The 232,002-nt window shown below is 39.0% G+C and overlaps 8 protein-coding genes across 15 annotated transcripts in view; 5 read left to right on the top strand and 3 right to left on the bottom strand.

Moving 5' to 3' along the window:
- The first annotated feature begins 4,050 nt into the window (after positions 1–4,050).
- Positions 4,051–8,729, top strand: LOC121522997 (ADP-ribosylation factor-like protein 14). Its single transcript, XM_041807718.1, has 2 exons — positions 4,051–4,457; positions 7,705–8,729. The coding sequence occupies exons 1-2, from the start codon at positions 4,143–4,145 to the stop codon at positions 8,011–8,013; spliced, it is 624 nt and encodes a 207-aa protein (XP_041663652.1). The 5' UTR covers positions 4,051–4,142; the 3' UTR covers positions 8,014–8,729.
- Positions 8,730–9,604: 875 nt separating this feature from the next.
- Positions 9,605–31,518, top strand: kpna4 (karyopherin alpha 4 (importin alpha 3)). Its single transcript, XM_041796066.1, has 17 exons — positions 9,605–9,820; positions 13,495–13,539; positions 13,736–13,825; positions 15,098–15,127; positions 15,315–15,367; positions 19,029–19,124; positions 19,415–19,500; positions 22,748–22,834; positions 22,921–23,090; positions 24,684–24,728; positions 25,413–25,544; positions 25,647–25,775; positions 26,820–26,924; positions 27,041–27,112; positions 28,361–28,523; positions 28,629–28,723; positions 29,188–31,518. Exons 1-17 carry the CDS (start codon positions 9,755–9,757, stop codon positions 29,281–29,283), a joined length of 1,560 nt encoding a protein of 519 aa, XP_041652000.1. The 5' UTR covers positions 9,605–9,754; the 3' UTR covers positions 29,284–31,518.
- Positions 31,519–31,856: 338 nt separating this feature from the next.
- On the top strand, positions 31,857–41,410 carry trim59 (tripartite motif containing 59). 4 transcript variants are annotated; one of them, XM_041796107.1, is made up of 5 exons: positions 31,857–31,992; positions 35,728–36,033; positions 36,143–36,364; positions 36,467–36,676; positions 39,780–41,410. In XM_041796107.1, exons 2-5 carry the CDS (start codon positions 35,779–35,781, stop codon positions 40,380–40,382), a joined length of 1,290 nt encoding a protein of 429 aa, XP_041652041.1. In that variant the 5' UTR covers positions 31,857–31,992; positions 35,728–35,778; the 3' UTR covers positions 40,383–41,410. The 4 variants fall into 4 exon arrangements, with proteins under 4 accessions (XP_041652041.1, XP_041652013.1, XP_041652030.1 ...); XM_041796079.1 differs by having other exon boundaries at positions 31,861–31,992; positions 35,696–36,033; XM_041796096.1 differs by lacking the exon at positions 31,857–31,992 and adding an exon at positions 32,001–32,156 and having other exon boundaries at positions 35,696–36,033.
- A 2,678-nt stretch (positions 41,411–44,088) lies between these two features.
- On the bottom strand, positions 44,089–66,715 carry smc4 (structural maintenance of chromosomes 4). Its single transcript, XM_041805854.1, has 24 exons — positions 66,509–66,715; positions 64,930–65,087; positions 63,777–63,967; positions 63,008–63,199; positions 61,780–61,956; positions 59,570–59,734; positions 57,905–58,032; positions 56,638–56,778; positions 55,840–55,990; positions 53,829–53,993; positions 53,516–53,749; positions 53,219–53,404; positions 52,957–53,118; positions 52,472–52,697; positions 52,287–52,363; positions 50,641–50,793; positions 50,334–50,460; positions 49,881–50,070; positions 47,631–47,775; positions 47,282–47,455; positions 46,982–47,164; positions 46,610–46,842; positions 46,319–46,502; positions 44,089–44,373 (listed from the first exon to the last, which is right to left on the bottom strand). The coding sequence occupies exons 2-24, from the start codon at positions 65,075–65,077 to the stop codon at positions 44,209–44,211; spliced, it is 3,897 nt and encodes a 1,298-aa protein (XP_041661788.1). The 5' UTR covers positions 65,078–65,087; positions 66,509–66,715; the 3' UTR covers positions 44,089–44,208.
- Positions 66,716–67,145: 430 nt separating this feature from the next.
- On the top strand, positions 67,146–123,958 carry ift80 (intraflagellar transport 80 homolog (Chlamydomonas)). 2 transcript variants are annotated; one of them, XM_041800734.1, is made up of 20 exons: positions 67,146–67,496; positions 67,633–67,693; positions 67,983–68,204; positions 69,897–70,007; positions 70,142–70,210; positions 76,592–76,701; positions 80,763–80,852; positions 80,967–81,104; positions 101,470–101,649; positions 109,618–109,736; positions 110,110–110,184; positions 110,646–110,809; positions 110,891–110,955; positions 112,682–112,817; positions 112,937–113,084; positions 114,190–114,361; positions 121,261–121,350; positions 122,736–122,908; positions 122,995–123,118; positions 123,407–123,958. In XM_041800734.1, the coding sequence occupies exons 2-20, from the start codon at positions 67,657–67,659 to the stop codon at positions 123,515–123,517; spliced, it is 2,334 nt and encodes a 777-aa protein (XP_041656668.1). In that variant the 5' UTR covers positions 67,146–67,496; positions 67,633–67,656; the 3' UTR covers positions 123,518–123,958. The 2 variants fall into 2 exon arrangements, with proteins under 2 accessions (XP_041656668.1, XP_041656676.1); XM_041800742.1 differs by lacking the exons at positions 67,146–67,496; positions 67,633–67,693; positions 67,983–68,204 and adding an exon at positions 71,580–71,657 and having other exon boundaries at positions 69,938–70,007; positions 123,407–123,957.
- A 28,772-nt stretch (positions 123,959–152,730) lies between these two features.
- si:dkeyp-97b10.3 lies at positions 152,731–178,665 on the top strand. 2 transcript variants are annotated; one of them, XM_041800064.1, is made up of 17 exons: positions 152,731–153,090; positions 159,764–159,795; positions 165,721–165,753; positions 165,979–166,050; positions 168,426–168,458; positions 168,550–168,579; positions 168,878–168,919; positions 169,016–169,062; positions 169,207–169,259; positions 169,350–169,576; positions 169,686–169,939; positions 173,459–173,584; positions 174,236–174,371; positions 174,615–174,662; positions 174,748–174,822; positions 174,928–175,218; positions 177,187–178,665. In XM_041800064.1, exons 1-17 carry the CDS (start codon positions 153,041–153,043, stop codon positions 177,213–177,215), a joined length of 1,578 nt encoding a protein of 525 aa, XP_041655998.1. In that variant the 5' UTR covers positions 152,731–153,040; the 3' UTR covers positions 177,216–178,665. The 2 variants fall into 2 exon arrangements, with proteins under 2 accessions (XP_041655998.1, XP_041655990.1); XM_041800056.1 differs by having other exon boundaries at positions 168,550–168,690.
- Positions 178,666–179,600: 935 nt separating this feature from the next.
- il12a (interleukin 12a) lies at positions 179,601–183,382 on the bottom strand. Its single transcript, XM_041812827.1, has 7 exons — positions 183,263–183,382; positions 183,015–183,163; positions 182,821–182,910; positions 181,117–181,158; positions 180,740–180,883; positions 180,559–180,600; positions 179,601–180,402 (listed from the first exon to the last, which is right to left on the bottom strand). The coding sequence occupies exons 1-7, from the start codon at positions 183,279–183,281 to the stop codon at positions 180,262–180,264; spliced, it is 627 nt and encodes a 208-aa protein (XP_041668761.1). The 5' UTR covers positions 183,282–183,382; the 3' UTR covers positions 179,601–180,261.
- Positions 183,383–188,371: 4,989 nt separating this feature from the next.
- Positions 188,372–232,002, bottom strand: part of schip1 (schwannomin interacting protein 1) — a 393,999-nt gene continuing 350,368 nt past the window's right edge. For all 3 annotated transcript variants that reach the window (XM_041801639.1, XM_041801622.1, XM_041801630.1), the window contains 6 exons: positions 207,030–207,148; positions 202,559–202,676; positions 201,856–202,053; positions 193,355–193,478; positions 192,596–192,689; positions 188,372–189,301 (listed from right to left, as the gene is read on the bottom strand). In XM_041801639.1, coding sequence (XP_041657573.1) covers positions 189,250–189,301; positions 192,596–192,689; positions 193,355–193,478; positions 201,856–202,053; positions 202,559–202,676; positions 207,030–207,148 — 705 coding nt within the window. In that variant the 3' untranslated portion in view covers positions 188,372–189,249. The remainder of the gene's footprint in view (positions 189,302–192,595; positions 192,690–193,354; positions 193,479–201,855; positions 202,054–202,558; positions 202,677–207,029; positions 207,149–232,002) is intronic.

Below are 232,002 nucleotides of genomic sequence, written 5' to 3'. Positions count from 1 at the left end.
CCTTGACTGCTTTGAAAGGCGCCTATAATTAAAATGCATTATTATTATTATTATTATTAAATGAGTTAAAATTAAAATCAGAACATAGTTATTAAGTGATGTATGTGCTCAAATGCAAGTAAAAGTCATAAAAACTACCTAAAATGCGGCTGCATTGCGACGCAGGAGTTAGCACTGTTGCTTCACAGCAAGAAGGTCCCCGGTTCACTTCCTGGTCAGGGCCTTTCTGTGCGGAGTTTGCATGTTCCTCTCATGCATGTGTGGGTTCTCTTGGGGTACTCCGGCTTCCTCCCACCACCAAAAACATGCTCATTAGGTTAACTGATGCCTCTAAATTGGCCGTAGGTGTGAGTGTGAGCGTGCCTGGTTGTCTGTCTCTATATGTCAGCTCTGTGATTCACTGGCGACCAGTCCAGGCGTGTACCCCACCTCTCGCCCAATGGCAGCCCACCGCAACTCCCAACGGGATGAGCGGTGTTGAAAATGGATGGTCCTAAAATGCAAGCTTTGTGCAATATCCTGCGCTTTATGCCCCTCAAGGGAAGACAGGGGTCCCCGACATCAGAAATTTTGAGGGACTCATGAGCTGAAAAGTTTGGGAGACCCTGATCTGCAGTACAAGCAGTACTAAAGCATTATCAATGGAAGTCGGTCAGTAATAGTAATCCCAACAAACGTAATGTACTGCATGTCGCAGCTTGAAATCAAGACATCCAAGCAAAGCAAAACAGTCACAGAATCAAGCACTCAAAGAACTCAGAAGATCACAAAAGGCCTGACACAACAGGCAGACCTGGGACCAAGGGTTATCAGCATCTCAGAAAAACTTGAATTTAAAGCAGACACTAGTATAATATATAAGACATAATGGATTAACATAAGTGTCTTTCCCACTGATCATACTTATGTTCACATTAAAAGGCTTTTTGGGATGACACCTTATACAAAGAGCAACAATGCAGCCATTGGATGACACTATCCAGATTGTGTTGCACAATAACGGCAGCCTATGTGTGAATCAGTTTCTTTTTTATTTCTCAAAACTTAAAAATCTATGTACTTTACAAAGTAGTTAAGTTGTGAACTGATTGCATACTGGTTAAGGCCCAATAGGGCATCAAATGTTTATATCAGCCGTGAACCTTATAAGGTGATGATGACTACATCATGGCATGTTTATGTGGAGTTATAAAAAGTATTTCTTTCATGTATTTATTTTAAAGGAGGGGAGTCTACCCTCGTGAATGGGAATTACTGTCAGACCCATAGTAGAAGTTGCACTTGAACTTTTGAAATGCTTGTAAACAGTCTATGAACTCATCGTGGTGATTACAGCATTATTTTGTCATTTATGTGCTGTGGATTTTGCTTTTGGGACTACTTTAACCAATAAAGTAATTTCATACAGTTCAAGTTATGAGAAACTGAATAATCATGTATTATAGAAATAAGACCCACTAAACAACATTCAGTGATCTACAGTGCATTCTACAGTGTACTTCCTTCATTTTTGTCAATTGTGTAATGTTGTAGCCTGATGCTACAGTCGTTTAAATTCTTTTTTTCTCATTAGTCTACACTCAGTACCCCATGTTTACATTTGAGAATCATAGAGGCCACTGTGCTCTTGGGAACCTTCAGTGCAACAGAATCTTTTGCAGCCTTCCCTAGATCTGTGCCTTCCAAGCTCTGCAGGTAGTTTCTTTGACCTCATGACTTGGATTTTGCTGTGATATCCATTGTCAGCTGTGAGGCCTTCTATAGAGAGGTGAATGCCTTTACAAATCATGTTGAATCAGTTTTATTTAGCACAGGTGGACTCCAATCAAGGAGTAGAAACATCTCAGCAACAATCAAGAGAAATGGGAGGAACCTGAGCTAAATTCTGAGTGATTTTGCAAAGGGTTTGAACACTTATGTCAATGTGATAATTCAGGTTTTTTTTTAATCTGCTAAAATATCTAAAATTCTGTTTTCAGTTTGTCATGATTGGGCCCTGAGTGCAGATTGATGAGAATAAAAGTGAATTTAAAAAGCCTGTAAAGTGATTTAAAAACATTGTATTTAGGTTTGTTGTATGATAGGTCACTATGTTATGAACCCCTGGATCAAATTTCAGTCAAATAAAACATCACTACAGTAGGTTTATAAAACTAAGCTTCAAAATCATGAAAATGAGTCAGTAAAATCTGCTCCAGGATGGTGTTGGCGTGTCTGTTGAATGAGCTGAAGCCACGCCCACTCAGGAGAAATATGAACCTCTCAAATTAAATTTATGCTATCTGAACTGAGGAAAGCAATCAAGCCATTAGCCTGCCTCTTGACCTTTTGTTGACCTTAGAAGAAGAGAAAAAGTCAGTTTTCTGGCTCAAATCTGTGTTATGATACTTTAAATGATCCATAGGCCACTATGGCAGATAGATTTGACAACTTTACCTCACAATGAACAAAAAAACAGCATTTAACTGACTGTTAACTTTCAATAAAGGCAGTGACATCAGCTCACAACAGACTGTACTGAGATGAACTGCTCTGTGACTTTATATTGTAGTGTTAGAGAGGCGGGGTTATTCCCCACTGTGGGCCCACATATTGGCCCCGCCCAAATTAAACCAAGTGAGGAAAGAGGTGAAAAACATTCTAATGGTCTCAGTCCAATATTCAGTCACATGTAGATCTCAGTGTATTCACATGTTTATAGCAACCATACTCCAACGTATCTAGTGTGTTAAAACAAACACTTTGGATTTCACTTTACAGGGTCTTTAAACTATTTAAATGCTTGTGGCATCAGGCTGCAACATAACAAAACTAAAAAAACTGAAGGGGTCTGAATACTTTCTGAATGAACTGTAGGCATACCCAGTGATTTAAACTACAATTCAGTCTACTATCCATTTGGGAAATCTAGTTTAAGGGTCCAGTTGGGAATAGTGGCGACATCTAATCGTCTGATTCTTGATTGCAAAGTAAAAAAATATTACTTATGTATGAATAAAAAGCTTTTCCTAATTGAATGAAAATAAAACAAGTTTCATTTGTTCAGGCTTTTAAACACTAATGTCAACATACTTATAAATACTGTCTTCCATTTTAACTACGTTTGTTACGCTAAATGCATCCTAATATAACCCACAATGCCTTTAAAGCTCCTATAAGGAGATTTTAAATGGTTATTAAATTGGATGAAATTTATACTGACTCCTTTTTATGGCAAACAAAAGCATAAAAGTCTATTAAGAAATAAAAAGGAGCTATTCCTATAAAGCTTTTCTTAACGCCTAAAATTGCTGCTGAGGGTAGGCGTCAGATAAGGCAAGGGATTTGCAGCAAACTGAAAAGGCAGCAAATATTTAAATACGGTGTGACGTTAAAAAAATATATATATATTACTGTTTTTAATACACTACCTATGCATTTACAGGACAACGGCACCAAAATCTAAGCTCTAAAAGGTTTCACACAGGAGCTTTAAATAGTTATACGGCTATAATAGGGGCAAAGCCAGGCATTAGAAGTGATATTTCTATATTCATATTCAGATAAAAAGCTAGAAACCTACTGTTATAATGTGTTAAAAACTGAAAATGCAGTGTTCTAGCCGTTATGATTATTGAAAAGATGTTAAACCAGGTGTGGGTATGGTTTGATACCATTTTAACATAGAGGTTACCATCAGCCAACGCACTGTCAGTCTATCGATGAAACTACATTGTTTACCCATCAGCCTTAGCAAGCAATCCTCTACCAAAAAGTTCCTGTGATGTGACAGCTTTAAGACGTCCAGCCAGGAAGACACACAATCTTCCTGTTGTCCTGAACATGGACTTCCTGTCTGCTGGTGTGAGTGACGATCCGGGGCAGGTGTGGTATGACTCTACTGACTGTACTCCTGTAACTGGAGATCTGCATGTATTCCCACTTAGTTGCACTGTCACTTTGGTTATAAATAGGCCTACTGAAAGCCACGCAGAGACAGAAGGAATCCTATCACAACAGAGGGGGAGGGATCTCCGCCTGTGTGTACATAAAGCATACTGATAGCAGAGACAGCAGACACACTAAGCCCACACATAGGCAGCACAAAGGGAGACACTGGGAGCAGACTTCTTGGTTATACGAGAGGAAGACAGACACAGGCCATGGGTGTGTACAAATCCAAGCCTCAGAAACAAGCACAGGTCCTGATGCTGGGCCTGGACGGATCAGGAAAGACCACCCTGCTCTACAAACTGAAGTACAATGAGAGTGTGGTGACTGTGCCCACTGTGGGCTTCAATGTGGAGACGCTGGACACAGACAGGAGCAGCCCAGGCCTGACAGTGTGGGACGTGGGGGGTCAGAGGAAGATGAGGCCCCACTGGAGGCATCACTTTGTGGATACAGCTGGGCTGGTGTTTGTGGTGGACAGCTGGGATCAGAAGAGGCTGGACGAGGCCCGCAAGGAACTGCATCGGGTAAATAGATCGTAGAATATTTGATTATTTTTCAAAGAACACCTGACATCCCTTTTTAGCAATTAGAAACAGTACATGAGCAACTAAAGCCAGACTCCAATCAGGAAGGATTTACTAGTTAACTTTTGATTGTAGCTTCTTCACGTGGACTTTAAACCTCACCACTGACTCTTCAAATTTTATTAGAAAATGTGAGGCTGATTTGTGACACCATAACTTGTTTGGAAACCCTAGAACTGGTTTCTATAGAAGCCCTAAGTGGCCATACATCCAATTCATTTCACTGTTTTCCTGTAATGAACCTGCTGTTTTTAAGATCTTTGCATATTTTTCATGCCGTCTCGGGATAACAATACTTGTTTGCCTGTAATAATGAATTCATTGCTAATGTTGGTAGCAATTTTTTTTTAGTGGGCCCTAATTACCTAATTATTTTTTTAGTAATAGGTGCTAATTATCTAGTAATTTCTTTAGAATAAGGTTGTAATTACCTCGTAATAAGTTGTCATTTTACCAAGTAATAATTTGGTAATATTGAGGAAGCATTTACCTATTAATAATGGATTAATTATTAAGTAATTCTTTGTAATATTGTTGTAATTCTCTGGTAATTAGGTGGTTGTTCACCAAGTAATTCAATGGAAATAAGCTGATAGTTTTCCATATAAGTTGCTTGACAACTTCCAGGTAATATCTTTATTTTGGCCCACCTCAAGTGAATCCTTTCTGAATAATTTTCAAGTCATTTTTAGGGTTAGGCGTTAGTGTTAGGGGTAGGGTTAGGGGGTTAGGGATAGTAAAATACCACTGAATGACCAGAGAATTGCCACAATCTTACATGGATTAGGACTAGGGGTTACAATTAAGCTTAGGCGTGGGGGTTAGGGTTAGGGTTAGGGTTAGGGTTATGGAGTTGGGGTTATGGGTTGTGTTGGGGATAGTAAAATACCATGAAATTATCAGACTTGACACACTATTACAAATAATTACTTGACAATTAAGCAATTATTACTGGGTACATACTTCCTTAATATTACCATGTTTCTATGTTTTTACATGGTCAAATGCCAACTTATAACAAGATGATTACCATCTCATTTTGACAAACTACTAGACACTGACATTATTTATCACTATAGTATTACTAGGTAATTAGGAACCATAAAAATAAACAGTTACTCTAATGTTTTATAGTTTTTTGGATCTTCAGAAATGGACTTATATATAATGGCACAACTAAGTTTTTGTTTTATGCCGTTATCTCAAGATGAAGTTGAATTTGGAAAGACAATCACACAGTACTCGCTAGTGTGTCCCAATAAAAATAAAATAAATGGAATGAAGTTTTTTTCACTTTGGGCTTCTGTAGTTTCCTGTATGAAACTTAAACATTACATTATGTGGAAACTAGGGCTGTCAGCATTAGTGCACTTATTACAACTAATTAACATCAATAATTAATGGATTAATCCTTTATTCACGTATATCTTTTGCTTTATTGTCCCTTTCACCACACTTAGGTTAAACTACTATAAGCTCTCCCTGCAGCTGCAGTGATGTAAATATGGACACTACAGCATCTCATTACACTAAAAAACAAACAAACAAAAACTCACAGACAGCTCAAGTCAGATAGGTCAGAAGTCACCTGCATCTTGTCTTATCAAACATTTACTTTTCTTTGACTATTCCTTTATTTTACTTTTTAAAATCCATAACAAATTCCTTTTTCCGTGGTTAAGTTCATTTCATAATCTTCAGTCCACCTTATTTTCCTCATTTCCTTTCAAAATAAAAGCAGGTTTCTTCCCAATCAGTAAATCAATCATTTGCTTGTTTAGGAAGTTACAATAATCCAGAGTGAAACAAAAACTGTTTAAAATGCAAAATAGTGGCATTTTAAAATGCAACAAAAAGTGGGGATTAGCAGCCATTAACAACAAAAATTCTGGGATTAATTATGATTAAAATGTTTAATAATTTGACAGCCCTAGCTGAAACCCATATCCTTCAGTATACAGACACTGAGGGAAGAATTTAAGTGAAATATGAGCTACCCAGAGGTTCAATTTCTGAAATAAAATTTAAAAACCTTTTTATGTGGTGAAAACTTCAGAGAAAGTCTTTTCGAACTGACCACTTGTATTTGACTTAATTGAGAAATGTCTCAAAGGAATCTTCAGTTAAAGTCTTATGTAATACCACAACACTCTGCACAGCATTACAGCTTTAGGCAATTACATTCAAGTTATTAGTGCATGATCTTTTTTTTAATTTCAAATATCAACATAGAAATGAACTTTAAATCAAATTTGACTGACTCTGTTATATTCAGTTATATTCTACAGAAGCCCTAAGCAGACATGCATCCCTGCATCTTATTTACCTTATTTTCCTGCGATAACAAGCAGTTTCTGGCTGTTTTCTTGAGATCTTTGTTTGTCCACCTCATTATCTTGGGATAACTGGTTTTCCCAGTATAACTAGGTGTGTGCTTATCGTTTTATGGCAGATATAACTGGACCCCTGAAAGCCCAGTAAATGGGCTGTCATCAATGTATGCACATTGGATCAACAGCATTAGCACTAACCTTCTCACAGACATTCACATCCAGGGCCTGGCTCCAATCAGCTTTGAAATCTGACTGACAACAAAATAGTTGACATGGCTTTATACATTTATTATGGGCCTTACAGTTAAGTTCAATGGGCCTGTTCATAACATTTACATTAAAAAAGGTCTCATACCCTTTTAGGAGGAGAGTGCTTATATTTTTAAACAGGCAATAATGAGAAAAGAAAAAAACATTTTTGTCACTTGAAAACTGTAAGAAATGACTATCACATGAAAACATGAATAACGTGTATAAATTCATGTCTACTGAGGGCTTCCATTGTAGCTACATTGAACTTTATATGTTTCTATTACACAAAGACTGATATGTGACGGTAAAAGCAGTTATTTGTTCCCATAAATTCACAAATCATTCACGTTAACATATAAACCAAAGATATAACCAAACCAAAGAATAATGAAACAACAAGATACATATATATCCTGTGATAGATGCATTATAAGAGGGACCACTTGTTAGAATACCTTGATTTACAATGATCATATGTATTTGTTCAATGTCAGTTAAATATTAAGTGTTAAAATTCTGCTTCATACTTTATGGAGACAGTTTAAACTCTAAAGTCCGTCTTCTATTGTAAAGCATTCCTTACTTTTTTCTCCTTATCCCAGGTCCTAAGGTATGAAAGTCTCAGCGGAATTCCCCTCGTGGTTCTGGCCAACAAACAGGACCTTCAGGGCGCTCTGAGCCCCGAGTCTCTGTGCCTGAAACTGGACTTGAGGCAAGTGTGTGAGGGCAGAGCCTGGTTCATCCAGCCTTGTTCAGCTATCAGCGGCATGGGACTGGAGGAAGGTTTCAGGAGGATCGTCTACCTGATGAAGACGCCCCTGAAACAGACTCAGGAGGACATAAAGGTGAAGATGAGGTCTAAAGGTATCAGTATCACAGCTGTGAAGCAAGTCTTACTCTGCAGGAGGTGATGGAGGAAGATATTTTTCCGGGGAGATTCATTCTGGCCTCACTACGGCTGAAACAAACAGCATGAGCACAGTTTTTAAGTTCTAATTTCTGTGGCTGAAGGAACTTCAGGTCAGTGCTGGTGAAGACAGCGTGTCTTTGGATCAGGGTTGTTACCCTACAAGATGCAGTTTCAGATCTTGAGTTATGAGGAGACCTGTAAGAAAAAGCACATTCAATACAAGCGTTTACATTCTGTACATGATAATACCTCTGTCCGTCTTGTGGCTCAAAGACACTCTTTTCAGGTTGTATTTTTTGTCTTTTCTTCTGTTTTTAAGAATATAACCTCTTGTCATGTGCCTACTATTTAATTCAAATGTTTGTATTTATTTTGGATGACCTTGTTATCCCTCAATCTGTTTAACAACACAAACATCACATAAAACGTGATTTCAATGTAAAGTACAACTGTGGTCACAATCAACCTATTTAAATAATAATTTAAAGATTGTGTTGACTCATGTTTTACTGTATTGTTTTGTTACAATGAAATAAAGATGCCCAGTTTAAAAAAAAAAAAAGAATGATATTGTCATTGTGCACAAATGGAATAAGATGTCATTTAACTTTTATGGAAAAAGGTTGCAGTGCAAGAAAATAAAGGGAAAGGCTTTAATAGGGTTTTGGCAATCTCAAGGGAGTCAAAAGAAACAAGTTATTTAATTCAATCTTAATATTCGGCTGTCTTTTAAAATACTGATTAAAGAAAATGCTGCCTGGGGAAATGAAGAGGGAAATGGATATTGTCCAATGATGAAGACAGCTGTGTATATTATGTAACAACTGATTAATTCAAAGATCATGTGGGGAGTTTTAATGTGGTCATGAAAGTAACACTGATGTCTTCATGTGATTTACAAAAGCAAACAAGACTATCAGGGACAAGATTAACTATTTCTACTGAGTATTTTATATTCATCAATGATTGTCTTAGTGAAGTCGGCAGTCTTCTTTTCAACTTTTCAATTGTTTTCTAATATTTGAGATGGTGGATTTTTGTGAGCTGTAAGCTGTAATCATCAACATTAAAACAAAAAACAAATAAGCCTTGAAATGTTCTACTTTGTTTGAGATGAATTTAGAAAATATGACAGTTTCACTTCTTGAATTAAATAACAGGAAAAATGAATTTTTCACGATATTCTTATTTTATTATTTCTATGCTCTATTTGTCATTACGGATAATATTTACAGCTTAATAAAGTTTTTAAAAATAAATTAAAAATTAATAAATAATAATAAAATAAGATAATATAAAATTACAAAAATAAAATTTTTAATTAATACTTAATATTACATGCTTTTTAGAAGTTGTGTCCCTTTGCTCAATCATATTTTTGTTTCCATCCAAATATCAGTGCTTTAAATGTTCTGAACGTGGGTCGTTTCTGACATGATGTTAAACCAGTTTAGGACCACTGCTGTAAATACTGATGCTAACTCTGAGTTAGTACGTTGTTATGTGGCGCGCCCTGCAGATTAGAAGTGAACGGTGAAGCCAATGAGAGTAAAGGGGATTTCCCCACCCTTCCTCTACGCCACAGCGAGGCTGCCTCCTCCACCGGCATTCCCAGTATGCACCGCGGACAGCAGCAGAAAATAGTCCGTTAACGAAAGGCTGAGAAAAGGGAACCAGAAAGGGGTAGCTAACAAGCTAAATCCACGAGTTCAAGTGCATTTAACGTTACCAGAACTGCTAACATGGCTGACAACGAGAAACTGGACAACCGGCTGAAGAATTTCAAGAATAAGGGCCGAGATTTGGAGGTAAAAGTTGTTCGGATCGGTGTCGAGAATCTCCTCTTTTCCTCGGCGCCGCCGCTCTGTTCGCGGCCAGCATCGCCTTCTGGCTTCCTTGTGACGTCGTTTCTAATTTCCACCATCGGGAACTTTGTACCCATAGCCCCAGCCAAGGCCTTCAAATACTATCGGGTTTTTATTGCTGGTCTTGACTTGGCTATTTCCCGTTGGGGTTCACTTGTTTCGTTGCACCATGAGACCGCGTTGGTTATGAAACATGTCAGAAATGCTAGTCAGAGTTCATCGCCTCCGCTGGATGTGCTCTGCTAGCTCACTGCTAGCCAGGCCCACGGGGGGCATGCTAGTGTAACTGAAGCTTATCATTCACAAGATCGACTTAAGTCGACGCGTTACCTAGTCTGTACGTCAAATATATGTCTAAATGTAAATAAAAATGTCATAGAGGCTGTCGAATGGTGATTTTTGCTCCAGTGGTTGGCAATTTCAGCGTCAGTTAGCGTTATTTTGATACTGCAGTGAGCTAACCTGCGTGCTAGCTTGCCTGCTAGCCACCGTTAAGCTCGGTGTTACTGGTGGCTGCAGTTCCACCCATCCCCCGTCTTTATCACCAAAAACAATGGCGGAAACGAGTTAGCCTCTGAGCTGGACAGTCACCTGGGTCATCCACACCTTGCTGCAGATAACACGGTTTATTTTGTGGTATAACTAGCGTTACACATGCTTTGAGAGCAAGGTGAAAACGACCATCAAGCCTGTTAACACGATCACATGACGGATAGATCAAAGCTCCACGTTAGCTAGCTCACGGTGAATCCATAAGTTCACAGTTGATTTACAGTCTATCAGCTTGCCTCTGGTTCATTACCGTAAAAAAGGGGATGGGGTTGTTTTCAAGCGGGTTGCCTTAACATATGTGTGTGAGCAGAACAGACTCATACATCCTGTTTGACGAGTAGTCTCTGTTGAAAGCTAGCTTGGCCGGCAGACATCAGCTGCCTCGCCTGGTAACATGCTCATATCTTCATGTAATGTTCAAGTATCATCACCTAGGTGGAGGTCTGTCAGTGATTTACGCAATGATCACACACATCAACTTTACGCGGCTAAAACAACACGCGTCTACTTACATGGCCTAAAATGGTCCTCATAGAAGGCCTCTTTTACTTTCAAATTAAATGTGCAAAAACTCATACGACATAGCTCCCACAAATGTCTACCCTCATAAAGAACCCATTGTTAGTTTTTCATTTTAACAGCCTCATATTGTCGTAACCTGTTTTTTAGCATTGTATCACTGCAGTATGATGCAATGTGTTTCTAGTCTCCGATTCATAAGAGTCAAAATGTTCAGTACCACATATTTAATGGTCTTTTGTGAAGCCAGAAGAGAAAGCCCAGCCTAAATTGCAGATAATGTTGGCATACTATCTTTGCAGTTTATAGAATATTCTGGAGTATTTTCACAATTTTTGGTGTTCAAACCCCAAAATATCCAATAATGGATTCTTGAGATTCATGTTTTTGGCCATGGTATTGAAACAGGTATCAAGATTGTTTGATTTTTTACTGGAATTGTATCAAATTTTAATAATCTGGCGTAGATATACCTAGCACAAACTGACAAACGTGTAATAGCTACAAATTCCTACTACGTTTAAGAATTGTATATATAAATTGTTGTAACAGTTTAAATGTGTTGTTGAATACTCTTCATTTGAAGAGAGATGGATTGTGAAAACTTAAAAGTATAAATAGTTGATAAATCAAGTAAGTGAAAATAAAGGCTTTTTAAATAGTCTTAAATAAAAGACTATAAGGTCTTAGCTGTGCAAAACTTGTAAATGGGTACCTCTAAATTGTGGTATGACTGCTTTTAAGCTTAAGTAGAAAAATTATACCTTTCATTCCTGTTGCTTTAAGGTTTTAAACCAGTGTATTTTTTTCTCCTGGTCTAATTTCAAAATGCTGCAAGAAAGTTTTTTCTTTTATTTCTCAACAAACGAGCAGGCAATCATTCCTTATTATAACAGCCACAATATTTGTTAGATTTAACAAAGGCTGAACAGTTTTGAAAATATTCAATTGCAATTATTTTTATTCGTTCAACATTGAATTTGAATTGTTGCGTTGAAGAGAATGATGATTTTGTCTTTCTGATTCTTATTAAGACAGATATGCAAAAACAAGGAACCTACAAATTTTTGCAAAACTATTCTAGAAAAATTGACACTTGAATGTTTGCATGATGTGTAAAGCTGAACATCTCTCAAATCATGTATAAATTGGTGTTGAAACACTTCATATGTTAAAGTAATATCGCACCTTTTGTGATTTGAAAATTGTTGTACGAGGTATTTAATCGAAATGTTGATTAATTGCTGGTCATAATGAAAGTAAAGGCTTTTTAAAGGTATTGGGAGTTTATTTAAGAATATGAAGCCCTAGCTCTGTAAAACTACGTCTTGGTTGCTGTATAACTATTTTTAGGCCACATAAGTGGAAAAATCAGACCCTTCATTTCCTGCTTTTTATGGTATTAAACCAGTTTTTTTTTTCTCTCTAAGTCCAATCTCAGAATGCTGCAAGAAAGCTTACTACGAGAAATACTACCAACATTTTCTTGTCTACATGGTCAAATTTTTATTTTGCAATCAGCACAAAATACACAGGTAACTGCTGCTAATGTAACAGGTTAGGAATTGAAGATGCAGTCAGGTCTGAAAATACATGGAGAGTCATGAAAAGGGTATTTAAAGGATTACATTTACTGTCAGATTTCCTGTATAAACTCTGCGAGATACTTGTGGTTATAGTTTCCTCTAAATGGATCCTACTTTCATCATCAAGGTATCAAGAGGTATAAAAGTTGAGAAAGCTTCATCTTTTCAGTATAGATTTTCTACCGAAACCTGCCATGAACCAAATAAAGACAACCGTGCTGATGTTGTAATGCATTGCACATGGCCTGTGTGCAGAAGTTATCTTGCAATTCTGGTGAATTAAAACAAAAATTTACTCATTACAGGGGGCTTAGGACTTGTATATTTTATCTAAACGGATATCACTGTCATGTTTCCACCAGAATTGTATTGCAGTTTAAAAATCTAGTACCTTGACGGCTCAGATTTATCGCAACACAGATACCAGCACTAAAGTAAAGTAGCACACAGACTAGTCTTAAAACAAGCTTTCCATCAGCAGCTTTGTAAAACACTAAAACTGAAATGCATGAAAGTAATACCTACTGAAAGACTGGAAAAATGTGTAATTCATTATCATAACAGCTGTATAGTTTTCTCGCTAAGATCAAGCTGGCTCTACCTCAGTTCCACAGTTTGGGCTCAATCAAGTTCATCTGTCTTATCAAAGGAGTAACCTTTCTTGATAAGGTGAATACAATAGCTTTGCTGTGATATAAGCTGAGTCACATCATGTTATACACTAACTATATGCCCGCTGTGACTGGGTGCTGTTTGGGTGCTGTCATTTGCTTTTAGCAGCCGGTCGACTTCATGTCAGAGATATGAATGATGCTGTGGATCAGCTCTGGCTGTACAAACTGGATCATGACTCAGACTGTGCCCAAATTTAATGTCTTAGCTGGTGTCGCTGTCTTCATAACACATATTTAGGATTGAAGTTCCTTGTTACATAACACTAATGAATTGTCTCTTCCACAGTCTATGAGAAGACAGAGGACCGAGGTAGTGGTGGAACTCAGAAAGGTAAATAAATCTGTCCCATGTGCTATCGACTACAAGCATCCAATAATGTAGATGTTAAGTATTTCTCCATTTAATTCTAGTTCTCAATCTGCAGTTTATCTTTGAAAAAAGTGATGAAAGTTGCAGTTTTCCTGTTTTCTTTGTAAATTTATGTCTAAATGTACGTGAAATTACATATATGTTAACTCCAACACAGAACAAAAGAGACGAGCACCTTCTGAAGAGGAGAAACGTTCCCCATGAGGACATCTGTGAGGACTCGGATGTCGACGGGGATTTCAGATCAGTATGGCTAATTTTTTCACTCAAAAAGATGAAAGCTTTGCAGAAAATGTTGTCGTTCCTTTATGGATACATTATTGGTTCGCAATGTCGGAAGAAAAACTCTGATCAAGAAGCCCACCGTTACTGAAGTGCTCGTCATGTGTGACATTAAAATGGCCACTCAGCAGTTCGGAAATTTAATCACTGTAACAGCCGATTGCTATTGAGAGGGCTGACTCAAAACGGACTGCTTAGCAGTACATCAACAATGACATGCTGCTCTGACTCACTGGAAGACATTAGGGAGGGTTTTGTGCAAAACTGAGCTTGCGGATATACTTTAGGTACTAAGACTAAGAATCAGTGGGGCTGTTTTTCTTGGTCTAAAATAACTTGTTGATTTGTTGCTTGGGGATGTTTCTTTCATCAGTTTGTTTCCTGTTGTGTGGCTATTTTTTGCCTCCTGAGCTTATTAGATTTTGTGTGGCATCTTTTGATATCAGATGTTTACAAAATTCCTTTTTCTTTCAGCTTTCTTTATATTTTTTTCTTCCTATGTGGTTGTCTGAATTCTTATCACCATTATTAATTTCCCTTGTACTGACAAGGCCACGGTTGCCTTCTAAATCTTCCCCTGCAGCGGAGGAATGTAAATACATAAATCTAAATCTCCTGCAAGTACTTTCCTATTTTTATGCAGGGTTGTATTTGAATGTTTCTCTTTATTTTCTTGTTTGAATTTTACTATCACTTATCAGAGGATGCAGATGAAGGGCTCAGCTTTTTGGAATCAGGCTTAGAGTAGTTATGAGTGCTAGATATGAAGTGATACAGTCCGTAACAGAACTGTCCTACATTGGGCGTTGAACTCCTCGCAGAGGGCGTCAGGTGAGGTTGCCAGTTGGCAAATGATCCTGTTGAGTGCTGGCCTGCACGTCCAGCCCTGCTGACTCTCTGTTACGCCAACTTGGTTCAAGTGAGAATGCCAGTTACCACATTGTTCTGATGGCAGCGATCGGCCTCACTTCTCTGTGTTAGCCCTGCTTTGGTGACTTTCCTTCCTTCCTTTTTAACGTCACACTGAAGAGTAATTTAGGGCCGCTAACAGATGTCTGCTAAACCTCATTTGGTCCTGCCAGGATATGAACCCCACAGGGAGCTCAAATTACTTTTGGCTTTTTCTTTTACCAAACTGCCAGTTTATAATTTAACCTGTTAATGATCATTTATAACTGTTGTCATTGCATACTGTATCTGTTGCATGTGTATGACTTCCCACTGCTCTGTTTTACAGCAAAACACCTCTCTTGAAGCAATAGTACAAGTAAGTATATGTTTATTTCTCTTAGTTGTCATTTCCATATATGTTTAAGTTGTAGCCACTGCATCTGTTGGTATTGTTTGCTTGCATCTGTGTTTGAATTTTAAGGTTCCAATAGTACATTTCTTGTTTAAATGTTGGGTAAAAATCAACATATTTGTTTTTGTTTTTTTGTTTTTTTTTGTCATAGAATGCTACCAGTGATAACCAGGGTGTCCAACTGAGCGCTGTTCAAGCTGCAAGGTAGGAACTTTAACCTTTTTATTCATCTCTGAACATCACTTCACCTCAAAGACAGCAGTAGAACAAAGATGGACACTTCTTTGTTGTCTGTCAAATTGTAACATATCACATTGTGGCCTATTTCATGGGTGTTCACAGGTTTTTAGTGTCTTTCCCATCTGGTTTAGTGAATCAGACTCTGGTGCAGACCACACAGCTAGATCTAGACCAGTGGTTACCAGCCTTTTTCTACTACTGAGCCACTTTGAGGTTAACAACAAAGAAAGATCTACTTAGACAGATTTACAAAGAAAAAATACTTTCTAATTGATGTAACTTGCCTTTAATACTTAATAAATACAGTTTTCAGTCTTTCAAAGTGAGGAGAAGGTAAGGACTGAAATGTCACAGTATTTTATTTTAATCCTATTCTGTTAAAGGTTTACTTTTCTGTGGTTGTAAAAAATTAAGAATTTTTGCAAGTAAGGACTTCATCTTAAGCTTTCTGAAAATATGAAAGCTGGCATTTAACAACTTTTCAGCCCCATGCAGTGTTTTTTAACTTCACAGGGGGATTTTTTAGCCTTTATTTGATGGATTGTAAAGTCGGTCAGGTTGGAAACAGGTATGAGAGAGCGAGGGCGGACATGCTGTGACAAAGCCACATGCTAGACTTTAACCTGGGCTGCCTTGTAGTGTTTTTCCAAAAGGGGGTCCTGCTCCCCTTGGGGGTCAATAGAGTATGCTGGAGAGAGAGAGGAAGTATACAGAAATAAAAATCGACTAATAGCACTTTATGTGTCATTAAACTCCTTTATAAATATATGTAGTTTTTATGTAATTAACCACTGAAAAATTTCATACGCATATTTTTCTAAACTAATGTTACTGTTGAAGGCAAAGAGACATTTTGTGTAATGAATTATTTATGAGAGAAGAAGTGATTATTATCAGGACATAAGACTATCTACAAAAAACCTGAATGACACGGCAAAATAAGATTATAAACTGTTAACTGAAGGATGGTCATTTAGAGGAAACTAGCTAAATTTTGTCATATTTTATTGTAATGTAAAATAAATTTTACTACATTTTGCAATGGAAAGGTTTAACCAGATGATAATAATGATGATGGTGGTCCTTTTCATAGTAATGTTGAGAGGCGTCTGGCTGCAGACCTCTATGATGCAATGTTTTTTGCTCATCTGTTGGAGACGTCTACAGAGGGATGACCTTGACCATGGGGCAGGAAGTAATGCTAATCCTTGTTGGGTTTCCCCTTAGTTTGTGGTGTTACTTTTTTATTTATTTATTTTTTTTTCTTTACCCCTTACCCTAACCATTAGGGTTAAGGTGCCTAACCCTTAACCCTCTTTGGATATTCATAAGTTTTTAGTGTGTTGAATTTAAATTCCCCCTCAGTAATTTTTTTTTTTTTTTTTTTTCATGAAATACAGCTGTTGTGGAAAAATAGCCTCTCACCGTAATCTCTGACAGTGATTGGAAACTACATTATTCAGTACATCATTCTGGTTCCAGCTTGGGTCATGTTAGTTACTTCCTGCCTCACAGTTGTGGTCGCCCTGTTATAGAGGTCTGCAGCCGGATCCTCTTGGCAAAGTGAAATAACATACAACACAAAAGACATGAAAATGTACATTTTCTTTTTAAACCAAACACTATTATAAATGTTGTATTCAAATCTAAGACACATTTTCTATGCAGTGACTATCCTACAGCAAACTCAGAATTTGGATTAATGCACGTCTAGTGTTAATGGTCTTCTCTGTAATTCACAAAGATCTACCTGTAGATCATGATATAAAGGTTAGTGACCCCTAATCTAGACTATGTGAAAAATGTGGGCAGATACTGATGGTGTTACATTAGATATGAAAGCAAAGGGATCTAACACAATTTAAAAAAAAATCCTTCTTCAATCGCACAAGATTTTCAGTAAAGCTTTTTTTTAAGGTATAGATGGTAATTTATTTCAAAAAACCTTACCAGATAAATTTCTCTTGAGATGCTTTCTGCAATCAGTAAATGCAATGCTTTGACAAAACCCCAAAAAAGGGATAAAATCAAACATCTGTGGTTCTCCGAGGCCTGTAGGAAACTGATGAAATCATTAGTGTCATATCAGCATGTGGGTGTCAGATATTGCTTTGCATCACATGCTCACACTGCATCCATGAAGCATTTACTTCCCTGTGAAATACAGTTTCCCCTTTTAAAAGTGTGAAAGGTAGCCTTTTATTTTGATAATGGAGAAACCGATGGGCGCTTTGTATTAGCAAGCCTATGTTGGCGGTGACCTGAATTCAAGAAAAGTCAGAGCACAACATTTGAATCCTGGATATGGATATTATTAAATGACAACTGTCTGCCCTTTGAAAAAAAAGCTTTGTGAGGGAGAAAAGTGAAAGAAGATCAAGAAAATCTTCTTGCATGACACTACCAGCGTCTTATAAATCCTTCACTCCTTGTTCTACATTCATGACAATGCAAGCATCAGATAGGATGATAGAAACAAGGTGTGGCGCTGTGTTGCACTGCTTGACACTGTATCCCTTGCAGGCTCTAAGGGCACTCGAATCAAGCTGATTTCAATGGTTTAATTAATTCTTAGAAACATCCATGTTGAGTTAAGGTAACATGTCTTTCTGAATGCAAAATAAAGCTACTTAACATGATGTGACACAAGCTACAAAAATGTCATGAGGTGAAATGTTAGGCCAGCATAACAAGATTAGTCAGGCTTTCTGCCTGTCTCTCTCAAATCTACCTTGCTTCTGAGTACTGTGCACAGTACAAGGACGGTTCAAAAAGCTAAAGCTAGCATGCTAGTGGCATGCGAATGGTAAGGACAAATAGTTTTACACAGCAAGTATGGCAACAATGCAGTGCTGCTTCCACAAAAATTTCCCTGTGGACTCATCCTGCACTGTGATGAAGGCAGCCGCTACATGTTCATGTGTTCTGGAAGAAGGCTCAAGAACCAAAAACCATCAGTTAATTTGATAATGACAATGTTATTTTTAATCTAAATGAATTGAAATTGAGAAAACACCGTCTGACGTGTGAGGTCTTCGCTATTGCCTGAGCCACAGAACACTTACTTTCACTTATTTTCCCTGTGAGCAACTCAACTGATGCATTTTCATGCTGATCATTTGTATGCATTTTTTAGATTTAATGCAGATTCACATGTAGTTCACCTGGTGTTTGTATATAGTCTAGTCAAGAGTTCTGACTTGATCTCATCTTGAAAATTATGGCATTAGTTGTTGATCAGGGGCTGTGCAGCCCAGACAGCGGTGATTTACAGCAAGCCAGTCCGTCAGCCTGATTAATGGATGCTGTAAATGCAAGTGCAGTCTTTTTTAATGTTGTGCTATTTGCATCATAGGCTAGATGAATCACTAGAACCTTTCTATTATTTGTATCTGTTTGCCTGCTATGTTTGCTCCTCAAGTGTAGCCTGAAGCTCTATCTTGACACTGCAGATGCCCTTCTCTGTGACATTCTCTGGGATTGTGATTGACTTGCAGTGTGTAGACTGTTCACATTCTTCAGCTGTTTCTCTTCTTGTGTAAATACTTCATCTGGTTTGCATGTGTATGCAAAGCTATGTGCAGATGAATTTGAGTTAAGATCTTGTGTTTTCTTTCTTTTACAGGAAGTTGTTGTCCAGTGACCGTAACCCTCCCATAGATGACCTGATAAAGTCTGGGATTCTTCCCATCCTGGTCCTCTGCCTGGAGAGAGAGGACAAGTAAGCTTTTTGAGATTCTGTTGGTCTGCATGTCACAGTTAGTCATGCTTTTCCATGTTTAATAATTATAGCATTAGTTGGCCCTTTTTCCTGATGACGTTACGTTTATGTACACTTGAAAGTAATGCAAATGATCCATCAGGTTGTAGCTCTTTTGAACGTGCTGCAGCTATGTAAATGTGCTCCAGTTTTCACCCCCTAGGAATAGAGAAAAAATCTAAATGACTCATCAGCATACCTTTAAAGAGCATCCAAATCATTTTTTTCATTAATCTCTCTCCTCCCTACAGCCCGTCCCTGCAGTTTGAGGCAGCCTGGGCTTTAACCAACATAGCGTCTGGTACCTCAGAGCAGACCCAAGCCGTGGTCCAGTCCAGTAAGTGCCACAACACATCACTCATTTCCTATTTTCTGTTTATTGATTTTTTATTCCCAAGTCATGTGATGGTTTATCTTTGCAATCTTGTATGTAATTGCCAAGTTAATCCAGCTGGGATTGTTGCAACGTCATCATGCGTTTATCAGTTTGAATTTAGTATTACAAAACTATCAGCACCAAGAATGTCAATAGAAAAGGTTCTTGGCTGAGGACGTCACGTAACATAAGGGAGCTTCTTTTGGGGGGCAAGTAATGATTTCAACATAGAGAAACACTACCAAAAGGCCATGTTTTGGCCTGTTTGTGCCAAGTGCTGTTTAACCACTTTGTGTCTCAAAAGTAGTGTAATATTCAAGCAAAAGTTAAAAAAGAAATGAAAAAAACTTGCAGTGAAACAGCAGCATACAGGAGTTTGAAAAAGAAAAAAAGAAAAAAAAAAGCCTCTACCTAAAGCCTGGATAAGCGGTGTCCCTGCTTGTGTATTGTCCATTTTCTCAAAGCGTTCTGGTTTGGTTCAGTTCAGCTATTCAATCATTTGGTCAAGGTTGGCTTTTTAATAAATTATTAAAAATTACAATGGAAGGAGGGAAGTAGACTGGCACTCAAATGAAAGCTTGCTACCGTGGTTCACACTTATGAGCTGTTTTGTAGAACAGGCTCGCTTGTGAATGGCACATCATCACTCGGTCACTTGCCCAGGAGGTTTATTTGGTTGATAGTATATCACCATCTCAATTAAAAGCGTGCTTGTGACAACAAAGGAATTTTTAATATATGAGAAGGGCTCAAGTAGCCTCTTAGCGCAGTACAAGACCCCTCAAGGCTCTCTTCATCTGGACAGATGATGCTTGTAGGCCTGCAGGACTGTGTCAGGGCTTAAAGTCTTCTGGCACTGTGCCAGATTTCCGGCGTGCGGCGTTTGGCTGCGGAATAAAAATGTGTTACATTAAAAATAAATATATAAATAAAACAACGTCTTGATATCATCACCATCACTCTCCAGTTTATGAGTTCATTTGCCAATGATATGAGAGGAGCACAGCTCTCCTGCTCTCAAACTAGCATTATTAGCCAATCAGAAGTAGAATGGGGCGGGTCATGGAAAAATGTGTGTCAACTGAGTCCTATGCTGCATAGATGCACGAGTAGAGAGACATCACGTCAAAGGAGAGTAGGATGGAGAGTAAATTCATGAATCCTGGGGAAGATGCTCTCTTAGTTGATAAAGAATTAAAAAATAAATGGCGCTGGCGTGGATAGGAGAGATAGGAAAAGACAGTAAGCCTTTTGGTAGCTGGTGTAAGAAGTTAAGAGAAACAGGTGCTTGCTTCTGCACTTTGTGCTTGAGGAAGCTAGTATATTCAACTAGGGGGGTAAAAGTCCTACCAAGTCATGAGTCAGACCCCGCTCATAGAGCAGATGTCCGCTCTCCCACACACAACGCGGTTACCGGGGGCAGCAACCACAGCTGATGTACCGGCATCAATAACTGACCGTGTGTGTGTGTGTGTCGAAAATAGGCGTGTGCACGTTCATCGCAGAGCACAATCTGTCTTTCAAGCTCGCCAAGCCCCTGGTAGTTTTTATGCAAAAATTTATGCAAAAAAACGAAACAAAACAAAAATAGCTGAAGACAAAATTGCTCTGACAAAACTGTCATTATCTGATACCCTTATAATATGTCACCCTCTGATTGTAGGTCATCTTGTAACCTGCCATGGACTTAAAACACAGATTAAGGATGAACACAGACGCATACTTCAGTCTCCAGAACACATTAAAGTTTAAGTAAATAGGATGAAAACAAAAAAGACTTCAGCTGTTAGTTGGTCCTGCCTAACGTTAAAAAAAAGAATGATAAAAGGATTACAGCAGCAAATATCAGCATGAATGGAGCTCATTTGCTCCTCTGTCTGATCTATCTCAAGGTCTAATTTCCAAATCATACTGCTCTAATCACCTTCAGGCACCAACACTTCATGAAGTTCATCATCTATGAAGATCATTCATTTCCATATAATGTTTTTTTTTTTTTTTGCTTTAACCCCTGCATATATGTCAAAATAGTCTTAATAAATTGAAACATTGAGACATGAAACTTTTTGTAGCCACTTTCCCAATATCTAAAATTGTAACAGGCACCTCCCCCCCCACAAAAAAAAAAAAGTTTCAGAGACAGGATTTTTTCTCACTTTAAGCACTGCTGTGTAAATTGTGATATTGGTCGCCTCCAGGGCAAGTAAATCGGTTAAATTGGAAAAAAGTACTTTTTTGTAATGTGTAGGGACCACTCTAATGTATGTTGAAAGTGTCTGATGATATTTGCAGCATATAGGTCCATTTAGAGCTTTAAAATGCTAACTCTCCTCCATTCCAATTCATTCCTGATGGTTGTCCCCCAGTTCCTGACTCCCAGCATACATTCAGGATGACCTGATTGCAGACTACCTTCACTACCTGTTGTGCACCTGCTCAAAAATGTAACTGTGCACCAAAACAATAGACGACATGCCCTGTGATTGGTCTGCTGGTTAGCATTGATGACTGCAAGTCTTTGGGTAATAGGTCCAGGCATATTGTGTGCACACTTGTGAGATGAATAGCTGTAGATGGTGATAAAACTAGTTGAATCAACTTGCCTACATCTCAGACATTTTCTCATCCATGCCACTCTTAGAGGCCAGCTAGTGCAAAATATCTGTCTCTGCTGATTCAGCTGCTCCTCCAATGGTTCCCTTTTATAGTCTTTGAAATAACTGCAGTATAAAACAGCTGCTCAGTATAAGAATATCAGCTCAAACTCAACCATGAAACTTGGTTTCCTTTGCCATGGCTTCCTGCACACAGACAAACAGGAAATGTGGTGACAGGACTTGGAGCTAACATAGAAATTGCACTTCTGAGAAGCATTTTGGAGGACTTTTTCGAAATGATGCAGACACCAATGTGCAAATATGTAGCTCATTGTAGAGGAGGCAACTATGGCGTAGCCACTATCAGCTCAATATAGAAACATAATAAATGGCTGTAAAGTTTGGCCATGATCAAGTATGGCATGATTGGCCATAAAATTGTGCACTTAAAAGGTTAAGTCTCATTAAGCATATGGCTCTAATACCCTCTCCTAGAGTTGGTAATAAACTTTCTAAGAAACATGCTATTAATTCAGATTTAAAGCAACTGTTCAGATCTTGCAATGCCATGCTTGATTGTATGATTGATTCTCTTCTTTTCCTCTATGTAGATGCTGTGCCGCTGTTCCTGAGGCTGCTTCAGTCTCCTCATCAGAACGTGTGTGAACAGGCTGTCTGGGCCCTTGGCAATATTATAGGTGAGTCACCTGTACCACCATAAAAGTGTCAGAGCCAAACACAGTCAATCCTGAGAAGCTTCACATTTGTGTGTTTGTGTTTCCAGGTGATGGCCCACAGTGCCGAGACTATGTGATCAGCCTGGGTGTGGTTAAACCCTTGCTCTCCTTCATCAGTCCCTCCATCCCCATCACCTTCCTCCGCAACGTCACTTGGGTCATGGTCAACTTGTGCCGCCACAAGGACCCACCGCCGCCTATGGAGACAATCCAGGAGGTGAGCATGTGTGTGGTGAAAGAAACCTAAGCATGTGTAAGAAGTACTTTTGTACTATGTGCAAGATTTTAGGAAACATATGCTTGTGGAATATTAATAGTTGGCATTTATGAGTGGGGAAGCCAGATTAAGCATGCAACACATTTTCAGAAGTGAGATTTTCTCACCCTCTGAAAACAAAAGATCAAATATGGTTTTTCATTCATGTCCAAAACTCGAAAAGTTACTCTTTAGTCTAAAATGCCACCATTGGCTCAGCTGATAGGAGAGGATGCCCCTGTCTTTCCTGTTTATGAAAAAGGGAGAAGTTTCATCCAATTTGAAAACATCAGTGTTATTTAATTTAACGGCTAACAGTTAATGCAAAAGGATTGTAACCTAAGAGCCACTACTAAAGATGTGTAAAAGGAAAAAATCTTATGCTTGGAAATTATTCTAGGAGGCAAGATGTGATTCAAAAAGAACAAGGAAATGCCAGGTGAAGCATTTGAGTCTTATAGTGTTATAAAGAAGTTGAGTGAGCATACAGGTGAAGAAAAAAACTTAGTGAAGCTGTGTTCAATTGGAATTTAAGATTTAAAAAGGTGTCACTTTTAACACCTATTTTAAAAGTTGACTGCAGCTTATATACAGAGGCTTCCAGTATAACGTGTTAAGACGTTCAGAGCAGCCACTGTCATACACGCAACAAGACTTCACGCTATAGAAAATTCATCCTCATTTGTTTTGTATTGCAAGCAGCTGCTTTGGTTTCAATTCTCAGACATGTTGGAATACATTCCAACATAAATGATCCAGATGTGGGTTGGTGCCACTTTTAACTGCCTTCCCCTTGTTAGGTCATATCCTTGCATTTACTGAAAATGAGGCGTGTTTCCTTAAATAAATTAATATTGTGGAGTGTTTGTTTGGCTGAGAACACTCAATAAGTGACAGGCAGAGGTGGGCAGAGCAGCTTGTGGGCTTTGAGTCTGTCTCACAACAATCACTGAAGGCTGAGCGCTCAACTACCATATTATAGCTAGTAGCTGTGCAAACTCCATACTACAAAAAATAGACAGTCAAATCTCAGATGGATTATTGAGACTGCCATTTTAGGGTGTGATATTTATACCTCTGATGTTTCTCCTTCAAAATGAATGTCACAGAGAGAGGTTTAAAGAGGGGACGTAGTGATTTACCCTTTGTGCCAGCCTTGGTGGTGGTAACAGAGGCAGGTGGAGGCCAGTGGAGGAGTGTTGCATGTCTGGCTGGGTGTGTATGTGGAGCTCCTGCTGTGACGTGCTCTCTCACTCTTACACAATGCTGTAATATGAATTAACAGATGGGGACACCAATATTACGCCACAGTGGAAATGGCAGAGCTCAGAAGTAGTGATATTGCTGAAAAGGAACAGATTCAAGCTTTACTTGTATTTTTTGATGGCTACTTGAGGGCAAACAATGTGTTGCTTTTTAAGAATCATTTAGGTGGAGCTTGGTTGCATGGGCATAAGGGCAATTAAAGTGTCAGTTAGCCTTCATGTATGAAGCAGGTGTCCTACTGATGTTTTAAATCAATGATTAAAGCGGTTTCTTTTTATTTCTTTTCAGATCTTGCCAGCTCTCTGTGTCCTGATCCACCACACTGATGTCAGCGTGAGTATTCTGATCTGTCCACTAGGGCTGTAGTCAACCAAAGAAATACTTGGTAGACCAAAATCGCACCCAGGTACCAATTAATCGATTGGTCGTTAATGTAAAAAAATTTCATTCATTAAAAAAAATAACCTCATTGGAGACTATTTCAATCCATCCAGGCTCCTCACTGCACCTGCTTGGTACTCTAAATGATCCTAAAATGAACGTAACAAGCCTTTGGAAGCATTAATATATCTTTTCGGCTCATCACGTCTTACTATATAATATAATTAATAGAGAGATGATCAGCACGCACCTGCCTTTGATCTCCGTGATCCCGGTGCGGTAACTCTTCAAACTCATACAGCCTACAAAATAACCTCAGATCATCGTTTTTCATTAATTTATAACTGTCACTAATAACAGGATCACTTGATCCAGCCTGCGCCATGTCATTTACGAGCACAAAGCTCCAGGTTCGGGGGGGTTCGCCGACCAGGGTGATCTTGGTCGAACTAAAGCATTTCTATCAATTAATCGACCAATCAAATTGAAGCTGTCAGCCCTACTGTCCACTTTTAAGCAGGCTGTGGTGCCTTGGTCTTTAGCAGTGTAAAAATCCTTTTGATTTTTTTAAATTTAAAAGTTTTTCCTGAAAGTAGAAGGTATTCATTGGTGCTGTTCCTCCTTTTTTACTTCCAGATCTTGGTTGACACAGTGTGGGCTCTGTCCTATCTCACGGATGCTGGGAATGAGCAGATCCAGATGGTCATTGACTCTGGTATTGTCCCTCACTTGGTACCTCTGCTCAGTCACCAGGAGGTCAAAGTCCAGGTATGAAAAGAAGAGGCCATATTGCTTTGAATAAGTGTAAAAAACTGCTGTGATTATCCTTTAAAAAACTTCAATCATTACAATTTTACACTCCATATGCAGACTGCTGCCCTGAGGGCTGTTGGAAACATTGTGACCGGCACAGATGAACAGACCCAGGTGGTGCTCAACTGTGACGCCCTCAGCCACTTCCCTGCACTCCTCACGCACCCGAAGGAAAAAATCAACAAGGTAAAACACGTCTCTCTTCCTACACATGTACATGCTTCCCCTGTCAATGTAACATGTTCTCTGGAAGTGATGAAATCAGAGACTCTGTGCTGGTGTGAATGATGTGTGAGAGGAATAGAAGGGTCAGACAGGTACAGTAGCTGCTCACTACACGGAGAGTCCTGAAGATGAAGAAGATGAAGAGGATCCTAGCTGTAGAGGGGGAGTTTTAGGCAAATTCGTGGGTGGGTGGGGGAGGAGGGTTGTTTGTGTGGATGTGGTCGTGTGTTTGGCATCATGGGTTTGTGGCCACAGGGTGCTGAAGAGCTCGAGTCTCTGCTGATATCGGAGTGCATCTGAGACCGGTCACTAAAAAAGAGGCTTATTTGTGACCTGGTTGATGATTAGAGCCTCAAAACCACCCTCGCCCTGCCCTCAGCACTCTGTCTCGACCAGAGGTCAACCTCACAGGTTTGACCTCTGGATTCTGATCCAGTTCAGACACCAGAACTCACTGCTGATTTTTTAGCCCTCAAGAAAAGTGATGACACAGGGCGCCAGCAGCCTTGCGGATATGTCCATGTGCCCCTTGCACTGAGAAGGTTATCCTCAGAGAGGGCAGCCTGAGTTTAATTCTGACTTGTGGCCTTCCTGCAGCTCCATGCTCTCTCTCACCTCATTGTCCAAAGTTTTTCAGTATTTTGATTCCTAAAGATTCAAAATGACACAATCTCTGTTAATTTAATGATTAATCGCATTGAAAAACCTCCAAATCATTTGAATAGTTACAGATCTTCAGTCATATTTTAGAGCCCTTAATTTTAAGACAATTTTCATGCATTTTTGTTGTCTAAGAAATGGAATTAACTCAATAGTGGGTTCCTGAAACTTTTGGTTTTATTGCCATGGTATCAGAACTGCTAACTATAGGATTTTATTTTTACTAGGCTCATAACTAAATTTAAAATTTTAGTATCTTGACTACTGTAATGTGAAATCTCTCTGTTTTCTGTTGTTAGGCTAAATCTAACACTAATTCTTGTATTTGTGCTTATTGTCCTGCAGGAGGCAGTGTGGTTCCTGTCCAACATCACAGCAGGTAACCAGCAGCAGGTGCAGGCTGTCATCGAGGCCAAGCTAGTCCCCATGATCATTCACCTGCTGGACAAGGTGAGTGAAACCTTTTCTCTAAAAAATGTTTGATATTCAGCTCAATCATATTTGATTTGGTGTTCAAGAAGCATCTGTGGAAAAAATGTTGCTAACCTTGGACTCCTGTTTTAAAGGGTGACTTTGGTACTCAGAAGGAAGCAGCCTGGGCCATCAGCAACCTGACAATAAGTGGAAGAAAGGATCAGGTATGAAAACAAGAATTTAGCTTTAAAGTTGGAAGACTTTTTCCAATTTAATGCGCAAGGAAATAAATCTACTGTAGGGCCCTATGATTTCAATGTTAACGAAATCGCGGAATTGGCTAATAAAAAGGGAATCTGCTTTTTAACGGAGAAATTGAATGAATTTGACTGAAATGCTGTGTTTTTTTAGAAAGAGGGACATATATCTGAGGAATATGTTCCGGGGGATCACTGAAGCACTGCAAAACTTGTGCTTTACTTCACAGTCACCCCACCCCCTCCTAAACAATCACAGCATGTCAAAGCAGCTGCATGAAACACCGGCAAACATAACGTAGCTCAACACGGGGCAGTACAGGGCAACATAATGTTGCACCTTCAAGAAAACTAATCCATGCTTCGAGGTATTTTACCTCACCACACCAGAGAGTCGTGGAGAGAGAGGTGTGTCTGTGCGCGAGACTCACAGCTGAAGTCACAACTTGAAGACATACTCACCCCTCGGAGGCTTCAAACTCAATCGGTCTTGAGATTTTACGAAGTCCCGCAGTCTAAATGATGTTACATTATCAATTAACTTAATAATTCCTCCTGTAGATTACTGTAGTTCCCTTTGGTCGCTTAACGAGCCAACACGTGTCTGAATTAACGTAGCGGTCTGATATGAGGCAGATGGGCAGACAGCGAAAATGGAGAGAGATGAGGAGAGAGCCGTTAATCAGGAGTAGAACACATGCAGCATCAAACTATAATGATAATGTAGGTAACAGGTTTACTTTAATTCATTTAACTTTAATGTTACTTTCTTATTAAGTCACTGTCACTCTGTTTGAGAGAACAGAAGGATTTCTTCATTTACATTATAAACATCAGTTACGATGTGATTATACACTTGGATGTGTCTTAAATTGTTGGAAATATCTGTTACACTGGTTATAATTATTTTATATCAGGTTATCCGAACAATGGCTCCTGGGCCAACTGTGGCCCTTTTTCCATAAATTTAAGTAATTTCTATTTAATCAGTGAACATTTTATTCCTTTACATAAACAGGACACTCTTTTTATGGTAAAATTTAGTGGAAAGGTTAAAAAACGGAATTCCCAAAAATTAAAATGGAAAACAGCGGAATTTGGAAAAAATTAAAATGGAATTTGGCAATAAATAGGCTTTCATAGGGCCCTACTACTGTTGTGAACGTATTCTTTATTTCTGAAATGTGATTTACATCATTGTCTACTTCCCTACAGGTGGCACACCTGATTGAGAAACAGGTGATCCCTCCATTCTGCAACCTGCTGACAGTTAAAGATGCTCAGGTTGTTCAGGTGGTTCTTGATGGCCTCAGCAATATCCTAAAGATGGCAGACGATGAGGCTGAAACAATTGCTAACCTTATTGAGGAATGTGGAGGTAAGCGTGAATTTTAGCATTAATTTTTCACAGGCTAATAGCCATTATCAAAAGGTGTTTGTGCTTGTTTTAATGAAGTTAATGTGTTTTTTCTTTGTTCCTCAGGTTTGGAAAAGGTGGAGCAGCTGCAGAATCATGAAAATGAAGATATCTACAAATTGGCATATGAAATTATTGATCAGTTCTTTTCATCTGATGATGTAAGTTTCCCCTTAACAGATTTTACCACCACAGATCAGAGAATCTGTCTTTTACCCTTGGTTTTGTTTGTCTTTACCTTTTCAGTTAGAGTTCCTACCGACCACCTAGGGGTCTTAAGTTTGACTTTTATAAGTCAAGGTCACAAAATTTACTAAAAAGTCTTGCTGTGACTTGTGAGAGGTTGTAAATTCTATGTGGCATTTTGACAGAGACTTGTTGAATACTTTATCATATTTACTGTCTTGTTGGCTTAAATTTGATTCTAAAATGTGAGCTACAATTCTGTCAATAGTGACTACACTTGTAGAGAAGTAAAATTACGATCAGTATCTTACACCATCAAAGAGGTGTTTGATTTTTTATTTTAGGCCAAGAGTATGCTTTTAAAGCAAAAAATAGCACTGTTGTATAAACTGGTCTATTTCCAGCCATACATTGCTTATCCACCTTTTTACTCCTCCAGATCGATGAAGACACCAGCCTGGTCCCAGAGGCCATCCAGGGCGGGACTTACGGCTTTAACTCTGCCAACGTGCCAGCTGAGGGATTCCAGTTCTAGACGGCATCTGGGGTATTCTGGAGTTTTGTTCACGATGCAGCACTCTGTTCAACATAAAAAAATTAGGAGAGAAAGAAGCGAGAGAGAGCGAGAGTGTGAGAAATTTGATCCATTGTGCTTGGCTCGTGGGATCCATGGCTGCATCTTATCTGAGAGAAAAATGTGTGGATTTTCATTTGGCATTCCAGGGGAAACCAGCCCAAATGAAGTTTGAGATGGCGAGTGGGTGCGAATGAGAATGAGTGGCTACATGTTGCAAAAAAGCAAAAACATCTACATCGAATGCGTTGAGAGACATGCTGACGTAACTTCTGTGTTATTGGAGCTGTCGCCTTCGGAAAACTACTTCAAACGACAACAAAAAACTCGATGTCTGCCCGGGGAGAACCAAGGACATCCAAACATAACAAATCAAGTGATGTTGAAATCTTACAATACAACAAAATGCAGCAATGAAAAAAACTATAATAATGAACTGAGATGAACCACAACCATCACAATTCTGCGGTCCTCCGACTACAGAGGGCGCCACCCTCAATGTGCCCCTCCCCTAATCGGCCACGCTATCAGACATGTGTGTGAATGGACCCATTGTGTATGAATGTCTGGACTCAGTGCTGAGGAGCCAGGTTCATCTCCTCCAACGAGACGTCCCCGACAGGGCACCATCCTCTCCCCCCTGGTGGGCGAGGCCAGGAGTCCGGCTGCGCGTGTCGCATATGTGCGAGAGAATGGACGGATGAGTTGAGTGTGCTTGGCTGCGTGCGTGACTGGGAGTATGCAAGGCTGGGTGAGAACGCATGCAAGAGATGGGGGAAAAAAATACAAATACAACATCTGGAGAGAAACAAAAATTGAGAAATGCAACACTTTGAGGTTAGCAAAGGTTTCAGGAAAGAAATTCTGCCTTTGAAAGAGAGGCTGATCCTCAAATCCCTGAAAGGAAGAACTTTGGATAAGAAAAAATCATCGTCATCACAAGGATTATTTTTTGTTTTGAATTATTGTTAAGTTAGTATTAATTGACACTGGACAATGCTATGGCAGGTATGGAGCAGCAGTGCATTGTATTAAGATGCATTTGGTGGCTTTTGGGCTTTTCTTTTTGCCTCCAGTGTGTTCCTTTTTATGATACCTTTTATTTTCAGCTTTTAGTTTCATCGCTTCTGTAAAGGTGAATGACGACGATCGTATTCCACCCTCATGCAGAACCCTAACCTACGCACCAGACATGGGCTTGATGCTGTGAAATATTGACATCATCACTATAATCAACCAAATGACCAGTTGTCCCCCTTGTGACACTTCATTATTTTTCCTTCAATTTACAGCAAAATCACTGCTTTGCAGTATTGTTGCCATAAGGGAGAAGAGAACAATGGCCATTTCACGTAGGATTGTGAATCATAACCTTTGCATGTACTAAACTATAGCACAGTTATTTTTAGGGTATTTTAGTTTCCTTAGGCTGTGGATACAGTGTAATTTTCATTTTAAGTAAAACTGTGCTTAAATGTTACATGTTTTCCCTTCCCTTACCCCCCACTAGTGTCCGACTTGCTAAATAATCTATGGTTTTGCACATGTACTGCAAAGTGAGGCCTGAAGTCTTTCTGAAGGGTCGTTGGTAGGTTTTATAGGTTTCGACCAGCCAACGACCTTTACAATATGCATCACTCAACCACAATCTTTATTGTCTTTCTAGAGTAATCCAATGATGCTTTTTAGTGATACTTGAGAAAATAATGACTTAATTTCAGGAGCAGCAGTAATAAATCTGCTAATGTATCTCAGCTAGACTAAGAGGGGAATTAACCTCCCTACCCTCATGGTCAGAGGGCGTCCCACTTGTCAGGCTGGAGTTGAAGTGGGTTCTCCTGAATAATAAATAAACCCATGAACAAGTTTGCTGTACCTTTAGTACCTTGCCGAGTCCTTAGCCCCACACTCCTCTTTCCTCTTATACCAGCTAGGTGTACAAACTGACCCTCGCTTACCCTTACCCATTTTTTGTGTTAACTTCAAACACTGTAGTAAATGATTACACATTGTGCTCATACACCTTCTGTTGAACATAGGGGTATTTTTTTGCAGCATTCCTTGTTAGCAAACATGTGGTTTCAAATCTAAAATTATGATGGAAAGAAAAAAGATGGTTTGCCCAAAAAAACTTTTTTTGGGGAGATAGGTTATTCAGGATAGGTTGTCTTCAAGAAAATAAATAGTGAAACCCAAACCGGGAGACTGTGTGTGTGTGTGGTCTGTTGTGAAGAAGTTGTGTGACTTATTTTTACGTTTTTTCTGGTTCTTGTTTACTCCTGAAGAAACAAAAAACACTCCTCCCCTCTCTAACGGTCCAGCTAGAATTCAAATTAAGAAAAAGCGAAGCTTGATTGGTCATGAAGACCGTTTCGACGCATGCGCATTGCGGAAAATAATATAAGATGCATTCAAAGGTCTCGGAAGTGAAGTATTTATCAGCAGAAGCGGCTAAGCAAAACACCGATGCACGATACGTTTATGGACTAAACAGATTTATTTGTTAGCGATAAAACAATACGAGAATGTCCTCTCTAGGCACAAGCCTTCGGATGCGAACCTCTTGCGGCTCCTTGTAGTTGCGGGTTTTACCGAGGCTGCCTGAATGCACCACAAGAAGGAACAGGAAATGAAAGCTCTGTTTTGGACAGACTTTTCCCCGGACAGACGGTGAGTTTGACTCTAGTTTTATCGACCAATACAACTTTTTACATGGTGCTCATTGTGTCTCGCCAGCTTTGATATATGGACGATAAAGCAGTCGTTAATAAATGGTCAAAAATGCATTTAAATAACCGCGACTTACGAAATGTCAGTAGCTTGGGGAACGCAAGGTAAACGAAGGATTAAACATTTTTTTAAAACTGACGTTTTTGGACGTTGCGCTGGGTGTTTGTAACCCTACGAATTAAGAGTTTATATGCGTCTTACAAAGTAAAAACTGGTTTATAAGAGAATTAATCATAATTGTAGATGTTTAACTGATCTTTAAGTTGCCCAGTGTGCTAAATGTTGAAATTGTTAAAATTTAAAGATAACAAACGTATGCCGTCATGCTGCAATGTAACCATGTGGGTATGACTCACATCCACTTTGCGCTAATTCTAATGGTCCTCTGCAGAGCACCTGTTACCTGTTTGAATCCTGGCGCCTAAAAGGCTGCAGGTTGTCTCCATAATGGATCAGGCTTTTGGGACATCTGAACAGCCTGACCTGACCACAATGTGTGCGAGTCTTTGTATGTGTGTTGGGACTGGGTGGGTGCTGGCATAAGGCCTCCCATTGTCACTGTGGTGCGAGCTGTAACTAGAGGAGAGGCCATACTCACACAACACAACAGAAGTGATCCTCTAATAGGAGCTGAGCCGGGGTTTGGCTGTTGTTTTTCAGTAACAGATCTTTTCCACACTTAGTAAAATGAAGCAATCCCTTCTACTTAAACCCACTAGTATAATTGGGTAACACTAATTATGCTGTAAGTGATTGTATAACGCCTGGTACATTCAACAAGGTTTCTGCAGATCCACAAAAGGTCTTTAAAAAACTTAGTTTTACTTAGGAAAGGTCTTTTTTAATGCCACTTCGCCTGAGACATGTTCTTATCAAATCATTGTGCCCTGGCACACTTTATATGCTTATTCGTTTGTCCACATTGTAGTTCTAAGCCCTACCAAGTTGCCCATGAAACATATAGACCCCCTTGTTTATTTATTTATTTATTTTGTTTACTTTAAAAAAATTACAAAAAGTGTAATTTTCATTTTTGATATTATGATAATGGAACTGTTTAGGATCATGCAAGCACACCTGACAAAATATCTGTCCTATACCATTTGACTATTAATGTTTTTTAAGTTAGCAGTCCATTCTCTTAACTGTATGGCCAGTATCTTTTGATTGTGTATAGCAATGCCAGAACCTTGAAAAACATCTGGGTATCAACAAAACAAAGATGAGATAAAACTTTGTTAGATTGCTCAGAATTTTGTCGTGCATCACCAGCTTATTCATCATCACAATACATTCACATCACATGTGAAAAGCATATCATAAAAACAGCATAACTTGCCAGTCAAAAATAATCAAAGAATATAATAAAACATCCTCAGGGAGTGCCAGGAGTTTAAAAAAAGATGACAAAATAAGGAAGCTGGCTCACTTATCAGACCACAGCAATGGTTTGGTGGCAAACTTTTTTCCAGTTAGCTCCAAAATCTAACCTGAGCAGGTTAGCCCAAAGGCTTGAACCAACACAGGTGATCTAATGTAAATGCATTGACATTTATTCACATCTCATTAGGACACCATTCAGTGGGGCTTTCAGGGGTCCAGCCATTTCTCTGAGCAGGCTGGTTGCATTTAAAAAATAAAATCTTTGTTGATTCATTTTATTTGCTGAAAGTCTTCATAAAGCTTATGTGAAGAACTCTGGTTGTGTCCCTGTGGACAAAGCAGCACCCTTTATCTCATTCCTTTTTTTGTGGCCGACTTTTTATTTATTTAATAGAGGTAGCAGGTATCTTCATATCAGTAACACTGCATGAATTCACACCATTATAACTAATAATGAGACAAAAAAAAAAAAATCATTGCAAACCTGCAACTACCTATTTGTCTCAATACCAAAACCCTCTCCTTCCCCATGGGTCTTTCCTGGTAATATTACATTCCAGGAAAAAAAACAATAAATCAAAACAATGTATAATCAAGTAAATGAATTAACACATACAAAATAGAATAATAGGGACAAACATGAGCACAGATGCCAATATAAGTTACATCATTGATCTTGTAGCATTAAACACTTTGAAAAACAAATATATAAACTAGAGATCTATTAAAGCAATTAATTTAAAAAAATACTTTTATGGCAATATAATATCACAACACTTACAAATTTACCACAAGACAATACCTGTGGACAAAATGAGCGTAATACCACATGTGGTACAGTAATCTTCTAATCATTATTATATTGTTTCCATGATGGTTAACTGCCCAGCATTCATGTTCATGGTTCATGGTAGTTATTTTACTGTTGATCGGTGATTTATACAGCAGGTATTTATGGCTGATAAACATCCATTTTCTACACCGGTTATCCTTTTCAGGGTTGTGGGGGCTGGAGCCTTTCCCAGTTGTCACTGGGCGAGAGGTGGGGTGCACCCTGGACTGATCAACAGTCAATCGCTGGGCTAACTTATAGAGACAACAACCAGGCACGCTCACACTCACACATATGGGCAATTTAGAGGCCCCAGTTAACGTAATGACCATGTCTTTGGCTTATGGGCTGTAAATATGGTCAGAAAAGTTCATATCTACAGATACCAATATTGAATTTTAAAGCATATACAGTGCTTAACAAATTTATTAGCCCACCTGTCATATTTGTCTCAGAGACCATCCAGCATCATAAAGTACTTTAATGCGGACTCTTTCATTTTCGGTCAGCTCTCCACGTTTTACCATTTTGAACAGGAATGAGGGATTTCAAACTGAATTCACCCAAATTTGAGCCGGTTCAGTGGGCTTCTCTGAGAAGTCAGAAATAAATCAAGCATAACATTCAACCACTAAAACTCATTTTTTTTTCTTCAGGAATGCAAGTAAAAAACTATAATTTCACATATTAATCAAGAAATAATAATGTGCTTTACTATTTTTTTTTTTTTTTCAGTTTTTTTGTAATCAGTAAATTTGAAAATTCATGGATAACAAAAATAATTATATTTTAGCATTAAAAATATCATTTGCGTTAAAGAGCGTCTACATATTGTTGTATTAACCATTGCAGAAACAAACAAAAAAAAGATTTTGGTAATTACCAATGCTGTTAATTTAGGGCAGCTGTGGCATAAACCTTACTTTGGTAAGGGTTAGGGTGGTCTAATAAATTTGTTAAGCTCTGTATGTGCTACTACTATTGTGCAATGCAAATAGCATTTTGTATCCCTATCTTTGTGATCTTTTCCTAAGCAGTGATTTTTCATGAAAGAATCTAATCCAGCTCCCCTGAAATGATCAGATGTGACAATTATTGAGAAGCCATGCCATTGAAGTTGTAATCAAAGGCAGCAAGATTTTTCAATAATACTTGATGGCCTTTTTTGCGTTTCTCAGTCTTGAAGAGACATTGGTATTTCAGTACTTTATAACTAAGGAGCTTTGTCTTGACTTTTTTGTAATAATTGATGTCCTTTGTCAGACTGCTTTATAACAAAAGCAGGTGGTGTGTGATCAATGCTCTATTAATGGTTTTATCATAACAGAACTCAGTTTTAAAATGTGTTTATTTTCTTCTTATTAGGCAGAATTGTTTTAAGCTGTTACAAGTTACAGTAGCAGCTAGTTGATATATTTTTCTGAACAGGTAACACACGTAGCTTTCATCCATCCTGCCAGATCCTCCTCTCCCTCCATCCTCCTCTTTGAGCCCGGCCTCTCGTCTCCAATATGGACAACCTGGAGGAGGACCTGACGTGCTCTGTGTGCTACTCTCTGTTCTCTGACCCGAGAGTCCTGCCCTGCTCTCACACCTTCTGTAAGAACTGCCTGGACAACCTGCTCCAGGTGTCCACCAATTATTCCATCTGGCGTCCGCTCCGCCTGCCTTTAAAATGCCCCAACTGTCGCAGTGTGGTGGAGCTGCCCCCGGCAGGCATTGAAGCTCTGCCCACCAACGTTTGTCTGCGTGCTATCATTGAGAAAGTAGGAGAGAATCCCCCTGAAATGTTAACCCTTTATCTACCATATTAAATCCTCTCATAAGGCAGCTCTTTATGTTGTGTTTGCAGTCATCTTTTCCTCGTCTTCACAGTACCAGAATGAAAGTGAGCCACGTCCCCCTCCCTGTGAGGAGCACCACAGGCAGCCGCTGAATATGTACTGCATCCAGGATCGACAGCTGATCTGCGGACTCTGTCTCACTATCGGGGAGCACCAGGGCCATCCCATAGACGACCTACAGGCTGCCTTCATCAGAGAAAAACAGACCCCATCTCTGCTGCTGGCAAGACTGTCTGAGAAAAGATGGACACAGGTGAGGAATCCCTCAAATATTGCCTTTAACAAATCTGTGTAATGTGTTAAACTTATGCTGCTGCAGTGTATCTGATATTATAAATTTGATTGTCTTCATCAGATGTGTGAGCTGGGGGAGCAGCTGGAGCAGGAGAAGGCCCGCTGTGAGGGTCTGGTGAGGCAGGACCGACAGGAGGTCAATCAGTTTTTCCAGACACTGGAGGCGGTGCTTGCACTCAAAAGACATGCCTACCTGGAGGCTCTGGACAAGGCTGGGACGGAGGTGTCCCGGGCTTATGATCCCCTCATACTCAGAGTCAAGGAGCTGCAGGTGTGTTTCAGATATCATTGTCATAACACATTTAGAGGTTGTCTCACTCCACTAGATATTTGGGCATGGGCAGATAACCACAAGAATGACACAGTTTATGTTGGTAACTGATACTATTACAGCAACAAAAATGGAAATCCTAGGTACGAAACATTGGATAATTTCTTGTTTTAAATACAAAAACGGAGACAAACTCCTACACACAGTCTAAATTACACAAATACACTGGCACCAATTTATTTGTCAGTTTAGACAGAGCGCTCTCTCTCTATCTCCCTCTCTGTCAGCAGCATTTGATTAAACAACATGGCTGAAGATCTGTAGTTTTTTTTAATGTTGGTATTTGTAAATACTATCAACCTTTGACTCTGATAAATACTAGAGGTTTATAATGAGAGCCTATTTGTAGAAGTACAGAGATGGTTGCATGTTTGTTTGTTTACATATATACATCTTTGCTTTGCAATATGAATGCTCTTGAAATAGCATGAGAAGGATTTGATCTGTTATGGTAAATTTAAGTTTTTATAAGGCAGTCTGTTTGTCTAGCATACTTTTAATCACAAAGTGTATTCAGAATAATTTCGAAAAGCTAAAACTTACTAGATGTGTTGAACAGAAAATGGAAAAAGACAAAGAAACAATAGATGAAGTAAATTAAACCTTAGGAGTCCATGATGAAGACCACATAATGTCATCTTTTTTTGTGTCACATGATGGCACACAAACAAAGCCACATGTTGCATTTCAATCACTTTGTGTGGAAAGTATGATTTTTAAGCTCTTTTGCAGTTTTTTTAATTAATCAATCAAACTTCATTTCTATAGCACCTTTCAAACAAATTCAATTGCAGTTCAAAGTGCTTTCCAGGATTGTACAAAAGTGATTGACAAAAAGGTAAAATGGTAAAAAGGTTTAGAGACTAATGCACACAAAAGTAGTTTACTAAAATAGCTAAAAAGCTGAATGGTAAGAAAAGAGACAGAGATAAAAGACAAAGCAGAAAAGGGAAGAATTTATAAAATAGGAAACATTAAAATTTGCATGAAAACAGTGAGAGTAAAAACAAAACAATGATAACATATTTAACATTCCAAATAATTCAAAGCCTGTAAAACTGGACATTAAAACAAAGATGATCATAATTAGAGTTAAATAAAAGCCTAAAAACCCTAAAAGTAAGATTTAAAATAAAAATCTCAATCTTCTCAGCTCCTCTGGTAGGCTGTTCCACTGTCTTGGAGCATAAAAACTGAAGGAAGAATCACCATAATTTTTAGTTCTGCTCTGTGGAACAGCCAAAAGAGAAGTGCCAGAGGATCTGAGGGTCTGTCTGGTTCATAAACTAAAACCATCTCTGAGAGGTAGTCTGGGTTGAGGCCATGTAGTGCTTTATAAACTAATATAAGAATTTCAAAATCATATGAAAAAAAAATAAATCTTAAAGGAAAAAAAAAAAAAAAAAAAAAAAAATAAATAAATAAATAAATATATATATAAGTAAGCAAAAAGCACTAAATAATGTCCAAAAGTCAGTTACTACAGGAATTATGATGATCTGAATTTGATATAAAAATTAATTCTACACACAGGACTGGCATTGGTAATTTTTTTCATAATTTCAGCATTTTATGACATTTTTTAAAAGTAAAAAAACTCAGTATATTTTTTACTATCTGCCAGTCATTCATGTTGTAAAAATGTAGTCCATGTAATTGAATTACCCTTTTAATTGTGTTTTTAAAATATTTTACAGTGGGACAGCTAAAATGGGAATTAACACTTTATTGAATTTTTATTTAGCGTGATTTTTGGCTCACTTGTTTATTTTGGGCTTTTTGTGCCTTTCCTGGCAGAGAGGACAGTGGATAGAATCAGAAACAGGGACATGAGCGCGGGAGAGAGACATGCGGGAAAGGGCCACAAGCTGGATTTGAACCCGGCCACCCGCATACATGGGGCGCGCCTTTAACCACTAGGTCACCTGCGCCCCTCACTTCTACACATTTATATGTTTAATTTTCACTGTTTGGTAATCCCTTACGGTCTTAGACTGTAAAGAATACCATAATTTTCTTTGTATACTTAAGTTAAAAAAACATTTAAACTAGGGCATTAATGAGAGGGAATAAAAGCCTTTAGATATATTTTCTTTATTTGTAATGCTTGAAATGACAACTTTAGTTTTGTGAAGGTCCTATATATAGTACAGCAAGTTAAAGTAAAATAAAAATATTTTGTTTGATAAAAATGAGGTTGTGCTGAAAAAAATGTTACCACCCATGAACATGGTAAACACATTGGGTGGCTGTCCTCTTACATTGTTAAGAATTTTCATGGAAATTTTTAGGAATTTTATTTGGATGTTAAAGAGAGTTAGCCATCATTTTCATCTAATTTTGATGGAATGTATTTTTTAAAAATATTTTTATGGGATACTTTAACAAGATGTTTCCAACTTTTCATGGAAAATTTAAGTTATTTCTTTGAAATTTTGGGGAATTTGTGTTGATTTGGAAAGGAAAGTTTCCAAGAAATTCAGAACTTTTAGTGGAAATATTGTCCATGCCTGGCTTTAACCAGTCCTTGTGGTCTATCATCAAAATGACTGACACCTTTTCTGACTGACTGAAGAACATGTTCCCTAAAACCATTTCACCAGTGTATTTTTTGCAGAACAGGAACTTAAGGAGATTTTCAGACACCACTTCTGGTTAAAAAAAGGTCCTGTACAAAGTTAAGGTTGAGGTTTTCAGGTCCCACTGATCCCAAATAATTTAGAGAAACTAAAAATGCATTCCAAACAAAAGCTCCAGTCTCAGGAGGTTTATAGAGTCGGCATCCTATGAGAAGTAATTCAGAAATTTGGTGAAAAAAAGGAGACGTATACGATTCAAAAAGAGGAAGTAAGCCCTGTTAGTTACAAATATTAATCCAATGTTAAAATCATCACAATAATAGTTAATTACCTCACTCAGTGAGCTGACATATTACTGTATTCTTGTCAGATGGTTAAGTTGCCTTTGATTGGTTGACAAATGGACTGATTGTTTGGGCAGCTTCAGTGTACCTGAGCCAAGGTAACAGTGTGTTCTCCTGCAGGAGGAACAGTTGGACCTGGTGTCTCTGGGCTCATCAGTCGAAGAGGAGGACTCGCCTCTGGTCTTCCTGGAGAAGGTGCACCTGTTCAGAGAACGGGTGGAGGAGTTCATTAAAACTCCTCTGCCCTCCGTGATAAACCTCTCCGTCAGCCCACGGGCGGCTGACTTCCTCCAGCAGCACTGGCCTGTTGTGACCATCGGCAGCCTGGAGGAAGCCCCCATCCCGAAGCTGTGCTGCTGCACCAGATGTGGCTGTGTGGAGGCAGGCGTAGAAACTGAAACAGGGCGGGATGAGCCTGAGAACTGGTTATGGGACCTCAAACCGACTTCTTCTATGGTGCTGTTGGGGCTGCTGCTGCTGCTGGTGGCACTGTGGGTCAACCCAGTGGGAGGGGCGTCGTTGGGTTTCTCTATGCTGTCCTGGTTCAGTCAGGTGGTCCACGGCATGAGCAGTGAACTGACGACGTATGTGTGGGATGCAGTGGGGTTGGCATACGAGGTGATGGAGGCCACCGTAGAAAGATGGAGCTGTTGGCTCTCCTCAGTGGGAGAAAAGGCTCTACAGCAACTGGCTGCCTTACTCAAAACTCTGAAAATACACTAAAAAAACTGAAAACAACACAAGAAAATGCCACTTTTATATTCTGCTAAGAAAAAAATCCACCCAAATATTTATTTTAAACACTAATTTCACATTTACAAGGGTTCTAGTTTGATGTTTAATGCTATAAAATGGTGAATATCGATGGAGCACCAAGCATTGTGGATATATTTCCCACTTCAGTTCTCTTTTTGTTTTTTTTATGGTAACTGTCACAAAAGTGGTCCTTAAAATTCCGACAACAAGTCAGAGCAAACAGATTTTAAAGATATACCAGTGTAAAATTTACACCTAAAGGTGTTTTTTTTTCTTTCAGCCTTAAACATCAATTATTCCAAGAGAAAAGTTTTTTTTTACTTTACATTTTCTTTCTTCTAAGTGCTTTAAAATGAAAAAACATTGTTTCTATGTAGCTACAAATCTTTTTATATATTATTATTTGTGTTATACACTTTGTTTAGTATTATTCAACGTTATGGTCACGCTGCCTTACTGAGCATCTATCATAGTAAACACTATTAATATATTCAATGAAGGTGTTCAGTATGGAACACTAAATATTAACCCTGTGCCTTCTTTCCCACAATGCAGTGGGGTGTTTCACTAGTGTCAGAGAGCTCCAGTGAAGCTGCGGCACATGTATCCCCTTACATCAGACTGTTTTCATTATGGGAACTCCACAGCCTGATGAGTGGATCTGACTGACAGATCATGTTGCAGTGATGATCCGTTCTGAGTCTCTCTCTTTGTGCCTTTAAACATCAACCCACTTAGCTGTATTTATTAAAGCAGACTTTTACTCCACTATGATCAATAGGTCACACTTAAAACATACAGTCCATTTGAGAAATGGTTGGAGGATCCCAGGTGTTACTCTCCTCCTTAAGTATGTCATTTAGAAAACAAGATCTCCTATAACTGTAAGAGGACTGAACAAATGGTATTTGAATAAATGTTTTACCACACAAACTTGTTCTGATAAATGCCTGAATTTTCCTTAATTTTACAATAAAATGTCTTAATAAAGTTTATCAGACTTGTTTTTGTAGCTTTTTTTTTAAAGGATAAAAGTAATCTGGGCTAATTGCAGTATGGCTGCCTAACTATAAACAGGGTTCTTGCTGATCCTTTAAGAGTCTTGAATTAGACTTTTGAAATTTGAGGACATAAAAAGTCTTAAATTTAAGTTTAAATTTTCAAGTATGTCTAAGACATGTCTTTGTCAAACCATTGTTTTTAGACAGATCATTCACAACAAAAAATCTTTTTAATGACAAAACTTTTTAGTATTGGGTTAAAAAATATGTTATGATAAATATCACCATATTGATAGAATAGAGACATTAAATCTGCCAGGAATACTCAGACTTGTCTGTGCCCTGTAACCAGACATTTACACCCACCAACTAGCCAAATTCAGGAGGGTTTCTGCTGTGGCAAGTACCAGCATGACTCCAACAAGCCATTTTGGCTGGTAGAATCTATCAGTGTGTCAACCTGTATTTCACATAAACCATGCTTGTTTATCAGCACCAGTGTTTATGATTTAGATCAATGTTTCAATGAGGCCAATCTGTGTATACAAGGGTCAACTTAACTCCAACTTTCACCGTTAGCATGTGTTTCATCTCATTCCAGACATACCTAGTTTGTTATGTTACAGTTTCCCAGCAACAAAAATTGTGGCTAGTGGAACTGCTTAGAGGGTTAGTAACTTTACAAAACCACTAGCCAAAGTGACTAATGAGCAAAAAAGTTCATGTCAAGCCCTGCCTATAACCATTTGACATTTTGTAAACCATGTTTTACATCAGAAAATTCAGTCCTGGTTTAATGTACTCAGAATTTCGTTTGCCATACAAAAAGTGGTATTCATTTTTCTCAGCTCAGGTTGGAAATTTGAATTTTAAAAGTGTGTAAGAACTCAGAGAAAACATGGGCTGTGTTAGAACATCAGAAATCAGGGCTGATACATGATGTTTTTAACATCTTTTATGATTTTTAGTTATCTTTGAACTACATTCTGTCACTTCTGGTAGCTTACTTTACTTAAAACTTGGAGTTGGTATATCTTAAGAATCTGCAGGTAAGCAAATGAAAAGATTTCAGTTTAACTGCACAAATAACATCAGTAATTTACATGTTATGAATGGCTAGAACTGTTCAAAGGGTGGTGATTTTTTCCCCCAAAAAACCTGGTCGCAATCCATCCTGCTTTGTTAGAAAACTTGGTGCACCTGTGGTGGCTGCTCCCAGCTGATGGCTGTTACTTATCAGCTGGTCTGTGGGTTATTTCAGGAGCAGGTTGGAGAGAGGCAACACCATCAGCTGGCTTGAAAATAATACTAGGTTTAAGTGCCTGTTAGTGTGAGTGTTGGGGGATCAAGAGGTTATTCTTTTACTTACTCAGGTTACTTTCAAATAAAATTAGAGTAGAAATGGCATGCAAAACTCAAAATTCAAGGCACTCTGATATAATATAAATCTGTTACTGAACAGGGATGTTCTTATTTTAATTGTACCTTCCCCTTAATCTAGTTACTACCACCTGTTTTTGTTTTGGGTCAATTTTTTTGTTAATCTATCACTTTGATAGAATTAGTGGGTGGAAGCATGAAACTATGATTCCCTGCCAGCTTTTAGAAATCTAGGACCTATTTTAAAGTATATACAGAAAACGACACTAAATTTGATGGTTTTAGAAACCTTTTTCCAACACCCTCTTAATTTATTTTAAGATTATCGCATCTTCAATTTCTACTATGAACCTGCTCATCTATGTCTGCTGTAATTGTCAGTCATATTCTGTCATTTAATTTGTGTCCTTTTTAAGACCATAACCAGGGACAAGGTCTGCAAATGAGCCATGGCCAAGTCTTGCATACACTGCATGGCTGCAATAAACTGACAAACTGATGAACAAATAAACCCGTTATATTTACAACACAGTTAAGTATAGTTCTATGTGGATATTAAGACAAAAAAGTGACAAAGAAAATAAAATGCTGGTAGCATTTCTAAGGCAACTTAAGCCTCTTGGAGAATTTTGAGCTATGGTGAGGAAAAAAGCCGATACCATGAGGTAGCTTACAACGGAAGGTCTGTTTTTTTACTAAAGGGGTCTTAAAGTTGTCATACCACTACAAGTATCTATTTACAAGTTTTGCAGAGCAGTTAGTAGGCATATATTTGAGTTTTAAGACTAAAAAAACAAGGTATAATTGCCAATTGCAGGATATTTATAATACTCTTCAATTCAGTTTAACGCGTTACTATGCTGATCACTTCACTGTTTCAGCAGATCAGCCATTTTTCACTTTGAGTTGTGTTCCTTTTCAATAATTTATCTCTGGATCAATAAACAATAATTAAGACTACATTCTTAAATTCTAGGCCTTTGAATACTTTAGAAAGCCTTAATTTCGGCTTAATTGATTTTTACTTTCAATACTTCTGAAGACCCCACAGACACTGATTTTGTTGCTAGTGCAGTTTGTTGATTTTCTGAATAATCTTTGTCACAAGTTTTGGTGTTTTCTGGGGGGGAAAGTAACACATGTGGCCTACTTAGGGTATTTGTGGACACAAGTGGAATTAAAGTGCCCAAAATAAATACAAATTTAAGTGAAGCTCATTCACAGGTTGTTAATGTTTATGAACTGTGCATGCCAACGACTGCATCAAGAAAGATCTGATCAGAAAACCGTTATTGGTAACATAGAAACAAGGATAGCAGCATTTTATTGTAAAAGACAGGATAAAAATCTAAAAATATGTACACAGATTGTAACAAAGAAAGTAAAAATAAGAAACCAGAGGTTCTTGACATTTAAGCAGTGACAGCTTGGTGCTCTTTAAACACAATGGTCTTGGGGTTGATTCCCACACTCTTGGTGGTGTTGTGCGTCTTGTAGATGCCAATGAGACGATCAGCGATTTCAAACATGTTGTTCCTCAGGGAGATGATGATGAACTGAGCATTTTTTGTTTGCTCCTGCAAGGAAAGAAAAATACATTAGAGATATAAAGAGACTATATCCTAATGACAGTCAAGGGAACAGGTGAAAAGATGGCATTGTTTCTAACCAGCTCCCAAAAGAAGTGATCTGACCTGGATCGGTATTCTTGTTTCACAACAGTGAGACTTGGCTCCTGAGTCAGTGATTACAGCTCTGATTAGTGACACATTACTTAAAATTAATACGCCAAATCAGCTGCGTAAAGCACTAGACCAAGAGTTCAGTGCCCATCTGAGGAAGTGAATGAATAAGAAACTGTGACCAATGAGGGGTCTTTTTTTGCCTAGCTTTTAGAGAGCTGCAGTAATGAGTCCAAAAACACAGCAGTGTGTTAGCATTTGAACACTTCTGGTTTGATCATCCCAAAGTCTACAGGATGCCTGAATGACTTTTCGGTTAGACGCCTGAAATGAGGGCTGTGGTAAACACAAGCTCAAAAGGTTGTAACATTACAACATAAAATACACCTGGAAATGCCCCACTTGTGAGATTTGATGCTTTTTTGCTTCTTACAAACAGTGGTAGCCAACAAGCAGTTAACTAGAACTACAGAGTTTATTAGGGACATCAAATGACATCATGCCAGATGTACAAACTTATCTACTAGTCTGTTTTTCACCTGCTGTTTTGCACCAGAACAACTACGGCTAAAGCTTTGCAATTTGTTAGTCACACTAAGAGGAAAGTCTCTTATGTAAACCGTACAAGCACAAAATAAAAGTTGGAAGCTTAGTGGTAGTGCTGTATAAGTCATGGTGTAATTTCTTTATTAACCTGACATGCCAGACTGTTTCACATATCCAAGGAATGGATTATATTTCATATCCATCTAGGCAACAGCCCATATAAGGAGTTTGGGAAGGGTAGAGCATTTCCAAAAACCACTGAGAGTGATTAGATGAACGTTCTGCCTGTCACATTCATTAGCAAGAGAGCAACCAAACATATGATTTAGAACAGTGGTTCTCAACTGGTGGTTCAAGACCCAAAAGTGGGTCGCAGAGCCCTTTCTGTGGGTTGCAAATGTGCTCCTGGAAAAAGAAATGGTGTCACAGCATCCATAAAACTCCTTCAAAGCATTGTTTTGTCCTGTCTCTATGATTTGCCCCATATTCTGTAATGTAGGAGGTCAAAACTGTATTATTTTTCATTAAACAAATCCAGTTGGTCAAAAACTACCAAAATTTGTCACTGAAGAATGAATGGTGGGTCCTGAGACTTCATCATTTGAGAACCACTGATAAAGAAGACATGTGCAGCCTGAGGAGTAAACTACAGAAAGTGAGTTTGACAGGCTGCTGTTATTGTTGTTCACTATCAGTGGGGTGAGCTGGTAAATCAACTCTTGCCAATGCAGGTCTGCAGAAGAGTTAAAACATATTTTCCACCAAAACCCGGTTCCAGCGTGGTCCTTTGCACTTCTTCAATAAAGAAGTGTTGTCCTGTTCTTATAAAACATGCTGCTATAGCTTTATCCACGCTAGTCTCTTCACTAAGTGCCATGTTAACAGGTTTGCAGTCTAACTAAACCCACTGATGGGTTCGGGCTTTCTCTGACCAGTAGTAAGGGTTTCAGCTAGAGGCTTTGCGAGAGACTCGCCTGATGACGGATACGGGATCTTGCAAATCCATCTACTTTAAAAGCCTATTCCTTTACAGGCCAATGACAGATTTTGACTGCATTTATGCTTAAAATTTTTTGGAAGTAGTTTTTACTCATAAAGATTATCTTGATGGACAAAAGGTGCAAGTACTGAACTTACAAACTTTCAGGTTGGCCTACAAAAATGTCATCCCAGTAGCACTCTTATTGCACCCAATTTCAGCTTAAAAAATGGTCTTTTTAGCGAGTGTTTACATGCATTATTTGCACACATCATCCTATATTTTGTCTCAGTGAAAACACACGTCAATACTTACATAAATGTAACAAGCCACGATTGACACGTTCTTGAAATCGAGAGCTGCGTCGATCTCGTCCATGAAATAGAGCGGAGTGGGTTTGTAATGGTGCAGAGCGAACACCAGAGCCAGAGAGCTGAGGGTCTTCTCTCCTCCTGACAGGTTGAAGATCTTTTTCCAGCTCTTCTTTGGGGGACGAACACTAGACAAAAAAAAAAAACATGAACACAAAAGGATTTAGGTTAGGTAAAGTATTTCCATCAGCTGGAATAAAGGAATAATAAAATAAACTCATGAATCATGTCCTACCTGAACATGATGCCCTCAGAGAAGGGGTCCAAACTGTCCACCAGCTCAAGCTCTGCATCACCACCCAATGTGAGCATCTGGTAGTTTTCCTTCAGCTTGTTGGTGATCATGTTGAATCCAGTCATGAATTCATTCAGGCGTTGTTTGCGCAGGTCCTCGTAGCCGTGTTTGAATTTGTCTCTTTCCGTAGTGATCTCGTCCAGCTGAGCTACACGCTGCAGGTAAAGCTCCTCCTGAAAACGACAACAGCTTACACATAAGAAATCATAAATCCACCCTATGTGCTCTCTTGTAGTTTGTCTGTTTATTGTAAACTGAAACCGAGTTTAACATTATTTTATTAGAATGATGGCTGTTGCTGTTTAGATGTACCTTCTTCTTGTACTCAGCAATGGCCCCGAGGTTGGGCTTCATCTGAGCACACTGGGTCTCCAACGTTGTCACTTTGTTTATTATGACGTTGGGATTAGAGATCTCAGCAAGTTCAGCAGGAGTAAGAACAGGAAGTTCCTCTGCTGGTTTGTCCTCGATGGTATGAAGAGACAACTTGGTGGCCTGAAACTCATGAGATTAATTTAATTAAAACTCAGCCAAATACACAAAAGTCTAAAATATATTTCAATTAAGTCAAATTTGTTGACAGAATGACAAAAACATATAAAGCTTGAACACCTCTTTTTGCCAGTGTTTGATTTTATTGTTGTGTTCAGTGATGGAAGAATCGATCTGCTCCACACGGAGCCTCACACTGAGGGACTCCTCCTGCAGGGCATGCTCCTGCTGCTGCAGAGCCTTTATCTCCTTCTGCACCCCTTGATACTGCTCCTGCACCTCAGGGAGAGCAGCCTAGACAGAAGATGTAAAAACACAACTTTAAGTCCTACCTACCTTTATTTCTTTACATAGAGAACAGCTTTCAATAATCAATAAAAGCATAACAAAACAACTTTTGAAAATATTTGTTCATTTTTCAGTTGGATTGATCACTACACAAAAGGGGTATATGCAGTGAAAAACCAACCTCAGCTTCCTGACAGTCTTTGATGATCTCCCCAGCCTCTTCTTCCAGTTTCTTTAGTTTTTCTGTGAACTCAGCCATTGACTTCTCATTCTCCTCCAGCTCACTCTGCAAGCGATTCACGCCCTCCTCACATTTCTTCAGATTTCTGCAGAGGAGAAACACACTGTAGGTGTTAGTCTCTTTAAAAGTGACAGCATAGTTAAAGCATAGTGCATTGTTTTTCCTACACAGGATAAGTAACATGAACAGAGCTTAATATTTATCTTACTAAACATAATGTGTGTGCCACCTGAACCTTTCAGCCCATGACCCTCCCAAAAACCAGCATCAGAGATCGGGGACCCCCATCTTTCCTTGAGGGGGGTAAAGAACATGATATTGCACAGAGCATCATGTACAAAACTTTCATTTTAGGTAATTTTTATAACTTTGACTTGCATTTAAGCACAAATATCACTTAACACTGTTTTGATTTTAATTTTAAAGAATTTCAACCATATTTTTCAAAATAACAGATTAAATTTATGATTTTAAATCTGATGAAATTTCTGTTAGTTTTATAGAAAGCATCCCCTGACACCCCTGGGGGTCCTGACCCCACATTGAGAACCACTGCTATAAAGCACTCATTCCCAAAGTATGGGTTGGGACCCACAGTTGGGTTGCAGAAGATTTTTTTGGGTCGCCAAATTAGTTTTCAGAATATCTTTGCAATAGTTTTTAATGCAACATTTATGTATGTAGTACACATATTTCATAAAAAACTAATGTCAGAAATTTAAGTTCTATGTCGGTTCTGGCCACCCATTCAAAAAAACATTTAATCTATTATTTACATGCTGCTAATGTGTAACCAGTATTCTCAGGAAATATACAATCATTACATCACTCATTCTGAATCCTTTAGATAGATATTAAAATAAATGGTTTTCTTTTGGTCAGAATCTGTGGCAGAGATGACAAGTAATCAAACACAAAGAAATAATGACTGTTCTTCTGTTGCTCTTGTTTAATTGCATAGATCATGGAGAGACATCAGCAGTACCTTCTGTTTCTTAAGCAGATGAAAACTATCAGAGCCTGAGTGTTAATGTAAACACTTTTAAAGACAAGTTAACAGCTCACTCTTAAACCTGTGCAGTAAAATTATGTTCAATTTTGTTACGTTTTGTTAACAAAATAAAAGACACCTGTTTGAGTAGTTTCTTTTTCCTTTGATAAAACAAAACAAACAAACAAACAAAAAAATAAATAAATAAATAAATTAAAATCGAGTTTGGTGTGAAAGAAATTGGAGAATAAATTTTTAAACAGTATCGCTCAGCCCTAAATCACAGTTATTGATGCTTGGCAAATAAAAAAAGAAACACATTGTTCAAGACCAGGCAGCCACTGACTGTCAAATGAGAAAAGCATGCAAAGAAATCCTATGTGACTGAGTGAAGTGGCTACTTCCAGACTTGTAAAGCAGCACACTCCAGGTCAGGACCAGACTGAGTCGGAAATTAACATTATCCAAGCTAGCACAGCCATCACCCCAACCAAGAAGACAAGGACGGCGCAGAGGGCAGAATTGATAAGACATGACGTATAGAAAGACTAAGTTGTTTGGTCTTGATGGCTTGTACCTTGTAAAAAAGTGGTTCACCGGGAAAAAAAGGACAGGAAAATGATTGTGTTGGGAATATCACTCTATGAATAAATAACTAAACTGAAAGTCTGTAGAGGAAGGAAATATATATATTTCTTTCCCATTTGTAACATTACTTCGTGCCCAAGCATACTTGTGTATAGTCACAGTCTGATACAGAAGCTGCTGGTAGGCACAAACTTGGTTTACAAATCCACTAGGAAGGAGCAACCATAAGCACTGACATTATTCAAGTGAACTCTGGTAAACTTGTGTTCACATTGGTCAAATGAACCAGAAATTCTATGAAATTTTATTAAAATATGCTTGTTCTGTCCCGTCTCTGCTTTTTGTTGCATGTTTAGGTCCAACTGTGCTGTTTTCATTAAATAAATCTGATTGGTTGAGTAATATCAGACATTTTGGTGACTTTTTGTTATTGATGAGTGGATGGCAGAGCCTGAGGCTTTACCAGAACAGAACCAGTGTTTGTGACCTTTGGATTGTTTCCTTAGAAGTTGATCACACAGGACATGGTGTTAGTGAAGCTACACTTCAGGAATGGCAGCATAAACATGGCAAACACTCTTATTAAACCTTCTTTCCTATTCTTTCCTCACCGGCCAGCTGTCTTTATGGCTACTTGAGCTTTGGTGATGGTGGATGAGCAGTCATCCAGCTCCTTGTTGACTTTGTCCAGCTTGTCCTGCTGAGCCTTCAGCTTGTGGCTGTTGATGTCTACAATCAAGTTGTGGAGCCTTTTCACCTCATTCTCCACCTTCCCCGCCTTACTGGAGGCTGCATCATAGTCTAAGAGCAAGGGTGGGTAATGAGAAAATAACAGAGTCAAAATAATAATATTCTAGTTGGACACTTGGTCTGTTTATTTATTTTAAGAGCTTAACCAGAAAAAAAGCCATTTTATTATGGTTTTGTTTTTAAACCATTCATTATACTGAGCATAATCCTTCCACAAATTACAACTCAGTCTAAAATCAGGTTCATCACTATCTTTAGAACAAATTCAACTATTAAAAACTGTATTTTCTTTCCAGTTCACCAGAGGACTCTACCTTTCTTGAAGGCCTCCAGGCTCTTCTCCATCTGTTTCTGTTTGGCCTTGTCTGGGGCAGCAGCCAGCACATTGGCCTCAAGTTCCTTAATCTGAAGTTTCAAGTGAGTCTCCTGGTCAGCCAGACTCTGAGGAGGGAACGAAAGAAAGTAAGACTCAGCCACACAGGCAGACAGTCCAGAGACGTTCCATCAGTGCTGTCATTTTTATAGTTTACTTTAAATATAAGATTCTAATTTTAATTAAAATTTCACCCTATAATTGAGTCACAAACAGTCAAAGAAAAAGAAGAGGTGTGTTGTCCCTACAGTCATGCTCTTGGCGTATTTTTCTAGGGTGTTCTTCATGTCTCGAAGCTGTGGCCGCAGTCGCTGGATGCTCTCCTCTAGCTGCAGCTTTTTCTCTTGGCTGCCCTGGAGCTTCGACACTTTCTCATTCAACTTGCTCTCCATGCGGTCAAGCTGCAGAAAAGACACACGAAAATCACTCTCACTATAGCAGCGTTCATATTCATCCAGTCCCTGACCATCACTCTTAAGCGGGCCACACAGTACATGCTAATCGCGTTGATTGTCAAGCTGAATCCTCCCTTCTAACCAAAGTCAGCAAAAACCTGATTATCAGATGGCTCTTAAGATTATATTGCCAGATTATCCAGTGGTGCACGTTGTGTAATATTTCCCTCTCTAAACTGATTGGAGGCTAAAGATCGTAAATATTAAATATGTTTAATAGTCAGAACAAAAAATCTGGTTGTGTGTGTGAGCAGAAAGCAGGCTGACTTAAAGAGGAAGAACAATGAAAACCAGTCATGGCAATGGTTGCAAAAGTGAACCGTTGAGCTAGACATCAGAAATGGAGGATAAACTTGCTGAAGGGTGGCAACAAAATAAGTGTTTGACAACACGTACTGTAAAATATGCCACAGACAAACTAACAAGGGAGGAACCTGGACCGAAATAGGAAGCACATTGGACTTCGCAAGTAGCTAAGCTAAACAGAAAGCCATAGTAGCTTCTTCACTCTTAAGTCACGTTTGACTGCATGAGATTTGATGTTTTGAGGGACGAGACAAGGTTGAGACTCTGGCAGTCTGGACAGAATCTGTTAGCTTGTGTTGTCTTGATCCTCTTGTTCCACACCACACACTATATGAACAACACGGTAAAATCAGTGATTATTTGTTGCCGTGTGAGGTCTCTCACACTGAAAAAAATTAAATAAGATTTTAAATATCTTAATGTTGCAGACTTGAGGAGACATGCTGAGGATTATCAAATAGTTGGCTCCACCTACATAAGCAAGTAGAGGGCTTATAATTCAATGATGCCTGGAACTTGATGGAGATTTTTCTTTACTGTAATTCCAGATTAAATTCACCAGACAATGGCTAATGGAGGAAATAAACTTTTCAAATATAGAAATAAGTAATGATTTTATAAAGGCACTTGCACTCAGGTAATTACCTAGCATTGTTAGCATGAACGGCTAAAAGTATCAGAGTTTAACCACTGTCAAATCTGGTGTACAAGATGACCGTCTCTTAGAAAAAAACAAACAAAAAAACCCTTTCCAATTTAAAAAGTGGGCTGTATCCTGTACATGGATGCAAATAACATACCAGTTTAATGTGCTGTCAACAACTTAAGAAGATCTGACATGAGTAAACCCCTTCAGCCCTATTTATTGTGTATGCAAGTGGTTGCTTTCCTATGCAAAAGCATGCAGGGATACTAAACACAGTTCAGGCTGGAAGTACCCTTTTTAAACAGCTTTTCACCCTCATTAGGTCATAATTATTCAATGACGATTGTGATGCACTCTTCAATAAAAGCAAGATTTTTTCCCCGAATGCATTTTTTTTTAACTTTTATACACTATCAAATTTTATGAAAAAATAAACAACTCCAAGGTGTCTGATAACCCAACCCTAATGTGTTTATCTTATCCTTACCTCTTCCTGAGAAAACTCAGTGCCAATAGAGGAGCCCATCCTGCCTTTCAATACTCTTCCTCCTCCAGTCATGGTTCCTGTGAAGCACACGTAATATTGATGTATGTATCGTTTCCCTGGCTGAGAAAGTAATTAAGAAAGAAGGAAAAAAGATGAAGAAGAGGGAAAAGTAGTACGTTACCCACCAGCCATCTCTATGATCTGTCCCTTCAGCGTGACCACTCTCCAGCGTTTGTCTTTTTGGAAGGCCATTCTTGTGGCCTGCTCCATATCCTGGGCCACTAGAGTGTCCCTTAAAGCGAAGTAGAAAGCAGGTCGCACACTTTCATCCTTCACTCGTACCATGTCAAAGAGACGAGGGCTGTTCTCTGGAGTCTGAATGGGGGCCATGTTCTTCTCCCACACCTTCATCTGAGCAAAAATGACGTGGAATAAGAAGCAGTAGCAAAACATGTGGACAGATGCTTTATATGACAACACCTCGAAAAATGTCAAAATATTCACAACTATAAGTCTATCCATTATGTTTGTAACAAACTGAACCATCTTGTTCTAGCGTTTAAAGTGTGTATAGCAGTTATGATATTTCACAGATATGCTGAACCATCCAAAGCTTTAAGTCACAAAATAAGATGTTATCACTATTTACAAGGGTCAAAGTGAGAATTACCTTGTCAAGACCAATAAAAGTAGCCACCCCGATGTTCTGCTCTTTGAGAAATGTCACACATTTCTGAGCTGTGTCAATTGTATCTACAACAATGTTATCAAGAGCACCACAACTGGAGGAAATGGCCACATCGTACTTTTCATCTATGGCTCCGAGGTCTCCCTGTAAACACACAAAAAAAAGCATATATCCACTACAGACAATCCAATGAACACTAAGGCTAGATGATCAGAAAGTAAGAATTGTATATTAGTGGCTTTACCAGTCTTCCCAGGATGCCAGGAATTCTGCCACTCTTCTTCTGATGCATGAGGGCATCCAGGACCTTTCCTCTGCTGCGGTTGGAGGACAGAGAGCTCTTGGCTTCTTCTACCTTCTGCCTCATTTCCCTCACCACTTCCCTGGTCTCAAGATCCGTCTTCATCAGCTGCTCCAGCTCAACCTCGTCCTGCAGGGAGGAAAAAAAAAAAGAGAGACACTCACTCAGAGGAACACAAGTTACTAGATTTAAAGATGTTAAATGTTGCTGCCTTAAAAATAAAGTCAGTGTTGGTTTTACCTTCTTCAGCTCCGACTCTTTTTGGGGTATTTTCACTTCCAGGTCTTTGATGGCAGCACGGCGCTCACGCAGTGTGTCAGAGGTTGTCTGGAGCGTCTGCTTGGCGGTGTTGAGCTGTGTCAGAGCCGTGTTGTGTCGGCTGAGGTAAATGTCGAGCTCTGACTGAGCCAGATCCATACGAGATCGGGTCTCATTCACAGCCTTGCTGAGCTCCATCAGCTCTTTCTCTTTGGTCTGAAAGAGACCAAAAAAGAAACATTTTTCACACAAATTGAACCCACATTCAGAGCGATACCATGATATTGCTACAAACCTCTTTGTCCTGTTGTAGGCCACTGGTCTCTTCCTTCAGACTCTCCATCACTGCTTTAAGCTTTTCCTCTTCTTTCACCTTCTGCTTCTCCAGCTCCTCCTTACGAGCCGTTGCCTCAGTGATGGCCTTTTCACTGCTAGCTGGCACACCACGCACTTCCTCCAGCTGAAACATTAGCCAGACAGGAGAAAATACAAAACACAAATGAGATGCATCTCACTGTGGATTTCAACAGCAACTACACCTGTGTGGTTTTAACTTGAAGACAGAGTTCAGTACACTTTAATGAAGCACATATTAATAGCTTTTCACCTCTTCTATGAGATGAAGTGATAAAAGGATCAGTGGAGACTTTAGGAGACAAGAGGTACAAAGTAAGAGGATTAAATAGGTTTTGGCTTATGCCAGTTAGAAGCAACAATGCTACACACTTCCAAGCAGGCCAAAACACACAAATGTAATCAAGTATAAATACACTCAGGACTCAACAAGTCCTGGTAAAGACTGGCACAACAGCCTGCTGCAAGGAAGGGCTAAAACAAGGCAAGACAATCTTTGTATGTAGTGTATGTTTTGTAGGGTTAACTGTGGGTGAAATGTGAATATGGCTGCTGAGAGTATTACACAAGCCAGGCCATAGTTGACTACAACACAGCAGAACACTGCTCCCATGAGGTCTGCCTGACTCGGACCGGGATTGCAGGGGCAGATAATGTTTTAGAGTAGAAAGGATACACTTACAGTTATGAGGGAACTCTAAACTCTAGGTGTGCGAAAATGTGATCCAGTAAGACAGAGAGACATTGGAGTAAGTGACAGGAATATAATAAACAGTGAAACAAGCACATGAATGGGCCATCAATAGAAAAAGACTATTAACTTGTGTAACTTCACAGCCCCCTAGTGGATAGTTTAAGTCAGATAACCCTTCCTGCCATGAAATCTGATTTACAGGTCTATACAGGTTTTTGTTTTTTTACTGAAGATAATGCCACTTTATTTGGAAGACAAACATGAATTTCTATTTTCACATTGTAAGAGAAAATATAAAAAAATAGAACAAGGTCACTTCACACATATCTACCTCAAAATCAATTTATTTACTTCTACATGGTATAGATTTTAACTAACACTCACAATAATACAAATTTAATTTCAGTCAGTCAATCTAACATATACTAGTTTGGTTAAAAACGTTAAATTGTAAATTAAAAAATAAATCTACATCATGTCTAAATGAGACTGTTTAAGATTAATCTCACAATATATTGGCTTGAAATGTCATTTCTGGTTCACTATTTCAGAATCATTTAAACTTGCTGGTAACTCATGTATGTTGCTGTATACATAAACATAAACTAAAGGTGGAAAAAAATAACCAAAAATAAATAAATAACATAAAAAAAAACCCACTAACTCAAAGAGTGTGCAGTTGTGATTGAAATTGTGTAACTTTAACTTGTGCAAGGACAAATGCTATTTAAGATAGAAGGGGAAAAAACAATCTCTGAATTTACATGTTCTAAAAGTATATTCAATTTAAGACTTAAGTCTTAAAAATATCAAAAAGGTTACAATTTTTTATTCTGCAATTCAATTTTAACTTGTATGCAAGTTTAAGGAAAGAGTTTGTTTCTCTAGGACTCCAAACAACAGCCCTGTGTTTTCTATGAGCAACGGAAATTGTATTTTTAGTGCCCATGTTTCTTTCTTGGCCATGGGACAAAATAAACACTGTAACACTGGAGTGTCATACCGCTGGTGCTAGCTTGTCTTGACTCAATGTAACCTTGCATTTGTTCATAAGATGAGTTTAGTAAATGATGAAAAAAAGGCTAAAAATGTCTGTCCTGACAGTTTTCGTGTCTGTGTGCTTCCAAATGGAATGAAAATGCATCCTATGACCTAAGAGTAGTGAAAATAATTCGAAAGACAAGTAAACAGTGTCAGAAATTGAATGAAATTATTGAACTGTGTGTATGAGTTAACCATCATATAAAGACCAACACACCTTTTCTTTATCCTTTTCCAGCTGCTTCTGAAGTTTCTTGCCTTTGCTCTTGGAGTGTTTAATCTTCTCACGCACTTCAACATCCTGCAGGTCCAGCTGGGTGAACTTCTCTTTCTGGGTCTCAATGTACTTGTTGAGCTTATTTTGTTTCCTGGTAGAGGAACGGCATTTTTTACTGGGTGCACTCCCACCAATTATGTTTAAAAAATCAACATGACATAAACTTAAGGAATCCTAACAATAATACAACTAAATCTGCATAACAGAGTACAAGAGGCCAAGTCTTTTTAATTAAAAAAAAGCAAAGATTTTGTTGTAAAACCCAGTTAAGAGTTTCTACACATTTAGAATTCAAAACAGTTTTTTTGAGAAAAAAAGGAAATATATAGATATATATATATCTATATATCTATATATATATATCTATATATCTATATATATATCTATATATATATAAGTATACACACAGACATCTATGTATGGCCATAAGGCCAAAATGTATAAACTGGAGTCTTTAAAAAACGTGTTTTCCTGTTTTTTTTTTCGAAGGGGAAAACATCCTGTTTTGCAGTGGGTTTTGATTCAATACAATTTTAGTACAGTGTTAAAAAGTTATACATCTAATTCTCTTTTCAAAACCTGAATGGGAAATTTCCCTCTAAACAAAAATGTCTGAGTCAAAATCAGCTTCAAAACGACCGTAAAATTTTTAAACTGGTACAAAAGTTTGTGACCTTCCTAGCATATTAAATTGGTTAATAAAAGGAGAGCAAGGGAAGAGGAACACAAATGTCTTACTTCTCCACATTTTTCAGCTCTTGATTCATTTTCTCCATCTCCTGTGATATCTTTGCATTTTTCTCAGTCAGTTCCTTGGTGTCCTCTAAGATCTTCTGCTTCTCTTGCTCCTTATCCACCACACGCTTTTGCAGATCATGACTGATGGCAAAGGTATATTGAGGAAAAAAACAGTGAGCATTGACCTAATAATTTACACATGAGGCAAAGAAAACAGGGTGTGACACCAGAGGAGGGTCAAGCTGCCCTGTTACAGTTTAAAAATAGAAAGAGAGAGATGCGCTAATTACACAGATTTTCATCTTCTTCTATGCTTCTGATTATATAGAACAGGGGTGTCAAACTCAAGGCCCGGGGTCCAAATCCGGCCTGTGGTACAGTTACACCCGGCCCGGCAAGGTCAAATCATATTCTCATTATACCTGGCACTAAAACATGAGGTCTGCAGATTTCCTCCTGTATGAAAACTTAAACTTAATCTTGGTGATATAAAATATCCTAAAGTCATAAAAATTTTGGAAAAAAAAAAAAAAAAAAAAAGTACACACAACTAGATCAAAAGAAATGTGTGAAAACAAATATTTGTGTTTTGATTTCATATTTTCTTTTTTGCATTGCACAATCATGACTTCAATAAATTATTTGGACTTTTATTTAATATTTTAACCATTTTCAATATATTATTTTCACTTTTTGTCTCATATTTGGACATTTTCAACTTATAATTTTGACTTTATCTAATATTTTGACCTTTTCAATTTATGATGTTGACTTTTTATCTCATATGTTGACCTTTTGAATTTATTATTTCAACTCTGATATCCTATTTTGACCTTTTAGGTGCACCATTTTCAATTTTAAGCCATATTTTTGCCGTAAAACATGATTTTGACTTTCTTTTTATATTTTTGCCTATTAAAAGCATTATTTTAACATCTAATTTTGTGTTTTGATCTTTTGGAAAAAAAAAAAAAAAAACAAGTTTGACTGTTTATCTCAGATTTTGAGCCTTTTAACTAATCATTTTGACTTTTTAAATCTCAAACTCATTTATCATTATAGCTAACTTCCCCCCAAAATTTATTACTGGCGAAAAATGAGTTGACAGTTAAATGTGGACCCTGTTAGGCCCTTAGTTTAGACCTTAATTCAGAATCTGGCCCCTTCTGTGATTGAGTTTGACACCCCCAATATAGAATGTTAACATGATAAAATAATGGTTTAATTTATTTGATTCAGAGCAGAGAAATGGTTCTGGTGCACTCACACATAATACTGGCAGAGTCGACTCTTGTGTTTAAAGATATCATTCTCCAGTGTGAGGAACTCCACAGCTTTGTTCTTTTCCCCCTCCAGAGCATTCTTCTCCTTCTCCACCAGCTTCACTCGGTTTAACTAACAGAGAAAATATAAGATAAGATAAGGTAATACTTTATTGATCCCAGAGGGGAAATTCTGGCATTGCAGCAACACAATAAAGGAGAAAGGTGGTAAAATACAATAAAGTAGAATTAAAAACATAAATATATAAAATCCAAATAGAGAATTAAATAATTGGACATTAGGTATATACAATCAACATTCTGTGCAGACAATAGCAGTCAAAGTGACACGTGTTCGTGTAAAGTGTCATGGTACACTGGTCTGCAGCAAATACATCAAGAATGAATCACACAAGGAGAAAAAAGCATTAACGAAGTACCTTTACATATATGATATAAATTAGTGCAATGCAAGTAAGAATAAAAATATAGATATAAAGAAAGAGAAATGTGATTACAGTTTATCCAATATTGTAATGCTACATAAATATTTTGATGTAAAGTTTCATGAAAATGATTTGGGGTCTTACACTCAGGATTCCTACATGCTTTTACCAATCAAATTTAAGACGCCTTAAGACCTTTTTAAGACCTGAACTAAAAAAAATGTATACCGCTTTTTGCACTGTAAACGGTCAAACTGAAAGATGTGCTATTTCTGGGTACACTGGACCAGGGCTGATTATTCAGATTTAATGAACTGTTTATGAAATGTAAAATGGTATAGGAAAAGGCCATTTTTTTGTCCATAAACACCCAAATTTGATTATTATTGGCAGATTCAATGCTTCTATTCAATCAATATGCCATCTGATGATATTTATGATAACAAAATTTTGCAGATGTGCTGAGCTAATACAGTTTACTATTAAAAAGCAGCAGAATAATGCTTGTATCAGGAAAGACTTGTTAAAATAGGGGTGGGCTGCAATGATTTTGCAAGGATTTATGTGGGTAATCTGGTGGCCAAGATGTTAGAGAAATGGACTAGTGTTTCACAACAGTATAAAGATTATCTAATAACAGTGAGTCAAATAAAATCAGAAAGAGAGTCTGGGGTCCTCCCACAGAAAATTTAGAACATCCAGCACTGAATTCTAGAGAATACTTATGCAATAGTTTATGGGGGAAGATAATTAAAATTGTATATGGTTGGCTAGAAAACAAAACAGGAATAGGGCATGTCTTAGTCAAAATGCCTTCTAAAATTTAAAACCTCTCACTGGTAAAAATCTGACTTTAGGACTTTTATGTTCTTAAATTTCAAATGTGCAATCTAAGACAACTAAAGCCTTTTAAAGGATCAGCAGGAACCCTGTACACTGCTGCCTACAGGTTCTTTTATAATAAAAAATATTTAAGTCTCAAAAACTGCTCACATAGGATCAAACATGACTTGGGTGGCCAGCTTAACCATCACATGTTTAAAACAGTTGTAAAACAAGAACATAAATTTTCATTTGTATCAAAAGATTCCAGGCACATGTGCACATAGAGAATGGTTCTCCCAACTCTAATCTCTAAAGTAAAAATTAATTTCTAAAGAAGTCATGACATGAGGAGGAACACTGTTTTTGAGTGTGTGAGCAGATAGTGTTTGAGTGTGTCACCTTCTCTCCCCTCTGCTCATTGAGCAACTCAATTCTGCGGGCCAGGGTTAGGATGGGCTCTTTGAGGCGGCATGAGCCGATAATGTCCTCTAGGTACTCCAACATACCCTCATCATGCTCTGTCTGACCTTTAGGCTTCATCATGGCGATCTGCTCCACCTCGCCCTAGGTACAGTCCAGGGCAACACACGGACACAGACAGGCATGCAATTACACACTGGAAAACACAGAGCTGAAAACAGTCATAAACAACTTTTATTATCATAAAATAGACATAATCTAAAACACTCTGTTAATTTATTTGGTCATTTAAATTAAAAACTCTACCCCTGCAGTACTGCTGTAGGCTACACACACACCTTGGCAGACACAAGCAGCCATGTGGAGTGTACAAAATAAATTTTTTTTAAAAATCTACAGGTTCACGTTGAGAGCTCTGTTTCTTTTTGACAGAGGAACTAAAAATAATCCACACCATTACACCTGGCCACAAAAACGGTTGCATCTCTTCAAAACAGAAAATAAGAATGAACAATCACACTTGTTTCTTTTTACACCAGCCTGGTGTAAAAAGTGATGTAGGTCAGACTGAATACTGTTGAGAAACAAAATGTTAAGGAAAAAAAAAGCCTGAGACACATACTTTCTCAGGACAAAAAAATCTTTTCACAATCCAATCCATCTTCAACATGTTTATTGTTCAAAAATTTTTTTTAATTGTTAATGGTAAAAGTAACTTGATTAAAAAGCAGGCTTTTTACAACATGACATTTGAATTGTTTTTCTACACTTTAATTTCCTGTTTTTCCCCTTACATACAACTTGTGCCAAGTTAACACACAACCCCCTACTGTTCTAAAATTTGTGTCAATTTCCATCTATTTTCATGTATTTATTTTTGAGCTGGGAAGGCTAAGAACACAATTTGTAAAATAAATGTTGAATTCAGATATAGTGAAAAATAAAAGTCTTTAATTACATCTATGTTTTTAAAGTTGGTGGTAAAGGGAAGATTCATATTCGACTTTTATGTAAGAAAGAAAAGAGGCTGACAGAGGGGAGAGGGGGAAATCCCACGTCATCCTCTGCTTTGACCAATGCAGAAAGTAGACAGCCTCCCTCTAGCCAGAGGCCTGGAAAAGTGACCTTGAAGAACAACCTAGAACCTCTTCCAACAGTCATGTAGCCATGTCATAGACACAGAGCAACAAATCTTGCATCCAGGGAGAGTGAGAATGGACATGCATACACATAAACAGAAAAAGTCAAGCAGGATGCATATAATTAACCAGCTAACCACAAAACCACAGTAGGGGACAGAAAAAAGTGTTCAGTTGAAACTACCACATGACATACCATAAAAAAATTAATAAATTAAAAAATAAAATAATTGGAAAAACAAACATTAAATCAGCCTTTTTGGTTGACTCTGACACAAGTCATCGCCCCATAAAGCTTGGGGGTAATCAGTAATAATGGGTAGGTCACACATGTAATACTATCAGAGGGGGCAGGAGTGTATAGAGGGAAAAGTCAGTACGACAAAAAATATATATATATATTCAAAAAATAAATTAATACATAAAAAAAGAAAACATAAAGGAAGGAATTACATTCCCAGAGAAGTTAAAAAGGCAAACTGTTGAACAAATATCAAAGCATGGTAATGGAGAGTGTCTGATCCTGCCACACTGAAGCAGCACTGCTAATATTGGGGTTGGGGTCTGTTCTCACACGCCAATATTTACGTGCTGCTAAAGCGTGGCAGGTACATGGGAGAGGGAGAGGGAGGAGGGTCCAACCTGTCCCCACTTTAGGATCAACCCCACCAAAGCTTCCCACCTACAAAATCTGAGTAAGTTCAACTTACATTCAGGTCCACGTGTAAGTAAAATGCCATTATTTTCCTTAAAATTCTAAAGCAGCAAATAATGGTTCGCACCTTTTCCACATTGTTTCAAACCATGATGCGCTGCTATAGCAGTCTAAGGGCTGGCAGGACAAATTCTCTCCTTTAAATTCCAGTGCAACAGGTTATTCCCATAGGCAGGCATAGCTTTAATGAGGCCATGGAACATTTGAATTAAAGACAACTTAGACATGAGCAGAGACCAAAGAAAAGGAAATCTGACAAAATGAGATGCTCACAGAAGGAATAAAAGGAGGAGTTAAGAGTAGAAGCAGAAAGTAACAAAAAACTGAACAATTACCTGCAAGATCAGAAATCTGTTGTGATCTAGGTCAATACCATGGCTCCGGAGTAAAGCCCCAACTTCTTTGAATGTGGCTTTCTTGCCATTGATATGGTAGGCTGAGGAATTGTCTTTGTTGGCAGTCCTGGAAACATAGAACTTGCTGTTGGGGATGACTTCGTAGTCATCTCCTTCCTGGCTCACAGGGGGGAGGGGCAGAAGACACAGAGCAGCTTAGTGCAGAACAGTTAAGGAGAAACTCAAACAGCTCTAAACATCAAATGATACACTCAGAATGCTGACAAATTCACCAAGAGGGGCAAGACAAAAACAACCTACTTCAAATACTACTTTGTTTTAAAAAGCTAAAGTTCTACACAGGCCACACTTACATGTAAATAGACTGTGTCAATATTTAAGTACTTTTCAAAACAAATAAACAAGTACATAATTCTAGAAAAGCTTTCTAAATTTTAAGATTTTAATGCAATGCAAAATGCATACCATTGGCTTTAAAGCTTTATATATTTGAAGACAGACTCAGTAATTTTGTTGTGTAAAGTTGTGTACACCTCTTCCTTAAAAACATTTAAAGTAGCAGAAATGATTCATTGAAAAAGCTGGCACACTGTTATAATTATTTTATGTATCCAGCAACTTGAATTTTATTCATTATGATGCTATGAAGCAAAAGGAGAGGCTATAATACATATAACAGTAATCAGGGCAAAAAAAAACACTTACACCCCCTGTGGCAGATCAAATACAGGAATAACTCAGTCGTAATTTCTTTGAACTACAGTCAGTCCTTAATATATTTTCTTAATAATCAAACAGACCTAATTTGTTTCCATGTACAAACAACCACTTCTTTGACTTTTGACAGCAACATCAGACAGGTGGAGCCTTGTCACTGAATGGGTCTTCTAAAAATTATCTAAAAATAGAGAAATTATTTCTAACACAATACAATGTGACTAATGCAAGTGTGGGTGTTAGAAGCAACTGTTATGACTGATTTCAGCCTGTGTTTAGTCATTGGTGTAATAATATTGAACCAATAACCATGTCATAAACATAATGGAAATTTTATATTTAAAATTCAAGAAAAATATCTGTCCACTAGAAAATCATTATAAATCCCTCAACTCAGTGCAGATTGTCTCTTGCTAAATTTGTGAAAGAACAGAGAGAGTATACTGTGCATCTGTGAGACAGAGATATAGATACAGAGCGATATATTTACCTTATCAATAATCTTTTGAAAATGCACCTCCACAGTACAGCTTTGCACATCTTTGTGTTTATCAGAGCTGTGAATCAGTACTGAGAGCTTTTTCGATCTGATCTTTTGAGCTCTGTATCCAAACACAAAGAGCATTGAATCTATGACATTGGACTTCCCACTTCCATTTGGACCAATGATGCATGAAAATCGCTGAAAAAAAGGTCAAGATGTAGATGTGAATAATTTACATATAAATCCCTTTTTTTAAACATCATATATCTACAAACACAAAAATAACAGCACTAACTAGGTCTGAATAGGCATTTCAGCATGATTGTGATACTGAATGTGTTCCAAGTGGGTGTAACTAAGATTTCTTTTAAAACACCAATATTTGCAGAGCAAAGAGAAGAACCAGAAAAGAGTTAAAAGCAGAAGTTTAAAGCAAATGATAAATCAAGAGAAATGTTATCACATCACTACATAACAACCCCCTTTGCAATACACTCCTTAAATCAAAATGGAGGAGTGTGACTTTCCCACTTTCACAAAAATATTTTTTAAAATTCAAATGATTGTTATATTTTGCTTTAATTAATATTTGTAAGTGTAAAATACATAGTAAAGCACACATTAAATTGTTTACAGACAAATTATGACAAATTAAGGAAATATAAAATAATTTTGAGAAGCACTACACATGATGGTTTATCTGTGAGCATAAGACAACACTGAAATAGAGTATTTCCTACAAAGGGTTGACATCTATAACCATGTTTGGTCGTACCTTGTGAAAAGGCCCCAGAATCTGCTCGCCAGCATACGATTTAAAGTTGCGATTAACTAAGTGTGTTATCATGAGGCGAGGAGCGCCCGGTTCATTGGTCATTGCTGGGGGCGGGGGTGGAGGGATGCTACCGAGAATCTCCTCCAAACTTCGATTATCAACCGCCTCGGCAGCCTCCCCGTGAGACGGATCTGTGGCACAGAAAAAAGTACAACTTTTATTCCTCTGTGCGTCGTTTCAGGTGGGGGACAGTGGTGCGTGGGGGAGGGGTGGAGGAGCAAGAAAAAAAACAAACAAACAAAACACAGGCAGCCATACTACGACTCCCGACAAAGTTGACAGGCGTTATTTTTCTTTGTTCTCAAAACAAGAGCAAACACATAAAAAGAAAGAGCCTGTGGTCGCTTATGAAGAAATCCACGATATAATACAAACGCTCTCCGCGAGAAGCGTCGATACGTGAGAGCAGATGCGCCACATTCATTTCGGAGATGATAAAAAACTAAAGTGTACATTTCTATCATCGTCACATTTTCACTCATGCTGAACTGCAATCAAAACATTGACATAAAACCCCTGTTTTGTGATAATTGTGTTTAACATAACACCGATTGTTTCCATCACACCAAGCCACAACGACCTGTCCAAAATCTATTGTGCTACATAAGCATAAACAACCTCAGGGGTCGATGTTTGTAAATTAAAATGTTGTCAACAGACATCCGAATAAGCATTTTAACATGTTTGAAACAACACGAACACGTACAGATGCCAGTTAAAATCTTAACCTCCCTCGATCAAATTATAGTACAAAATATCAAGTTTTGAGAATAAAGTCATACACCCTTACAGTGACAAGCAACGTGAAAAACTTCATTATCCGAAATAAATTACCTCGTTTGAAGAGAAGATCCGAGGAGTAAGAGCACTCGACGATATCAAACTCATCTCAAAAATCATAAGCCATTTACTGATGACTGACACTTTAGAAAAAAATATCCCAGCCATTCTAACTACGTGTAGAGATTTAAGAGAGAAAAAAGCTTCACAGCTGTGCCAATTGGCCACTACCAACACAGCAATACACGTATCGCCATTGAGTGCACACAACTTATTTAGATTCACAGACACCAAAACAGCCTTTGTTACTTGCCAGTTGTCGGCGGTGCCTCCTCTTGGCCATTGGAGTTGGTTTCTTGAGGGGGTACATCCAGCTCGTCTTCGGAGTCATCCCGGGGCTGCGACCCTTTCCCTCTTGGCTTGGCGGAGGCAGTTGAGCTTTTAGCAGTTTTAGATGGCATGATTTGTAATCTGAAGAAGTCATTGGTAAAAAAGGAAAATCCATGAATGGTTTTTGTGCCTGTCAATCTTCAAACTCCACATTTAGTCGGTCACACGCAGTTACCGTTGTCAGGACTAAATCATGAAAATCTCACTGCTTTTAATCGGTATATGCCTATGGCTGTACCATATTCTAACTATATTTGAAATACCAAAATCAAAACGTGTCTTTTTGACCTGAAAAATGCGAGTTATTATAAAGGCTGTCGGCCTGATGACATTTGAGGAGATGGCAGCGATCTAGCCTGCCAATCAGCATGATGATGTAGCGTAATAGATGCTACTTCAGCACTTAACCCAAAATATAAGCAAAAAAAATAGATAAATAGCATCCCACTACGGCGGTTACAGTTCTCTTTTACACCGACGACAAGCATTTATGAGCTTCACAAAGTTGGACGGTTAATGACCCTCGCAATGTTGGGGGGAAACAGGAAAATAAGTTTAACGTAAAACGTCAACTGGAAAACAAATTCAGTCACTATGCAAATAACTGTCCCAAAGCTCGTAGTCAAGTCTACTCTACAGTCACAGACGCAGCGAAACGGTCTCCCTAGTCGACGTTGTAGACACTACGTCTTAAATTGATCGGGGTCTCAAACTGCCACTGATTATGGCTATAATCTATATAAGTTGATGTTGGGGCGGAGGTGTAGCCGGAGCAACCTAACTCGCTAGCAAGCTAATTGGAAAGCACATTCAAATAACTTAACGGTAACATTTGACTGGTGGTAACGTTATAGTTACGCGTATGTCTGCTTAATATGCATAATGGTTGAGCTCGTTTGGTCACCAAATGAGCAAAAACTTGAAATACTGAATTCGCCACGTAAATGCGACTGTTTCAAGCCGCCTTGAGTTAAAAAAGCTGTTGTCGCTAACTATCTACTGCAAAAGTAGTGTCTCAGAGCTAAAGCTAACGTAAAAGCTAACATTGATTAGCTGCGTACTGTTGAGGATGCTTTACGTTGACGCTGCAATGTAGGTTTGACTGTACTTAAACAAATAAAAGAAATATTTGAAAGGAACGCCTAGCGCAGAATATATGGCTCGTTTAAGCACGATTAGTAGTATTTACCACACAGAAGTAGCAGCTGAAACTTTAGCAACTATCTCCGACATTAACATTAGCGTAGACCGTTTGAAAAGTTGCGTGTATGTTAGGGGTATGTAACACGAAAGCGGTATTTTGTGAAAGGGAAAGAAAATTAGTTGTTTTACAATCGTCATAAGTCCTTTCAGTATCGACCAGGTTGTTTCCAATCGTCAATTGTGCTTAAAAACGCGTAAATTAGTTATAAATGAGTAGTCTCCTTCGAAACGTACGTTATCTATTTTCAGCAAATAGACGGAACCCAGTCGTAAATTTCTACCAAAACGTTGCCTTGTACCTTCCACAGTGCGGGCACCGTCAGTCAATAGTCTTCCTTTGTGGCCCAAATCACAATTGCGATAAAAGTCTTTCTTAATCCGAGAGCTGTAAATATAATCCACAATTTTTTAGCCCCGTGTCATTCCGAGTCGCTCTCCTGCATGAAAACTCTAACTTGTAAATGGCGCCTAAACTGTGCTGTCGAACCAAATTCGTTACAAACTGACGCAAGGCACCATGGAACGTCCAAAGGGCAGGGGAAAAAAATTCAAAAAAGGGGACGAAGCCAACTCCGCCTCGTTTCGACCGACTTATAATGTTTTTTAAACAACCAACAGTCATATAACAAAATAACTATACTTCAAAACAGTTATAAATATTTATCAATATTTTACGCATATTCATCGACTTAAGGTTCTTGTTCAAACGGTTTATTTGATACAGTGGAATGACATCTCGCAAGGAAAAGTCCACAAAACGTTCAATACTCTTTATTTACTTAATGATTAATACAAGTGTGTGCATAATTAAAACAGTCTCTCTACAATAAACGCACTTTAACATATCGGCTGTGTTTGAAAGTAAGTCGAAAGAGACGTTTACAAGGACCCGAGAATCGCAACTCTCGCGAGAACTCCCTGTTGGAGCTGCTTGTGACCCAGATAAAATGGCTAACTACATAGCCATTATAACGACACTGATAAACTCCTGAACTGTGACAGAGAGGTTTGCTTTGCACTTGTCCGACCACTTATACAGATCGGTGGGGGCAAGCGGCATGTATGAATCAACTGTTTGTACTTCGAATCGTCTTGTAACGATAGAACGAAGCGGAAAAACAGGAAAACTGCGGAAATGTTAGCTCTGAAGTCCCAGGCTGCAATCCGGAGATGACTGAGGAGTCACGTTAGCAACAGTGGCAGGTACCTTAGCAACTGTAGACGCTTGTTTTATTCAACGATACAGCCACAGGAGTATGCCAACTGCTGACTCGTCTTCTTCACAGGGTAACGATCAAAGCTTCGTTGTTTCAGTATTCTCTATAATGTTTTTTTTTTCTAGGGCTTATAATAACATGCGTGATCAGTGGAGGTTAAGGATCATAGTAGTTGTCACTAACAGAGAATTTCTTTGTTGGAATAGGGACCAGCAGACGAAAACATCACAATGAGACTGAAAACATCGCTGCTTCAGGAACCTAAACATATCCCTTTAAGCATGGATTTTGCAGTATAGCCTTGTATATTTCTACACTTTAAATAGGTATAATGTGAAAGATATGAAGTAGAGAGCTTGCTCTTCCAGCCAATATTACCGTTACAATCTATAGGTTGGGGAGAATTTTAGTCATGTGCAATAGTGAATTCACAGTTAACCATTATCTGACTTGAGCTAACCTGTACCAGATTCATACAGTCATAATTGCAGATGCTACAATAGAATTTCCTACCATCTTAAAAAATACCCTTGAACACTCCTTAACTGCATGTCACATAAGGAACTTGTTAGTTGTGTTGGTTGGACTACAGCAGATGAGCTGTACTCATGCAGTGAGGATCACCAGATCCTCAAATGGAACCTGCTGACTAGTGAGACCAGTCTGGTTGTCAAATTGCCAGAGGACATTTACCCTATTGACCTACACTGGTTCCCGAAAACCCTTGGTGGCAAGAAACAGAACCAGACTGACATCTTTGTCCTCACCAGCACTGATGGTAAGTCTGTTTATTCCTTAAGATTAGTCAGTTCTTTTTCAGGATGGAGAGTGTAATTTTGCTAACTGAATTTACTCTGCATGATGACAGTGGTCCATCTCTTCTCAAGCATCTCCACCTGTTTGATGGTTATTTTTATCAAACTGTCATCCCTCAACATAATCATTTAGAGAGAGCCATCAATTTGTGCATATTTACAAAAAAAAGTTCTTGTTTCACAGTGTATTCCCGTCTACTGTTGTTTCATAACTATTTTCAAATCACTTAAGTCTTCAAAATGTATTTTCTATATGTATACTTGTGGAAAAAAAAGTTTGACAGAGTATTTGTGACGCATAGGCTACCTACTTTGCCTTCTTCTTTGGGCCTATATTAGATAGAAACACACAGAATATGGATGTACAGTTATGGCAAGCAATGTGTGGTCACAACACTAATGGCAGTGTAGGGTTGCATAAACACACCCACAAACTGAAGCAGCATTTTTCTTTGGCAGACCAGAGAGAAGTGAAAACTCTGTCAACCATTCACTTTTGTAGCTTTCTTCTGCTTCTTGCCCTGTAACAGATAAACAGGTATTAGTGTTGCTTAGCTCAACTTAAAAAATAGAATAAGATTGACTACTAAAACATAAGAATTACAGCCTTGTATTATTCCAAACTTTAGTGAGCTTTGGAAGATTGTTTCAATTTGAGATTTTTTGTATCCTGCAAAGAATGTTGATCCAAGTTAGTTGTGGGATCAATGATCTATTAATGTTTGCAGATATCCATGTTTTTTGCAAAGAAAATCTGAACTTTTTCTAACTTTTCTAACTTTTTTAACTTTGCATACTGAAATGTTTCCCCTTTCAATCTGTCAGAAGCAGACTTGATGTGAAGAGAATCAAATTAAGGATGAAGGACATTGTAGGGCTTTCTGTTCTGAACTACAGTCTCACCCACCTTTTCCCAGTAGAACATCTCATCAAGTTGAACTAAAAAATGAAATAGTGAGCAATTTTTGAATAGATATCACAGTATACGCAACGGTTGGTCTCATAGATAAGCACTGTTAAGGTTTTGTAGATGTTAATGAAAACAGAAGTTATATTTTTAAATTACAGCTGTGCATGGCTGTCAGGCTCACTACCTGCTGGATCAGTAACAACCACTTTTGTTGGGTTGTCCAAATTTAGAAATGAGAGAGAGCAGCATCATGCTGATTTGCAGTTTCAGGCCACCAGAAATTACATAGAGCATTCAGTATTTTTTAATAAACTCTGCCACAAAGTATATGTTAGGCTTATGTCTTCAATAACTGTCTCCACGCCTGATCACTCTTCTTGTATAGGAAAAAGGAAACTCTAATTCAACCAAGCAAATCTGATTATTTTCACTCATTCTCTCTCTGCTGTAAATCTGCCATTAAGATTAATGGAGAAAAATGCTCTGTTGGTAATTGTGTGCATGCAGATATGTTAGAGGTTTTGTCACTGGACTCTAAAGTTAAATAAGCATCAAAATAATTTGTTAACCTGAAACACACAGACTGATAAGCCCTGGTCTGTGAACCCCTTACATAAGGCAAGTTCTTTGTTGTAGCTTGTCAATAACAGCACTTTTCAGTGTTTCTTATTTAGAGCCTGTAAACACCAACATCAGCCCAGAGCTTTTGTGTGGCCATACAGTGAGACTCGTTTTCTATTGACAGGGAAGTTCCACCTGGCATCCAAGATAGGGCGCATTGAGAAAAGTGTTGAAGCGCACAAAGGAGCTGTTTTGGCAGGCAGATGGAACTATGATGGGACTGCTCTAATCACAGGTAAAGATTACAGGACAATGTGAAGTTCCATAAACAGACGCATCTCATATACCGGTTATAGATATGAATTGAATGGCAACATTTAATTTTATTCATTATTTGCATTCCACTTTATGTCTTTCTTGATTAATTAGCTGGAGAAGATGGGCAGCTCAAGATTTGGTCAAAGAGTGGGATGCTACGCTCAACACTGGCCAGCCAAGGTAAGGCTGGAGACCCCCATTCAACATCACTGAAATTAAGCTGCATTTAGTATTTATTGTGTACATTAGAAAAACTGCTGTACATGTTTACTGTAAATTCTGGTGTATAACCTGCTCTTTTATAACTATTTTTTCATCCAAAAAGTTGGATCAAGTTATATAATGGTGAAAGTAAACAACTTTATTAATGCAAGTGCAGCTTCCACCATCACACACTGCGCAAGCCCTCACGTGACTGAATATTCATCCCCATTCATTGTGTGTTGCAAACAGCAGCTTCACTGCTTTGAACTTGTAGTACGGCAAAATGACCCAAACCCACAGCTACCGCTTTCCCTCTTGTTAGGTCATAACCATTCATTTGAATAAAACAGGGAGTATACTGTTTAGTAAATAAACCACGTGGACCGTGGTTTGACTGAAAACATTCCTCAGTAAGGACAACAGGTGATGGGTTGAGGATAGCAGAGTAACTCACTGGCTGTGAGTCTGTCTCATCATTGCAGTCTGAGCTCTCTGTGTTATAGCTAGTAGAACAGATTGTACTAAAAGAACAACACAGCTGCACAGAAACTGCATGTTGTGGGCTTTGCTGGGAAAAATGGAAATTGTAACAAAGGAGGTTTATCCCCTTTAGGAGATTTCAAAAAACAGACATTGCTTATATACCAGGGCAACTGATATTGCAGATTTTATGGTTTATATGGAGTACATTTATTAGTTATGCATACATACTCTGCATAACAGTTGCTGTGGCCCTTTTCTTTACTAGACTGAACAGTAAAAGAAAGGAAAGCAAATGTATAATTTTCCTGCCAAAATAACAAATTCAAAGAATTCAGTCTTAAAACAACAGCAGCTGTAATTTTTTTATTGACAGAGGTGAAAGTTTAGGACATTAATTTCACTGCCTGAAAGGACAGATGCAGCCAACAAGTTTAATCGGCTCTATCTCAGGCACAATATTTCTATGTGTTTCCAACTTGAAACGTTTGCCCGTTCAATTGTTGCAATGGACTGCCTGCACGCTGGTTTGTGCGCTTTTTATAGGGGTCTGAATATGATTTCCTGGAAAAGGAAACAGAGTACGTATCATTGTGACATTTAAAATTGAGGTTGTTTGGGATGTTATTAATAGACAGAGTCTTTCAGTCCCTCTTCTTTAGTGGGTAGACAGCATAATGGCTGTAGATAGGGATATTTTCTTATTCAGTCTGTTAACATTTTATGCACACATGTGCATGATATAGCAAGAAGCAGTATATGCATATTTTACATGCTTTGGTCCATGTCACCCTCTGTGATATCCATTTTAATTCAAACCATTGAAACGCCAAAGCAAGCTGATCTGAGTTTTTGTCTTGCACAGTTTAAAGCGGGTCACATCCATAACAGATGCCAGCCAGCAGCAGGAGCCAGTCACTGACCAACCAGCTGAAGGCATTTAGTAAACACAACAAAACATACTGACACCAATTACACCCTTACTGTCTGTCTATATCTCACACATGCAACACACACAAATGTTGATTGCCTTTGGATAGTTTAGCTCAGAGTACCTCTTGTGGCAGACAGGAAAATACAAAAATAATCCTCAAAACAAATCAGGATGTACAGATTTCAAGTGTATCAATGATGGTAGTGTCCTGTTATTAGTATATACAGTTGAAACCAGAAGTTTACATACACTGTATAAAAAGGCACGTAAACTTTTTTTTTCTCACCGTCTAACATTAAATCAGATTAAACTTTTCCTGTTTTTGGTCAATTAGGATTACCAAAATTATTTCTATTTGCTAAATGCCAGAATAATGAGAGAGATCATTTTTTAGACATTTTTTTTATTATTTTCTTGAGAGTCAGAAGTTTACATACACTAAGATTACTATGCCTTTAAACAGTTTGGGAAAGCCCAGATGATGATGTCATGTCTTTGGAAGCCTCTGATAGGTTAATTGACAACATTTGAGTTAATTAGAGGCACACCTGTGGATGTATTTTAAGGCACACCTGAAACACGCTGCTTCTTTGTGTAACATCATGGGAAAATCAAAAGTAATCAGCCAAGATATCAGGAAGAGAATTGTGGACTTGCACAAGTCTGGTTCATCCTTGGGTGCAATTTCCAGATGCCTGAAGGTGCCATGTTCATCTGTTCAAACAATTATACGCAAGTATAAACACCATGTGAATGTCCAGCCATCATACCGCTTAGGAAGGAGACGGGTTCTGTGTCCCAGAGATGAACATGCTTTGGTCTGAAAAGTGCATCTCAACCCAAGAACAAAAGCAAAAGACCTTGTGAAGATGCTGGCTGAAGCTGGTAAGAGTGTGTCATTATCAACAGTCAAACGAGTCCTGTACTGACATGGGCTGAAAGGCCACTCTCCCAGGAAGAAGCCATTACTCCAAAAGAAACATAAAAAAGCCAGATTACAGTTTGCAAATGTACACAGGGACAAAGACCTTAATTTTTGGAGACATGTTCTGTGGTCTGACGAAACTAAAATTGAACTTTTTGGCCATAATGACCATCGTTACACTTGGAGAAAAAAGGGGAAGCTTGCAAGCCTGAGAACACCATCCCAACTATGAAACATGGGGGTGGCAGCATCATGTTGTGGGGTTGTTTTGCTGCAGGAGGGACTAGTGCACTTCACAAAATAGATGGCATCATGAGGAAAGAACATTATGTGGAAATACTGAAGCAACATCTCAAGACATCAGCCAGGAAGTTAAAGCTTGGGCACAAATGGGTTTTCCAAATGGACAACGACCCTAAGCATACTGCAAGACTGGTTACAAAGTGGCTTAAGGATAACAAAGTCAATGTTTTGGAGTGGCCATCACAAAGCCCTGATCTCAATCCCACAGAAAATTTATGGGCAGAGCTGAAAAGGCATGTGTGAGCAAGGCGGCCTACAAACTTGGCTCAGTTACACCAGTTCTGCCAGGAGGAATGGGCTAAAATTCCTGCAAACTATTGTGAGAAGCTTGTGGAAGCATATCCAAAAACATTTGACCCAAGTCATACAGTTTAAAGGCAATACTACCAAATACTAATGAATGTATGTAAACTTCTGACTCTCAAGAAAATAATAAAAAATTGTCTAAAAATGATCTCTCTTATTATTCTGGCATTTAGCCATTATAAATAATTTTGGTAATCCTAATTGACCAAAAACAGGAAAAGTTTAATCTGATTTTAAGTTAGACAGTGAGAAAAAAAAGTTTATGTGCCTTTTTATATAGTGTATGTAAACTTCTGGTTTCAACTGTACATATACGTATGTTAGGCTATGTTGTCCTAGAGGGGAAATAGTTTACATTCCCTTACATGTTGTTTGATTGTATTTTTCACTGTCATTCTACAATGTTAATGATATGATAAAGGGATGCAGAGTATTGGAATTTTGCTGATATATGATATGCGGGTATTTAGAGGTTAATTTTAGCTGATACCATCCTGATGTCTAAATATGTGTTTAAGATGAAAAACTCCCTTATAAGTCCTTATAACATACTTTAAAGCACAAGAATGAAAGAAGGAACACACTTCAGTCCCTAGAACACACTTTAAAGTGGTAGGAATGAGGATGAACAAATAAAGACTTTAGCTGATGTAGGTTTGTTGACCCTGCCTAAAACTCCACAAACTTTATCATACATACAACAGATATTTACAACAGATACAGGCTGATATTACAATATAGGCTGATATAGGTTGTTTGATCCCGCATGTCCACTGGGTGTCAGGAAGTGGGGGACAGCCATTAAGAATGAACGGGAAAGGAGGAAAATGGGTACTTTACAGCTCTAAATGGACCTGTACGCTGGCATTATCATCAGAAAATTTCTACATGTATCGAGTACTATCCCTACACTCTACAAAAAAAGTTATTTTTACCACAGTTTAATTGATTTTCCTGGCATGAAGGCAATACTCAGTCTGGCAGACCTCCTAGTGTATAGCGCCATTTAGATAAGGGAAACAAGAGTCTTAATCAATCAATCAATCTGTATTTGTATGGCACTTTTCATACAAAACAATGCAGCACAAAGTGCTTTACACACAAACAAAATAAAAAAGAAAAAATACACGACTCCACCCTACCCCATTCCTCCCTCCCCCTCCCTGTCCCCTCTTCCCCACCCCATAATCCAAACACAATATTGGCAAGTATATCATATAGCGCTTTGAGTTGTCAGACGTCTAGAAAAGCACTATGCAAGCTCAAATCCATTTGCCAAGTCCATTTTATATTATGAGCAATGGATTCAGTAGAGCAGGAACTTGCGTACAAGACTTAGAGTCTTGTACTGAGCTAAGAGGCTAGCTGAGCCCCTTTAACATATAAAGAATCCTCATACTGTCAGAAACATACTTTTAATTGAAATGATCGCATACCATCAACTGATAAACCTTTTGGGGTAAGCTATCAAGTAATGATGTACCATTCATGAACATGCCTGTACTACAAAATGGCTTTTTATGTGAGCCACATTAGCTAGCTCCCCTTTGAGTGCCAGTTTCCTTTCCTCCATCCTTTGTCTGTGTTGAATCCACATTCAAAAAGCAAAACGGGTACCAAATCAAGATTCTTTTGGGAGTTGAACAAGCAGCTCTCCTGAGCTGAGCCAAATGACCTGGACATCTAAGAGAGATGAATTTCCCATCACAGTGAGCGAGGCTGGAGGTTGGTGAGACAGGCATCAACTGAGGAAATATGGGTAAGATTAGAGTTAATGTGGTAAACCATGGCAAATCTTGACTGAACCAAACCAGACAGCTTTGCTGAAACACAATGTAGACAGGTGTTGTTTCACTACTTTGAGGACACAAAGGTAGTCTAAGAATTGAGAAGGTTTATTTTTTCACACTTTGAATGCTTGGCATCATTTTAAACTGCTCAAAACGTGGCCTCTTTGGTAGTGTTTCTCTTTCAGAAATCACTACTTGCCCCCCAAAGGGGTGTTCTCCACTATTGCGTGATGTCATCTGCAAAGAACCTATAACCCACAGCAAAAATTTTCAAATCTGCAGATACAAATACACTTTTTAGGCTAATGTCTGTTGATACAATATCCCGCCTCTTAATGTTGTGCATCCCTTATATGATAGTGTTAAATCCTGGTGTTTCTGCTTGCCTGCATTTCGCTTTACTGTCAGGCCTTCTTACTTAAACCAAATAGTTTCAATTGACAATTGACAAGGAAGTGTTTTCCTCCCTTCTTGGATATGTGATTGTGCGAACATGTCTGTGTACGTGTTCGGCCTATCAGGATGTGATTGTCTTTAGTACAACCAAAAAACAGAGTTCCAGTTATTAAAAACTCCATAAAGTTTCAAAGTTTTATAGGAAAGGAGTTTTATTAAAAGCCATAAAAAGACTCTTAATGATACATTTCTCTGTCCAGCATTCACATTATGGATGGCTTACTTATTAATTGATTCATCATGCTGTTTGACTTATTAAACTTTTCTTCTCAGATGTGGGACAGAAAAAAAGACAGGGGGATGAAAGTTGGCTTCTTGGGGGAAATGGATGGCACACTGCTGCTGCATGACGGCTGCTGTGGAAAACCTGGCAGGGGAACAGCAAATCAGCCCCACTTTGCAGGAACATTTTTCCTTAGCTGGCTGTTTGGAGAATGAGCTGTTGGGTTACAGGCTTCTCAACAGACACACAGATTTGTAGAACACCTGGAAATGGTAGCTTTGCCACAAATACACAACATCCTCCACATGGCACTCACACCACTGCAGGTGTTGCCTCTCGCCAGAGCCCGTAACTCCTTACACATGCAAGCACATATGTACACTTTCACATATTCTTCTGAGGTACTCTGACACATTTTTAAGAGCGGGAGAGAGAGAGAGCTCTAGGAAGAGGTAAGAAATAAGCAAGCGGGAGGGAGGAACTTGTCTCACCTCCTCATTGCCTTTGTCAGATTTAGATCATGTGACTAGCTGGCATTTGTGAGAAACCACATGCACCTGGAGTGGGGTTAAATGTCAGGCCCTCTCCCCTCCACACGTGCTTAGCCACAAACCAACTCACACACACTTACATTTTCCCTCTCACATTCACACAAAGCACGCGCACACATTTGTGCTTATGTGGAGGAGGTTTGTCAGGTTTTCTCAGCTGCTGTGCCTGAACGCTAAGTGCTGTTCCATAGGCTGAATAAGGTGAGAGCTCTGAGGGAATATGATACCCTCTGTGACGAGGAATCATCACTGCTGTATAGTCCTAGTTTCCTAAGGAGAGGTAATGAAGTCATGCGCTTACAAACTTGATTCCTGTTTTCTTTTCAAGTTCAATCTACTGCTTATTTGTTAAGATTTAAATCACACATCAGTGCTTCTGTATGTTTCAGGTTCTCCTGTGTATTCGGTGGCCTGGGGTCCGGACTCAGACAGAATCCTTTACACATCAGGAAAACAGCTGGTCATCAAGCCTCTGCAGCCTAGCGCCAAAGTCATACAGGTACAATACATTAACTTCACATAATCCCTGAATAATCTGATTCGTGTTTAACTGAGAATAAAAAATGTAAAAGTGAGAATCAGTTATTTTGTTTCTAAATTAGAAACCAAAAATACACAAAACCATTTGTTTTTCATATTTTACTTTTTTTACTATTTGATTTTGATATAGAATTGGTCCTATATTTGTGATCCAATGAAGGAACCATGCTAAGAAAAGCATTTCACATGCACCTCACCAGTGCACACCACTCATTGTAATGCAAAAATATGTTCCTTATAAATTTTTTTTTTTTTTTTTAATTTAATCAGTTATGAGCAATGGGCTGCAGTGTAGAGTTCAGAAGTGGGTTTTTTTTGTTTTGTTTTGTTTTTTTATAGTAACCTTGCAAAGCTGATTTGACCAGACTCCATGTCTGTCCCCAGGCAGATCAGTCCTGCAAAGCTCCAATCTGAAACATTTGTGTCCGGTCAGAAAACAGATGGACCAATCAGCTTCATTTCAGGAGAACGAGTTGCTAGCTATAGGTGTGGTTTGTTTGTATTGCAAGCTGGTAAACGATGTTGACGGGTGTAGTGATTAGCTCAGATGTAGCTATAGTACAGCAGCAGTTTCTAACATTTCTTTATCGCAAGAACTGCTCTGAAAGCTTCTCTTAGCAGAAGAGTTGTATTGCTCTTCTCCTGACCAGCCTGGGCATGAGTTTGCGATAGTTATGAGAGGAGCATTGGTGTACTTTGAGTTAGTACACAATGGCTGCGAGTGTAGTGCTCCGATGTTACGACAGCGACAGTTTATCAGAACTGCACAACTTGTTTTTACTAAAAAGCTTTGCTCGGCTTTGATATTCTCCCTACAGACTTGACCATGAGTTTGTTTCACCAACTGGCTCGACTTCCTTTGCAATAATAGTGACTGCTCTTGAGCTGCACATGCCTGCTACGTTATGCTTTTTCACCCTGATTTGCCCATAATGAGTAGGACACAGAATGTTGATCCAATCACTCGCCAAGATCTTATTTTTTGCCCCCTCCCAAACCCAGACTGCAATGTATATGTGAAACAGTTTAATTGGTGTGTGATGCTAGTTTAACAGTCTTAGTAAATGACATATTTCCTTAAGTAATGGACTGAAAACCTCATGAAACTGATAAAAAACAGGCAATAAACAACTTAATTTTGTGTTGTAGTGTCAAATTTAAAAATAAAACATGAATAACATATTTTTTTTCTTATTTTCTTATATTTGACTCATGGTATTGAAAGAACAAATAACACATAGTTTTGAAAATCAACTTCATTTTCTATTACTGAACATATGACATAGAGCATACTATTTCATGGTGTTTGTGAACAGGCGTAAATATTCTTAACTGAAAATAATGCCTTTTTTACTTTTCTTGTTGAAGGCTGTTACACCCCAGTTATGCCTTAGAACGGTGCTTTAAGTGTGCATATGAAGTTCTGAGTATTTGTTCTTCCCATAAAAGTTCTGATGAATTTATTTAATTTTTTTTTTTTTTTTTATAATTACCACAAATGGATCACAAAGGATGGATCACATCAAACCAAGTTCTAAACATATGAAAGATGTATCTGAAGAGGTCAAGAAGCCAACAGGCTTATACAAGGGACATGACCTTTGTATGAGACAGAAAAAAAACAAATAAGATTTCAACAAGAACACAACTATGCATACACCTATATGTTCACTTTTACACATTCACGTGTATAGTGAAAAAGCAACTACAGCAAACATAGAACTTAACTGATTGAATAAATAACAAATATTAAAACTATAGACAGAGATAAGCATTATTAATTAAATATGATGAAAATTTCCTTTTATAAGTTTGTAAAGATGACGACCTTTAGCATGTCTTTTAGCATTCCATGTTTGTACACCAGGATGTCTAATGGAGCACTGACTATGTTTAGTTTTATAAAAAGAAAGATGAAAATGATCAGCATTTCTGGTATTATAAGAAAAAAATTTGAGTCTAATTCTAAAAAAGTTTAAAAAATAATGATGATGGTAAAGATAAAGACAAGAACATGTATTTATATACGTATATGTATTTATATCTCATGAATGTTTATATCATTAACTAAAAAAAATGTTTAGTATTTTGAAGAGGGGTTTAGAAACTTCTATTAGATTTGAGAAAGTTGTCAACATACAAAACATTTTTGCAGCAAGTAAAAATTAAGAAGGCTGGATGGGTAAGTTATTGCCCCAACTATATTACCATGAATCAAATAGGGATGAATATAGAACAATACAGGGCAAATAAGCAAGTGTTATTTTATAAATGTTGCATTCTTTTTTGTTTTTCTGGCCATTTCGCTCCCAAGACCCATAAAATTGGCTTGTAGATGATGGAACTTTAAAGCAGCTGATGTGTTTGACCCGCAGAATTTGTCCCATATTTTTTTTTTTTTTTTTTTTAAGATTTACTTGTGGCTTTTATATCTTCATCAGATATAGGACAGTAGATTGAATATGATATTGTGGATATTGGGAAGAGAGAGAGGGGAGTGACATTTGGGAAAGGCGACACAGGTTGGACTTGAACCTACACCACCCACTTGGAGGGCTGCAGCACACTCATCATTTGATTACAATATATTTTGATTAACATGACCATGCATGACAGACACTCCACTCAAACCTGTTAGGTGGTTCATCAAAGCAAGATCAAATTGACTTAAAAAATATCTTATTCTGCTATTATTATTCATCTTATTTGCTGTGAAAGCAGTTGTCCTTCAGATGTGTAACGTGCATACAGTGCTTAACAAATTATTAGACCACTCTAACCCTGACCAAAGTAAGGTTTATGCCACAGCTGCCCTAAATTAATAGCATTGGTAATTACCAAAATCATTTTTTATGTTTCTGCAATGGTTAATACACCAATATGTAGAAGCTCTTTAACCCAAATGGTATTTTTAATGCTAGAATATAATCATTATTGTTATCCATGAATTTTCAAATGTACTGATTTACAAAAAAACTGAAAAAATAGTAAAGCACATTAATATTTCTTGATGAATATGTGAAATTATAGTTATTTACTTGCATTCCTGAACAGAAACATGAGTTTTAGTGACTGAATGTTATGCTTGATTAATTTCTGACTTCTCAGAGAAGCCCAGTGAGCCAGCTCAAATTTGGGTGAATTCAGTTTGAAATCCCTCATTCCTGTTCAAAATGGTAAAACGTGAAGAGCTCACTGAAAATGGAAGAGTCCGCATTAAAGCACTTCATGATTCTGGATGGTCACTGAGACAAATATGACAGGTGGTCTAATAAATTTGTTAAGCACTGTATGTGAAAACAGCAGGCAGCTGTTTTGTTCAGTGCTTTTGTCTGGTGGAAGATTTGCAAGATATAAACAGAAGAAATTTAATTTCTTTCCTGTTTTTTTTAATTCCATATGTATCTTTACAAGCACAAATGAAATATATTTCCATATCTTTGTTTCAGTAGCCCAGCTACTGAATCAATGAATGAGAAACACATTAGAGATGTAATTTATCACGGCAGACATGTCAAGTTCCTATTGAAATGCATCATGTGTTTGTGTTTCTTTTTGTCTGTATTTTACATGGTCTTTGCTACTGCACTCTTAGCACACTGTTGCTACATGCATGATCTTTTTATTGGCTATGAGGTGTTTTATGATGAATGACTTCTTCTGCGATCTGTATCTTAATGTGATATTTTTATTTTCTTTGTAGCTTTTGCTTTGGATAAGTGGCCCTATATCCTGACAAAGCTTGGCCCTTGATATTCAAAAATTTAACCTGAGGTTCAAATGCAGTAGATTTATTATGGTAGAAGCTGATATGAAATAACTCAGAAACTTACATTAGTGTGTAAACAAGAGTAAGTGCCCCTCTCTATGGAGCCTGTCCTGCAAAAATGAATGTGGACATGCTTTTTGGGCTCATTACTCTTTGTAAATGGGAGAAGTTATGTATGAATAGCATTGTTTATCTAATTTAAAAAAAGCGATATTTTGTCTCTCTTCCCCTTTTCCTTTGTTTCTCTCAAGTGGAAGGCCCATGACGGCATCATCCTAAAAGTGGACTGGAATTCAGTTAATGATCTCATACTGTCAGGTGGAGAAGACTGCAGATATAAGGTGTGTTAAGTGTACTTTGAGTTTCCCAGGGAGTGTGTTCAATTGCTCTTACTTTTTTTTTTTTTTTTTTTTTTTTTCTTTTTTAATAATTTGAGCCTTGTCCTCCACTAACAGGTATGGGACAGCTATGGCCGTCTGCTTTATTCCTCGTCGTCTCATGACTACCCGGTCACGTCTTTGTCGTGGGCGCCAGATGGAGAGGTGTTTGCGGTGGGATCCTTCAACACTCTGCGGCTCTGTGACAAGACTGGAGTAAGAAATAAAAGCCTTTCACTCTCAGCCAATACCTCACCTGTTCTGGGACTGGTGTGCCTGATGGTGATTCATCTAACAGTATGTGAAGTTAGTCCATCAGGATTTTGCAGCGACTTAGTTGTGTGTTAACTTTACATACCATCTTCAGTTTTGTTTATGTGTCTGTCATAGTGTTAAGTTTTTCTGTCTTATATCCTTCTTTCATTGTTCCTAACCCCCCATTTTCAACCTCATCCGACAATCTGCACTCTGAAGCAGCATTCCCTTTCTAGTCAGTCTTTGGGTTTCAGCTGCACGCATGGTAATCTGTCCCAAGCGTGTTCCAGAAGCACCGCATGGCTGCGGTCTACTCAAGATACATGGCGTGTCTATTTTCAGATCAATGTGCACAAAGCAGACTGACTAAAGCAGGAAGACAGATACGATACCTATATATATCAGCATATCTGATAAACTGAAAATATAAAATGGCCCAGGATTGGTCCACTCCAATTTGGTGTAGGTTAAACTTCACCAGTGCAACATTATCCTTCTGTCTTCTACTTTACCTCTTTGTGAATTTATTCTTTGGAAATAATTATTCTCTTCATGTTGTGGTCTTTCATGGTGAGTCATTAAAAAAGCAGCAATATCTGCTCAGAGTATTGCATATTTTAGATTAATTATTGTTATTTCAATTGTTTTTGAGTATTTTGGATGAAAAAAATCAAGGCTGGGCAATTAATTGAAATTTAGATTAAATCGCAATATATCCTTCCACGATTTTCAAATGGCAGAAGTTGCAATATTCTTTGACCTAAATACATTCCAAAAGACCAGTTTTCATACATTTTTGGAGGCAGAGGTGTCATGCTCAGTATCATGCAAACATTAAGATGTCCATTTTTCAAAGAAAATTTGCAAAAAAATTCTACTTTTCTTGTTTTGGTATGATTCTTTAGAAAATGAGAGACCTGAAATCATCATTCACTTCATTATGTAAGTTTGTATCGAATATGCACATAGTCAGAATAATCAGAATCAGATTTTTTTTCATCATTGTTTAGTCTTAGTTTAATTTACTAAATAAATTGTTAAAATCTTGAAATATTTATTGCTTTTTTGTTGAGAAATACATAATATAAGGAACTTGGAAAAAAATATTGCATTTAAATCACAATCACAATATTGGGGAATAAAAACATAAAATGTTCTGCTCTGTAACAGATGGAGAGTCATTAAAATCCACTCTGGAGTCCTAAATTTGTCCAGAAACTGAGAGTTTCTGATCCAAAATTAATTTCTCAATCTCACCTGCCTCTGCCATTTAGTTTTGAGTTGTATCTTTATTTCTTTCTTTCTGAAGTCACTGACTGAAAGTTTCAATTGTTACCTGTTTCCTTCCTTTTTTGATATATTAACGCATTGGCTAAACAACCAGTGGTTTCAAATCCGTGTAGGTTCTCACTCATCCAGGTCATGGTTATCCAACTCTTGACGAAGAGGGCAACTGGACTTCACTGAGACATATCTAGAGAGTTCTGGAACTGAAGAAGCCTTTTTGAGGAGAGGTGATGCATCGAACCTCAGTCAAGTCCAGTTGCCCCCTTTATGAAGAGTTGGATTTGAGGACGTAGAGTTCTCACACCATTGCCATCATTAAGCAGAGGGAGCCAATCTCATATTAAACAAATCAGACAAACTGTGACACCTGTGTTTCTGATATAAATGGATGAAGACCATTGCCACTGTATATGAAAGAATCCCTATGTAACGCTGCAGCAATAGAAAAGTGCCATGCTCTCATTTTTTATGTTTTTTTCGGGCCTTTTGTCTTCCTTGGATAGGGCATCTGAAGAGAGACAGGAAATATATGGCAAGATGAACACACACAAACATGTACCAAGACCAGAAATCGATCCGGTGACTGGTGCATCGAGGACCAGCCTACCCTGGGCTAAACTGAGTTAAATTGGCACCCAGCCTGCTCTCGTTTTTAAGCAACTGTTGAGAACACCCTTTACAGATGCATACCCTGGACTCCATGTACTTTCCACACATGGCAGGCTTCTGTTTAGTGTGTTTTATTTGTTTATTCTTGTCCACCAACATGACATTTATGCTTTGTGATTCGTCATGTTCTTTCCCTTTAAACATACAGTATCTGTGGCACACTGTCAGCTTTTCCAGTACTGCATGGTTTAGATTTTGTAGCTCATGCTTTCCATACATTGTCCATCTCTGTAAACCACATTAGGCTGTGTGCCACATGTTCTTCTTACCTGGTGCTGATGGTAACTGGAGTTGTAATGAGAAGGGAAATGAGAGAATGATGAATGGTAATTGTTGTTTTATTATTGCTGAACGTTTGGCTGAGAAACTGTATTACTAGTTCCCTCTCTCTGACCTCATGGGACGTTTTGGGCTACTTTGAGTTTTCTCTGAGATGTCAGTGTACTGCCATTTCAGAGCTGTCGTAATGAAAACAAACAGCAAGGGCTGGGTATTTGTGTTGCTGAACACCAGGCATTTCATGCTCCATTTTGATTTAATTAGGATCAAATGGCTTTTTTTCCTGGAGCACTAAAACAAATGGACTGGAGAGAGGTTTCAGCCAACACATATGTCTTTTCCAAAGGGTTAGGTGTGTGTTTTTGAGATGCTACATTAATTTATTGTGCACTGTATGAACACTGACATGGAGACATGGGAAATACCTGATCCTTTACAGTTACTTTTGGTTATCTGCAGCAATCGTTTTTGACAGTGTGATGATAAAATAATTGAAAAGAAGCCTTTCTGCATGAACCAACATATTACACTATTAAAACTATAACAGATGATACTGAGGACAACTTGCTTCTTATTTTTTGTAATGACCCGATTCACCTTACGCCCTCTCATTATGGGTTTGTTTACGCGGTTGGTTTGTTCCATTGTTTTGTCATTGCACCACTTGCTTTGCTGTGGTGTGTCTCGGTTAAGGCAGTGTGATGATGATGATAATTATGATGATTATGGTTCTGCCCTGCTCTAACTGGAGGAAGGGTATGCTTGCCTTCTCCTCCCTTAAGCCCCTCAGAGACAGAGTGTACTGTAGCGTGGCGTGGGAGGCTTGCTCAAGACGAGGATTGGAGGGGGGGTGAAGAGAAACAGAGGGAAAGAAAGAGAAAATCCCTCTCGAAGGTCACTCTATTTGAGCCACTTTCTATGTTTTAATTCAAACACTTTCTCTGCTCATGCAGCAAGTGAGAAATAGTTACACCCGTATGCACACTTCTACTATAATTGCTGTAATCTCATTGTGCTTGTGAGCTTACACACAAACATAAAAGCCACTGACCAGTTAGAGAGACTTTACCTGTGCTGTCACTATGGTTTGTTTGCAGTGCAGAAAGGGTTAAGCAGTGCGAAGAGTCTTTTCAGTTACTAGCGTGACTAATGGGAAGGAGTTTCATTCTGTATCTGCTACAATGAAACCTTGCACTTTAACGTATTGCTGCTGGCTCAGCAGGATCAGCCCCGCGCATTTAACCCCTTCACCTCCCCGTCCAGCTCGGCTCGCCTCTTGTCCCAAACTCTCTCTCTCCAACTCTTCACTTTTTTTCTTCCCCCACATTTTCTCCTTCTACGCACCAAAGGGTAGATGCCGCGTGTTACCCCCCTCATTATCACCATGGAGGGAGGGGGAATGCTTACTTGCACACTGACACACAAAGTTTATGTCAAAGCAAGAGTGCAGAAAAAAAAAAATTTTTTAGGCTCCCATAAACCCTTAGACTAAACACAAGTTTTCAGTTCCTGTTTTTCCAAAACGCATCAATATTTAGCTGATAATAAATACATTATTAGGTTATTAATCCATATTTGATTATTTTTTTGTTGCGATATAGTGGTGTCCTTATGTATGGAGTGCATTTTCTTCTCACAGGAGCTTTAACAGGACACAAGGCACAAAGAGGTTCACTGTCCTTTTTACAAGATTTGGGAGAGACAATAAGTCAGTGTCTGTCTGTGTGCCTGCTATAGTATATGCATGTGCCCACATGCCTGTGTGTGTGTCTGTGTGTATGTGTGCACAACCATTGCCGTGCAAATGTGCCTGCGAGACAGCAGTCTATTTACGAGGCGCTGCAGCTGGTGTCTAGCGTCTGGACCCTGTCACGATCCCTGACACTGTCACTGGCTAACAAGTAGGACTCATTGTGCCAGGCCAGCACCCTCTCGCTTCTTTTTCTCTGCTTCCCTCCTTTCCCCCCCTTCTCTTCCCACTGTACACTCATGCTCTGATATATATTGATATAATAGCTAGCAGCTTGTTTTTCTTTTTTTTAATACTTTGCACAACATTCTTTTTACAACTTGTATGGCTTGTACGTTAATATATTAATCTGTTGTAGGGCTGGGTGATGTGACTGAAAATTATAGCACAATATTTTTACCATTTACAGTAACTGTATAATATTGCAGTATTTATAAAAATTAAAAGAGACAACACATTTAAATGTATATTCAGATGTTACAACCCCCCTTCTTCCCCTAAAAGAAGCCTGTTAGGGTGTACCCAACACACGACTGAGCATAAATATCACAGCAAAATGTTTTAATAAGTCTCCAAGTCTTCAGGTCCTGCTGAGCCAGTCAAACACAGTAATACCATGGTAAGCAAACCAGTTTCTGATACTTTTTGCTTCACTGTAGGTAGGTGCCAAGTCCTGCTGGTAAAGGAAATCAGTATCTCCATAAAGCTTCTCAGCATATGGAAGCACAAAGTGCTCTAAAATCTCCTGATAGACGGTTGATAGCTTTGACTCTGGACTTGATAAAGCACAGTGGACCAACATCAGCAGATGACATGGTACCTCAAACCATCACTGACTGGAAACTGAAAACACTGGACCTCGAGCACCACCTAACCCTAACCCTAACCCTAACCCTATCCTCCAGACTCTGGCACCTTGATTTCTAAATGAAATGCAAAATTTATTTTCATCTGAAAACAAGACTTTGGACCAGTATGTATAGATCCCATTCTTTTTGTCCTTAGTTCAGGATTGGCTCAACACTAGGACCATGACACTTGTAGCCAATTTCCTGGACCTGTATGTGTGTGGCTGCTCTTGATCCACTGACTCCTCTAAGTTCTTGAATCTGCTTTGTTTGACAATCCTCTGAAAGCTGAGTTCATCCTTGTTGCTTGTGCACATTTTCTTACCACACTTAGAGATAGAGACTCTGAGAAAAGCCTGCTCTTTCAGCAGTGACCTTCTGTGGTTTAACCTGCTTGTGGAGGGTATCGGTGACAGTTTCCAAACATCTCTCAGGTCAGCAGTCGTCCCCATGATTGTGGTTGTGTATACTGAACCAAAGTAAGAGAATGAAGGCTTAATGCATATGCATTAAAACCGGTTATGACTATATTTCAAAAATTAATTCTGTGCAGGAATTTTACGGGTGATGGCACTGATAGCGGTTTACCGCCCACCACAATCTGTTGCAAAACTTTTTAACAGGACAGACTCCTGGGCATTTTTCCATGGGCTGACAGAAGTTTGACTTATCACTTAAAGTCATCTAATCAGGACACAGTCATTGTCAAGAGGGTTTTAACAAAACTCCAAGGCCAGGATTTGTTCTTATTTCTCTCTTTTTCCTCTTGGTTTGATGCTCTCTCAAGTCTCACAGACATCTGAACAGAAAGCAGACTGGTATCAAAACTACGCCTGTGCCTTGGTGTGTGACATCACATCGCATTGTGGCAAAAGTTGAGCCTGGGTCAACTTTTTCCAGTCTGGTTTCATTCAGACAAACAAGCAGCCTGTGTTTTTTCATGTGAGACTAATGTCGATCTGATCGTCGCCCAAGACCCAGGCCTCATTGAACTTAATGATTACTCCTCCACTTCTTGTCTACTGAAGACGTGGCTGAGCCTAGCTGAGGGTTGATCCAGGTTCCTGTCACATTCCTGCTGATAAGCCAGTGTGCATCTCCCCTCCAACTACTCTACTTTCAAATCTTCCAGTTATTAGTTACCACAGGCTTGGTTAGAATCCTCAGATTGTTAAAATGTTTAGCAGAAGTGAGGCAGATACCTAAAGTTTGCAGACATCCATGTCATGTGCTATTCCTGAATTTTGTCTCACCTTGATAAGAGAAGAGCAGCTGTCCTCCCAAAGTTTGCACGATTGGACTCATAAATATAATATTGAATTTATTACTTATAATGTGTGATATTTCTTTAAGACTAGAGGTTGTAGGAGCTTTTTTCAACTTTCAGTTACAGCCTGCTGTTTTGAATGACAATCAGGGATTTATTATAGTTGTCATTTTGTGCCATCTGTCTGTCCATCCCAAATACGGTCTGTAAATTGTTCTGTATGAACTAAAGTGGGAGATTAAGTTAATTTTTCCTTCCTCTATGTCTGTGAGGAGTGCTCTTATTTTTTTTAAATCTATTCCTGTTTGAGTACAGTTAGAGAATTCCTCTATAGCTTTCCTCCTTTCACTGCACATGCCTCCCTCCTCCCTGTGTCAGGGTGTGTTGGACTAACTCGTGCTTATCAGTGCTCCCCCTCTTGGCTCCCTCATGCCTTCCCTAGAGCCCTCTTTACCTCCTTTTTTTCTGTTTGAGTCCAGGGGGGTCTCCTTAGGGTCTTTGTGAGCCTTGCTCAGCACTGCCACTCTGGGAATGGGTCCATGTCCAGCTGGAATCACCATCGCTCCCCTCTCTCTCTCTCTCTTTTTCTCTCCCTCTTTAACGTGCAGCCTTACTTTCTATAGGCCTTTGTGTACTATCCTTATAGCTGCCAAACATTATTTTCTCTCAGAGAGTCTATCACTCTTGACTGTCCGATAGTCTGCCAGTCTTCTCGTGGTCTCTTTTTTTTTTGTTCTTTTCAAAGCCACAGACACTCATGCCACCTCCTCTCCTCTTTGCCAGGCTTTAGGCTTGCCTGTCTCCTCAGTGAGTCCGTCCAACAACCCCCCCCTCTATCATTAGGAGGCATATACAGTACCTGAGCCTGTGCTGGCAGTCTGCTGCCAACCACTGGCCCTCCAACATCTGGAAACTGCCGCTGCTGGAAGAGAATAAAACAGCCCTGAGTTCTGGTCCTGATCGTGAACCACTGTTAGTGGAGCATGAAAAGGCAAAAGAAACCACTGTAGATTTATTAGACTGCAACTCTTTATCAGCTCTAATCACATGAGAAGGGAACGTTTAGTCTGTATAGTTGAGAAGATAAAGAAAACGTAACAGAGAGCAAACTGAGCAGAATTAAGAGTTGCAAATGCAGGGGATGTTTTAAAAAAAAGAGCAGAGAGGAGGGTAACACAGTAATGAAAAGTTTGTCAAAGTGATATTACTGGCAGAAGTCTGACGAAGAGAGAGCACGTGCACACAAAAAATTAAAGATGGTGAGCAAGGGTTTAAAAAAAGACGAGTAAGTTTGAGAGTATGTCAGAGAGAGAGAGAGAGAGAGAGAGAGAGAGAGGAGCATTGTCAAACAAAGAGAGTCCTGAGTCAGCAGCAGAGCAGTTTTCTCCCCAGGCAACTGGGCTGGGCTACTCCTCTCTCTCTCTCTCTCTCTCTCTCTCTCTCTCTCTCTCTCTCTCTCTCTCTCTCTCTCTCTCTCTCTCTCTCTCTCTCTCTCCCTCCCCACTTGCTTTTACCCCTCCCTCCCTTCCCTCCGTCCTCTTACAAATCTGTGCTTTTGCATGCTATTTCTTGCTCTCTGCACTCTCCCTCTCTGTTCTCCCGCTGTTGTAAGCCTGCCGCCTCTTTACACAGTGAAAAAGACCACAAGTTCTGAAAAGGGCAATGGGGGTCTATATCATCCTCAACTCTCTTCCTGTTCTCTCTTGGAAGATTATCAATTATTTCTTTTAACACACTTTTAATGAGGTTGCCAGGCTTGTTGAAGCTTATTTTAAAGATGCAGAACTTACATGTAGACTTAACCTATCATCCTGAGGAGCTCATTAGTTTCCCTTTCCTGCAAGGATAATGGTTTCTCCTTTGTATTTCAGCTCCTTTTGTGCCGATCAGACTTTGGTTTTCCGTGTTGCTGACTTATTTTGGCACACTTTGTGGAACCGTGTTTAGAAAGGTCGATCTTGCAGATGATTGACCCCAATTTTTAAGAATGTGTTTGAGAGAGCTGGTGCCTGTCTGTGTAAAGTGGGTTAGAGTTAAAGGCACTTGTTGACATGGTAATACTTTTACACCTCTCCAGAGTTCGGCTAAAGGCTCGCCTTGTTGGAAACCAAAAAGGAGGGGAGCATGAAAAAGAGCTGAGAAAAGAGAGCAGTTGGAGGGGTGGGGGGCGGGGTAGTGTGGAACTGTCCAATATATCCTGTAAAGTTGGCCTAGGCAGTGAGGCTTGGAGGATTGGTCTCCATAAAAGACAGTGGTTTCTCTTTTCCTCAAGTCTCTCTCTTTCTCTTTTTTTTTTTCTTCACTTCTCCACCCCTCCATCCTTCCCTCCCCCCACAGCTGGAGTAAGCGTATGACAGTGAGACAGTGCCCGGCCAGCCCCTCTGGCAGAGTCATCATTCTTAGCAGCACTAAATCACTACCTCCACTAGCTAGACAAACATGTCACACTCACAGAGAGAAAGAAGCAGAACGACAGGAGAGAGGGATAAAACTGGATAAGGATTATGGGTAATACTGAGTGATGAAGGCAGGGTGCAAATAAAGGGCTTTGGCAGTGCACACAAATGAGCAAATGCAGAGCATGTATGCAACTGGGGTATCACTTCAAGCTTTGCTGGCAACTCAGAGTTCATTAAGGGCTGTTATTGAGGACCAGGGCTGGGCTGGAGGCAATAGACCAAGATCCAGAAAAGGATGATTTGAATAGGTTTAATTTTGGCTGCACCCTAGGGTTCCCCTTCCATCTGCTGGCTTCCAGAAAGGTGCACTTTCACATTGTTAATTTATTAAGCGGGTCTGTCATTGGGTATAATTTGTCTAATAAGTTTGCCACTGTATAGAAATTATAGTTGTCATTAGAAATCAAGCATGTATTCACTTTGATTAATGTGTGTTTTAATATAGCACTACTCATGAGTCTGTGTTATTGTCATATTACAGAAGACGAGCCAAGAAGTTTGGATGAAATTTAGAGTGGCCAACAGGTATTACATAACCAGCCGAAGAGCAGTTTAGAGGTCTGCTTGTGAGTGTCTCAGAAAGTAACCCTTTGTTTCTCCATGGATTCCTAAAGAAAGTAATCTCAGTTAGGCTAGTATTTTTAAACTTTTCTGTTCGTGTGCAATCAATAAAACTTGAAGAAGAATATAGTAGACCTGTCAGCAGTATTATGCTAGGTTCTGCTAAAAGAAATGGATAAGTAATTGTAATAATTGGCCAGGTTTATCAACTACAGTGTTAAAAAGGTAGCTTAAATGGTAAGTAAATGGTCAAATTAGCTAGCTGAGTATATCAGATTAATAGGTAGGTAAGGAGGTTGCATAACTTCAATATTAAATGAATTGGCTATGGGAAATTCGTTGCTGGAAATTATCTTAAACTGGGGGTGCAATCATATTTTTGCTGATATTTACAAATATGTTTTAGCTGATACTGATATCAATACCAAAATAAAAAATGGAGTTCAGACCTAGAACTTCAGTCTTTAAAACTAACAGATTTAAAGTATGAGGATAAACAAATGAAGAAATTTCCGTCGTTAGAACAGAATTTAAAGTGTAAGGAATGATGGTGAATGAAGAAATAGATGTAAGTCGGTTGGTCTAGCCAGTAACTTTACTAAAAATGTGTTTGTATGGCCAATATTTACAGCTGAATAAGGCAGACTTTTATAGTAAAACAATGCTTACACACAGTAGTGTACATAGGCATGTAGGGTGCTAAGGATTCATCACAGGGCCCTATGTGCCACACCTGGGGTTGGAAACATGTCAAAACGTGTGCCGCAGCAGCCAAGTTCAAGCTCAACAGCATTTTTTCAACTCTGGTAACAAGCCTGGGGCTTGGCAGTTTTCTAGCCTTTAAGCACGACCAGGGGCTTGTGGCAACCCTAGGCCTTGCTTACTCAACACATCCACCCCTCACTCCACCCTATAGGTGTGGATATTTTTACAACAGATTATTTTCCCATGCTCCCGGTTATTAGCAAGGACATCCAGAGCCTGGCTGGGGTTGTGTCAATCCTCCCTCCTATCCAGTGGTGCCCTCAGGAAAGCTTACTTGCCATTGAACTTTACATCAGTCTTGTTTTTTGGCCCTTAAACTTCTACACGGTAATGTCATGTTCCAGGCACTGACCTGGATAGTCTGCCTCAGGTTGAGCCAAAACAGTTGAGAAGCAGTCAGCAACACCAGCAATGTTCAGCCTACCTGTATAGGCCATTGATTCGCTGAGCAAGACAATGTGGTGTTCCCAGTATCTGAGCATGCAGATGAATGTCAGAGTCTGTCCATCTTTGGTCCTCCTGGTCTTACTATACTCTTGTGAGGCCTTGACGTTGACTGATGGCCAGAGGTCCCAACTGGACCCCTTTGTGACAACTTCTCTTTGGGGCATTTTTGGGTACCATTGGCCTCGACTCCAGCTGGGCCCTTAAAGGGGTCATGCTGAGTGGCATGTCCTCTTGATAATGCTTTTATTATTGACGTGTGCCTTATACAACATTTAGAAAGACAACCTGTCCTTTTAAAGCTCCTGTGAGGAGTTTTTACTGGTTATGGAGCAGAGCGAAATGCTTCTTATGACCAAAAAGAGCATATGAGATCATCAGTGACAGGAATTGTTTTTAAAGCCTGAAATTGCTAGCTAATGTGGGGTAGGTGTCAGACAAGATGATTAAATTTTTTCTTTCATTTCTACAGAGAAGATTCTCTACAAGTGGCACATCGGACCATTTAAAGAAAGCAGGAAGATTTATTTTTAATTAAACCCTGCTTACAAGCATGCAGGACAAGATCAGAGGTAAAAGGAACAATTTTGTCCATAGGGGGCGCCAAAGTCAGCACAAACTAAAACTTGAATTTATTACCTTCAGTATTTACTTTAATTTAAATTATTTTTATTGATTTTTTTCCATTTTTAGTAAAATGTTACAGATAATCAGGGTAATAAGCAAGTAGTTATGGATAAACTGTTTAAACTGAGAGCTGAAAATAATGAATACACCTGGGAATAATTAGCTAGGAGCTCTGGATATAGGTCTATTTTTGATCAAATTAGTAGTGTTAAACATCTCTGTGAGAATCAGTGGAGGGGTGCATAAATTCATCTGTCAGAGCTGTGGGGGTACCTCAGGCCAGAAAGTTTGGCTGCATTAGGGTAAATGGTCTTATGTGATGTTCCAGCTGTAGCAGGCCAAAACACAGTTGAAAGCCAAAATTACCTGTGTGTGCATGAGTGTGCGCCTGTACATGTGAGTGTGTGTTTGAAAGCACATGTGTGCATAGTTGGTGCTAATAGAATTCTGCTGTCCAGCACACAGCTGTGTCCTGCTGATGAGTCCCAGGAGGCCCCAGCATGTGTCTATGGTTACTATGTTGAGGCTCCAGCATGAAACCATGTGTAGATCATTACTCTCTCTCTCTCTCTCTCTCTCTCTCTCTCTCTCTCTCCTGCTCTCTCCTAGTTTGTCTTGCTCCCCCCTCCCTCACCCACCCCTCTCTCCCTCTCTCTGTTTCCCCTTGCACTGCCAAATCTCTAACTTGTGCCACTCTACGCACGTCCCAGGCCCAGCCTCTGTATCTCTTTTGCCGAGCCAAGTGGGTATTTCAATACAGAGATTTGCAGTACTCCTCTCACTGGCCTATGTTTAGAAATGGGCGTACAAGATAGCCATAGTTATTGTGTTATTGCAGTGTCAGGGAATGCAAATGGTTTATTGTGAAGCAGACAGAGAAAATTCTCTGACAGGCTGCTAAGTTCACTTAGTGTTTAATAGGTACTATAACTTTGAAAATAGAAGCTGTATTTTGTAACAATGCACAACTTTGATACTAGAAAGATTAAAGATTTCATTTTAAGGTAATCTCCCACTATGAATATGCACCATTTTTGATTTTTGCCCTCAATTTTTCTCAGCTCTTTGTTTTGCCTGATGAAACAAAATTCTTAGGAATATAAGCTACAAACGGTGGGAACATAAAAAGTTAAAGGCCAAATTAAAAGTTGCATGAAAATAAATTTTTCCTTCAAGCTTTTGCGTTTAGCACATTTACTTGTATCTTGGTTGTAAGGCTTTATCATAGTGTAAAAAGAAGTTTATTTCCCTCTAAAGAACATGGTATAGTCCATTTTAAAGCCAGTTTGAATGCACAAACAGGTCTGGCCAGTCCTGGACACAAAACCATCCTACTGTTATAATCAACCCCCATACACCATTAAGGGGTCAGTGAAAGGCCTCTCACTATGTTCAGAAGTTGAGGAACCTTCATCCAAATCTCAGCCTCCTCCTTGCCTGGAAAAAACTTTCCTTTTTCATCTTTCAGAATTGATATGAGAGGGTGTTTTATCTATGAAGAGTAGATTTGTGTCAGTATTTCATACCTGCCTGTGTATGTGTAGTGTCCATTACACTCAGACACGTGTTGTGTGTTTATTATGTGCAGGGGTTACACTCTGTACCTGCACTGCCAGGTCCTGTCCTGCACACAGACACACAGGCAAACTGATGCCAGCTGGCTGTGCAGAGAGTCTGCCATCTGTTCTGATTTATGTAAGACTGTTAACCCTGGACTAGGCTGGCTCAGAATAGCTTCTCAGCAAGCTAGCACAATGATAAATTTAATACCACTTTAGGCAAAATAATTGTCTCATGTTAGAATATAACAGGCCTAAACTTATTTAACCGTCACATATGGACTTCTAAAGTATGGAGGCCCAAAGCTGAAATGCATCCATACATATTATTTACTCTGTTAACCCTTATCTGGTTGTTTTTGATCCCAGCTTGTTTCTCTCACATCACTAGAGCTGAAAAGGCAACATAAAAATAGGCCTTTTACCTTTTAAGACTGGAGATATAGGCCACTATAGATATAAGTCACTTTCGTTTCCAGAAATGATCCAATATCGTACATCCCTAATGGAGACACTTGAGGAGGTCAGTGTAATGTAAATTCTGCGATCAGAACTAGCATAATATTAACATCAATAATTAATAGAAACATCAGATTAGCTTAGACAGATGGCTGTTGGTCAGAATACGATGTCTGCACTTTGTTTCTCAAAGATTTTCATCCACACATGGAAGTACAAGTTGGTTTTAACAGTGACTAAAACCATTGACTATGAGTGGACTGGGTTCATAAATGTGGTAGTTAGTTTTCTCCCATCATTATTGACGTATTATTAGATGTCCTCGATTTGGATTGATTGGTGAGGGAGAGGTGACCTCAGTTAGCACAGTTGTGTTCCAAAAGTTGAACTGTTTTCAACTGACAGCACTGTGAGGGCAGTGGCAAAAAAACAGCTGGCACTGTGGGTGTTTTTATGCTCAGGGAGCTGAGCACTGAAAATGCTGAACTGCATTGATTGTTGTACTGAAAATCAGGGCTTCTAGTGCAAAAAGCAGAGCAATACACATAGGCTCTTGGTGTGGGCAGTGGCAACATGGCATGTCATAGTCTGTGACCACTGTGTTTTCTTGATCACTAGAAAATGATCCTGTTACCCTGAGACCCTGTACCACACTGATCATCATAAATGCTCTTATATTTCATTGGGGTAAATTTTTTTCAGTGGTCAGTGTAGATTCTCAATTTGTGTGTAGTATGATGTCCTTTAATCACATGCTACTTTAGTTTAAAAAAACTTGTACTTCGCTGTCTTGCAAAAATTTTACTTGTAGTGTGTGTCAGATAGTATAGGATTAATATTCTTCACAGCACTGAACCTGTACTTAATGTACACATTGCAGATTACCTTTTTACAACAAGGCTTGGTTGTGTTTTTATGTAGTGTACATAAAATGCAAGGTTTTCAACAGTCAGGAACTCAGTCTGACCTGTTAACACAGATACTGTCAGACATAAAAGACTAAAAGGCATAAAAGTCTGCAACTGTCATGCCCCTCTTCTGATTAGCATGTTGTTGATTTGCATTAGCGCTGGGGGGTTGTGGATCGTGGGGGTGTAGTGAGCCGTCAGGGCAGACATATTTAATGCTTTTGAAGTAATGGGGCTGAATCAGCAGATAGCTCCATTGGGAGCCATTAGTCCAGACATGTGTCATTAACCCCTTCCCTGGCCCAAGCCCCCCACCCCCAACTAACATACACACTCACACTCCCCTCAGCCTGAAGACCAGAGCCTGCTTCAGGTAGTGCAAGAAGTGTGTGTGTGTGTGTGTGTGTGTGTGTGTGTGTGTGTGTGTGTGGGGGGGGGGGGGGGTTAATGAGTGGCACTGATTCACACTTTTATTTTCTGATCCAACTTTGTTCTAAGTATGCTCCTATTTAGTTTTTGTTGTGTGTTGTTTTGTTTGGTTTTTCATATGTTAGGCCAGTCATATATTTTCTTGTTTAAGTTAAATACTAATAGCAGCAGCACATGGAATATGTCATTTATGTTCCTCATATATTGGCAAAATGTGTCGAAAATTTTTTGCTTCCTTGTGTGGTTAGAAGGCAAAATTCCTTAAGACAACCATTACAGCTTATTTACTAATAAACTCACCAATTATTTTCATGTTTCACCTTAGACATCATCTCCAACACAATGTGGGAAGGACACGACTTTAATATATTAAAAGCTACTTGTAAACCATTTGAAAATAACTTTATCATTCAAATAAGAAGCAAAGGCTTACTTGTTTTCCGTAGGTTTTTATATGCTTTAAAATAAGGCAGCAGATGTTTAAAGAGGAGCGTTTAGCGAACAGGAGGCAGAGGGTGCCTTTAGCAACAGGTTTGGTTTGTAATTTTGAGGGTTCTCAGAGTAAGAACGTCTATGCCTTTGAGCTAACTTTTTTTTTACGTAACCTTTTTGCAGGCCTCCCCGTTTTGGCTGCGGCTGCAGAGCAACAATAGAGCGAAGGGGCAGGCCCACAACACCTGCCAGTCTTAATGGTAAACATATGTGGAGAAATGCAGAGAGATTGAGGAGGGGAAGGGAGGAGGGAGAGGGTGAGCACGATCCTTAAAGAGGCTCTAAAGAGGCTGTGCGGTTGTAGATTGGCTATATTTTTTTAGTCTGTGCATGTATACTTGGTGCATTGTCTGCAGGACTATCAGCACGTCTGTATGTGCGTATGGTATAATGTATAAAAGTAGAGTGTTTCAATCATCATTTTGAGGAACAAGATCTAGATAATAATGCCAATGTGTTTGGATCAACTTCATTGAGGTATTCTGTATGCTACTACGGCATCATATAGGAACTGTTTTACTACTCGAGCCCTCCAGGGTTTGTCACTTTCATGCAACTAACGTCTGTGTGTCTGAGTCACATTAACACACACATGTCAACACGCACAGGATGCATGTGTGGGTGTTTGGTTTGGTGCTCAGAGCAGTCATCACAAGTGTAAAGACCATCAGTCTTTTTGCTCTTCTGCGATGTCTTTCACACCAGTGGGCGGTTGTTTTTCTGAGTGCATTGTGGTGCTTCTTAGACATACATGCACAGCCATGTATTGCAGCTACATGCACTGTACATACATAGGCTGGGTGTATAAGCTCATTGTAAGCATGAGGGGCCTCCCTGGCTCTCCCCAGCTGAGAACTATACGTCATGTCTGCCACCTTCTCTCTGGCCACAAAGCTGCCCATTATGGACGGACAAGGTTGAATGACCAGAGAGTGGACCCGTTTCACCTAAATCTTCATTTTGGTATATTTAAATTCTTTCTGAAATTCTCTGCTCTCATCTTGAAACTCCCCCTTCAGCTGTATTCACTAAACTTCCCAGTATCCTGTAGTTCCACCTGATGTGGCTGCAGAAAAATTTTAAAAATGCCAAATGTGCTGCCACTTGTAGTTCATCAACAAGTCTCCAGATGGCTTTAGTGTGAAAAGAGTTGTATCCAGGTCTGTATCCTGGTCTGTATCCAGACAGAAAGTTAATTACTCCTAGTTTAAGAATCTAAACAAATCAAAATAAAACAGAGCCATTTAAATGCAAAATAATGCAATTTCAAAAATAATCTTAAATCACTCGTAGGAATTCTGAGATTAATTCAAATTTTAGGAAATATAATAATTTGACAGCTCTTGTTTTCAGGGGTTTTTGCCTCAAAAATATAGTTACTTATACATAGTTAACCTTTCTAAACAAATGTCTTACATCAGTATGCACTGCAAGAATGATGCATTGTTTAAGGCAGGTGTGCAAAAATGAGCTAAAGTGTGTTTTTAAGGTCTTCACCACTCTTCAGAAAAAAACAGGCATCAGTGGTTTTAAGCCAGAGACTTTTATTGTTTATTCTATTACTACATAAGTCCTGGGCAGTTGTAAGAATGCACAATGTCCTGTTTTTTATTAATCTTTTTCAATTGGCTCACTTGAAATTTTTTAAAATTTTGAAGTGTGCATTTACAAGAAAAGTTTAGAAACTCTGTGATAAACTTTCCCAACTCAGTCCCAAATTGTATTGGGCTCCTTTTTTTTCTTTCCTTTTTTTTTTTTTTTTTTTTTACAAAATAAGTGATAAAGGAAAGTTGTGCTCCTGGCCTAACCTTTCACTACAAGGTAAGCTTTACTACACATTCAAATCTTAATCAAATATAACAAAAGGTTGCAGCATATAAAGAGATTTTTCTTTAAACTATTTTTTTTAAATCTGATATCCTTTTCAAGCCTGCCACAGACTGATTTTTTTTTCAGTATGACTCAGCACACATCTTCACATCAAATGATAGATTGAACTGTTTTATTTTTATAGGAACAAGATGACCAACACAGCACACTTTAACAGATTGTGTTCACCGACTATCAGAGTCTCAACTCTCAAACTCCAAATTTCATTCAGTCAGCACAGCTTTAGAGGTAAACGGGCGAATAGGAGTAGCTGTTGCTACCTGCTACATCTACTGTGCTTGCAATTTCGGTCCATTTCACTCCCTTGTCAGATTGTGATTCTCAACTGGATGTGCCACAAGACTCACCTCTACTTGCTTAATGAGAAATTGTGACCCAAATTTATGAAAATCTTTCAACCATTCAAATTTATTAAATGAGAAATTTTGTAGCTTGGACTTTAAGTAAGACGACACATTAAACTAGAATGGCCATCTGAGGCGGCAGACCAACTTCTAAGCAGCGCCACCGAGGAACTCATGCTCCCATTGATTACTATGGTGTTCAAAATTCAAAGTCCGAGAAAAACTGAATGGGGTGCAGATCATCAACAAAATCTAATCGGAAATATTGGAAATATTGGGAAAGCAACCTAAGTTTAGTTATCATGTGGAAATTGAGTATTATAAAATATAGGGATTATTCTGCACTAAGGGTTTCTGTACATCTTGGACTTTTTGCAACATTTTTTCCAGGCACACTATTTACAATATCATTTAGCAGACACTTTTATCCAAAATGACATATGCAAACATATGTCTGGCAGGTGTTCCAGGAGGGCCTTGCCCAAGGGCCCACAATAGATACTGATCATACCCTTGCTGGGATACGAACTATTTGTCTCCTATACAAAAGTCAGGTGATGTAACCCCCTGAGCTGTCCAGCCTCCTGAAACAAAAACAACACACAGTGAGAACAGCTCCCTGACCCACTTTTGGGTCCCGACCCACCAGTTGAGAACCACTGTTTTACGGTAGACATTTTATAAACACTCATGTTGTTGCCACAAATCAATAAGTTACTCCTCTATTTCTGACTTCCACCTTTTCTTTAAGCTTCACGTTTTTTATCATTGCCATGGCTGTGCTTGTTGCGCTTTCTCCTTCGGGTAACTCGTTCCCTGATTGGCTATTGTTCTGTTTCACATAACAATCCTGCTCATACCTGCTTGGCTGTCCTCTTTGTTCCCCCCAACACAATTGCAAATATCTAACAAGTGTAATATTTACGATCTTAAGTCAGAATGGCTCTGGTCATCTTTTGAGCAGCTGGGAAAGGAAAAATAATCACTCTTAACACGCCACACACCACAAGACAATCTGTCAAGATACAGTCAGCATGATTATCATGTAATGTGTGCCCAGCTTTGTATGGACAGGCCCCAAGAGTGTTGATCCTGAATTTTTCTGATGCTGATTTATCTGATCGTTGTTGTTACTGTTGTTCATTACCTTTTTCTTATTTAAACTGTTCTCCTGTAGGGCGAAGGGATGAGTAAAAGAAATGGGGGTTATATAAAGAAGTGCAAAGATTCTGTATTTAGATTAAGATTAAAAAATGTATCTATAACTCAGGTTTCTCTCCTTGTGGTCCAGTTTGTCCATCTCAGGACTGATACAGGAATCCTCCTGTGTCCTATAGTCAGACACCTGCTGACAGCTCTGACAAGCTGGAGGATTTTCACCTCTTTTACACACAGGCACCAACTTTCAAAGCAGACACTGGACACTTACAAGAGAAAAAACATCAGCATTTGCTTTACATCATCCACACAAAAATTAGTAACTCTGATGAGCTGCTATATTTTTTTCTTCCATTCTTAAAATTGCCATATTTACACTATATTATACTAACTCTCTCATGTACGCATACACACACTTATGCACGTAAGTACTGCACACACATAAAAAGGACCCCCTCTTCCCACACGTTCTCACTTGCTGGCTTGTCGGCTGGAGTCAAATGGCTCAATGTGTTAAAAGCATTAGGTAAGCATGGATCCAGCAGTGCTCCTTGGGCTGATATCATATGTCCTGCTTCATTACAGTCTGGTGTATACATTCAGCCCAATCTCTGAGCCTCCATCTATCCACCACCCCACCCCCCCCGGGGTGCTTTGACACAGAGCGAGCCATCTCAAGATGTTAGCTGAAGAATAGATGAGATCTCTCATTATTGTAAATGCTGGCCCAGGCCTGGGCTGCTTGGCTGTGCAGCTTTTGAGAGCACATGCATGAGCACATGGCTAAACTCTGGTTTAGAAAGGAGGAAAGGCTAATTAATTCCTGTTACCAGATTTAAAAGCACTGCAGCTTGAAGCTGCAGGAAGGGGAAGGTTCAATAGCAATTAATTTTAGTTAGCAAACAATCTCTTGCACAAGTGGCTGTACAGGTTTCTTTCCTTCAGCTATTTTGGGTCCTGATATGACATTAAATGCTGAGTGGGTGCTGACTGGGGCCAGCGGAGAGGTGTGTGTATAAAGCAGAGAGAGAGAGAGAACAAGAAGGCCTCTAACCTGCAGCCTTCAGGCTGTTACCTCATACCACACCTCACATCTTGCAGCTGCATCGAGTGAGGCAGCAAACACACCGAGACGTTTCTCCCAACTTCACGTCACTGCAGCACTTGGCCTGCTGCACCACACTTGCCTCTCCATCAAGCAGGCTTATATTGGCAATTTTCCTCCTCCCATAAGCAGATTACAGTGTGGAAGCATGTTTAAGTGTGCAAAAGCTCACAAATCACAAACTTCTGGTTTAGCTAAAATTAGCCAGCCACTTGCATCCTAAGAAAGAGTGAGGTTTTGTGTACCTTACCAGGCTAATCTCTCTGCTGCCTGGGCTTATGAGTGATCATCCTGGAAAAAAAAAAAAAACAAATCGGAAACTTTTACTGGCTGGTGGATCCAGACTGTCTCCTATGATTTGTTTTGAATCAAAGCACAATTTTTTTTAAATGTGATACTCCACAGAAGACTTGAGGGACAAGAGTGTGGAAAGGCAGGAGCGGAGAAAGGAAAAAGTTGTGGAAACAAAGAATATAAAAGGATGAAATCGAGAAAGGAAAGGAGGTGTTCTAGTCCTAGAGACTGTCTGTCTCTCAACCGTGTCTCTCATCATTACTGACAGTCATCAATGGTGACGTGATGCAGTACAGTGGCCATGGATAAACCTCCCCCCAGACTTGTTCAAACCTTTTCTTTCTTATAAAAGAAAGGGAGAGGTCTTGTTAATCAGCTTTTGGCTTCAGTTTGGAGGCTCGTATATAAACCCTCCCTTTTCCCCTGCCCCCTGTGTGTCTAACAGATGAGGATAGCAGAGTGTATGTTTACGAGCACGAGTGCTGGACTTGGCAGGGCCGAGCGCTACTTCAGTGTCTCACAGTTCATCACAGCTCAGTGACTGACCGACTGGGCCCGTCTTTGTACCAGAGTTTACATCATATGCCCGCATGTACACATTCACTCATACACAACTCCAACTATTTCTCTTCCACAACTTTCTCATTATTTGTTGTGCGTAGCTCCTTCACAGGTAGGAACAATGAGAAATATCTGCATCCATTAACCAGATTGTTGTCTCTGTCCCTCCAGTGGTCCTATGCGTTGGAGAAGCCAAACACAGGAAGTGTGTCCAGCCTAGCCTGGTCAGCAGACGGCACCCAGCTGGCCGGGGCCTGCGGCAATGGGCACGTCATCTTTGCCCATGTGGTGGAGCAGCACTGGGAGTGGAAGAACTTTGTTATCACCCTTACCAAGAGGAGAACCATGCAGGTAGAAAAAGTCTCTGAAAAGTTTATGTTTGTGGTGCTTTTCAGTTTTCAAGAAATCCTTAGTGGAAAATGTCAATTTTTAGCCTGAAGTTGAACTGACAAAACAAAAGTAGAGATACAATAGGGATTCCACAGATCTTATTTAGCCAATCTTAAACCTGTTTTTAACCTAATTTATAAGTTTATTTAGTCAAGACAAAGTTAGATTAGGGATCTCTCTTACAAAAGTATCCTGCCTAATAGAGGCAACAACACATTTAACAAAGCTACAGACATAGCATGAAAAATTACGAAACTCAGGTCAACGAATCCTGGGTCACGGAGCAGAAAATCCTTTGACAAAGAACCTACAACCTCTTCCAACTCTTTCAGTCTACTTTGAAAGATTTAAAGAGACCAGTTCGCACTTAGGGAACAGATAACAAGCGTAAGATTAATGGCTGGTTCACTTAGGTTTGTTCATGTGACAGTTTATGGCTTTTTCTGGCTCGTGTTGTGTTCATAAAGTGCCTATGAGAAAAGGAGAAGATTGGGAAGTGCAAGGTCATGGAAGGCAAGGGTATACAATGATTATCAGGTCACTCGCAAGATCTGCAAAAAAGCTGTGAAACTCAGTATAAAGGTAATAAAGAAGCAGTACAACTACATACTTCAAAACTGTATTATGTTTTTCTTAATTGGGGTCTTCAGAGGTCTTTATAAGTCTTGACTTTCATTTAGAAAGGCCTGCAGCAGTCATGTACTAGAGCTGCACGATCAACCACACTTTCATCATCACTGACATATGAAAATGTGCAGTGAACTCATTGCCAAGGATGACTGAGAGGCATTGATTTAGAAAACACATTCTATGTACATGAGCTATGTGCTCTGTTAGAATGCTGCAACATTTTCACAAGCCAATCAGATAAATCTCCAGGTAGCAGGCATATTTCTCAAGTAACTGGGTTTAACTTGATAGTGACAGAGATATTAGCTAGCACAATGGTGAAAACTGTAGGCATGCTTATATTAACTTTTCCCACAGATTTGAAGTTTACAGTGCACATTGATTGAAATCCATGCACACAGTTTACAGATCCGCATAAATTTGACATAAATCAGTTATAAGAAGTAATACAGTGTTTGAGGCCAAATAAAGTAGAGTGCCTAACAAAACAGCAAATCGAAAACTATAGAGCTTGAGCTATAGAGCGCACATGGTCTAGGTTAGACTGTGCCCCATGGAAGTGGACAGTCTGTCTTGTGGCCCCTTCCCCCATGTCTCAACCCCACTCTCTGATCCCTATTTCTGACTCTATACACTATCCTCCCCTCTAAAATACAGGTAAAAAAAATCCCCAAAGTAAATATCTAAGATAAGATGAGATATACTTTATTGTCCCCGAGGAGAAATTTGCCTTGGGCATTAGTGCAACATGCACAGCTCAAACATACACTGACATACAAACATCAAGATTAAAAAAAATGCAGAGTGACTGAGAGCATCCAACATCATAACAGTTCATTCAAGAAATACTGACAATTCCAACTTCAAATACAGAGTCTGTAATACTGCCTAAGGTGCCTGACAGCATCCAACATCATAACAGTTCATTCAATAAATACTGACAATGCCAGCTTCCAGACTGCAAGAAAAGCACTGAATATACATGCAAAGAATGACATTACACATTACCAGCTAGGGGTGTAATGTTTTTTTACCATTTTTACCTTATGCTTTAATTTTGAAAGTCCCCCCGCACGCTTGGTTATGACAGTTTCCGCCCTGCCACGAGTCACAATGCTGAATAAATACTGTGCATGCAAAACTGAAAACTGCAGCACTTTAAAGTGAAACACAAGCATTTGTTCACTTTTTTGAAGAATGTTTTTCATGTAAATGCCTTAAACATTTGGAAATAAAATTCTCAAAACGTATCAATATTGCGTTTATTTCCTTTATGTGAAAAATAACAGATTGTGGTAAATGGGTTCACAATATTGTCTGATAATGATCGCAGGCCTCTAAATTGAATCGAAATCAAATCATAGCAGACTTTGTGATATCGGCAAACATCGAGTCTTTGTTCTGAGAATCAATATCGTATCGTATTGTGATGAAACTGGTGATTTACACCCCTATTACCAGCTAGACAACCTACCACACAGAGTGCTCACATGCAAGCAGGTGCCAGGAAGGTATAGCACTTATAAATACACAGACTAGGGAACATTAAGGACCGCAGCCTGTTTTTTGTTGAGCAGTGTGACTGAGGTAGGAATGAAAGAAAGTTTGAAACGATTGCTTTTATATTTAAAGGCTCTATAGCGTCTACCCAAGGGGAGTAGTTCATACTCCTGAAAGAAAATGTGAGAGGGGTCATCCAGGATCTTCTGAGCCTGGTGTACTACAGTTTTTCTATAGAGTTCAAAGATGGCTGTTCTTTCCTCCCAATCACTTTCATAGATGTTTTCATCAGGTTATTTATTTTGGACCTGAGCTGTACAGAGAGGTTGCCAAACCAAGCTGCCATGCCATATCTTATTAAACTTTCAATTACTGCGTTGTAAAATGTAAGCATTATCTTGGAGCTGACCCCAAACAGTCTCAATCTGCACAGAAAGTGAAGTCTCTGGGCCAGCCTCGCACAAAGATATTCTACCTGGGCAGTCCATTTAAGGAGGTTGTCAAACTGCACACCCAGGTATTTATAGGAGCTTATCTGCTCAATCACACTATTGTCAGTGGTAACCAGGTCATGTGATCTCACCTCCTGGGGGTCAAAAATAATTTCGTTGGCTTTATTTACATTCAGGATGAGGTTGTGGCTGTCACACCATTCTTTGAATGTGGCAATCTTCTGATAGTACACTGAGGGACAGACATCAGCATGTAACGAACTTAGTATAGCTTTGTCGTCAGAGAATTTGATGATGTAGTTGCTCTGATTTTTACTTTTACATTCATTGGTGTACAGAGTGGAAAGGATGGGTGAGCTTACGCAGCCTTGAGGTACCCCAGTACTGCAGAGTTTGACCTCTGAAAGAGAACCATTCACCTTCACCTGCTGTGCTCTATTTGTTAGGAAGGAGTAGAACCACTTGATGATAGAGGGGATAACTTGTAGTTCAGCAAGCTTATTCACCAATAAACAAGGCTGGACCGTGTTGAAAGCTGAACTAAAATCTGCAAATAAAACACGTGCATATGATGAAGGGGCTTCAAGATGCTTACTGATGAGGTGTGTTACACTAATAATGGCATCCTTGGTGCTACGCCCCTGTCTGTATGCAAATTGCAGTGGGTCCAAAAGGGGAGCTACTTCTGATTTGAGCATGTTAACGATGATTTTTTCAAAACATTTCATTATCACTGATGTTAATACCACAGGTCTGAAATCCATGTCAGCGGATGGACAAGATGTTTTGGGAATAATACATTATGCATTTGGGAATAACTGATTTTTTCCAGAGAGCTGGGACAGTATGACTGTCTAAAGACTGCTGAAAAATAGGACACCATGCAGAATAAAGTTCAGATGAGCATCTTTTCAGCAGGAAAGCAGGTAAATTATCTGGTCCTGTAGATTTTTTGTTACGTACTTTGCTGAAAAAGAACTACACCTGTTGTGGTTCATTCTTCAGGTCCTGAGAGCTATCTGTAGCATTAATAAAGTCCAAGACACCAGCTACATCATTAGAGCAATTTGTAGTTTCAAACCTAGAGAAAAATTAATTCAGTCTGTCTGCTTTATCCTGTTCATCTAAACAGACAATATTTTTCCTGCTGTTGGTCATGTTTGTTATGTTTTTCAGACCATCCCAGAACCTTTGATTTTCCATAGAGCTAAAGCTCTGCTCAATTGAAGCTCTGTGTTTCTCTCTTGCACTCCTCAGGACAAGATTGAGCTCTTTTGTGCTGAAGAGACACCTCCGCGGTCATTGTTCCTGAAAGCCAGCTTCTTCCTATTGATGCAGTCTTTAACCTCCTTTGTTATGTGTGGCTTATTATTTTGGAAGTGGGTGATTTGTTTTTTTGGGACCAAAGTATCTACACAGAAGTTCATATAGTCAGAGATTGTCTCAGTGGCCTCATCAAGCTCAAAACTGTGGAAGATGCTCCAATCAGTGGTGAGAAAACAACCCCTTAGTGTTTCCACGCTGTCTTCAGACCACTGTAACACTGTTTTTTGCTGGGGCTTGCTTGACTTCAAGGCAGTTTTATATGTGGGCATGAGATGAACGCTGGAATGATCTGAGTTAGAGAGGGGAGAGAGGCTTTGCCTTGTAAGCTCCTTTGATACTACCATCGCATTTGTCCAGAATTTTACTGTTCCTAGTTCCACATTTGACACATTGTTGAAAGCCAGGAAGTGCTACTTCAAGTCTGCAGTGGTTAAAGTCTCCAAGGATGAAGACGGGGGCACCAGGTGTACACTGGAGCTGCGTGTGTGTGCATTCAGCCAGGCGGTTTGCAGCTTTGGTTGCATTCCCACTCGGAGGGATATACACAGCACAGATAATTATGTTTCCAAACTCTCTTGGGAGGTAAAAGGGTCTCAATGAGATGCATAACAGTTCCAAGTCTGGGTAGTGTCTCTAACAGTGTATTGTTTACACCAGTTATTACTCACGTACATGCATATGCCTCCTCCTCTGTCCTTCCCACAGTTTAGTATTTTGCCAACCTGGAGGGCACTTTAGCATGCATTTTGGCTCCCAAGAGGGCACTTTAGCGTGTGTTTTTGCTCCAAAGAGGGCACTTTAGCATGTGTTTTGTTTCCAAACAGGGCACTTTAGCACACGTTTTGGCTCTCAAGGGCACTTTAGCATGTGTTTTGGCTCCCAAGAGGGCACTTTAACATGCATTTTGGCTCCCAAGAGGGCACTTTAATGCACATTTTGGCTCCCAGGAGGGCGACTGCCCCCCATGCACACTACCGACACTGACACTGGCATCTCTGTATTCATGGCAAAACCTGCAGATACGAAGCTTGTCCAGCTTGCTGCGCAGAGATCTAATGTTGCTTAGGATTATGGATGGCAGAGGAGGTCTGCTGCCTCTCCGCCGAAGTCGTTGTCTAACGCCTCCTCTCCTGCCCCCCTTTCTCTGATGCTCTCTGCCGGCCGGTTCCTTCCTGACGACCGCTGGTAGGTGCTCCAGTGCCACGTCACCCTCATGTCGGAGAGCAAGAAGGGCAAGCAAATCCTGAAGTGGGTGGAGTTAGCTCTGAACTGGAGGTTAACATACACTTTAGAAAGAAATTGATTGTAAAATAGAATTGAATAGAATTCAACAGAACAGAATACCTTTATTGTCAGTGCAGAAGTACAAAAAAATTCAAAGTGCTGTCCTTAGTTGCTTCATTCTTTCAATCAAGCAAAATTAAATGGATCCTTGTAATCACAACATAAATATTTTATTCTTCTAGCCTAACTGAAAAAAATCTAATTTTTTTTTTCCAAAGCCTATACATGCACTGCAATATAAAGAATATTTTTTAACAGTGTATTAAATGTTAACATTTTCTGCTGTTTTATAAATAAATATTTGTAACCCCACTTTTTTAATCAATTTATTTGTTTCTTGTTGATAATACAATCCACAATAACATTCTAGACACTATATTATTGTTTTTTACATTAATAAACACAGTAACAAAAACACATTCACCACCCCCCCCACTCTTACAAACTGACTATTAGAAACTCTCTTACAACATTTGAAAGAATATAGAAAATATATTCATTTTTAACAACCATACGGGACAAACACATGTGCACGTATGCAGTGCATAAGCAAAAATGTATAGATCAAAGCCCTGCCTCTTTTTCTGGAGTTGATCACTTAAATCTTTGCTCTCTTTTTATCATCATTTTTTATAAAGTCTAGTTTTTATAATTCCCACAAACTTGCCTAAAGTATGAAAAAGTTCATTAATTTATACTCTTTGGTTCTTAATTTTTAGATTTTAGATTGTATATATGTAGAGCAAAATCATTTTAGAGTCTAATGTAATATGTTTGGATAAATTGATCTTTATTTTATTCAGCACTTGCCCCCAAATATCTGGATTTCAACACATTCTCAAATGCAATGCATAAGTGTTGAACGTCTTTATAATTAAAATTTGTGCTGGGTATAGTATTATTTTTATGTAATTTAGCAGGGGTTATACAAGTTTGTTTTAGCCACTTACACCAGAGAAGCCTTAAATTAGTGTTGGTAGTATTTGTGTGAGCCTTCTCACAGATCTTGTTCCAACCGTTGTTCCCAGTGTTCTCTTCTAAGTCGAACTTCTGTGCCTCAAGTTGGGGTATTGAGGTTTCATCTGGACCAGACATAAGCCACCTGCATATTGATGAGAACAAACTGTTGCTATCGAAATTCTTGATTATGATATTTTCTAAGGATGTAAGAGCTCACATTATTCTTTTTATGCTCTTTTTTTTTCTTTAAACAAATCATGCCAATTGTTAACTTTTATGCTAAATTCATACACTACCCATGTTCCTGCCTTTTCCTCTCTCTTTTTCAGGTTTCAGAAGTGAAAATTATCTCTCCTTGATGTTTTATCTTGGTTTTTGAATGATAAGGATGCTTTAAGAAGGATAAGATTTTTTTGAAAAGGATGTTGGCTGTAAAGGATGCTTTGTAGGGGTGACTGCATTTTTTTCTGCCTAAATTATATATAGATTTGTAAGCATTTTCACTGTAATTTATATTTAAATGTGCTTGAAAATGGTACCTGATGAGCAGAAAAGTTCTGGGGAAGCATGTCTCTGGGCCCCTCTAAGTTTCCGTAAAGCCCCTGATTTCTAACTCTTCTGGCTCACCTCCTGCTCAGAAGTCTTGGTTTTGTATTTTTTAAGTGTTGATTACATAGGTAATCTATATCAGCCTGGCAGTAACACTGAAGAAGCAAACACTAAAGACGCCAACCTCAGTTATTTTATTATAGGGGAATAAAGAATATAAAAACATTGGGTACCATTGGCAGATTGTAAAGAAGAGAGTGTCTATGAGGGAAAGGCTTCTTAGGCTTTGACTAGTTGTGGTCATATATTAAAGTAGGACCCTCCCTCTGTGCCAGCACACAGCCATGCAATGACAATGACAAGCTTGTCTTGAAGCCTCTCTCTCCTGTTTAAACTCATGCTAACCACAAGGCAGCGTTTACACGCGGTTAACACGCCCATATGTACATACACATGCATACACGCACGCATACACACTCATATACTTTAAGATGTTGATACACATGCATGCTTACAGGAACAAGGTCACGCACATACATGCTGGCTAACACATGTGCACCCAAGTGCCCAAGATGTCTTTACCAAGTGCAGTTTGTGTAAAGTAAGCAAAGTCAGGTCATCAGGCACTTATTTTCAGCTTTGCAGGCGCTTTTCTGTCTCCCTCCTCCCCCTCTCCTCCTCACAGTCCTTTTTAAAAGTGCACATCTGCCAGTGGTTTGTGAATCAGCCAGCTAAATTTACCACCTTGCGGTCAAATGTTTTTTATTCCTGGTTGTGTTGCATGTAAATTTGGCTTGCTGGAGGGAGCTGGGGAGGAAGATTTGTAAAGCTGTAAAAATAACCCCACCTTTCACCTGATGCTGGAAAAAGCCTTTTCATTCATTCAAAGGGAAGGCTAGAGGGAAGTATTTATCCATGCAGGTAGCCACCACTGCATGTATGCACTCAAAACAGTAAGGACAGCTTTCTGTGAACACAGTTAGCCAACATACTCATGGACGTACCTTAGACTGTCTCCTGTGCGTGTGATAAATTAATTGAAGCCACTGTGTAAGTGACTGTTCACCCCTGTGCTATTGAAGCAGAAGTTGTCCCCTTTGTTGTTCTGGATGATCAAATACATCTTTCATTGTTAGTGAACAGCTCATGCGTGTTCTGTAACTTCTGAAAACTTGATAATTCTTTTCCCTCCGCTTGTGCTTTCCCTCTTCTTTCCTTTTTCCCTCAGGTGAGAAATGTGATGAATGATGCAGTGGACATATTGGAGTTCAGAGATCGAGTCATCAAAGCCTCTTTGGCTTACGGTCACCTGGTGGTGGCCACATCTCTCCAGTGCTACGTCTACAAGTAAGAACCCCACTGCTACTTCCCTTGTTTTCTCATTTGACCTAAAATTGTTCTAACACACTCATGCTCATCTTTCATGCATGTTAACCAGACCTGGAGGATTATCTCTGAATGTAGTTGAGATTAATAAGAAACTGTGCTTTACAGGGCTGTAAGGTTTGCCATTTATAGATATTTATTTTAAACAATCTTAGGAGCTCTAGTGAAGGGAAAATGGGTTTATTTTCAACTGTGTATGTTTTGCATGTATTCTTGTATTTCTGCTCTTAATCTTTGCTCTGAGATCTTATCACCTCTTTACTTTTGCCAAATGTGTAGATATCAGTGTTCTAACAAAACCTAATATGTGCTTTTTCTTATTCATCTTTGCCAGCTCAAGAAACTGGAATACACCCCTCATCTTTGACTTGAAGGAGGGAACAGTTAGCCTCATCCTGCAAGCAGAGAAGTGAGTCACTATTCCAGAAGCACGGCAACAAAAAAGAGAGAGAGGGAATGGGCTGCTGGATCGTCCATCAGCTTCTCTAATGCTTCAGCCCTGTCATACAATAAGGCTGAGAGTGAAACCACAAGGGGAAATTAGATTAATATGGAGTAGCTCTTGTGCAATACTCCAGTGCAGTGTCTCTGACACTTAGCATAGAGCTAAAGCGATTACTGGCTGTTCTGAAATCACAGCTGAGTTTGATGAGTCTTGCTGAGTAAGTTGATGCCGTGTTAATGTGCATTACATGTTTGAATTACCTGCTTGTGTCTGTTGATTAACTTTAATCAACTCTTCATTCTTTTCACTTTCAAACATCTGTCTCATTTTTCTCCTTGCTTCAACTCTTACCCCACTGTTCCTTCTGTAAAATCATTCTCCTACCCTCTTCTCATCTTCTCTGTCTTCTTGTTTTTTCCTCCCAGGCATTTTCTGCTTGTGGATGGAGCAGGGTTGTATACGTTCTCCTATGAGGGTAGGCTGATATCTTCCCCAAAGTTCCCAGGTATGAGAGCAGACATCCTGAATGCCCAGAGTGTCTCACTTAGTAACGACACCATTGCCATCCGTGACAAGAGTGATGAAAAAGGTGAGTGGACCACTGCCATGGCTAGAATAATATAAATGATGAGGACTATGCTCACACTAAGTTCTCTTTTCTTTTCACTAGTCATTCTCCTTTTTGACGCTCTGACTGGGAAAGCCCTCGGGGACGGGAAGCCCTTGTCTCATAAGGTGGGTTATTCTTCGCCCTTGTATTGATCCATGTTGTACACTGAGCGTGGGAATATCCTGCATTCTATAGAGCTGCTTGGACCTGCAACTTAGCAAATATCAAAGAGTTTTTGGTATCACATACAGGCTGACAGTGGTGGAAGAAAATATTACAGTATAGCAGCATGATCATCTGACAAACATCAACTGATGTTTCAAAGCAGTGCTGACTAGACTAGAACTACACAGCAGTGGAATCAGCCAGTCATGTTATTCTTGTAATAATGACAGTGACTGTGATAGTGTGTTGACATGTTTAGCCCTGTATACATTTGGCATTAATGAGGAATCTGTATACAAAGTGACTGTACTTGAGTAAATCTATGCATTAACATTAAAGCAACCTCACAGCTCACATGCTCGCCTCCCATGCATACAACACATCATATCCATGGCCCACTTACTGTGGCTTGGTATCCCTGCATGCTGTTTGTAGTGAAGCAACTGGCAGTAAGAATGAATAAGAGTGAATTAGCCAAGAGTGAAGAGGCTAGCAGTGCTTCTTTAACAGCTTTTCTCCCTTTATTTTGTCAAAAATGTATAATGATGGGACACAGTGATAAACTATTTAGCATGTAAATCTTGTGGGGTACTGGTTAAATTGAAATGTCAACTTTTTTTCATAATGAGGTTAAATAACTTTTGAACCAAAAAATGTAGCCACTTTTTTCCCTTTTACAGCCTGACTTTTTTCCATTCTAACGACTATCCACGCCCTTCGTACACCGTATTCTTGATACTAACCACCAGGATAGCAAAGGCACTGCAAAACAGTGAGCTAATTGTCTGCTAGGTGTATCCTACTGTAGATTTTTCGCTTAAAATTGTCTAAATGTATTATATTTTTGGAAGACGAGGGGGTTTTCAGGTTAGATATCCCTCTCATTGGCAGATTTATTGGAGGCAGCAGTGGACTGCACCATAGGGGCCTAGGTTGGTAGGTTAGATTTTCAGGTTTAAGGCCCTGTTCTCAAGCCAAATAAACACATCATGCACTGGAAGGTTTCTTCAAAACCTTATTACTTAAATTTTCCTGACAGGTTAGAATACTTACTAATCTTTGTGCTTTAGTTGTTACAGTGGCTATTTTTGACATAATAGATTAGTAGAAATAGTTTTTGAAAAAAAAATTAAATCTGTTTGGGAGACCAGTCTTTTCAAAGTAAGTCTCTAATTCAGAAAAAAAACTTAACTTCTATAAATTAGCTATTAATATAAATTAACTAATATTCTCAAGTGAAAGAGAAGCAGTAAAGACAGACAAGGGGGAAGGGAATTGTGAGTCAAAGTAAGAGGGGGGGCAGACAAAAAAGAAGGAAAGAATTAGAAGAGAAAGAAAAGAAATGAAATGAAGGTAGCAGTACTCACTGTTTGTCAGCATAGCTTTCTCTGCCAGCACTCTACAGCTCCAAGACGCTGCACCCAAGCCAGCTGGCTCTGGTCAAAAACACACTCTCTTTCACTCACATACACAGGTTCAGACACATATACCCCCTCAGTGTCTCTCTATCTCCCTCCCTCTCTTTCATATTCACACACACACTTGGCAGAAAGGCTGTTGGGTCATGGTATAAACCACTCTCCCACTTTTCCTTTCTTTCCTTGAGCTTTTGTCATCCCTCCATCCATCACTCTTCTATTACATCTTACCTTCTGTGCTTTTGTGCATGTCATTTTTTATGTGCAGCTGGAGGTGGTGGAGGTAGCGCTGGACCAGTGCGGCCCGTCCAATGAAAGGAAAATTGCACTGGTAGACAAGAACCGGGACCTTTACATGACCTCTGTGCGTCATCTTGGGCGACAACCCAAAATCTGCAAAATTGGTGAGGCAGACAGTAGGGAGCTCACTTCTCAAGATGTGTAATGACTTTTGTTATCGGTACAAAAACAAAACCTGCACTGGATGAACCTAATCTTTCAATTTGTGTGCTCTGTCCTGTAGGGAGCATGGTTCACAGCATGGCATGGAATGATGCTGCTAACATTCTATGTGGAGTCCAGGATAACCAGTTAGCAGTGTGGTACTACCCAAGTGTTGTTTTCACTGATAAGGAACTGCTGCCAAAAACACTCCACATGAAGGATGGCAGGTAGACATTAACAGTCCTTTATTCTCACTTACATCTTAACATATTAGCATTAACAGACACTACTGTTCACCTGGGGGATTCTTTTGAAATATGAAGCTGGCAAAAATGCAATCATCATGCAGCAAAGAGTTCAAAATACAGTAAAAAAGCCCTTAATGAGTTTCATATGAGCATTCACAACCACAGAAGACAAAGAAGAGGAAAAGATGTACATAAGAGCTAAGAATACTCACAGAAGTAGCTTCTTTCCATCTCCATAAAGCACTACATTGCACTTAGGGCACTTTTTTGCCAGCAATGGTCAGACTGTACAGTGCTTCTTGTCCAAAAGTCAGTATAGGAGGCACTAAGGTAGAATCATGTGTCAGCTACACTAATCAAACAAGGTTATGCAGTTTTATGTGTTTTTCCCTTTATACAGTTTTTTGTCTTAATATTTTGCACCTCTCCTTTCCACAGTTCATGCTGAATCACATTTTTCAGACGTCTCACATTTGCTCTTAATAGGATCAAGATTGACTGTTGTTTTGCTGTTTCTATTTTTAGTGCTCTGGTAGCCAGATTATGTCATTTAAAGTTTGATATTTTATGCAGAGTGCAAATGAGAAACAACAGACACCAGGTGGTTAGAGTGAATGGATAAAAACACAGAAGCCTTCCTGTTTGCACATGTGCCAAGGTTCTGAGTGTATTTGGGACAAAAAAACAGGTTGGATGAAGTACAGTTGAAGCTAGTACAAGCAGAATGGTCTCTGTGTTATCATCAATTCAGCAAACTGCATACATGGAGGGCTACCACAAATAACTCTTTCAACTAGAAATTCTGGCACAGAAATAGGTAAGCTGTCAACAACTTCATGGTCAATACGTTCTATTTTTAATTAGGACCATTCATCATCCTGCATATGTTAACATTAATTTTACTTAGTCATAACATATTGCATTACATTGAACAGTTGCCTCTTTTCTTCCATAAGCTTTAATACACCACTGATATTTCAAAATGAGCTTTGAGTGTTCCTTGCTGGCTTTTTTGTGCAACAACACCGCTGTGTGTTTTTTTTGTACTTACGCTCACTCTGGTGTTTGTTTGTCTCCCTCAAAGTGAGTTCAGCCGTGCTCCCCACATTCTGAGCTATGTCGGTACCAAAGTGACACTACGCCAAGGAGACGGTTCACTGGTGTACAACAGTGTTCCCCCATATCCAGCTCTCCTACATGAATACAGCAGCTCTGCACGCTGGGAGGATGCACTACGCCTCTGTCGCTTTGCCAAGGTCAGACACGATCGCCTCTCTATTATTGTGTGTTACCTTTGCACACTGACTCTGTTACTTTCATGCAAAATTTTTGCACATTAAGGTTGTAAGAGAGCTGCATTACGTTTTTTCTAGTTGCTGTACGAAACAATTTGCAAAATTCTACGAATTTTGCAGCAAATGCAAATAAAATGTATCAGATTCAATTCAGCTCAGTTGCATGACTTTTTCTTTTTCTTTTCTACTTACTTTACAATTTTTTTTTTTTTTTTTTTTTTTTTACTCATGAGAAAAAAGTCAGAATTCTGAGAAACAAAAGGTCAGAATTCGGAGATTATAGTCAGAAGACTTTTACCTCAGAACGCTGACTTTAATCTCAGAATGCTGACTTTTTTCCCAGAATTCTGACTTTAATTTCAGAATTAGGAAAAAAAGGTCAATCTCAATTTTGTTCTCAGTGGCCGTTATCCTGTTCCGTACATCTGCAAATGGCTACGCAAATCCAAGTAGTTTCTTACTTGCATTTGCATGTATAAAATTAACCTCAAGAGAGTGTGACAGTATGGGAAACTTTGCAGTTCTCTCAAGAAAATGAACCAAACAATACTTTCAATGTTGGTAACCCTTATAAAAGCATCAAAGCTGTATGAAATATTTCCACGGTTAAATGATAATAAAAGTGAAAACCTTACAGTGATCTGCAGTTGACATCTTGGATATTCAGTGGATGAGGAAACATGGGGGAGAATTCCCTCAAACAATGTGAAATTTATCAAACTTAACAGATACACCCTACCCCTTACACCCTTACCCCCTAAAAGATATACCCCTACCCTGTATACCCCTACAAGATTAAACAGAATAGGATTAAACAAACACTGTTTGTATAGATTATTTACAGTCTTGTGATTCTGATGACATGACATGTCTGTTAAAGGCCAGGATGAATGAGAAGGGAGGAAAGTTAGTACTTTAAAGCTGTAAATGGAGCTGTGTGCTGCAATTATCACAAAAAATTCTACATACATTAAGTATGATCTCCACATTTAATTAAAAAAAAAAAAAGAATTTCCACAGTTTAACCAGTTTACCTTGCATTGAGGCAATCAGTATCACGATTTACTCAGTCCTGCAGACCTCCTCGTGTCATTTAACCAGATGAAGGGAGACGAGAGTCTTGAGGAGTCTTTTACTGAGCAAAGAGGATAGCTACACCTCCGTAACGTATACAGGATTGTTCGTATTGTTATAAACGTGCTTTTAATTGAAACGGTGATAGAATATCAACCAAATTACCTCGTGGGGTGAGTGTCCGAGTAAATATGTGCTGTTCACAAACAAGCCTGTGCTATCAGTTAGCTCTTTTATGTGAACCACTGTAGCTAGCTTTCGTTTAAGCTAGCCAGTTGTCGTTCCACCATTATTTGTGGTTATTTAATCCACATTTAAAAAGCCATATTTTATCAAATGAAGAGCTATTTGGGAGCCAACAACCAGCTCCACTGAGCTATCCCAAATGATCCACATCTCTTAAAAGAGACGGTTTTTCTATCACAATGAGCAAGACTGTCATGTGACACGGCACGTCTAGGCTCTAGACAGAGGCTTTTTTAAATTCCTACCTGCTGCTGTTTCCCCGTGGGTTTTTTAAACCTTTTTTTTTTGCATGAATATTTGACTACTGTTGTGATACAAAGGTAGCCGCACTTTGAGCCTTTTTGGTTGCTTTTCTCTATGTATATATAGAAATGAGTTCTTGCCTTCCATAGGAAGTTCTCCACTGCTGCTTGATGTCATCAAAGAAACTATTGGAAGAGTAAAAGTTACTTCCATGCTTTATCGTAATGCAGAATTGTCTTCCCATTATGGAATAATGTTTTAGAACTTAACGTAGGATTGGCTAGAATTGCATCTGTCCAGATTACCACAGCTATGTTTCCTGTAGGATAAAATAGTTGTACCTAATTTAAGCAAATATTATTTTAGAGTTAAAACAACTGGTTAGATAATGTGTGCCTGGTTTATCCTACTATACTGGAAGTAGCCAAAAATTCTGACAATGAAAATGTGGAAAGAAGAAATGATGGCAGTAGTTGCATGTGGAAAAATGACTTTTCTAAGAAGCAATGTGACAATTTCTACTATCATATTCTGGAAGAAAACCTCCTGATCTCCTTAGAGTGATGATGGATTGTATAAGCACAATTGTACAAGGCATGCATTTATGATGCATTATTATATCCAGTCTTTTTACCCTAATCAACATCTGTTTGTATGTGTTTCCTGCCTGCTTTGTTAGTATATATGGATTTTGTTATGTTTGTATTTATATTTCTCTGCTATGATAAAAGTTAATAGATATTGAATTATGTAAAAAAAAAATATCCTGCAATATAGGAGCCTGGCACAGCTCAGGTTTCTGTGGTGTGTGTCAAACACTTACATTTATGTGTGTATCAGAGCAGTCAGTCTGAAATAAGAAGGTAGTGGACAGGTTTATGGGACCAGAACAGCAGGCTTTAATTAGCCCTCAATTAGCCTGGTGACACCATTTACCGGATTTAGCCCCCCGTAGCTCTCACTCATAAATACTCACTCCATCCACTATATGCATGTGTAAACTGTCCGCATACACACAAACACACAGAGTAAAGACCATGCAAGACTGTGTCTTGCTTTGTTCGATGATGCAATAACCACAGCTCTGGAGAAATGGACAGCCGGTCACAGGAGGAAACAGGGTGGGGATAAAAAGGGACAGAGAGAGGCACTGCTTTAAGAGCTTTTCCCTCAGCTCCTCCCCCTTTCTCTACTTCTGGTAACAGTTTGGTGGCCGGTGGCTTTTCCCAGAACCACGCTCATTGTTGTCAGTAAGCGCTCACCTGAAAGGAGTTTATCCATGTAACAATTTACAGCCTATACAAAAGCAGGCATAAATATAAAATACAGTAAACTGAGTTAATGATCCAACTAGGATTAAGACACAAAAGACTTAGCCTAAAAAGGTGAAAGGTAGTGGAGTGTTTGTATGACGTTTCTGACCTCAGTCTGTGGCTGACAGTGTCATTTGTTATTTCTAAGAGTGGTTTCCGATTAGAGCTGTTTGTCTCAGTGATGGACACTGATTAAAGAGGGAAAAACAGAGCGGTGACTCCAGTGTGAAGTTTGCTCAACTGTTGGCCAATTGGTGGTTAGAGCTCCGTTTAATGATTGCAGCTGCACAGAATAAAGGGGTGGAACATTTGTTTACATTCATAGATGCTGTGAATGGCAAATGTCTGTGTTTATGTTTGTCCTGTGTGCGTCATGCATGTTTTTTTAACTGTTTCAAACACGACTGTAATGAGGTCTTCCAGGATATAAGCAGGATGTTGTGAGGACCATAAAGACACCGTCATGCCCTCTCCTTCAGCATACACACACACAGCCAGGAAATGTCATTTTCTTAATCACTGCAATTTGCAAGTGACTGAGAATATGATTTTGCAATAAAACATTTCAATCAGGTGAAAAGAACATGTTCTGATAATATTTAGATGCCTGTCCAAATGTTTCCACACACTGTAATTCAATTTCTCTCTGACAGTGAGTCACCTACCTGAGCTGCTTACACCGTGTCAACACAGGAGCCTTAGCTGAAGTAGCTGCTAAGTAGCTGCAGATTCAGTAGTCCATTTGTGGCTCTGCAGGATGACATCAAGCACATTTTGGAGTAGAGATGGGCAATTAATTGAAATATAGATTAAATCACAATATGGACTCCTGTAATGGTCAAATCGCAGAAGGTGCAATATTTCTTTAACCCGAAATTTATGTCAAAATACCACTTTAAAACTTTATTGCTGTGCATTACATATGCAGCCATCCAAGTGCTATTCTTTAGAATAGTCTACAAAAACCCTACTTTTGTCATTTTTGTACATTTTCTTATTAAATATGAGAATGAAATTACTCATATTTGATTTTAAATACGAGTCAAAATCATCGCAGTAAGATATTTTTTCAAAAATGTTTCAGCCCTTATTTAATCTATTATTGTGCTGGTTGTAATATAGAATGATATATTACTTGTGTTTTTTGGAAAATACATAGGATGAGGAACTAATTCGATTATTTTCTCAAATCGTTCAGACCTAATATGGAGTCCAGGTTACTTGTGTGCAGTAGTACTTGTGAGCCAATACACTACATGGTTCTGCTGATAAAAACAGAAGCAAATAGACTTGAACTGATAAAATTATACTTTGGGTGAAAATGATCTTTGATATAGACTGATACTGCTTAAAACAATACCAATATTTTTAGAATACCACAGCATCTTTTATGTGTTTTTTTAAAGGAGTTGGTGCTGTTTGATGATCAAGATTGTACATTTTTTTTGTACACATATTTTTATTGTATTTTTTAACACCTTCAAACATTTTAAACAGTACATATGTACAAAGCAAAAACAGAAAAATACAAAAACACACTTTGGCCACACAAACTTAAGTTCTTATCTAAATCTTAAACATGTCATGAATGTCACATATAATTGTTATGCCATTAAGACTGTCTTGGGTTTCATTCTTATATATAAATTAAAAAAACACTCAGTACATAACAAAGACAATTGACAGCAATGTAGCACTTAAAGTAAAAAAACAAGGGTTAAAATTAAAATGAATACTATTTCATTTCTGACTGATTATGTCCTAAGACCCAAATATATCACTTTGGCAGTTTTCAGGGCTGAAATCTGCCATTCCCTGCAACACCTACTTAGCCAGACTTTTACCAGTATATCTAAAGAGGGTTGCCCAGATTTCAAAAACGTCCTCAACTTTGCACTTGAACCTGTGTGTGAGATAATCCGTTGGTATGAGATCAAAGATTAGTTTGTGCCACCCTAGGACTGTTTAAGGTGTATCATGAATCCATCTGATTAAAATATTTTTGCGAGCAGCAAATGTGAGGACACCAAATAACCTTCTTCGATGAAAGCCCTTAACCTGAGGACTAGGTAAACCCAGGAGCAAAAACTTGGGATCAACATTTATGTTGGCATTAAAAATCAAATGTAGTTTATCCACAATTTCACCCCAGTAATCTTCAATATGAATGCACAACCATACACAGTGTCTATAGCTCTCTTCCTCCACATTTTGAACAAGTTTTAGGCAAACTTGAATTCATCCTATCTCAACAGGGGGGTAATGTGTAAGCGATGTAGTATCTTAAACCGAGTTTCTCTAGTTCTATTACAAATGCAGATATCTTTAGCAAAGTTCCAAACTTCAGCCCACAAGGTTTCATCCATTGTAAGGTTTTAAATCATTGTTCCAAATCTGCCGTAAATAACCTGAAGATATAATGTTAGCAAGACTGAGTAGCATATCCTTGGCCTAGAATGGATTTCTTGCCCACAAGATTGTATGGTTTTAAATTATGTGAAGTCAAAAAGTATCTAAGGATTGTAAATTTCAACAACCATACATGATACAATGATGTGATTAGAATGAATCTGGTTTTTGATCATACACCTGAGACAAACTACTAAAAAATCTCTGTTGAAATACCATCAGTGTTGGCAAACAAAAAGGAACATGGTCAAGAAATTGTGAATGGTTTATGCAGTTTAATATTTAGTGAGATAGATTACCATAAAATTTAGAATATAAGTTGCATTGCTGTTTGAAATATAGACTCTTTTAGTGTCCAAAGAATTCCATTGTTTTCAACAAAGTCTACAACATGCCGTTTCTGTGCAGCTGTGTATCTTTTATTACCATCTGATTTCACCATGTAGAGTTGGCATTCCTGCTAGCTAACAGCAAGGTAGTTGAGTTTTCAGCCTAAAGCGATAGACCCACAGCAAGCAAGTCTCTCTGCCCACCTCTGCGGCTCACTGATTGTCTGTGATTAAGAGTCTTTTCAGTCAAGCCAAGGCTCAACATGGTCTGTTTACGTAACAGAATACCAGTTTTCTTTGAATTTAGGATTGTGACTGAATGAGGGAGAAAAGCTGTTAAAAAGTGACAGTGCCCGTGTGGTTCATGTTGCTATGTATCCCTGCATGCTTTGAGCAGTGAAGTGGGTGATAAGATAAACGTTATTGAGAAAGTTTTCTTGGGTTCTTCATTCATGTTGCAGCCATAGACAACATCCACATTATAACACATTCCATTTGAAAAACACTTTAAATTAAAACATTGAGTGTCATTAATAACCCCCCACATAAAAAAACTCTAGAATATAGTACCAGTGCAAAAATGCAAATAGAAATCACAGTCTGGTCCACTACCATTCCTGTCTTATTTGCTATTGTTTAAGAGCTGAATGTAATACATGACATTGATCATTTACAATCTTATTTGCCTTGCTGAGAGCAGTCTGATCAAAAACAGTCTGCAGGGATGTGTGATTTTTCCCTAACCCTAACCCTATTATTCTTCATACAGTCTGAATTAGTTGCATCTGTTTGGGTTTTAACTGCACAGACAGGTTTCCAAACCATGCTTTGATATGTTTATGCTCTTCAAGACAGCCTGATAAAAAAACAAACATAAACTTCTGATCAGCACCATGAACTTTCATACGACAAAGGAAATGTAACTGTCTGCAGCACTGCTTGCAGTGCACAATGAATAGGGTCAAATTTTAAAAAGCATTATGCAACATGCAGCAATGATGACAGCAGTTTCCCCCTTCTGTAACCATAGTGTATGTGTCAGAAAAACTTTTAAGATGAAAGAAATGGATATCGAAAGTGTGTTTCATACACTGCATTTTACAGTTATACGCGGTAAAGTTATATTAACAGAAGAACTAAACATTGTAATGATGACAAATTTTAAAAAGTAGTTCCCAGGTCATTGTGTTCACTTGTGAGATATGTTATACAAGATGCTCACTGCCTCTCTTCTCCTCATTTTTAGGAACAGGCCTTGTGGGCATGTCTCGCTGGTATGGCAATGGCAAACAGAGAGCTGAAGACTGCAGAGATGGCATATGCTGCTATTGGAGAGGTAAGACTATTCAGTCAGCCTATCAGGGGTGCAGCAATCCATCAATCCTAGCATTAATTTACACCATCATTTTTAAGCTGCCTTTTTGTTTTGAAAATCCTACTGCCTAGATGTGCATTGTCTTGAACTTCAAAATAGGCAAGGGGTAAACAGGCAGTTGCTGTTAGCTAGCAGTGGCGATCTAGAAGATAAAGAAGATATCCACCCCTCTCTAGGCTGTGTGGATATTCAGTACTTTACAGAAGTTTTAGGCATGTTTGGGCCAAAAGCTGAGGCTGAAGTAAGGCGTGTAATGGCGAGTATGCCCACCTGAGGCCCCCATCAGGGAGGAAGGAGGATTGTCACAACCCAGGTCATGCTCTGGATGTCTTTGTACATCACCAAGGGCATGGGAAAATAATCTGATGAAAGAAAAACAAAAACCACAGCTTTAGGGCGGAGTTATGGGTAGATGTGGCACTTAAACATAACCTAGGGTACTGTTAGGGCGGGTAGGAGGGTTGCCACAACCCCCTGGTTGTCGTGTGTATGTTCTAAGCACCTAACCAACTGTTGGTGGTTGCTGGGCGTATTACCAGGGGTGCAACGGCCCGGACAAAGGAAATGCTGTCAAGCTCAACCTTGGCTACTGAGCAACACACGTTCATGTCAAATGTGTCGACACTGACTCTGGCCGCCCTCCCTCCTCTCTTCAGCCTGGGGTTGTGGAACAAGGCAAGGCATGTTTGTTTGTATAGCACATTTCAGCAACAAAGCAATTCAAAGTGCTTCACACAAGACATCAAAACACAATGACAAAGGGAAATAAAAGTTATGAAAACAGCAAATAAAAGCCACAAAAGATAAAAGGTGCGAGTGGTGACTGGTACAGGCTCTGCAGCTAAACAGAGAGGGGAAAATCTGCTCCTCCATGGCTCCTTGTACACACTGACTGTAGTCAGACGTCTCACATTCAGTTTATCATAGAAGTTTAAGCTGTACAAACTAAGTGATCCAAACAGGACTGTATCCTTCTATCTATCCTCCTCTCTCTCTCTCACTCTGTAATTGAGGTTGCCCTGCGTCTGTTGACGTAAAACTTCATCCTTACATCCCTACATTTGTCAAAATTGACACATGATTATCTATCACAGGCTCCTGAATTGTATTGAAATTTAATTGTGGCAGACTTTGAGATTTCAAAAAATATCATATTGTGATCTAAAAAATTGATATATTGTGGTGAAGCTGGTGATTTATGCTGTAAGCAACCTTGTATTCAGCTCTGTTTTACAACACCAACACACACAATGAATGTAATAATGATTCTACAGTAAATAGTATAGAAATATTACAATCAATCTCATTCATAATGTCTTCTCTCTACACTCTTTGTCTTCCCTCAGTTACCAAGAGTTCAGTACATTAACTTCATAAAGGAGCTGCCGTCTAGGGAGTCCGCTTTGGCCCACATGCAGATGTTCAGTGGTCAGGTCCAGGAGGCTGAGGCCACTCTACTACAAGCCGGCCTCATCTACCAGGCCATCCGGGTCAATATTGACCTCTTCAACTGGGAGAGGTACAGCTCAAAGTTTCTTTGACCTTGAAGCATGTTTGTCCAAACTGGATGAATGTTTGTCTTTATCTCATGTCTCTTGTGTGCAGGGCGCTGGAGCTGGCAGTCAAACACAAAACTCATGTGGACACTGTGCTGGCCTACAGGCAGAAGTTTCTGGAGAAATTTGGCAGAAAGGAGACCAATAAAAGATTCCTACAGTACGCTGAAGGGGTAAGTGGAGCTCTGCACTGACATTTCTAACAGTGGGGGGGTGTCTGTTTCAATTTTTTTCTCACAGGTTCAACAACATCTGAATGTCTGAAGTTTGCAGATGTTTAGTGTAATCAGGATCATGACAAGAAGAGTGTTTCAATGCTGCACTTTTCATGAGTACAACCTGATCCCAGCCTCTGTTTGTCAGTCAACTAATTTAGCCACTTTGCATTGTCATTATAGCACTTGTTTAATTCAAACACCAGTTTATCTCTTCTTATTTAATCTTGTCTTTCCCTCTGCCAGGTTGAGGTAGACTGGGAGAAAATCCAGGCGAAGATAGAGATGGAACTGGTGAAAGAGAGAGTTAAAGCTGCTAATGCATCTGAGAGGAACAGCATGGCAACACGCCGTTGATGTTCAGGGACTTTTCTCTAAAAGTTTGCAGAAATGGAGCCATGTGATCGTGATAGTCTCTGTATATTTGGTGGATTGATTCTGGCTCTCTCTCTCAATGTTCACTGGATGTAAGAAATACATTAAATGAAGGGAACATTTGGAGAAATGAAGAAAACTGCTGTTACACTACAATCTGTTGGATATGCTGAGTAATGGAGAACAATGTCATTGACTTTATACAGTCTGTGATGGGATCATTTCACAACTGAGTTTATCTTAGCATCATTGCCTTTCAGCTATTTCAGCTTCCTAAAGATTTCGTAATGTGATTTTGTGAGTTATTTTTCCTGTTTTTCAAAATTTACTTGTTCTGAAATGCACAAATGTATTGCTTTGTGTTATCTCTGTAAAGTTTGACATGATGTTTTTTATAAGAATAGATATTTTTACAGTTTCTTTCAGACTTTCCCTCTGGAAGTGTAAGTAATAAAAACTGTGTTCTGTTAAAATATCCTCTTTTACTTTGCTTTCTCTATTTTTTGAGTCCCTTTACATCTCCTGACGCTTCACTGGATTTATACAAAGATCTTAGAGTGTCTTCGAGATGTTTTTTCAGCTATGTACCTAGAAGGTATTTCTGGGTGAGTGTGTGTTTTAGAATCCAATATATGTACTGTATGCATTTCTCTTTGAGTTATTCTTGTATTTCCTTTTCTGCTGATGTGTGAAACTTCTCCTTGCCATGCAGCTCCACCCCCTGGTTGGCAGAAGGCCAGTACATCAGCAAACCATAATAGCCAATCCATCTCCTCTAGTGGGCCAGGAGGGACGAATTGAGGGAGAGGATGCGTCCCATGGCTCTCCAAAAACAACTGCTAGACGATATCAGGATGTTGCGGGGAAGGGGGGAGATCTGCGTTCTCCCAGAAAACGAGCAGCTTCAGACGCTGAAACATCACAGAAAACGGTACACAAAGGATAATCTATCAATGGATCATTCTCCCTTTGCTGTTGCTATTTTTCTCCCAGAAGTCTCGCTCTGACTCACTGTCTTTCTTTGATTTTACTCCCTCAGTCCACTTCCTTTCTCAGCTTACCCACTGTGTGATAAACTGCAGTCATCTAGACCAAACAGCATTAATCTATGAACAGACTTATCAGTGAGGAGTCGGGTTACACGTGCATTACAGCAGAGAGCGGCCACACACAGTGCACCTCAGGATTTAAATGAGTTATGTATAAACACTCTTCTCAACTGAAAAAATATACACAGTATTAGTAACAAAACACCAAATATACACTCATCTTTTATTTAACCTTAGATCTGTATGCCTCAGATTTGTTGTTGCTCTCTACTAGATCGATAGCCAAACGACACAGCTCCTCTAAAAATATACTTCCTGGATTTAATGCAGAGTTTAAAAGGATGGTAATGGTCATTGATTTGACCTTCATAGTTTACCTGTGTTGCTCCAGTGGGCAACAGAACAACTGAACCACTGGCACACATTTCTGCAACTGTAGTAGACTGCCCAGGGCTGTGAAAGCTTACATCACATCTTAGACATCAAAACTGGTTCATGATGGTGCAACATTCATATCTCTTACTATTTTACTACTTCACACACTCCATGTCATCCACCCATCAGTGGTTTTTAAGCTTGGATTTAGTGCTTTTAAGCACAAACTTCACCTACCCACAATGCTCCCTGTGGAAAGCAAAGCTATCAGTGTTCACTATCATGGTCAAGAAGTATGGGGTTACAAAAGACACCACAATCACACACAGACTATTAGTGGCAGCAGCACCATTAGAGGAGCTCAGGGTCTCTAAATGTAAAGTCTGAGTGGTCTGACGATACTGATGCTTCAGCAGCAACTAGTTCTTACAGGTTGGAATAGGTTCAACCTTAAATTTAAGATTAATATTGGACCTGGAACCTCTCAAAAAAGTCATTAGAGGGTCTTTACATGTGCTTATGCAAGTTTGAGGAACCACTGCTTTTGTTTGATGACCTTGTGGTTAATCTGTCAGTCAGTTAACTGAACGTTAGAGGATGTCTATGGTGCCTCTTTGATTTTTAATGAAAAATCATTTTTTAAGAAAAATTCCCCCAAATTTAGGTGATTCCATGCTTTAAAACAGGAAACTCCATGGGCTTTTTTTTTGTTTAATATTGTTGGTCAACAGGGTTTCTTCAGATCCTTGGAAAGTCTTAGATAGTCTTACATTGCACATTAAAACTTAAGCTCAGAAAAAGTCTTAAAAAGTCTGATTTTTACCTGTGGTATGTCTAAGGTTTTCATCATTGACTAAGATATGCCCTTATCCAATCTTTGTTTTCTAGCCAACTTTGTATGATTTCAATTATCTTCCACCACAAATTGTTGCTTAAATATTCTTAATAATTCAGGGAATTCAGTGTTGTATGTTTTAAATCCTTGGCTCTCAACAGCCATTTTCATTGGGTCACAGATGTGTGCCTGGAAACAAGGTATGTGGCAAAAAGTCTATAATAGGCTTTTATTTGAAGGAAATGTCTTCATCTCTCTGTCTGTTCCATTTCATGTCTGAACTTTCCATTTTTAAAGTTAACGTTAGTGGTTATTATTGAATAATTAAAGAAATTTTGGTTGTGATTTGTCATTGAGTAGGTTGTTGTGGTGGGTCCTGATGCTAAACCAGCTGAGAACCACTGTTCTAAATTTCCTGAGGAAGACCCCCAGACCCCTCTCTGATTTTATCTCAATACTGTGATTTAACAAACACGGCACAGTTGTGAAACACTAGTCCAATCCTCTGTTACATCTAAGCTACCAAGTTGCCCACTTAAAAATCCATGCTGCCCGCCCTTATTTTGACAAAAGTGTTATTCTTCTTTTTAATAGTCATACTGTTTTCAATCAGCTCAGCGCATCTTCAAGAATGTCTTTTGATAGACATCATCATATGACATATTGACAGAAGATAGGCTTTAAATGGGCCAAAAATCATCAAATTTGGGTGTTTATCACCCAGAAAAACTATATTGTTTTACACGATTTGAAATTTTATAAACAGTTCATTTAACTCTGTTCCAATGTACTAAGAAATCTCATGCCAATTCATTTTTTTACCATTTACTGTGCAAAAAGTGGTATTATTTTTTTCAGTTCAGGCCTTAAAAAGGTCTTAAGTCTTAATTTTGATTTTGAAAAGCAGTAATCCTTGGTCAAACAAACAGACAAACGAGCATTTTTTACACATTATCTTTGGCTCTGGATTTTATGATGGCACAAATCTGTCACATTTTATTGACCACTCATAGGCTGTTTGGACTCACTGGGTTCTTTTGTGTTTTTTTCTCCTGTTTTCGGCCAGTAACCAATTAAATGTCAGTGTTTCTTCATGTCTGGGCTGGATTTTGCAGCTGTGATTCTTCGTCTCATGTCCTGTTAATACAATTCTAGAGAAAAAGGGAGATTTTCTAGCAGCAGCTAGTTCTCACAAGTTGAAATAGGTTACCTTAAATTTAAGATCATTAAACCTGAAACTTCTCAAATAAGTCAGTTTTAGGTTTTTACATGTGCTTATGCACATTTAAAGAACCGTTGCTTTTGTTTGATGATCTAATGGTGAATTTGTTGCTTAGTTTACAGTAGATAAAAGGCTGTTCATGATTCCCAACTGGATGTTAAATAAGAAATTAATCAATCATGAGCTTTTTTCAGCAAAGTTCCCCTAAATTCAGTGATTACACCCTTTAAATTGAAAAATCTGAGGGCTCTTTTTTTTTTTTTAATTCTGTTGGTCAAACAAACTAGCATTTTTTAGATGCTATGGCACAAATCTGTCAGATTTTATTGACTACTCATAAAGTTAATCATAATTTGCAGGCTGTTAAGACTTAATGGAGGTTCTGTTTGAGTATTTTTTTTACTCTTTTTTGGCTAACAACATACTAACTGTCAGGATTTCTTCATGTCTGGGCTGGATTTTACAGTTGTGTTTCTTAATCGCATGCCCAGGTAATACAATAAAAAAATGAGGTTTCTCTATGTAATAACACAATGAGGCATTTTAATGGACAGTTAATAACATGTATAGCTTTAATCCAGGTAAACAGGCTATTAGGCCTGCTGTAATGAGGTGTGAGTGTGATGTCAGCTTGGTAGCAGCCTTGAAGTCCTATATTGCCTCATTAGTAATTAGAAATAAAAATGAGACAATTGCACAGCATACAAATAGATCTTGGTCTACAACACACACAAAAAATAATTAGCCTCTGGTCTCTGTCCCACCCCTGTTGTCCTGTCGGAGCTGTGCTGAGTTAGATCTGCTCAGGGCAGCAGTTTGTCTCTGATCTTGTCTGACGTGCTATCATCAAAATACAAACTTTGTTTCTTGGCAGCTTACACCCATCAGAGTGCCAGCTGTAATCTCTGCCATTGTTTTTCTAAATTCAGGACCCTGGAGACACTGATACATGCAGCCTCAGGACATCATGGCCCCCAGGATCAGAGCCTTTTTTTTTTTTTTTTTTTTTTTTTTAAATAAAACTCCCCCTTCTGCTTTGGCTTCACTTTCACAGTCTATCAGACATGGCTCAGGTCACTGATAACACACTCCTGTCTGCACACAGTGAAGTGTGTGTATGATAAGCTTTAAATTAGCTGTCTCTAAAGCTGGCTGATAAAAATGTGAGCCTATGAACGCATTAAAATTGATATTCCACTCGGTCCAGGTTACTAGGGGAGAAAACATCCTTCTTTTGTATGCAAATTCAATAAGAGAAAAGGAGGTCGATCAAGTCCTGCAGAATATTAAGTATTAAGACTGAGAAAAGAGGAGAATTTCAGAAGAAAAACTGTTTCACGGTGCCACTGAAAATTGAGGTGCTGAAGTAAAACTTAATGCGATTGTACCGCAGCCAAATTAGCTGTCCTCCACACAAAGAGCGTCAATTTCAGACGCCTTCGCTTCCTTTATAATCTCCTTTACTTAACCCACGCAGATATTTGCATACAAAAGGCGGGTAATCCCTTATAATCTTACAGAACACGCACGTTTTCTCAGCCTCCCCCTTTATTCTCAACATTCAGGATTATAATTGCACTTGAGTTTATATCTCTGCAAGATAATTACCCTGATTATATTAAAATAAGAATGATATATTGTCTGTGCAGCTTTCCCCAATCACTTGTCTTCCGTCAGACAGAGTTCCGAGATGTCCTTGGGCTGTGCTGCGGTCCTGACACCTCCAGGACTTCCCGTCTCTGCTCCCCGGCTCTCGGTCCCGTCACTCTCCCCCTGTCCCGACTCCCCCTCTCGTTTTCCGAAAGCAAGTTATCATCGGAGCGGTCTCTGTGCATCTCCTGCATGCTCTCCTCATACGTGGGCAAGTATTTGACCTCGTCGTAGGCTGGCAGGTTCGGTGACGCGAAGTCTCCAATGCTGTACTCGGGGTAGCGGTCCAGGAGGGAGTCCTGGGACGCCGATGCGTGCCCGTGAAAGAGGGAGGGCTCCTCGCTGCGGTCGTGGTGCGGGTGCCTGCGGGGCCGCGGGCAGATGATCCTCTGGATGAAGTAGCCCATGGCGAAGAGCAGCAACAGGATCAGGATGCCCGAAAGCTTCCGCGTGAACCAGCCGACGTTGTCGAAGAAAATGTGGATGGGGAGCTTGCAGCAGCGCACGGCGGCGCTGGCACTGCCGTTCCCGGCGATGACGGGTGGACAGCACTGCTGGCCATCGCCGCACTGGACCTCCCCGCAGCTCCGCAGGGCTTGACAAGCCGAGAGCAGACACGCAGACAAAAAGGTGCCAGTCGTCCCGCACGCTGTCCTGCCGCCGCCCGGCAGACGGGACATCATCTCTGGATCTCCAGGGATGTGGAGCAGAGCGTTTGCTTGCGCCTCCCGTGCGCGCGATGCTGTGATGTTCAAAGTCCGCTCAGGTGTTACAGGTCTGCCTCCCCCCCCCCCCCTCCAGCTGTTCAATAATCATGTGCTCTCATCCGCGCGCACAGACACTGCAGCGAGGAGCGGGACAGCAGGTGCCCCCCCGCTGAGGAAGACCTGTCTGCTGCAGGGGGAGTGATGTGAGAGGAGAAACAGTGATCGTAGTCATGAATAATCTGACATCATTAATACGTGGAGACATTTTTCAATCAGATTTTCCTCAGTGCAACCCACAGATCTGTCCCCATCAGTCGCCACATCCAGCTGTACCTGAACCATCCTGCCACCAACTACTTCATATCCTCTGTAGGAGCTTTGTGCCTGCGGCAGAACCTCAGTCTGTCTGATAAACTGTAGTAGAGGATCCTGTTGGCCAGTGATTCTCAGCTAGTCTAGCATCAGGACCCACCACCACATCCTAAATGGGAAATTGACAATCAAATTTCCAAAACCACTCAAATGTATTCAATGAAAAATAGAGATTCTTAGAAATAATCTTACATCATTGGAAAACAGCTTTGTTATTCCAAGAAAGCAACAAGTAAGATAAGATCTCCAGTAAAACAACCAAAACTGACAGAAAAAGGAGTTAAATAAATACATGGGCATACCTCTGACACTGCAGATAGACTGTCTCATATTTCCATTACATGGGATATTTTTCACATCCATCAGAGCAACTGCCCACAGAAAGCATTTGGGAAGGGCAGAAAACTTTAAAAAATGTAGGAGGGTGATTGGACAAAGGTTCTGTCTGTGACATAACCAGCCAATCAGAGTGACAAGTTGTAGTGGTCATGTGCAGCTCCAGTAGGTATGCTACCTAACAAGCTTGACAGGCAGGTGCAGTCCTTGTTTGCAGCTGTCTGTCAGACTTCCTGTTCGGGGTTAGTGTAAGGGATAAGATAAGGGTCAGGATATCAAGAGTTAAAACTAAAAAACTTGCCCTGCAAAACATAATTACAAAACTATTAATGAAGCAAAGTAAACCGTCTACTTACAGGAAAACAGCTTCTCCTCCTTGAAAACTCTCTAAGTCAACTAACATAACTAAGGCTAAGCTAACAAAGCTAACAAAGCTACGATAGATACGTAGATAATGAAAATACGTAGGTAACATAGCTAAATCTAAAGCTAGCAAAGCCACCACAGATAGATAGGTAATGTAGCTATACAGCTAACAGTGAAATCTTAAGTGAATAAAGCTATGTAAGCTATGCAGGTAACGTAGCTCCATAACTGAAGTAGCTTAAGTTAAAATAAACAAAGCTACGTTAGCTACGTTAGATAATGCAATGTTCAGTATAGCTATCCCTGTTTTGAAATATTGGTGCAAAAAGTGGCTTGCTTTAGCTTTAACTTTTGCTAAAGCTAACGTAGCTACATTGGTTTACGTAGTTATGTTAACTAGGTTGCTAGCAAATCTATATTAGCCTTAGCAAAAGCCTTAAGCTGAAGCTAGCCACTGATTGCGTAACTACTTCTAAAATGGGTCTATGCATGAAAGTTCTTACCTGTTTTATTTATGAAATGTTGCTTTGTTTGTAATGTTTGCAATGTGGCTATTTCATGAATGTACCTGCTAGGCTTTGTTTATGAATACAGTTTAATAGAAAACAAGTTTGAAATATTGCATCCCCTCCGTTCTGACAGTTGTGGCGTCTCCCTCTCTTTGTTGTGGTCTGCAAAGGGAGGGAGGCGTCTGAGATCTGCATTCTGCAGCTGGACCCCTGTCTCTTTTCTGCCAAGAAAAACTTTCAGTGCAGTTTTTTTGCCCTTCTTTAAATATAGAAAAGGCCAATTCTGATAATAACTGCCAGTATAGCTGCATCTAAGGTTATCCCTTCACTGGCAGCAGCCATTGTTTACCTGCTTGCAGTAAAACTAAACCAAGCTTGTAGCCGCTATCTTGTTGTCCTCAAACGATGCTGATTGGTCTGGTAATTATTCTGATCAGGCAAAAATGTTTGTGGTTGGAGCTTTGCAAGAGAGATTTGCCTGTTAACAGATGTGGAGCTTTGCTTGGTTAGAGCTTCCATACATCATAGACTATTTGCCACATTTTTCTTCTGCAGGTACACAATTGTGACCAACTGAAAACAGCTCCATGAACCACTCTTGAGTCCAGATCCACCAGTTGAGAACCACTGCTGCAGGCTCCATGAAACAGGGTGACAACCTTAAATGGAAGAGTGAATCCTTGGGTAGCCTGTGACACCGTGGTCCTTTTCAGCAAAGGTATTGGAACTACTGGGAGTGTTTAGCTTTATTTACGTGTACTTCAATATTTTCAATTAAATTAAAACTAAACGCTCATCAGTCCCTGCAAAATCCCATCCAAGAAATGGTTAACAAATGGCTAGTTCAAATGCAGCAGTAAAGAAGGATACAATTAAGGACAAAATGGCACATAACAGAGTATCATCCAAGTGTATGAAGACATTTGAATGGATTTCATCTCAGACAAATCCAAACAATAAACATTATTACAAACATTTAATTCAAGGTGCAAAGGATGAATGTTTCAATGTCCATTGAGTTCAGCAGTAGAGGTGTGATTTTAAAAAGTTGATAACCCTCAGCCTGCAGAGCGTAAACTCTGATTGGTTGCCTGGAGTAGGAAGTCATAATGCAATAAACTGACACTGTGACAGTACTCACACACAGTCCTCCAATACCTTGATTCTCTACAAGTGAGTTGGGAATAAGCTAAGCAGGCAATCATAGCTTGTATTTAATTTTCATAACGACAGCCTGCCTTGCTGCAGAGTTTACAGACATTAAAAATATCCATCCATTATTTACAGTACACCACCTGTTCCGTTAGGGGTCAAAGGGGTCGGAGCCTATATCAATTGTCATTGTATCAGCTGCCTGGTAGATCCTGGACCTGTTGACAGTCAATCATAGCACTAACATACAGATACAAACAACCAGACATGCTGACATTCCCATCTATGGACGATTTAGAGTCACCAGTAAACCTAACGAGCGTCTTTGGTCTGTAGGAGGATGTTGGGGTACCAGGAGAGAGCTTGTATATGCAAACTCTGCAGAAAAAGACCATGTCTGATTGGGATTAAAACCAGGAACCTCCTCTCTGTGAGGCAGCAGTGCTATGAATCACCGTGCAGCCTACATTAAAAACCGTCGCATAGAAGTATCTAACACTCCTTGCTTTTATGGGCCATTTGGAAGCATCAGTATTGCTCATACAAGCTTTAGGTAAAATTATAAAGGCCAAGTGAGCCAATTAGAAAGCCCCTGCTTGTTTTCCAATGCATGGTGCACTTACGTGTAAGATAAATCATTTAGTTCACTGAGTAGGACTTAAATTTAACATTATAAAGCAACAGTTGGTTGCAAAATCTTTAACAATTCCTCTTTATTGGATACATTCAAACACTGTATTTAATGACCAACACCAGCTGAAAGAAAAGTAAATAATAGCAAAAAAGAAGAAAAGTTCCTACACATACTTGAACAAAACTGCACTATCTATAATTTGGATCCATATGACTCCTAAGATCCTGCTTCATGATCCACTGTCCAGAAACCATACTTAGTGAGTCCTGCCTGGACACAGTGCCAGATGTAACCAGTAAGGGTGAATGCCCCTGATAAAAGGCTCCAATGGATCTACCCTTCTCATAAAAAATGAATACTTCTTGCAATGTGGGCAGTAATAGTCCCCCATTAGATAAGTGTCTGCATTCACATTTGTCCAGTATCACCCTGGAGGGCCATGTGTCTGCTGCATTGAAGAACATAACCATAAAACTAAATCTAAAGTTTAAACTACAGTCTCTTCTAGCCAAACATATTAATTTACTCTGGAGATTCCCCTCTGGATAAAACCCAAGAATGACAGACTGCGTGGTCAGCTGCTCTATAGGAGCTGAATGTGAACTGATTAACTAAGCCAGTCTGCCTAACTTGTAATGCAATCAAGCAAGCAATTAATTTATGATCACTTTCTACAGATTTTTATTGCATCTGTAAGGACTTTAGCCAATATACTCACAGACTTTAACTAAAAATCAAGAACTAAGTCCCAGTTTTCAGTCGTCTTTGTGGTTTAAATCATTTGGGGAAACCTTTGTGATTACAGAAACGAGCATTACAAACAGCCCCCTGCATTCTCGTTTCTCTTTGTCACTAATAGCCACTCAGTATTCCTTTTCCCTAAACTAGGCCTAATGCACAGTACACCAAATCTAATCACTGAGACATTATGATGTGAAATTCAGCAGGAGGCTAACATCGTGCAACCTAATTTATGCAGCATCGTATTTCTTTCTGCAATCTGCCTCGATTAGGGAAACTCGATCGCGTGGATCCCTCCTAACCAAATAAACAAATACACAATCAATAGAAGAGAGGCTCTGAGAGTAACCCTTTTTCAGTTCCTTTGTGTGGAGGGCTTTCCCAGCACTTTGCTGTTTTGCTTCTCTGCTGGCTTTTATTGATGTATATAAAGAACCACGGCTATTTTTGATCACAGCTTTTACTCTTTGCTGTGTCTGCAAAGTGGGAAAATTCTGCAGCATTGATAAGAATAGCTTTTAATTACAACTTAATCAAAAGGGTTTTAGGAGTTTATAAGGTTTAGAGCTTATATATTAATCGTGGTGAATCATTTTAATAACTTCTAAGCACTGCAAATGGCAAAGTATAAAGAATTTGGCAGGATTTTGCCAACACAGCAGCCCTGTGGGGGGTTTCAGGGGCAGCTTAGGGCTGTACCTTACACAGACGGGGCAAAATGTGAGTCTGAATCCCCAGAAAGACAGTCTGGGGTGAATTGGGATCCATTTTGGTTAAGCAAGACCAAGATCACTGTGTGCCTGTCAGAAAGATAAGACTGTGTAGTCAGGGCCTTCAGACCATATCACAAGGCATGTGAAACAAATAACTAGAGACTTGTATATACAATGCCTATAAAAAGTGTTCACCTCCTTGGATGTTTTACCCTTTTACTGATTTTATAAATCAATCATGGTCATCACAATTTGGCTTTTTTGAACAAATAATCCAAAAACCTCGTCAATGTTAACATGAAAACAGATTTCTACAAAGTAATGTCAATTAAATAAAAATATGTAAAGTTAAATGAGTGATCGCATAAACATTCACTCCCTTTAAAGTGACTGACCTGATTCAAGGTAGGGTGAAATGAACGTGGCACTTTTTTCCAGCGAGGCATGAAGCGAAAGCTACACAGAAATGCTCTAAAGACAGCAAGGTCAATGCTCTGGAGTGACCAAGTTGAAGCACAGCCCTTAATCCAACAGTTTGTGGCTGAACTTGAAAAGGGCTATCAACGTATAAGCCTATGGACACAGCCTGACCTGCTCCCCCTCCTCAGAACTGTAACCATGCATCCAAACAATGCAGATCGCAAGCCCTGTGATTCATACATGCATCATATTTACTGCTTTTACTATATTTCCATTATTGCCACCATTCGGCTGTGCACTTTCTATGATGTTTTCTCTCTTTTTGCGTTTCTCTAATTGCAGTAAAAGCCACTGCTGCTCAGTATTTATCAGCTGCAACTTCATCATTTATAAGCCTGATTTCAGTCACCATGCTTTCCCAAAAAATATGATGGAATTGGAAACTGGCAATTTAACAATGTTATATATTACAGATGTTTAGGCAGAGTTTTGCAGAGCTACATTTTTACACGACAAGAGCACTACATAGGTTAATTCTGTAATTAATGAAACTGTTGTTCTTTGATAAGTCAATAACAATATTTTTTATTTACAACCCCTTCCTTTCCTTGTTGTTAGTCCTGTTTCTCTTCCTCAGGTCTGTTTCCAGCCCACCACATCCTGTCCCCCCACCCCTCCTTCCCTGAAATCCACCACAAAGTGCTGTTCTTTATGTGAGTATAAGATTGATCGAATAAACTCTCGTTATCTCTTTTTCCTCTCCCTTTTCTTGTTCTTGGTCCATCTAGAAGGAGCTTTTAGCAAATGCATCAAACTAATTGTTGACCAAATACTTCCCAAAGGAAACAGAAGAAGGACAAGGATTCTTCTATTTTCTGAAACAGCTTTTGTATATACACAGAGTTTCTGTGCTCTGAAAGATGCCATAGGAAGTGTGAGTGAGTCCTTGATGCTCACAGAGGAAGAACCTAAACATTAGACAAGAAAGGGTACACAACAAAACTGTTAACACAAGCAACTTTCCTCCGGTTGCATTAACTGGCACAGTAGTTTAAAGTCGCAGCCTTCTGTATGGCTAACAAGCTAATAACACACCAACTGCACTATATCACTGTAATAAATGTGCTGCGCTCCATGCCTCCATTAATCTGGCACAAAAGGTCTCTTGTGTTGTGCTTAATAATTCAGTCTTATGGGCTCCATTAGGCCTGCGCAGTGATGAATGGCAGCGTTCATTTTCATGTGTCAGAAGGTTGATGTACGGACCGCCCGACCGTCAATGTCACGGTTATCATGTTTGCATTAATTATGAAACAAAGAACGCTTTGTCAGGTTTGCAGGCTTTGTTAATGGAGCGACTGATGGCTCTGGGATTTGGCTTTGTTTGCACCAGAGCAGAAGTCATAACCTCAGGGTTACTGCACAGAGACCGAGTCCAGTATTGGCTTCTTTACTTGCGATATTTAAGGAAACAATCAGGTCTTTGCATGATGTCATACACTGTTATGATATATAATTAAGCACATAGCATCACAGTGGTTTTTCTTTACATACATATTACATAAGGGATCTCTGTGTGGGTGCAAGAGTAGAGCTGTGTGGAGATATATGGAGCAGATCTGTTCAAATCTGGCACTCTGCAGCCTCAAGCCAGCTATTTCATCATTATTTCAAAAATAAGAAACGTGAAATAATGTGCAATGTTTTGGAAGGCCTGAGCAGACATGCACCAATACATTTAATTATCTCAATTTCCAGAATTTGAAGATTTTGACTTCTCTATTTCATTGTCCTAGGATAACAAGCCTGGTTCTCTCACAGTAAAGGGTTGATCTCAGCTGTTTTCTCAAGAGCTTGAGAAATGATCCTGTTATGGAAAACCAGTGTTGGTTTTTTAGGGACAATAATTTAAAATAAGTCAAGCGCTCCAGAAAACAACAGCAGTTTAGTTTTTGTCACGCAAAAACAAGGGTGTTATAAAATGTATGGATGCATGTCTTCTTATGGCTTCAATGTTGCCTCTCACAATGTTAATGCAGGAATTCAATTACAGGCTATTAATAGTTAATGTATTAATTTGCTCTTTAATCCCTGTCTGACCATAACTTAGCCTACTGGCTTGTTTGTAAGAGTTTAATATTTCTTGTTAAGAACAGAGGGCATATTTATTTAAAGGTTAAGCCTGGGATGTTGAGGCTGAGGGGATATAGAACTGTAAAATTGCACAAAAAATAGGTATTATTAAGTGTTTTGGTGCATGGACACCTCAAATAGGCAGGCAGCTTGAGTCACACTGATTTCACATTTGACATTCGTCTGCTCTGCTCTTGCTTTCAGTCCCACCACCACCCCAGTATTCGCCTGCATGCTCCCACTCATCACTTATCAAATAAATGCATCTAAAACAAATCTTTAAAGAGTTATGTCTGAGGTAAGAGTATAAGCCTTCCAGGGTCTGCTGCTGAGAAGCTTACCCACTGCATGATGATGCCACCATCCTGTCTCAGAGTGGAGATAGTGTTACTGGTGATGTGCAGTGTTTGGGGTCAGTCAAACATAGCGTCTTGTCTGATGGCCAAAAAGCACTATTTTGGTCTCATCAGACCAAAGAACTTTCATCCACCTGACCATGGAGTCTTCCACATGCCTTTTCACAACTACTTGAGATTTAATCTCAGTTTTCTTCAACAGTGGCTTTCTCTTTGCCACGCCCATACATTTTTGAGGGATGTATTTCAGGGAGTACCAAAAGGAAGCCCTAAAATCTGTGTTATAATTTGGTACGATAGGTGTCGGACATGTTGGTACCAGATTTTGATGCTCATCCCCATTGATTTAAGAACATAAATGCCATCATCTATTCTCACTTGCTCACAGGGAATTTTCCAGAATATACAGATGCATTCAAACATCGACTTGTGGAAATTTAACCAAGGGGCTAAAAGGAATAATCCCCCAGAGTCTTCCAAATTTTCAGGTCTTTTTTGTTCGTGTGAGTTGCACTTTTGTTTATTAAAACAGCATATTTGTTCCCTTTGTTGATTAAACAACTTGCATTGAGACATTTAGATTCCATGGTCTGACTTCAAATATGTAACTTTTTTCCAAATCAGTCACCTTTAAAAGTTGGTTGAAACAGGCCTGCCATAGAGGATGAATGCATATGCTTTGGTTGTAACATTAGTGCTTGTATTGCATCTGCTCACTTCTCAGACCAAATTTGCAGGATACGGGTGTGTGGGTATTCCCATCAGCTTGGACTCTAATAAAAAGCAGGGCCTGCAGTCAGTGTAGATTGTGTGAATCGAGAAAGTCCCACACCACAGCTATTTCACACCCACGTACTTCCTCTAATCTTATCACTCTGTTGGCTCAGAGGTCTTTAAGCGTACGGGGCTCTGTGCTCTGAGAGTTTAGGGCGACTTTATTTATGTTTTAGCGAGTTTATGTGAGTGTTTCTAACATGCTTTCTCTTGCTTGCGTCACAGGACGACATGCGGTTAAGTGAGATGGACATGTGGCACAGGTCACAGGACAGGCCTTCATTTCAAACTTTGTATAAACTCCCCAGAAACTGGCTGGACTAGCACCTGGATGTGGTCACTTACATGTTCAGAAAGAGTGTGCACCTCTTACTTTATGTGGCTTTCTCCACCAGTGTTGTGTGTTTCTTGGCTCAGAGAAGAATCCGAATCCCGGCTTCCTTTGAGGAGAAAACGGGGCTTTGAGAGCTCAAAAGTCCTTACAAGAAGAGAAAGAGGGGTTAAGACCTTTTTCAGTCTCAGTGCTCTTAATAAGTCTGATGAGATGAGAAGGTTTTGCTGAGCTGTGCTGAATAACCCATATAAAGATGCCCTTATAATGATCTTAATACACTGCACTAAGTGATTTGACTCAGCATCGATGCTTTCTGCTCAAATAGAAACATCTTGTTGCCAGGAATGATTTATATACTTACAGGTAGGTATATCAATCACTGTCATTTTACCTTTTGTGAGCACTGTGCCTTGAAATTGCAAAAAACAAAAAACTTATTCAATCCACTTTTGCTCTGTTTTTTTTCCTAGAGTACATGATGCAACACTACAAATGTGACAGCAAGGAAGCAGTAAGATTTTAATGTGAGTATTAACAGTTATTTTTAACTTTTCCTTAGACTTATTTCATACAAATCTAAAGTACGCTTGCAGCTCAGACAGATTTAATGGGGAAAAGTTCTCATCAGCGGGAGGTGAGTCTAGGGGGGCAGACAAAGCTTTTCCTACATTACTAACAGCCCCAAACCAACCCTGATGACCATGGGCGACCTCATTTTCCCCTATAAGATAACCCATCGACTACACCCAGCTGCTGATGACTCAGTTTGTGAGACTCACACACAAGCAGTCTTACATATAAATACAAACCAGACAGACACCTGGAGGTTAAATATAGGATAGTCTTTTCCCATTCCCACGTGTTTCAAGCAGAGGCGGAGGCCAAGGGGATTTTTGACCCCCTTCCTCCGCACTACTGCGCTGAGTCACTCATAAAGGAGGTGGCTAGACTGTATGGCCTTCAGTCACGTCCCTCCTACCAGACGCCCACGCCATGCCCCAGGACTCATCCTTCCGTGGCCCCTGAATGCACGGGGTTCCCTGAGGAATCAGAAATACAGATGGAGAGATTAAAAACAGGGCATGACACAAAACTCTAAATGGCTCAGAATAATGCAGAGTTCGTGAAGGAGACGTGAGCGTGTGAATACACACATCTAAACGGTCTTTGCTGTCCAAATGATGCTCCTCTTCCTCTCTTTCTTCCCCCATCTAGCTTTACGTATGTACAGAGACAGGAAATCTGTTAATAAGTGAGAATGCGCAACAATTAAAGCCAGTCGTGGTCTGGTGAATACAGGAAACAATGAAAGAGTCCGGAGACACTGACTGTGTAGGTGTTGAATCCAAACACGTTGCAGATGTGCTAAACATCAGAGTGTACTTCTGATACAAAATATAGTGATATTCTTTAGACCAGCCTTTCTCAACCAGGGGCCATCTTTAAATTCAACCAAGAATAACCACGAGGATGTAGTTTATTCGCTGAATAATATCATCAAAGTTGCTGAGTGGAAACGGTGTTGAAGTTTGCGTTTTTTAAGGTATATTTTGGGGCTTTTTATGCCTTTATCTGGAGAGGAGGACAGTAGATAGAGTTGGAAATAGGGACGAGAGACACGCTGTAAAGGAGCCATGGGCTGGACTTGAACCAGTGTCACCTGAGTACATGGGGTGCACCATCTGCACCATGATAAAGGCTATTAATTTGTTTTCGGAGAGTGCTTTATAAATGAATCTTGTTAGTTATATTACTACGTGAGTCCATTGGCAGTAATGTAGACATTGTGAATGGGGCGACTTGAAATTTTTCAGATTTTTGAAGGGTGTCTTGACAGCAAAAAGGTTGAAAAACACTGCTTCAGACAAACGCTGATCTTCTTTGCAAACTGACTAAACATATTTTTAATGCTTCATGCACTAGTTGATTGGTCCGCCATTATATCTTTGTTTTTGCAAAAAGAGAATGCTAAAACCCATAAACCTTAACCTTAAAGGGGACATATTTTACCCCTTTAAGACAAGTTTATATTGGTCTCAGAGGTCCCCAAAACATGCCTGTGAAGTTTGTTGCTGAAAAACACTCCAGTATTAGATTTTTGCATGTCTAAAAAACCCTCTGTTTCAGCCCTTCTCAGAATGAGCAATTTCTGAGTCTGTGGCTTTAAATGTTTCTGATCTGTCTGACTCCGCCCCTGGCCACACCCCTCTCAGGAAATGGATGTGACACTCCTGATGTTACAATGTTATAGATGCTTTTATTCAAAGTTAAGGACCTGACTGGGATTTGAACCATAAATCTTCCAGACCAAAGTCAGCAGGGTAACCCACTGAGCTATCAAGTATGTCAGGTGGTAGTTGAAAGGAAGATCAGGAGAGGAGGGTGGAACTTTCTTCAAAGCGGGGTGGGCCAACCGAATCTGGGGGCGGTACTATATCCCCTCATGAGGTCCATTCATCCATTTTCTACACCGCTTATCCCATTTGGGGTCATGGGGGGCTGAAGCCTATCCCAGCTGTCACTGGGGTAGAGGGGGGTACACCCTGGCCTAGTCGTCACTCAGTCACAGGGCTGACATATAGAGACGGACAACCAGGCACGCTCATATTCACACCTACAGCCAATTTAAAATCACCAATTAACCTAATGAGCATGTTTTTGGTGCTGGGGAGGAAGTCAGAGTACCCGGAGAGGACCCACTGGTGCACGGGGAGAACATGCAAACTCCACACAGAAAGAGAGGCATCTGGCTGCAAACCTCGAGCAAACCTCTATGCTGGAGCGTTCAGCTGCAGACCTGCACGCTGGGGCGGACCTCTATGCTGGGGCGTGACATACATTGCCTGAGCCCGGGGACCTCTACGCTGGGGCGTGACGTATATTGCCCGTGCCGTGGACCTCTAAGCTGGGGTGTGACATACATTGCCTGAGCCCGCAGACCTCTACGCTGGGGCGTGACGTATATCGCCCGTGCCATGGACCTTTACGCTGGGGTGTGACGTATATTACCCGTGATTATTTTTCTTCTCTAGCTGCTTGCCCACTGGCTTACCCTAAATCTAACCACTTGTGTTTAAATGCCTGAACCAAACCAATCGGGTTTTAATAGCGTAGACCCCTATGCCCCAGCATAGGGGTTGGGGTCTGCTACTGCACGGCCCAGCGTAGACCCATATGCTGGGGCGTAACTCCAGCGTAGGGGTCGGGGTCTGCTACTGCACCGCCCAGTATAGACCCGTATGCTGGGGCATAGATTTCACATTTCCTCTACGCTGAGGTCTGCCCCAGCATAGAGGTCTCCGGCTGAACGACCCAGCATAGAGGTTTTGTCGAGGTCTGCAGCCAGATCCTCTTGCACAGAAAGGCCCTGACCGGGAAGTGAACCAGGGCAACAGTGCTCACCCCTGCATAGCCGTGCAGCCCCCTCATGAGGTCATGAGCGGAAAATGTGAGAACGGCTTCTTTCAGCACACATTTTTTGAAAGGTGGAACAAGAGAGGGGAGGAGGGAATGGATTTTTCTGGTACTTGAGGGGATTGTGGACAGGCCAGGGGCACACATTTTTGTTAGAAAAACCTGGAAAAGGGATTTTTGTATAATATATCCCCTTTAATACTGATTTGAAAAACAAAAATATACAAGATGAGTGGCCATAATGATCAAAAGTTGTAGGCAATATGCCTTTTTACATTATATATATATATATATATATATATATATATATATATATATATATATATATATGTGTGTGTGTGTGTGTGTGTGTGTGTGATAAACTTAGAATTTTGCTGTGTCTATTGTGTATGCTTGTTACAGGATGAATCAAACTGTGGTCAATTGCACAGCCTTACAATTCATCAAGAAAATAGGAATTTTGGGAGACATTTCTTACTCAATAATTTCATAAGAGCATATTGCATTCTTTAAAAATATATGAAAGTATTTTCGACCACTTAATAAATTGAAAGCTATTTGGAAATAAAAAGGTTTGAGTTATGTAGCTGCTCTGGCTAGCTGCATAACTCTGATGTTGTTCCAACTTCCTTTTTTAATAGAGAATAAAACACCTCAGTCATCATGAGCTCTAAGGCATTCATGACTCTTCGAGCAATGGTGCCTAACCTTTGTCCTTAGGGGATAAATCCTGATCAAATGAGCCCCTTAGGATTCTTAAGGTCAGAGTTGTGGTGGTGTTTTTAGAGGTGGTGTACTCTTAACTTATGCCCCACATATTCTTAGTGGCCCATCCAGCAAAATACAACTGTACTTTTAATAAGTACACCTAAAAATAAGCCTTTCTATTTTAGCAATTACTCTGAACTTCTGCAGTTGACTTCAAGATGGATCATTATGAAATCAGGATGAGGGAAGACATCTGATAGAAACTACCACTGTCAGCTCAACTTAAATGTCACTACATATCCCAAAGAACTGAAAAATATGACCCCCATCTGCATCTGAAGTTAGAAGGAGAGTATGCTGGGCATGCCTTCCCCATCCTAGGAAAAAATGCAGCATGCAACTGAAAGATGAACAGAGAGCATTTAGAAGTCATAGTCGAAGTATACTCTATAGCAGGGGTCATCAACTTCATTTTCACAAGGGCCAGCTTTTTCTTGACTCATGCTGTGGGGGGCAGATATTGAAATAAACTGAAATAAAACCAAAATTTTTTTATCTAATTGTAATATTCTTGTAAATGTATGATTTCCTTCCAAAATCAGTCCCTATCACCTTTACTGCAGCCAGCCACAAGGGGGCAATTGAGAAATTTTGCTACATATTTCTGGAGCCCTCTTGATGTCTATCAGTGAGTTTGATGCTAATATGCTGTGTTGTGATTGGCCAAAAACATATGCAGGAAACAGATCTATGAAGATTCTCAGAGAAGGGAAATTGCACTCTCAAAGAGCCTTAGGTGGAAAATCTTTGCAAAAAACTGAAACTTTAATCAAGATAACAATAATAAGTCTGTGGTTACCATGCCAAATTACAGAAATACTTGTGTGCTTCTTGTCTGATAAGCCACTAGATTGAAGTTTTTTTTTTTTTTTAGGCTTCAAGAAAAAAAAGTTTAACATGCTTTATTTTTGCCCTCTCAAGATTTCTGAATTTGATAATCCTTTGGGGGTCAATGGGAAGCATCCAGTTGATTATGACTGCTCTATGGAGAGGAAAATATAAGGTGGTGTTCTCTGTTTACCTGCTTGTACCCTGCACTACAACACTGCTTATAGTGCCATCATGAATATGACATTTGTCATAACCATTGTAATAACTGCAAGATGTATTGATGTACTGATGTAGAAAGGAACATCCCACTTCAGAACATTTTGTGAGATCTTTGGTCTCTTATCAACACACATACATCAACCCTAATTAACTAAGCATAACTCTTATAATTAACACCATCCAGACAGAAGTTTTAAAACATTTAATCCCTCCATGTAGTTTACACCAATTAAGAGATGAGCTACTCAGACCAAAACTGTTTTTGAACCAGGCTGTAAATTGTTAATTTCTGCAGTCTAAATGAGCATTTTAACACAGGCGTTAATGGGACTCTGGGGCTTTCTGAGCCAGTCTCTAGGAACTGCAGTTCTTTGCAATTCTGCATTGGCTTCATTTTTCAACATCTGAGGTTGCTGCTTGGTTTTAAAATTTTACTGCTGTAACAAAATTAGGCCTTTTTTTGGCTTGTATGCTTTTGGAGAAGTCAACAGTGTGGTTTCAGAAGTAAAAATCTCATTTATTTTCTTCATAGCAGATTTGATTAATAGCTACAGTGCCTATTAAAAAAGCATTTATCCCCTTGGATGTTTTACCCTTTATTGAGTTTATATATGAATTATGGTCAATATATAAATTGGCTTTTTTGACATAAAAATTACAAAAAAACCCTCCTTAATGTCAATGTAAAATAGATTTCTACAAAATAGTGTAAATTAAATAAAGACATGTAAATAAGTGAATACATAAATACCCCCCCTCCCTTTCAAGACAGTATTTAGTAGAGTCACCTTTGGCTGCAATCACAGCACTGAAGCTTGTAACTCCATATAATCACAGGTGACTTGGTGGCCTCTCTCACTAGTCTCCTTCTTGCATGATCACTCAGTTTGTGAGGATGGCCTGATATAGGTAAATTTACACATGTGCCATATTCCTTCTATTTCTTAATGATGGGTTTAACTTAACGCAAGGAGATGTTCAGTTCCTTGGAAATGTTTTGGTATCCATCCCCTGACTTTTCTCTGAGTTGCGTGGAGTGTTCTTTTGCCTTCATGGTGTAATGGTAGCCAGGAATACCGATTAACCAGTGACTGGACCTTGCAGACACAGGTGTCTTTATTATACCGTCCCTTGAGACACATTCACTGCTCTCAGGTGATCCCCATTTCTCTAATAGTGAGACTAATAGCACCAATTGGCTGGACCTCTGCCAGTCACTTCAAAAGGGGTGAATATTGATTCAATCATCTTTTATACCTTACAATGATTTCTAAGATTAATGATAGGGTAAATTATACAAGAGGGTGCATACAGTTACTGTATAATGTTATAGCCATGCAAGGTAGACATCCTATTAACTATCTGAGTGTGAGACAGTCACAAATGTTTGGAAGTCAGAAGTCCTTATATTATCAACCTTGTTTTCAGAAAATTGTTGTTTATTCTTTGGACAAAAAAGACACCTACACTACCTACAATCATAGAGTATCACAGTCTTGTCTCTGATTGGATGGAAGCACTGCAACCAGTGGTGTAGTGCGGGGTATAAGCAAGTATACGGAGTATAACCACTTATTTTTTAGTCTGCATAGCATATACCTACTTCTAAATAAAGAGTGTATAAATTAGGAGTATACCCACTTCTGCATGCACCACTACATCACCGGCTGTGACCATGGAAATGTTTACTGCATCCATAAACAACATTACAAGCCATGAAACACTATTTGTACAAACTACAACTTAATATGTTATTAACAACAATTAAAACACTACGATAAAAATTGATTGAGAAGGTAAACAGTCTTGTACCCTTGCTGTTTTGAATGCTTTCTTTGCACAGAGCCAGTAAGAGCCTGTGAGACTATCGGGATATATGGGGAGAGGGAGTAGGCAGTGGGAACTGCAATCAAACATGCAGACTGTGTGATGAGGACTGTGGCTGAACTAAGCTCAGCACCCAAATGTAGCATCAGACAAAATAATGTGGTGTTGCAGATGCTGTGGGGAACTCTGTCACCATGTTGGCATAATTCAATTAATGTCATAAAACTATCAGAAGGAGGGGCTTGGGTTATTTTCTGATCTAAATCACAACATACTGAAAATAGGGAACAGAAAAAGAATAGGCTCTGCAGGTGAGATGACAACAACCTCAAGGGACCTATAAAACATCTCAACCCTGAGGGTAAAAAACTATACAATGGCAACAGCAAATGGACTGCTGAAGAAAAGTATATAAAAATAAAAGAAAAGCACAAAGAAATATAGGAGTTGATTAAAATCAGAAGCATGTGGCATGTTGAAGGTTGTGAGTGTTTTAGTCAAGGTCGGCTCGTTTGCTCTTAATCAGTATACACTTAACAGCTAAACTGCAATGACCTGAAACCCAGACACTGCTCTGTTTCCCTGCATTTATACGTCCTTATCAGGAGTTCATCCTATTGACTGCACAGGAAAGATTATAACAGAACCGCCAACTCTTAAGCCCATGCATTATACATGACAGTGTTGAGCAGGATTGAATGAGGTTGCCTCTAAAATCTCTTACGGCTGGATAACCTCCAGAGCCTCTCTCCCATTTTCTCTATGCAAAGGTGTTGCTCCCTGTCCTTGTTCACCTCTCCCTGGCTTCTTTATGCAGGACAGCAGCAGCCACTGCTCTTTTGTCACTTTGGATCTTTCCAGTGATAACTCAGCCCTGATGGCAAAATGGCCCATTGAAACTGAAAGGATATGGCGTTCCTCATCTCCAGAGTAAGAGGACACCTTTTGTGCATCCGCATACATGTATGTTATAAAGGGAGCACAGGGGTGTGGGTTTTCCTCCTGCCCCACTGAGTTTCTTTATACATGAGTGACTGTGTGTTTTTGTGAGTTATTTTGAGTGTGTCTGCCTGTGTGATGGATAATGAGTCTGCACAATGAGGGCTCATATTAACCCTCGAGGGTGAGTGACATCATCGTTTCCAAACAGGTTGGTCAATCTGTAAAAAAAGAAAGAAGCCCTGTCATAATACACAGACTCTTGTCACAGAGGAGGGTAAGACTATGTCTGTTGTCTCTGTATAAAAAGACCTTCCCCATAACTTTTAAAAGTACTATATATCCCAGTTTGGTTTCAAATTATGACAACACAAAATGATATATAATTTCCTGCTTGTTTTCTCCTTTTGGATTGCTTCCAAGTCTTGAATCTTTACTTTCTAATCAAAGAACACGTCTTTCCAGTCAAGGTCATTACTACAGCACAATAATCTACCGACAAAAGTCTTTTTTTATCTTTAAATAAACGTGATAAAAATTTACAGATGCAGATATAATTTTAGGTCATTGCTCTTGAGTTTGACAATGAAAACAAATCAGAATATGCCAAAAAGTGATGTTTTCTACTTAACAGAAACGCTATGAGGACAAAAGTATTCGTCTGCTTGACCGTCACACTAACAGGGACTGTTGGAAATGACATTGTATTCAAATACATGTACTTTTATATGGAGTCGGCTTCCTTTTGCTGCTACAGCAGCCTCCACTCTTCTTGGAAGGACTTGCACAAGGTTTTTTTTTTTTTTTTTTTTTTTTTGTGGGAACTTGTGCCCATTCATTCCTTAGAGCATTCATGAGGTCAGGCACTGATGGTGGATGCGAAGGTCTGGCTCGCAGTCTCTGTTCCAGTTCACCCCAAAGGTGCTTGATGGGGTTGATGTCAGGGCTCTGTGCGGGCCAGTCCTCTCAGCATCCACCAAGCCCAAACAACTCCAGTGTCAGAAGGCCCCTTCAGCCAGTGCTTGGCATTGGACTTGGTGATGCGAGGATTGCATGCAGCTGCTCGGCCATGGAAACCCATTCCATGAAGCTCCTGTTCCACAGTTTCTGTGCTTACATTAATGCCAGTGGAAGTTTGGAACTCTTAGCTCTGGAATCAGCAGGGTTAGTGACTTTTATGCACCTTAGCAGCTGTTGAGCTCTCAAGAATTACCAATTTGCATTACAAATGTATGCAAATAGAGACTGCATGGCTGGGTGCTTGATTTCTTAAACACCTGTGGCAAAGGGTCTGATTGAAACATCTGAATTTGATAATTAATAAGTCTGGCCAAATACTTTTTCTATATAGTGTAGTTCTATATCACAGGAACAACTTCATCACTCTTCTTTTGCTTTACCATTTGGTACATTTGTGATGTAGCGTGCAGAGCTCTCTGTGCTCCATTGGTTGATGTCACTGGTGTCACAGAACAAATCATATAAGGCAGGAAATAAAATCAGACATGCTAGACTTTCTGTCCAGAGGTCAGGAAATGTTTCAGACGTGTTCTTGATTGTTGTTCACCATGGCACAGTACATGAGAGGAAGCAACAGGTTCTCATGGCGAATGGGTCCCAGATCCCTGCTACTATTGGTTCAGGCAATAATGGTGCTGAAAAACATGTAGCCTGACCTTGGCTTTATTTGATTCAGTAGGTAGGTGTGTCAAATGGTAGAATTAGATTGAAAGGCTGTAACATATCAGCATTGCCTACAGATATCTGTTCATGCTGCATTATTTTCCAAATGTGTTTGATGATAGGCATTGAACCCTTATATTTCTAAAGCAACCCTGCATACTAAATTATGTTACCTGACATTAGTGTCATTGATATGTACAGTGCTTAACAAATTTATTAGACCACCCTAACCCTAACCAAAGTAAAGTTTATGCCACAGCTGCCCTAAATTAACAGCATTGGTAATAACCAAAATCATTTTTTATGTTTCTGCAATGGTTAATACAACAATATGTAGAAGCTCTTTAACGCAAATGATATTTTTAATGCTAAAATATAATTATTATTGTTGTCCATGAATTTTCAAATTTACTGATTACAAAAACCAGAAAAAATAGTAAAGCACATTGATATTTCTTGATTAATATGTCTATAGTCTGTATAGTCATTTATTTGCATTCCTGAACAGAAAAAATGAGTTTTAGTGGTTGAATGTTATGCTTGATCAATTCCTGACTTCTCAGAGAAGCCCAGTGAGCCGGTTAAAATTTGAGTGAAATGGTAAAATTTGGAGAGCTCACTGAAAATGAAAGAGTCCGCATTAAAGCACTTCATGATGCTGGATGGTCTTTGAGACAAATATGACAGGTGGTCTAATAAATCTGTTAAGCACTGTATGTCATACAAAGAAACCCAATAAAACACTGCATTTTTAGAAAATCTGAAAGATAAATTCAAATGTATGCTTCCACTGTTTTGCAGTGCACACTGGAGTAGTGATGTCCAGTGGCCACATTGTCTATCCCACATCTTTTCCAATGGGATGTCAGCCTTAAAGCCTTTTTAATTTAGCCCAAGGGCAGTTCAAATGAAGACAACAATAAGGAAGAAGATACTTTAATGTAGACTAAGGTGAGTGCAATCAGAAATGTTATGGTTTGACATCTCTACCCAGAGTGCATTGCACAACAATGGCAGCCTACATGTGAATTATTTAAAAAAGAAAATTCTCAAAATATAGAAATCAACTTTGTTTCTTTTACAACATATATTAAAAGACACTAATGTTTATCTTATAAAAAACAATATGTCTTAATTTGCAGGGTTCCCTTTTCCTGTGTAATCAGGTCAAAATATGAATACAGGTAATACCCTTGTTCCCCAAATAGCTGAAAAATTAATGACATTTTTAAAATCATAAGTGGTAGATCATGTTTGTGCTAATAACTAACAGAGCTGCTAGTAGAACACTACTTAAACATTAATCTGTAAGTTAAACATTAATCCAGGGTCAAGTCGCCTCGCCTTTTGAGTCGGGGTCAAATCCTCTCAAAGTTGAGTTTCAAGCAGGCAGAAAATTCAAAGCTGTGTCTATAAATAATTGCATAAATATTCCACCCTTGAAGGGATACTTCAACATTTTGGCAAATTCATCCATTGCCATAATTCCTATAGTCTTAGTAAGAGGTTTGTTTCCTTTAGTTGTCGGTTCAAGCTGTTTCTAGATCTGGGGGGACCGTTAAACCAGCTGCACAGCTGACACCATGGAAGCAGACGGAATTTTTTGTTTTCCCTCATCAAACTCATCAAATGCACAATCCAAAACTCCAAAACGCTTTCGTGGACAAGTTGTGACCTGCACGTTCACCATGCTATGAAATAATTATGGCACATTATGAGACGGAGATGTTTTAAAGTTAAATGCAAAACTGGAACTACACTCCATACATGGCTGCTGCACTGTGTCGCTCAAGACATAGTTCTGAGTATTTGCTTCATGTGTCATAATGTTACATAAATATAGGTTATTATTTCATAGCGTGGTGAATGCGCAGGTCTCGACTTGTCGACAAGAGCGTTTTGGAGTTGTTGGATTGTGTATTTGACGAGTTTGATGAGGAAAGGCAAAAAAATTCCATCTGCTTCCACAGGGTTAGCTGTGCATCTGGTATATCAGTCTCCCCAGATCTAGAAACAGCTTGCACTGACAACTAAAGGAAACAAACCTATTACTAAGACTATATGAATTATGGCAATGGGCGAATTTGCCAAAATGTTGAAGTATCCTTTTAAATGACTGATCAAATTCAACAGAGGTCCAGTCAATTGGTGCTAGCAGTCTCACAATCAGTGAAATGGGGATCACCTGAGTGCAGTGAATGTGTCATTGTAGTATAAAGATACCTGTGTCTGGAAGGCCCAGTCACTGTTTAATCAGTATTCCTGGCAACCATTACACCATGAAGACAAAAGAACACTCCAAGTAACTCAGAAACAAATGTTATTGGAAAGTGTAAGACAGAGGATTGACGGAAAAATGTTTCCAATGCACTGAACATCCCCTGGAGTTCAGGTAAATCTATCTTCAAGAAATGGAAGGAATATAGCACATGTGTAAATCTGCCTAGATCAGACCGTCCTCACAAACTGAGTGATCGTGCAAGAAGAAGACTAGTGAGAGAGGCCACCAAGTTACCTATGACTAAATGGAGTTACAAGCTTCAGCAGCTGGGATAGGAGAAGCTCTGCATACAACAACTGTTGCTCAGGTTCTTCACCAGTCAAAATTTTATTGGAGAGTGGTGAGAGAAAGCCACTGTTGAAGAAAACTCATTAAATCTCAACTAGAGTTTGCCAAAAGAGATGTGGGAGACTACATGGTCAATTAGAATAGAGTTCTTCAGTCTGATGAGACCAGAGAAGTGTTTTTTGGCCATCAGACTCTAAATACTGCACATCACCACAAACACACCAACCCCACTGTGAAGTATGATGGTTGCAGCATCATGCTGTGGGGATGCTTCTCAGCAGCAGTTTCTGGAGGGCTTGTAAAGGTAGAGGATAAAATTAATACAATATATAGTAAAATGCTGGAGGACAAGCTTATTCACTCTGCAAGAGAACAGGGTCTGGAGTAGCCGAGTCAAAGTCTGGACCTCAATCCAATAGGGAATTTAGACTTGGAAAAAGTCTGTTCATGTCTGATCCCTGTGCAACCTGACAGAGCTTGAGCAGCTTTGTGAAGAATGAAGTAAAATTACTCTGGCTGGATGTGGAAGCCTGTTTGAGACCTATCTATACAGACTCAGTGCTGTGATTGCAGCCAAAGATGAATCTACTAAATACTGAAAAAAGTTAAATTATATTGACCATGATTGGCTTATGAATAATAAAAAGGTAAAACATCCAAGAATGAGCACATTATAATTTACCTTCTGCTGCTTCAGGGAGTAAGGATCACTATGATATATCAGCCAAAGAAGAGCATATTTTACCATCAGCTGGCCCACAGATAATGATATGATTATGAATTTTAAGTGACCTTTTTTATATTCTACAGCAGTGTTGGGGGTTATGTGTTTCAAAACAACACACTAGTGAACTCAGATTGCTTTTTGTTGCTTTTGCTACGCGAGGAAAGTGGATTTAGAAGTGGGCATACTCTGTGTACCTGCATATACCCTGCACTACACCACAGCTTTTAGCGACTTTCCATTTTTATTCTCCTATTGTCCAGGCTTATATTTTCTCCCACTTTCTCTCCTCTCCTCCTGACCTTCCCTGTCCTCTCCTTCCCCCCTCTCTTCTGTTTCTCTGGTTTTATCTCTAGTTTCCTGAGCTATTGGAGGAGGTATCGTCTCACCACAGAGTCTGATGTTGTGCCTACTTTTCCTGCACCGAGGAGCTGATCTCTCCCTTTGGACTGTGCTGCTTGGATAACATCCATGTCAGCCCACCGAATCTGTCTCTCTCTTTCCCGCTCTCTTCTTCTGCTGCAAACTTTATCTCTATCTGAGTAAGTTTGACACATGGATGGAGAGAGTAGGAAAGGAGAGGATCAATGAGGGGGAGATCAATAAGAAAGCCCTTGATCCTTCACTCATTCCTCCCACTGGACATCTCAGGCTCTCACAGAGCTCTCACTACCTCTCTTTATCTCTCCGATGGACGCTGAGCTTTTGCTGCAGATACATAACTTGTATCTTTACACATTTCATTTGAACTTCATGCTGCATGTCCAATACACAAATCTGGCATGAACATGTATTTTGGTTCAAGGATATTTTGGGAAAGGATGGTTTTTGCTGCTGCTCTGGGCTAGTTTTGTTGTCTGATGTGACATCTGGTGGTGGATTAAAGGTAATGCAGCTTTGCAATGAATGTCTTCCCGCTCAAAGTGACCTAGTTGCAGTGTGAAGTGCTGGCTGGCTGCTTTCATGTGAGGAAAAAAATGTGCAACTCACAACTATGTATCTAAAACGACGTATGCAAACATCTTAGCCGGAAAGACTAGTCAAAATACATTTTTGCGCAAAATTTATTTTACTTTTCCCACTTTCTCAATGCTTTGTGATAGTGATGCAATTATTTTACTTGCGTAAATAAGATGATTATACCTTATCTTGCTCCTAGAAAGTTCCAAAGCACATACGTTTCTATTTATTGTGCATTATCCCTCTAAAACATCTGCAGACATGCAGCCGATTTCAGTCTACGTTTCAGCAAACATCTTTTTATCTACTGCACTTTTATTGATGTATTCCTAGTTTAAAAAAAACTGTAAATGTCATGCTGTAAATCATCAACACGACTTTGTGAAAACCATGCTGAAGGCGGGATGCTGCACCCCCGCCCACATGTGGCTTTCGTTGGTGTGCTCTGAAGCTTTGCGCTGCAGCTGCGCATCACCGCTGATCTCCAAAGCTACATGTGCGTATGTGTGCTGCGCAGTAGTGAAGCTTATATTTTGGAGATCGAATATACCTCTCGCTTGGCCACAAACAACATTTTGCGAGAGGAAACAATACATCCACATTAACACTGAACTGAAGCCTGTTTGCGTTTAAAGATTTTGGAAACTCTCTGCGCCCTTTTATGGCAGCCTATAAACTCCAGATGTTTGTTTTCCTTAGGAGAGGATGGTGAAACTAAAAGGACAAGTGATGTGAAGTTAAGCCACGAGGAATCGGATTACAATTGGCCATCTCACGAAAAGGTGCCTCGGGCTTTAAGGAGACACTGATAGCTGATGGTTGGATCATATTCATGTGGTTTTACGCGCAGGTGCTGAACTGAAAGCGTAACAGGGTTTGGCTGCAGAGAGAGGATGGTGGCGGAGATGGCGAGCTGTGGGGCGGCTTGTCACCTGGAGGACGGGTAAGTTTATTTAATCTAAGTATTTTCTTATGAGACGAATGCCGATCTCTGGATTTACATCAGGGTTTGTGCTACGGATCGGACAGCATGATGTCTGTGGGATGAGGCGCTTAAATCGGCCCCTCGAGGCAAGACAGGAAGTAGTCTTTTGTTTCTGTCCGCTCGTTTTCCTGCAGTTTTATAGTTGAAATAACGCATGTAAAGACCCCTAACTGATGATACTTTTGATTTAGAGTGAACATAAAGTAAAATAACAAGGATGTGGAGATGCCTTTGTGTGAGCACGCTGCTGTGTTGTTACACTAAGATGACTCACTGACAGCAGAGTAGCAGAACACTAATTGGGACCATACAAACACAAAACAAGCAGCATGTTTGAAGACGACGGATGGAAATGTAGGTTAAACTAATGGAAGCCCATTTTCTCCTGTATAAAAGGGAAATAGGACATATGAAAGGATACACCATAGTAGAATAAAAAGCTAAAATTATGAGTTTATAGGAGTACTTCATAATGATGGGTTGAGAAGTTGAATTTGTGATATTAAAGACAATTTATTAGATAGAAAACAGAATAATGAGTTCAGAAGTCAGTTATTAAATGAAAAGTTGAAACTGTTAGATGTTGACTGATAATGACGAAATAAAAAGTCAAAAAATAAGATGTGGGATAAAATATTTTGAATCAGCAGATAAACAAAATCATGAGATAAAAGTGGGACCTCTTATAAAAGATCAGATGTTTTCGAAAAGAAAATCGAAATAATGAGATAAAGAGTCAAAGGTATGGGAGTAAGACATAATAATCAGTTAAAAAGTCATAACTATGATATAAATGTTGATATTATGACATTGAATATCAAATTTATAAGATAGCAATGCGAAATTATAAGATGGAAAGTGTAACGTAGAATATTAGATTCACAACAAAAATGAGAAAAAAAGGCAAAAGTATAAGACTAAAAGGAGAAATGAAAAATCCAAGTTATGAGAAAACAAGGCAAAAATATATAAAATAATGAATTGCTGTGGTGTGGATAGCCTTGCTGTGAGGTCCCGCTCCATGTATCCAGGCAGCCTGCTTTAATTCAGGCCTGTGGCTCCTTTCCCGCATGTCTCTCCCCCACTCTCTCATCCCTGTTTCTGACTCTGTCCACTTTCCTCCTCTCTCATTAAAGGGATAAAAAGCCCAAAAATATCCTAAAAAAAGATAAACAAAATCATGGCATACAATTACAAACTATGACACAGATAAGGAAATATATGGCATTGAAAGCCTGAATTATGACACAAAAAGTGGAAATTATGACATGAAAAGTCAAAATTATGAGAAATACAGTTAAAATAAAGGGACAGTTTTGAAAATCATGATTCAGCATCAGGAAATGATGACATAAAAGTCATGATTTCTAGAGAAAGTGGAAGTTATGAAATAAAATTAAAAATCATGAGATGGAGAATGAAAAAAAAAATTCAGAATATTATATCCATGAGGTGAAAACTCTATAATTATGAGAATAAAGATTAAGATAACAGCAATGAAGTCCAAAATATAAGACAAAAGTGAGAAATATGATCAAAAAATTATTAGAAAGACAAAAAGGGAAAAAAACATGAAACATTAACTTATAAGATAAAAAATTCCATATTACATGATGAAAATTGGTAAATGTGACAAAAATATCAAATACTTGGGATAATAAAACATTATAATGCAGGAAAAAAGTGAAATTTATGACAAAACTCAAAAAGAAAAGACATTAGATGGAAGTTATTACCTAAAAATTCCAAATTATTAGGAAAGAAATGTTAAATAACATTAAATATGAATTTCACGAGAAAAAAATTAAAAATAGTTTTACAAAGTGCGAAATATGTAGCATTCAATGAGGAAATTCTGATAAAAATTAAAAATTATGAGAAAAAAAGTCAAAATCAAGAGACAAATATTCAGATCATGATAGAGAAACAGGTAATCATGACATAAAAGTTAAGGTTATGAGACAAAGTGGAAATTATAAGATAAAGATTAAAAATCATGAGATAAAAAGCAGAATTTCTGACAAAAATGGCAAATATATGAGATAAAAAGTCAATATTTTTATAATTGATTTATTTCAAAATTAAAAGACAGTGAGTCATATAAATGAGTTTTAACTGTTAAGTTTTTTTCTCTCATAATAGTGACTTACTGACTTGACTGAGTTAAGAAAACAGAACAATAACAATGTAAATCATCCTACATATGTAAATTATCCTTCAGTGGCCTACAAACAAGCCTGCCCTATAACCAACCTTTCAAAAGTTGTTACTTTGATACATGTGACCTGCATGTATTCACCAAATGGAAATTTGATATAAAGTATTTATTTTCTCATTGAAACAAATAGTAATCTTTATTTGATTCAAACCAATTATATTGTAAGTCATATATGCTCTGTTATCAGTTGCGTTGTAAACCACAGACAGGTGACATGATCCGGATGACTCACTGTCCTTTGTGTACCAGTTGCCTTTGTCCAGGTATCATCCACACGGCCATTAGGGCTGGAAAAGTCCCTGAATAAACAGCACTACCCTGGCTTTTATAAACAACACGCTACATAGAAGTGGTTTAATTTAAAAGAGAATTTACAATTTATTATCAGTAGAAGGACAATATTCCCTTTGTTCTGTTTATGACCCCCTGTAAACACCGTAGTGAAAGCATTGAGGTGTCATATTAATAACTGGAAGAACCAAAGGTCATCTGTTTTCATGCTTCTGTTTGTAACATGCAAACTGACAGTTGTTTATCTACACACAGATGTCCTCTCTTCATTGGGAAGTTGTGTTTGACATGTTAATGTTGCACCATTATCTTCTAGCCAGAAACAGACCAACACCCTCACTGAGGATCGTGTTATCATATTTTCTGGGCAGAAAAAGCCTGAGAACCAGTGCAGCAAGTTTATTTATTAAAGGTAGTACATGATTACTATGGCAACATACGAGCCTCAGGGTTGGTGTGGTGTGACAGGGCTGCCAACTTGATGACCTTGAAGAGAAGAAAGCACATTTCCTGGACAGATGTTTGAAAACAAAGGAAACCAAAGTGCCTTATCAGGATTTACAGACGCCAAATAGAAGCCCACATTGTGGTCCAGCTTAATAAACCTAATTTCCTGATTCATTATTCTGCTTTTGATCGCCGGTTCTGAACTTTTTGGAAAAGACACAGGGCGGGATGTGACCTACTTTTTCACACATGCTGGTGGTGAACTCGTTCTTCTAGTCTCCCCCAGATGTAGGCAACTCAGGCGTGTTGTCTCTTGTCCAGGCTTAGAAAGCGTCAACAGGTTGCTCCGGTCTCCTATACAGACACGCATGCAAACTAAAGTAACACCTGACTCATTGTTTAGATGACAAACTCAACTTTTCTACAATTAAACTCATTAAATTAATTTGAGGAAGAGCTGCATGTGATATCTTCTGTGCAGTTTGATATGACTAAAATTGGGCCTGCAGGGATTGCAGGGCATGTTAGCTAGCCTTCTTGCTCTTGTTCATGTTTTGATACCTTGGGTTTTTAAAAACAATACAAAATTAAATGATTGGCAGTTTCGATAAGTACTAAAAATGCCAAAAAATAACCTCTGTTTTATATGACAGGTACATATGAGGAATGAATTCATCACAAATCGACAGCATTCTCCTGCACACTATCCATACTGCACAAATAGGATGGCATAATTTTAGCCCTGAAGCAATGTTTTTGTGCATCTTAGCCCATGTGCAGGAGATAGCCTGCTTTTTATCATCATAAAACAAGAAATTGCACAATATTTTGGGTGTTAGAACTCAGTTATTGTTGCCATGGTATCTAGACAAGTATTGAAATAGTTTCTATCATATTGAAATCTTAGATTTTGGCATTATAATGACCTCCTTACTGCCAGTTGTTTTGAGGGTACCTGACAGATACCTAAAGCTACATCTAACTCCAAGTGTGAGAGCCGATATACAGTCATGGACAGAAGTATTGGCACCCCTGAAATTTTTACAGAAAATACACTATATCCCCCAGAAATGGTTGCAATTACAAATGTTTTTGGTATACACATGTTTATTTCATTTATGTGCATTGGTATATTTTCTGGAAAATTTCCAGGGGTGCCAATACTTCTGTCAATGACTGTATTCCCTTTCTCTTTTCCACTAGTTCTCAGCTGATCAAGCATCAGGACCCACAACATATCCCGACTAAATTTTTTTTCCCAATAATATCTGAATATTTACAGAAAAAAATGGGGCAGTTTGGAGTTGAGGTAAAACAAACAATGTGACAAAACAAAGAGGTGGAGACGTCCTACAAAATAAAAGCATATCATAGACTTTTTGGCCATTTTTTTTTTCTCTTTTTTTGGGCAGGCATACATCTGCAGCCAACTGAACATGGCTTTGTGCCCCACTTTTATGTCAGCTAAGAACCAAGGCTCTATTCAAGGGGGGCCAAATGCAACTCGCAGCCCATTTTTTATTGGCCTGCAAAAAAAATTCCTGAAATAAAATGAAATATGGCGCCCACATAAGAACATAAAGCTTGTTCTCTACTGTATTGTCTTGGTTTCAACACAAGGCAGTGCTACCACGTTAATTCTGTAAACAAACATTTTGATAAGAAGATATCTTGATTAATAACGTCCTGATGTGTTATCGCAGCAAATAGCAAGACCAATAACATTTCAGGGGTAGAGCCAGTGGTAGCCAGGGCCAAATGATGCCCCCTGAAATCTGAATGGCTCCCCAGTATCCTAAAAATAACTATTTGCCTTGTAAGCCAGTACCTAACCAATTAGGTCAATATCACTTAGCATCTATAAACTTGCATTTGATTAGTCTTGATAACTTCAATATCCTCAAGGCATGGAGTATAAAGGTGGCCTGACCATCCTTGTATATTTCTGTATGTGGCCCTCAGTGGAAAAAGTTTGGACACCCCTGCTATATTTAGTACATTGCTGCTTGTTTGTATAAATTAATTCACCACACTTTACATATTTTTTAAAAAGTTATATTGCAATAACTATGAAAATGTGAATTTGATTGTACAGCCTTTATGTCACTCAATTAAAAAGTGACATTTCAAGAAATATCTACATGGGATTACAGCAAATTCAAAATCACTGCAAACTCATTCTGGTTTGGTATAATATGCAATTATTTGTTCTTCCACTGCCAAAATTAATGATAAGTATCAATTTAACTTACATAATATGTACCTTCCTACTTTTTGGCACCCAGCCTATTACAGTAACAAGCATGCCTGTCCAACCCTAAAGAGAGGAGCTAGGCACACTGCAGTCAGGTGATTGCTTAAAGAAGCAAATTCCCATGTTGCATTCCTATGCCTTGATATTGGAAAAACACAAAGGCACCGTGTTTGAATATGCCATGGATTTCCAGAGAGTAATTCAAGGCTGTTTTTGGTTTTTGCAAATAATATTAACATGTAGCACTACCCCTCAAACAACCTCAGAGGTGCAGACCTGCTATAATGCCACAGTGTCACACAGCTGACATGGCTACTACCAGCTAGCTCACATCCCCACCTACCAAATAATGGTGCAGTATACTGTGGAACCACAGATATGGTCATCCAATGACCCAAACCAGACTTCTTGTTGGAAATGCACTTAAAGCTTTCATCAGTTCAAACAATGTTTGCTTATTCACTCTGTTAGTTACAAATAAGGCCATTAGAAGGATTGATACTTGCTTTATTTTAATAGGGATGCACAATATTGGATTTTTGCTGATATCCCAGTCAATACTGATATTTAAATGAGTCGGACTTAAAATTCAGTATTTAAAACATGTGATTTGAAGTTTGAGGATGAATAAGTGAGCACATTTCAGTCTTAAAACACACTTAAAGTATAAGGAATGATTAGAAAAAGGAAAAGAGATTTCTGCTTGTGTTCTGTAGGCTGGTTGTTCCATCTTAAAACTCTGTTGACTTTTTTGTTAGTAAGGACAATATTTATAGCTGATATAGGCAGATTTCATTTGACCAGTATTGAGTTTCTCAGACTTGTATTTGTGTTGCCATGGTATAGAAACATTACTGGAATTGTATCAAAGGCTTAAAACCTGACACTGAAATAACCCCAGTTTGATATATTTCAAACACCAAAACTTTGTAAAATGATAACACTATCTGATCATATCATCACATAATGATGCCAATGAAAGTAAATTAACAATTGAATGAATGTGAATCAGTCAGCTGCACTGATGTCTCTGAAACAGAATGCAGAACAAACACAGGATCATTTAAGGGCTCAACTGCCCTGTCAGTTTCTTTCCATGCGTCATTTCCTGCACTATTAACAGTGCTGTGAAAGTGGGTCACTCTGTGTGTGAAGATGCATCTATCGCTGGGTGGGAGGTGTCAAAAGAGTGAGTGAGGTGCACGTTTCCTGTTTTTCTAATTCGTTTAACTGTGTGTTTGTATCTAAAAGCAGAAGTGGTTTCAGTACAACAGCCTGCAGCTGCACAATGTTACACTCCAACACTTCAACCTCTAAATTCTTTCTTCTTGTCATCACACATCCCAGACTACCCTCACGTGACTCCTTGTGTTTTCAGTGTAATTCAGAGTTGTCTGACTCTTATCTCCTCTGCCCCACAGAGACGGAGATATCCCAGCACCTGGTAACAAAGGTAAACATCAACCCTTTTTTCCACCCTCATACTGTTGAACTCTTTCTCCTTTCACTTTCACGAGGGGCTACATGTGTTTGTGTTGTTTGTTCATGCAGTGATTGTACTCCATCTCTCCTCTTCCTCCTTTTAATATTAAACACTAGTGCATCCTCATGTATTATTTCTCACTGTTTTGGTTTCCTTCACCTCTTTATCCCTTCTGACCTTTCTCTCCTCTTATGGTTTGCCCTTTGGGATTTCCATATTATTTGCCTGAGTTAGCAGCAAGAGTTTTGCATTGTCATCCTTTTACTTGTGTCTACAGTTTTTCAGTTGTAGTTTCTGATACTGCCTTTATTTCCAAACTCATCTAAGCTGATACTAAAACCATGCAAAAATGTTTTCTTTTTTTTAAAAAATATGCATAGTATGAATGTTTGTTTGTTAGTCTTACTCTCACTGTGACTGTTTATTTTAGAAACTGGCATAGAAGAACTAGCAATGTTTGATTAGATGTTGTGTTTTTTTTTTTTTCAAATATAGACTTTCAGCAATTAAAAAACACCAATTTATTGAGTTGGGTCTAATGTTCATTAAGTGCAACATGCTTTTTTAAACTATAACAGTAGAAGTAAGCATTGTCTGCTTTCTTTAGAGCTACAAACTGCACTATAATGACCTGCTGACAGACATGAGCTCTGTAGGGCACCAAGGAAAAATGTTTCCTTTTTAAAATAGCTTTAACTTTCAATTTAAAATTAATTATCCTAATTAAACACCAGGGTTGCATAGTGTTTGAGACAATCCTTACACAGTGCTTGAAATAACACAAAAACAAAGTCTTTCCAAGTACCAAACATCAATTAAACTAGCTTTAGTTCAAACTTAAAACCTGGGTCCTTAAAACACACTTTAGTTTTTAAGGAATAAGGTGAGAAAGCTCTGCTGTTTCTGCTTAAAACTTCACAATTTGAGTTCACAGCTAACTGTTCGCTATGAATATCAAATTTATAAGTCAGGCCAGCACTTTTATGTTGTTTGACGCAGAACAAAACCTTCAGTTTTCTTATTTCTACTCTTAAAGTATTTTTGATATAAATTTCAGTGGTCACAGAATTTTAGGGAGAGTATTTCAGCTACCATCAGCACCTCATCCCAGTGCTTATTAATGCTGTGGCCATATAAACAGTCTGCCAACAGCACAGATCTGTTGCAGATCATTTACATCACAGCTATCAGTGTTCACTGCCTTGTGTGTAGCACAACAGCATGGTAAGCTCATGTAAACTAAACATTTGGGATGGCAGGACATTGGTAACTGCAGATCATAGCCCAAAAAAGTGATACATCAGTTTAGCAGTTATGGAAATTTCTGCTGATATTCACAGACCGTATATCGGCAGACATTTTCATAAAACATAAATCTTATATCTGCCTTGAATATTGGTGAATATTGGAAAATCGTACAACTGTACCATCAGGTGCGTAGGGCGCCACACACTCACAGTGAGCCCTGAACATTTTGAATGAAGGCCCAAACATAAACCAGACCTCTACCAGACTCTCTACTTCAATGTTCAAAGATCCATTATCTGCTGCTTCTACACCAGTGGCCTAAACAGTCAGGCTTGACCACATGTTGGCGCTTCAGGTCTTCACTCAACGCTTTTTGGAATTCAGTAGAGGGTTGCTTGCAGTCTGTGTTGACTCCTGGAGGGGGTTTGACCCCTTAAGATGCCCTCTGGAGGATACTGAAGCTCCTTGGGATCCCGTGTTCACTCGTCCAGCTGTTATCTGCCTTATATTCTGGTACAGAGTGTTGTGAAGTGTGGTGACTCTTCAGTACCCATATAGACTGGCTTATTTGGTGGGTAACAGGGCTAGTGAACTGTGGGGTGTCATTTGGCAATGTATTTTATTAGAATTAGTAAAGCGCCGCTGTTTAAGCTGACTGACTGCTAATTGATGATCAGCTGCTGCTGAATTGTGATGTCTCTTAAAACATACATAGAGAAACACCCTCACACTGCAGGGCGGTAGAGCATATATCCCAATAAACATGACCAGAACACAAATATGACCCAGGATCATAATAAACTATTATCAGCATCAGTGAGTGCAAATGTGCTTACAGAAAAGTGGTATTGATGCATCTGCAGTCAGACTTTCACTACTGTGTACTGCGTATCAGCCTCTCTGATGACTTCTGCTGCTGTTTCCCTTTTACACCAGCAGATGGCAGTCTGCACCCATGAAACTAACTAAACTTTCCAAGCTGTGAACAAGTGTGCGTTTGCATGTGTGCATGTGGTATCTATGTGGGTGTTTGCTCTCCACCTTGTTTGTCAGGCTGATGAAGGGAAGCAGCCAAGCTGGAGTGAAGAGGGATGCCTGCTGGCTCAGATGAGGCAGCAGCAGAGTAAGAGATTGGCCAAGGGAGGCATTTGAGGACAAGGAGAGAGAAAGAGAGGAACGGGGGAGTGCAGAGAGAGGAGAAGCAGACAGATCGAGCAGAGTGGAGGAGAGCAAGATTGATGAGGGAGGCGCTGTGAGTGGAACAGCGATGGCAGCATCTGCTTGTTAGTCTAAGATAAAACTCCACGGGCCGGGGTGGATGGGCTCCATCCATTAGCTGGCCAGGCACTCAGCCAGATGGCCCGGTCCACGGACATTCACCGCTGCTGGGAAGAGAGAGGAGGCAGCAGCTCCTCTGGACCCGTCTTTATAACTGTGCCAGGATGTTATTGCACGGCACTTATCATAGTCATCTTCACAGGGTGCCACAGGTCAGCTGCTCAGGAATGATTAATATGTAAAAGCTGGTTGTGTAAGTGAGACATGCTGAGGGCCTTTTTAATGGCTAGTTCAGATGAAGACTGAATAAATACACAGTAAACTAAAAAGAGAGCTTGCTCATTGCACCTGTTTAAAGAGCCATAGTGACAAAAAGTAAAGCTTGGTAATTTGATTCTTTTTCTGACATTTCAATCTGAAGTCCATCTGTTTACTTCAAGAAAAGGTTAAACAGAGGGAGAGAGGAGAAGAGTTGACCAAAAAAGGCATGTGGCTGAATTAGAGATTATTTTCTCTGCCTAAGAAAATTTTTCACCTTAAAGAGTAAAGAAGATATACATTGACTGGCCATATTATTAGGTATACCTGTTCAACTGCCTATTGATGCAAATATCTGATATGCCAATGGTGGCCATCAATACGTTTAGCTCAATAGTCATAGTCCAGAAAACACTTTTACAGTCTTCTGTTGTCCAGTTTTGATGAGCCCATGGGCTTTATAGCTTTTGATTCCTGTTGTTGACATGAGTATCACCCTATGTAGTCAGCTGTTGCTGTGGCCCATCTGCTTCAAGGTTCAGTCTTCAGATTTGCTCTTCTAAATACCTTGGTAATATTAGTTGAGCTAGTATCCCAATTCATAGTGCTGCTTAAAATGATGACATCTGCACCCCTTTAACAGTTCACCTTCACTTTGAATGTCACAGAGACATAATTGGAGTACAAGGTGATCCTCTCCTCTGTCCTGGCTTGAAGGTAGTAACAGAGGTAGTAGAGAGGCAAAAAATGGATCAGCTGAGCCAGAAGGGGAGCATAGCACTGTCTGTGTGCATATTGGATGTTTTTTACATTTAGCTCCTGCTCTCATACTCACGCCGTAACATTATCAATATGAATGTCAAAGGCATAAAGACAGCTATCTACTGCATTTAAACTTTTCATACTGTCTTACTAAATTTTAATAATTGAATGACTTCTTATATTTTACTAAATTTCAACAATTATATTAATAACTTTTCAGTCTTTTTATTATTTTTGCTTAACCTTTATTTAACCTGAAAAACATTGCTATTAAAAAATATCTTTTCCAAGCATGTCCTGACCAAGACAGGCAGCAGCACATGGAACAAAGTTACAGACACAGAGCAGTCAGACACATAGACTTGGTACAGACATAGCAGGGTCCGACGTTAAGGTTTTGCCTACTTGCCCTTAAGGGCAACTGCTTCCCAAATCTACTTGCACCATCTGAAGTCCTACTTGCCCTGTCTAGGAGCTACTTTTTCTAGCTGCATACATTTTTCTCACAACATACTAAACTAAAATCCATTGCCCTGTTGACTGTGGAAAGCAATACACAACACTTCTTTCTTAAGGAAACTGTATTTATTACCTCCGCCAAGGAGGTAATGTGATCGGCAGGGTTTGTAAGTTAGTTTGTAAGTTAGTTTGTTTGTTAGTTTGTTTGTTAGCAACACAATTCAAAAAGTTATGGACGGATTTTGATGAAATTTTCTGGAAATGTAAGAAATGGTATAAGGAAGAACTGATTAGATTTTGGGAGTGATCCGGATCATCGTCCGGATCCAGGAAGTTTTGACAGGATTCTTTACTATTGGGAGATAGGGCTATTGGCGGAGGTCTGTGCTCTCCGAGTGCTTTTCTAGTTTGCTATGTGTTAGCCCACTGAAAATTGTATTTACAACAAGAGAGGAAAATAATAATCGGGCATGTCCTTACAAGTTTTGCTTGCCCGTTGGCTTTTTGAAGTTGCCCCAGGCATTCAGGCAACCATTAATGTCAGACCCTGCATAGTACAAGCAACAAACTGCATTTCAAGACACAACATAACAGATTTCAGCAGCAAATATTTACCAAAATTGACCACATGCAGTTATGCGCATAAGTTCTAGGCATGTAGGACGCAGAGGATTCTTCATGGGGCCCTGATGTGCCACAATCCAGGGCTTGGGGGCTTTGGGGCAGAGTTAAGCCTGACACGTGTGTCACTTGGCAGCCAAGGTCAAGCTGTATCATGGCATCTCTTTTTATCCTTGGGCCTTTTCACCAGAGACTCTAATGGTTTTCAAACCCTTGGGACATCCACAGCATGACCAGGGGCTTGTGGTGATCCTACTGCCCATCCAAACGGTACCCTACTCCATGCTCCCTTGCCACATCTACCCCTTACTCCACCCTAGGGCGTGGACTTTGTTATTTTTTTAACAGATTATTTTCACATGCCCATGGTAATATGCAAGGACATCCAGAGCACCACTGGGTTGTGCCAACAAGAAGGGATGATAGCGATAGAGATTAACTGCAGAAATTCAGTGATTAAAATTGTCAATAGTTAGGTCTTGTTTTTTAACCATGTCATGCTTTCGATGTTTTTCATACATTGTTTTTGCTCTGTAAAGCAGCTTGACTTTCTGTATGTATGAATGGCATTCTACAAATAAAGTCCCATTACTGTGTTTATCAGCTCGAACAGCTCAACAGGAGTTTTTATCCCAAGAGAACTGTAAACCCTAGAGATGGTTACTCCTGAAAATCCCAGTAGACCATGAAATACTCAGACCAGCCTGACTGGTACCAACAACCACGATGCGTTCCAAGTCACTTAAATCATCTTTCTTCCCCTTCTGTTGCTCAATTTTAACTTTAGCAGACTGTCATGACCATGTCTACATGCCTAAATGCAATGGTTGCTGCAATGTGATTGGCTGATTTGCATTAACAAGCAAATGAACAGATGTACCTAATAAAATGATCAGTGAAGGTAGCTTTGATTGTTTGCTCTCCTTCTTTGGTTGTTAGCAGGAATTCATGAATGATAACTTGTTGTTTGTGTCTGTCTGCTGCTGTGTTTGTTCCTGTCAGTGCAAAATTAACAAAAGCCTTTCATTTCTGTATTATCACTGTTACAATGCCAACCACAGAGATGCTGCTATGAAACCTTGAAAAAGGGTGAATTCCCATAAGGATAAGGATGATGTAGTTAACAAAAATTTGAATAATAATTTCGAAATGACAATGACTCATAATAATCAAGAGTATTTCTCACATTAGGGCATCCATGAGTCATTTTAAGAAATTAAACCGCTCTAACATGAAATTATTTATTTAACGTACTATGTTGTGTTTCAGATAATCTGACAGAAAGTGACAGCAGTGGTTCAGGTAAGCACAAACATCATATCATAAAAGTTTAAATCACTTTTCTTTTCCCATACTGCTCTGAAACTTTCTCATCTGTTGACATGAAATCTCCTTTCATTTCCATTAAGTTGTTTTCCTGAATAAATTTTAGTCTTTGTGGAATGAATCTCTTTACTCATCATTCATTGAAAATTCGGTACAAAGTTTTTAGCTCCCTCATGCATCTCTTCCATTTTTATTTATCAGATAACCCAGGCACATCCACTGAGGACAGCTCTGAGGATGAAGAGGAGGATAAAGAGGATGATGAAGAATCTGGTTAGAGGCACTCTTTCAACTGTTTGTTTATTTAATGACACTTTCTGTGGGTGGGGAAAAATATCAATCAAAGATTATATCATCATTCTGACTACTTCTGACTGTGATACAGTTATCAAGTTGTTGATACCAAATATGGATATTTTGATTTAAAAAAATGCATTTTAAACAGATTAACCTGTTTTGACTCACCACATCATCACCTCATGTTTCCTTATTTATTTATTTATGGTTTATTTGTAGATACAATCTACATAGACACACTGGGACCAGCCATCCCATAAAGATATCATAGTGTTTATAGCAAATGCTAATTTGCGACACCCATCCCTATAAAGGCTGGTGGTGTCTATGACATGAGTGGAGATAATGTGAACTGATGTCAAGACAAGAAGAAGAAGAGGGATATGAGGTACAGCAGGATGTCAAACAGTTGTGAAAGAAGTTAAGAAATGAAGCTTGACAAAAGACAAAACTGACACCAAAACTACAGGAAATAAATACATGATTCCTGCACCGGACCTTTTTAGTGGCAAATTGTATTCTCCAGTCAATCAGATGTTATGATATCATTGGTACTCCCCATACGTAGTTTTTTTTTGTGGCTCTTTTGAGTCTTACTTTGGAAAATAAGTCCCCCAGAAAATCCTTAAAAAAGGGGAATTTTGACCTCACATGATCCATTGCAAGTCACATCAATCAGTTTGTTTTTGTTCATATATTTCCATCGGATTTGTGCAAGAAAGAACATGCAAGATAAATATCACTGAATTTTGTGATGAGGAATAAAACAGGTTTCAAACTTGATTTTATTTTTTTAGGCTGAGGTCTCAAATAGCATTGTGTAAAGGGACAGATTTTTTAAGTCAACATTTTTTCCAAAATAGTACTTATTTTGCCCATCATATTTTGATTACTGTCAACTCTGTCAGTCAAACTAAAATTTTACTAATTTCTATTTTATTTATTCAAGATGATTGTGAAGTTTTCAGTTTTGTAATAATGTCATTCAATTATGATATTAAGTAATAAAATGCATTTTTTACCCATCTGAAATATCTCATCTCAGAATTCTATGATTTTTCTAACTTTATCCTTATTGTTATCCATATTAAACTTTCTGAATAAATTAGTCATTATTACATATAGGATACCAAATAAGCAGAATAAAAAGGGCAATTTCCACTCCTAAAATTCTCCAATTTAATATCTTGGGGGGATTCATCCTGCTCTCATATCCGAGTGCAACAGTATGAAGCTCCAGCTAGCTATTTCGTATCTTAATTTAGCAAAAAAACTGTAAAAAGTAGGGTGAAAGTGAGCCTTTTGTCCATCTAGGAATAGGAAAACATCCAGCCACCTGCACCTCTAAGGCTCTTAAATTAAACATGTTTGTTGAGACTAATGGTTCTCAACCTTGGGGTCTGGGCCCCCCAGGGGGTCGTGAGACGCTGAGAGAGGGTTGACAGGTGCCTTCCAAAACACAAAAAAGTATTTTTAAATGGTTAAACGTTACGTTTAAACGTATTTATGCCATTTTTTAAATATATGCATAAAATCAGTTCAATGTGAAATTGAAACATTGTAATTTGGTGAGATCTATGCTGAAATAAAAGTCCTGTTAAATCCTTAAAATATGAGTCTGCACACAACTTTTCTTGAATGTGTATGGCTGTTTTCAACTATGCGTCAGTCACCTTCAGGTACATTGTGGGTCCTCTGTTTCTGGCGCTATTATTTTAGGGGTTGCAAGCGGAAAAGTTTGAGAACTACTGATTTAGTCGTTACCACTAGATTGAGACTTATTGCTAGGTAATTACTCAAAGCTTTAGGACTAGAAAACTATTAAGCTTTAATATGTTATAATGCAGATTTTGTTAGCATTTACCAAAGCCAGGATATGAAGAGGGTGGGTCAAAGCTGCTGGGACTTTTGTCAGTGGACTAGGAGGAAATCCCTGCGTGTCGGCAAACATTACTGAACATTGCTGGTGGTGCTGAGGCATCATTAACTGGTTCTAAACTGTTTTGGTTTATCCTGAGGCAGTCAGATTAAGCCAGTGCCTGGGACACAACCTCTCTTCTTCAGGACTTCTCAGGAGGACTCTTGCATACCTGGGGCCATCTGAGAAGATACGTTGAGGGACAGGGCATGGGTCTGGACAATAGCTGTCAGTTTGCCAGAGCAGTGTAGAGCCATGGTGGCTGACGAGGTCCCTGACATATAGACCCACAACTGATATGGCCTTAACCGAGTTGATTTCCAGCTTGTGTTATTTTTTTCATAACTGTCACACATCAAAGTGGTATTGTCCTCATAAAACTCAACAGGGAAGTAATATGTATGTTTCTCTTCTTTCTTACATTTTTCACCAGAATCATCTGCTGAGAAAGATGGAGGAGAGGAAGGTAATTATTGGCATCAGCATTTTACATCATTAAAAATCTTTATAATGCGAGGATTTTACTGAAGTGGCCTCCTCTTCTGTGTTTATTGCAGAAAATGAGGAGGCAGAGGAGTCTAAAAAAGGTCCGAGACCAATACCAATACTTGCCTTGTTGGATAAACTGATGAGGTTGCTGAGACCACCATGTCTTCTTGTTGTCATAGTTGCCATGGTCTTAGTGGTAGCATTACGGGGTAAAGGCGTGATAATTTAGACTTTGAAGGCTTTAGAAAAATTGCTTTGATGTGCGAATGAACATGTACCATCCTCCCTACAACCCAGAAAACTGTTAAACAATTAGAAAATCTCCCTAGAGACTTAAGGTACAAATCTGTTGTGTGGTTTTTATTCTGCAGTATTAAACTTGATTTTTTCTTCCAGAGTCAGTCCCTGGTCCTGAAGCAGAGACTTCCAGTGAGAAAGGTGAGCAGAAGTCTTACATTCAAGCACAATAAATGTTCTGCAGATTGAGTGGCGTGCCAATTAAAAATCTCCACATTTTCTCATGCATCTCGACAGATGAGAGGCGGAAATATTGCTGTGAAAAATGCAAAGCTATCCAGCAGGTGAGTTCAGAAACCAGATGGTATCTGACTAAATTTGCAGATTCTAAATGTCCCAATGGGTTTTTAAAGTTTATATGGTTTTGTTGAATTCTGTCTGCTCTGATTTTGTCATTCCCCAAACAAACATGTTGTTTTTATTGACAGAGCCATGGCTATGAGCTTGTTACACCCAGGAAGATCAGTAAGGGACGATTACAGTAAGTACAACAGATCAAACGTTCTCTATTCACACTTGTAATATTTCTGCTCGTACACAATCACTGACTCTGAGTGTTTTTGTTTTTCAGGGTGCAGCTGGAAGGAGAGGGTACATATGAGTGCTCAGTCACTGGTTTGGTTTTTGAAACATCAGAGCGGGTTCTCTTGCGGTACTCAATCTTGTCCTGGTCCAAGTTTGGGGCATTCCTGAGGGACTCCTGGAAATTTGCTGGGCCCATCTTCAACGTGGACACAGTCAATAAAGAAGCATCTGTCCTCAAGTCCATCCAGTTCCCTCACTCTGTCTGCCTCGCTGGTAAGAACAGACTCCAGGACATCTATATTTGATAAGTCACTGTTTTTAGAGAGCATAATAAACTTTAAAGCCATAAAGCATCATTTACAAAACTTTCATCCCCTTACAGATCAAGAAAATGAAATGACATTCAGCGTCCTGCATATGAAGGGCAACCGCCCCCTCATAGAGCCCACAGTGGACCACTCAGGTAGTCATGTGAAGTGGAATGTGTCGTCTCTGTCACCTGTGGGTCCCATCATTCAGACGACCCGGTCTGTGGAGCACCACGGGGTGGTCCTGGTTTATAAGCAGCTGGGGAATGACAACAACAACTACAGCTTCCATGTCTACCTGGCCACCAACAGTGCCTCTGACATTAAGGTAAGCATCAGTCAATACAGTGTACTCATTGTGATGAAGCCATCCCAGAAGACAAGGCAAGGCAGGCTTACTAAACAGCACCATTCAGACAAAAGCTTTATGCATAGCGCTTCACAGAGTTTAGAATGAAGGTTTTAGTCTTATTAGACAGTAAAATGTAAAACAATGCAAAAAATGTTCATTAAAACACAAAATATATTTAGATGTCCTCAAAATGGGGCACTTAATGATAAGTTATCAGCACTAGGTACCTTTTATGGCACAGTGCTCTGAAATCCCTGACTACAGAGTCCCACCTTCCTGACAGAGTTCAGAGACAGGATTGTTGCAAGGCCTCAATTCTAAATATTATGTCTGGAGGAACCATGGCACCACTAATCACCTGCCCAGTACCATCCCAACATTGAAGCACGGTGGTGGCAGCATCATGCTGTTGGGTGTTTTTCAGCAGCAGGGACTGGGAGACTGGTCAGGGTTGAAAGCTGAATGGAGCAAAGTAGAGGGATAGCCTCAATGAAAACCTGTTCTGCAGCACTCAGGACCTCAGACTGGGCTGAAAATTCACCTTCCAACATGGCAATGACCCTAAGCACACAGCTAAGACAACACAGGAGTGGCTTAGGGACAAATCTGTTAATGTCCTGGAGTGGTCCAACCAGAGCCCTGACTTGAACCCCATCGAACATTTCTGGAAAGACATATATATGGCTGTCCACTGACGGTCCCCATCCGACCTGATTGAGCTGGAGAGGAGCTTTGTTATGATGTACTAAGTGTAGATTAATGAGAGAAAAATTAATTTGAATGATTGTAGCATCAGAATTGACTTGAAAAATACATTTCACATTGTGTAGTCACAGATTCCTGAATAATATTTAGGCCAGCTTTGACAAAAAAGGGACTTTGAGTTTTCTTTAAACTTTCTTCCATCTTCAATCAACATTTTAGTACCCATCACTCTACAGCAGTGGTTCTCAACTGGTCCGGCCTTAGGACCCACCAGTCTGTCTTACGACGGATCGCGAGTTGTGACCCAAGTTTCAAAAAAATGTTCAACAATGCATGTTTAGTTAATTGAATATGTTGCAGTTTGGAGCATGATTTGACCAAAACACCTGATTTAAAAAAATGAAGAAAGAAAGAACGAAAAGAGACATAAATGACACATTTTGTACCCTCTTTCCCCATCATTATGTGTACATTTTTGCCAATTTTCCAGAGAACATGTGAAATTACTTAATTATCATGGGAAAAGTAGCCATTTATTGCAAGAAGAGGAGATAGATTAGTTGAAATATTGATCGAACATTTAAATTTACCCAATTTCATGGTAAAACAGGGTAAAATAATCACCTTTTTTTCAGACACCTAGTCGTGACCCACTGAAAAACATTAAATTACCTTTATATACTTTAAAAAACGCAGCATAGATGAGCCTGTGTGAAAGAAAAAAATCCTTGTGACTTTCCACTTAAAGTACCTTTCTTTTTTTAATAAAAGGATTTATGCATTCCCTTTAGCAAAATAGAAAAACATAAAGATAAAAAGCCCTTTCCTTACGCACACAGTTGAATGAAATATTCCATCCATGGGACCATCACCTGAACACTTAATCTTTTCTACTGTGATTTTAAGTTTTACCAGCTGGATGAAACTCCAGCAAAATGCCTGTGAAAATTAGGTCGGCCATCTGCATGCATGAAAAAAAGAACTGAATTAGGACCAAAAATTTCACTTCTTGTTTGTCTTTTAACCTGCACTGGCTTTCATGCTGTGGTGCTTGATAGAAAAAAACAGAAGATTTCCAGGTTGGTGTAATACACAGACACAAAAACCAAACAGATATTTATTGTGATTATGTTATACTCTGTATTTGTATTGCATAAATACAATGAAACACCTCATTACATTGCCAGTAGCATCTATTTTGGGTGATTATTGACCATCTTCATCAAATGCTTTCATTGCAAAGGAAAACACAGTGTTTTTTTATCATAATGGCAACATTCCATCTCGATAGGTATTACAGAAAAGACACCATTTAATGTCGAAAGATACATGACAGTAACACTCAGTCATTTCCTAACAGCGCTGCTAAGGTCACTCAGGAAGTGTGGGTATGTCTGTGAAATGAACCTGCTGGTGACAAGTCATACTGCACTGAGGCAGTGTAAATTTTGACTGGTTGATTTACAGGATTGAGATTATCAGAGGAAAGTGAGGTGTATAGTTGAGTATCATCAGCATATAAATGGTATGAGACATTGTGTTTTTGGATTATGAAATTAAGGGGAAGCACATAAAGATGGAATAAAAGTGGGCGGAACCTCATGGCACCCCACAGTCTAAACTGAAATTCACAGATGAAAAACTGCCAAGTGAGACAGAAAATGTTTTTTCCTTAAGATGGGATTTGAACCACTGAATGACTGATCCTATAAGGCCAATGTCATTTTCCACTCTGTATGGTCGATTCTACTGTGTCAAGGCAGAACTTAAATCTAATAGATATGTATTTTAAATGTAAATAAAAGATCAAGAGCGAAAAGAATAGCATTGAATTAGACCCCCTTCCCCAACAGCAGTATTCAAGCCCGTCAAAAGCCTCCTGTGTCTTCATGTCAAACAATTATTGTTAGGTAGATCCCTATAGGCATATTTAAACAATGAAGTAGTTGATTAAAATTTCATGCAACAAACACAGTAGAACAGATACTGAACAAATAGTGTTTGTACATATTTTTTCTGATTTACCCATCAACTTGAGACATTGAAATATTTAGTTCATTCAAGATCAATTAGTCAAGAAACACACAATTGCACTTATAATTTTTTGTGTCCGTAATAGCAGCTGTTTGTTTGCACTTATTGCTATTATTTTATATTTGGCGGTGTGTCTGTTCTGAGATCCCCAGTTTTCATGAGCAAGCAGGAATGGGAACAGAACATGATCCTGCTCTTCCTGTGCATACAAGGAAAGCCTGAGGCAGGGAGAGAAGCAGCAATAAACCCACAGCAGAGTAAGCATCAATGATAACAGAACAGCATTAATTATGCCAGAAGCAGAATAAAAGAGGAGCTGGGGTGGAGGAGGGGTGCAAAAAGCAGTTTGCAGCGAGAGCAGCAAAGAAAACAGGATAAATCAACTTAAAAAGGCAGCCTGAGTGCGTTTAGCCAAACGTGTGCGAATCAGCTGGCTGTCGCCTGATGAGGGGCTTGCGCGAGATCAGCTGATCTCAATAGTACTCCTAGGCTTGCCTGAACTAATGCTATATGTGCATTTTGTAGTGAGTTTGAGTTATGATGCTTCTCTAAGAAGTGGTGAGGAAACACTGTTAGGTATCAAGGTATTTACTGTATTTATCAGAATTGGATATGTCTGCTATTTTCTCTGGCTTTGTTACCTGAAAGAGATGCATTTGAATGTTTGGTTAACTAATTAGGATTGCTTTGAGCACATTTTTCCACTGCCTGGAGCCTCCAAATAATTATAACTGATCCTGTGCTCATGTTTACCAGGACATACGCAAACAAGTGCAGGGTTACAAGAACCGTTACATCCGGATAGAGAAGCCTCCAACATGTAAACTGGACGAGGGGACGTACCGTCTGCTGAGCGAGCCAGAGGGGGAGATCAAACCTCAGGTGTGTCTTTTTTTCATATACAATAGTGTGCAGAAGTTTTAGGCATGCAGAGCGCTTACGGTTCTTCACAAGTCCTGATGTTCCACAACCCCGGGCTGAAGAGAGGAGGGAGGGTGGCCAGAGTCAGTGTCAACACATTTGACATGTACGTGTGTCGCTCAGCAGCCAAGGTTGAGCTTAACAGCATTTCTGTTGTCCGAGCCGTTGCACCCCTGGTAATGCGCCCAGCAACCACCAACAGTTTTCAGGTGTTTAGAACATACACACGACAACCAGGGGGTTGTGGCAGCCCTCCTGCCCGCCCTAACAGTACCGTAGGTTATGTTTAAACGCCACATCTATCCATAACTCCGCCCTAAAGCTGTGTTTTTTGTTTTGTTTTCATCAGATTATTTTCCCATGCCCTTGGTAATGTGCAAAGACATCCAGAGCATGACCTGGGTTGTGTCAATCCTCCTTCCCGCCCTATGGGGCCCTCAGGTGGCGTAATCGCCATTGCATGCCTTACTTTAGCCTCAAATTTTGGCCCAAACATGTCTAAAACTTCTGCACAGTACTGTACATGTGATTATATCAAACTGCATCATCATAATAATTTGTTATATAATGTGTTAACTTCACATTAAGTTTTACCCATGCATCTCTTTGCAGGATTTGAAATTCACCCTCGCTGTGACGAAGATGAAAGGCTACTTTGAAGCTTTCTTTGAGCAGCCTCCTCCCTTTAAATTATCACTCGTAGAGACTGACACTGATGAGGTTGTTTGGTCCGCCACCATCAGAGAAGGTAACGGTCTATTTAGTCTGCACTGAAATATTTTGTGATTTACAAATGAAAATCATATGCTGGTGTTGGCAGAATTAAAGCCAAATATGATTGAGTGGCCAACCCGTTATTTAATTATTATGTGTATGGATGTTGAAAGTGTCAGAAAATGTGATTTATATTGTCTTCATATTAAGCTCTAAATGTTCACTTCTGTCATTTAGTTCTATTGTAAAGGGATTTCTGTCATTTTTGTACTCCTAGGTGACTGTGTAGGTGACAAAGAGAAGAAGCCAAGAAAAAGGACAAACAGTAAGCTTGTTGTCTTGATTTTTTTTGGCTCATGTTTCTGTCAGCATTTGCAGTTATCCTTAAATAAGATCTCTGTCTCTCACAGGCCGGCGGGGGAGCAGCAGTCCATCAGAGGAAGAAGAAACAGGCTGTAAAAGACCTCGATGGCAGGATGAATCGGGTGACTTTCTTAATTTTTTGTACCTGTTATTGTTGTAAGAGCAGCTTCAGGCACAACTTTGTTTTTTTTCTCCAGTGCTGATATTTGTTACCGCTGTGTCTCCAGACGGAATGAAAACGGCGTTAACTCAGGGCCGAGACTTGTCGGAGAAGCAACTTTTGCAGGTGGCCAAGCGGCTTGGGAAGGAGTGGAGGCAAGTGGCCATCTATCTGGACTTGAACTCAAAGGAGCTGGATGATATCCAGTCAACAGAGAAGGATGTGACCATGCAGAAGCTGAAGATGCTGGTGGAATGGAAGAGCAGGAGGCGGCCAGGTGAGGCAACGGCGTTTCATCTGTGGAAGAGTGTGGAGGAGCTGGATGACCTGCCAAATGAGGTCCATCAGACTCTGCAAGGTAAGAAATTAGGGATGTCCATGTAAGCACCATATAACTGGTATGGATATAGATATAACCGTTAGCTGATTGATAAGTGAATTCAGGGTTGACCATGGAAAATTAACAGCCATGCTAATGGGAGACAGCATTAAAGGGATATTTTGGTATTTTTGAAGTTGGGTTCTATAAAGCACTTAGCGATAGCAGTGCCATTAGCCTTCAGTTATTTCACAGAGTGTTGCCCCCTTTAAAATAAATGCATCCAGAGATGCTAGGCTACTTCAAATTATTCTGCGAGTTTAAGCTAAAATGGGCTAAGCTAAAATTGTACTCTATATTGAGCATTTTGAAGGAGAAAGCCACTGTGTTTGGCAAAATGTTGCAATGTGAGCTTTGGCTGCCGGCTTCTGTGCTGAGTGTATCTGGACAGGTATGTTTTTGTCTGTAGGCTTTAGCAGAGAAAACACCACCAAACTGAGCACAAAACTAGTTATTTCAGGTCAGTTTTGCACTTCAACAGCTGACACGATGTTTTCATAAGGTGAACATATCAGACTGACTGTAGCTTGTCTAGTTGTCAGCCATTAGAAGAATAAAGTAACAGCCATAAACTTATTTGGGTGACTGTGACGGTGTGGCTCCTTCTCTGACTGAAGTCATCTTACTGACACATGAACAGCCCCAAAATGCAAATGCACATAGCACAGGCGCAGAGAGACACATATACCAAACTTTTCCCTCTCTACTTGCCTTTCCAGTTGTCTAGTTAAATTCACCGTCATCCTTTCCCCTCCTTCTCTTTTTCATAGCATGACCAAGGGTGCACACTTAGGAGCGCTGCCCTTCAGTTACATACATTTACACATTTTAAAAATGCTCTTACCTAGAGGCGTGTTGCATTTAGGTTCTGACCTGTCCTGTTCCATTCAGCTCTTCAGGTTAGGGTAGGTTTCTCCAAATTCTCTCTGGAGAGTTGAAGAAGGTGGGCATTCAGTAAGGCAGGGACCTCTGGGTTGGGAGTGATGCAAGCTGCAGGTGTCTGTGAGCCACTATCCAAAGCTCGCTTGCAAAATAGTGCCCAACCCAGCAGCTTTCTGGGTGAAAAGTAAAATGCCCAATATAGCGTGTGATTGAGCCAGTATTATTTTTTTGGCCCATTTTTATAGTAAACTTGCTATATTACGTGGAGCAGCTTAGCTTCTCTATGTGGATTCTGTTTGAAGGGGCAGCACTCACTGAAATCACTGGAGGCTAATGCTTCTACTATCACCAAGTACCTTATACAACCCAACTTCAAAAATACCAGAATATCCCTTTAATATTGCCTCAGCAACTATGACCAAGCACATCCCGCAGCCATGTTTGCCTCATGGTAAATAAGGCTGATATGTGATTTATGCCGCTGATATGTACAGTGCTGTCAAAAGTATTTAGCCACTTCCTGATTTCGTCTTTTTTGCGTATTTGTCACACTTAATTGTTTCAGATCATCAAACAAATTTTGACATTAGACAAAGATAGTGTGATAAGATAACATCAAAAATGGACAAACTGATACATCAAAACTTGCTCATCACTTTTTGTCATGAATCGAGCTGTAGTTTCAATCTTACCAATACCTCATAAGGTTAGAACAGGGCATTAAGATCCAGACACCCATGGAGAAGCAGGGAAACAGGTACATGGCCATGGGGTCAGATTAGGAGGTGGCAGGAAAGGGAAGCAATACAGAGCTGCCTTAAGGTGCCATTTGATCTTAAAAAGATTAAGAGCTTACACCAGTGAGAGATGGAAGCTTCCAGATGTTTCTCGATGATCAGGTCATTTTGAGTAATCCTTTATTATCAAAACTAAATCAGTTCTTCAAATTAATTTTGCCTTCTGTGAAGAAATACTGTATATTATTATTTATCATTGTTCTAATGAAAACACATGCATCATGATATGACAAATAATATTATGATACTTTGTTTTTTCTTTTTCTAGACATGATTAACAATCAAGCAGCTAAGTGAATGGGATTTTATATCCATTGACTGTTGGATTTCTGTTGCTCCAGCTTCTGGAAGGAAAAAAACACCTCAGGAATACAACAAACCAAACTAAGGTAAACATATGGACCAAATATCTGCTCCATTCTGAGTTGGCTTCTCTCTTCTGCACCTGAAACTGAGTTATGGGCTTTGTAAAGCAACATTTCATCATAAATAGCCACAGTCTCAACATTTGATGGGCATTCTCCAAACTTTTGCTCGAAGTCTTTCCTGGGATGATAAGAAGACAGGCCTTAAGCTTCCTTTGTGTTGCCTGAATTTAATGCGTAGCATTTTCAAGTCCCTAAAATGACCATTAAAGGCATAGAGGTCATTGAAGGATTTAGTAGCTAATTATGTAGCTGTAACTGATTTATTTTAGGTGCTGCAGTGTTGAAACTGCGAACACATTGGGGAAAAAAAGCCCACCTGTGTCTTGTTTCACTAATTAATGTTATGTCTGTGGAATTTTTTTTTTTCGAACGATGAGACATTACAACACTTTCAAATCCCTGTGACTGTCTAAAGTTAACAGACTGAAGAACCACAGGCTTCTGGTTCTCATATGGTTTTTATATTTGTGTACACTTTGTCTTGTAAATATTTCTTCCCTTTTTCAAACCTGTAATCTATTTTTTTTTACTTTTTTATATGTTTTATTTTTTTATTGGAAACCTCTGAAAATGTCAAATTAACTGATTTGTATAATGATGTTTATTGTTGTACTTGAACCCATTACTTCCCTACTGCGACAGGAACGCAGAGCTCTTGTTTACATATGAATAATGTTTGTGTGTATTTCAGAAGTATGCACTGAAGTTAAAAAAACAATCACATGCATTTGGATTCAGGGCTAAATTTAATATCTGTGTAAGTGCAGCTACAGCTTTGCAACATTAATTTACTTTTATGAGATATCTCTGCAAGAATAATGTCAGAGCTGCAGAGCTAAAAACTCTTAGATCTGAAAAACATCTGTACTGTAAGCTGCCGGTGGAAATATTCCACTTACTTTTTTATGAACATTTCTTAAGTCACAGCTTTGTCTCTGTTTCCTGACAAGTTAATACTGTTTGGGGAAAAGCTGCAGAAATATCTCACTGAATGTTGAATCTGTTCAGTTTTTCATGCTAAAATGTTTACAGTCAGAGAACAGGGCAATACCATCAAGTTTGTTCTTTTTCTGCTCTTGTCTCAATCATATCAGAACCCTCAAAAAAGTCATGAAATATAAAGAAATCAAGGAGAAAATGATGACTGAATAAAACAAATGGATTTCCCCCTTTTTTACATTTACAGTGTTGTACAATTACAGCTCATGTGAGGAGTTTTAACTGGTTATGAGGCAGACAAAAAATATTACATACAGTGCCTATAAAAAGTATTCACCCCTTGGATGTTTTACCCTTGTATTGATTTTATAAATCAGTCATGGCCAATGTATTTTGACTTTTTTGAGAAAAAAATACAGAAAACAGACTTCTATAAAGTAGTCAATTAAATAAAAATATGTAAGGCAAAATAAGAGACTGCATTAATATTCACCCCCTTCAAGAGAGTTTTTAGATTTACCTTTTGCTGCAATCACAGCACTGAGTCTGTGTGGATAGATCTCAATCAGGCTAACACATGTGGACACTACGATTTAACTTGATTCTTCTTTGCAAAATTGCTCAAACTCTGTCAGGTTGCACAGAGATTGGACATGAACAGCCTTTTTCAAGTCCAGCCACAAATTCTCTATTGGATTGAGGTCTGGGCTTTGACTCAGCCACTCCAGAACATTGACCTTGTTGTCTTGAATCTATTTCTGTGTAGCTTTTGCTGTGTGCATCGGGTCATTACCTTGCTGGAAAAAAATCTTCTTCCAAGCGGTAGTTCTCTTCAGACTGATTAAGATTGTCCTCCGGTATTTTCAGTTATTTTGCTGCTTTCATTTTACCCTTTACCTGTACAAGCCCTCTAGGGCTTGCTGATGGGAAGCATCCCCACAGCATGATGCTGCCACCAATGTGCTTCACAGTGGGGATGGTGTGTTTGTGCTGATGTGCAGTGTTTGGTGTCCGCCATACATAGCGTCTTGTCTGATGGCCGAAAAGCACCATTTTGTCTCATCAGACCAAAAAATGTTCTTCCACTTGAGCATGGAGTCATCCCACTGCGAAATCAAGTAGGAATTTTCTTCAACAGTGGCTTTCTCTTTGCCACTCTCCCATAAAGCTTTGACTGGCAAAAAACCTAGGCAACAGTTGTTGTATACAGTCTCTCCCATCTTATTGACCTTTTTTCTGAGTGGCTTGGAGTGCTCTTTTGTCCTCATGGTGTAATAGTAGCCAGGAACACTGATTAACCAGTGAATGGACCTTCTAGTCACTGGTGTCTTTATACTACAATCACTTTAGACACATTCACAGCACTCAGGTGATCCCCATTTCACTGATTGTGAGACTCCTAGGACCAATTAGCTGGAGCTCTGTTGTATACATATTTTTGTTTAATTTACATTACTTTGTAGACATATGTTTTCACTTTGATGTTAGCAATGTTTTTTTTTGTTTTTTTCTTTGTTGTTGTTAAACATCCAAATTATATTAACTTTGATTGATTTATAAAGCCAATAAAAGGGTAAAAGAGATCTAATGAAATACTTAAACTTCAGCACAAAAAAGACACCCAAAATATTTCTTATGAATACTTTATTGACAAAATATAACATCACATTTCATCAAATAAATAAATAAATAAATAGATGTAATAAATAGAAATATAATAAATAGATAAATTACCCCAAATATTGGAATACATTCATAAATTTAGACGGGCCAACATGGCCTCCACTGCTAAGTTTAGCATCAGTTAAACTGAGGTGTGCTGACAGCCCTCCAGCATGTGCAGTGTAGAGAACTACTTCTTGATTAGTTGGTAGTGAATGATCCAGATGGTTTGTTTAGTTGTGATGAAATAAAGAAGTAGAGATATTGCAGGGTGGATTTGGAGTGATTATGATGATGATGAAGAGGCAGGTTGTTTACTTCCGATGTTCTCCAGAGGCGATGTAGCCCACGGCTCGGTTGATGGTGATGGTCCGGACATAGAAGCCCCTCATCATCTTACACATCTCCTGCCTGTTTCTGTAGGAGTCGTCTCCCCACAGCTGTGCGACCTCCTCCTGAGAGAAAACACAAAAGGTGCACACATGAATACACAAAAAAATCCTCTGAAAGTTCAACGCAAGTTTCTTTTGTGTCTTAAAAACAGATAGATGTGATCATATCAGTTTTCTTTTGGAAGATGAGGGGAGAAAAAAGAGGGAATAGAAAAATACCTCTGAGGAGTCCTTCTCTTCATCAGGCATCAGGGAGCAGCTCTGTATAAACCAAGGAAGATTTCATCAGGCAACTTTCAAAATGTTATTTCCCCTGAGATTCTCCTCACTATTTCTGCTTTTAGATCGTGATTTTGTGTTATCATTTTCTATCCCTCCCACACATGCATAATAAACACACCTTCCTCAGGCTCTGGATTATTCCCAGAGTTGGGCTCAGAAGTGGAACTTCCTCCTCAGGACTTCTGAGCGAGGAGCTGAGGTAAGACTGAATAACTGCAGCATAGTGAGCCAAGTCCTTCATGATGTTACTGAGGCATTCAGTCTGTGGAGACAAAGAGAAATGTCCTTTCAACCATCTGTCTATTTTATGGACAAAATGACTAAATGACATGGATGTGGAATCAAAGTACAGTAAAATGTCCCAGCTGTGAGGTTTGGATGAGAATATTATCTGCAAATAAGATGCTAGATAACTGGATTTGTAGTTTATAACAAACTGTAAATGAGAATACAATTATAAACAGTAATGAAGATGAAAAAATACTTGATTCATACCTCATTGAAGGTTGCATTTCTCTGCATCATGCAATGTGGATTCTGTGGGGAAAAAAACACTGAACATAAATGGTAGTTACGTCTTCAATGCATTTTTATAATTTATCTAAGAAACAAAGTAAACTTTTATTTATCCTACAAAAGGAACATTTTCAGTGTTAGCATCAGCAGTGGGAAATTAAAAAAAAAGACAAAGATAATGAGCACAACTTATACCTGTGATTATATTGTTAATGTAAAAATATATGGAAGCCCTTAGTGGACAATCATCCATAGAAGTTACTTTAATCAAAATTACAAGTAATGGCAATAAAATTCCCTCATGTGTTTGGCTCAATAATGCTTTTATTGTTGCTTCTTGAGATCTTTACTTACTTTTGTCATTATTTTAGCATAGTGAAGCTAAATTTCCAGTAATAGTGAATTAATTTATCAAGACCTCAGGAAAACAACTGAAATAAATTCATTATTGAGGAAAAACAAATGCTTTTAATCCAAGATACTGAGATGAATGTGTGGCGATTCAAAACTGTCAAAGCTAAACTGAAATTGACTCAATGTTTTAGAGAAAAACAGCATAAAATACTGTTTGGATACATGTCACATTAGGACTTCCATATAGCAAGTAGCATTTTGTGAAAGCTTAGCATAAGTTTTGTGAGAAAACCAGATTATTTTTCCTGAGACATCTAGAACAGTTGAAAGATAAAATTAAAAAAAGGAAAAAGTGAAAAGTAAAGTTTCGCAACAAGTCAATTAGGGCTTCCACAGAAGCAAATCAAAGTTTTTGAAAGCTGAACATGAGAAAACCAAAGATGCTATCATGAGAACATGAGATAAATTTGTGGAGATTTCAACGTATATTTACTCATGAGCTATTAAATGTCACATTAGGGCTTCTGAAAGGCATAGTAAAGCTTGTTAAAGCTAGGCATGATTATCATGTTAAAACCAAAGTTGTTTTAATTAGATCATAAGATAAATGTGTGAAGATTAACTTTAATTCCCTCATTATCCAGGAAAAAAAGGGGGTGGGGGTGGTGGGGGGGGGGGGGGGGTGGACACATGTCACTTTAGGGCTTCTCTAGAGACAAATTAAAGCTTGACCATAATGAAAAAACTAAGGTTATTCCTTAAGGTTATGGTGGTCTGAACTTAAATTTACTCATTAACCAGAAAGGAAAAACAGTTAAAAATTAGATTGATTTCATGTTACATTAGGGCTTCAGTAAAGGCATAGTAAAGCTCACGAAAGCTTATCATGAGGCGAGTTGTTTTTATTAGATCAGGACATAAAAGTGGGAATTTCAACCTAAATTTTCTCATTAAGAAAAAAAGTATTGACATGTGTCATTCGGGCTTCCATGGATACAAATAAAAGCTTGTGAAAGCTTAGCATTAATATCATGAGAAACAAAGGGTATGGTCATCATTATTTAAATGTATGGAGATGTCATCTTAAATTTACTTATTATCGTAACTGTAAGATAAAGTTCAGATATATGTAGCCTTAGGGCTTCCACAGAGGCAATCTAAATGTTGAGAAAGCTAAGCATTGTTAGTGATATTTTGAGGCACTTTTTATACAGACAACTGCTTAAACTGAATTGTAAAAAACATTGCACGATAAAATATTTGGTTTAAATTTAAGGCAAGAATGAAATACTTAATAATTTATGTAATTAATAAATAAAAAAATGTTACCTGGATCAGATTAGGCGTACAGGCCAGGAGAGTGTCAGTTATACTCCTCACCACAATTTCATTCGAGGGGATGCCAAAACATAAGGCGTCCTGTTTCACAAATTAAAAAGCATTTATCAAGAGAATGTGGAGAAGCCAACAGAAATAAGTAAAGTAAAGAAAGGTAAACATGCTGCAGTTTTCTGTGTACTCACGCTGTTGAGGAGCTGTGTGATGTTCAGCAGGAGGTTCTTAAAAAGCACTGAACAGTCTGAGCACCTTTCTTTGCTCAGCTCGGGCAGTGGATGTCCTGTTGCTGTGTGCGTGTTCAGGGTGAGGAGCAGCAGCACACAGCTGGAGAAGTCTGCATGGAGAGACGGAAACAACAAGCATGAATACAGGCGTCTACTGGCTGCAGGAACCACCTGAAACCTCAGTGTGTCTTTCTGGCTCGGTGACTTACAGATATTAAAGAGTACCATCTTTCTGATCAGGTCGTTATCTGTGGTGCAGGCCGGTCGATGAGCAGATTTGTGATGCTACTCTGCTTATCTGATGGATTATATAGGCCTGCTCCTCCGTGGGGATTTCCTCCATCGGCCTGCAGGAGCGCCAGCAAGAAGAAAACTAAAACGTCATGTTGTAATTTCCTCGATGATCTTCCAGCCCACTTCGATTGAAACGGGAAGTCGAACTATTTGTTTCATAAGCTGAGAGAGAGCAGTAGTTAAAGTCAAAGCGTGATCTAGCAGTAGTTTTTATTTAGAACTACTTAGTGACTTATATGTCAACCAACGCATTACTTGACTATGTGCCATATAAGTCGACGTAAGTGCATTTACGTTTTCTCCCCAGAAATAAATAACTTACTCCCAAATGAGCGATTTTTTCAGGAAGTAGTATCATCATGTGTGATAACTGATTAACACCTCACATCCCCAAAGAAGAAAACAACTTTTTAGAATCAAAATTCTTGCAAATGTCATGTTGCAGTTTGAGTCATGTTACCTGTCCTGAGGATTCTTTCCCACTCTGTCTCATTAATAAACAGCTAAATGAATGATAATGAAATGAAGCTTCATAGGGGGCTGTACAGTAAATTAAAGAGCGGGTAAATCCAGGCTCAAATGCATCGTGGGACCCTTCTGTTGCCCTCCCTGACTCATTCATGATGTTTAATTCACGTGATGATTATTGTTCGGCGCAGTACTTAAATGCACTCCACATCTTGCACATCACACCAGCCTGAATGAGGTTCGCTCTGGTGACGTCACGGCGCAGGTGGGCGGTGGAGAGAGGAGAAAGGTCAGGCAGAAGACAAAACCACAACTCCCAGAGTTGACTCAATCAAGGCTAAACTACCAGAGCTTTATTGAATAAAAGTTTAAGATCGTTTCGTTTCATTTCATCGTTTCTTTTCATTCGATTCATAGTTTGTTACTGATGAGAACCTGTTGATACAAATCCATGATTGACTTTAAAACATGCAGAATTATACACAGAACTACCCAGCTGTTTAAAATCACTCAAATCTATAGATCACTTTAGCAACAGAAGGCTACAGCCCTGTAGGTATAAAATGCAAATTCCCATGTAATGAAAATGAACAGATAAAATTAGTGTTATGGAACTCTGAAGGCTTTATTCTGCACCAGAAATGCTTATTATAGATACAGTTTCTCTTTAACAGAAGCTCCTTTTACATTGTAATTAAAAAAAGACAAACATCAAAACATTTTATTTGCTCATTTTTACCATAATAGTTTGTAGGTATCTGTTATTTTCTCTTAATCTCTACATATTTTCTCTTTATCTGTAAAGGATGACAGAATTCATTTTTAAAATGATAAAGGATTAATTAATCTAATCTTGCGATATACTGAAAAAAGGCAGTTTAATGTTAATAATTGCTTTAGTTAGTAACCAGCATTTAACAAAGTTGGTAACACTTAATAAAGGCAGTTTAATGTTAATAATTGCTTCAGTTAGTAACCAGCATTTAACAAAGCTGGTAATACTTAATAAAGGCAGTTTAATGTTAATAATTGCTTCAGTTAGTAACCAGCATTTAACAAAGCTGGTAATACTTAATAAAGGCAGTTTAATGTTAATAATTGCTTCAGTTAGTAACCAGCATTTAACAAAGTTGGTAACACTTAATAAAGGCAGTTTAATGTTAATAATTGCTTCAGTTAGTAACCAGCATTTAACAAAGTTGGTAACACTTAACAATTAGGTACACTGATTTTACATAGTTTGTGGGTAAGGCGTGTGTAACTAACTTCTAGTTAACCATTAGTAAACCATTAACAGACATGGTACATGCATCTTGAAAAGTAGGAAATGAATGTATAAAAAGTTTTTAACCGTTAAGAAATCCATATCTTACTTCTAGTTGACAATACCAATGAGTAACTAGCTACTAGTTAACTAATGAATGCCTAACTTACTTTCATTTAATATTAACAACAGATAAACACCTAGTTACTGTTAATGAACATCTAAATGACTTCTAGTTTACCATTAATTCACCACAACTTAAAACAGATATAGTTCTCAAATTTTGCTTCATAGGTGACGATTGAGAAACCAACTACTAATTAACCATTAACAAATAAGTAACTACATCTGCTACCTATTAACTATTTTTTTGATTTTGAATTTGAGTAAGTTATCTATTTGTCAAGTTGTAATTAACTAGTGGTGAACTCGGTTTAGTTAGTCATTTGTTAATGGTTAACTAGTAGCAACAATAGTAGATATGGTTAACTAATGGTAAACTAGAAGTTAATTAGACATTCGTTAATGTAAACTAGTAGTTGGTTATCCATTCGTTTCCTGCTAACTACCTTATCTGTTAAGCTATGGTTAATTAATGGTTAACTTGTGGTAGGTTACTTATTCATTAATGGTTAACAAAAGTTTGTTACCCACTGATTATGCTAAACTTGTGTACATTATCAGTTTGATCATTAATGGTTAACCAATGGTTAACTATTAGTTAGTTACTCAACTGCTAATAGTTAACCAGTAGTTGGTGATTAATTTGTTAATGGTTAACTACTAGATGATTATACATTTGTTAGCTAGGAACAAGTCACTTTTTTGTACCTGATCTATTTGTTAACCAACAGCCAAGTAATAGTTAAATAGTAGTTAGTTACTCATTCGTTTGTAGTTAACGAATAGAAAGTTACCTAATAATGATTCAAAACGGTTAACTAATACTTAACTAGTAGCTAGTTACCCATGTGTTACCTGCTAATTATGCAGAATTTGTGTCACTTATTGTAAAGTGTTACCATGAAATTTTTCAACTCTAGTGAAAAAATTGCATAAAGTTAACTTGAGAATAAATAGAATCAATCAGCACTTAGATGTTACCAGAGGGAAAAATCACAGAGGCTCTGAGCAACCATATATCTATACATTTGATATACAGTGCTTAACAAATGTATTAGACCACCACCCAAAGTAAGGTTTATGCCACAGCTGCCCTAAATCAACAGCATTGGTAATTACCAAAATCATTTTTTTAAGTTTCTGCAATGGTTAATACACCAATATGTAGAGGCTCTGTGACCCAAATGATATTTTTAATGCTAAAATAATTATTATTGTTATCCATGAATTTTCAAATTTACTGATTTACAAAAAAAAACTGAAAAAATAGTAAAGCACATTATTATTTCTTGATTAATATGTCAAATTATAGTTGTTTACTTGCATTCCTGAACAAAAAAATGAGTTTAGTGGTTGAATGTTATGCTTGATTGATTTCTGACTTCTCAGAAAAGCCCAGTGAGCTGCCTAAAATTTGGGTATAAAAAGGTGAATTCAGTTTGAAATTCCTCATTCCTGTTCAAAATGGTAAAATGTGGAGACTGAAAATGAAAGAGTCAGCATTAAAGCACTTCATGATGCTGGATGGTCTCTGAGACAAACATGACAGGTGGTCTAATAAATTTGTTAAGCACTGTAGATTAAATTATTGATGTGACTGACAAAGTTTCCTTTACTCAACAATATACAACTCAAGCTAACTTCATGAAACGTGTTAACTTCAGTTAAAAATGTTCATTTACTTCTTTGTTGCCATTTAAAGTAATTTATGAGTAGGTATAATAATTATTTTCCTAATGTAACAAAGCTTTTTTCCCCTGATAAATGGATAATTGTCAGGTGATCTAGTTAAGAAAGATCTGATAATTGTTCACACAAATTAGTTAAGTTGGGAAAATTTTATCTTTGTTTTTTGCCCTTTTTAACCCTTTTTTTCTTATTAAAAAAACAGATAATTAGCCACTTTTGTAACTCTAAGAATACAAGATATATAATACAATACAGTGAATTTATCTGTTATAAGTAGAAAACACATTAAATGCATCATGCAATAAAATGCATATTGGCTGCATAGGGCTTCCGTATTTTCCACCTTTTGTATTATCCAAGTAGAGCAAGAATGCTATAAATACTTTTTTTTGCAAGCAAGTCTCTGCATTTAACTTGTCAATATCATATCTTACATAGGTGAAATTACACATTTGATGACTTTAACACTTGTAATCCATATATATATGCATTCACTTCTATGACTTTGACCATATTTAAAAATATTTACACTTCGTAAAACATTTGTGTCATTTTATTTCTGTTTGTGTTAAATGAGTTCAATGCATGAAAAGGAATTATATTTTCCGGGCGACAGTTTACTTTCACTTCTGTTTTCTCAACTATAATAATAAAATATCAAGTAACATCAGTTCAAAAATCATCCAACAGAATGCTGTTGTAATACTGAAGCGCAACGCAAGCATATAACTGTCCTGCCAATTCTTGATTCCAGCATCAAAATAATCTATATGTTTGAGGTAGTATTTTAAAAGTTTGACAGGCTTAAAAATAGCTCAAAATGAGACCAAAGGAATGACCTCATTGTCTATTTACATATTTCATTCCAAGTTTTCATGACCTTTGTGTAATGTAAGATATGTTTTGTAAGGAAGTGAATTCTCTGAAACTGTGGTGGTCAGTGAATGGGTGAGGAGTTTCCTGGCCTTTATCTTGCTCTGCTGCAAAGAGTGAAACTTACCTTCGCTCCTCAAACACAAAGACACATAAAGACAAAGAAAATATGACCACAAGGAAGGGAGGGGGGACTTCCTCAGACATTCGTCATATCTAACAAGAAAAAACAACACAGCATTCATTACTAAAGCTTAAGGTGCTTTATTGCAGCCTCAACTTGGACCACAGGTTATTATTAATCGGTATTCATGCTGTCATATTTGATGTGAAAGAATTTTTCTTATCTGTAACTTCAAGGGGTTGCCCAAACTAGTGAGCCATCCCTTTAAACTATTCCCACAGAGAGAGAGAGAGAATGACATGATGAGGCAAGCTCGAAACAGAAGGAGCTGAGTCATACTACGCGTGCTGTGCTGTTTCATATTCTCTCTGTGGAGATTCAACTTCCGGTGTTCATCAGAAACAGGAACCTGATGTGAAAAAAAAAGAATTCATCCAACTAATCTGCAGCCAATTGAAAAAATAAAAGCACAACAGACGGACATATATGAAACAAAGTTTATTCTTTATTTTACATATCTGTACATAAACATTTCTTCCCTCAAATAAAGTTTCTGATTACAATAGGATGAAAACAATATTAACACACTTATTCATTTAAAATGACTCGTGTCAGAGAATCAACATTCACAAAATGTTGAAAAGCAATTAGAGTGAACGTATTACCAAAAGCTACGACTCCACTACAAGGCAGGCATGTTTCCTTTTACACTCTTTTAGCACCTTCAAATAAACATTTCTCAGTTGAAAACTACCATTTGTGCAGAATAAAAACAGGTCGACTTTCAAATACTTCAAAATTACCGTCCAACTTAAAATGGTCTGAAGAAGTTAGTTTCCGTCGTTTTTTTATTTTCTTATACAATGCTGTTTCTTTTTTTTTCTCATGACTGACTTTCTACTAAATTTTTCACTATTATTTTATTTTTTCCCACAATATTTTTTTGCATTTGACAGTTATAATTTAGTGGCGAATGTAGAAAGTTAAAAAGAAACAATCGCAAAGCAAGGCCGATCACTGCACAGGAAGCTGGGGACAGAATCCATGACGACACACAATCAGTTTCCTCTTCTCCCAGGAAGTGCTCCTCCGTCCTTGGCGCTGGGAGAAAAGCCACAGAAGCAAATGAAAGAGGGGCGGCCTCCTCCTGTGCCGCTGTTACCTTCGATAGTCAGTGGGAGGGGACAGGGAGGTTTGACATGGACGCTGGGGACGCAGCGAAGAGCAAAGTACTCGGGACAAGCGGGCAGGATTTGGATGGAAACGGGGCATAGGTGGAATGAGCCAGAGGGGGAAAAGTCTGGTTGGAGCAAAAGCTTCAGCTTGGCAGAGGGCAACGGGGTGGAGCGGGGACGGGCATCTTATTTTGATAGGGTCCTCTCGGCCATGTGTTTCTGCTGGCTCTCAGCATGCCTACACAGGAGAAAACAAACACCAACAGTCACTCGGTGGCTAAGTTCAGAAGCCCCGAGAAGACATCAACGTGTACATTTTTCACCGTTTTAACATGAAAAAAGATTAGTTAAGTTTGGTTTAGTTTGACACGGTAAACCCTGATCTTTCATGCTATTCCAATGACTGTCTAACCTTAGTTGCAGTAAAGGGAATTCTGGCTCTTCTTTTTTATGTGTATTACAACAAAAAGGAAACTGGCTCTCAAACAGGAGCCAGCTCCCATCATTCACATAAAAAAGCTAGCTTTTAAAACCAGCTTGTTTATGAATGATTCATCACTACTGGCCTGTTACACGCTGTCTTGCTGTCTTGAATAAAGCTGTCATTTCAATCTAACCAGAGCCCTACAACGTTTATTTGTAAATACCATGTCCCCTAATAGCATATTTATGACAAAACGAGGGAGAAAGGTTTTGAGGATGGTTGCAGAACATGAGGAAAATATTAAAAAATTCTGAAGGCCCTGGGGCTGGTTTTTGATGTGGGAAAATGGACTGTTGTTGCCACTTTGGATGTTGAATATTAAAAAAAAGTGGCTTTATGGAGTTGCCAAAATTGGATCTCCGTGGCTCACTCCTTGTCTTTGGCTGTTTTCTAGCAATTTGAGGGGACTATTTATGTTGCTGTTGATGCTTTTATTCGTGGGACTTTTTTTTTTTTACCTGTTCTGCCACTTTTCTTAACCATTTTAGTAGGCCTGAAACGATTCCTCGAATTATACGGGTGATTCGATTCAAAAAAATTCCTCAAGGCAAATTATCTGCCTTGAGACTTCGCTTAAATCAGTCATACGTACATATACGCCCACGCTGTATCGCATCGTGTGTGCACGGCGTGCTGTTTCGCACGGACGGCTATTTATGTGGCACAATGCCCTTGTTTTCGCTGTTACTATAACGTAACATGCATGATGCGAGGCGTGAAAATCACGAGGGAAGAGAAAGAGATGCAGTAATGTTTACAGGTAGGCTACTCGTCCTGCGCTTTTACGCATCCACTGGCCGCGGCTTCATGGCAGATATGGCACTACGCCTGCACCTGTGAACCTAAGCAGATCTCTGAGTTTATGCGCTGCCTGCATGACTCGCAGCACTCAGTTTGTGTCTACAGACTTCAGGGAATTTCATAAACTTCTCTGACCGACCCGACGTTTTCACAGTAAACCTTTAGGCTTCACGATTCAAGTCCTGCTTTGGTGCTTTCCCTCTTTCTCTCTCTCCCCCTCCCTCTCTCTCTCTCCACCTGCGCACGTTATGTAAAATTCAGCGCACTGACGTCTTGATTGCAGCATATTTTTCAAAAAGTTTCAGCATCACCAACAATTTGATAAGAATTCTATTGATAATGAATTGACAACAATAAAATAGAAACACGCTATTGCCACAGACGGTGACTGAGACTTAATAGGTCAAAGTTCATCATCATACAGTCAGGATTCAACAGGTCACAGAAGCAGCTTTATCCTTTAAAATGTGTTCTCCATGTCAGTGGATGGTCTTAAAAGGATGAACTCACGAACAACAATGTACAAAAATTAAAAGTGAACACCCTTTTGAAAAATCGTCCACATTCCTGTAATTTTAAGGTTCATCTTTCAGCCATCATCAGACCACTGTGTGAATGATGGAGCTTTATTCTTGCTATAATGTCAAATATTACATTCATGCATAAACTAGAGGATGTTAAAATGATTAAGTGTCCCTTTACTTTAACGACAAACTGGAAAATAAATATGAACTACAATGAAAGAAATAAAGTGTTGGCACCAAAAATTTCCTGGTAAATGATCCCTAAAACCCCAAATATGGCATAATCTTATGCAATTGTTTAATTTCCTTTCCTTGTAACTTTAAGAAATGTAAACTGTCATCAGAACTTCATTGCACTTTTTAAAATACATTTTCTTTAGAGAACCTGTTAATGCCAATTTTTAATTTAGAGGTAGTTCATTTAAGGGACCAAACTTCTTTTCTCATTTGTCTAGTACTACTTCTCTTGAAAGAGCAAAAGATTGATTAAAAAAATGCAATCTTTCTGATTAGAGTACTCGATTAATCGTCAGAAGAATCGATAGAGTACTCGACTACAAAAAGAATCTTTTACTGCTTCCCTACATTTTAGTCACCATTATTATTGTTGCCGATTTTAAAGACTCTCCCCAATTTTTGCCATTTTTTTGCTACTTTATGCCCATTTTGTCACTTTTTTTTGGCCACCTGTGTCCCAGTTTTGAAAATTTTAACAAAAATTTTGACAGTTTTTGCCCTGCTTTGCCACTCTTTAGCAACTTCTTTCTGCCTTTTTAACACATTTTTCCCTTTTTTTTTTTTTGCTCTGTTTAGCCACTTTTTATCCATTTCACCACTTTAAAACTTATTTTCAACTTTTACACCTTTTTTTTGTCTCTTTTCACAATTATTCAGTTATTTTCCATTAAAGTTGTCTTGTGTTTTTCTGCTGTATTTTTTTGGCATCCTTGTATTTGTACAAACCTTGGCTTAGCTATGAAGTCTGACACTTTCCTCATGATTAATTTAGTGTGCCCATCTACATTGCGAATCAATCACCAATAACAAGGTAATTCTGCATTAAGAAAAAGAGGTATACATTTTAAAATACTATATTGTACTACAGCAGAAAGAAAATAATTCATTTTTGTTGCTTTGATAACGTATTATTGGTTAATTTTCAGGTTAAAAAAAAAAATGTGGTTATCGCAGCTTTACTTTATAATGGCCTATGATTTTGCTCATCTCCATGGGCCACCAGATTGGCGGGACCCCAGAAAGCTCTCCCCTTTATACCCCCTAAAGGTGGCCTTGCATTTAAAGTAATGTTGGTGTAGATTTCTGAAGAGGAGGAAAGTAGGAGTTGAATAACTGAACTATTTTTCTCCGTGTTGTAGACAGTATTACAGAATTGCAACATGGAATAAGCATATTTTTGATTTTATTTTATTTTTTAACAGTGCGTTGCTGTTTAAAGAAATCAGTTTAACTGTTTAGAATAACCTAACTTTATATTTACAGCTTTTAAGGCTGTATTTTCATATGAGAAGGAAAATTAGCTAGAAAACTGCAGGTTAAGAAAGGCAAAAGGCTTTGAGAGAAGGGCTAATGTATAATTGACCTTTTGATCAGATCACTTTCCTATTTTACTGTTTGAATGCATTATCTTTATCTGGTTTTCTACAATACAATAAACCCCAGCTAAATTCAGAGGAAAAATGTCTCATTCTGAGCTTGTTTTTACCTGGTGAGGTCCTCGATGTCTACCAGCATGGCATCCTGCTCCATGTGTAGTTCATCCCGGATCAGCAGCAACTGTACGAGCTCCTCGTTCAGGCCTGTGGTGATAAATATAAAGAGATAATGTAAATGCAGAGGTATCCCTACAACAAAGCAGAAATGCTCTACATTGTGTTTACATCATGGAACTACATGTAACACCGCAATAACCACAGCAGTGTACATCATTTTTTCAGATCTTCATTTAAACTGACAAAAGCTGTGTGTTTGTGTTGTTACATAAAACTCAAAACATAGTTTTATTAAAAAGATCTCATAAAGTAGTCACCATTGGTTGTGTTTATGTTCTAGTTTTAGCCTTTATTTCTCAGTTTTAGCAAAATAAAAACTATGACTCACTTAAATTGGATTATTCAAGGGGAAAAGCTGTTTTGCTGGCAAAAAAAATGAGCCCATGATTTTGGCCTCATGGGAATTTTCTGAGCTCTTTGTTTGTAAAATGACAGATTATTCATCCCCAAGTGGCAGCATGAAAGATGTATACTGTGCAGTGACAGTAAACAGTGAGGGGAAGCTGTTCACTGTACACTTCTTTGAACTGACTGTCATAAATAAAAGTACTTTCAAATTCACTGGGAAGGCTTCGGGTCAGTATGTTAGTGTGTGTTTTTCCCCATTTGCTCTCTTGCTCATTCTGCTATTCGAGGTAGAGGTCAGGGACTCTGTGTGTGTCTTTATGTGTGTGAGTGTGTGGTCAACTCACTCTCAATCTGGGAATGAAGGTCGTTGACTATAACCTGCAGCTGCCCCAAAGTCATGTCTCTCAGGTCTGTGGGCTTCAGGCTTCTTTTCATTAGACACTCGCTGATGTGAGGCATGTGTGGGAGCTGCAGGAAAACACACACACACAAAATAAACTGTTAGACATCAAATAAAATGTCATAAAAAAAGCTGAGCAAAAACAAATATTGTGAGACAAAGAAGGAAATCACACTTACAGTGCCTAAAAAAGCATCAATTATGGATGTTTTACCCTTTAACTGATTTGAAAAAAAAACCTTTAATGTCAAAATGAAAACTAATTTAATTTGAACAAATTAAGTGACAACATAAATATTCACCCCCTGTAAAAAGTAACTGACCTGATTCAACAGAGGTCTAACTATTGGTGCTAGCACTCTAAAATTCAGAGAAATGGGGATCACCTGAGTGCAGTGAATGTGTCTCAAGTGATTGTAGTATAAAGACACCTTTGTTTGGAAGGTCCAGCCACTGGTTGATCAGCGTTCCTGGTTACCATTACACCATGAATACAAAAGAACACTCCAAGAAACTCACAGAAAAGGTTATTGAAAAGTGTTAAAAAAAGATTCCCAAGACACTGAACATCCCCCCAGAGTTTAGTTAAATCCATCATAAAGAAATGGAAGGAATATGTAGAAAAATGTGTAAATCTGCCTAGATCAGGCCGTCCTCACAAACTGTGCAAGAAGATGACCACGACTACTCTGAAGGAGTTACAAGCTTCAGCAGCCCAAAACAGTCTCAGTCTATCACACTGATCAGAAAATGATCAACAAAAATGCTGATAACAGCTTGTTTTTCTAACAATTTATCCTGCAATAAAAGCAAATAACTAACATTTTCTCATATCAGGCAAAATGTGATGCAGTGTGTGGACATTTTATTCCAAAAAGAATCTGATATTTTCATTACTATCCCACATAAATCATCTATGATATCTATCCACTGACAGAATTATCGCTTAAAGGATGTCAACAACAAATAAAAATCTTGGCCTTGAGAGTGAATGTAAAGACCTACAGTCAAAAATCAAAACTGCATTCCTTTGTTTCAATTGTTGCTTTGTATTCTGCCAGTCATTTGTGAAAAAAGGTCTCATGATGAAACACGAGGGAAAACTAACTTTTATGAGGAGTCCATGGCTTTATATAGGGAATGCAGTAAAGTTTGGGGATTTCAAGAAGCTCTTTGCTTACAGTCAGCGTTTCACTCAAATTAAACAGAGGATGAGTTTAATGGTTGTGGGAAATTTGAAGTCTCCCTCAAAGATCAGCAGTGATATTAATTTTCTTTGGTATTCTCAAAACTTCAGTTTTTGGATCAGTGTGATTACATGTTTAATAAATGTCAGAGAGAGGTGTTACACTGAATATCAGCACTGCTGTGATCTGGTCTCAGGCAGCTGTGCTGATACCAACTTCACCACCCCAAGTGTGATATTAGATTTTCCCAAACATTATAAAACTAGCAAAATGTAGTAAAGAGGAAAAGTCAACATCAGATCATCAAATAAGGTTGTATGTACAATAGTCATGAGAAGAAGAAACATTTCCACCACTTGATATTTTAATTCATAGAATTTTTTAATACTTTGTATTTAAATCATATACTTTATATCACTTTAATTTTTTTTATCATCACTTCTTGTTACTTTCAACATTAAGGCCTCTTTCCTTAAATAATTAATGAAAGTGTTTGTTCTTTTAATGATAAATAACAAATTAAAGCTATCAAACTGATCAAATTTCCACTATTTTAAACAAATTGCAACATTTTTTAAATCAAAGCATCCTTTAATTGGTCAAATCACTCAATTTTTCAATTTAAATTCATTTTTATCACTTTGATTATTATTCACGCAAGTTTTATCACCTACTTTTATCATTTATTTTATTACTTTTACCTCCTACAACTATTGTGAAAGGTCTAAGTGATGTTGTACTCGTGGAATGAGCAGCTTTGGTTGCATAGAGGACCAAATTAATCTTATCAATAATGCAGATGAGGGACAAATTGTTTAATATTCTCAATGGTGATTACTGGTAATTTAATGAAATGAAGAATATGCTTCTTTTATAGTCATTTGTAATAACATCATTCAAGTCTTTCAACTCCAGTGCAAATATAAATTGTTAATCTGATGAGATAAACACGCAATTAAATAAACATCAAGCTGAACCTGAAATTTACTTACTTTAACCATCTGAGCCCTCCAGTTTCCAAGTGTATACACATGTGCTGTTTGGCAAACCATGACGTGACTGCAGAACAGCCTACCGTTGGTTGTCACAGCCCATGTGACAAAGGCGTGGCTAGCGTCATTAGAACGGCAAAAACAACAAATCATTTAACTTGTTGAAACCTGTGCCTCTTGTTGTCATACATAACAAAGAGGTTTATATGTTTTAATGGAATATTAGTTTTTCTAAAGTGGATTTACTGATGAATATTAAAAGGTTATATCTACTTATTTCTCTCAAAGAACATATACCAGTGATCAGAGATCATAGGAAAAATGTTTCTCCTGTCAGGTTTTAGCGACAGATTTTGTCACGTTTCCTTCACGTTCATAGTTATTTGGTATTCGAAACTGACTTTGAAGCTGCACTGAGTGGTGTAGGCCTCTATGTGGACTACAGGCTGCCCCACCCCTGTTGTTCTTGATCTCATCACTCATGGACTGTCTCTTGTCCTATCAGGTTGCTTGGTCTGAAAATACATTAGTGTAATTCATCCAGCCAAACCTTTGATTTACTCTTTCTCTTTCCATGGGAACTTCCTAAATTACCTTGTCTTTTGTTATTTGGCACGAAAACCCACAAACCTACATTGTGAAGGAATTTATAAAGCAATACTGCATGATTTAAGAATGTGAGAAATTTTCCATTGAGGTTAAAATAAAAGCCTGCAAAGGATTTCTGGAAGTTTTGGGGTTGCATGTGAGCCAAACAGTCAGCAAAAGTTGCGCAAAAAAGTCCTTTTATTTTCACTGTTGTGACATCACCTTGTTGTTACATCTAGATTATTATTTCTAATGCTTCTGCTGGCTTTGTGTTCATGTTAATGCCCCCTGCAGTTTCTTCACGTACTCAGTGAAACCACAACATGAGACTGATTGTCATGTGCTTTTAGCAGGCTCAATTATGCATATAATTTGCTCTTTGTTTACCATACTAACACTCCCATAAAACCCTGTCTGCATTCTTTCTCTTCTCCTCCTGCACCCTCCCACATCATTTCCACTCCCAAACATTAGGTGACAAAATTTGCTACTCTCTCTCTCTCTCTGCATGTGCCACACTCAAGTATTTGCATGTCTGCCTGGCTCTTCACGCTATTTTCTCGCCTCTCTTTCACTTTCACATTGGCTCTGCTGCAGCTCCACTGGAGGCTGTCATGTGTCAGTTTCAGTTTCAAGTGAGGCAATGACTTCAGAGTGACACAGAAAGAGAGCGAGAGCGAGAGAGAGAGAGTGAGAGAGAGACGAGTGATGTCAAAGACAGCATGAGTAGGTGATGAGAAGGGATGGCCTATTGACCACGGTGTGAGTTTCTGTGGCAGACTAATCTCTGTGCTAATATTACAGTTCAATAGTAACAAATGAAGCTTCAGGAATGACTCAATATGACAAGGAGAAAACTTTCTGACAGAAGTGAGACTTTACAGTAGAATTCACACCCTTCCCCTCTATTCTCTCTCTGACTTTCCTCCTTTCCCTCTGTGCTTCTGTTTGTACAGATTCTAGCTAAAAACAACACACTCTCCCTAAACACACAAGGACATTTGGATGCAGGCTTACTGTGCTGGCTCAGTTCCCGTTCTGTGTCCTTGACAGAGAGGCAGGACAGAACCGTTTAGATGGAGCAGCACAGTCACAGCAGAGTTATTTTCTAGGACCTTATTAGTCCAGTACCAACACATTTAAACAAAGGGACTTAAATACAGGCAATCGTTTTCCATTTTTTTTTTATTTATAGCACTTTAAATTATCAGAAAGGAGAGTCAGATGCTCTTAATTTGAACTATTACAATACTTTACAGCTATTTTGTCATTTTTTATGCAAATGTATTTTCCCCTATGTTTTAAGATTAGATTAGATAAGATTGGATAAGATACCTATTGATCCCAAAGGAAATTCAAGAAGCTCCTATGATAATTTTTTAGGTAGTTGTGCAAATGGCTGAAATGAACACTAATGCCTCTTTATGATCTCCTGGCCCAAACCAGACCATCAGCATTAGGACTGATTATCTCTGGGATGGCAGGAGTTCAGTCTAAGTAGCTGGAGAGGTGCTGGCTCACTTCCTAAGTACTGCCAAGATGCTCTTGAGCAAGAGAATGAACCCCCAACAACTCAGATGAAACTTGTTTATGTACAGCATCCATCACCCCAATGTCTGAACATAAATGCATGCACATAGGATCATGGTTATGCATGTGCTGTGTGTGGGTAGCATGTTCAACAACAGAGTTTCAAAACTGAATTTCCCTTTCAGGGATTAATAAAACATTTCTTCTCCTCTTCCTTTACAGCTTTTTTAATGCCTGGAAGGGCTGCCAGGGGGGTAACAGGCTGCTTCTGCACACAGCCTGTGACATTTTCTGTGGCAAAGACCGTTGATTAGTGATTGCCAGGTAAAAAGAAGAATAGAATTTAGAAAAAAAACAAACAAACAAACAAAAACAAGTTTTTGTGCATGAACAGTTCACAGGACAGGGCGAAAGATAAGAGGGGCCACTTGGTCCACAGGGAGGCACCAAAATCAACACAAACTGAAAGTTCCTCATAGGAGCCTGAAGTTCTGGCCAAAGATAACAAAGCTGTTTCTCCTAAAAACATTCAGCATGTTTACATGCAGATAGAAAATGTTGATTTTTCATTTTAGTCAGACTAAAATTGGGCTTTTACAATGTATGCAAGCATGCCAGTCCAACTGTATTTCTCAGAGTGGGACTACCACCAATGTCATGGAGTTGGAGGTTGATTTGCATGGAGGGAAATTTATCATGTACTGTCCATTTAAAGGCAACCAAAAGACACGTCAATAATTATTGTTCACTTTGAGGGCACTTTATCAAATTTTGTTCAAATAGAGGGCACTGATGAGGTTGCATTATCAAATTTTGTCTATTTAGAGGGCACATCAGAGGGCAATTTGCAAAACTGTGTCCACATAAGGGTTACTTAGCCAAATTGTATCCACTTAGTGGCTACTTGTGTGGCAATTTGTCAAGTTTTGTTTATTTATGCGGAACGTAAGAGGGCTCTTTCTCAAATTTTGTCTATTTAGAGGGTACTTCAGAGGGCAATTTAAAAGAAGTCGATTAAGAGGGCAACTAAGAGGATAACTTTCTTAGACAAAATTTGATAAACTGCCTCATAACAGCCCTCTAAATGGACAAAATTTGGCAACTTAGAAGGCATTTAAGAGGGCACTTTGTCAAATTTTGTCTAATAAAAGGGCACTTAAGAAGGCATTTTGTTAGAAAACGTCTATCTAGAGGGAACATGAGAGGGCAATTTGACAAAAAAAAGGGGTATTTAGAGGCTACTTTGCCGTGTTTAGGTGCATACAAGAAGAGAGACAGAAAATATGGGGAGAGAAAGTGCCCCAAACAGCACTAGACCAGGAATCGATCCTGCAACCAGTGCGTTATATCTGTGTATGGGCACCTCCTCTACCCACTGAGCTAAACCAGAACTCACAGGAACACTATTGTGTTGTGCATGTATACTGGGATGGGGACAATCTGTAGTCCAGCTAAATTGCTAATTGGAGCTATAACTTCAGCTCAACTTTACTGTGCATGTGGCAGACAAACTTGACAAAAACAGCCAGATTCTAGTAATAACAATATCATTTTATATTATTATGATCACCAGGTTATATGTTATACCAAGGACTTCAAAATGTGTATTGTTTATTTGATTCATATAGGTATTGATACCTGTCAAACTACATATGTAGGTTCACAGGCATCAAAAGAGACTGCAGTTGTAGCCAGTTAAAACTCTACAGTGTGATGTGTCATTAACAAACACTCCTTTATGAGCTGTTTTCAGGTACTTGTCAAGATGCCACCTATGCACGTTCGCCTGGCTGATCTTTGATCATTTAAGAGCATACTACTCTGTGTGTACTGTATATATGCAGGTGATCTCTTGGAAGGCAAGATAATAGCTCAAAGAGAGTGACAATCATGTCTGTTGTTGTGGTCATGGTGGGCAGCTGTAGCCTTAAACACATCTTAATATTCAGCGTGTGTTTGGTCCGGATGTGACAGTGATGTCTTCTGACTGCTGAGCACTGCTACATCCCTAAACACTGAACTCAATGCTTTCCGGCATATGAATTATAGATGAACCCGGCTGAGCTGCCCTTCTCTCCTCTGAATAAGTAAAAAGTAGCTCTGTGTGGAAATATAGTGTGTGTACGAGTCCAACAGTGTGGATGTGTGAGTGTGACGGCGTTTGGCATGTGCGTGCTCCTGAGGAGGCAGTGAGGCGGATAAAAACGGATGAAATAATGATGAACGGAGTCGTCATCACCTTCCTTCCTCTAAATGGGGGCAGAGGAAGAGAACAGAGGAGGTGCAGGGTTCCTGTGACATCAACACACAATATGTATGTGACACATTTATCTCATATAATAGTCATAATTTACTAAAACACAACCTACATTGTTATTATAATAGACCTAATCACCTGTACTCTCAGAGGTCAAATACAAATCCTTCCTCCTGAATTATCAGCTGTTAATAATGAAAGGAGGCGTTCTTGCTGCTTAAAGCTTTTGGTTTTGCTTTCAAACTGTCATCAGGTGCTTACAGAGGCATCAGGAATCAACAAGGTGTGCCCTAGTTAGTTGCATCATTAAAGATGATGAAGTAACAAGACACCTTTGTCTGGAAGGTCCAGTCATTGGTGAATCAGCATTCCTAGCTATCATAACATCATGATTGGGGAGTCAGGGGATGGATACAAAAAAAATTCCCATGTTGTTGGGCATCCCCTGGAGTTCAGCTTAATCCATCATGAAGAAATGGAAGGAATATGACACATGTGAAAAGCTGACTAGATCAGGCTGTCCTCAGAGTGACCGTGCAAGAAGGAGACTAGTGAGAGGGGCCACCAAGACACCTAAGACTACTCTGAAGGAGTTACAAGCTTCAGAAGCTGAGATGGGAGAGACTCTATATACAACAACTGTTGCCTGCTTCTTCTCCAGTCAAAGCTTGATGGGAGGGTGGCAAACAGAAAGCCACTGTTGGAGAAAAACTCATTAAAACTGGACTAGAGTTTGCCAAAATGCATGCGGGAGACTCCATGGTCAAGTGGAAGAAAGTTCTTTGGTCCAATGAGACCAAAATGGTACTTTTTGGCCAAACCAAACATTGCACCTTACCAACACACCATCCCTACTGAGAAGCATGGTGGTGGCAACATCATCCTGAGGGATGCTTTTCAGCAGTTGGACCTGTCAGATGAAAACTTTTATCCATGGATGTTTAGTTTTAGTGTTGATCATTAGTGTCAAAATCTCAACATCTAAATACAAATAATTTAAAGTTCCCTCTATTAGTTGAAACTAAGGTACTGCAACAGAATTTTTCAATGTCTGGTCCGGTGGTACGTATGTGGCCAACATTTGTGGCTCCCCTAATCAGAGATGCTGCTGTGACACTATAGGATCATGGGTAGTGTAGTTATTTTACACGAGATTGCCAATAAACCATGTTTTTCTTCCAACAATATAGGTAACAGTCACACTTTTGCCATCTACCGTAGCATATACCATTGTTTGATACTCAGGTAGCTAACAGTAAGTCTAGCTTGGATGGTCCTGACATTATGGCTAATCAACCTTTCTAAAGCAGAGTAGACTGCATGATGTTGACAATAGAAAGGAAGGAATGAATAGGAGTGTCCCCCCCCAATCCATGATGTTGTAAAGGTATTTATTAAATTTCAGGGTAGATGCACCTTCACTGAAACTTTGGGGTTTAGTTACTCTTTAAATGTGTTAAATGGTAAGATATCTGTCAACTTCACCTGTGGTGTTTTAAATGTCATACATTTACCTGTCCAAGTCAAAGACAAAAGTTTGTAGAAGAATTTTGTCTTCTTTTCAATTCTGCCTAAGCTCAGTGAGCTGAAAGATTTGATCAAACTGCAGAACTGATGAAAATAAGTTTGGTGATCATTTTAGTGAGTTCATAAATAGTGGAACAAAATTTTATATGTAGGTAAGTTGTTATATTATGCATTTCTTCAACAGCAGGAAAACCAGAGGCTTGAAACAGCAAATACACCTTGGTCCCATTTCTAAAGCTCTTATATGTCCTAAAACTACCACACTCTTATCTAAACTCTTTAAAGGTTATTAAGATCTAGTTGTCTTTCTTGATGTAAAACTTCAGGGTTAAATGGAGCATTTCTGTGTAATTCTTATACTAACCAGGTCGGCCACTGGGGACTTCTTGCGGTTCTGTTTCTCCACCTCCACCTGCATCTTGGCCATGGGTTTGGCCATAGCCAGGGCTAGTTTGGCCTCAGCCTGCAGCTTCTTCTGTCGACTCAGGAAGTCCATGTCCTCTAGAGACTCAGAGTCATCCTCTGTGGTGTCTCTGTCCGAGTAAGACGAACTCTGCTTGGACTGCAGAGAGGAAGAGAGAGACAAAACAGAAAAGAGTGAATATGAAGGTGAGATTGAGCAGTATAAGAAATGAGGGAGAGAAACATGAAAGAGAGAAAGATAAGAACAACCAGGTCAGAGGATTAATTTATTCTTGACATTTTCATGTGAAGATTTTGCACAGTGACAGAGAGTAGAGCGGAGAAGAACATGTAAAGAGGTGATAATTCTCTCTTTCTGTTAAAAGCATCTAAAGTTGGCAGGAGGTTAATGTGGTTACTCAAGCATGGCCAAGCTGAGGGTTTTCCAATCCACCTCTTATTTTCTGCGTATGCATCAGTTAACAGACCAGAAATCATGAGCTAAGACTAAACCTCAAGCTATCTGTCTGATTCATGTTGAAATCATTCACATTTTATGGCCTAGACTTTAATTTTTCACTTCCAGATCACCTTCTACTCTGTGACACCTTCATACCAATAATCCTGTCCCTTATAATCCAGATTTAAGTCTGTGTGGTTATTACCATGGGGGACAGAGGTGTGTCCAGGCTGGTCTCTGTCTTGCTGTCATCTGCATCGCTGTCCTTGTCGCTGCCGCTGTCATTGACGAAACAGATCTGTAGGTTCATCCCGCTCTGCAGCCTGCAGGGAGAGACAGAGATGGAGATGGATTCAGACCGGGGGAGACGTGTCAATATTAGCATAAATGCAGATAAGAGTCAAGTCAGTGTCGATGCCGGCTCTTTCTGCTGTAATTGACTCGGACCAGCGCCAACGCAGACAGCAATGTCAACAGCTCTGCTGTTAATACTAATGACCTGTGGTGGCTTCAACAAAGAAATGTGCTTCAGTAAAGGACTCAGAGTGCCAGGCTATGTCTTTAAGAGAGGACAAGTGCAAAAGATAAAGAGAAATGGAAAGAAAATCCAAACAAATGGTATCTGCTCTCATCCCCAGTAGCACAGTGCCAGCTGAGGATTAAATGAAGGAGGGCTTGTGTTTTTAATTTTCTCCCCTCTTCTCTTCAATACGAATCGATCCAGGAAGCCTCTGGTACGTCTGATCCAATCTGTCTGAGACTGGTGTGGCTGTTTTTTTGTGCCATGGAGGAGCAGAATAGCACTAGGTGTAGATGCAACCCGCTTTCGATCAATAACCTGCTTATTCAATGCAGTAATTACAGAGCGTGCTGATTGGATTCACAACATAGATCCAATCAGTCCTGATTAAAATAGGACCTCAAAGGTCGATAATTATTTTTTTTAGGGTATGTATCTAAAACCTTGTATGTTCAGTTCAATAGAAAACAGGAGTAGAGGTGTGATGCTTCTATATTGCCTTTAAGCTTTTTATTGGATTATATGTCAGTTTAAAAACCATAATTTCAAAGATAAAAATAGGATGTATGCCTTTATTAATGAAGAATGACAACATTTTAAAGTTTTGATTAAGGTTTTGTAAAATCTTTTACTTACTCCTACATGATTTGTGCACAATTTCAAAGTTTGAAAAAATGCATCTATGGGAGCCCTAAGCAGCCATACATCCATACATTTTATTGACTCCTTTTTTTTAATTGCTAAACAATATTTTTGACTTATCTATGAAGAGAAAATAACATAAATCATGTTGCAAAAGCAAAAAAACAGATTATTTTAATAGTCATTGCTGCCACTGTTTAAATTCACCTTCTTAATTAACAATGTCTAAGGTCAATCTGAATCCTCTGTAAATATTAAACCATCTTCCTCTTGGGTATATAAAACAACCTGATCAATAATAATATTTATTTCAGTACCTTCACATTCTCCCTTGTAGTGTGCTCTTCTATGCATGTTGATGCTGTTTGTATGTTTTTTATAACTCTAAAGTTTCTTTTATATATTTGTATCAATAGACCTCTATGTAGTTGTATAGTTTTTCAAAGTTTCGTAGGGTCAAGATTGTATCCTACCCCTTATAACTTTGTATAGCTGAAATATGTCAATATTCTTGTCTCTACATTTAGTTATATAATAAAGATGAAGTCAAATTTCTTTTATTTGACCCTATACTTTGTAAAAAAAAATCTGATTCTGATTATTAAAAAGGTTAACTTACTCCATTTATGTCGGCCATAGCAGGACGGTATGGTTTGGTCTAATAAAATCACAGAGACAAGACTATTTTCTTCTTGTTTTTTTGACATCATTGCTCATTTTCTGCCTGAAACTGTTTTACATGTTTTTGCCGTGACACTCGTGAAATTGTTTTTTTTTAAATCTCAATGACTTTTCCTGCTGGTTAAATAAAGGTCAAATAAATTATTTAAAGATCCCTAGAAAATTATTTCATCATCATGAGAAAGGCATTGCTATCTTAAGATACTGCAATGAACTAATCTGTACTAATTTGAAAACCAGCTTAGCTATCCTCAGAGAATGAGAGAATAAGTCAAGATCTCAAGAAAGAAACTGAAATTAACTCAATATCAAGAAAAAAAACTAGAGTTGCTATGATGACTTGGGCGACCCATAATGGGGGGATGTGGGGGAAGCTTTCTGGGGTCCAGCAGGAGCAGAAAGGTTAGTACACATAGTATAGGCATGGTACAGCTAAAATTTTGACAATTCTAACCAAATTTCACTGCAAAACCTGGATAAACAGGGACAAGAGAGTGTGGGTGAGACACGTGGGAAGGAGCCACAGGCCAGACCCCAACATGGGCCACTCACACCCATGGAGCGCTTCCCAAACACCAGACCATCTGTGCCCTTCTTCTTCTTTTTTTAAAGTTGTAGGGGCCTTTTTCTATTTATTTACATAACAGGCATGCCAATTACATGTTACTCTTAGTCGAGAAATGTCAGAGTGTCAGCCATGCCAACACTTGCACAAACTCTGGGATGCCAAAAAAGAAAGGAGAGAAGAGTGTTAGTTAGGGCAATTGACCTGATAACTTGTTTTCCAAGTTCTTCTACAAGTTTCTGAAGTCGACCGGAGACAGGCCAAAATGACAAATATTAGCCAGGAGACAAGCATTTATACAACCAATTCACATACATCGATTAAAGTACAATGTAAAGTACGGAAAGGACCGAATGTACTGGGCTTTTAGGGTCCAGGCCATTTCTGCAGGCAGCCCTGATTATGAGATACCAAAAGATACAAGTGCAGAGACAACCTTGTTTTGAAGTAAATAAAATATATGCATGCATATTGGCTTGGAGCTTCCATAGAAATCATATAAAAGTGAGATGATAGAAAGTCAATGACTTAAAATAGTAGTGAGCATATTTACACTAAAGTATATCAATATCTAAATTCTTATCTTGAAGTGAGCTAAGGTCCTTCTTTCACCTTACACCATTTCAACAATAAACTAGGATTTCTTTAAATGCTTGTGTAAAATTAGATTATTCTTATGATCTTTTTAGTAGGTTTTATTTTTTCTCAGGTTCAGATAATTTACCTGAATTTGACTCAAGTGAACTTAATTCATACATATATTTTGCTCTTGTAAGTCTGATGGAATACTGTTTGTGTGGCATTTTTAATGTGTTAAGGTTAAAGGTTACTCATGGTGGTGTGACAACATTTTAAGATCAGTAAGTGAAGTGATGTCTTCAGTCTATGCTGTGCTACCTTACAACACATTACGACAGTTTATCAGCCAGCACAGCAGAAGTTGACTTTCCCTTTGTGATATTTAGTCTAGTCTATTAAGATCATAGTGAACACCAGGAACCCGGGGATTAGAATCTTAAAAAACATCACTCCCAAAGAGCAGTGCTACAGTTGCATATAAAAAAAAATAGTATGTGTAAATTTATCTTGCAAAAATACAGGTGTTGGAGCTGTCTTAGTCTCAGAGTTCTCTGATACAGTTCATTAATGACTTTACCGACTCATGATATGAGTCAGCCATATTTTCACCCTTCACCGTTTTCACGTTTTACTGTAACATCAATGAGGCATTACGAACAGTCATCCATGTGTTGCAGTAATATAGCACAAACCACATGATCCTTCTCACATACAAAGTGCTCTTAAATGTTACTGGAGCATCAACTTCCAGTAAGTTTTAGTGTAGGAGGTGGCTGGTATGTGTATGTGTACACTATGGGCGCCTTTTAGGAAGTGAGAGCGGCAGCGTCTGACTGTACACATCTGATCACTATTTAAGAAGAAATCCTGCCCACTTCCCATCACTCTCCTTCCCTCTTTGTCCTTTCTTTACTGGTAGCCACTTGACTTGGCTTGGATTTTACTTTTACTGTTTATAGTGTTTAACCTGTGTGTGCAACTGATTCATGTGATTTGACATTAAACTTCTGCTGTCACTTTTGAGTACAATCCCCTTCTTAAGGGGATTGCGAAATTCTTAAAAGTGATAGAAAACAAAGCAAGGGTATTGTCTTGGCCAGCCTCAGTAAGACGTATTCTGGACATGCTCCTCCTTAACTGGGGGCATGTTTTTGATGTATTCTCTCATGTAAGCAGAACAGACCCTGATTTCCAGCCATTTTCACAATACCAGCTCCGAAATGTGATCTCACAAGCTTGCAGGCAAATGCTCAGGTATTTGTGTTGTTGCTTGCTTGCTTGCAGAATTAATCTTTTTAATTGGATGTCAAACAAACTTCCTTTACTATTGCAGTGGATATGAGAGGTGTTTTCTTTCTGACCGTTAGAAAAGCTCAGATAGAAAAAAGGCAAAAAACGCAAGAACTGTGCTCTGACCTGGGCTCCTTTTGTAAATTTTTTGAGGTTTCCCCCTCCACTGAATTATTTTTTTTTATCTGGTTGCAACCCTACTCTCCATTATTAATATAAATAATTAATACTATGCCTGTTTTTTTAGGGGGTGAGTGGTGGGGGTTTGCTGTATTTGTCTTTAGTGTTCTTGTTTGCTTTGCATGTCATTTGTGTACTGGTTGTAAAATTGGAAAATTCACAAATAAACTTATGAAGTGTTGTCTGTTTAATAGTTGGAATAGAATGATAAGGGTTTACCGTGAGGAGAGGCTAGGTTTGCCGCTCTTGCTGCAGCTGGTGTAGATCCCCGGTCCATCGTCAAAGAAACTGCCCAGGGCCAACTTCTGCCTGATAGACTCCCTCTCATTCTTTTGGGCCTGAAACAGGAGATAAAAATAGGTTAAGTTTCTGCCTTGTGTGATCTTTTTCACTACTTTTGCAGTTTCAAAGTGACATCAGAGGTCAGGCTCAGGCTAGAAGGGATTAGGTAGATGCTTCCTGTCACTGCACCTGAAACCTAAAACCATAAATACATTTCTCTGTCATCCCCGTCTTTCCCCTCGTGACTGTCTGTGTGCACAAATAGAAGTGCTGCTAGCACTCTCTGACAGCCCTAATCACAGGTGCATGGATATTAATAGCAGCAGCTTCTACTTGATTTGCAGTCAGAGGTTTAGTGTCACACTAACACGCTCTGATTCAGAATGTGGAGTCAGCTGAAGCACGAAAAAGAGTGCAAAAATATCTGTAGAGGGATCATAAAAAGGTGAGAGTACCCACAATCACAAGCAGGTGGTGCTGTTGTCTCAGAGAACAACAAGTGAGGAAGCAACCTCACAAACACAAAGTAGATCTTCTAATGCAGGACTTAAGCAGGATTAAGTTTGTGTATGGTAAACTCCACATGAAGAAGGGGAAAAGCATTTTCATACATGCTCAAATCTGCAAGTATCCTAACATTACACACCACCAGAGGCACTCTCAACTGGCCTCTTCCCAACCCTGAATTCCTCACTGAGCGCGGCTTCAGCGTTGGCAGCACTTCAGACACGCTCACACACAGCAGTCCCCCCAGGACGCCTCCTATGTGTGATAGCAGGTAAACACATCCAACAGAGGTGCAAACAACTAATGAGCCACTCAGACTGTTTCTAATGGAATAGAAGGAGATCAATTCATGGGCTATACTGAAGCAAAAACAGTATTATAGTGAAGATTTAGGTTCATGCAGGGAGGACTTAGCATGGTCCCTCAGACCCTCTCTGCCAAATGTTTACAGTCTGTAGGACACACAGTCTCTCTTCTCTCGAGTGTGGGATGAATGAAGAGATTTAAAAAAGAAAGAATGTTTTGAAGTAAAAAAACAAACAAACCATGAACCATTAAAGGTATACAAAATGCCACGAAGGATAGTAAAAGGACTGCAGTAACAAGAATCTGAGAAAATGTATCCTTTCACACACTAATTGCTATGGATAATCAGCCACCAGTATTAGCCAATGCCATTCAACTGCACCCATATACACCACTGATGAAGCATTGGGAGAAAACTGGGGTTAAGTGTCTTGTCAAAGGACACATCAACATATGACTGCAGGGGTTGGGAATCAAACCCACAACTTTCTGAATGTGAGACGAACAACTCTACATACTTTGCCACAGTTGCCCAAATAAATCCTGTGGTGTACTGGTTAGACTGAAATGACAACTCAATTAAAGACAAGTTACAAGGGAGTCTTGATATGTTGTTTGTGGTCAAGCTGGTTCTTTAAGTTGGCTCCTTTTGTAAATGACGAGAGCCGTCACCCATTTGGTTTCTCTTTGTATTGTTGTTTGAAAAGGCAAACTAGCTCGATGGACAAATAGGAAGCCTTGCTTTTGAGGTATGGCCCTAAGTAAATAAAAAAACAAGGGTTCAACAGGTAACAACAGCTGGCCAGAGAGTTCCTTGTCCTTGAATTGCCCCCTGGGGAAAAATTTAGTTTTGTGAACTGAATTGAAAGCTGCTTTATTTATTTGGACTTTTTAACTTGGCACACTGCCCTGGTCAAAGACTGTCTTGAATGGCCAACCAGTTTAGAAATTAGCTGCAAAGTTTGTAGTGATCCTCATGGTTTCTTTTTCTTAGTATTTTGGTGCAAAATTCCCCCTGAGGTTTCCTAAAAGTGCCAGATTTCTCTTCCACCTGGAGCTCAGTCCAGCATCCATGTTTGATCTCTCTCAAGAGAGAAGCAAACATTTCTCAGCGCTCAGTGAACCTGCTGCTCCAGGTTGTCTTTTACTCGGAGCAGCTGTTGTGTGTAGCAGGCTGCCTGACAGTGTGTCAGCTGAAGTCAGGCCTGTATGAGTGATGTGTGTATATGCGTGCACATAAATGTACGCCTGCTCTCTACCACACAGGCTGCTGTAGCTGCTTTGAACTAAAACTCTCATGTGTTTTCAGCTCGACTCCCCGGGCTGTCTTTCAAATATGCACACAGAGAGAAAGGAGCAGTGCCAGGTCCACCCTGCTACATGCCAGTGTGTGTGCCGAACTTGTCTTGCGGGCTCTTGTGTGGAGTGGGATTATGTTAATTTGTCCTTGGTGAAGACACCAACGCCTGCACACAATTGTCAGAAGAGACAGACACAGAGAAATGGAGAGAGAGGGAGGGAATGAAGGAGTTGAGAAAACAAGTGGGAGAGAGATTCAACTTAAAGAAAGAAGAATAGAGTGTCAGAGAAATATTATAGCTGGACGCTGAAGTGAAGATGGAGGGTGATGAGTAGAATTGGGGATAATGAGCAGGAAGTGAGGCTGGTTATGGTAGGTACAGACAGCACTGGATTAGAGGAGAAATACATGAGGAAAAAGGTGGTAATAGGAATGAGAGAGATCCAAAAGGGGGCCATGGAGGCTGTGAACACAGTAGAGGACTTCCCCATTCAGCCATCAGACACATTTGATCATCTTTTTAACCTTTAAAGCCAAAAGAAATTAACAGACCACTTTCCAACCCATAGGTCAGTCAAAGTGTCATGATGGAAACAGGATTACAGTTAGTTTGGCCTCTACTAATAAAAATGATCAGAAACAAATCAACTTTATTGATTACTGAGAGTAAATGTGATCATGTTTTAGTTAAAGCTTATCAGGGATGTGTACAAGTAGCCAGCTAAATGATGAAATTTGAGCCTAGAATTACCAGTCCGTTAAACTAATTACCAACTTGACCTACAATCCCAGTTTAATGTCCGTCTAAACTGTAACACAGCCATCCGCTAATAGAAGCCACTCCAGTTGTTAATGCATACTTCATTGCTGGCACAACGCTCTTTATTCCAATATAAACAGCTGCTGACTGCTTTAGCACCAATGTTGCTATAGCAACTCGTAGGAGCAGCGCAGTCCAGCTCTATTTTGATCTAGAAAACAGGGATAAAGTTGTCCAGAGGCTGTGTCAGGTTGTACTCACATATACCCGAAGCAGTGAGTGACGATATTCAGCTCAGAAATGTGGACATCCAAAAACCAGTGACGCTAGCACTGCTACTTTTAGCCACATTCTACAATCCAATGTTGGTACTTTATGGGGTGTCATTGAATGAGAAATTATAGAACTAGAAAGATTCCTGCCCTAGATGAAGTATTTATATATAATATAAAAGTCAAGATCTATAAAAGATAGCAAATATAAGCATGCTGAGGTATAAATACAGCCACGCTCAAAAGTTTTAGGCATGTATGGTGCTAAGGATAAATCACAGGACCGATGGGCCTCAACCCGATATTTTGAGTTTGTTTTTTTCTGATTTTTCTTCATTACTAATCAGGTTTTTGCTCAAATTGAACACGCTCTGTATTTATCTGTACATTATTTTTTTTCTTTTATTCCATTCTTATCCCGACCAGGACCTGAGAACCTACAGTATGCCCGTTCTTCTCATGCACCACATACTGCAAAATGACAATGAAAGCTCCTTAAATCCTTGAAAATGTGCAGAAAACTGATAGATTAAAACCTCACTAATGATCAGACCAGATACTGGTCTTCCCCTAAAGATAACATTTCTACCACTGATTTGACTAACCTTGACTAAAGAGTAAAATCAACTAAAGCACATCATGTTCTCCAAACAGGAGGAAGAAAGAACCCTCAAAAGCACCACTAGTCCAAAATTATCTCTGCTTTTCAGCTGGATTCCCATTCACAACCTGAACTCGACATCCAACACCTGCTCCACGACACAACTTCCTGCCTGTACACAAACATCTGTTACACAGCATGTTAGTGATGTGTGCTCGTGCATGTGTGTGAGTCTGGGTGGGCTGTGGTGGTGAAAAAAGAGCCATCATGGAAGGCCAATAAAGCATTTATGAAGGTGTGGAATGGGCCACTGAGAGGCGGAGGTGTGAAATGAGCAATAAAAAACATACTCCTGCCTATCCCTCCTTTACCACAGATTTGTTTGGCCTCTTTACATTTAGCTAATATCAAATCTCCATCTTAGATTTCACTTACTGAGGAAGTGAATGATCAATTTCCAGAGCCTCAATTATATGGGAATGATTTCAATCCTGTCTTGGGCCAATGTTTGATAATAGTTCCTCTTCCAGGTGCAACTTTTTACCTTTCAAGTCAGCATGCAGAGATGAAAAACTCAGCTTCACTGAAGCTGTTGTGCAGACAATGCTAGCAAAGCACTTTTGGTGCTTTTCTTTGTGGTACTGGCTTGAATCATGCCAACCCTACTCATTATTTTTTAAGTTTTGTATAAGGGATCATACTTAGTATGTGGCACTTACGTTTTTAGCATCAATTCTGATGAGGTTTCAAGTGAGCTGAGCTGACACTACACCAAGAAAGTGTTGACTACTGAGAGGTACAAGAGAATAATTACTATGTGGGATGTCTGACACAAGAATCAAACCCTCTTACTGCTGTTTGACTTCTCAAACTGACCTGTACTTTTCAAAGTATTTTATCTCCCTGCAGCCTTCTTTGGAGCAAAACTTGCTGGGTCAAAGAGCCACAGACTGAGAACCAGGTACACAATCACCTTGATGTCCTCCAGAGGAGGTACGATTGTAGTAGTTACTGAAGTGCCTGGCACTTTAACCAAGTTCAGCCAAGCTAAGCTGCTACAACATTTGGAAATGCATCATTTGTCTGCGTATTTGGCGAGTTGCCCCACTTGGACTTCAATAAAATTACGGGATGGCAAATTATCTGAAGCCCTGTTCCCAAATAATGAAATAGAAAAAGGTAAATTTTAATTATGTTTACATTTGAGTATGCATGAAATGAGTACAGGAGAAAGCAAATTAAAGCACTAGAGAGAGGGGATGACTGACAGCCCTTACCACCTCCTTCATTTCCTGGCCTTGAGTCAGAGTCGTCACCGTCCAAATTAGATTGGGGGGCAACACAATTGTGCTAATTTGTGTTTTTCCTCAAATTCACAGAGCAATTTCCTCTGCTGAGAAACCCCTCATTGACAAAGACATTTTCTCCTCCATTCTGCTCTGCAGCCATTCATCAGCAGACCTAGAGGGTGATTCAGCCTTGGCTATGGATGGCACGGCGCTTGTTTTGAGCCCTCAAGTCTCCCTTGAAAATCTATATTAGAGGAGGGAGCAGTATTTAATTATCCAGCTAACAAAGAGCGTCCAACCCCAAATTGCTGGTTTGTGTAGCTGGAAATTGTTCAGTAGTCAAGATCTGGAATGTGTTTAAATATGGGTGTGCCTACATTTCTGCTTTTTTACATTTTTGTTCCTCCCTTTTAGCCTTTTTCTGTATCAAAAAAAGCTAAATACTGCAACCTTTTCATCGTTGGTAGTTTTTCTCCTTTCATCTCTTTCCTTCTATGCGCTCTCATGTTTTTTGCACAAAGGAGGCTTTTCATCAGCCCATACCTCTCTCCCTGGTTGCAGACAAGACCCTACTGTTCATGCATGAGCACACACATATGCACATGAGTTCAGCCTATGCGTCTATATATGTGAATCAACAGAAAGAATCATGACATGTGAGTGTAAGAATTGGGATATCCTCTCTCTAGTATATAGTCCAGGCCTGACAGTGAGCTGCTGCTGAGCTCACAGCTCTACAAACAAACACAAGGTCAACATGTCATCTGTGTCTGTGTTTTGACTTTTCTCTGTAGCCTCATAGGTCACACAGATGTGACTACAGGCTTAGATAAGACTAGGCTTCAGGAAATCTAGCTAAGAGTATAAAAGTGTTATAATGCACATTTCTTTACAAGCCTAGAGGAAACACAGGTATTCTCCTATTTCTTCATGCTAAATAGCCTGTCATCCTTCCCTTAGTCATGCACAACCCAATCTGAAATCTGAAAATCTTCTGGGCCCATCAATGCTCACATACAATCACAGCATGACACTTAAAGTACTATATTTATTTCCATATTTTCATCTTTATAAACATTGACAACCCTTACGTACTCCAACCAGGGCCATTTCTCCCACACTTTGCTGAAGCATGCTTGCAACCTCCCAGTTCTCGGCTGAACCTGAGCATGGAGACATCATTATGCCATAATATGACACATTTAATGTGCTGTCTTTCAGAATCAGTGCAATGGACAAATACACTGACAACATGACAGTAACTTCACTTACTTTGTGAATTATTTTAGTATTGGTCAGTCACCTCTGTAACACTCTGCAGGTGTTTAAAGTAATTGCCAAGATGACTGGTGTATCATTATATGTTATGTCCAGTAGGGATGTGTGTGGTTAGCTGGCTAAACAGCTAAATTTGGATATCAGATTAGCTGATGCAAGAATTATGAGTCAGTAAAACTAGTTATAGGCCATTTCTTCAAAAACACGGGCATGAAATCCTTCATATAGTCTGCATGCAAAGCTCATCTAACCAGTTGCTTTCTGTAGCTTCATATTTACAGAGTATACAAGGGAATTGTGCTAAATCAACCCACATTAAACTCTGGGCAAGAAAGCTGATCATCTAAGCCAATAATAAATGTCAAATAATCTCAAATATAAATACATTTCAAGTAAATTTGATATCATTGGAAGCTCTGAGTGTGTGGGTGTAAGACTATCTTTCCTCTCCTGCTATCTAAACCTGTCTGTCTGTCTGTCTCACAGTGTAGCATTCCTTCCCAGATAAGGGACCTGACCTCTGAGCCCTCACACAGTTCAGCCTCGGGTCAGTGTAAGGCTGCTCCTGTCACTCAGAGTGGAAGAACAACTCAGCAAGTGGTAGAGAGCTCCACATGAATGTGCATGTGCTTTTTTTGTAAAATAAGTGGGGGAGGGTTGGACTGGGATAAAGGGGAGAAAAGAGAATAAAGGGGAGAATGACAAAGGGAGGGAGGGGAGACAGGGAGCACGGAGAAGGTTAAGACAGGACAATAGGGCTCAGATTGACATTTGAGCTTTATCTCTGTGAAGAGGCTAGACGGAGGAATTTGCGGGAAAAGATTCAGTACAGGAGTCTGTTTTCTCCTGAAGAATGAAGCAGATTTAGAGCTGAAATCTTGGTTACTCTGACACCATTATGTCATCGCTTCACCCTGAATATGTAAGCAGTTTAACAGCCAAACCTCAAGCAGGCTGTATCATAGCTGCACAGACCAAATGAAACAATAGGGATATCTTAAAACAAGGCCGATACTTTCAAGGGTCACCAGAGAGTTTATCTCAGTTTTTAGCTTGGGAGAGCTGCCAGTTAGCTTAGCCTAACCTAACATAAACTAAAACACTATCTTTTAAATATTTAGAGATACATCTGTCAGCTTTCTGGTCAAGATCAGTAGCCCACTACTCCCATCTGCCTCCTCAGTTTGTAGTGTGAGAGAGCAGCCAGTTAGCTTGGCTTAGCCTAGCATAACAACTTGGACAAGGGTGACATAGTTGCTTCCAAAAGAGATAATCCTGCCAAATAGCTCTTGAAAAACCAAGCAATTAACACCTTTCTTAAATCCTTCAAAACATCACAGCAAAGTATAAAAATGACACGTTGCAGTGTGAAGTTGGCTAATGCAGACTTTTTTCTTGGCTGTTACCGTACGTCTTGAAGGTTAGCATTAGTTTGCTAGTCTGCTCCCTGCCAAAGCATAGTCCACAACATTGCTCACATAAACTTTATTTTCACACTTCAAATTGAATAAAAAAGTATTAAGTTATCTTCAGACTTACAATTGTTGCCATTTTTTTTGTCTTTGGCTGAGGTCTTCATGCTAAGCTATGCTATCTGGCTACATCTTGAACTGAAAAGATATCATGTGTGCCTGAAAAATGCTAAAACATAAAACTGTTGTATCTGGGCAGGATAGGCTAGTTGTTTCTCCTTTTTTATGATCTAAGCTACAGTAACTGGCCTTAAACTGACAAAACACGAGATATAACGTGGGTTAAACAGTTAAAGATAAAGAATCTGTCTGAACAGAAGATGGATGTTTCTCCGTGGCTGAGGTCTTCATGCTAAGCTATGCTATTTGGATTCATCTTGAACTGACAGGGAAAATATGTGAGCCTAAAAGACGCTAATACATGAAAAAAATGTTATGTTTGGACAGGAAATAGGCTAGTTGTATCTCCAGAAAACCAACTGCCTTTAAATTGACACAAAAAAAGAGATCTTATGTGAGTTTAACAGTAACAAACAACAAAAAAAAAGTTTCTGAACAGAAGATGGATGTTTCTCTTTGGCTAAAGTCATTATTCTGATCTATGCTATCTGACTTTAATTGGACCAACAAGGAAGATACAGGCTAATGTGTGCCAGAAAAATGCTAACACATAAAATTGCTGTGTCTGGAAATTACCCTTTTGTTTCTCCTGGATGGGCTCTTAAAACTAGTTGGCTCTAAATTGTGATAAAAATTAGACCGAAATTGAGTGTACCGGATGCAAGTTAGTATAACAATTGGACTGAACAGAAGATAGTTGTTTCTTTTTAGCTGAGGTCTTAAGCTATGCTATCTGACTTCACCTTGGACTGACAGGGAAGATATCATGTGTGCCTACAATACGTTGGCCTGGAAGTACAATACAGAATTACAAAGTCTCAAAAATTATAAATAAAAGCATTTTTAAATATCATGAAACAAAGTCAAAATTTTAAAACTACGTTTACAGTTTAAATTTACATTTTACAAAACAAATTCACAAAACGCAAAGGGTACATGAATGGAGACAAATTTACAAGTTGCATAACTCTTTTACAAATCCTGAAACAAATTTACAAACAACGGTATCAGTAACAGAAAGGAAATGTACCATATGCTTAAAGTAACCTGAGTTCCAAGTTTTGTGAGTGTTTCAGACTTTGTAATTTTTGTATTGGAAACTGTAATTTTGTTTCAAGTTTTGTAAAAGTGTTTCAGACTTTATAAATTTGAGTCAGACTTTGCGCATAGATTCAAGTTTTGTGAACATGGTTTACACTATGCAATTTTGTATTGGATTTTGTAAGCTTTAAGTTTTTTAAAGTGTTTCAGACGTGATAATTTTGTATTTGACTTCTTAAATTTGTTCATGTTAATTGGTTTTATGAAATGTAAAAATGTTTTGGTTAATGTTAATTTGTGTCAAGCTTTGCAAAAGTGTTTTGAACTTTATAATTTTTTAACAGACTTTGTAAATTTGTTTCAACTTTTTTTTAAGTGTTACAGAATTCCAAAATTTGTATTAGACATTTTGTCATTTTTTTTTTTTTTTTAGGAATTTCTAAAAGTGTTTTGCTGATGTTAATTTGCTTTATGAAATGTAAAGAAGTTGATGTAAATTCTTTCCAAGCTTTGTAAAATGTATAAGACTTAGTCATTTTGTATTGCTCTTCCAGGCCACCATAAAAAAAGATGCTGATGTTGTGTCTGGACAGAATATAAGCTAGTTTTTTCTCCTAACTTACTGTTTTTAAATTGACACCAGAAAGAGGTATGTGTCTGAACAAAAGATAAATGTTTCTTCTTGTTTTTTTTTCTCTCCAAGCTATACAAAGTGTCTGCTAGCTTTAGTGTCATATCTAAGGGAACAAACTTAAAGTTTGCATTGATCTTCCAATCAAACATTCAGCAAAAGCAAGTGTATTTACTAAAAACAATGAACATTCTTTTCTTTTAAAAACAAAATGAAGCAGTCTTAGGGGAATGTGAGTGTGTGTTCAAGATCTTGGCACAGATGGTTGAGCTACACAAAATATTCCAACTCAAATCATGACAGATTTTCCAGCAGCCTTCAGCATTTATGAAGTTTAATTATAGGCTACAAAATGACTTACAAGCGTACAAGGCACACAACATAGTCCTTTACCTCCTTGTAGTCATCACTGAGGTACAGGTTGGATGTCTGCCTGATGACATCATCCACTCCACATCCATCCATATTATCCAACGCCTCTCTCATCTTTTCCTTCCTCTTTCTTTCACTGTCTTTTCCGCTTTACTCCCCAGTTGGCAGGATAGTCCTAACCGAGTCCTGAGGTTGAATCCAGTCAGTCCACATTATTTTCCCATCCAGCTCACCCCTGCCTTCATCAGACACAAAATCCACTCCTTCACTGGTGGCTTCTCCTCGTCTCCCTCTTACATGTTGTGACACTGCTTCTTCCTGCACTTTTCTGACTCCCCTCTATAACTCTCCCACAGGAGTATGAAAGCACAATGGTCAGAGGTAAGGCCCCTTTAGACCCTCCCTACCTTCCACCCTCTGGTCAGAGCGGCCTCTCACAGCCAGGGAGAGGGAAAAAAAAAGAGAGGGAGAAACTCACACTGGTGTTTTTTTCCGGTTTCACACCCTGACGTGAGGACAGCAGCTGCTGTTTGGAAAGAGACACTTCAGCCATGTGTGTGTGTTTATAGCAGTGTACTAGTGTTGAGTGTGCCCATGTGTGTGTGTTTAGTCTCTGGAGCTTCTTCTGGACACCAACTCTTGTATATTTATTCTCTCTGCTAGACCAAACTCCTTTCTGATTATATTCCTTTAAGCCTCCTAACCCTCTTATTGAGAATGGCTTATATTCAAGTCTGTGTATGAAAACAGACTATCTTACAGTGTGGATTAGCCTACATATTTGAACAATATGAACAGGAAAGTGTGAGCGTGTTTATGTAACAGAGGAGGCAGTGTGCTCCCTTCCTGCTAAGGTAAAAATAGTGCCCTGTCCAGACTCCAAAGGCAGCAGCCCCACGGCCCCCGGCCAGCTAAATAAACCCTGACAGAGCACAATGGACCATTAGTCTGGCACACAAACACACACACACACACACACACACAAAGTCACTCACTCGCTCACACTGAGCAGAGATTGGCTGTGCCTTGTATCAGTGACTTACATTTTCAATCCCAGCTCTCCACGCTGTGTAATGATCTCATCGTAGCGAGACGTTATCGACCCGTGACTCATATATTTGTCATAGCCGCCCAGACAGAAAATGATGTCCACATACGGCCACAGAAGGGAACATGGTTTCACACAAACCATTAACTGGTTATACACACAGAAAAGCAGAACCATGTTCAAATGAAATACACTCATGAATCATACAAATGAAATAACATCACAAGTGATGTCATGGAATGCAAATATTAGGATTACTATTTCCCATTAACTTCACAGGTGAATATACTTTCAGATTAATTGGCTAATTGTCTATGAAATGTAAATAAATTAAAAGAAACATGCAATTCCACTGCCACTGGTGGCATCTTGAACTTCTTATTCTTCCTACAGCCCAGTCCCATAGATGTATCAATTCCATCTATCCATCTATTTTCTACACTGTTTATCCTGTTGGAGGTTGCAGGGGGCTGGAGCTGATCCCAGCTTTCACTGGGTGAGAGGTGGTATACAGCCTGGACTGTTTTTTTTTTTATTTCTTTAAGATTATTTTATGGGCTTTTTGCCTTTAATTGATAGGACAGCTGAAGAGAGACAGCAAACAAGGGGAGAGAGAGTGGGGGAGACATTCACCAAATAGACACTGACACTGGGAATCATTCCCATGACTAGTGCATTGAGGACTAACTGAGCTAAACCAGTGCCCAGCCTGGACTGCTTGCCAGTCAGTCACGTAAGGCAGTGGTTCTCAACCTTGGGGTCGGGACCCCCTTGGGGTCTCCAGATTCCCTAAAAAAACTAAGAATATTTTTAAATTCCACCGTTGCCACTTTACACCGATTTTGCCAAATTTTAACCAGTTTTCATCATTTTTTCCCACAAATTTTAACATGTTTTTGCCATTTAACAATTATTTTTGCCAGTTTAAACCCTCTCCAACACTTTTTTTTTTGCCTTTTTTGCCTTATAGCCCAGTGTTGCTTCTGTTGACCCATTATTGCCACTATTAACCCCACTTTACTACTTATTAGACAAATTTTCCCATTTTAACCACATTTCACTATCAATATGCCCATTTTTGCCAGTTTGACCAATTTCTGCCATTATCTGCCTTTTTTTTCTTTCTCACTTAGCACTATTTTGCCAGTTTAAATGAATTTTTCTTCCCTTTTCACCATTTTTGCCACTATAACCCACTTTTGCCTTTTTTTGTTTATTTTTTTGCCTTTTTTATATAATTTTTGCCACTTCTAACCCATTTCTGCTACTTTTAAGATCCAATATCACCACCTTTACCACCATTTTTTGCCATTATTAACCCATTTTTTCAAATTTTAACACATTTTCATTCTTTTTTTTTTTTTTAACAAAATAGATTTACATTTTTAAGAAGACTATATAATACACAAATGATTTAAAAAAGAGATTTGTTTCATTGATAAGATTTTTTATTTTTTCAGGTTATATATAAAATATAGATATCACAGCTTTACCTTACAATAGACCATGATTTTGTTGACCTCTATGGGCCCCCAGTTTGGCTGGACTCCAGACAGCTCTCCCTTTTATACCCCCCTTTTTGATGGCCTTGTCTCGACATGACTATTTTTGAATGTGCATGTCTGTGTTCAGCCACCTTCAGGTTCAGTGGGGGTCCCCGGTCTCTGGCACCTTATTTTGGGGGTCACAGGCTGAAAAGGTTGAGAAACCCTGACGTAAAGGACGTAAAGGACTTGGACCTGAGCACATAGTGCTTTTCTAGTCATCTGGCTACTGAATGCACTTTTACACTGCAGGTCATCCTTACCCATTCACATCACTTTTACACACTGATGGTAAAAGGCTGATAAGTCAAGTCTCCATCAGGATCGGCTAATCCCATTCATTGACATTCAAATGCCATTGTTGCAGCAGTGGGAGGAAAAAAGGGGTTAAGATTTTTGCCCAAGGACATGTCACCATGTGACTGCAGAGGCTGGGGATCAGGCCCCCAACCTTCCAACTTGGAGATGACTAGAGCTTAAAACATGATGGTTCTGCAGCGCCGTGTCACGTCATGACACAGCCTATCACACCGAGCTATATGATGCACCTCAATTGCTGCCCCCAGCATGCACCAGCAGCAGCATGTCAAAAGTCAAACTCTCCTCCAGCCACTACTGGGCCAGGTGCTAGATACCAGAAGTAAGAGCCTGCTCAGGGCTCACTTTCCTGCCTCACTGGGCAAGTTCTACCCCTTGAACAGAAGGTGGTGCTAAATTTCTTGTGTGCTCACAAACTGAGCTGCTATTCAAAAACAGCTGTTCTCTGAAGAAGTTGATAGTAGACAGTAGATATGAACATTTCTGCTGATATTTAAAGCCAGTATATAAGCAGAATGTGCCATCGTGCTTAACCTTAAAAGGTGAAGGATTTAGTTTGTGAATTTATAAAAACAGAATCAAAGTCCTCCCTTAGCTGAAGTTTTCTCTCTTTCTCATCATTTGGTGAGATTTGTACTGAAATCAGTTATTTTTATGAGTGTTACTCTGCATATGACTATTCTTGAATATGCATGGATGTGTTCAACTATGCTTTAACCACCTTCAGGTAGAGTGGGGGTCCCTGGTGCCTGGTGCCTTCATTTTGGAGGTCTCAGGGTGAAAAGTTTGAGAACCTGTGCACTTCGTTGTCACTGTCCATCAGCTGGTTGTTAAAGTGCTGTTTGTTGCTCTTCATGGGTAGATGAAGCTTAGCTTTACTGTTAAAATTCCATTTACTATAATTCATATAGTGTACCTGCAATCCAGATAAAGACTTCCTGTTTTTCTTTACCAACTATATTGAAAAACCCATCAGTTATTGTAAAATCAACTGCTGTTTGTTTTGTCTTATGTCTGTTTCAAGACCATCATAATAAAAGGAACTGCTCACTCAGGACAGACAAAAAAAAAGTATGTTACAATCTCAAATTGTGTATTCTTAATTGGTGGATTAAAAATGTTCAAGACTGCTTTTAGAAAATCTAGGACCGAAAAGTGCTGTGTTTGAAGTTTGCTTAATTCTACACAAAGGAAAAAGCGTGTTGTGCAAGAAATATTTAAGATTCCTAATAAAAGCATATTCAGAGAGCATCGTTTGAAGCTGTGGATAGGAGTCATGAACACAAGCCTCAGCGAAAACCATTCACCTCCGTCTCCTGACCTTAAACATCACAATCTATTTAAAAAGTTCTGTTACATTTCTCTTGTCTTTTGAAGCATCAAACCTCCATCTGCAGACTGATTCAGAGGATGAATCACAGCACATAGTCAGAGATCTAACAGGAAACCGTGATATCAGAAGAGAAATCAAATAGGCAGCCAAGGACAAAGAGGAATACGAGAGATATGGGAGGATAAAGATGAACGCTGAAGGATGCTGATGAACATTTGTCACGTTCATCTGTTACTCTGCTGAGAGGGAGAGAGAGGCGAGATGAAGATGTGGAGAAAATGGAGATGAAGACGGTTGGTGTATGATGCATTTGCACGATAACATCAAAGAGCATTGGAACATGCACACGCACATGAACAGAGGGGTTAAATGAAAAATAGGAAGTGAGTTAGATTCAGCACTGATCCCTGAGGATTATGTGTAGAGTAGAGAGAATTGTCTGGCTGGCTCCTGAATCCACCCACACAGGACTGCTGCTGCTGTTGGGGACAATACACCACACAGACACGCACACACAAGCCAATAAAAGTGGTGTTAGATGGGAGCGAGAGTGGCCTGTTTGTAGCTGAAGGGTGGGGCTCCTCTGCTTCATTACTGAGGCTGACTTCATGGTGAAGGTGAAGTCAGAGCTGATTCAGACGGGATGGGAGGCCGAGAGGGAGCTGTTACCTGGCCTACCTACTCAAAGGAAGCCAGAAATAGAGATCTGTAAACATGCAATGTTCACACAAGCACTGCCTCAATCACATGGTAAAGACTTGAGATACTTTAAGGAGCATTTTTGAGACTTTTGCACAGGTTAAACCCTCTGACGCTTGACTGTAGGGGTCAGCTGACAGAGCGAACAAGAGAAAAAGAGAGAGAGGGAGAAACATTCACAGAGAATGGTGTATTGTTCCAAGTGAACAGAGGGTGACTGTGGGAGAGAGGGTTCCTGGCACCTCCTGTAAGCCTGGGATCCAAGGCCAACGGTGCTTTGTGAGTATGTGTGTGTGAACACGCATATGTTTGATACCAATGAACTGGTGATGCAAGCACACTCACTCTATTTCTGTGTATTATCAGTTTTCCTGTCTTGTGTCTATACTCCTCTATGCTTTTACATTCACTGACACATAGAAATGCGATGCAACAGACTCTGATCTTATTTTGGAAAGCAGGAGAACAAGAATGGGGGCTGCTACCATAGCAACATGGTAAGAATTTCTCCATGGCAATGCTCTGTGTTCCAAACAAATTGGGCTGTAAAAGGGAGCACAGGGTGGCCCACCAGGAAGTCCGCTAACTCACACAGGGGCCAGTTTTCGAGGGAAACAAAGTTTTGGCAACTTGGGTAATATTTTGATGAAATAGGACTCTAGTCTAAATAGAAAGAGGATTGCTACGGATGAAATGTGCTATAAAGAAACTATCAATGTGCATGGAATAAAAGTCTAAACAATACCAGAGAAATGGAATTCCTTGAAGAAAAAAGGAATTCAGGAAGCTGAACATGACAAGAGACATGGAATTTATCAATAATAAAGGAATTAAAAACAATAGATGTTGAAAATAATCAAAATGTTGAAAAAGATGAAGGTGCTGTAAATTGGTTGTAAAAATCCCCATGCTAAAAATGATGACGTTAAAAAGAGAGATGGTGAATAAAATTAAGATATTCAAAGTGAAGACGTTTACAGCTATTGAAACAGTGATGATTTCTAAATTTCTGAAGTTGTTGAAAATAAAATTTCAAAAACTATGAAGGTGCTAAAAAGCTTGAGAAAATGTTGAAAATGATGAATGAAAATTAAGATGTTGAAAATAATAGATGTTAAAAATATGAGGACAATGATGGAAATGATAAAGATGTTTCAATGATAATGTTATATATTTAAATTAAGATTTTAAAGAAGAAATTAATTTGAGGAAGAAATTAAAATAATGAACATTTTTATAATTAAGAAGTTGTAAATGATAAAGATGTAAAAAATGTTAAAAAGATACAGTTGTTGAAAATGCCTGAGATGATAACTTTTTCTACCAAGTGAGTTTAACTTTTATTTCTTCTGTTTACTCTTTTCTGAGAAGTTTGTCTTGGTTAGTTAGAATATGTTGTCCACAGTAACGTTTTTACTATTTTGAAACTACATAAAGATACATTTTCCCCTGAACCTAATTTCTTATGTCAGTAATTCCATACATTTGGTATCATGTCCAGCTTTATTGATTGACTCTGTCACTCCACTATAATCCATCAGAGATATCTAGTGTATGGTTTGTCCTTATTTATAATTCATCAGACCACACCTTGTCTACTGTTACACTGAGATGTGAGCTCTCCTTTAGCACTCACCAATCAAGCATAAAAAAATGCTCAATCTTGTAGATGCATAAACACACATACTGTAAATCCTCATACATTAACACACATACAGTAGACTGTGTGTGACAGGATTCAACCTTCAATCAGAGTTCCTGGGGCCTTGGCTAGCTGACAGTATCCCTACAGTGCCCGGGATGACATGCCGTGGCCAAGCTGATAAATCTCTCCATCACTGGTTAGCCTGCTGCTCCTGCTTCTGCTGCTCCTGCTTCTGCTGCACTGCAAGATTTATAGATTTACAATAGAATCTAAAAACAGGACAACAGCCTGGAAATTCACTGATGAGGAGCGTGCTTATTCACTTATGCTCTTCACAAAATGAAGAGCGGCGTCAGGATGACGGATGAGATTTTGTGTCTTGCACGGTCTTTATCAAAAAAGGGCATGGCTTAAATCGATACATGGGATGGGTTGACTATGGGTCAAATGGTTCTTTTATTGGCCACTGACTTAATTGGCAAATTGTTTGTGACACTAAGTGGCAGATTGACTCAAACATTAACGGGTCAACAAACACAGAAGGACAGCTGTTTTCTGCCTCCTCTTCTTCCTCTTCTTTAGCTTTAAAACCAAAAACTAGAGACAGAAAGACTAGGACTGCACCTTAAATAAAAATAGCAAAACAACGCTGCTGATAACCAAAACAAAGATTGCCCCAGGACATGAATCGTCCCATGAGAGAAAGTGACAACACCCTGCCTTTCTTTTCCACTTTGTCTGTTTACTCCTCATGCATTTTATTCCTTCATTAATCCCATCTTTCCACCTCCTTCTCTTTTCTTACCCCCATTGCACTTTGCCTCCCTCCATCCTTCGATGTGTGTGTGTTTATATTGTACGTGTGTGAGGGGCGCTGTCTGCCTGCTGGTTGCCAGGTTACCAGTCTAATTGAGGGGCCTCTAGAGAGTCCCTGCTATCAGAGGCTGAACCCTCTGTTCTGCTCACCGCTCCCGTTCTCTCTCTTATCCTCTCCATCTTTCTTAAAGTCTACTGCCATGCATTAAAGCCATTTCCAACAATTAACTTTCTCCAAAATCTCCCTTAGTTTCTATTCAAGTCAAGTATTCTTTCCCTCTGCACTATCATTTATCTTCTCAGCTGCCTCAGAAAGCGATATCTCATTCTGCTCTCTCCAACCATCCCTCCAGTCGTTTTGTCGATACGTCCTCTGCTTCTATTTCATCTCTGCCTTTCATCCCTCGTCTCCACCAGCCATCAGCATCACTTTATCCCCTGGTTATCTGCCGTTCTTTTCCTTCTATCTCTCGGTCGCTGCAGCTAGTTTTTTTATCTACCAGCAAACATGGCAGGAAATCCTTATCCCGTTACACAACTGGGGCCTTACCCACACACGCACAAATCCCTGTTACTGGCATGAAAAATACAAATTTGTAGAACACACAGCAAGATTAACACAAATGTTTTGTAAGATTTTTTGAGACTTTCCAACAGCAAATGGTTCGCTATCAGAGGCCTACGGGGAGTTTATGAAATCAATATCATAAATATAAAACATTTAGCGTTGCCAGAACTGACAACAGATCCACCTTTATAAGTGCTGAAAATAAGGGTAACAAGGGTAACACACCCTAAATCACAACATGACAATATATGATATGATATGATATATGGATTGATACGATACAAAATGATTCAGTATGATATGATATATGATGTGATATGATTCAATACAATGCAAAACCAAACACAACAAAAGCACCATAAGCTAAAATACTGTACTTTATGGTAGACAACTATACCATACCATACCATACCATACCATACCAGCAGAACCTACCAAAACATGCAATATTTTCAGATACTAAATAAAATAACATGATACCATATGATACCATACTATAGCATGAAATACCATACCATACACAGACATATCATTACATACACTACATACCATACCATTCCATTCCATACCATACTATAGATGACCATACCCTGCGCTACCATACCATACCTCACCATACCCTACCCTAACGTAACATACCATTCCAAACTATAGTGTACCATACCATACCATAGTATACTATAGTATACTAAACTATACTATACCATACCCTACGCTACCATACCATTGTAAATTATACCATACTATAGTATACCATACCACACCATACTAGAGTATACTAAAGTATACCATACCATACCATACTATACCATACCATACTATAGTATACCATACTATACCATACCCTACACTACCATACCATACTATAGTATATCATACCATATGATACTAAAGTATACCATACATACCATATCATACCATACCTTACTATACCCTACCCTACCCTAACATACCATACCATTTCATACTATAGTATACCATACTATACTACAGTATACATACCACACAATGCCATACCATACCATACCTGTAGTATCAACCATAACACAATATAAATACATGTAAATACTATACAACTCATTGTGATATGCCATGATACATTCACGATGCCATACCAGACCACACCTACAATACAACAATGAAATACAAAACACTATGATAGGACAGGAAAGCATAAGACAGGATATGTCAGGATCTTTTAGGATATGATGCATTATGATATGATATATTACAACACAAAAGGATAGGATACACTACAATATAATACCACACCATTTAAACTATACCTGCAGTGCCTATTATAACATGAAACGTCTGCTCTGACAATGTCAAAAATAGGTTGCTATATTAACTAAGATCATGGCAAAAACCTACTTAGTTTGTTGGTCTGTTTGTATGATAAGAATGTGTAAGCCAATTTTCTTTGTGTTTTGTCAATAAAAAAATAAAAATTGATGCTGATTTTTGACATCAATCAATCACTTTTTTATTTGTGTTGGTCTTGGGTGGGTTCAAGGTTTCTCAGATACAATTAGGGGCTCCAGGGAAAAAAGGTTGTGAACCACTGGGCTATGATGCGCTACCTTAAGATGCAATTTGATATGATGCAATACAGTATAAAACTAGAAAAGCACTCAGAGAGCACAGACCTCCACCATTAGCCCTATCTCCCAATAGTAAAGAATCCTTTAAAAATTCCTGGATCCAGACGGTGATCCGGATCACTCACAAATCTAATAAGTTCTTCCTTATGCCATTTCTGACATTTCCTGAAAATTTAATCAAAATCTGTCCATAAGTTTTTGAGTTATGTTGCTAACAAACTAACAAACAAACTAACAAACTAACAAACCCTGGCGATCACACAACCTCCTTGGCGGAGGTAACATACTATACCAGTACCCATACCATACCATACCATATAAAATGCTAATGATATGATAGGATACAATATGATATAACATGTTATATACATCATGTTAAAATAAAATCCACCATACAACAATATACAGTGCTTAAAAAATGTATTAAACCACCTTAACCCTGACCAAAGTAAGGTTAATGCCACAGCTGCCCTAAATTAACAGCATTGGTAATTACCAAAATCATTTGTTATGTTTCTGCAATGGTTAATACAATATGTGGGTGCTCTTTAACTGAAATGATATTTTTAATGCTAAAATATAATTATTTTTTTATCCATGAATTTTCAAATGTACTGATTTACAAAAAACTGAAAAATAGTAAAGCACATTATTATTTCTTGATGAATATGTGAAATTATAGTTATTTACTTGCATTCCTGAACAGAAAAATGAGTTTTAGTGGTTGAATGCTATGCTTGATTCATTTCTGATAAAAATGTTTGCACTGCCAGTTTGACAACTTTATCACATGAGTGAGGACTATGATATATAACTGTTTTGATATTTTGTTCCAGTCTTATTGGATAAATGCCAGAGAACTCAGTGCCTTCATGTGGTAAGATCCTGTTTGAACCAAGTCACCTTGGTAAAACCTAGAGACTAAAAACAGTGCATTCCAAAAGCTATATTTATAACACTTTACTCTGTTAAAACCCAACCAGTGTTTGACAGAATCTGGACTCCTAAGTTTCATATTTCATTCAGATAAAACACTCCAAAAGGCCCACCCATCTCAAGGACCCTCATGTTTCCTTCTCATCACTTTCTGCAGCATTTTCTGCATCTCTCTCTACTTCCACACTTGCTTCTCTCCATTAAAGAAGCTTCGTCTTCCCCCCTCAATGCCTCCCCTGGCATATTCAGCTCATCTCCTCTGCCTTTCATCTACCTCCCTGCCTGTTCCCACACTCCTTCTCCTCTGCATTGCAGACTTTTTCTCCCCTTTAGCAGAGCTGGTTTCCACAGAAAGCGGATGCACAGCTGTGATGTACTCGGTTTCCTTTAATCATGCCTGCTTCATTCCTCGTTAGATAAAGTGGGACATCGCTTGTCACATGTCACACCAGAGTCATACACACGCTCATAAACACGTATACAAGCAAACGCACAAACCTCCAAGCAACCATTCACATTTGAATTCTCCATTACTGTGTTTTTTGCTGCACAAACTGAAGTACATTCATCCACCACATGAAGGCTGCACTTGCACAAACACACTGCTCTGTCGTGACACTTTATGCATGTACACCTCATGCCTCCTTGACATGGATTGATGAGGGTGAATGAGAAGGAGCTGGAGTGGAGGTAGGACATTATTCCCTTGAGTCAAGTGCTCTCTTAGCAACCAGAAAGCCATCAGATTCAAAACACAATCCCACAACCAGGAAAGAAGGAGAAATACTCCCACACAGGTCTTTGCAATGACACATAAGCCCTACACATGTGTGAAAATGTCAGCATTTCCTCATGACATCCAAACATTTAGGAAAAACTTTAAAATGCAAATAAGACACGAGTGATGTGTTAAAACTACCTGGTAAGCACAGTTTTCCTGGTGGACCATCCTTCACAGCATCCTAAAACGGAGCAGGCTGAGTGAGGGGAAACAGGAACGGGACTGGGATAAGATTCCCAGCCCTGCAGTGGTATTCCAGCGGAGAGGAAGAGGAGTAGGAGGAGGTATCCCACCCGGATTTTTGATCAACTACAAAAAAATCAATTCTCCTGCTTGTCTCTCCTTTGGTTGACTCTGTTTTCTGTCTCTGTTTCCTGCTCGTTTTCTGCTTTTCTCTGTTTGTCAAAAGAGAAGGGCAGGGTCTGATCGCCGCTTCCCCAAAAGCCGAAAGCAAGAGAGAGAGGGGAGGGAGCGCATGGAGGAGGAGGGGTGAGAGAGCAGGAGAGAGAGAGAGGAAAAAGAGGAGAGGGAGGGGTGTGCAGCGAAAAAAAAAAAAAAAAGCTTTTTTCTCTGTCTGGTACGGGCTGGAAAAGAGGAGGAGCTGTTGGGCTGAGTGTGTGAAGAGTTGGCGAGTGGGAAGAGGGGACGGTGGAAAAAATAGGGGAGGGAGGGTGAGGTGAGAGGGGGTCAGGGTCAGGATGTCATTCCATGGGATTGTATGGAGTCATGCCAGACGAAGAGACAGAGAGAGCTGAAGAGAAGGGCATGAGTGACTTTCTCTCTTAGCCTTTATCTTCATCCTGTCTGTGCTGCATGCTTTTAAACTTCAGGATACAACAGCTGAACTCATCTATTCACTAAAAATACACCTTAAGAGACTGGCTCAAAAGTCCAGCCATATATGTAGTCTGCATCTATTTTTGTAGCAAAATTCATGATTCAGATCAAATGTTGCAACTTTTAACCTTATCAGTCATAAAATTTGTCATCACTGATGTCACTGTCTTCTATGTAGGCGGGCCCTGCATCACATCTTCCCCTTATTCTCTGTCTCTCTGTAGGATTATAATCCCATAGTGGCAGATGGCCTGTCTATAATCCAAAAGCAGGCCAACCTACTCAGTTAATCTCTGCCTTCTCCATCTCTCTATCCACTCCTCTGTCCTGACCTCGACACACTGCTGTCATACATCCACCTCCTTTGTTATTTGGTGTGTTGGTCAATTTTAGATCATTGATGGTAAAAATAAATGCACTTCCTTGTCAGAAATCTGCATGAAGAGCAGTATAAAGTATCATATAGTTTATGATTTTGAGACTCAATTCAATCCTGTGTAGATCGCCTCAGATATTGGGTTTTATACTACACCAGTGATTCCAAACCTTTTTCTTTGGAGCCACACAACTTCTACCGAGAGAAAGCTGACCCTGCAGGCACCCATACACACCAAAAAATGTAATTAAGGATTGTTTAATTGGAATCTGACATTCAGGTTTGGCTGATTAAATGGTAAACTGAACTTTCCCCACATCCAGACATTGATAGTAAAGTTGCCACCAGTATTATCTAATCCCATTCATACATATCCATACACGATCACACTCCATTGATGCAGCAGTGCTAGCAACAGCTGATTAAGCTAATTTAGCAGACTGAGTGGAGAATCTCACACAAGCTACATTTGAAAAAAAACATCTGGTAAGTGTGTTTACATTATTTTAACTGATGTAATGTATATATCTAATTTGTCAACCTCTGAAGAGACAAAGTATCAACCCCTCAACCCAACCCCGCCCCCAGAGCCCAGGGTGTAAACTGAAAAATTAAGGGGGACATCCCATCATATTTAAATGCTTGAAAATATAAACCACAACATGGGCTACAATTGCCAAAAAAAGAAGGAAATTCCCCAGCATATCAATGCCAACAATAAATTAATATTCAAATTACAAATAAACATTACTCAAAAATGCACAAAAGTTAAATAACATCTGAAGTGTTAAAATGCCTTTCCTCAAAATTTGTCTACAAAGTATACACTAATTCATCAAAAGACGCTACCAGTTTGTTTAACTGCTGCTATGAAAAGTTTTTTAAACTGATTAATGATAGCCTTAAAGTAATACTGGTGTGAAGAGTGCCTCTACTCAATTTCAGTAATCTGAAAAGTATTAAGTTACTTTCTGCCCCTACATTATACATTTAACTTGTAAAAGGAATCAGGATGAGATTTTTTTGGTTAAAAACTTCACTTTCAAATGCACAAGGCATAATTAATAAATAAATATAATGTACTTCTTTGTCCACAGACGATGCCAAATGCAACACAAATGGAAAGTTCCTCACAGGAGCTTTAACTGTTTATCTGTCCTTTTATGAATCCTGCTGGTAAAATGTTTGGTTTATTTCAGAGCTGTGAGATCTACATTTACTGATAATAAATACAGGCATTGCTGGACTCTGATGAAAATGTAGCACACATCTTTTGTTTCAGCTTTCACTGTCTTTTTTGGCAGGAATAAATTACACACCTCTGTTATCCTGATCTCTCTATCCAGTATTGATCTCTGTTGGGTGGGGCTACTTTCCCCAATAAGACCACTCCTGGGTTTAATGACATGGAAGCAGATCGATGAGCTCCCTGCTCTGATCTCTCAGACCGACTCTACTCATCACCAGCTCATGTTCAGCCTTCAGCCTGCTGCCCAGCTGCACGCCGCATGCTGGAACTCTGCCCATCCTGTTGTACTAACCTTGGATATAATTATCTGTGCATGACATTGACCTCTGATAAAGTTGTAGCTCGTGCAGTGAAAGCTGCCAGCCCCTCGTAAAAGCGCTCAGAAGCTGATGCCGAGTTTACTGGCGTGCTGTTAGAAGGTGAAAACCGTAAAGCAAAGCGAGAAATAGCACTGAGATCCAAAAGTGGATGGTGAGAAGGATCAACACATTGGAATCCTTAGGCTGAAGATAAAAATGCTGTTTACAACGTGTAAGCAGATGCATGATGGCTGAAATGAGTCCCATTATCAGTTTGATATGCCGGTGATACACATCCTAAAAAATCAAGGTGACACAGATGAAAGATGCAATATACAATATCTATTTCACAACTGATTATTCAAGTTAATATTAAGCTGGTTGTGATCCTTGGATCACTGAAAAGTATTTGACCAGCCAGCTCTCTTTAAGCTTTAACTGGCTGGGTATGCAGAGGCAGGAAGGCCAACAAGGTTTGAACTAGGGATGCACTGAAAATTCGTCCACTGAAAATTTTCGGCCGAAAATGGCCCAAAAGTGCATTTTCGGTTTATCACCGAAACAACAAGGCCGAAACATGATGTTGTGTTGACGCAAGCAAAACCGCGGCCAGCACGTGCTTGGATCAGTGGTTCTCAAGTAGGGGTACGCGTACGCGAAGGCACTCCATGGGGTACACGAGATTTTAGAATATATGCCGGCTATGTAAGAAAAATAGCGCCTTTCTTTGCACGTCAGGAGCGACACGATTTTGCAAGTATATTACGTACATTCTAAAATCACATTCGTGCTGCGAACGTCTGCGGTGTTTTTTCTCTGTCCTCTGATAAACAGTGATATTTATTGGAGCGGAAGCTAAAAGGAGGTTTCGTCCTCTCTGTCCTTCACTCCACGCGTAACGCGGCACT

This window comes from Cheilinus undulatus, linkage group 2, assembly GCF_018320785.1.
Source record: "Cheilinus undulatus linkage group 2, ASM1832078v1, whole genome shotgun sequence".
In the NCBI taxonomy this organism is placed as follows: Eukaryota; Metazoa; Chordata; class Actinopteri; order Labriformes; family Labridae; genus Cheilinus; species Cheilinus undulatus.
This window is presented reverse-complemented; position numbering and strand designations above follow the sequence as displayed.

Excerpts from the sequence above, each read along its gene's own strand:
- smc4 (XM_041805854.1), bottom strand. The coding sequence starts at position 65,077 with ATGCCATCTAAAACTGCTAAAAGCTCAACTGCCTCCGCCAAGCCAAGA. Across the intron at positions 50,071-50,333 it reads CCTGGAGGCCTTCAAGAAAG|ACTATGATGCAGCCTCCAGT; the intron begins GTAGAGTCCTCT and ends CCTTGCTCTTAG. Across the intron at positions 46,843-46,981 it reads TTGCTGAGTACAAGAAGAAG|GAGGAGCTTTACCTGCAGCG; the intron begins GTACATCTAAAC and ends TGTCGTTTTCAG.
- ift80 (XM_041800734.1), top strand. The coding sequence starts at position 67,657 with ATGAGACTGAAAACATCGCTGCTTCAGGAACCTAAAC. Across the intron at positions 67,694-67,982 it reads GCTGCTTCAGGAACCTAAAC|ATAAGGAACTTGTTAGTTGT; the intron begins ATATCCCTTTAA and ends ACTGCATGTCAC. Across the intron at positions 110,810-110,890 it reads TGACAAGAGTGATGAAAAAG|TCATTCTCCTTTTTGACGCT; the intron begins GTGAGTGGACCA and ends TCTTTTCACTAG.
- si:dkeyp-97b10.3 (XM_041800056.1), top strand. The coding sequence starts at position 153,041 with ATGGTGGCGGAGATGGCGAGCTGTGGGGCGGCTTGTCACCTGGAGGAC. Across the intron at positions 174,823-174,927 it reads TCGATGGCAGGATGAATCGG|ACGGAATGAAAACGGCGTTA; the intron begins GTGACTTTCTTA and ends CTGTGTCTCCAG. Across the intron at positions 175,219-177,186 it reads GGTCCATCAGACTCTGCAAG|ACATGATTAACAATCAAGCA; the intron begins GTAAGAAATTAG and ends TTCTTTTTCTAG.
- il12a (XM_041812827.1), bottom strand. Across the intron at positions 182,911-183,014 it reads TCACACAGCTCCTCAACAGC|GACGCCTTATGTTTTGGCAT; the intron begins GTGAGTACACAG and ends TTTGTGAAACAG. Across the intron at positions 180,601-180,739 it reads TAATCCAGAGCCTGAGGAAG|AGCTGCTCCCTGATGCCTGA; the intron begins GTGTGTTTATTA and ends TGGTTTATACAG.
- LOC121522997 (XM_041807718.1), top strand. The coding sequence starts at position 4,143 with ATGGGTGTGTACAAATCCAAGCCTCAGAAACAAGCACAGGTCCTGATG. Across the intron at positions 4,458-7,704 it reads CCCGCAAGGAACTGCATCGG|GTCCTAAGGTATGAAAGTCT; the intron begins GTAAATAGATCG and ends TCCTTATCCCAG.
- trim59 (XM_041796107.1), top strand. The coding sequence starts at position 35,779 with ATGGACAACCTGGAGGAGGACCTGACGTGCTCTGTGTGCTACTCTCTG. Across the intron at positions 36,034-36,142 it reads TGCGTGCTATCATTGAGAAA|TACCAGAATGAAAGTGAGCC; the intron begins GTAGGAGAGAAT and ends TCGTCTTCACAG. Across the intron at positions 36,677-39,779 it reads TCAGAGTCAAGGAGCTGCAG|GAGGAACAGTTGGACCTGGT; the intron begins GTGTGTTTCAGA and ends GTTCTCCTGCAG.
- kpna4 (XM_041796066.1), top strand. The coding sequence starts at position 9,755 with ATGGCTGACAACGAGAAACTGGACAACCGGCTGAAGAATTTCAAGAAT. Across the intron at positions 19,501-22,747 it reads CCAAGCCGTGGTCCAGTCCA|ATGCTGTGCCGCTGTTCCTG; the intron begins GTAAGTGCCACA and ends TCCTCTATGTAG. Across the intron at positions 26,925-27,040 it reads TCATTCACCTGCTGGACAAG|GGTGACTTTGGTACTCAGAA; the intron begins GTGAGTGAAACC and ends CCTGTTTTAAAG.